This window comes from Saccopteryx leptura, chromosome 3 (assembly GCF_036850995.1).
Source record: "Saccopteryx leptura isolate mSacLep1 chromosome 3, mSacLep1_pri_phased_curated, whole genome shotgun sequence".
NCBI lineage: Eukaryota > Metazoa > Chordata > Mammalia > Chiroptera > Emballonuridae > Saccopteryx > Saccopteryx leptura.
Window position 1 is genome coordinate 290,176,942 of NC_089505.1, and position 288,358 is coordinate 290,465,299.

Genomic DNA, 288,358 nt, shown 5'->3' on the forward strand with positions numbered 1-288,358 from the left:
GCTGCTTGGGTTGACGATATTATTAAAGGGAGACGGAAGGTTTGACAATAAAGCCTGTGTGTGTGACAAGGACAGTCCACGTTGCTGTGGCTGCAGAGTTTGGTGGGGAGGAAAACTTGAAGCTGAAGGGTCTTTTAGCCTTTCGTTCTTGGCTCTCCTTCATTGTAAAGGCCTTGAAGAGGCAGGTGTCCTTGTGGAGAAGGTGACATTTTTTTTTTTTTAAGACGGTGAGTTTTTAAAGTCGAGTATGATGATGATGAATGAAGGATTCCTGAGTGAGTTGCAGCCCCTGCACCCTCTGTAGAGGCCCCGAGTAGTCTCTGTGGCGACGATTTGTGAGCGCTGAAGCTTATACTTCAGTGATTAAGAAATCAAGTGTCTGAGTAAAACATTGCTGTTGGAAAGCTTAGATTATACTGGACTGTTGAAAGGATGGATTTCAAGGGTTAAATTTGTTTGAGGTGTGTCTTCTTTTCTGGAATTGGTTGGAGATTAGTCTCAAAAAAAAAAAAAAAAAAAAAAAAAAAAAAAAAAAGTTGGCCAAAGGGGCCTCTCAGCTTATTTCACAGAAGCTATGATGTAGTAGGAAGGGGGTCAGATTTCTTCATGTTGAGAATAATGTGAAAAGAAAGTTATTTGCCTTGCTCTTTTGGCTCTTCTGCTAGTAGTAGTTTTGGGTTAAAGGTAGCAGTGGGGTATGATTCAGCTTAATAAATGGGCATTCCTTGAACTGTTTGTTATAAACAAAACACAATTGGAAGTGTGTCTATTTTATCTCCTGTACCTTGTGGAAAGGTCTAATTTGATTTTATGAACTAATGTCTGAAATGTTTTCCCTCCATTTCTTATTCAGACTTTATGCTTTGGGAACAGTGGATCAAAAAGGAGGCCTGAATAGGGACTATATGGTTTGGAGAGGTACTTCTAACAAGAACAGGTGTTTGGTTTGATTTTTGTAGACATTTTGCACAGCTATTTTATTATATTTATTTAACCCACAATGAAGTTTGATTTTTAAGGTGTAAAACTTGAATTTTGCATAGTTTATAGTTAATCTCTTCCTCAATTATCTCTGAGAAAATCTGTAGGATTGTCTCCATTAAATTACTTTTGTGTGGTTTAAGCCAACAGCGTATTTTAGGTCTACATTTTTGGGTAAGTGGTTTTATTGAAAAAAAGTGCCTGATGGAACTAATGGTGATTGTTCCACTTAAACTGGGATTATAAAGACAATGCATTTTCCTCCCTCTTTCTGCCAACATTTGTTTTTCTTTCTCCCTCAATTCCAGGATTTCATTTCTAGAAATCTGGGCTGAAAACCGAAGCAGCAGTTTGTATAATCCCAAGAATTTGCTTGTGCCAGGAAGCTGTAAAGGTAGCATGAAGTAGATGTGATATAAAGATACTGCTACTACTTAAGACATTTAACTGTTAAGGGAGTCTAGGGTCAAACTAATGTTTTGTTGAATTTCCTGTTTTCTATGTATGTGTTAATCTTTTGGTGGGCAGAGGATTGGGTTGCTATGATGCTGACTGGTATATATTGTGAAAGCGTTGGCAATATTTCATGCTTTTCCTCTATAGAGAAGGGCAGTAAACAAGCCTAAATAATTTAAAGATGTTCCCGGGATGGAATGTTCTCTGCATGTACTCTTGATCCTGCTAATCCAGTGATCGGTCTTCACCAGGACTAAATGTTGAGTCAACTGATGAGGGTGGTGCAGAAGTGCTGAAAGGTGGAGTAGAGAAGAGAGGATATTGGACATCCTTTGAAAATCTTTTCTTTATTGTACTGTAAAGCAAATTGATTTACAAATGATTGTTCAAGAACATTTTAGCCTTCCCTTCTCTGTTGTCATCAATTTCACGTGCCCTCTCTAAAGAGACACTGCTGCTGTTCCTTACTTTAGTTTGTCTTTTTTGCCTCATTCTCTAAAGGCTGTGCATTGTTTGAATATGTTGCATATATATGGAGTTGGTTGGCTTTGACCTATATGACCTATATAGAGCCTTCATTTTAGGGCAAGAATGAGAGGTCAATAAAAGTACACACCACTGGGTAGAATCCCTTAAGTTATGTGTAGGAGAACCTTAGGATGCTCAGTATTGTCTTGGCAGTATTTTTGCCTTCTGCATATGATAATCTTAGGAATTCTCAGAGAGCCATCTACTGCTTTCATGGCAGAGGCTCAAAAACATGTGGTGTGCTCCTTTATACATTCCCTGCAAATATCAGGTGCAGAGCGGAGTGTAGAATTGGGTGAAATATATGTGTGTCAGGTGTTGGATGACAGAGTACTATATCCAGTCTTGTTTGCAGAACTATACAAATTTCTCCCCATCTTGTGCAACTTTTCTACCTAATTAGACAGTCTAAACTCTAGGGAGGGACTTTTTTTATTTTATTTTATTTTATTTTTTTATTGCTTCTCTTCAAGGTTAACCAGTGGCTTAGCCCTTGGTCACTGGTCACTGAGGATGGGCCTCTTGGTCCCTGATCTTTTTTCATACCATTGGAAATTAGGTCTAATCATTTCAAGACTTCCCTTTTTTCTTCTTTACATTTTAGTTAGACTTTGTGCTGTTCTCTCAGCATATGGGGTTAGAGGTCATAAAAAGGACTAGTGGCAATGGGGTACCATTCTTGGTAGCTTAGTTTAAGAAGGAGATACAGGTTTTCCCCTATAGTTCTGGGCATTGTTTTGTGGGTGCACAATATTTTGATTACTGTAGAGTATATAATAATTACTTTCTACTTCTGCAGGATACATGATTGAATAAGAGAAATTACAAAATACTGACACCAACATATACTCCCAGTTCTAGAACTGCACGTAGAGTGGGCTGTGGTATCCATGTTTCCTCCCCCGTACTCCCATCTGCAACACAGTATTTTTGAGGCTTCTTGAAGTGACAGGCTTTTTAAAAAGCTTAGTGTAGTTTTCATATTTTGAAGATAAATAGCTTATGCCAAAACAGAAGCTATAGTCACTCAAGGAGTTGTGGAAGGCTTGAAATTAATCAGTCTAGTGAGCCTCATTCTTTGATATACTATTTTGATCTAATCATTACCTATGAATTTATTTCATTGTGGAGGCTGGGGAAGTTGGGCTGTCCTGGGAAGACTTGAACCTGACCATTGGGATCAGACAGACCATACTGCTAACCATAGGTGCAAGCACAGAGGTGAAATATACCTATTACAGGACCAGATTATCCAGTGTTTCCAGAGAGATACTTCAGTTTTGCTCTTCTGGCTTTTAACTTTGAAGCAATTTTTAAGCTTCTTTTGGAAAGGGAGGTTTGACTTCAGACAGGGGATGGTGTCCTAATCTTGCAGGTATTTAGTAGATATAACTTCGGGCTAGTTATTTAACTATACTAAACCTTAGGTTTTCTTGTTTAAAATTGGAATATAGTAATGTACTGACCCTCTCACATTATTGTGATCTTTAACTTATATTAAATTACCAGTTGTGTCTAGCATCATGATTGGTACATAGTAAGACTTTAATAATATTTTCTTATATTTTCATACCTAAACCCATCACCAGATTCTCTGATTCTTTCATTTGCCATTTCTTGGATTCCCTCCCTTATTTCTGGGGCTATAATCTGGTCCTCATATCATTTTGCACATGAAGTAATGAATGTCACATCAACTCTGAGGGCCTGATTTTCTTTATCATTAAATGAGCATATTGATCTAATTTCACATTTCTTGTACTAAATTCTATGATGTGTAGATTCATAGCTGTTTGCCTGCGTGCATTTGCCTCTCTAATTCATCCTACATATAAACGCTGAAAAAAATTTCTTTCTAAAGTGTTTTTTTGATGTTTTTGTTTTTAGTGGAGACTGTGGACAAATTTACCAAATGTAAATCATTTAAACTGTTACTGTGTTTCTTGTTCTAGATAATTTGCTTCCTATCGCATATGCATATATGCTTTGTAAATTGTAAAGTGCTATACAAGAATGTATTATAATCACCTGTAGATATCTTGCTTCTTCGATTTTACATTTTGTTTTATTTAAATTGTATTTCCTTTTTATCCTTTGACCTTCAGAAACAGTCAACGCTGGTATGTTCTCTAGAAAGTTTGTTAGCTCTCCCTTAGCATCAATTGCTCAGTTTGTTCTATATATTTGTTTTGTTCCTTTTTTTTTTAAATGAGACTCTTTTTAGTACATGTTGAATTGGTTTTCTTAATTAGATGAAGACATCCTTGAGATGGCATGAACCACGTTTAGCATAAAGGGGCTTTAATGGTAAATTAGGACAACCTCCTTAACATTACAGATGAGAAGACTAAAGCCAGGCAAATATAATAATTTTCAGGGGCCATGTATGTAGTGGCATTACTTGGGCAAGAACCCAGGTATTTGGCTTTCAGGTTTCTTTATGAGAGTTACTTTTTGTATTTGAAAGGTATTACAAAGAAATTAAAATTTTTAAGAATTCTAGTAAGCTTTGAGTAATGTATAAGCTAGGAGGAAAGGAGTATTTTCATTTTTTTTTTTTGGCCAAAAATTGACTGTCAAATGTTGTGATAAGGAATTGATTAGAACTGTTCTCATAAAAACTACAGAAATGCCTAGAGAAAAATGTCTGCTTTTCTTGTATGGTCCTTATTCAGAGTTAGCAAATACTTACTGAGTGCTGTCTTTGAGACACTGTATTCAGATACTGTGCTTGCTCTGCAAATTACATTTTATAAACAGGGAAACAAGGCTCAGGGAGGTTAAGTGACTGGTGTAAGATTGCACAGCTTGTAGGTATTCAGCATGGCATTTGAGTCCAGGTCTTCTGACCTGAAATCACAAGCATACCTTTAAGTTGGCTTCTCTCCAAGCATGTTTGCCATAGTCGGCCCCTCTTTTCTTTTCTGGACTCTCTTTCTATTCTGTAGTTGTGCAGTGGGGACTCCTGCCATTGCTTTCTGATGACCCAGGAGCCATATATACCAGTTACTTAATGAAAGTGTCACTTTAAGATTTTCGTGCTGTTTCTTATCTCACCTTTGTACTTTAGTAATGTTGATTCTTTGGTGCTTCTGTCTAGGTAAGCTTATCTTTGAATGGTTGGTTTTGAATTCTTAGCAATAAAATACTGCCTCTCAAGTTTTGTTAGTAAATAGCTAAAGCTTAGGGTATTTTTTTTCACTTGGAATAAATTGCTTGGTCATTGTCTGTGTTTCTCCTTGTATTTTGAAAGTTGATCTTATTCTGATAGCTTTAATATATTACCATCTTACATTTTTAGTTTACCTATATGGTTAAAATACTCATATGCTTTTATTATCAAGCACAGATTCGATTGTTTAACAGTGGAAGATATTCTATTGTGAATGTGTATATGTGTGTATATAGAGATAACATACCGTATTTGACCAGTATGTTGAAGGATGAAATGTCCTTGCTTTTTGAAAGCACTTGTAGGTATGATATTGGCTTTATTTTGGTGAGTTGGGAGGAAACAAGGGAAAAGTTATTTGTTCTGCAAAACCTAAGATGTACCTCCCTCTTCATTCCAGATGGTACAGGAAGTCTATAATTGAATTTCTAAGTAGTCACTCAAATCATTTGTTCAAGGCATAGTTATTTGAGTTCTTACTTTGTTCAGGGTGCTGTGTTGTTAAAAGATAGGGGAGTTAAATGATAAGATATATATAGATCCTATTCTTGGGGAGATTACGACCTAAGAAAGGTGATAAGATGAACACACAAATACCTATAATACTAATTGAATGTTATCAGTGCTATGAGAGAGTAGTTTTGTAGAGGGCTTGGTGGTGGACAAGAACATTGAAGGGAGGGGATGATTTCTGTATGAGTGAGGGTGAGAACAGTCTGTTTAGGAACATTAAATAGCAAAGACAAAAGCTTGTAGTTATTTAGGAAGTATGAAGGGGGAAAGTGAAGGAAGATTGAGTACCTGCTGAAGTAGGGGAGGGAAGGGAACCAGACATTTTAGATACAGTAGCAAGACACTGAAGGATTTTAATGAAGGAAGGTGGTGGGACACAGCGAAGTACGAAGTACGTAGATCTGATGAAAATGAGAAATGTCAGTTCCAAATTTATGTGACTCTTTTTTTTGACAGTTTTTATACTCCCAATTTTATACTTTAATAGTTTTTGATATGATTCCATATGTAAGGCTTACCACACTGGGAACTTATTCACTCATTTTTATGTATATTTGCAAACAGGCTATTTGATAGATGTTAGTACAAAGTCTTTTTCACTGGCTAAAACTTTTTTTTTGCAGTACTTAATTTTTTAAACGATGGTTATCATTTGGCTTTCTTAAGACAATGTAGTGGCCTTGTTTTTTAAGTGTAAATATGTTGTGTCTTCTTGTATAAATATATCTCACTGTATAAGTGGGGTTGGTCATTCAAGTTGAAAGCCCCTGGCTCTCAATATAGTTTATGATTTATTTTACTGATTTATTTATGTCTTTCCATGTTCCAAAAAAGAATTTAAGGCAGGATATGTCATGAAGAGGGTTGGACCTTGTTCCAGTCCTATTATTTTACTGAACCACTAGCCAACATTACACGAAGGGAACAGTGTTGAAAACAACTGGTGTCACAGAAGGTGCTGCAGTTGTGTTTTTGCCAAGCTGGTAGTAATTCAGAGATGGAAACACTATAATTAGAGTACCTTTAAGGATAACTCCTCTAAACTTTGATAGTGTGTAAAAGAAATTAGTTGGAAGGCACTGAGAGAGATCTTTGACCCTTGGGAGCCCAGGAACATTTAGACAGTGGTCTCCACAGTAGGGTTTACATAAAATTATCTGGGAAATTTGAGGTCTGTGAGGAAGTTTCTGTACTTTCAGTCAGTCTGTTATGATGTTAAACAGCTTATAGGGGCATAGGTTGTTGGATGTTAAGAGTTTATATTTTAAATAATAGACTCTTTACATACTTTGTATTGCAGTAGGGAGTCACCAGGCAGATCTTTTGTATACTTTTTATTTTTTTAACATAAAAGAAGGGGAAATAGACACCTGCATGCACCCCAACCAGGATCCACTCGGCAACTCCCATCTGAGGCCGATGCTCTGCCCATCTGGAGCCATGCTTGCAACTGAGCTATTTTTAGCAACTGAGGCAGAGGCTCCATTGAGCCATCCTCAGCGCCCTGGCTGACATGCTCGAATCAATCGAGCCATGACTGCAGGAGGGGAAGGGAAAGAGAGAGAAAGAGGGAGGGTGGGAGAAGCAGATGGTTGCCTCTCCTGTGTGCCCTGACTGGGAATTAAACCTGGGACTTCCACACAGTGGGTCTACGCTCTACCACTGAGCCAACCGGCCAAGGCCATAATACTTTATAGAAGTTTACTGGTCATTTTGAGGACTTGTCTAGCTCAAAGATGACTTACTCATTTTTCTTTCACAAAAACTCAAATGTTCCAAATTTGCTGATATTTCTGTGACAAAGTGGTTGTGAGTTGTATGCTACCTAGCAGATATTTTTGAAAAATAAACACAATCTGTCTCTTTGGGATGCTGGTAAATTCTTAACAGTGACTCAAAAAGTAACTACCTTTCAAAAAATAGTAAAATTTAATGTTAAGGAAGAGGTTACTAAAAGTGGATATTTGGAGATATATTCATTATTATTGTATTTAACTGCTGAAAATGATGTGTGTTAACGTTAAGAACATTTTTATATGTGTGCTTGAACTTGGAAACATTTCCTAACCTGTATAAAAACCTTGTAAAGGAGGAGTTTTAGTGGTTTTCAGCGCAGTGGCTGAAAATATAAAAAGCCAATACCATCTGATTAGTTAGTATGAACAACTGATGTCATCAGGAAGTATGGAAATACACTAGTTGAATTTTAGTGAAAACCTTTGAATAAATGGTGAATGGGATTAAAAATTGAAATCATGTTTTATTCAGTACAGCATTTGATACAGTTCTTCCCTTTGATTTTTCTCATTTTTGTGAAGTCTGTATTTTGTTTTGTTATTTTTGCTATGATAGCCATTAAAATAAAATAAAATAGTTATTTAACCTAAAAACTGAATTTAGAACCAGACTTTCAAGTTTCTGTATTACAAAATGTGAAAGAAAAATAAAAAAATAATACACCATGTTCAATCACATTATTGTCACCAAAAGTAGTGATATAATAGTCTTAATAATTATTAGGAGAGAAAAATCTATGTCCTCAATAAGTAAAATAAATGTTTAAAAGTTGTTTATTTTATTATAATAATTGTCATTCTTTAAAATTTTTATTTTTGTGTATGCTTTACAAGGTACATAATTTATTGGTCTGGCTTCCTATTAAAAAACTTTTAAACTGTATATGATAAAAATGGGTATGACTTTTATATCAAGGTTCTTTTTTGACTGCCCTCCCACACGTGCCCTGACCGTGGGCCTTCAGCAGACCGAGCCCCCCCTCCCCCCGCCCCCCCCGCTGGAGCCAGCGACCCTGGGTCCAAGCTGGCAAGCTCTTGCTCAAACCAGAGGAACCCGCGCTCAAGCTGGCAACCTCGGGGTCTCGAACCCGGGTCCTCGGCATCCCAGTCCGACGCTCCATCCACTGTGCCACCGCCTGGTCAGGCTATCAAGGTTCTTTTTTATTTTTTAATTTTTATTTATTGATTTCAGCAAGAGAAGAAGGGAGAGAGAGACAGGAACATCGAGCTGCCCCTGTATGTGCTCTGATCAGGGATCAAACCAGCAACCTCTGCACTCCTGGATGAAGCTTTAACCAACCGAGCTATCTGGCCAGGGCTATGTCAAGGTTCTTAACTAAGAACCCTTGGAGTTCATGGACTAAGAGCATCTGTGAACACTCTGAAATTGTATGTAAAATTTTGTGAGTCTGTGCACTTCTCTGGGGAGAGGGTCTGTAGCTTTTACTAAATTCCCAAAAGGGTCCATGACCTCCTCAAAGGTTAAGAAACTGTTGTTAAGTACTGAGACCTCAATAACTCCATTCATTTAGTCTTACCCTCTGCCAAGTTTAATGGATATATCTTATGTCATTACTCAAGCCTGCAGTATGACTGGATTTGCAGTCTGTTTTTCCATTTTGTAAGAGATGTGATTGTAGTGCCTTTGGCTTTTACAGATGTTTTAGCTCTGTTTGTTGCATAACTACCTGGCCATCATCACTTGGCCTCTTTTATATATCATTTCCCACTTCTGTACCCCCAAACCCCATTAAAAAAGAGTGGACCTTTTGTGAATATGGAGGTGGGAATGCATAAATGTATAGAAGAGCACAGTATCAAGGCAAGTGTAGGGGGACCTGCTGGGTAGCCTGGAGCTCATAGTTGCTGTGCTTTTAACCACTCTCTAGCACCTGAATCTCAGAATCTCAGTTTTCTAGAGTCCTTAGGGTCTGATCCCCCCCCCCCCCCCCCCCCCCCCGTGGGCCATTACCTTTTAATCCTAGCTTGTACCTGGGGGGCAAGAAATACACACAGTGGAAACACACTTCCCTTTCCATTCAGGGCTCCCAAAGCTACTGACTTTTCTGAGTTTCCTAGAATCAAAGATTCCTACCTCACCAGCCTTATTCACCTCTGTTCCCCATCTCCTTCTCTCTGCACAAACTCTGCATAAACTGGCTTCTCCTTCAGCACTCCACCATCTTGGCTGCTTCCCCTCTCCTCCATGTGGCCTTTCTCTGCTCTCCTCCTGCATGGGCCCTTAGGGTCTGATTTGACATACACTAAAAATCTTTTTCAGGTTCTCTTAGCTCCTTAGATTTGTTCCTTATATTATTTTTTTTTATTCCTTAATGTTGTTCTAATTTAGGCCTACTTATTGGATAGTAACCAAAGTGGTCTCAGTGGCCCCAGTAAGTTTCTTTTGCAGTCTGTTCTAAATTTTGTTTTGAGGTGATCATTGTAGTTTTTCATTGTGTTACTTTGCTTAAGAACCTTCAATGGCTCCTCTTTACTGTCAAGATGAAGTTGTTTCTTAGCCTGTTGGCATTGAAAGCTTTCCAGTGTCGGGCACCAACATGCTTTTCTTGTCGCATTCCCCTCTAGTCTTCCCCAGTAAACTGTTCAAAATAAAATTGTCAGTTTACTGTCCCCTAAACATCTCTTGGGCTTCTTGGTTTCCACCCCTTTGTTTATTCCTTTCCCTGGAATGTTCTCCCTTATCCTAGCCTATACCTCCTGAAATTCTACCTGCCCTTTAAAGCTCAGCTCAGATTCCACCTTACTTTTTAAGTGATCGGACTATAAAATTTGAAAGTAATCTCTTCCTTCTGTGAACTCTTTTAATTTTTATTTTCCTTATTATTCATGTGACACTTTGTACTGCCTTGTACTGTGTGAAATTTTTTTATTTCATGTGCCCTGTCTCCCAGATTAGGGCATGAGAATGGCAGAAGGAGGTCATGTTTTGTATTTTGTCCTTAGCAATGTCTTACACATGTAGAATTAAAATATTGACAAGTCACATTGATTAAATCACAGTGCTAATTAGTAATTTAGAGAAATAGACCTTTTTTGTATGTATGCCTAGAATACTTATACAGAATATCTAGGGATTCTTTTTACCCACTTCAGGGTATTTGAAAAATTGAATTGGAAATCAAATATTGCTCATAGAGCATGTACTTCTACAGCATAAGAAGTTGGCTGTTAAAGGCTACATTCAGGCCTGGGTGAGCCTGGTGACTCATTTTTCTCCAGTGGAGCTCCACCTGCAATGGGTAACAGAAGAACACGTGTTCCTTCCTTTCTCTCCTTAGCTGTGATAAAGACACAAATTCCTAATGTCTTGAAGATTACTACATTTCTGGAGTTTTTTTTGTTTGTTTGTATTTTTCTGAAGTTGGAAATGGGGAGGCAGTCAGAGAGACTCCCGCATGTGCCTGACCGGGATCCACCTGGCATGCCCACCAGGGGGCGATGCTCTGCCCATCTGGGGCATCGCTCTGTTGCAACCAGAGCCATTCTAGCACCTGAGGCAGAGGCCACAGAGCCATCCTTAGGGCCCGGGCCAACTTTGCTCCAATGGAACCTTGGCTGCGGGAGGGGAAGAGAGAGACAGAGAGGAAGGAGAGGGGGAGGGGTGGAGAAGCAGATGGGTGCTTCTCCTGTGTGCCCTGGCTGGGAATCTAACCTGGGACTCCTGCACTCCAGGCCAATGCTCTACCACTGAGCCAACCGGCCAGGGCCTCATTTCTGTTTTAATTTTCAATGCATTCTTCTCAGCAAAATAAATTTTATTGAATATTAGTGTTTGAATAGTAAATGGGGCACCATGAAGTTATTGTATTTTAGGGTTCCTGCCCTTTAAAGAGATCTAATCCCTATAGGGAGTTTGATTTGCTTTAAATCATACATGAACTAAAAATAATACGTGATGTCATGGGCATATATAACTAACTAGTGTAGTTAGTTGCTAACTGATTTTTGTGGAAACTCCTCTAGCATTTACTATTTCTTAGTACTCACCTGAAATTTATTTATCGTATGCCCTTCCCCAGCAAACACATTGTAAATTATAGAAGGTAGAGGCTATTTATTTCACTAGTTATGTGCCAGTTCTACAGTACTTTCATAGTGCTTTGCCCATAGTATACATATGTGTGTTACTGATCATGTGCTGGAGCCTAGCATGGTCTGGGTAGGCATCCTGGAGGAAGTGGAATTTGAATTAGAGTTGTAGGATTTGGAGTGATGCTTATAGCATAGTTCCATGGAACTTGAAAAAAGGGTTCTATAGTTAAAACAATAAAGTACATTTGGTACACTGTCTGGAACATAGAGCCTCCTTGATTACTGTGCCTTTGGCCCTGAAGTGACCCACATCACTTCCTCTCATAACCAAAAGTAGTGACAGGGCAATACTTAACGGGCTAGGAAATTCTGGCATAAAACATGACTATTTGGTGAGCAGTAACTGCCTTTGCCTCACCAATGCAGAACTGCTTTCTTTAGAGAGATGACTATCAGAATCAATAGGCTCTATCTGGAATTATTGAAATAAAGAGGAATTCTTTGGTGTGTCAGTCTAAATGGGATTTTTTTATTGCTAAATTTGTGAAAAGAACTTGTAGTGCTGGATGGTAGTGTTTGGAACAATTAAAGGAGAAATTTTACCAGTGTCTCTAGGGCAGGGGTCGGGAACCTTTTTGGCCGAGAGAGCCATGAATGCCATATACTGTAAAATGTAATTCTGTGAGAGCCATACAACGATCTGTGTACGTTACACATTATCCAATAAAAATTTGGTGTTGTCCCGGAGGACAGCTGTGATTGGCTCCAGCCACCCGCAGCCATGAACATGAGCGGTAAGAAATGAATGGATTGTAATACATGAGAATGTTTTATATTTTTAACATTATTTTTTTATTAAAGATTTGTCTGCAAGCCAGATGCAGCCATGAAAAGAGCCACATCTGGCTCGCGAGCCATAGGTTCCCAACCCCTGCTCTAGGGGTACATATGATGAATTGTTTTAGTTTAGATGGGTTTGCGGCTATCTCTTGAGTAGAGATTTGAAAGGGAAATGATTGGCTTCAGTAAAAGTGGTCCAGAGCTTTTCTACATGTACTGTTTGGCTGGAAGATCATGGTTGAGAAGAGTGAGAGAGGGCATAAAGGGCTTTCAGATACTGTTGGAGAACTTTTGCTGTCTGAAGATTTCATAAAATTTCTTCTTTGGTCCCCCTGGAGGTCTTTTTCTACTCATCAACATACTGCTAATTAAAGTCTGTTTTCTCCATTTTTCATTTGTCTTTAATGTTGAATTTAATAAAGACCTGGGTGGTAGTTAAAATGTTGACCAAATATGCAGGAGTAGGCAGCCTAGGTATTTATTTATACATGAGGCTTATCTCTCCCCTCTCCCCCACCCCAGGTTTTATTATTAAAGTCATCAACCCTGAACTTTTTAGACCTTAGACTGTCTTTCTGACATTCCAACAATTTTCTCCTTTTAAAATGAAAAGAAAACCATGTATATAATATGTGATTATATTCTAATAACAAATTCAAAGAAATAATGGAAGTATATAGAATTAAAAAGTGCAAGTCTCTAGTGAATTATATGGTATCTGTTAACTTAGGCTGTCTAGTATCCCCTCCCCCATTTCAGGTCACAGAAACCTCCCTCACCACCAAGGGATGGGCATGTGACCTAGGCCTGTTCTGTCATAATTCTCCATTCCTTTGGTCACAGTCATTGCTGCAGGGTGACCATATGACTAAAGCAGGTTCTGATTTATTCCATGAGATTGAAAAATTGATGTTGGATGAGCGACAGACTCATTCTGTTGTAATTTGCAGTTCCTTGATTATTGATCATCTTATCAGATATTTATCATAGATTGGATTTTCCCCCTTAAGGCTCTGTTACATTTCTTCACTTTACTTGTGTGATGCTTGCCTTTTTTACTGCTTCCTAGCCATATGAAGTAGTTGTATTATGATGTAGTTGTATTTATACTAACTAGGAATGGCCTTGGTAGGCAGCTGACCCTGCTACCTAGTTATTTCAGACAGTAAGATATGAAATATATTGAATATATTACTGCAATCTCAAGATTCACATTATGTATGTGTGTGTGTGTGTGTGTATTTTTTTAACAGCTCTCCTTGGACATTTAGTTGGTTTATATATAATATCTTTATATAGCTGTCCAATTCATTTAGTTAACTCAGGGGTACATGCCTCAGCTGAATGTTCTATGGGTGCTTCATTGAGATAATTTTTTGGCTGAGATAAATATTGGGAAACTCATGTTTTGAGAATATTCCAGGTCACAATCATTGTGACTACACAGCTCACAAAAATGAGGGGATCAGGGACCGTGCAGATACTCCAGTACTTTCACTCTTTTTTTCTGTATAGTGCATTTCACCAATGAAGTAAAAGTTGGTTTTGCATCTCATCTGCATAATAGAACAACTTTCTTTGACTTGTCATTTGCTATTCTGATGTTCTTGTTTAATAAAAAAAATCAAATGCTTCTTTATCGCTTCATTAATTTTGAGATATTCCCTAATTTTTGTGAGCAGTATATATTGAATGGTATAGAACTTTGGGACTCAATTGGAAGTTTGTCCATTGGTACAGAATAAGGACCTCTTTCAGAAGAAAATTTTGGCCTTATAAGAAAATATTCTGTTGGTTCACCTCCAACAGAAGAGATGGGTTGGCTGCATACTTAGACATCTTCAGTGATTAATTTCTTAATTTTCCTAAGAGGATATTAACCTTATTCTACACTTGATTATGAGGATATCTAGTCTACCTATAATTGTCAAGATTGAAGAGCTTCATTTCTAGCAACGTATGTATCCACTTACTTTGCTGCCCAATTCTTATTAAAACTTTGGTAATGACAAATAATACTTTTTGAGAATTGCTTAAATAAACTCATTTAATGCATTGCCTAGAAACAGAATTTTTACTTGGATCAAGCCAGAATACCAGAGAGTTATATATATTGATTGCATTGTTTTAGACCAGGGTAGAATTATTTTTATAGAATTATTATTTGGTGTAATGCAGCCAACCTTTATTGAGGGCTGTTAACACAAATGGCTTTATAAAATTTAGTATTTATCTTGTAGAATTCTTGTGAGGATATTAATCTCCTTTATCTCAGTGTCCTGTTGATGCAGTTGTAACTATTGCTGTTGCTAGTAGCAGCTGACCTGCAGTACTAAGATTGAACAAAAAATGAGCGAATAGTTCATGGAGAGATATACTTTTAGCTGAAGGCAAATGCTTTTGCCTGAAGGGGACCCCATTATGGATGAGGGGTAATGGTTAGGAGAGTGGCATCTGAAGCTGGATTTCCTGGGCTTGAATCTGGGTTCTCCTACTTCCTAGTTGTGTGTTACTTAACATCTTGGTGCCTCGGTTTTCTCATCTATAAAATGGAGATGATAATTGTACCTACTTCCTCAAGGTTGTTGGGAGAATTTGTGACTTTAAACAAATAGAATGCTTAGACCATGCTTGGCCCAGGACAAGTGCAATGAAAATGAGCTGCTCCTGTGTTTTTGCTTCATTTTTAAAAATTGTAGTAAAATACACACAACAGAAAATTTACTATCTTAACCATTTTTTAAGTGTACAATTCAAGCTGCTTTTGTTTTTATCACCATTATTATTAGAACCCACATAGTAATTATTTTTCCAGGTTTTGGTACCAGGAAAAGCTGTGTTTCTTTTGACCAGTTGGTTCGTTTGTATCAGTCATCATGATTCTTGTAACCTATGGTCTTTCTCTCTTTTCAAGGGAGCTCAGAGTCAGCTGTGTTGCTCTTCCCTTAGAACTGTATAGAATCTTGTACCATACAGTTTGTGTGAATTTACCTGTGAATTCATCTTATTTTCCTCTCATTTTTTCTTTGCCTTAATCTTGTCACTTCTTTCCTTTTTAATTCTAAAACACTCTGTGAGCTGTCTCAAATCCTTTTTGGAATAATATGGAAATAAATGTAATCTTCATCACAGCATGTGCCCATGTTGAAATTTCAGATTAATTTTCATTTAATTTATGTTAAGTTGTTGGCTGCTTCTTGATTCCAGGGAGGTGCTATAATTTTCATTAAGATATCTCAAATCTCATCAAAGGATGGGTTACTTCTGGGAAGGTTACTGTTGACAGCTAATCCTGTTGATGGCATGGGTTTTCTGTTAAACTTTAATTACAAAAGTGTTTCTTCTTGACTTTTTGTTTTGGTTTTATTTCTGGACCTTTGCTTCAGTGGTTTCTTATAGATTTAGGGAAGAGGGGTCATTTTAAGAACTTGTAAATCCTTAGTCTTTTTCAGAATGAGACTTTTATCATACGTGTAGCATAGGCAGGGTAAAAGGTATATGTGTTGTTTCTTTTTTAGAAAAAACCAGGATGCTAATTTATTGATTTTTCAAGGTAAAAAGGAAATGTCCTAACGCCTAAAATATTCCCAGATACTTTGGTTGTGTCACTGGCATATTCTCTCTCCCAAGCAGATATATGTGGGGCTAATGCTGTTGCCTTTTTTGGGGGACAGGAAATTTAAAAAAATTATTTTTTGACATCAGAGTTGATTGATATGTCTTTTTAAGTCTTTTTTAAATTTGTAGATTCCTTCTCTTTTTCTCCCCTTGTAATTTATCTGTTGACTAACCTGGTTTGTCCTGTATCTATATATCCTGTAAATTGGTAGTTTGATATAAAGCTTGATTGAGGTTTAATTTAGGGGGGAGACACAAGGTCACTAGATGGTATTATAAGACATGTATAATGTCTCATCTTTTTGTGATGTTATCAGCTCTTGGTAGTACTATTGGATTTTGATTCTTAGCAATCCTAAAGTGTCTAGATCAGAAAGGGAAGCATTGCCTGGAAATGGTGAGTCCACTTTGTATGCATAGGACTACTGGTGACCATTTGAGAATGAAGCAGTGTTGTGTGGAATCAAAGATGACCTTGGTTTTAGTCTTGGCTCCCTTGTTTTGGAGCTGTTTGATCTGACATAAGTAACAGAACAACAGTAACAACAGTAGCAGCAGCAACCATTCATGTAGTGCTTATTTACACTAGGTGCTTCTGTGCTAAGTGCTCTATATACATACATTGTGTGATCTAATCCTCATAACTAACCTGTAAGCCGAGGCATCTTTATTTTGCAGTTCACTTAGCTGGAAAGTAGTGAAGCAGGGATTTAAACCTTGCTTGAGTTCCATCTTATGCAATTGATATCTTTGTTCTTCCATATCTGTGGAAAGGAGTATAAGTATAGGTGCCTTATCTATTTTGTAGGGTCAGTGAGAAATTGTGTGTAAAAGTGCATTGAAAAATATTATAGGTGTTAAAATGAGAAGGGTGCTATTTTGACAACACACAAGGAAAGGTGGATAGAGACCTTTGCTTTGGCTAAATGATAGTGAAAAGTTTGGGTGGAAAGAACCCTTTGGTAATTTTCTAACTTTTGTTTCCATTACTATTGCTGTTGACATGTGGGAGAGTTTCCTTCTCTTGCTAAAATTGACAGTGATATAAATTTTATGTGTGGTATAAATGTCACATGTAAGCGGTTGCTTAAGAGTCTGTGGATGAATAGTGATGTCTTAGTTTTACCTCCTGGGCCATATATGTAGGCTTAGTACAAATATTTTTAAGTGAGATAGCAAGAGTATAGTCACAGTTCTTTTTCTAAAAGGATAAAAATTAAAAGTAGGGGGAATGCTAAGTGAATTTTTAATGTTAAATTTATTTAGCTGGGTAGTGAGTATGTTATATATGTTAAAATTAGTTTCAATGCCTTTTTTTATGTCTGAAGTATTTTATGATGACTAAAACCATTAGTTTGCTGGTCACTAATATTTGCATGTGTAATAGACCAAGAAAGGAATGGGTGTGAAGTTAGTACCTTTAGGTCTAAACTCCAGCAATTTATCAATTTATAACATTCAGCAGTTTGTTACGATAAATTGCTAATGAGTACATGGAGAACTGTGTTAAGAAGAAATCTATGACCATTTCCAGCACAGTGGCAGAAGGTGTTGTGATTGATGACTAACGCCTGCTTAGGGCAGACAGTTGGGTTTGGGAATGTGTGCTTTGTTTTTCGTTGCTAATTTGTTTATCAGAAAGTCCCAGGGCTTGACCTGGACACATTTTCTGGCACTATGCTCCTTGTAATTCTTTTGTTACTCTGATTCATATTGTCATATTATATTTCCTATGAAATCTAAGTTTTCATTGTGATATTCTCAGGGAAGATTTTTCATTCATTTATTATTTTTATTGAGTTATAATTCACATACCGTAAAGTCACCCTTTTAAAGTATACAGTTCAGTGGCTTTTAGTATATTTACAGAATTATACAAGTATAATCAATAATACCAGACTTTCATTACCCCAAAAAGAAGCCCCATGGAATCAGACAATATGTGACCTTTTGTGTCTGGCTTCTTTCACTTTGCATAATGTTTTCAAGGTTCATTCATATTATTGTAGCATGTGTTGGTATTTCATTCCTTTTTATGGCCAAATAACATTTTGTTGTATGGGTATACCACATTTTGTTTACTCGTTCAACTGTTGATGGACAAGTATTTGGGTTATTTCCACTTTTTGACTGTCATGAATAATACTGCTATCAGTTGTCATGTACAAGTTTTTACATGGACGTATATTTTCCTTTCTTTTGTTTATATACCTATGAGTGGAATTGCTGGGTCATATGGCAACTCTAAAATGTTTTAACATTTAGTAGTCCAAAATGTTTAACATTTTGAAGAACCCCAAAGTTTTTCAAAGTGGCTGTACCATTTTACATTCCTACCAGCAGTGATTGAGGATTTTGAGTTCTCCATATCCTTGCAAATACTTGTTATTATATGACATTTTGATTTTAACCATCCTAGTGTGAAGTGGCATCTCATTGTAATTTTGATTTGCATTTCCCTAATTACTATGCTGTTGAGCATCTTTTTATATGCTTATTGAACATTTGCAGCTTTCTTAGAGATCTACTCAAATCTTTTGCCCATTTTTAAATTTGGTTGTCTTTTTATTATTAAATTTTAACAGTTCTTGATATAGGTCCCATATCAGTTATATGACTTGCAAATATATTCTTCCATTATGTGGACTGTATTTTTACTTTCTTGATGGTGACCTTTGAAAGCACAGAAGTTTTAAATTTCCTCCCTCCCTCCTTCCTTCCTTCCTTCCTTCCTTCCTTCCTTCCTTCCTTCCTTCCTTCCTTCCTTCCTTCCTTCCTTCCTTCCTTCCTTCCTTCCTTCCTTCTTTTGTTTTTATGAGAGAGACAGACAGACAGACAGGAAGGGAGAGAGATGAAAAACATCAACTTGTAGTTGCGGCACTTTAGTTGTTTGTTGATTACTTCTTGTACGTGCCTTGACTAAAGGGCTCTAGCCGAGCTAGTGACTTCTTGCTCAAGCCAGCAACATTAGACTCATGCCAGTGACCTTGGACTCAAGCCAGTGACCTTTGGGTTCACGCCAGCAACCATAGGATCATGTCGATGATCCCCATGTGCAAACTAGAGAGCCTGTGTTCAAGCCAGATGAGCAAGGGCTCAAGCAAGCAACCTCAGGGTTTCGAACCTGGCACCTCAGCATCCCAGATTGATGCTCTATCCACTGTGCCACCACCTGTCAGGCATTTTTAAATTTTTTTATTTTAAGTATATCTATTTATAGCAGTGATTTTTTTTTTTCTTATATACCCCCTGAACTATGTGTGCATATTTTGTTTGGACTATCCAGTGTTTTATCTTTTGAATTTGAATACTTTAAGGGTAGCGTGTATCCTCTTCAATGAGATAAAGGCCCCCTTCTTCCTATTGGTTTAACCTTCCTATTGACACACTTTTATTACTTAGGTTCTTGTAGGGATTTCAGTTTGTACTTTTTATACTATACTGTCTGTGAGAGTCCAGGAAGAGATCCACATATACATGTTGATTTTTAACAAAGGTGCCGTTTTCAACAAATGGTACTGGAACAATTGGATATCTACATGCAAAATACTGGACTTTGAGCCATACTTTGTACCACATTAAAAAAAATTAATTCCAAATTCTAGAACTAAATATAAAACCAAAAACTTGAACACTTCTAGGATAAAAAGCATAGGCTAAAACTTTGTGACCATGAGTTAGGTAAAGATTTCTTAGAACATAGAAGGCATGATCTGTAAAAAAAAAAAAAGATAAATTGGACTTCATCAAAATAAAGGATTTCTGACCTTCAAAAACATTGTTGAGAGTATGAAACAAACAACTATCAAAGACATATAAATCAAACCACAATGAGATACCACTTCATACCTTCTGGTTTGGCTAGAATAAAAAAAGTCAGATAATAAGTGTTGACCAGAATGTGGGGAATCAGAAGCTTCATACACTGCTGGTGGGAATGTAAAATGTTCCAGCCACTTTGGAAAACATTCTAGCAGTTTCTTGGCTATCTCTCTGAACTCCTCAAGCCTTTGTTCAAATCTCACCTTGAGTAAAGGGGGTCCACTTATACCATCCTGTTTAGTACCACAAATTGTCCCCTCCCTTCCCTTTCACTTATAGTCCTCTTCCCTCCTCTCTTTCCCCTCTTAACACATATCACCTTCTAATATACTGTATAATTTACTTATTATATTGTGTTTATTATTTACCTCTCCCCACTGGAATATAAATTTTTTGAGGACAGGATGAAATAGTGCCTAGGTTCAAGTAGCCTCTCATTAATTATTTATTGAATGAATGAATGAATTAATGAAAGAAAGCTGGGACTGACTCCAAATCTTTTGCTTGTAATCACAGGGGTATATAGCCATTGAACATTTATTACTGAGTTTTCATGATGACCTTGTTTTTATAATGATGATTCAATAACTGTATACTACTTTATATAATTGTACTATAACTATTTCTTGCCATTTAATTTATTTCTGAAGGATAGAATTATTTATTCAGCAAACATTTAGAAGGCTTAGGTATAAGGCTTCGTGTGACAGCCTCATAAAGGTGAAAAAAATATGGACCTTGTCCTTAGGGAACTCTCAGACTATGGTGGCAGTAGATATCAACAATTATTATAATGGCATCTGATAAGGGCACATTATTAGAGGCATTTTGAAGGTACACAGAGATCACATCAGTTGTAGTGCCCAACTCTGGGAGCTAGAGGTTGGATCCTGATTTGGGGTGGTATAGGAATGAGAGGAAGAAAAACATTTGCTTAAGAAGAAGTAATCAAAATGTATATTGAAGGATGGTTTTGGCCAGATATTAAAATAGATTGGAAGAAGACTAAAGATTGTAAAGGTTAAAAAGGGTGAAGTAAAACTTTAATCAATAACAATATAATACTGTTCTCTAGTAACTTACAGACTAACACATCATTGTAACTAGAGGATGAGACTTGCTTTTAAAGAAAGATCTGAAAGAGATAATGCATTTAGATTGTATTTATCTTAAACTACATAGTACTCACCCCCTTAGGAGAGGATAGGATTGAGCATTTAGAATTTCTTTAAACTACAAACAGTGGGTATATCAACTAATAGTTGTAGAAGTGAACACTTTTATACCAGGCACTGCTTTTAACATGTTGCATATGTTAATTCAGAATAATATATTTTACCTTCAGTTATATGTATGGCCAGTCGTGATCATCTGTAGTTGGTTAATGGCATTTGGGTTTTCCATGCTTTCAAAAGACATCTTCATTGACTATCCTTCGATATTCTCCTCAATATTCTTCTCCAAATTGTTTTTTACTGTATCTGATCAGCTTTTTTATATCATTATTTATTATTTGTTATACTGTTATATTTTTTTAAACTTTATTTAAAATTTTGTTTCCTACTGATTTGAGAGAAAAGAGGGGAGATAGAGAGGGGAAGGGAGAGAGAGAGAAAGAGAGAAGCGTCAACTTGTTGCCCCATTTAGTTCCATTTAGTTGTGCACTCATTGGTTGCATCTCCTCTGTGCCCTGACTGGGGATTGAACCCGTGACCCCGGCACTCTGGAATGATGTTCTACCCACAGAGCCACCCGGCCAGGGCCTATGAATTATCTTACTATTTACCATCTTTTTAAATTTTATTTTTCAGTTACACTTGGCATTCAACATTATTTTGTGTTAGTTTTAGGTGTACTTTATTGTCTATTTTTAAAGCTGTTAAGTAGATTATTTCTGTCTTTCTGCCACATTCGTTGATATTTGATGGGTCATAATGAGAGAGCAGGTGTCACGTAAGTCTGAGGAAAGCATATAGACTATTTTTCTTACTTTTAGAATTTTTCTAATTACCTACTTCTTAATATTTCATTTATCCATTCAGGGTTTTTCCTCCAATTATAATTTAATCATCTGTACAGGTACAATTGAAAGTCATTTTTCCCAGTTCTATTTATTATCATAGACTCACTCCCCTTCTCTCTCTGCCCATAAACCAAGGTTACAATTCTTAGAAACCATAGGCTTTTAAAGTATTTAAAGGCTTAGAATTAGAGAAAAGAGGGAAATTATGGGACAGAATCCACTTATGGGAGCTGATTTCAGACAAGGCTAATGATGGACTCTGCACAAAAATATCTTCATCCACATTGTCTAATGATTTTTTAATTTCACTTTGTTATGTTGCCTAAATTCTATTAAACATTAATTTTTATAGACAAATACCTGGTTTTTAGATAACTCTGGTTAGATTAAGAGTTTATAATAATTTTTATAAAGTATTCTAGTCAGATTACCTTGCCACCTCTAGTTGTGATTAAAAGGGAAGAATATAATTTTGAAGATCAGAATGTTACTGTAAATTGGGACAGAGTAGGGCTACAGTAGGCTACTATGGTGTGGGAAGTTTGAGGGTTCTGAAATTAAGGAAGAGGGGCATGGGGAATTCTGTGCAGAAAGGTAGAATTTACAAAAGACAAATCGCTTTATTAAAAAATTACCGTATTTCCCCATGTATAAGACAATCCCATGTGTAAGACATATCTTAATTCTGGGGCCCAAAATTTGAAAAAAAATGTATTATATAAAGTTATTGAACTCAAGTTTTATTCATCATAAAATTCATACAACTCCTCATCACTGTCGAAACTCCCATCCATTAGCTTGTCCTCTTCTGTGTCTGATGACGAATCACTGTCTTCAACAATGAGTGCAAAAACAAGCACAAAAAAGTGGGAAATGCAAGTAAAAAAATCTACAACCACTATAAAGACACAACCAGTGGTTAGACCTCAAATTTTTCGGGAAAGGGTGCGTCTTATACATGGGCAAATACAGTACCAAGGATGGTACTTTAGGAAGTGACCATTTTAGGAGGAAAAAGGACATTTTTTAAAAAGTCTACTGTACTTTGTTCTGATGACCTCCTGCTCACTTGCTTAGAACTCAGGTTGATTCTTTTTTTTTTGGAGAGGCAAGGACATTAAAGTGTGCCCTGACCAGGGATTGAACTGGCAACTTGCATGCTCTGGGGATGCTGCAATAGACTGAGCATCCTGCCAGTGCTTAATTTCTTTTGATTTATAGTTTCAGAGAGACAGGGCGAGGATGGGAGAGAGAGGGGTGGGGGAAGAGAAGCATACATTTGTTTTCCACCTAGTCGTGCATTCATTGGTTGCTTCCCATGTGCCTGACTGGGGGTCAGAGCACAACCTTGTTTCAGGACAAAGCTCCTAACCAACAGAGCTCACTGGCCAGGGCCAGGTTGCTTCTTTAATGTCTTCTCATTTTCCATATCTGGGAGACTGCTGTGAGGGTGAAGATTAGGTTGAATTTGGGAAAGATAAAAACAAGTGCATGTGACTTCACTACAGTAAACGTTGTAGTCTAGTATTGTAAAATAAGCTTTTGTGGACTAGTCTGCCAGTTGGACCATATTTTGTGACATTTCTTTTCTGAGGAGTATGTATGTAAAATGTTAAATGACTAACATACAGTTAAAGTTAAGGATGCAGTTTGTTCTAGGGAACAAAGACCTCATTAAGGATAAAGATTGGGGAAACAGAATTTGAAATTTGTTAGGAACTTCGGGGGTATTTTTAGTTTATTTCTCTTGATTATCTTTAGCAATAATGATCGTAAGATCTACTTACTGGTCCTAGCTCTATTCCCTGAAGTTTTAAAGAACTAATCTCTGTCTGATCCATCAAGGGTTCAGATATTTGATGACTGCTTTAATGTCTGTTTGATAATAGCTGTGCCCTCTTCCCATATGCTTCTCTTTTTAAGGCTAATTTCCATAGCCTAATTGTTTCTAGTATACCATTGTTTTCAGACTTTTGGATCCTTCTAGATATTCTCTAACTTTAAATTATTTAAATCATGGTATTTAAAACCTCATGTAATGTTTTAAATGATTCTAATCAGCTCAGATTTGAATGGGCCTATTTTATTAGTGTGATTAAGATAGTACAAGTTTGCAATCAGTATTATTTTCTTTTTTAAATTACTGTATCTCACATCTTCCCATGAACTACTTTGGTCATGTAAGCCTGTAGGTAATTTTATTTATATATTTGTCTATATATTTATTTTCATAATTGACTATTAAGTCAGGTCTTCCTGTCTTCAATTTCAGCTAAGAATAGAGGAAAGACTGTTGTAGCAAATTGAATCATGAAATTTAGGGGCAAAAGGATTTGGGTTTTGCCATTTATTAGTAAAGAATTCTTGGATTTACTTCACTTCCTTTTTTGATAAAATGAGGATAATGCCTCTTTGCTAGGATTGTTATTAGGATTACACGAAATAATCTAGGGAAAGGACTTTAATAAACTTTATTCTAGTGTTTTAATTTAAAAAATGTTTTAAATAAACATTTCAAGATGCAAAAAAAAGTATTAAAATATGTAACCAATAAATACTTCTATACAACAAACACTGGTGTATTTATTATCTTTAATTTGTATCTAGTTTGTTTTTAACTCAGTGTTCTATCCTTTACATCATTTACCATTTTCAGTATTCATTTGCTGCATTATCAGCTTTGTTCTATCAACAGAAATGATGAACAAGTTTTAAAATTACTGGAACAATTCATTGAAAAAAATATTTAAAGGTCATCCTGAGGCTGAGCATTAAGGCAGGCCACCACAGCCCCATTCACTGGTGAATCCTGAGTGGTTAGTCAGCACTTGCTGGGCTGAGGTTTTATAGTCAGTTTCTTCTCTGCCTGGAAGTACCTTTAACCACTTACTTTCTACCATGTTTTTCTCTTTAAGGATGTTTGAGAGATCAGTGTCAGATATATTTTCTCTGTAGTATTTTGTTCTAATTTATAGCTAATTTTTTGATGGTTAAGCTGTGAAAACTGTTTGCTAGTTTTATAGAAAAAAAACAATAACAAAAAAAAAAACACAACAAAAAAACCCCCAATAACCGTATTTAGCTTAACGATGTAACTTAAACTTAGATATTTTAGCTGGTGATAAAATATACACATTATTCAGTTTTAGCATATTATAGATTTTAAAACATTGGTTTTAAATTTCTTAGATTTTTAAAATTTTTCAGTGCAACCCATAATGATCTCAGAAATTTTCTGCTACTTAGAGATAGTATTTTATTAAATAGTTTGTTGCTAAAGATTGAAAAGTACATCAGAGTTACAACTAAAGATTTCTAGTTACAGAATTAACAGTATTTTTCTGGGGTCACATTTGTTAGTCATTTAATGGTCAGCAGAATATCTGAAGAAATGTTGGACAAAAGATATTCAATGCAGTTCTGATTTAAACAAAAAAAATGATCAATTTGTTTACCATTAAGAGCTGGAGAAGGATTATTGTTTTAATAATTACATTCACCTTGCTATTTATGTTACGACATTTTAGTGAGTGAATCTTTATTGTGACTAACACTATGCAGTTTTACCTAATCAGGGATATTTATTTTGGTAAATAAAGACGCATCTGATGAGCAGAAAACCTGTTTCTTTTTTTTTTCTTTTAGAGAGAGAGAGACATATAGGCAGACAGACAGGAAGCCAGTGACCCTGGGGTCATGTCTATGATCCCATGCTCAAGCTGGTGAGCCCACACTCCAGCCGGAGACCTTGCGGTTTCGAACCTGGGTCCTCAGTGTCCCAGGTTGATGCTCTATCCACTATGCCACCGCCTGGTCAGGCGAAAACCTGTTTCTTACACTTTACTTTTGCAATAATATGGCCCTGGATATGTTTCAGATTTTTGGCATTTGTCCATTTTGTCTCTGGTGGCTTATTCTCTTCTGCTACTGAGGGACATTGTTCTCAGTCAAGCTTTTGTTTTTACATAGCTACTTTCCACTAGTTTACTATCTATATGCAAATTAAATGTAATAACATTCATTCCAGTCACTCTGTTTCATGCTAAGTTGGTTTGCATTTTCCTTTTATTTTGTTTACTACTTCCTCTAAACTGGTCAAGTCCAGAGTTCATGTAGATATTTAGACATGGATGTATAGGACTTTGAAAATCTCTTCCTTGCTGGTAGAGAAAAGAGGGATTAAGATATGTCTTTAGGTGGAAAAGTAAGAAAAAGAAAAGATGATATTTATTAATATTTAAAATAAACAATATTCTTTAAAAGGGATTGATTGCTATGTAGCTGAAGTCTTGTGGGGATTTCTTACAGATCAGATTTTTTCCCCCTTCTTTCCTTCCTTCCTTCCTTCCTTCCTTCCTTCCTTCCTTCCTTCCTTCCTTCCTTCCTTCCTTCCATCCATCCATCCATCCATCCATCCATCTATCTATTGAGAGAGAAAGGGAGAGAGATGAGAAGCATCAACTCGTAGTTGCGGCACCTTAGTTCATTGATTGCTTTTTCATACATGCCTTGACCGAGGGACTCCAGCCAAGGCACTGACTCCTTGCTCAAGCCAGCAACCATGGGGTCATGTCTATGATCCCACATTCAAGTCAGCAACCTCTGCACTCAAGCTGATGAGCCTGCGCCCAAGCCTATGAACCTGTGCTCAAGCCGGTGACCTTGGGGTTTCAAACCTAGGACCTGAGCATCCTAGGTTGATGCTCTATCCACTGTGCCACCACCAGTCAGGCTATATAAAATTTCTTGATAGCCTCATCTCAGCAATGTTTAAAGCCTGATAATAAAATATGATCTTGCAGCTTCCTGAATGTTATTGTACTAGATTACCTAGGGTGGTCGTGAGGGACTGCTCAGTTGAAAACTACTTTTGCTAACTTTTTTTCTAGGATAAGGGGAAGGGAACAATCCATTTACTAAAAAACAAATAAAAAACTTACAAAACCTCTTTCCCTTCTACGAAAGCCCATAAACATGCTTTGGAAAATTTATTTGCTTTTAATGTTTTTTTTTTTTTAAATTTATTCACTTTAGAGAGAGAGAGAGAAAGAAGGGGGGTAGGAGCAGAAGGCATCAACTCCCATATGTGCCCTGAGAGAGAGAGAGAGAAGGGGGAGGAGCAGGAAGCATCAACTCCCATATGTGCCCTGATGGGGCAAGCCCAGGGTTTGTTTTTTTTTATTATTATTATTTTTTACAGAGACAGAGAGAGAGATAGGGACAGACAGACAGGAACAGAGAGAGATGAGAAGCATCAATTATTAGTTTTTTTGTTGCGACACCTTAGTTGTTCATTGATTGCTTTCTCACATGTGCCTTGACCGTGGGCCTTCAGCAGACCGAGTAACCCCCTAGCTCGAGCCAGCAAACTTGGGTCCAAGCTGGTGAGCTCTGCACAAACCAGATGAGCCCGTGCTCAAGCTGGCGACCTTGGGGTCCCGAACCTGGGTCCTCCACATCCCAGTCCAACGCTCTATCCACTGCGCCACCGCCTGGTCAGGCAAGCCCAGGGTTTTGAACCAGCGACCTCAGTGTTCTATGTCGATGCTTGATCCACTGCACCACCACAGGTTAGGCAGCTTTCAGTGTTAAGAGATGACATTTTGTTTGTTTTATAGGGTATCTGATGAAATTACAGAATATAATTCCACAAGAGAGCAGGTCTTATATCTTTGTTTGTTATATGGTTACCTGTTAAAATCTATGGCCAGAATAAATGTTTTTCACCTTTTCTTCCCTAGTTTGAGCACTAATAGCTTCCTCCAAGAGAAGTTTTATTTTAAAAGCAAACCGTGGCTGAATGTTGATAGACTTAAAATTTAGGTGATAGTTCATGTTGGGAAAATACTTGCATTTCCAAGCAGTATTGAGCTGTTAATATGGTATTATCCTTACCAAAGTCTTACGTGATGTGAACAGTAATAGGATAATCAGTGAAGTTGAATGAGCTTTGTAATGGGAATTAGAAGACCTAGTACATGTTCTGTTAAAAGTTCTGAGTTTGAACAGACCACTGTGCCTCTCTTGGATGTAATTCTTTAACCTGTAACATGAGGGCTTGGATAAATTGTGATGGAAGGAGACTTGACTTGAGGCAGTGAACACACAATACAGTGTATAGATGAAGTATTGTAGAATTGTACACCTGAAATGTATATAATTAACTAATGTCACCCCAATAAATTCAATTAAAAAAGTGGTTAAAAAACATGAGGGCTTGGATATGAAACTCTCTTAAAATCTTTTTCAATTTAAGATGATCACATAATTATTGTACCTTCCCACCTCCCTCTAGATGTCTGTGTTTACTATATCCTTTCTTTTTTTTTTTGTATTTTTTTTTTCCAAAGCTGGAAACAGGGAGGCAGTCAGACAGACTCCCGCAGGCGCCTGACCGAGATCCACCCGGCACGCCCACCAGGGGGCAATGCTTTGCCCATCTGGGGCGGCGCTCTGTTGCGACCAGAGCCACTCTAGCGCCTCAGGCAGAGGCCACGGAGCCATCCCCAGCGCATGGGCCATCTTTGCTCTAATGGAGCCTTGGCTGCAGGAGAGGAAGAGAAAGACAGAGAGGAAGGAGAGGGGGAGGGGTGGAGAAGGAGATGGGTGCTTCTCCTGTGTGCCCTGGCCGGGAATCGAACCCCCGGGACTTCTGCACGCCAGGCCGACGCTCTAACACTGAGCCAACCGGCCAGGGCACTGTTTCCTTTATCTTGGAGGAAAAGTTAAATGATTTTCCAAGATCAGTTCATATCATTGTGAAACTACCAATGTCTAATTCTTCCACTTTTGTTGTTCATTCATTTATCCAGCAAACATTTTTTAGACGTGTACAAGATTTCAGGTTCTTTTAGGTTCTGGGAAGAGAAATATCTAGAAGTCATAAACTCTTATTTCAAGGAGATCACAGCCTAGTAGGGAAAGAAAAACATTGAATGCAGTCTGATAAAAAATAATGTAAAAGGGCAATGTGGTGGCAGAAAGAGGAAGTGAACCTTTATTCTGTAGTCAAGCAAGAGTTTACAGAGGAGAGGGAGATCCTTGGCTTGATTTTTAAAATTAAAAAATAAAAAACAGTAACCCTTTCCCCTTTAATAAAAGTACTAGGTTCTTTAAAAAAATTTTTTTTTGTATTTTTCTGAAGTGAGAAGCGGGGAAGCAGACAGACTCCCGCATGCGCCCCACCAGGATTATGCCCACCAGGGGGTAATGGTTCGCCCATCTGGGGTGTCACTCCATTACAACGAGCTATTCTAGTGCCTGGAGTGGAGGCCATGGAGCCATCCTCAGCACCCGGGCCAACTTTGCTCCAATGGAGCCTTGGCTGCGGGAGGGGAAGAGAGAGAGAGGAAGGAGAGGGGGAGGAGTGGAGAAGCACATGAGTGCTTCTCCTGTGTGCCTTGGCCAGGAATTCAATCCAGGACTTCTATACACCAGGCTGATGCTCTACCACTGAGCCAACTGGCCAGGGCTAAGTGCTATTAATAGATTCTTAATATAAAAAGAAATAGAAAATACAGATAAGGAAAACCACTGTTAATATCTTGATATGTATCTTTTCCCACCCTTTTGAAACTGGGTTTTATTTTATTTATTTAAAAATACATTTTTTTATATTTTATATCTTTATATATATATATATATATATATATTATTTATTTATTTATTTTATTTTTTTTTACAGAGACGGAGAGTGAGTCAGAGAGAGGGATAGACAGGGACAGACAGGAACAGAGAGAGATGAGAAGCATCAATCATTAGTTTTTCCTTGCGCATTGCGACACCTTAGTTGTTCATTGATTGCTTTCTCATATGTGCCTTGACCACGGGAACTTCAGCAGACTGAGTAACCCCTTGCTCGAGCCAGCGACCTTGGGTTCAAGCTGGTGGGCTTTTGCTCAAACCAGATGAGCCCGTGCTCAAGCTGGTGACCTCGGGGTCTCGAACCTGGGTCCTCTGCATCCCAATCCAACGCTCTATCCACTGCACCACCACCAGGTCAGGCTATCTTTATATTTTTAAATGTTACTCAGGTTTTTTTTAAGAGAACAGAGAGAGAGAGAGAGAAGGGGGAGGAGCTGGAAGCATCAACTCCCATATGTGCCTTGACCATGCAAGCCAAGGGTTTCAAACTGGTGACCTCAGCTTTCTCAGGTTTACGCTTTATCCACTGCGCCACCACAGGTCAGGCCTAAAAAATATTTTATTGTGGTAAAATACATATAACAAAATTAAACATCTTAACCATTTTTTAAACTACACAGACCAGTGGTATTAAGTACATTCACATTGTTGTGCAACCGGAAACTGAGATTTAAAGGATGCTTAGAAGACTAAAAAGAGTCAATCTGGGGGAGGAAGTATTAGAGACAAAAGATGATGAAATGTAAAAGGTAAGAAGGTCTGAAAAAGCATGTTGTTTATGGCCAACCAGAAATAGTTAGGTATGGCTGGAACATGAGGGGTATTGATGAGGAATGGGAGATATGGAGAGTTATCATTCATATTGTGGAGGACTTTAAATGTGATACTAAAACATCTAAAGGCTGTCTGTGGGAGTTGGCAGACAATAAAAGGTTTCAAGCTGGGAAAGGGACAAAATGATGATGTGATTTGTGTCTTAGAAAACTTAACTCTGGCCAATATCTAGAAGGCAGACTGAGCACTCACTACCTTTATGCTTTTCTTCTTCATATCTGTAGAAATAATAGAGAAAACATATATCTACCCATCTATGGAAACAAGAAAGGGAAATCTCTGTAAATCAGAAACAGTGAAGAATTTCTGAAAATAGATAGGAGGTTCTGTGGGTAATGCTCATATCCAGAGGTAGGAAGAGTACCAGCCGTAGGATGATTGATTAGCATTACTGCAACATGAGCAGCTAATCAGCACCAACCTTTATACATTCTAACACCAATTTGAACCAAGCAAAAGGTCTATTTCTCTGTGAGAACTACATGTAGGAATTTAGATCATGGAGACCAGGAAACACCCTGGGTAACTGGCTATCCTCACACTTAGAAGACCAGGCATTGAGGCAACCCATACTGGGGTGTGTTCTCCACTCCTACTGAAAGCAATATGAAATGAGTAGTATTCCCTGAATGAACTGTACCAATAGAATACAGCAGAATGTAACAAAATCTCAAATACAAAGATAAGAGTCTTCAAATGTTTCAAGAAAGCCAACACCATAAAAATGAATCAATAAATAGAAGACCTTAGGGTTAAGTAAGAAGTTACTAGAACAGAGTTCTAAAGTACGTGTAGCCAATCATTTTAGAGAGATAGGGAATTTATTATAGTCTTAACAAAAACAAGTGGTTATAAAACAAAGCATGTATGAAGAAGAGTTAATTAGAGATCTGGAGAATGAAAAATACTGTAGTTGATAATGGAACAATCTTTTTGGTGTCTGTGGGGAATGAATTAGAATGGTGCATGATTGATAGCAGAGAGAAGAGGTTCTTTCTGGTGGTTCAGTGATATAATGAGATCCTGAACCAAGATAGCAGCAGTAGGGATAAAGCTGGGAGATGTTTAATATAAAGAATATGAACAGTTGTGTGTGGGAATGAGAGAGAAGGAGCAATCTAGAATAATCCTAGTTTTTTAATTGGTTTTGTGGAAAGATAATATTGCTAGAAACCATAGTAGTAAATTCAAGAAAGCACTTTTGGGGGGTGTGGATGGAGGATACTACTCTCTCACTTGGACCTGTTGAGATTGAGGTGCCTGTGAGATAACCAGGTGGAGAAATGTCTGTTAGACTAGTGGATATATGGATTTGGAACTCAAATATTTTGGCTTGAGCAAGACTTGGAAGTTATTTATTGGTAATAATGGTAGTGGATCTCATGCTCATGGGTGAGGTTGCTCAGGAAGAATGCATAGACTTTGAGACAAAATAATCACTACCATTTGAGAGGTATGTGGAAAAAGAAGAACAACCAGCGCAGGGAGAGACAGAAGAATGTTTGGAGAGGAAGAGTGGCACCAAGAGTAAAATCCTAGACACCAGGAAAGTGAGGAAGTGGGTAATGATGCCAGATTATCAAAGGTTAAATAAGGGCTAAGTAGTGATTTGGCAACTAAAAGATGACCTAAACAGGCCCTGGCCGGTTGGCTCAGCAGCAGAGCATTGGCTTGGCATGTGGAAGTCCGGGTTCGATTCCCAGCCAGGGCACACAGGAAAAGTGCCCATCTGCTTCTCCACCCTTTCTCTTCTCCTTTCTCTCTATCTCTCTCTTCTCCTCCTGCAGCCAAGGCTCCATTGGAGCAAAAGTTGGCCCGGGCTCTGAGGATGGCTCCTTGACCTCTGTCTCAGGTGCTAGAATGGCTCCAATTGCAGCGGAGCAGTGCCCCAGAGGTGGCGAGCATCTCCTCCTGGTGGGCATTCCGGAGTCTGTGTGTTAGCCTCCCTCCTCCCCCACTTCTCACTTCAGAAAAATATTTAAAAAATACAAAAAATACAAAAAAAAAAAAAAAAAAGAAAAAAGACCCAAACAGGAACAGTGTCAGTGGAATTGTGCAGCTAAAACCAGATTGCAGTGAGTTGAGGAATAAATGGAAGGTAAAGTGGCAGAGGCTTTGAATCCAGATTCTACAGACAGGTTTTTAGAGCAGTGAGATCTCTGGGAGAGCTGCAGTGTGGGGGCGGGATGCAGGGTACAAGGAGAGGATGTTCATTCAACTTATTCTCTAGCCTTTCCTCTCTACTAATTTTTCTTTTCTTTTCTTTTCTTTTTTTTCTTTTCTTTCCTCCTTCCCTCCCTCCCTTCCTCCCTCCTTTCCTTCCCTCCCTCCCTCCCTCCCTTCCTTCCTTCCTTTCTAAACCTTTTCAAGTGTTTTCTTTCATTCTCATCTAACCATTTAATTCTTAAACTTCTCTCCCAACTCTACATTTTTATAGCACTTGTTTTTTTGTGTCTGGAAAGACTCATGTGATAGTTCACTTACTTGTTCATCCATTCATATGTCCTTCAGGGTCTTTTTGTGTCTTTAACTTGACCACAGTGTCACACCAAAGATGCTCTATTAAGTGCTCTTGAAAATAAATTGTACAAATACAGGATGAGAAAATCCTATTTTGGAATAGTTCTAGCATTTAAAAAAAAATCTGTGTATTAGATAACTGGAAGTTTGATATGACTTCTGGGAAAATTTAGACAACCTAAAAATATACTAATTGAGGTTTTACAGAAACAATTAATTATTCGACCCCAGTGAAAACACGTGTATCATTTGTTGTTTCACTTTAATTATGAATATTGTATTTAAAAGGGACACTAGAGAACTAGAAACTTGTTCAGGAGAGGGAGAAAAGTGATGGGGTTGAGTGCTGGTTGCCAACCCAATGTCTATTTTCCCTTTCTTTGTTAGTAACATAAGTGCTACAATGTGGACACTTGGTTAAGCCCCCAAAATGGCATTTCTCAGCAGCTGTAAATAGAAGTCTTTGGGTCTGACTTCTAGGAAAGCTCTTTAAAGGAGATAGACTCATCTGGGAAGCCTCAGAAGAAACTCTGGTGCCTTCTTTCTCTCTTCTGTGTAGGACATGGATATGATACCTGGAGTTTCAGTAATCATCTTTTGACCATGAGGAATGACTGAGCATAAATGCCATGTGGTAAGGCTGGCAGAATGAAGAGGTAGATCAAGTGGGGGTTCTTGGTGACTACAGAGCTGCCATTCTGTCTAGACCTATATACCTCTAGATCTCTTAATGCAGGAAAAATAAACCTCTCTTTTCTATAAACCACAGGTATTTGTCCATGTGCAACTGAACCTAATCTTAACTGACATAAAGGGCCAGTCCACTGCAGGATTGATTGCCGCTATTATTGAGACTAGCCTTAGCAGGCAGAAAATAGGTAGTGACCCTGGTTTGCAGTTTCCAAGGTTGACACAAAAGGGAGATTTTCTGGAAAATATTTTAACACTGATCTAAATAATTTTTGAGAGAGCCTTTCTCTGATTCTGGAAGAACATGATCATCCCTCTTGTAGGTATGAGCAAATGGAAAAAATTATAGATGATAAAATTTAGCAGTTCAAAAGAAGGAATAATTTGAATTGTTATAGCGATAGCTCTCTGCCAAATAATTGTGACACTACATCAGATGTAAAAAATTCAAATTCTTCGACTCTGTGAGATTTAAGATTCTGAGAACAGGAAAAAGTTTTTTGGAAAATAAAATCATTTATATTGAATGAAAATATAAAATAATAGTGAAAGTAGATTTGATACTCCAGAAAATCATATTAGTGAAAAGACTAGTTCAAATGATGTTTCAGAATTAAGGAAAGATAGAGTTGGAGATTATGACAAAAGAGATAATTAGATAAAACAGATAGATCCAAGCGATCTATTATATATAAATTGGGTGTTCTAGAAAGAACAGAGAAAATGTATAAGTAATCAATGAATATTCAAGAAGTATTATAATGCTACTGAACTGAAGGCTTGTACTTTTAATAAAACTCACCAAATAGCAAACAAAATGAGTGATTAGACTCGTTGTGTTTCTTACATTTAAAGATGAGAGAAAATTTTATGAATATTCAGGAAAGAAAACCAAATAATTTTCAAAGGTAACGTAATCAGATTGGAATCTAGTCTTCTATTTAATAAAAAATGCTAGATTAGAGGATTCTAGCCCTTTGGATTTATGGACCAGTAAAATGCTATTAGAAAATTTGAATAATTAACATAAATTATCAAATTTTTATTTGGCTAACTAAGACTATAAAATATAACATAAACAATTGAATAGTTTTTATTTTAGGTTGAACAAGAGTGTCACCTTTATTATTATTATTGATTTTAAAGAGAGAGAAAGGGAAAGAGAGAGAGAGAGAAATATTGATTTATTGTGCCCTGACTGAGGATCGAACGTGCAACCTTGGTGTATTAGAATGATGCACTAACCAGTAGAGCTACCTGCCCAGGGTAGTCTGTCACTCTTTTTTGATTGTACTGAGGACTAGTGAAAACTCTGTCACCAAATAGTACTGATTCTTGGTTTGGAGCTGGTAATTACTGAAGTATGTACAGTGTTGTGAGAGCCCTCAGGGTTTAATACCTAACACACTGTCATTTACATATAAAGGCAAAAGAGAGATTTCCAGATAAATATGGTTTTAGAAATGCTAGCTTTGTATTATTTCTGAAAAAAAATCTGAGAAGATACTTTATAGAATAATACAATTAATAAACTTGATTTAACAAATTAATATTAAAATTTGTACTTACAGAAGCTGTTTTATTTTGATTACCTGTAAAACAGTCATTAAATTCAAGCCACAGAAATAACAAAATTAGAAACTCAGATGTATTTATTTTAAGTATTTATTATGTTTCTACTGTGTACTTAGTAAGGCAAGGCTCTGAGGATACAGTAAAAAAACAAAAAATAATGTGATTTTTGCCCTGATGGAGCTTATAGTTTAGCAACTGATATAAGAAATATCCAAGTAGTTACAGTGCAATGTGATGGATGAAGATAGTTTTGATGGTGAAATGTGAGTATAGAGTCAGAACACTTAACTCAGATTTGGGGGAGAGGCAGAGATGGTTTTCTGAAGAAGGAACATCTGAGTTGAGAAAAGGCAACAAGAAAAAGAAATTGAGAAGATTTCAGATTAGTTGATGCAGAGAATACAAAGTGAGAAAAAGGAACAAATGACACTGAGGTAACTAGGGACAATATCACACAGAACCTTGAAAACAGTATCAAGGCAGTTGGGCTTTATCCTGTGAGGAATGGGGAGCTATTAGAAGATTTTAATTATGAAAAAATGATACAATCTTTTTTTTTAATTTTTTTAGAAAGATCACTCAGGCTATCGTGTGGAGAATATTGGACTAGAGCTAGTAAAATTGAAGCTAGTGAGATCAACTAGCGAGTGGTCTTATTTTCTGACAAATATTTTTAGGTCAGAGGTGACATTGGGCTGGCTATAGTAGGGTCATGGGATGGAGAAATGTAGATGGATTTGAGAAAGATTTAGGTTTTGGCAATTAGATATTAGGAAGACATATAGGGAAGAGGACATAACTGATCTTAAATCCCTGGCTTGTATAATAGGTAGATGATAATGATGCCATTGGGTAAGGGAGCCCGGGAGAGAATGTTGGGGAAGGATGATGAGTTCACTTTGAGGTGCCTATGGGACAGCTAAGCTGAGATCCAGTAGATAAATGGGTTTGATTTAGGAGAAAATCTGGGCTGGAGATGCTGATTTGGAAAGGGTCAGTATTGGAAGGTAAGTAACGTCATGGAAATGAGAGATCACCCAGGTAGAATGTGTAGAGAGGGAAGAGCTGATTTAGGTGTAAGACCTTAGGAACACATACATTTAAATGAGGATTCTCCTAATAAGACTTTAAGAAGAAATGGCTAAAAACATAGGAAAAACATTTAGGAAAGTGTGAGCTAACAGTTCTGAAACAATTATATATGTGTACTGTTATTAAATAAGTAAATGGATAGTGAATTGTGGGATCCACGTTTTTCACTTTTGGAGAGTGAGGTTACAGATAACCATAGGCAAGGGAAAAGCTAGAACAAATCATATGGTTAGAGACATCAGAATGAACTGGGGTTTAGCTTATTATAGATATGGATACACATGATAGGTATGTATGTATATATGGCCTAGTATACAGACATGTATTTTCTAGCTCTGTCTACTGAAAGGGTCTAGAAATAATTACATCCAAGTAGCACTGAGCACACCCAGCATCCACATTTTGAATTCTGATACCATTCTCCAACAAAAAATACTAAAACTCCTTGGAAAATGTCTGATTCTAGAACTGGGGCAGGGAAGATGCACATGAAGTGAGACCACTTTGTAGGGCCAGAAAGTAAGAAAATTCTTGAACTCCAAATGGATAAGCGCTTGGCAAAAAGATCCTGGAGCCAACCTGAAAGAGCACCCACTATGAGCAAAAATAAATGATATAGTGTTGAATTACAACCCAAAGGATGAAGTAAATAGCCCTAAATCCATACTGGTTAAAATAAATGATTAAAGAAATAAGTGCCATCACTTATCTCAGACAGAAGGATTTCAAGTAATTTATGAGGACACTTCTCTCCCTCAAGGAGGTGGAATTTAACTCTCTAGTCCTTGACTGTGTAATTGGTGACTAAAAGGGAATGGTTACTTGTGTAGAAGGTGCTTAAGATGAAATAAGTCAAGGACCAAGGTACTTTCATGGGCTCTAGCACTGAAGAATATTGGTGATCTCATTGGAGCAGTTCTAGGAGAAAGGTAGATTTTTGAGCTCTTGATATATATGACTAACCAACCTTATAGAGTATTACACTTATGTGTTCTTATTAGAAGATTTAATCACAAACTGACAGCTATTTAGTGTCTATCAAAATTTCACATAAAATATCACATATAAGAAGATAGTTTAATGAATATCTTAATGATGTGTTCATCTAGTTTCTTGTATTAAGTCTCAGAGAACAAAAGTATCAGGGCAATGTCATCTCAGTCTCCCCCGACATGCACTGCCTGTACTGAGTTCTGAATTAATGATATGCCATCTGTCTGTATAGAATCTATCTTTAAGGAACATCATTTGAATGATGTGCATTTTCTAAAATTATATTTGAAACTATAGTCCAATAGGTTCATTTTTCTTTTTATAAGTATATATAATTTAGATTTCAAAAATTACATATTTTCTTATAAAAATGAAAACTTTTATCCCTGAAAACACAAATTTGATATTTAGTCTTTATAATATGCTGATATCATGAACTTGATATTGTTTGTTTTGGTTGCCCCAAAACTTAGTGACCTAAAACTACATTGATTTATTGTTTTTATACAGTTCTGTGGGTCAGGAATTTGAGCATGGCCTGGCTAGGGGATTCTTCTGTTCTGTGTGGTACCAGCTGGGATCACTCATCCTCCTGGTAGCTGAGCTGGGCTGGGCATGACAATCTAAGAAGGCGTCATTCACGTGTCTGGCACTTTGGCATGCCTCCACATGACCTCTCCACAGCATGGTGGAGTCAGATTTGTTACATGGCTTCTAGCGTCCAGGAGGGAAAAAGGGGAAGCTGCTAGTCCTCCTGGTCTCTGGAGTTTCAGAACATCACTTTACCACATCCTGTTGGTTGAGGCAAGTCACAAGACCAGCTAAGATTCAAGGACCTGGGAAATAAGCTTCATCTCTTGATGGGTGGAGCGACATGTGCACACAAAGAGAGAAGGAAATGATGGTAGCTATCTTTGGAGAATAGTATGTGGCCATACCAACTACTTCAGTATTATTTATAAATTTCATACACATAGTTTTATTGTGATGAATCTTTACCTTTATTTTAACTTTAACCAATTCTAGTCTTTTTAGAAATGAAGCAGGTTATAAATATTACATAAAATGACCTTAATTTAATAGAAGAAATTTAGAATAAAAGGGGCCAAGCTAACTCCCATCCTTCTTATTGCACTATAAATTTATCTTGGTTTAAGAAGTATGTTGGATTACTTAGAGTTGAAAATCTAAAACATTTTTGCTTAGTTATTGGGGCCATCTTATTAGAATTTGCTGCTTTAGCTTAGTTTACCTGGTTTGGAAGGTTCACTGATACACGAGATATATATTTTTTGCTCTGATACATGATATATACATATATATTTTGCTCTGATAAACTGTAGAGCACAATCTAGCAAAGGCTATCATGATGTAAAATCCAGATACTCTTTGATTCAGTAATTCTGCTTCATGAATAAGGAATGTAAATTTGTGATTTCCACGTTGGGCAGCTCTCTAGGCGCCCACCTTGGAGAGAACCCTGATTACAAGTGCCATTTTAACAACCAGTTTGCTGAACTCAACGAAAAATTAGGGATTGGTTCTGCCGAACTGGTGCAAACCAGCTGAATCCCACCCCTGGTGACGATCAAGATTTTGAGACTGGTGATAGCACAACAAATGGAGAGATGAGAGTAGATAAAATGCATGAAAATGATTATGAAAATGAAGTGTGGGCCCCCCATTAGAAAAACACAGTAGGGTATTGAATGACAAAGAGAGGAAGAAGGTAGGATGGCAGATTGCATGAGCCTGAGGGAAGGAATGAGGTTGATGTGAGTTGGAGGTTTGGAAATGTCTTTGTGGAAAAGGTTGATCTACTGCCTGAACCTTCACTTTAGAAAGTTCTTTTCAAGAGCAAGATTGAGCCCAGTAGTTGAAAGGAGTGTTCAGAGATAGACTGAGGGTGTAGAGTTGATTTGTTTTGCTACCTAAAAAGGGTTTTTAGAGCTCACTGGAGAAAAGTTTGGAAGGAAGGGCAGTAGTGAGGGAACTCAATCTTAGAGTGGCTGAGAAAGATAGAGAACATTGTAGGCATGAAAATAGGAGAAGGACCTGAAGGTTTGTGTTTTGATGTTTAAAAATTTGATTTTAGAGAGCGAGAGGAAGGAGAGAGAGAGAGAAACATCAATTTGTTCCATTTATTTATGCATTCATTGAATGATTCTTGTGTGTTCCCTGACTGGGGATCAAACTCACAGCCTTGGAATATCAGGATGATGCTCTAACCAGCTGAGCTACCCAGCCAGGGCCTGGAGCCGAACAATTTTGCAAGCCTGCTCTGTACTGATGCAGAATGGTTTGTGTTTTAAATAAAGCCCAAGAGTGACAAGGGTGAGAGCCACTTGTAGAATTAACTAGAAGATTCCTGACTTGAGTTGTGGTATGTTTCTGGAGCCTGATCCATGTGTCTTGTGATTTAAAGGGAACAATAGTAATCCTGGGTGTAAAGCCTAAAGCACTTAAGCTTTAAATAATGAAAGCAGTTAGGGCTCACATTTCTTAAGAGTTGTGTTATGTCTGCAGAGACCCCACTGTTTGGACTCAGCTTTGAGGTGGAATGGGAAGATACAGCACCACCATTAATTTAGTAAAATTCAATTTGTCTTATCCCAATGCCAATGACCCAGGAACAAATAGTAGCTATCATACTGGGTGCTTCTTTATCCTAGAGATTATCTTCTGCTGGAAATCCTGTTTCCTCTTACTGTTCCATTTTACCTGAAACTGGGTACTGAGACTCCTACTGCTGGGATGACATCAGCAACTCGGATGAGTGAGCTAATGGTGTCTAGCCTCTTGTCCCTTGGAATACCAAGGCAAAGCAAATACCAATTTGCTGCATACCCACTTTGGGGACCTGACCTTTTTAAAGCTAGTAACTAATTATCTCTTATCAACATTCTTCTTTCTTTCTTTTTTATCACCTTTAATCTTTAACTTTAATTCTTAAAATCTTTAGTAGGGACAGGGATGGGAATTGTCATTTTTTTTCCTTTTAACAATTAAAGCATCTATATAAGAATCTTTGTTTGCTTATAGGAAAATAATGATGTATCACAATATCTAAAATCTAATGTTTTCAATAGACTAAATGTGTTGTTTTTCTCCTACTTTAGATCTATCCATACTAATGAAAATGTAACTGGAACTGACTCTGATGATAAAATCAAGGACCATCAGGCAAAATCCTGCAGTTGAAATTTTCACTTTCAAATGAAGCCACCGACATTTAGAATTTCTCCTTTCTAAGGTAAATGAGACACAATTTTATTTTAATTTGACTCTTTGGCAGTCATTTAATAATTATTTCTATATATAGATTTTATAAGTTTAAATTTTTATGTTAGATTGGTTAGCTTTTGGAGAAGAGAGTTCACCCCCTACCCTGGCTCACTCCCCCCTAAGAAAAGATTCAGCTTTTAAATGGAGGTTGTCTTTACAATTAGGAAAGGGTGTCCATTATAAGAAATTAAGGTATATACTAAGTGCAGATTAAGACTCATTAAACTATGTTAGAAGAACTGAAATGAATGCCAATTTAATAACTATTTTATTTATGTTCTGACCCTCTGAGATGGGCAACTATCAGCACTCTAACAGAGTCTGCTCACATGATACAAGAGATCTTAGTGATAGTCTTTTAGTTTGATTGGGAAACCTTTCTCTCCTGTTCTCCTAAAGTTAAGGGTTCTCTATTCACCAAGAAGTATTTGTCACTTTTATTCCCTGTAGACTGTGCCTATATATAGGACCTTTGGAATTTGATGGGCTAGTTTCACTATTTTTTTTTTAATTTTTTTATTTATTTATTCATTTTAGACAGGAGAGAGAGAGGGAGAGAGTGAGAGACAGACAGAGAGAGAGAGAGGATAGAGAGACAGGGGGGAGGAGCTGGAAGCATCAACTCCCATATGTGCCTTGACCAGGCAAGCCTAGGGTTCCGAACAGGCGACCTCAGCATTTCCAGGTCGATGCTTTATCCACTGCGCCACCACAGGTCAGGCCTGGCTAGTTTCACTTGGACCAGAAAAGCCAAGTATGTAATTAGAAAATCAAGTGACACTTCCAAATTGTGGGGTGGATCCCTGCTCTAAAGACTGTTGAAAACAATCAAAGGAAACATTATATTAATGGAAAACAAGCACAGTGCTTCCTAGTTTTCTAAAATACATATACATTTCCAACAGGGTATATAGTTAGGCATTCATGTAAAAATCAGAAATTTTTTTAAATTATATTTTTCCAAGTATGAGGGAAGGTATGGAAAGAACCAAGTTGGTTGGTTCCCTGTATACATTACAGAGGTCTATAAATGAATTTTGCTTAAATATGGACAAGATGAAAATCTGAGAAAACTGTACCTCTTATTATTGGGATTATTAATTTCATTTTGTTCTGTTTTGGAAGAAGAATATATAAAGTAATAAATTCTAAAATAGTAAAAATCCATGTTATTTAAAAATTCCAAGATTGCATCTGTTATAAAAAATGGATTACCTTCTAGAAGGGGGTGGTGTAATTGAGTCATTTTTGCCAAAGAAAGGTTACCTTTAATCAAATAACAAATTAAAAAGAGTTGGGTTGTTTGATGAGAAGTTATAAAACTTTCCTGGCAACTAGTAGATGTATCTGTACTTCTCTAAAATTCCTTGGTGTCATTTTGAATCAGTGGTAATCATGATTAAATATATAATTTGTCTTATTATCAGAACCCATTTCCCTTATTTTTTAGATATCTTTTCTTCTTACTTTCATAATTTGCCTTATTATCAGAACCATTTTCCTTAATTTTTAAAATATCTTTCCTTCTTACTTTCATTTAACAATATTAGTAGAATGTCTGAGCTTTGCAAAGAATGATTTTAGATATGTGGAAGAATATTAATTATTCTATAACTTCATTATGAATGAAGTTGAAGACATTGTTCATTCAAAATGTTTACTCTAGGGCTGAGGAGGCTAAATACACTCATCTGAAAACTAAAAGCAATCATAAAATGAGCACATAAAATCATAATTTGGATTTCTTTCTAAGGAATATAGTTAAGTTGTATATTCAGATCTCAACAAAAGTGAAGATTAGGGTGTAGGAAGTTTGGATCAAGTGAATTTGCTGACTAACTGGTTTTGATTGTTAACTACTTATGATTCTATTTGTAATACTGCCACATAGCCAAATTAGTTGCTTAAATCTTTAATTAGCGATTTCTAATTCATCAATTTCTTCTTTCTCCCCACTCATTTGCAAGCTTTTGCAAAGTGACATCCCTATTAATATCGATAGTTGTCATTTTTCCTTTTGAAAATGAAAAAGTGAAAATTTCACAAACTCGTGCTCAGAAATTTTACATAATACATTTTGACAATATCTTTTTGTAATTTTTTGAGAGGTCTTTAGATTTTGAGATTGTGGGATTTTTTTTTTGTGTGTGTGTGTGTATGGCGGGGGGGGGGGGTATTAAAACAAAGCAAAAAAGTGTTAAGGCCCAAGAACATTTGTAAGGTTATGTCCTGGAATACAGTTCACATTAAGTAATGTGGTACCTTTTAGAAATACTTTATTTGGAGTCAAGAAAACATTTGAAAACAAATTTCAACAAGAAATAAGGAAATAGGTATTCCCTTGCTATTACAATAGAGCAAAAGATTTGATTTTTCTATTTTCATACTACCCTGGGGAACTGAATTAATAGTTCTGTCTTAGTTTCCTTTCCCATGATAATTACTTTTTAGACTTGTGATGAAAAATGAAATAAGTATATAAAATTATATAAAATGCTTTTCAGTGTGAAATTAAAGAATGTTGCTAAAGACAGAGATGACCATACTTACTGAAGTATCAATCACAGTTATTCTTCTTGTAGCAAAAAAAAAAAGCAGGTCAACTCACACTACTACTCAGAAGCTTGTAAAACCAGTTTCAAAGTTAATGACAAATATTATGCTTGAAGAGAAAGTAAAATGAGCTTTTGGCAAAAATCCCTTATCAAAGGCATACCATCTGGAAAAGCAATTACTGTCATGTGTGCATGCTAGCAGAATTTTTGTTTTTCAGTTGGATGAAAGGACTGATGTGCAGGGGACATACCAGCACTTCATATAGATGTGTTACTGTTACCACTGAGAAACACACACTCCTGTAGAAGAATATTTTGTCATTGCTTTGTTTTGTTGTTGGTAGTGGTTGGTTGTTTTTTTTAAAGCCATTGTTACCTGGAAAAATTGCATTGGTTCCTCTGATCAAAGCCCAGCTACTTTAACTGAAAGGAAGGTGCACTTGGTCTGTAAGAAATTGCACCAGGATATCAATTCATATCCTTCTTTTGTCAGAGAGAAGAACTGGTGTTCATTAATGTGATTTCTAATTATGATTTAGCAATTTTTAGCCATTAAAGCCATGTTTTTTTTAGCGTATTATGAAGGAATGGTCAAGTAGGATCCTGCTTTTCCACAGTGACATGTGCTAGCTGTGCAGTGTGACAGGGCTTTACATGTTTGCTAATTCATTTTTTAGTAAAATAAATATTTATTATTGATAATGACATTTCTCTGATTTTAAGGGAGCATAATTTAGCAAATACATTTAGTATTTCAAATAGTCAGAACTTATAAATTCATATTTACAGTATCATGAGGGGTTTTTTTTAAGTGGGAGAGAAATAGAGAGAGAGAGAGAGAGGGAGGGAGGAAAGGAGAGAGATGAGAAGCATCAACTCATAGTTGTGGCACTTTAGTTGTTCATTGATTGCTTCTCATATGTGCCTTGACCAGGGGACTCTAGCCGAGCTAGAGACCCCTTGCTCAAACCAGCGACCTTGGGGTCATGGCTATGAACGACGCTCGAGCCAGTGAGCCCGTGTGGGGTTTTGATCCTGGGTCCTTCGCATCCCAGGTCACTCTATCCACTGTGCCACCACCTGGTCAGGCCATAGTGTCATGAGTTTTCAGTTCTTTCTTTAAGATTTTAATTTATTGATTTTAGAGAGAGGAGAGGGACAGAGAGAGAGAGAGAGAGAGAGCGAGAAAGGGGTTGGGGGGAGTGAGAAGCAGTTGCTTCTCATATGTGGCTTGACCAGGCAAGCCTGGGGTTTCAAATTCTTTATCCACTGTGCCACCATAGGTCAGGTAGTATAAGGAGTTTTAATGTTCAGGATGAGGTATGAGCATTTTATAAAAGGTCTGAATTATGGCATAAAATAATTCAGTCCCTAAGAGTTTTATCATTTCCTCAAACTTAATGATTTTATTAATTTTATCAAAGAAAAATGAGTTTTTATTGTACATGTTTAAAAACCATATTCAATTTATGAAATACAACATGAAGAAATACTTTTCAGAGCAAAAATGCCAGTAGAGAATAAATTAGGAATCTTTTTGATTCAGTCTCTCAAATTGAAGCAATAAACATTGAATTTTGAGTGGGATATGCTTTTGGGGGCCATTTAATGAAATACTGAAAGTAGACTTCAGTGAGAAATATTGCTATAATTTCTGGGTCCACATTTAGTTATAAAATCCAGAATGTATAACACAGGGGATTTATAATTAAGAATTAATAATTTTTAATTTAGGAATAAAGAATAAGGCCCTGGCCAGTTGGCATTATAGTAAGAGTGTCGGCTCAGCATGTGGATGTTCTAGGTTCGATTCCCAGTCAGGGCACACAGGAGAAGCACCTGTCTGCTTCTCCACCCCTTACCCTTTTTCTTCTCTCCCTCTCTCTTTCTTTCCCTCCTGCAGTCATGGCTCGATTGGAGCGAGTTGGCCCTGAGCACTGAGGATGGCTTCATGGCCGCTGCTTCAGGCACTAAGAAGAGCTCGGTTGCTGAGCAATGGAGCAATGGCCCCAGATGGGCAGAGCATCGCCCCCTAGGGGGCTTGCTGGGTGGATCCCAGTGGGGAGGTGCATACAGGGGTCTCTCTCTGCCTCCCCTCCTCTTGCTGAATAATTAAAAAAAAAAGAGATAAAAAGTAAGAAAGAAATCAGTTGAGTAAGAAAGTAGCTTATAGCCAAAGCTTATTCTATTCCTGGGGTCTTGAACATCCTGCAAGGAAGTTATCAAACACTAATAGGGCATGGCAGAACAATCAAGGTGTTTAATTGAACGGACTCTGGCTGGCCAAAACTGAGCATCAGCAAGTATGGCTACAATATAAATCAGTCACATCACATATATTTAAATCTGTGAGTTCATAATGATACTTTAAAAAGTCTCATTACTATTCTTTGGAGTATGTTAAGGAACCAATGGTACTTGAAGGTAACCAGATAGTTGAGGAGAGTAAATTTCTTTTTCTCAGAAGTATTCTAGTTAACAAATGAAGAAGGAGTGATAAACAGAACATCACCATTTTGTAATGAATTCCTGGACCTAAACAAAGGTCATCAGTGGTTGATAACATCATAGAAAGACAACCAGACATTAGGTTCTCTTAATGAAAATTTATAGTACTACTTACGAAATATTCTTGCCAAAAAATTGAGTGTGGACCTGCATCAGATCAAGCCACTAGATCTAACTATGTGTTTACAGGAAACATAGAAGACAGAAGCAAATAAAATGATACAATGGGGGATGCAGTCAGCAAAATCTAGGGTTTGGGGAAGTCATTGAGACACAAAACTTGTTTTCTTTTGACAAATAAATTGAAGGAAACAAACAAAACAAGTGAAGGAGGAAATTTGAGATTAATAACAATGTTTGGATTTTATTTGGATCCAGATTTTAATGAATAAATATTTATGAAATAATTAGGGAAATTTGAACACTGACCAGATATTTGATACTAACAAATTTAATTTGTTAAATTTAAAGGGTGATAGTAGTATGTAGTTATATTTAAAAGGCCATCTTTTAGAAGTACATATTGAAATATTGATGGATACAAGGATACGTCTGAGATCTGCTTCGTTATTTTATAGAGTTGAGAGAAGGCGGTAGGTAGGGATGAAACAAGATTGACCATGAGTTGATAAATGTTTAAGCTAGGCATTTGTGGTGGTAGGGGTGGGGGGGGGGGGTGCTGTAATTCTTGTTATTAGTCTCTAAGCTGCTTTTGAAAGTTTCCATAAGACAGAAGTCCAGAAATTTACATTTTCTTTTTGTTGGCTTATAAGAATACAGTTGAATTATTATTTCTAATCATTTCTTGAGTCTGTTTCTATATTGAAAATTACATTGCCTACCAAGGACAGATTTACTATATAGTACTTATTAATTAATTACCAGGCTTTATTTTAAGCATGTTCACATATTAACCCATTGGATTCTCAATAGAATTCCAAAGAAGAATAACTTGCCCAAGGCTATGAAGCTGGTATGTGGTAGAGCTGGGATTTGAGTTCAGGCATTCTAGTCCTAGAGTCTGTCTTCTTTAGGTTTTGTGTCTCTCCTTAACACTTTTTATTTTTAATTCTTCTATTTTAATCCTTACATCTTTGATTTCCTTTTTTTGTTTCAATGTACTGGAAGTTAAACTTTTAAATACTAGTTTTCATTTTTAATTTTGATTTTGAAAGTTGTCTTAATACTTAGGTAATCCAGAGTCCAGTTGAGTTTACTCCTTTACAAAATAAAAGTTACTTACTAAGAGACTAAGAATTAACTTAGTGTGTAGCCAGAAACCAAAGAATAAAATGTAATGTAATAGTTTCTAGTGTTTTTTTTTTAAAATTATATATACCTCCTGATCTGTAGCCTATTCATGGCTCATTTTACTTTCAATTACTTGTTGATTTTATTGGTCCTATTTGCTGAATTTCTTTGTGACTCTTAGATAAAATTACTCTTTCTGTTCTTAGATAAAATTACTCCTTCCTTTCCCCAACCCCACACGTGTTATGTAATCACTTCCCACCTGACTTTACATAGGTTACCTGAGACAAAATTAGGCATTTAGTACACTGTTTAGCACAGAATATGTATCTAGTAAATATATCTCTTGGTTTAAGAGACAGCTACTTCATAATTTTCTTCAAAATTTTTCTTTAAAAAATTTTTTTAAATGGGGAGGGACAAATAAGGCTTAGTTATTTTAAAAAGTCCTAGGCCTGGGACAGGTGGGAAAAATCTGTTGATAATGTCTTATGGTGGTTTAATGAGTAATCTCTGTGTTCTCTGTAAGGAACTATTTTTAAAAATAGTTTGAGTTTGAGAAAGATTATTGTGAGAGTTGGTTGCCAAAAGAATACTTGCTTATTAAGAGGCGGGTGAAACAATTTAGGGAAATGTGATTTATCCCATTTAGAATAATGGGTTTTTAAAAAAATTCTCTTTGGCCAACTACTAAGTACATTATGACATAGACAGCTAAACTTCATTAAAGGAGGCATATAGGCTCTAATAAGAAGGAAAATTTTTGGTTTCATCCTCAAGAGAAGGTGATGGGTTAAAATTACAGACTTCCTTTTCCTGAAGGTCATGGAAGGTGGCCATCTGAAGATCTGGTCTAGCTAGTTAAAAGTTGTGCTATTTTTCTGTATTTCACCACCCACATCCCTCCAACCCAGGTTCACCTATTATTTTGTATAGCAATAATCTGAAGCAACTTTTTTTTAAAGCATAACTTTAATAGTGTTTTTGAAAATGATATTAAACTAGTTGGAAACTAGTTAATTGTGGAGGCCCAAGAATTTTTTCATTTTCCAAATGACAGTGATAATTATTGAGAGGCTTAGCTATTGGAATTGAATAACCAATTACTTATGTTAAAAAAGGGTTTGCAAGAAAACCAGATAGAAGGAGACGGAAGACAATTTGACTTTGGGTGAGGGGTATGCAACATAATCAAATGTCAAAATAACCTGGAGATGTTTTCTCTGAACATATGTACCCTGATTTATAAAATTAATTTAAAAAAAAAGAAAGGGTTTGCTTTTTTGGGCTATAGTAAGAAATAAAAGTTTTTTTTGTGTTTTTTTTTTCAGAGACAGAGAGAGAGTCAGAGAGGGATAGATAGGAAAAGACAGGAACGGAGAGAGATGAGAAGCATCAATCATTAGTTTTTTGTTGTGACACCTTAGTTGTTCATTGATTGCTTTCTCATATGTGCCTTGACCGTGGTGCTACAGCAGACAGAGTAACCCCTTGCTTGAGCCAGCGACCTTGGGTCCAAGCCGGTGAGCTTTGCTCAAACCAGATGAACCCACGCTCAAGCTGGTGACCTCGGGGGTCTTGAACCTGGATCCTCTGCATCCCAGTCCGACGCTCTATCCACTGCGCCACCACCTGGTCAGGCAAAAGATATTTTTGAGTAGTGAAATGTGTGTGTATGATAGTAACTCACTGTCCTATCTTATCACAAAAGCTTTGAGTAGAAAGATGAAATACACTTGTCCTCTCTTATCCATGGTTTGGCTTTCTGAGGTTTTAGTTACCCTTGGTTAAGTGTGGTCCAAAAATATTAAATGGAAAATTCGAGACTTAAACAATTCATCTTTTATTATTTATTTTTCAAAACTTATTATTTTTAGAGAGAGAAGAAAGAAACATCAATTTGTTATTTCACTTATTTGTACATTCATTGGTTGATTCTTGTATGTGCCCTGACCCAGAATCAAACCCATAACCTTGGCGTATTGGGGTGACGCTCTAACCAGCTGAGCTACCCGGCCAGGGTAGCTCATAAGTTTTTAATTGCACACTTTTCTGAGTAGTGTGATAAAATTTTGCACCATCCTGTTTCATCCTGCCCAGGACATGAATCATCCCTTTGTCCAGCATATCCATTGCACTTCATCTGATCACATAGGCATTGTATCATCTCACATCATCACAAGCAGAAAAGTGAGTCAAGTACAGTAAAATATTTTGAAAGAGAAAGAGAAAGAAAGTCCACATTCACATGACTTTTATTATAGTATATTGTTTTAATTGTTCTATTTCGTGATTATTGTTGTTAATCTCTTAATGTGCCTAATTTATAAATTAAACTTTATCATAGGGATGCAGATATAAGAAAAAGCAGTATATAGAGGCACATTCGATTTTATTGTGATTTGTGGATATTGCATTTTTTTTTTTTTTTTACAAGTTGAAGGTTTGTGGTAGCTCTGTGTGGAGTAAGTCCATCAGTGGTATTTTCTTTTTTCTTAAAATTTTTTATTTTTATTTATTTATTAGTGAGAGGCAGGGAGAGAGAAAGAGAGACAGGTTTATCAAACTGTTCCTTTATGCATCCTGATCAGAAATTGAACCTGCAACCTCTGCACTTCAAGATGATGCTCTCTGGCCAGGGCTTAATTTTTTATTTACTGATTAATTTTTAGAGAGACAGGGAGTGGTAGGGAGAGAGAGGTGAGGGAGAAAGGAAGCATTCATATGCTTTTTTACTCAGTCATGCATTCATTGGTTGCTTCCTATGTGTGCCCTGACTGGGGATTGAACCCACAACCTTGTTGTTTTGAGATGACACTCTTAACTGAGTTAACAAGCCAGGGCCTATCAGGTATTTTCTGATAGCATTTGTTCACTTTGTGTCACATTTTGGTACTTCTCACAATATGCCAAACTTTTTCATTATTATTACATATGTTATGGTGGTCTATGATCAGTGTACTTTGATGTTACCACAATAATTGTTTTGAGGCGCTGATATTAGATGGCAACCTTAGTGAATGAAATTTGTGTATGTTCTGACCGCTCTACAAACCAGTCATTCCCTTACCTCTCTTTCTTTCCTTGGGTCTTCCTATTTCCTGGGACATAAAAATATTGATATTGGACCAATTAATAACCCTACATTGGCTTCTAAGTGTTCCAATGAAAGGAAGAGTCACATATCTCTCACTTTAAATCAGAAGCTACAAATGGTTAGGCTTAGTGAGGAAAGCATGTCAAAGCTGAGATAGGGCAAAAGTTAGCCAAGTTGTGAATGGGAAGGAAAAGTTATTGAAAGAGATTGAAAGTGCTACTCTGTGAGCAGATGAATGATAAAACAAAACACCTTATTGCTGATATGGAGAAAGAATTAGTGGTCTGGATAGAAAATCAAACCAGCCACAATATTCTCTTAAATCAAAACCTAAGACAGAGCAATTCTGTGAAGATAGAAAAGTGAGGAAACTGCAGAAGAAAAGTTTGAAACTAGCAGAGGTTTGTTCATGAGGTTTAAGAAAAGAACCAGTCTCCATGACATAAAAGTGCAAGATGAAGCAATAAGTGCTGACATAGAAGCTGCAAGTTATCCAGAAGATCTAGCTATACCAAACAACAGATTTTTTTAAATATAGACGAAATAGCTTTATATTGGAAGAAGTTGCCATCCAGGAGTTCAATAGCTAGAGAGAACTAAGTGCCTGGCTCCAGAGCTTTAAGGGGTGGTTGACTCTCTTGTTAGGGGCTGGTGACTTTAAGTTAAAGCCAATGCTTATAGACCATTTTGAAAATCCTACATTCCTTAAGAATTATGCTAATTCTACTCTGTCTATGCTCTGTAAATGGAACAGCAAAGCCTATATGACATCACATCTTCTTACACTCTGGTTCACTACAGATTTTAGGCCCACTGTTGAGACCTACTCCTTAGAGAAAAAAAAAGATTTTTTAAAAAATATTATTGCTCATTGACAATGTACCTGGTCACCCAAGAGCCCTAATGGAGACATACAACAAGATTAATGGGGTTTTCATGCCTGCTAACATATCCATGCTGCAGCCCATGGATCAAGGTGTAATTTTGACTTTAAAGTCTTATTATTTAAGTAATACTTTTCATAAGGCTGTATCTGTCATAGATGGTGATTCCTCTGGTGGACCTGATCAAAGTAAATTGAAAACCTTCTGGGAAGGATTCACCATTCTAGTAGATGCCATCAGTAACATTTGTGATTCGTGGGAAAAGGTAAAAATATCAACAGTGACAGGAGTTTGGAAGAAGTTGGTTCCAATCCTCATAGATGACTTTGAGGGGTTCAAGACTTCAGTTGAGGAAGTAACCGGATGTGGTGGACATAGCAAGAGAACTAGAACTAGGAGGGTGGTAGCCTGAAGATTTGACTGAATTGTTACAATCTCATGGTACAAACTTTGTCAGATACTGAGTTGCTTCTTGTGGTTGAGCAAAGAAAGTGGTTTCTTGAGATGGAATCTACTCCTGGTGAAGACACTGTGAAATAGTTGAAATGACAACAAAAGATTTAGACTATTATATAAACTTGGTTGATAAAGCAGCATCAGGGTTTGAGAGCATTGATTCCAATTTTGAAAGAAGTTCTGTGGGTAAAATATTATCAAACAGCATCACATACTCCAGAGAAATCACTCATAAAAGCAAGAGTCAAAGGATGCAGAAAATTTCATTTTTTTTTTTTTTTAAGAAATAGCCACAGGCACCCAACCTTCAGCAAGTACCCACTCTGATCAGTCATTAGCCATCAGTATCGAGTCAGGACCCTTCACCAGCAAAAAGATTGCCACTTGTTAATGATTCAGATCATGATGGTTACTGTTTTTTAGCAATAAAGTTTTTAAAATTAATGTGGACATTGTTTTTAGACATCATGCTATTGTACACTTAGTAGTAGACTACAGTGTAGTGTAAACATAACTTTTATGTGCACTGGGAAACCAAAAAATTCATGTGACTTACTTTATTGCTGTATTTGCCTTCTTGTAGTGGTCTGGAACTGAACCTGCAATATCTCTGAGGTATGCTTGTATAGGGTTCAGTACTACCCACGGTTTCAGGTATCCATTGGGGGTCTTGGAATGTATCACTCACGGATAAAGGGGAACTACTGTACTTTCCAAGATATACCTGGATGCTGTGGAAACTAAAAGGTGATATGTAAGATTAAGCATAGTTGAGCCTGACCAGGCAGTGGCACAGTGGAGAGAGCATTGGCCTGGGATGCTGAGGACCCAAGTTTGAAATCCCGAGGTTGCTGGCTTGAGTGCAGGCTCACCTGGCTTGAGCCACAGGGTCGCGGGCTTGAGCGTGGGATCATAGACATGACTCCATGTTTGCTGGCTTGAGCCCCAAGTCACTGGCTTAGCAAGGGATCACTCACTCTGCTATAGTCCCCTGGTCAAGACACATATGAGAAAGCAATTAATGAACAACTAAGATGCTGCAATGGAGAATAGATGCTTCTCATCTCTCTCCCTACAGCCTTTCTGTCCCTGTCTGCTATCTCTCTTTCTCTCATAAAAAAACAAACAAACAAAAAAACATAGTTGAAAGGTGCTCAGTTTAACACCTGTTATTTAGTAAAGGGATTGAGACATTTTTTCTGAAGATGATCTTAAATGGGGGGGGGGGGTAAAAACTAATGTGGTCAGGTAAAGAGTATGGGATCATTAAATTTAAGAAAAAAAGAAACTAATATAAGAAAAAGAAAATATAGTAATAGTAATATCAGACACTGTGATACTTTATATATATTTTCAGATCCTATCCCAATAACCCTGTGAAATATAGACTATTACTATATTTATTGTAAGAAAACTGAGTCTTACTGTTTTTGTTTTTGTTTTTTTTTCTGAAGCTGGAAACGGGGAGGCAGTCAGACAGACTCCCGCATGTGCCCAACCGGGATCCACCCGGCACGCCCACCAGGGGTCGATGCGCTGCCCATCCGGGCGTCGCTCTGTCGCGACCAGAGCCACTCTAGCGCCTGGGGCAGAGGCCAAGGAGCCATCCCCAGCGCCCGGGCCATCTCTGCTCCAATGGAGCCTCGGCTGCGGGAGGGGAAGAGAGAGACAGAGAGAAAGGAGGGGGGAGGGGAGGGAGAAGCAGATGGGCGCTTCTCCTGTGTGCCCTGGCTGGGAATTCGAACCCGGGACTTCCGCACGCCAGGCCGACGCTCTACCACCGAGCCAACCGGCCAGGGCGAAAACTGAGTCTTAGTAAGGCTTACTTTGAAATTAACTCACAGTATAGTCAGGATTCACTGTCTCTTTCTCTTGAGGGTGAAACCAAAAGTTAGAGTTAGAGTTCAATAACTGATTTTTAATCAGAATAAAAAAGTAAAATAAATGACTCTTCTAGTTTAAATAAACTGTAAAAGCATAGATTTGGGAAAATCAGGGATTTAGGGATTTTGCTAGTTCAGATGATATGAGAGGGCTCCTAGAAAGTTATTGTAATTGCAGATATATCAGTTGGAATATAGTGTTTCATACAAGAAAGGTCAACCGTTCTAACATGCTACTTACCAGTCAAACCACATTTTACTGTTTTTGAGAAGGAGGGATGTCTCATTGGTTTTGAAAATAGTATTTTATTTATTTATTTATTTTGAATTTTTTAGTTTTTTTATTTTAATGAGGTGACATTAATCAGTCATGGTACATAGGTTTAGAGAAAACATCTTCAGTTTATTTTGACATTTGATTATGTTGCATACCCATCACTCAAAGTCAAGTTATCTTCTGTCCAAAAATGGTATTTTATATGGAGTGACTTTCAGCTATCTTATCCCTTTAACGTTCTCAATTGAAGTAAACATAGAAGTGTTTAACATGGAAATGATTTAAATAACTTATAAATTTCAAGAATTTTTGGTGATTTCTTGAAAGTAGAAATTTCTTACATTATTAAGAAACACTGCCTATTACAAGTCTAGCAGTGTAAACATACAATTAGGGTGACGTCACGGAAATGGCGCCGTGAGCAGCGCGTCCGACAGATCTCCCCAAAATCACAACAAATTTATCAACTAGAAACAGGAAAATTTATCCTCGGAGCATTCCGGAGTTCCACACAAACTGAAAGAGAAAGGACTGTTATCACTTGAATCTGAGAGACGAGGGTGTGGAGGAAGCTACCGCAGGGACGTTCATTCAAGCTGCGAGGGAGTGCGCCTGTGGTGGTGGTGAGTCAGCCCACACTCGGGAGCCGCGAGCAGCAGCCGCGAGCAGCCGCGAGCAGCCGCAGGCGCGCACCCGGTTCGGTTGCAGAGCGAGCACCGCCCACACTCCGGAGCGGCGAGCAGCCGCTGGCGCGCGCCCGGTCCAGTTGCAGACCGAGCACCGCTAACGTTCCCAGCGGCCCGCGCACTGCGAGTGAGAGTCGCCAGCCACCGGTGCCCGGAGCACCCCATTCGCGCGTGTACCCTGGGCATTCCACGCGCCCAGAGCGCCCTGCTGGCCCGCACACCCAGGGTGCCCCATCATCCTGCGCCCGGTGCGCCCCAGCCGCCAGCAGCGGGGGGAGCGGGAGAGGCCCCAGGGCGGTATTCCCTACTTGGGAGATTCTCTCTGTGGGCGGGGCACCTCACCCAGCCATTCAAGCTAACAATCAAGCGTTGGGGGAGGGGCGCGCGCAGGCAGCCTGAAATACCTTCGGGAGCACAGCTGCGACCCAATTACTGAAATTAACTTAACCCGTGAAATCTGCGCACCCTCGGTTCTAATTGATAAGATCTCTCTCAGTTCAGCGACCCAAGACAAGAGGCGTGATATTTTTTAGTGCCTCTCGCTAAAGGGGTGGGGGCAACTTCTGATTGATAGAGCCTCCATATTCAGGGATAAACGCTAACAAGAAGGACTTGGCAGATAATAAGATCTATACTACACTAGTCACAAGCAGAGACTAGTGCCTCTTCTTCCCAGCCAAAACAGGCTACAAAGTGTGGAAAGCCTGGGTTGAGAGGTCCAACTGAATGCTAGGCGCTGAACAGTCACCTTGACAACAATTGACTCCCACCCCCGCCTGATTACACTGGAGGCCCTGACTGCCAGAGCCTTTCCCAAAGCCTTGCACTGAGTGGGGATAGAGTGGGGATTTCCCAGCTCTTTGAGCCTCTTACTCCCCAGGCAGAAGCAGTGACAGCCTTATAGCTGGATCACCAGGCTGCTAATTCAGGAAGGGGGGACTAGGAGAGAGAATCCAGGAAAGCAAATTCTCTCATCGTTGGACCCTGCAAACGCCAACAAGCCTTGACTACCAGCAAGACTAAAGCCAATTATATGACATTGCCATAGAATCCCATCAACTGCAAATCCCTACCTAAGTGTGACACAGGGGCAGAGCCTGGGGTACAGAGTCACCGACCAGGAAGAGGGAGAGAAAAGAAAAAGGAAGAAGTTAACATCTCAAAATCAAGAAAAATCCACAGACTTTACAACTTGTTCCACTAATTTTTTTTTTGTTGTTGTTTGTTTCTTCTATCTTATTGCCTTTATTTCCTCCACCTCGGTCCTTCTATTCTCTGCCCATCTTATGCTTCCCTTTTCTTGAACTACACTACCCATAAGTGTTACATTTTATTTCTCTTCTTCATCCTCACCCTCCTTTAAGGTTATACTCCAAAACACTTAACTCTCACTCTCTCTTTTGTTTTTTTTTGTTTTGCTTTATTTTGTTTTTTTCTCTTCCTTTTTTATTTCTTCCTTCGTTTTTCTCTTTTTCTTATTTTTTCCTTTCTATTCGTTTTTTCTTTTCTCGTTTTACTTTCCTCCCATTTAATCCTCAATCACGAACAAATTAGTTAATTTGGGACTCAAGGCTTTTTTTGGCTTTATTTTTCTTTTTCGCTTTTGTTTTTGTTTTTTTCTTGTTTGTTTATTTTTGTGGCATTTTGGGTCCTCCCAACCCAAGGTCTCCATTGTATTTAGTCTTCGCTCCACTTAATACAACAGATTTTTACTTATTTTTATTTTTTTCTTCTTTATTATTCCTTTTTTTGTCCTTTTTTCTGGTTCCCTCTTATCCCTCTCATTATATCTCTTAGTTGACCATCACTCACAAGCAAATCATCTTATGCTTGTCTAAGATTTTCTTCCTTTTTTTTTTTTTTTTTTTTTTTGCATTTAGTAGGTCCCTACTCCCCTTTTTTTGCCCCTTGAACTCTTCACCGCAAATCAGGCCCTCCATTATAGGCACGATATTTCCCTGAGGAGGGGAGAGGAGGGAAAGAGAAGAAAGAAAAAAAGGGGGAAATAATAAATTATTACTGTTTTTTTTTTTGTGGGGTGTTTTACCTTTTTTTTTTTTTTTTTTTTTTTTACTTTTTACTCTTTATTAATTCTAATTAGTGCTATCAACAAGACCACCCTCAGATGCCAATAAGAAAGAGGAAATAGAATATTATGGATACAAAAGAAAGAGAGGTAACACAAATAGATGTGGAAAAATCTATGGAGAAAAGACTTAACATATTGGAAGCCTTGGAGCTAAATGACAGAGAATTTAAAATAGAAATCTTAAAAATACTCAGAGATATACAAGAAAACACAGAAAGGCAATATAGGGAGATCAGAAAACAACTCAATGAACACAAAGAATATATTACCAAGGAAATTGAAACTATAAAAACAAATCAAACAGAAATGAAAAACTCAATTCACGAGCTGAAAAACGAGGTAACAAGCTTAGCTAGCAGAACAGCCCAGATTGAAGATAGGATTAGTGAAATAGAAGACAAACAACTTGAGGCACAACAGAGAGAAGAAGAAAGAGACTCAAAAATAATAAAAAACGAGAAAGCCCTACAAGAATTGTCTGACTCCATCAGAAAGAATAACATAAGAATAATAGGTATATCAGAGGGAGAAGAGAAAGAAAATGGAATGGAGAATATACTCAAACAAATAATAGATGAGAACTTCCCAAGCCTGTGGAAAGAACTAAAGCCTCCAATTCAAGAAGCAAACAGAACACCGAGTTTTCTTAACCCCAACAAACCCACTCCAAGGCACATCATAATAAAGATGACACAAACCAATGATAAAGAAAAAATTCTCAAGGCAGCCAGAGAAAAGAAGAGTACAACATATAAAGGAAGGCCTATTAGATTATCATCAGATTTCTCAGCAGAAACTCTACAAGCTAGAAGAGAGTGGACCCCAATATTTAAAGCCCTGAAAGAGAGGAACTTTCAGCCAAGAATACTATACCCATCAAAGCTATCCTTCAAGTATGAAGGAGATATAAAAACATTCACAAATACAGAAAAGATGAGAGAATTTATCACCAGAAAGCCCCCACTCCAGGAAATACTAAAGGGGGTTTTCCAACCAGATTCAAAGAACAAAAGAAAACAACACCACAAGTAACAGCTCCACCAAGAACACAATAAAACCAAACTTAAACTGTGACAACAAAGGAAAAAAAGGGGGGAGAGAATGGAGATTAACAGTAGCAAAGGACGATGAAGTGCAGAAATACTTATAAGATAGGGTACTACAATGAATATGGTAGGTACCCTTTTCATTACTTAATGGTAACCACCCTAGAAAAAACCACCACAAAAACACTTGACTTAAAAAAGGTAGCAACAGAGGAAAGAAGTATGGAACACAAACAAACAAAAACAAATGATAGAAAAACAAAAGAGAAGAATCAAACTAGATACAAAACTAACAGAAAGCAATTTATAAAATGGCAGTAGGGAACCCACAAGTGTCAATAATTACACTAAATGTAAATGGATTAAACTTACCAATAAAAAGACACAGAGTAGCAGAATGGATTAAAAAAGAAAATCCAACTATATGCTGCCTACAAGAAACACATCTAAGCAACAAGGATAAAAACAAATTCAAAGTGAAAGGCTGGAAAACAATACTCCAAGCAAACAACACCCCAAAAAAAGCAGGTGTAGCAATACTCATATCTGATAATGCTGACTACAAGACAGAAAAAGTACTCAGAGACAAAAATGGTCACTTCATAATGATTAAGGGGACACTGAATCAAGAAGACATAACAATCCTTAATATATATGCACCAAACCAAGGAGCACCAAAATATATAAGACAGCTACTTATTGACCTTAAAACAAAAACTAACAAAAATACAATCATACTTGGAGACCTCAATACTCCGCTGACGGCTCTAGATTGGTCATCCAAACAGAATCAATAAAGATATAGTGGCCTTAAACGAAATACTAGAACACCTGGATATGATAGACATCTACAGGACACTTCATCCCAAAGCGACAGAGTATACATTTTTCTCTAGTGTACATGGAACATTCTCAAGAATTGACCATATGTTGGGCCACAAAGACAATATCAGCAAATTTAGAAAAATTGAAATTGTACCAAGCATATTTTCTGATCATAAAGCCTTGAAACTAGAATTCAACTGCAAAAAAGAGGGGGAAAAACCCACAAAAATGTGGAAACTAAACAACATACTTCTAAAAAATGAATGGGTCAAAGAAGAAATAAGCGCAGAGATCAAAAGATATATACAGACAAATGAAAATGAAAATACGACATATCAGAATCTCTGGGATGCAGCAAAAGCAGTAATAAGAGGAAAGTTCATATCACTTCAGGCCTATATGAACAAACAAGAGAGAGCTGAAGTAAACCACTTAACTTCACACCTTAAGGAACTAGAAAAAGAAGAACAAAGACAACCCAAAACCAGCTGAAGAAAGGAGATAATAAAAATCAGAGCAGAAATAAATGAAATAGAGAACAGAAAAACTATAGAAAAAATCAATAAAACAAGGAGCTGGTTCTTTGAAAAGATCAACAAAATTGACAAACCCTTGGCAAGACTCACCAAGGAAAAAAGGCACAGGACTCAAATAAATAAAATCCAAAATGAAAGGGAGAGATCACCACAGACATCATAGATATACAAAGAATTATTGTAGAATACTGTGAAAAATTATATGCCACCAAATACAACAATCTAGAAGAAATGGATAAATTCCTAGAACAATACAACCTTCCTAGACTGAGTCATGAAGAAGCAGAAAGCCTAAACAGACCAATCAGCAGGGAGGAAATAGAAAAAACTATTAAAAACCTCCCCAAAAATAAAAGTCCAGGCCCAGACGGTTATACTAGTGAATTCTATCAAACATTCAAAGAAGACTTGGTTCCTATTCTACTCAAAGTCTTCCAAAAAATTGAAGAAGAAGCAATACTTCCAAACACATTTTATGAGGCCAACATAACCCTCATACCAAAACCTGGCAAGGATGGCACAAAGAAAGAAAACTACAGACCAATATCTCTAATGAATACAGATGCTAAAATTCTAAACAAAATACTGGCAAACTGAATACAACAACATATTAAAAAAATAATACATCATGATCAAGTGGGATTCATCCCAGAATCTCAAGGATGGTTTAACATACGCAAAACGGTTAACGTAATACACCATATCAACAAAACAAAGAACAAAAACCACATGATCTTATCAATAGATGCAGAAAAGGCTTTTGATAAAATACAACACAATTTTATGTTTAAGACTCTCAACAAAATGGGTATAGAAGGAAAATATCTCAACATGATAAAGGCCATATATGATAAACCATCAGCCAACATCATTTTAAACGGCATAAAACTGAGGACTTTCTACCTTAAATCAGGAACAAGACAGGGTTGTTCACTCTCTCCACTCTTATTTAACGTGGTGCTAGAAGTTCTGGCCAGAGCAATCAGACAAGACAAAGAAATAAAAGGCATCCATATCGGAAAAGAAGAAGTAAAGGTATCACTTTTTGCTGATGATATGATCCTATACATCGAAAACCCGAAGGACTCCACAAAAAGATTATTAGAAACAATAAACCAATACAGTAAGGTCGCAGGATTCAAAATTAACATACAGAAGTCCATAGCCTTTCTCTATGCCAATAATGAAATATTAGAAAACGAACTCAAAGAAATAATCCCCTTCACGATTGCAACAAAAAAAATAAAATACCTAGGAATAAACATAACAAAGAACGTAAAGGACCTATATAATGAAAATTACAAAGCATTGTTAAGGGAAATCGAAAAAGATACAATGAGATGGAAAAATATTCCTTGTTCTTGGATAGGAAGAATAAATATAATCAAAATGGCCATATTACCCAAAGCAATATACAAATTTGATGCAATTCCCATCAAAATCCCTATGAGATTTTTTAAAGAAATGGAACAAAAAATCATCAGATTTATATGGAACTATAAAAAACCCCGAATAGCCAAAACAATCCTAAGGAAAAAGAATGAAGCTGGGGGCATTACAATACCTGACTTTAAACTATATTATAGGGCCACGATAATGAAAACAGCATGGTATTGGCAGAAAAATAGACACTCAGACCAATGGAACAGAATAGAAAGCCCAGAAATAAAACCACATATATATGGTCAAATAATCTTTGATAAAGGGGCCAACAACACACAATGGAGAAAAGAAAGCCTCTTCAACAAATGGTGTTGGGAAAACTGGAAAGCCACATGCAAAAGAATGAAACTCGACTACAGCCTGTCCCCGTGTACTAAAATTAATTCAAAATGGATCAAAGACCTAAATATAAGACCTGAAACAATAAAGTACATAGAAGAAGACATAGGTACTAAACTCATGGACCTGGGTTTTAAAGAACATTTTATGAACTTGACTGCAATGGCAAGAGAAGTGAAGGCAAAGATAAATGAATGGGACTACATCAGAATAAAAAGTTTTTGCTCAGCAAGAGAAACATATAAAAATAAACAGACAGCCAACTAAATGGGAAATGATATTTTCAAACAACAGCTCAGATAAGTGCCTAATATCCAAAATTTACAAAGAACTCATAAAACTCAACAACAAACAAACAAACAATCCAATAAAAAAATGGGAAGAGGACATGAATAGACACTTCTCCCAGGAAGAGATACAAATGGCCAACAGATATATGAAAAGATGCTCAGCTTCATTAGTTATTAGGGAAATGCAAATCAAAACTACAATGAGATACCACCTCAGCCCTGTTAGATTAGCTATTATCAACAAGACGGGTAATAGCAAATGTTGGAGAGGCTGTGGAGAAAAAGGAACCCTCATTCACTGTTGGTGGGACTGTAAAGTAGTACAACCATTATGGAGGAAAGTATGGTGGTTCCTCAAAAAACTGCAAATAGAACTACCTTATGACCCAGCAATCCCTCTACTGGGTATATACCCCAAAACCTCAGAAACATTGATACGTGAAGACACATGTAGCCCCATGTTCATTGTAGCACTGTTCACAGTGGCCAAGACATGGAAACAACCAAAAAGCCCTTAAATAGAAGACTGGATAAAGAAGATGTGGCACATATACACTATGGAATACTACTCAGCCATAAGAAATGATGACATCAGATCATTTACAGCAAAATGGTGGGATCTTGATAACATTATAAGGAGTGAAATAAGTAAATCAGAAAAAAACAAGAACTACATGATTCCATACATTGGTGGAACATAAAAATGAGACTAAGAGACATGGACAAGAGTGTGGTGGTTACCAGGGGTGGGGGGAGGGAGGACAGGGGGAGAGTTAGGGGGAGGGGGAGGGGCACAGAGAACTAGATAGAGGGTGGCGAAGGACAATCTGACTTTGGGCGAGGGGTATGCAACATAATTTAATGACAAAATAACCTAGACATGTTTTCTTTGAATATATGTACCCTGATTTATTAATGTCATCCCATTACCATTAATAAAAATTTATTTAAACCCCCCCCCCCCAAAAAAAAACCATACAATTAGGTTAGGTGCAAAATTGAGAATCTCTGTCCTTATTCCTAATATCAAATGGATGCATTCAATGCTAGTAAAAATATACAGCCCGAAGAAGTACAGTGTAAGACCTGTATTGCTTATAGTGGATTTAGTCACTTTTAAATCTTTCTTTTAAATTTGGCATTATGTATACTTTTCCAGTTGACCATGTGGCATTTAAAAAATTTCATTTTAGATAAGCCACAAAGGAAAACCTCAGTTAATTCCAGAAAGCCTGAAACTGTGTATGTCCATTCTCTCACTACAACAGAAGTTTAAAATGCACTACTCCAATAACTTGGTGAAAAAAAATCAAACAGAAAAACTGTCTTAAATAATTAGTCAAACAGGAGTTCAAATATATCAATAACTGATTATTTAGTAAATGAAAATGAGGCTTGGGGCAAGACTAATACTGTACTCAGAACTCAGTTGATTAAGAAAAAAATAAATAGCCTGACCAGGATAGAGTGTCAGACTGGGACACAGAGGACCCAGGCTCAAAACCCAGAGGTTGCTGGCTTGATTGAGCATGGGCTCTTCCTGCTTGAGCACCGGCTCATCTGGCTTGAGTGCAGGCTCACCAGCTTGTGCATGGGGTTGCTGGCTTATGCCTGGGATCATAGATATGACCCCATAGTTGCTGGCTTGAGCCCAAGGTCACTGGCTTGAGAAGGGGGTCACTAGCTCTGCTGTAGCCTGCCCCCATCAAGGCACATATGAGAAAGCAATCAATGAACAACTAAGGTGCTACAACAAAGAGTGCTCATCTCTCTTCCTTTCTGTCTGTCCCTATCTGTCCCTCTCTCTGACTCTCTCTGTCAAAAAAAGAAAAGAAAGAAATGCACTCAACCTCAGAATTCAGTAAAATAAACAAGCAAATAAAACCAACAAAATAAATGCCTAAGAGAGGATATAAATAAGATAAAAGCAGAAACAAATCAATTGAAAAAGAGAAACTGTAAAATTGAAAAAAACCTAAGAGCTATTAATTATAGTTAAAAAACAAGGTAAACAACTATTTGACCAATCTTATTAAGGAAAAGATAAAAAACTAAAGTAAGAAAGGATAAAGGATATGTAAAAATAGAACTTTTAAAAAAATAGAGAAAGCTGTATTTTTTAACTCTAAACTGTATATTGGAAATGTTTCTGAAATGAATTGTGAAACATCCAAACAGCTTTTAGAAAAAGAAAATCTGGGTAAACCAAAAACAGTGGAAGAAAGTTAAAAGAATTTTCTCCAAAACTTGGTTTGGGGGCCAGGTCATTTTGCTAGTGAGTTTCTTCTAGCTTTCAAGGAACATATAATTCCTTGGTGAGAATCTGTTCTAGAGATTTAAAAAAAATGTAAATAGGCCCAATTAATGTTATGAAATCAATATAAGTATATTAACAATGGCTACTTCATGAAAATAAGATTCTTTTGGTGGGATGACTTTTTTTAGTTTCTCTTGCAAGTAAGTACAATAAATTTTTCTTAAAATCAGGACAGTTGAGAAAAAAATAACCTAGAAGTTAAAAACTGAGATAAAGATGTCTTTTATATCTATTAATATATTTACTGTTACTGCTCTTTCTTTCTTTGTGTAGATTCAAATTTTGATAGTCCTTTTCTTATGCTTAAAGAAAATTTCTTTAAGTGCATGTCTTCTTGTAATGTATTTTTCTCAACCTTTGTCTAAAAACATTTCCACATTCATTTTGAAATATACAGTGTGTCTGTAAAGTCATGGTGCACTTTTGACCAGTCACAGGAAAGCAACAAGAGACTATAGAAATGTGAAATCTGTACCAAATAAAAGAAAAACTCTCCCAGTTTCATACCTATTCAGTGCAGTTCGATGTGGGCTCATGCACAGATTTTTTAGGGCTCCTTAGGTAGTAGCTATCCCGTATAGCCTCTACAGACTCGTCACTGACTGATGGCCTACCAGAACGGGGTTTCTCCACCAAACTGCCGGTTTCCTTCAACTGCTTATCCCACAGAGTAATATTATTCCCGTGTGGTGGTGCTTTGTTATAAACGTGCCAATATTCACATTGCACTTTGGTCATGGATTCGAATTTAGCGAGCCACAGAACACACTGAACTTTCCTCTGTACTGTCCACCTCTTGACTGGCATGGCTGTGGGCTGCTCCACTGTATACACGGTGTTACGTCATCATCTGTGCATGTGCACATGCTGCCACATTATCTTACAGAAACTGGGAGGGTTTTCCTTTTATTTGGTGCAGATTTCACATTTCTATTGTCTTTTGTTGCTTTCCCGTGACCGATCAAAAGTGCACCATGACTTTACAGACATACTGTATTTTAAGTGGATATAGAATTTTAGGTTGACAGTTTTTTTCTTGTAGTACTTAGCAGTGTAACTCCATTGACTTTTCATTTTGCATAGTTTCTGATGAGAAGTCTTTGTTTTTCTGTACATAATGGGTCTTTTCCTACCTCTGGTAGCTTTTAACATTTTTTTCTTAATCACTAGTTTTTTTTTTTTATTTTTTTTTTTTTGTATTTTTCTGAAGATGGAAACGGGGAGAGACAGACAGACTCCCGCATGCGCCCGTCCGGGATCCACCCGGCACGCCCACCAGGGGCGACGCTCTGCCCACCAGGGGGCGATGCTCTGCCCCTCCGGGGCGTCGCTCTGCCACGACCAGAGCCACTCTAGCGCCTGGGGCAGAGGCCAAGGAGCCATCCCCAGCGCCCGGGCCATCTTTGCTCCAATGGAGCCTTGGCTGCAGGAGGGGAAGAGAGAGACAGAGAGGAAGGAGGGGGTGGGGGTGGAGAAGCAAATGGGCGCTTCTCCTATGTGCCCTGGCCGGGAATCAAACCCGGGTCCCCCACACGCCAGGCTGACGCTCTACCGCTGAGCCAACCGGCCAGGGCCTTAATCACTAGTTTTTAATAATTTGATTATGATACTTATATTTGTAGGTGTAGTCTCTTTGTTTAGTCTTCTTGGATTTTGTTGAGCCTCTTGGATCCATGAATTTATGGTTTGAAAAAAATTTTACCCATTATTGCTCTAAATATTTTTTTCTATCATCTTCTTTCTCGTTTTTAGACCCAAACTACATGTGTATTAGATTATTTGATATTTTGCTGCAAATCATTGGTGTTCTCTTTTTTTAATTTCACTTTTCTTTCCTTTTTGTATTTTTCCTCTGTCTGCTTCATTTTGGATATATTTATGGCTGTGTTTTCATAGTAACTGTTGAAGCTGCTATTAATCCCACCTAGTGTATTCCTCATCTGACATATTGTATTTTTTATTTCTAGAAATTCCATTTGAGCCTTACAGAAATCTTACACTTCTATCCTAAAAAGTCCATGTCTTTCTCTTCCTTCTTGAGCATAAGCTTTTAACGTATTTGTCTGCCAAGTTCTGTGTCTCTCTCAGTTTTGCATCTATTTTTATTAATCTATTTTTTTCCTGGTTATAGGTCATATTGTCCTTTTAATGTATACACCTGGTAAATTTTCACTGGACATCAGATATTGTGAATTTTATATTGTTGTTGTCTGGATTTGTTGTATTTCTTTAAGTTTGTTGGTCTAAGTTGTGGCATGCTGTTGAAATTTCTGAAGTCACTTTGATTTTTTTTAGACTTGCTTTGTTTTGAGGAAGCTTAGTTAAGGTGGGTCCAGAGCAGCATTTTTTCCTAGAGCTAATATAGAGTTGAAACTTTCTGAGGAGTTTATTTAATGTCTCATGTGTTACAAGGTCATCATTCTACTTTGTAGAAATACAAGCTATTTCTAACTTCGGTTGCGTTTCAGGAATCCTGTGGCCTATTTCTTTTTCAGTGGTCCTTTCCCCAAACTTTAGTAGTTCCCTATCAACACACAACAGATCAGTACCTGCTATTGAAATACTGGTCAGTTTGTTGATTTAAATTTACTTGTTCTTTATTTTAAATATTGTATTTGTTCCTGTTTTGTTTTTTTACTTTAAAATAAGGTATGTGCAGTGTGCATAGGGATTTGTTCATAGTTTTTTTTATAGTCCGGCCCTCCAACAGTCTGAGGCACAGTGAACTGGCCCCCTGTGTAAAAAGTTTGGGGACCCCTGCTTTAGAGGATGTCTGTACAGACCTCCAGAACCCTGTCAGTATATGCAGCTCCCTTCTCTCTGGTTCGCTTTTCCAAAGAATCTGGCTGCCTTGGCTTTCATGAAAATTCTCAATTCTCTGAGACTGCCAGGCTTTATTGAAGTCCCTCCTCTTGAGGCAATTGGAGGCTTCTTGTATAAGCCAGGAGGATTAATTGGACCCCTATTACTTCATCATGGCTCTTTGTGGAAATATTTGGTTATCTTTTCCTTCTTTTTTTCTATAGGTTAGGATGTGGGCCTAAGCAGAAGAAGCCAGGAAACCAGTTGGCTTGTTTGTAGTGTTTCATCTGCTAGGCTTACCTGTAACTGAGGCAGAGGAGTGCCTAGTTGTTTGTGATCTTTGTTGATAACACACAGGCAGTTCCGCCTGGTGTATCCCTCTTCATTTCCACTCTGGTACTTATTACAGTGGTAGCATGATAGATCAAGAATTATGGTATTCTGACTCTTGGTCAAAACTACATAGTTTTAATAAATTCTTAATATTCTTCATTTTAACTGAATTAAAATTATTTTTATTTACCTTTTCTCAGCTATTTCTGTTTGCTATTACTCACCTTTAATTTTATCAGATTTTGTTGTTGTTTATGTTATTTGCTAGTTATCTAACTGGTTGTTATTTTTCACCTGGGTTGTCTTTACTTCATTCATCATGTATTTTTCTGCATCACAGTAACCTTTAGGAACTTGGAACAGTTTGATCTTTGTGCATTATATCTTTAGCTTTGTTCCTGCTTCTCTGTTCTTCCTTTCCTCTACTTAGAAATGATAGAGTAAATAAACAATTGAATAGATGTAGACAAATATATTCATACATACATGTAATGTATTTTCTCAATTCTAAGACTATTAATTGTGATATATACTATTGATTTAATATATTTTCAAGAAAAAAGAAACATTATATTTATTTTTAAAATCTTTCTTAGAAATTAACTGACATACATACATACATTACCCATATAATTTTTATACCATCTTCTTTGCAATCATATGTAAGGTTGAGTCCAATCCTTTTTCACATTCTGACATGATGATTTTTTCTCACCTATGCTTACTTTTTTGGTTTCTTTACACATTATGATTGTTTATCTAGTTTTGAGTCATATGGGAAATGTTTGAAATTTAACCTACCTTTTTTTTTGTTGTTGCTAAACTCATATTTTCAAAATTTTCTGTAGAAAGCTGTGTATTAAATAACTTTCTTTTTGAGTCAGCTGGAAACTTTTGACAGACTGATATCCAGCCCTTAGGTGATAGTACTTTTTGTAAAATAGTAATTGGACACACCAATGTCTCCTAGCTTTGAAAATTCTGTGGTCTATTTTGAGGGATTGGGCAATTTCTACTGCCTTGAATTGTCCTTACTTGTTTTGGAACAAACAACTTTTGCATCATAATACCTTTTTATATCAGTGTTTTATCATAGTTCATTCTTTTTTTTAATTTTTATTTTTTTGTATTTTTCTGAAGCTGGAAACTGGGAGGCAGTCAGACAGACTCCCGCATGTGCCCGACCGGGATCCATCCGGCACGCCCACCAAGGGGGCGATGCTCTGCCCATCCGGGGCATCGCTCTGTTGCGACCAGAGCCATTCTAGCACCTGAGGCAGAGGCCATGGAGCCATCCCCAGCGCCTGGGCCATCTTTGCTCCAGTGGAGCCTTGGCTGCAGAGGGGAAGAGAGAGACAGAGAGGAAGGAGAGGGGGAGGGGTTGAGAAGCAGATGGGCGCTTCTCCTGTGTGCCCTGGCCAGAAATCGAACCTGGGACTCCTGCATGCCAGGCCGATGCTCTACCACTGAGCCAACCGGCCAGGGCCTCATAGTTCATTGTTTATGAAAACATTTTCAAGCAACAGTTAGGCTTTCATATTTCACTTAAAATTCAACTGCGAGTGAGTTTACTATTGAACTTAACTTAGCTGAGGTCATAGTTCGATAAACCAGTACTTTCTACGGGAAGGTATTTTCTACAGGTTTACACATCGGCAAGCAATAACATGTATCACACCTTATCCTTTTGCTTGGCTATTGGTGGTTTTTTGGACATTAATTCTGATATTTCTAGTTTCAGAAACCTAAAAATGTTATTTTAGGAAAAACAGCTATCTTTAGAATTGAGAAAATATGGCTCAGGAATTTCATATATAATAAGCAAGCATAAATTCTGTCAAGTGGTAGAATGATGACCAAAGAGCAGTTAGAAAAATTAGTATTGAACCTGTCTGTATACAGATGTATGGTTAACTTTTTAAAATTGGAAAACAAGTGAAACTGTGAAAAGACTAGTAATGTGAAGTATGAAGACTAAAAAATTGATTTAAAAATTAAACACCCCTAGGTAAAGAAAAATAACACAATTTAAAAGAAAAATAACAAAATAGAAAACATTTACAAATATGACCTTGAATACTATCTAAAATTATAATGAATACTTAAAAAGTATTTACAACAATAAGATTCCAGTAAGTACATTGGTAAAGTCATGCCCATTAAGTCATAAAGGGACATAGACTAACCAAACGTTAAGAAAAGAGTTAACCTATGGGTAATTAAAACAATAGTGAATTACCTTTTCATACCTATTGAATAATTGTAATAAAATAGTCCATAGGAAATCAAGTACTTAGGCATTGCTTTTGGCATTAGTACAGCTCATTTGGAGGGTGGTATGGTAGTATATATTTTAAAAGTCATAAGCATATTTATGGCCAATGATTTAATAATCCTACTCTAGGATTAATTAGGGTTAATTCTAAGTAATAATGCAAGGAATAAAAAAAGCTGTATTAAGCTGTATTCACATAATATTACTTGTAATAGTAAAAACTGAAGCCTGGTCAGGTGGTGGTGCAGTGGATAGAGTGTCGAACTGGGATGCGGAGGACTGGGATGCGGAGGTTTGAAACCTTGAGGTCGCTGGCTTGAGCACCGGCTCACCAGCTTGAGTGCAGGGTCATAGATATGACCCCATGGTTGCTGTCTTGAATCCAAGGGTCGCTGGCTAGAAGCTCAGAGTTGCTGACTTGAGCAAGGGGTCACTCGCTCTGCTGTGGCCTCCACTCCCCAGGTCAAGACACATATGAGAAAGCAACCAGTGAACAACTAAGGAGCCACAACAAAGAATTGATGCTTCTTATCTTTCTCCCTTTCCTTCCTGTCTGTCCCTATCTGTCTCTATCTGTCCCTCTCTTTGACTCTCTATCTCTGTCCAAAAAAAAAAAAAGTAAAAACTGAAAACAACCTTAATTGGCCAACAATGGGAAATTTGATGTTTTATGATAAATGACTAGCAAAATATTTCATATTCATTTCACTTAGCATGGTGACAACAGGGATGATATCTTTTTTATTCTCTGCTGTAGTACCAGTGCCTAAAATAGACTGGCTTATAACAGGTACTCAGCAATTATAATTATTATTGAAATGAACAAATCAATGAAATGATGTTAACTTAAATTGAAATATACACATGCTTAACCTGTTCATAAGTACCTTAATGAGTAAGGATGGTGTGGAACAAGTTGGTTGATGAAGAGTTTTTTTGGGAGGTTTGAAATAGAGTTTGAAAGTTCAATAGGATATGCGTTCTCTTGGGATCCAGGAGTTGGGAAAAGCATTCCAGGAAGAGGGTCAGTATGAGGAAAGGCCTGACATTAGGAATTGACTGGAGGGTAAGGTAGGAGCTGAGGCATAGGTAAAGACAGTGTCCTGAATGGACTTGTAAATCATGCGATTAGGTGGGACTTTATTCTATAGTATGGGAAGTCATTACTGGTTTTCTGGAGACGTTGACAATGAAAGAGTTATTTAATTCAGGGGCTTAATTTGGCATTGGTATATAGGACAGGTTTAGCAGGGAGATCAGTTTAAACTATAGTATATTGGAAATACTAGAATGGAACTTTGTGTGAGAAGTCCAGTTATAGTCATTGTAAAGCTATTTTTTCACCTTCAACCATGGATAGGAATCTGATAATTGTTCCTTTGCACTAATACTACTTTTATTAATTTTAAGAGTTAAACTTGGTTATGTAAAAGGAGAGTGCTAATAGAAGAATAATCAAAAATATAATACAGGAAAATTTCACTGAAATTTTATGCTTAAAATCATTCACAAAAATGTTTAGGGTCAAAATAGAACAAAAATAAATAATTCTTTCAGCTTCATGTTTGTTTTTATAAATCTTTATTAAAGACAGAAGAAAACTATGTCACCTATCATTGTTCTGTTAAAATATTGGTAGAATATACTTTAAAATTATGATTTTTTAATGAAAGATCATACAGTTAAAAATGATGACTTGAGAACCTATTTTTCTCTCTAGGGCTTTATGAAAAGAAGGTTTGTATTTTTTTTTGTTTGTTTCCCCCTAGCATTTAACATATTAGCGGTACTTGGGTAGTGGGAGTTAAAATTTCTGAACCAGGCCACTGTGGTGAATTAGGGTTATGAAATTTATTTGGAATAAACTAAGAAGAGGTTTAAAAAAAAACAATTTGTTGCCAGTAGTTGTACAAAACTAACTCTGCATTGTTTATAAAATGGAGAAATTTCATAAATTGTCCCTAGATAAATTTGTGCAGATTATTTTTTTAAAATAGCAAGCATTTTATCAAGCAGTTGATCAGTAATTTTGAGCATTAATGTTTACCATTCAGAATTAAAAATTTAAATGAAAGCTTTAGATGAAAAAATGATGTACTTTTAATTGAATTGACATAACAATTCAGTTGAATTGTTTAAGTAGTAGTTTAGAGGAATATACCCAAGTGCCTAATAAATTATTTTATATTTTCAGGGTTAGAGGTTGAATTGGAAAGGGCTTTGCTAAGTAGGTAGTATTTTACCTGAATCTTAAGATTTAATGTTTGAGTTTGTTCTATTTGCTTTTCATGCAAGATGCTGGGTTTGTAACATATGCATAAGACATGGTCCTTTCCTTGCTGGACTAACAATTGTTTATAAACCGTGTAAGAAATATTTATATAAGGGAACAAAGAGATGAGTTTGGAGAAGGGACAGGAGAAGAGGAAGTTTGCAGAGAAGTTGGCATAAGTGGCGCTTGAATGAAGGATAAACTCATACCTCCTGGAGAAGGAGGCAAAGGGATGTTCTTAGGTATAGGGTATGCAGTATGAGATCAATGAATAAAAATTTTTAAAAATTTAGAGAAGAAAAAAGCACTCATAGTATTGGCTTTTGATAATCTTTTTCTTAACAGAAAGAAATCCTCTGGCCTCCATGGTTTCTAATAAGAAATTGGCTGTCATTCTAATTCAAGTTCTTCTATAGGTGATGGACTGTTTTCCTCTGTGTGCTTGCAAGATTTCCTTCTGTGTGTTTAGTTTTAGAAACTTTATGATAATGTCTGGCTTGTGCTGGCACAAGTAGACAGAAATTTTATGATAATGTGTTTGTATTTGTATTTCTTTGGGTTTAACCTGTTTACAGTTTGCTCAACTTCTTGAATTTGTTAGTTTATGAATTTTTCCAAATTTGAAAAATTGTCAGCCATTATTTCTTCAAATAACTAATCTGCCTACTCTTTGTCCTCTCTTTCTGGGACTCTGATGACATGATTATGAGATCTGTGTAATTGTTCCTCATGTCCCTGAGCATCTGTGTATTTTTTTTCTTTTTATTATCTTTTTGTTGTTTAGATAGGATAATTTCTATTGTTCAATTTTTAAGTTCACTGATTCTTTTGTTAATAACATTTTAATATTGAGTTCATCCAGTAAGTTTAATTTTGACTATTGTATTTTTCATTTTAAAATTTCCACTTGGTTCTTTTTAATATCTTCTATTTCTTTGCTGAGACTTTGTTTTTCTATTTGTCTCCATAGTGTTTGTAATTACTTGTTGGATTGTTTTACTGATACCTGCTTCAAAATTCTTGTTAGATAATTCACACTTGTCATCTCAGCCAGTACTTGTGTCTGTTAACTGTCTTTTTTCATTTAAGGTGAGATTTTCCATATATTGCTTAATTTTTTTTAATGAGTATAATAATTATTAAAACAAATTAAGAAAACAAGAATAAGGAAGAAATAGGACCAATCAAGCTGTATAAGCTCAATTTTTTTCTTTACAAAGTAGAAATAATAATGTCCGCATCACAGATGTTTTGTAACGGCTGCGTGATAACACATATGTCAAGTACTCTACCCAGTCCCTGCATATAACAAATGCTCAGAAAATAGGAGTTAACTTGCTTTTCTTTTTCATGCTTACAGTATTTTGAAATCATTGTTCTCAACTACATAACATTTTAAGGGAAGAAGCTCTTTAAAAGAAGTTTAAACTCCTCCCCACCCCCCAACTAGTTCTCTAAATTGTGATTACTAAATATACGATCAGCCTGTTTCTCAATACTGCTTTAGTTTTTGTTGGGCAGGAATCCTTTTGTTGTTAAACCTAGATAAGTTTTCTTCTTGTTCTAGGCCCTAGGAAATCCATCCATTTCCTTTTGTTCCTTAGAGAATCTTTTCTATCTCCAACATCTATCCCGGACTGAAGTGGAATTACGGATTGTTGGCAACTCCCTCCTTACTTGCCACCAGGATGACAAATATTTTCCCTTTTTGCTTTTAGGATTTTACAACTAAGCATTAGGGGAATGGTAGAAGCAGGAAGGGGTAAAGAAAGGATGGTGGTCATAACAGACAAAAACAGCGATGTAACAAAGTTGAGGGAATTCAAATAGCTTCTTAAAACTTTCAGTAGTTTCGGACTCTTCTGAGTTGGTAATTGGAAACCCTATTGAATTAATGTATCTTGATTTTTTTCCTTTCTTATGAAAACTCTTTGACCTTCATGGTTGAAAGTTTTTCCTGAGAAAGTAACATTTAAGTTGAATACTAAAAGATGAGTTAAGAGTTACTAGGTGAGGGAGGAAGAATGTATAGGCAAACAGAACAAGCATGTCTAAAGTTTTTGAAGTAAGGATGGATCATATAGCATATTGAAGATAATAAAACATGTCAGTATGGAAGTAAAGACGAAGTGGTATTGACAAAAGGATACACACGTAGATAGATCATTGGAAAAGAGGAGACAGTCCAGAACTAGGATCCATACAAATATGGTCTATTGATTTTTGGCAAAACTACAAAAGCATTTCAGGAGAAATGCTTTTCTCTTTCAGGAGAAATGCTTTTCTCCTGAAATATACTTCAGTTTTCTGTAATGTTAATATCTTACAAAACTATGGTATGTATTTCAGAAGTAAGAAATAAACATTGAGTGGTGCATAACTTTTAACTAAATTCCAGATTTTCCTTGAATTTCATCAGTTTTCCCACTAATGTCCTTTTTCTGTTCCAGAATCCAATTCAGGTCCCACATTGCATTTAACCATTTTTCCTTAGTCTTCTCTGGTTAGTGACAATTCATTAGTCTTTCCTTCATTTTGTTAGCCTTGACACTTTTGAATAGTATTGGTCAGGTATTTTGTAGAGTCCCCTTCAGTTGGGTATGTCTCATGCTTTTCTCATGATTAGACTTAGGCTGTAGTATTTTGAGAAGAATACCACTAGAGGTGAGGTGCACTTTTTTCACATTTTGTCACAGAGTAAAATATTAACATGATTATCACTGGTGATGTTAACCTTACTAATTTTTTTTATACTCTGGAAAACAATTTGGCCTTTTTTGAAATATAATTAAACATATATTACCATGTGAGCCAACAACCCTGGGTATTTACTCTAGAGCATAAAAACTTAATTTCACATAAAAGCCTATACAAATGTTTATGGCAGCTGTATTCATTCAAAACAGGTCCATCCATGTAGTTAGTAGTGGATTACTACTCAGCAGTAAAAAAGAACAAATTTTTGATACATGTAACAACTTGGATGAATCTCAGAGGCATTGTGCTGGATGAAAAAAGCCAGTCTCAAAAGATGATATACTATATGATTCCATTTATATGACATTATAATATGTGACAAAAAGGCAAAGCAAAGCCATTCTAATCAGAACAATTACAGGTTAGGTGCAGTGGGAGGATGTAACTATTAAGTTCTTTGGGGAGTGGGGAGGATGGAACTCATTGTATTTGGCTTGTGGTGGTAGACACATATGTGGTTTTTAACATTCTAAATAGCAGCCCACTTTATCTTTTCACGTTTCCTCTTTAATATAAATTTTCAGGAGTATATTCTATAAAAAGATAAAGAATTTCTTGCATTAAGAGTATTGCTATTAAGAAAATCTATTCAAACCTCACGAAATTGGCATTTTTGAAAACAAAGATGGTAGAATATTAGCAATTTCATGTGGTTAAACCTAGTATTCTTTTCCTAGATTGATTGCATTTTTTGTCTATAAATTCTTGATTTTTAGTATAGAGAGGGGCATGTTGTATAGTTAATTTTCTAGGTGCTATTTCTTGGTTCTCTTTTGGTTCAAAAGTCCACAAAGATTTGCTGATTTTTGCAGAGACAGAAAAATGTATGAATTAGTATTCTTTGTAAAACATAAATTTTACCTACCAGAGTAATTCTCCTTTTTAAAATACTAACAAGATATATAAAACTAAAATCCATCTTGAGCATTCCCGCAGTTCTGGTTCTTTTCCATTTTCTCCTTAGGTAACCATAGCTAAACATTTGGTGTCTGCCTTTTCAGATACTTTCAATCCATATATATTTATAGTGTGTATATGCATCCACACATACACACGTACTTGTAGGAAATACATAGAATCGTGTGAATTGTTTTTATAAATGGTATATTTATATAGTTCGGCAATATGACTTTTTCATTCTACAACATGTAATCTGTGCTCTGTTGTTTTTAGTTGCTGTATTGCATTTTGTACTGTGGCTATACCATAGTTTTATTTGGACTCTCAAGGTTTTTACTGTAGATTGTTTATAATTTTTAGAAACTATTGTACAAACAATGAAGATAGGAGTATGCTTCCTGGTGCACCTGCGTAAGAGTTCCATTAAAGACAAAGAGAAGTAGAATTGCTGAGTCATATGGTATATGCATTTCTTAAATGTTTTATTCTGGAAAATTTCAAACATATGCCAAAATAGACAGAATAATGAATTCTTATTCACTTTTGACAGTTATCAATCCATGACCAATCTTGATTTAGCTATATTCTCATTCGCTTTCTCCCCTCATATTTTGAAACAAATCTAGATGACATGTCATTTGATCTGTAAATATTTCATGTTTTCAGAAAGTATAAATTTCTTTTTATTTAAAAAAGTAATCACAATACCATTATCACACTTCAAAATTAACAATATATCTTTAATATCTAAGTATTCAGTGAATGTTCAAATTTTAAATTATTTTAATGTCAAACATTTTCTTCCATATTTATGTCATTTTACTTGAATTAGGATTTGATTAGGTTCACAATGTAACTGATTGATATGCCTTATTTTTTTAAAGTCTCATAATTTCTTTTTCTTTTTTTTTCCTCTCTCTTTGTCCATTTCCCTGAGAGCACACCCCCCCAACCCCACTCCTCTACCACCACCACCAGCTCCAGGCCCCAGCTCCATTTTTCTCTATTTATTTTAAATTCTTATAGTATATTGATGGAAGAGACTGGATTGTTTGTCCTGAAGGTTTTTCTGTTGGGAAAATCTGGCTCTTGCTTATTGCATCTCACGGCATTGTTTAACTTGTTTTTGTGTTCTCTATTTCCTGTACATTTCGAGTTGGGTATGGAGGCTTGATGAGATTCAGGTTTGATTTCTTTCTTTATGTCAGGATTATTTTCCAGAGCCCTGGCCGGGTGGCACATTTGGTTAGAGCATCATCCCTGTTCATAAAGGTTGTGGGTTTGGTCCCCGGTTGGAGCACATTCAGGAAGAAATCAATGCCTCTCTCTCTCTTTTCTTCTCTTTCTAAAATAAATACTTTTTAAAGAAGGTTATTTTATAGAAAATGTCATCTTCTATAAGGCGACACAGAGCAATGATACATGCATATTTTTTAAATTTTTATTTATTCATTTTAGAGAGGAGAGAGAGAGAGGGAGAGAGAGAGACAGAGAGGAGAGAGAGACAGGGGGGAGGAGCTGGAAGCATCAACTCCCATATGTGCCTTGACCAGGCAAGCCCAGGGTTTTGAACCAGCAACCTCAGCATTTCCAGGTCGACGCTTTATCCACTGCGCCAGCACAGGTCAGGTGATACATGCATTTTTAATTCGGAGTATATTGGCCCTGGCCGGTTGGCTCAGCGGTAGAGCGTCGGCCTGGTGTGCAGGAGTCCCGGGTTCGATTCCCAGCCAGGGCACACAGGAGAAGCGCCCATCTGCTTCTCCACCCCTCCCCCTCTCCTTCCTCTCTGTCTCTCTCTTCCCTTCCTGCAGCCGAGGCTCCATTGGAGCAAAGATAGCCTGGGCGCTGGGGATGGCTCTGTGGCCTCTTCCTCAGGTGCTAGAGTGGCTCTGGATGCAACAGAGCGATGCCCCAGAGGGGCAGAACATCGCCCCCTGGTGGGCATGCCGGGTGGATCCCGGTCAGGCGCATGCGGGAGTCTGACTGCCTCCCCGTTTCCAGCTTCGGAAAAATGAAAAAAAATAATAATAATTCGGAGTATATTGCCAGATTATCTTTCAGAACTGTTGTTTCAGTCTGTACATTTATCATTAGTATTTGAGAATAACCCTGCACACACTTATGAACTCCTTGTTATCATTAACTTTTCAAAATTTTTTGAATTGACTAGTGAAAAATGTTTTTACTTATTTCCCTAATTACTAATAATGTGGCTTTTTTTATTTTTTAGGATCAGTTTTGTTTTTTTTTTCCTCTAACAGTGATTTTCAACCTTTTTCATCTCATGGCACACATAAACTAATTACTAAAATTCTGTGGCACACCAAAAAATATATTGTTTGCTGATTGGACAAAACAGTAGTTACAATTTTATTCACATCAGATGGCTATTGCTTTGTTGGCTGTTGTCATTTTTAAATTTGACATTCTAAGGGAAAGAGGTCAGTGCCCTTGATTAAATAGTCAAGTATTGCATGTTTTAAAAATTCTTGTGGCACACCAGTTGAAAATTGCTGCTCTAATAGGAATTGCCTACTTCAAATATACTTTGTCTTTTCCTGTTGAATATTGAACATTTTCTTATTGATTTGTATAATGTCTTTAAATCTTTTGATTATTAATCTTTTTCTTCTGTTTTATGATGCCAAATATTTTTTCTTTGGTTGTTGCTAGCCTTCCATTTGATTATATTGGCCTTTGTTATACAGAAATTGTATCCCCCAAAAGTTGCCAGATTTGTTAGTTTTTTTCTTTAAGTCTATATTTTAGTATTTTTTTTAAAGAAAGCTTTCTTTGCCCAGAGGTTTAAAACTATTCACTTAACATAAACTTTGCCATCTGAACTATTTCTAAGTTTGCAGTTCAGTGTTGTTAAGTATATTCACATTGTTGTGCATTTGATCTCCAGAAATTTTTCATCTTGCAAAACTGAAACTTTTTACCAATTAGAAAGCAACTCTTCATTTCCCCTCACATTTTTTATCTTAATAACTTGAGATTTAATTTTCATTTTAAGTGAAATTTTCAAATAAAATTTTATTTTATTTTATGACTTACTATTTTTAAACTTTTTCTTTAACTTTTTGCCCATTTACCTTTGTTCCGTAGCTTGCTTGTTGTCCTGGCACCATTTATTGAATAGTCAGTCTGTCTTTCTGCTAATATCATATTTGTGTATACTAATATTCCCTATTTAAAAGTGTTTCTACAGTTTTTATTGTTGCATTCAGTGGTGGGATTCAGCCGGTTTACACCGGTTCAACAAAACTGATACCTAATTTTTTGTTGAGTTCAGTGAACCAGTTGTTAAAATGCACTTGTAATTAGGGTTCTCTTTAAGGTGGGCGCCTGGGCAGCCACCTGGTGTGGAAATCACATATTTACATTCCTTACTCTTTTTTAATTTTCATTTGTGCAACAGTGTATTTTAAGTGCCTTCCGTCCATAAGTGAAAAATATTTGATGGAACTATGCTGGTAATATTTATTTATTCATTTTATACAACTCATACCTTTAATGAAATACAACATTTTAATTCCCTCACACTTGTTACTTCAGTAAACAAACATATAACTATAACGTAAAAAGTGCCAAACAACCAGGGAATGAGAAGCTGTCATTGGAAATATCTTAAATAACAAATTTTGTTTTTTGTCAGGTATTATTTAATATTTTTTCATTAGTATTTTAAAACTGTTTCTTATCATCTAGTTTTGTGTACCTCTTTTATTGTTCTTATTTAAGTATTAAATGCATGAAATAAGAAACTATCTTTTGGTATATCTTTTTTTATACTTAATACAGTCATTATGGTAGAGCCATGGTTGTTAAATTATTTGAATCCCACCACTGGTTGCATTGAAATAATCTGTACTCATATGCTGTGATTACTAACTTCCAAGTTACCGTACTGTATTGTTAAAACAGTTTTTGATATCTGGTAGGACAAATAACCCTGCTTTGTTATTTTTCATACTGGTCTTTGAAAAATATATATATATATGCATATACATGTCTTTTTATATATTTTTAATTTATAAGAGACATAAAACATTCTGCTAGGATATAATTTGGGTTTATGTATTAACTTGGGAAGAATTAATATTCTTATTATGTATATTAACTTTCTGTAGTCATACTCAAAAGTTTTATTCTTTTGGAAACTTAGTTTTTTTATTTGAAGACCTTAAATGTATTTCACAAAGTTTTTATTCCTAGTTGATTTTTATTTTTGTTTCTTTGGGGATGGAGTAATTCTGATTTTTAAAGAATTATAGTCTCCCCATTTCCAATTCTGATTCCCCTTACACTACTTTATTTTACATTTTTATAGTGTTCGTCACCTTTCTAGCAGACTTTATACTTTACCTAGTTATTATATTTATTATTATTACCTATCTTTTTTACCTTCTCCCCAAACCTAGAATGTAATTTCTATAAGGACAGAGAAATGCCTTATATTTCTTGACATTATTATACTGAGTACTCAAATGAATTCTAATAGTGTTCTACCACTTTTAAGTTTTATAGGATAGGTATTTATATTATATGCATGTAACTACTTGTTGGGAGTTTTTTTCCTTTCAGAAATAATGTTTGCTTTTTCTTAATTTATTGCATTGGTTAAGCCTTTTAGTACAGTGTCCATAGTACATGTGATTTCATTCTTTATTGTCTTGTTCTCAACATATGTGAGAGTACATTTGCTATTTTATTTTTAACTATAATGTTTACAATCAGTTTCTGATAGGTTTTAACAAAATAGAAGAGTTATTCTTTTGTTGTTTCTAACTTACTATGAGATTTTGTTTTGGACTTTGAAATTTATCAATGGGAAAAAGCACATAAATGATTTCTAAGGGAGTTTTCATTCTTTTACAAGAGGCAAGAAAGTTGAACATGTAGTTGTTACTAAGAAACAGAGAAACTGAGGGGAGTTTTTGGCAGGGGTAGAGAGACTATTGGAATTCAGGGTTACCAGGGCACCTGGAGCTCGAGTGATCAGGATCTTGAAGAGAATATAAGCATAGAAAAATGAGCCCAAAGTCTGAATCATATTTCCCCTAGAGGTTTTTTTTTTGTTTGTTTGTTTTGGGTTTTTTTTGCAGATTAGTAAGTAACATAGCTAATAGGCAGAAAAGTTGAGCAGAAAGTGGCTGCCAAGAGGCTGAGCAGCTAAATAGAATTTTCAGCAGTCTCATGGTGCTGTAGAGAGAGAGGCTCTGATAAATATTCTAGGCTTTCAGTTGCAATCTCTGTATAACTATATGCTACCAATAAAGCTGAGCCAGAGAAGTGGAACAGATCTTAATGTGATTGAAAACTGCCTTCAGGGATGACGTCAGAGTAATGGCGGGGTAGGAAGCGATACCCATAAATCTCCCCCAAAACTCAACAAGATCTTCAACCAGAAACAGAAAAACCTATCTTTGGAGCCTCCAGATGTTTCGCAATACACCCGAAGGTATGATCGAGTGAAAAATTGGCTAAATATATAATCAAACCCCGAAGGAAATAGGCAGTAAGAAATGCTCGACCTTCTTCACTAACCTAAACAGGGCGGCTTTCACTGAGAACTGAGAATATAGAAACTGAGGCGGGCAAAGGGGGTGAATAGATCCAGGGCGCGGCACAAACGGCCGAACCAGGCTGTGGCACGGAGATCCAAGCCGAGGAAAAACTGTTCCTGTGGCAACCCGGGCAATACAAGCTAACACTCGCGCCAAACCCAGACAAAGAAAGACAAGTGGGGCAGCCATTTTCCCCGATCCCCTGGTCGGCGTGCGCAGATAGTGGGCGAGAGATTCCTTCCAAAGCCCCGGGAATGGGTGCCAGTGTTATCCCACAGAGAGGCAGAGTCAGAGGCCTTTGTGTGGGCTGAAAGCGGAATCTCCAGACCGCCCCAGTGCCCTTAAAAAGCCGCGCACGGGGAGGGAGTGAGAACTAATTCCAACGCTGGAACTTTTCCGTGCGAGTGGGGGTTTCACTCAGAGGGTGAGGCGGCCGGCCTGATATCCTGGACTGCGTGCACGGAGAGTGGGCAAGAGATTCCTCCGAGTGCCTCAGCAGTATGCGCCCGTGTTACCCCACAGAGGAGCAGAGTCAGGGGCCTTTGTGTGGGCCAAAGGCGGAATCTCAGGCTGCCCCAGCGCCTTGAAAAGCTGCGCACGGGGACGGAGCGAGAGCCAATTCCAATGCTGGAACTTTTCCATGCGGGTGGGGGTTTCACTCAGAGTGTGAGACTGCCGGCCTGATATCCTGGTCTGCGTGTGCAGATAGTGAGCGAGAGTTTCCTCCAAGTGCCCAGGGAGTGGGCGCCCGCCTGTGTTACCGGACAGAGTGGCAGAGCAGAGGTCTTTGAGTGGGCGGAAGCCCCGCCTGATTATGCTAGCAGCTCTGACTGACTGAGCCTTACCCAGAGCCCTGTGCTGAGTGGGAATAGAGTGGGGAGTTGCCAGCTCTTTGAGCCTCTTACTATCCAGGCAGAGGCAGCAGCAACCCCATAGCTGGGTTATCAGGCTACTAATTGAGGAAGGAAAGACTAGGAGAAAGGCTCCAGGAACACGGACTCTCTCACTGGCGCAGCCTATAAATGCTAATGAGCCTTGACTGCCAACGAGACTAAAGCACAATACATGACATCGCCATAGAGACTTATCAACCGCAAACCTCTACCTGAGCGTGCCAAAGGGGCAGAACCCGGGGTACAGAGTCACCAACCAGGAAGAGGGAGAGAAAAGAAAAAGCAAGAAGATAACCTCTCAAAATCAAGAATAATCCGCAGACTTTATAACCTATCCCATTTTATTATATTTGTTCGTTTCTCTTATCTTCATTCTTGATATTTTTTTTTCCTCCTCCAATTTAGTCGATTAACTCTCTGCTGGTCTTACTCTCTCCTCTCCTTGAACTACACTACCCATAAGTGTTACATCTCCCATTATCTTTTTCTCCTCTTCCTTTCTCTCTATGAGGGTTGCACTCCAAAACCCTTAACTCTCTCTCTCTCTCCCTCTCTTCTCTTTTTTCTTTTTTCTTCTTTTAGTGGTTCCCTCTTTTTTTCTCTCTCTCTCTCTCTTTTCTCCCTCTATATTAGTTTCTTCCTTTCTCCTTTATGTCTCCTCTCATTCAAACCTCAATAACGAACAAATTATCTTATCTGGGACTCAAACTTATGTTTGTGGCATTTTGGGGGTTTTTTACTTCACCTTTTTAACTCACTAGCAGTGCTCCCATCTCTGGCTCTACATTTTATCTAGTTCTTGTTCCACTAAATACAATAGTAATTTTTTAATTTGTCCCCCCATTTTCCTGTTTCCCTCTTATTCCTATCATCATAACTCTTAGTCAACCAACACCTAAAAGCAAATCATTTTATTCTTGACCGAACTTTTTTCCTTATTTGCTTTTTGTGGGTCCATACCCCCTTCTTTTTTCTTTTCTTTTTTTTTTTTTTTTGCCCCTTTATTACTTTTCCCCAATTCAGGCCCTCCATTACAGGCATTGTTTGTTCTATTTATTTATTTATTTTATTCATTTTAGAGAGGAGAGGGAGAGACAGAGACAGAGAGAGAGAGGAGAGACAGAGAGAGAAGGGGGGAGGAGCTGGAAGCATCAACTCCCATATGTGCCTTGACCAGGCAAGCCCAGGGTTTCGAACTGGCGACCTCAGCATTTCCAGGTCGATGCTTTATCCACTGCGCCACCACAGGTCAGGCTGTTTGTTCTATTTAATACAGTATAATTCACAGTTCACCACAAGATTTTCTCAAGAAAGAAGGGAGAGGAGAGGAGAGGAAAAAAGGAGGGGGGGAATAATTTCCTTTTTTTAAAATTTTAATTTAATTTTTATTTTATTTCATTATTAATTTTTTTAAAAAAACAACTCTTTTCGATTTTTTATTTTTTTAACTTTTTATTCTTTATTAAATCTCATTAATACTATCAACAAAACCACCCTCAGATGCCATTAAGGAAGAGAAAATCGAATATCATGGATACAAAAGAAAGAGAGGTAATACAGCTAGATGAGGAAAAACCTATGGAGAAAAAATTTAATATATTGGAAACCTTGGAGCTAAATGACAGAGAATTCAAGATAGAAATCCTAAAAATCCTCCGAGATATACAAGAAACCACAGAAAGGCAATTTAGGGAGCACAGAAAACAACTCAATGAACACAAAGAATATATTTCCAAGGAAATTGAAACTATAAAAACAAATCAAACAGAGATGAAAAACTCAATTCACGAGCTGCAAAATGAGGTAACAAGCTTAGCTAATAGAACAGGCCAGATGGAAGAGAGGATTAGTGAAATAGAAGACAAGCAATTTGAGGCACAACAGAGAGAGGAAGAAAGAAACTCAAAAATTAAAAAAAAATGAGATAGCCCTATAAGAATTATCTGACTCCATCAAAAAGAATAACATAAGAATAATAGGTATATCAGAGGGAGAAGAGAGAGAAAATGGAATGGAGAACATACTCAAACAAATAATAGATGAGAACTTCCCAAGCCTGTGGAAAGAACTAAAGACTCAAATTCAAGAAGCAAACAGAACTCTGAGTTTTCTTAACCCCAACAAACCTACTCTGAGGCACATCATAATGAAATTGGCACAAACCAAGGCAAAGAAAAAATTCTCAAGGCAGCCAGGGAAAAGAAGAATACAACATATAAAGGAAGGCCCATTAGATTATCATCAGATTTCTCAGCAGAAACTCTACAAGCTAGAAGAGAGTGGACGCCAATATTTAAAGTCCTGAAAGAGAGGAACTTTCAGCCACGAATACTATACCCATCAAAGCTATCCTTCAAATATGAAGGAGAAATAAAAACATTCACAGATATAGAAAAGATGAGGGAATTTATCATCAGAAAACACCCACTCCAGGAATTACTAAAGGGGGTTCTCCAATCAGATACAAAGAACAAAAAAAAAAAAAAAACAAAGCCACAAGTAAAAGCTCCAAGAAGAACACAATAAAACCAAACTTAAACTGTGACAACAACAAAAAGAAAGGGGGGGGGGAGAGGATGGAGATTAACAGTAGCAAAGGACGATGGAGTGCAAAAGTACTCACAAAATAGTGCGCTACAATGAACAGGGAAGGAACCCTTTTCATTACTTAAAGGTAACCACCATTGAAAAAACCACCACAGAAGCACTTGAGATAAAAAAGATAGCAACAGAGGAAAGATGTACGAAATACAACCAAATAAAAAAAGATAGAAAAACAAAAGAGAAGGATCAAACAAGACACAAAACTAACAGAAAGCAATATATAAAATGGCAACAGGGAACTCACAAGTGTCAATAATTACACTAAATGTAAACGGATTAAACTCACCAATAAAAAGGCACAGAGTAGCAGAATGGATTAAAAAAGAAAATCCAACTGCCTATAGGAAACTCATCTAAGTAACAAGGATAAAAACAAATTCAAAGTGAAAGGCTAGAAAACAATACTCCAAGCAAATAACATCCAAAAAAAGCAGGTGTAGCAATACTCATATCTGATAATGCTGACTACAAGACAGCAAAAGTACTCAGAGACAAAAATGGCCATTTCATAATGGCTAAGGGGACACTGAATCAAGAAGACATAACAATTCTTAATATATATACACCAAACAAAGGAGCACCAAAATATATAAGACAGCTACTTATTGACCTTAAAACAAAAACTGACAAAAATACAATCATACTTGGAGACCTCAATACACCGCTGACGGCTCTAGATCGATCATCCAAACAGAGCAAAGATATAGTGGCCTTAAACAAAACACTAGAGCACCTGGATATGATAGACATCTACAGGACATTTCATCCCAAAGTGACTGAGTATACTTTTTTCTCCAGTGTACATGGATCATTCTCAAGAATTGACCATATGTTGGGCCACAGAAACAACATCAGCAAATTCAGAAAAATCGAAGTTGTACCAAGCATATTTTCTGATCATAAAGCCTTGAAACTAGAATTCAACTGCAAAAAAGAGGAAAAAAAATCCCACAAAAATGTGGAAACTAAATAACATACTTTTAAAAAATAAATGGGTCAAAGAAGAAATAAGTGCAGAGATCAAAAGATATATACAGACTAATGAAAATGACAATACGACATATCAGAATCTATGGGATGCAGCAAAAGCAGTGATAAGAGGGAAGTTCATATCACTTCAGGCATATATGAACAAACAAGAGAGAGTGCAAGTGAACCACTTAACTTCACACTTCACACCTTAAGGAACTAGAAAAAGAAGAACAAAGACAACCCAAAACCAGCCGAAGAAAGGAGATAATAAAAATCAGAGCAGAAATAAATGAAACAGAGAACAGAAAAACTATAGAAAAAAATTAATAGAACAAGGAGCTGGTTCTTTGAAAAGATCAACAAAATTGACAAACCCTTGGCAAGACTTACCAAGGAAAAAAGAGAAAGAACTCATATAAACAAAATCCAAAATGAAAGAGGAGAAATCACCACGGACACTGTAGATATACAAAGAATTATTGTAAAATACTATGAAAAACTTTATGCCACTAAATTCAACAACCTAGAAGAAATGGATAAATTCCTAGAACAATATAACCTTCCTAGACTGAGTCAAGAAGAAGCAGAAAGCCTAAACAGACCTATTAGTAGAGAAGAAATAGAAAAAACCATTAAAAACCTCCCCAAAAATAAAAGTCCAGGCCCTGATGGCTATACCAGCAAATTTTATCAAACATTCAAAGAAGACTTGGTTCCTATTCTACTGAAAGTCTTCCAAAAAATTGAAGAAGAAGCAATACTTCCAAACACATTTATGAGGCTAACATAACCCTCATACCAAAACCAGGCAAGGATGGCACAAAAAAGAAAACTACAGACCAATATCTCTAATGAATACAGATGCTAAAATACTAAACAAAATAAATACTAGCAAATCAAATACAACAACATATTAAAAAAATAATACATCATGATCAAGTGGGATTCATCGCAGAATCTCAAGGATGGTTCAACATGCATAAAACGGTTAATGTAATACAACATATCAACAAAACAAAGAACAAAAACTATATGATCTTATCAATAGACGCAGAAAAGGCTTTCGATAAAATACAACACAATTTTATGTTTAAGACTCTCAACAAAATGGGTATAGAAGGAAAATATCTCAACAAGATAAAGGCCATATATGATAAACCATCAGCTAACATCATATTAAATGGCACTAAACTGAAGGCTTTCCCCCTTAAATCAGGAACAAGACAGGGTGTCTCGGTTCTCTCTCCACTCTTATTTAATGTGGTATTAGAGGTTCTAGCCAGAGCAATAAGACAAGACAAAGAAATAAAAGGCATCCATATCGGAAAAGAAGAAGTAAAGGTATCACTTTTTGCAGATGATATGATCCTATACATCGAAAACCCCAAAGAACCCACAAAAAGGCTACTAGAAACAACAAGCCAATACAGTAAGGTTACAGGATACAAAATTAACATACAGAAGTCAATAGCCTTTCTATATGCCAACAATGAAACAATTGAGAACGAACTCAAAAGAATAATCCCCTTCACGATTGCAACAACAACAACAAAAATACTTAGGAATAAACATAACAAAGAATGTAAAGGACTTATATAATGAAAACTATAAACCATTGTTAAGGGAAATTGAAAAAGATATAATGAGATGGAAGAATATACCTTGTTCTTGGTTAGGAAGAATAAATATAATCAAGATGGCCATATTACTCAAAGCAATATACAAATTTAATGCAATTCCCATCAAAATTCCAATGACATTTTTTAAAGAAATAGAGCAAAAAATCATCAGATTTATATGGAACTATAAGAAACCCCGAATAGCCAAAGCAATCCTAAAGAAAAAGAATGAAGCTGGGGGCATTACAATACCTGACTTCAAACTCTATTATAGGGCCACGACAATCAAAACAGCATGGTATTGGCAGAAAAATAGACACTCAGACCAATGGAACAGAATAGAAAGTCCAGAAATAAAACCACATATATATAGTCAAATAATTTTTGATAAAGGGGCCAACAACACACAATGGAGAAAAGAAAGCCTCTTCAATAAATGGTGCTGGGAAAACTGGAAAGCCACATGCAAAAGAATGATACTGGACTACAGTTTGTCCCCCTGTACTATATAAAATTAACTCAAAATGGATCAAAGATCTAAACATAAGACCTGAAACAATTAAGTACATAGAAGAAGACATAGGTACTCAACTCATGGACCTGGGTTTTAAAGAGCATTTTATGAATTTGACTCCAAAGGCAAGAGAAGTGAAGGCAAAAATTAATGAATGGGACTACATCAGACTAAGAAGTTTTTGCTCAGCAAGAGAAACTGATAACAAAATAAACAGAAAGCCAACTAAAAGGGAAATGATATTTTCAAGCTACAGCTCAGATAAGGGCCTAATATCCAAAATATACAAAGAACTCATAAAACTCAACAACAAACAAACAAACAAACAATGCAATAAAAAAAAGGGAAGAGGATATGAACAGACACTTCTCCCAGGAAGAAATACCAATGGCCAACAGATATATGAAAAGATGCTCATCTTCTTTAGTTATTAGAGAAATGCAAATCAAAACTGCAATGAGATACCACCTCACACCTATTAGATTAGCTATTATTAACAAGACAGGTAATAGCAAATGTTGGAGAGGCTGTGGAGAAAAAGGAACCCTCATCCACTGTTGGTGGGAATGTAAAGTAGTACAACCATTATGGAAGAAAGTATGGTGGTTCCTCAAAAAACTGAAAATAGAACTACCTTATGACCCAGCAATCCCTCTACTGGGTATATACTCCCAAAACTCAGAAACATTGATACGTAAAGACACATGCAGCCCCATGTTTATTGCAGCATTGTTCACAGTGGCCAGGACATGGAAACAACCAAAAAACCCGTCAATAGAAGACTGGATAAAGAAGTTGTGGCACATATACACTATGGAATACTACTCAGCCATAAGAAATGATGACATCGGATCATTTACAGCAAAATGGTGGGATCTTGATAACATGATACGAAGTGAAATAAGTAAATCAGAAAAAACCAGGAACTGCAGTATTCCATACATAGGTGGGACATAAAAGTGAAACTAAGAGACATTGATAAGAGTGTGGTGGTTACGGGGGGAGGGGGGAGAGCGAGAGGGAAAGGGGGAGAGGGTGGGCACAAAGAAAACTAGATAGAAGGTGACAGAGGACAATCTGACTTTGGGTGATGGGTATGCAACATAATTGAACGACAAGATAACCTGGACTTGTTATCTTTGAATATATGTATCCTGATTTATTGATGTCGCCCCATTAAAAAAAATAAAATTATAATAAAAAAAGAAAACTGCCTTCAAATTAGCCTAATCTCTGATTAGATTAGCTCCCACTGCCAACCAGGCACTAAAGAAAATCTTCTGTTGAGAAAGATGGTATCATTCACAGCTTCTACAGTTATTTAAAACAGTATCTGACATTCATTCCCCGGATTCCAGGCATGCCAAGAGTCATGAGCAAGAAACAGATATAAAAAACACAAATGATCAGGTGTGAACTTCAGTGAGCAATGTGCTACTTCCTTTATCACTCCTTTGTTTGAAATGAGAAATTTTTTATTTTTTTTCTATAGGTGAATTATCATTTCTCTCTAGCTGTTTCCATTACTTTTTTTTTGTCTTTAGTTTTTATAATAGAAGTTTAACTATGATGTGAGTTGGTGTGGATTGCTTTAGGTTTATTTTGTTTAGGATTCACTTAGTTTCTTCAATCTGTAAATTCACGTGTTGGCCAAGTTTAGGCAGTTACCAGCTTTTATTTGTTAGAGTACTTAGTTTCAGCCGTGCCCTCTTTCTTTTCCCTTTCTGAAACTCTGATAACAAAGAAGGTAAGTCTTTTGTTATAGTCCCACATGTCCCCAAAATTTGGTTTATTTGTTTTTAGTATTTTCTCTCTGTTGTTCAGATTGGATAGTTTCTATTGTTCTATCTTCCAGTTCAGTGATTCTTCCCTCTGTTCATTCTACTCATCCACTGAGTCTTTTATTTCAGTTATTGTATTTTTCAGTATTGAAATTTCCCTTCAGTTCTTTCTATTTTTCTTTTTTACTGAGACTCTATTGTTGTTTGTTTCTGTTAAACATATGTGTAATTGCTCCTTGAAACATTTTTATGATGTCAATTAAAAATCCTTTTCAGATAACATCTTCATCATCTGTTATTGGCATCTGTGGATTGTCCTAATATCTGTGGAGATATATTACTGGTACTTGGTATGATGAGTGATTTTTAATTGATACCTGGACATTTTGAATGTTATATTCTGAGACTCTGAATCTTAGAGAAACATTCTGATATTTATCTAATAAATAAATAGATAAATGCTCCAGCATGGGAAGGAGGGACATGCTTTGCTATGTTACTACCTGGTTGGGATACAAATCTAGGTTCCACACTCTGCCTCTATTGACCCTCAGTTTGGCTGGAGAGTCCTTGTATTGCTGGTCAGAGATGGGAGTTCTGGCCTGCACTAACTTTTCCCTGGCTGGGAGAGACAGGAAGATGGCCTCCACAAAAGAGGGTCTTTTTTACTATTGGGCTGTGGTGAAAGGCCTGACTCCACTAGGCCTCTTCTGACACCAGCCCATAGCAGGGATGGGGAAGGTCACCTTGTGAGGCCCAGGTGGGTGTCCAAGCTTTCCAAGTGCTATTCACTGACACCATGGGCAAAGAGTTCTCATTTTACCAGGTGGAGACTGGCTCCCAACTGGCCTTCTCTGACATCACTGTGGTGAAGAGTCTGGGGGACCCTGTTACAGCTTGGCAAGGACAAAGTGTAGGTTCCCCACTTGACCTTAGCTAGTTGGGGTGTGTCCGTGGTTTTGTTTTTTGTGTGTGTTTTTTGTGATGTTTGTCAGGTACAACACATGTTGTCTAGACTGTCCATTTCCTGATCTTTTAGGTAGGAAGAACAGGATTTTGTTTTGTTTGGTTTTTTAGTTGTTGTGTTTTTTTTTGGCGGGGGAAGGGTGTGAGCCTGTTGGTATTTCTAAGTTGCCAGCTTCTTCAACTCCAGGTCTGGTATATATCATATAATGCACAAAAGAAGATGTATTGAATTTAACCACCATGTCATTTTCCTTGGATCCTGAGGTCTTTTCCTTGTCTCTTTTCTTCTCTCCACTTTTAGGGTCTTCTTATGTTTGCTATATATGATGTCCAGGACTTTTAGTTTTACTTAGTGAGACAAATAGGAAAAATATATACTCATAAAATTTCTAGATTTTTGTTTGCTTCAAGAGAAATGTCCTAGTGTAGTTTATATATTACTTATACATATCTTAATTGAGAACAGTACTTTAAATATATTAATATATTGCTGCGCCCTCCATTTTCTAAGTAAATTACATTAATTTCATGTGATCGATTCAAGTAGATACAGCTATCATTGTTTTCTTAATTTCAGGTTCCCTTTATAGCTACATCAAAGAATGAATTAATATGCTAAGAAATTACTAAATACTACTATGAAGGGTTTAAAAATAAATGAGGTAAGTTAACTAATACCAGAATTTTTATGGTGAATTTCTGCTTTGGGTCTACAATGTGCCAGGCATCGTCAAGCTGGACACTGGGAAGATGATTTGCACTTTGATTTTTCTCTCTACATATAGTGGTTTTCAATTTTCTTTTGGATCAGGAATTTCTTGGACATTCTGCTTAAAGCTGTAGTTTCTTTTCACAAACATCCACACATGTTCAGAGAATCTTAAGGACCTGAAATCCCTCAGAGTGCACAAACCTTCTGGAAGTCTTCTGCTCTATAATTTTTACAATATTTTTATATGCTTTGTTACTCTTTTAAATGTCATAACAACCCTGAGAATTAGTGGCTTGTGTTCATATTTTATAGTGAAGAAATTGCTGCTCACAATGGTATGTGACTTGTTTAGTGTTACATACCTATCAAATATGAGTCTAGAAGTGAAGACTTTCCTAAATTGTAATGATTCCTTCAGAGGGCATCAGCATTTTCTAAGATTTTTGCTACTTAATGTCAATTACTTCCTAATAAGGTTGTATTACCTTTTCCTGTGTGTCATCAAATGAGCATGCCTATTTTACATGATCACATTGAGTGTTCCCCAACTGTGTTTGCTAAATGATATGTTCACAATGATGTTTAATTTGTTTCTTTTTTTAAATTTATGGTTCTCTATCTACTTATTCATTGGAGTCTTACCAGTTTTTATACCATTATGTATAATCTTTCAGTATGTTAAGAATATTAACCTTATCATATTTTTTGCAAATACTTTTATCCCTTTTGTCTTTGAATACTGTTTATTTTTATGTATAGAAGTTTTGAAATACATACTCATTTATTTCAATTAGCATTTCCTCTGATTTTTTTAGTGTAGGGGTATCCAAAAATTTGACACATTCAAGTGAATGCACATATTCACAGACTTTAATTTTAAAAACATAATGGAAATCTAAAAGATTAAGAAAAGGGATGTCGCCTGACCAGGCAGTGGCGCAGTGGATAGAGCATCAGACTGGGATGCAGAGGACCCAGGTTTGAGACCCCGAGGTTGCCAGCTTGAGCGCGGGCTCATCTGGCTTGAGCAAAGCTCACCAGCTTGAACCCAAGGTCGCTGGCTCAAGCAAGGGGTTACTCGGTCTGCTGTAGCCCCCCATCAAGGCACATATCAGAAAGCAATCAATGAACAACTAAGGTGTCGCAACGAAAAACTAATGATTGATGCTTCTCATCTCTCTGTTCCTGTCTGTCTGTCCCTATCTATCCCTCTCTCTGACTCTCTCTGTCTCTGTAAAAAAAAAAAAGGGATGTCATTTAAGTTGCAATTATTTGACTTTTTTTTGTTTTGTGTTTATTGGCTGTTTGTTTGCATCATCTTTGAATAATTTTTAATTTAATTTATCAATTATGTTATGTAGATACCTGATTTTTTTCTCCTAAAATAGATAATTAGTCCTGATAGCATTTATTGAATGTTTCTTTCCTCATCCATGTTCAAAGTTGGCTTTATCATATATAAGATTCCCATATGAACATGTATCAGTATTAATATTTCTTTGATCTACTTCTGTACATAATTTCATACTGGTTTGTTTTTTTGTTTGTTTGTTTTGTTGGGGTTTTTTTTGTTGTTTTTTTTTTGAAGTTAGAAGTGGGGCGGCCATCAGACAGACTCCTGCATGTGCTTGACGGGATCCACCCGGCATGCCCATTAGGGGGTGATGCTCTGCCCATCTGGGATATGTTGCTCCATTGCAGCTGGAGCCATTCTAGCACCTGAGGCGGAGGCCATGGAGCCATCCTCAGTGCCCGGGCCAACTTTGCTCCAGTGGAGCCATGGCTGCTGGAGGGGAAGGGAGAGATAGAGAGGAAGGAGAGGGGGAAGGGTGGAGAAGCAGATGGGTGCTTCTCCTGTGTGTTCTGGCTGAGAATCAAACCTTGGACTTCCATACGCCAGGCCAACGCTCTACCACATACTGTTTTAATGTTATTGTAGCTTTAAAGTTTTTTTTTCTTACTAGTTTTAAAAAAATGTTTATCATGCTTATTTTTGGTATTAATTTCTACAGATTAACTCCAAATTAAAAAAGGTTATGAAGGATTTTGATTAGAACTATATCAAGTTGAAGGTCTTTTTACAGGCAAATTGATATCTCTGTATTATTACATCTTTACAAGTGCACATTGGTGTTGCATCATTGTCAGTTCCTCCAGCCTTTGCTGTGCTTCTTTGTTTCCACTTTAATGGAATCGGGAGATTTTCTCTTATCTCTGTACTCTTGGGGACTTTCCTTACGCTCTTTGGCTCCAAGGAGTCTCTTGCTGGCCCTCTTACTAGAACGCTGGGGTTTCTTTGAGAGTCTTAGTGTGCTGCAGCCCCGCTGCTGCACAGTTACACTGCATAGAGGCCCTCCTGGGTTGAAGCAGAGGTGGAAAAAAAGAGAGAAGTGCATAGAGAAATATGTACTCTTCATAATATCCTGACTCCTTAGGATGGAGGGACAGGCTTTCTCTTGGACTTTTAAGGGCCCTGCCTCAATAGTTCAGCTTTGTGACTACTTGGACTGGCTTCAAGGCAGGGTCAGCAGGAAAAAGAAAGAAATAAAAGGAACTGGGAACTTCCCTCTTCCCTTGCCCCCCAGTTCATATGCTTTCCCACCCACCCATGCGCCTTTTACTCCAGCCAGACAAGAGGGGGTTTCTCTTGGATTTTTTGCTGTGTGTGCCTGCTGCATAATTCTGGGACTCTGCCCACTTGAGTCAGAAAAGAGTGAACTCAGTGCCATGTTAATTGTTCTTCAAGTTTTGAATTCCCTCCCCAGTGTACCTGCCACTATGCACTTTTCAGAGTGTTCAGATGATTTTAGTATTCTCTCCAGGGTTGTTAGTTGTAGTCAGTGGGAAAGATGGGCTGTAGTGGGCTTACTGCATCTTGCCCTTCACTGAAAATCAAGTTTTTCATTTTGAAACTTTTTATTTTCTAAAAATTACTTCCTGTTCTTTGATTACTGTATTTTACAAACAGATTTTTCTTGTTTCATGGATATGCAGGCCTCTTGAATATCTCTGAAGATGCCAATAAAAGTTAAGAGCATTTTTATTAACTTTTATTGCCTTATTCTCCTTTCTTTGGGTCATTGTGTTCCTGGATTTTCTCTTTAATGCCTCTCTTAGTTTTTATTAATTAGCTGGTGATTCTTGGTTATTTTTCTTTACAGTGTTTTCAAATAAAGGTCTAAATCGGTGGTTGTACAACTTGAATGTATACAAATATCTCTTAGGAACCCAGGTTAAATGCAGATTCTTGGCCTCACTAAAATCTGATTCAGTAAGTCTGGGGTGGGGCACCTAAACACTTTAGATGATTTAAATGCTGTACCATGTTGGTAAACTGGTGAAATTCTATAAAGGTCAGTATTTAGAAAGCATTATCTTCCTCACTGAATTTCATCTTGACCAGAGCTCTGCAGGTTGGCTTCCCTCTTGCAGTGGTGCATGGGAGGTGGAGTCCCTTTTTTCTTTATCATATCATATTTGTGCAGAGACAAGGCTAATAAGCTGGGACCTGTTCCCCCCTCAGTTTCTGCTACAGGAAAGGAATTTATCTGCTGTGGCCAGCATTTATTATTTACTATCAGAGTTGTACTGGTGTCTTTGGTGGTTTTTCACTTATTCTGTGGCCTGTCTATACTCTCAGGCCCTCCTGACACAAGATGTTTAAGAAGGAGAAGAGGTAGATGAATAGGCTCAGTCTGCCATCTTGAACTGGAATTTCGCATGTTACTTTTAGAGTGCTTTTGGTTCATAATGTGCCAAGAAGTATTTCTTTGGAATGCTTACATAAAATAAATGTAAAATTTGTAGCAGGATTACAGTTTACTCATATTCATCCAGATGTTCAAAGAATATGTAGCTTCTTTGTTTTTTTATGATTCATCTCTTCCTTTTAATGAACACTGGTCACTGGGTAATTGGCGGAAGATTGGAGTCTTACGCCAATCTGGTAAACTAAGTCTTATTCAGTAATTTAAATTTATCTCTTGGATATTTCACTCTTTGTTCAGATATTAGTCTTCTAGGTATCATTTATTTTCTTGCACCTTTCCATGGCGAATCCAGACTTATGGGTTTAGTGCATGTGGCTTGTGTGACCTTGTAGTGGTGGAAGCATACCTCTGTCTCACTGGCCTCTCCTTGAAGGTAACTGGTCAAACTACTTCCAGGAATTGTGACTACTAGGGTGCCATCAAAGCTGTCCCTGGGTGTTCCTCATATGTCTGCAGCTAAAGTTTAAATGATGTTACTTGAGATATGTTCTGTTGGTTTCCGTAATGTGTTGACCATCTTCCTAGGAGTCACAGATTACCTGAGTTCTGGCTAGGGTTTTCCATTGGCCCCTAGCCAGATGGTCTGTTTTTCAGGCCTTCTCTGTGAAGTTGCTCTGCCCCTGTCACAGCGACCGCTCCTGACAAATTCAACATCCAGCATCCTAATGACCTTCCCTGAACTGCTTTGGAGTACACGTGACTTTCCCAGTACCTTCTGTAGCATTGGGAGAAAGGGTGGCCCCAGAGCCGGCCTCACACCTTTCCTCACTCTGATGGTGCTTCTGTGCATTGTTTTCATGTGGTTATCTCTAGCTTTTTTAGGCTTTAATTTATACTTTCTTTAGGTTGAATCCTCATTCTACCCTGGAAAGCAGGCTTTATTTTCTAGTTGTCATGAGCAGAAGGGATGTCTGCTTTATAGTGTATAAGAAACTATTACTGAATCTTTCAGGCCTGGTAAGAAAATATTAGTGTTTAATAAATTGCTTCTTTTGGAAAACCAGAGTTATAAGAAAAATCTTTTCTTTAATTAAGAACATGAATGTTAATATTTCTAGTAGGTGAATAAAAATTAATGTTTTTTCTGTTTTCACTCCTAAACTTTTTCAAGGAAATGGGTATGCTAAAGAAAGAATAGTAAGGAAGTCAGTAGAAGGAAATGTAAATGGGGAAAAACATATTAATAAGTGTTTTCTTAATTAAGAGGGTATATATACACCTCATTTCTTTTTCAGTATTTCCTTGGTTTTTCTTACACATTTACCCTTTTTTTCCCCCCCCCGTATTTTTCTGAAGTTGGAAATGGGGAGGCAGTCAGACAGACTCCCACATGCGCCCGACCGGGATGCACCTGGCATGCCCACCAAGGGGCGATGCTCTGCCCATCTTGGGGCGTCACTCCGCCACAATCAGAGCCATTCTAGAGCCTGAGGTAGAGGCCACAGAGCCATCCTCAGCGCCCGGGCAAACTTTGCTCCAGTGGAGCCTTGGCTGCGGGAGGGGAAAAGAGAGGAAGGAGAGGGGGAGGGGTGGAGAAGCAGATGGGCGCTTCTCCCATGTGCCCTGGCCAGGAATCGAACCCGGGACTCCTGCACACCAGGCCGACACTCTACCACTGAGCCAAGCGGCCAGGGCCCACATTTACCCTTTTAATTGTAGTATAGATTATTACCTGATAATGTTTCTAAAACATATTTCAGTTTTTATTTGACTTGTATTAAGCCTATATTTGGGGATCAGTTTGTAGCTTGATAATAGTTTCCCAAACAGGAAGATAGTCTATGTCTCTTTTTATATATCTTCTTTAAATATTTATGAATAAGGTTTTATAAAATTTTAAAATGTGGCTTTACAATATAGATCTTATATTCTTTTTTTTACATGAATCTTTTTCTTTTTGATGTGTGTGTATAAGAGAGTAACATGCAGCTTGCAACTTAGCTCCTTCTGCCTGTGGCTCTTTTCTGTGTGTTCCCATAGTACTTTGTTTATGTGTGTTTTCTAGAATTTCTCATATTTTTATTTGCTAGAATGTGATCAGCTCAAGGGCAGGTGCTTATGTATTGCTGGTTGTTGTTTGCTGTAGTGCCTAACAAACTCCTGCTCTCAATAACGGACATGGGGAAACGAGCATTTTCTGTAGTCCTCCTTTCCTGATTTATTTTTCTCCATTGTACTTACCATGGTCTAATACAGTGGTCCCCAACCCCCGAGCCACGGACCGGTACCGGTCCATGGGCCATTTGGTACCAGTCCGCAGAGAAAGAATAAATAACTTACATTATTTCTGTTTTATTTATATTTAAGTCTGAACAATGTTTTATTTTTAAAAAATGACCAGATTCCCTCTGTTACATCTGTCTAAGACTCACTCTTGACGCTTGTCTCGCAAGTTCGACAATTATATTTAAAAATACCACAGTTTTTATGCTGGTCACATAATTTTATTTTGTGCATTTATTCGTCCCACCCTAAAGGCCGGTCCGTGAAAATATTTTCTGACATTAAACCGGTCCGTGGCCCAAAAAAGGTTGGGGACCACTGGTCTGAATACAGTGGTACCTTGAGATACGAGCAGACCAACATACAAATTTTTAAGATACGAGCTGCGACTCTGTCCGTCTTTTTGTTTGAGATCTGAGCGAAATTCTGAGATACGAGTCGTGATTCAGAAAGCTGCCACTAGTTGGTGCGTTGGCGCACGGGTCCAGTATCGGCAACATAACACCAGCATCTCATTCTTACTCACGTGTTACCCACAGAATCAAGTCCAATCAAATGCGCTGTACTTGTTCTTGCATCATTTTTGCATTTTTTACTAACTTTTTTTGTGTGCTATCATGGGGTAAAAGAAATTGAGTGTGCCTGACCAAGTGGTGGCGCAATGGATAGAGCATCGGACTGGGATGCTGAGGACCCAGGTTTGAGACCCCGAGGTCGCAGCTTGAGCACGGGCTCATCTGGTTTGAGCAAAAGCTCACCAGCTTGGACCCAAGTTCGCTGGCTCGAGCAAGGGGTTACTCGGTCTGCTGAAAGCCCGCAGTCAAGGCACATATGAGGAAGCAAGCAATGAACAACTAAGGTGTTGCAATGCGCAACAAAAAACTAATGATTGATGCTTCTCATCTCTCCGTTCTTGTCTGTCTGTCCCTGTCTATCACTCTCTCTGACTCTGTAAACCCCCCCCCCCCAAAAAAAGAAAGTGAGTGTAAAGGACAGTGGTGAGAAGAAGAAGAGAATGATGTCGATAGAAGTAAATCAAGAAATAATAGAAAAACATGAACGTGGTGTACGAGTGATTGAACTGGCAAGGCTGTACAACCGCAATGCATCTATAATTTGTACCATCCTTAAACAAAAGGATGCCATCAAAAGCACAAACCCATCAAAAGGAATTTCAATTCTGTCCCAATTAAGGACAAATATCCATGAAGAAATGGAGAAGCTTCTGCTGGTGTGGGTGAAAGAAAAGGAGCTGGCAGGAGATAAAGTGACAGAGACTGTAATATGCAAAAAGGCACATATTATAGCGACTTGAAGAAGAAAGAACCATCAACTTCAAAAGAGGCTGCAGAAGATATGTTTAAGGCAAGTCACGGCTGGTTTGAAAATTTCAAGAAGAGATCTGGCATCCACTCGGTGGTGAGGCATGGTGAAGCTGCAAGTGCTGATGTTAAGGCAGCTGAGAAGTACATTGCACGTTTTGCTACGCTTATCGCAAAGGAAGGCTACATCCCCCAACAAATGTTCAACTGTGACGAAATAGGGTTGTTTTGGAAAAAATGCCCCGGAGGACTTTCATCATCAGAGAGGAGAAGAAGCTGCCAGGCCATAAACCCACGAAGGACCGTCTGACCCTTGCATTGTGTGCAGATGCTAACGATGACTGTAAAGTATAGCCACTGCTAGTGGATCATTCCAAAAATCCTCAAGCCTTTAAGACTCACAAGATTCTTAAGAAAAAACTGCAGGTTATGTGGCGCGCCAATGCTAGGGCATGGATTACATGGGTAAATGGGTAAATCTTGTCTTTGATCCTGCAGTGAAAAAATATCTTCAAGAAAATAAACTCCCGATGACGGCATTACTAATCCTTGATAATGCTCCAGCCCACCCACCTGGTCTTGAAGATGACATTCTCGATGAGTTCAAATTCGTGAAAGTCCTCTACTTCCCATCCAACATTACTTCAATCTTGCAACCTATGGATCAGCAGGTCATTTCTAACTTTAAAAAGCTTTACACAAAGCACTTGTTCCGCTGCTGCTTTGAGGTGACTAAGAATACAATACTAACCCTTCAAGAGTTTTGGAAAGGTCACTACAACATTGTGATATGTTTACACATTATTGACTTGGCATGGAAGAACTTACAAGAACTGTGAACTCGGCGTGGGAAAAGTTATGGCCTGATGTTGTTGCAGACAGGGACTTCGAAGGATTCGAATCAGAGAGTGAGACCGAGGTAGAAGCGTTGGAGGAGATTGTGTCCCTCAGAAAGTCAATGGGTCTGGAGATAGATGAGGGTGACATAAACGAGCTCGTTCTCAACTGAGGAGTTTGAAGGAGCTACAGATGATGTGACATACGGAGCTTCTGCAAGAGATTAGTAGTGAGGAGGAGGTAGAGTCGGAGAATGTGATTTCTACAAGTGAAATTAAAGACATGCTGGCAATGTGGGAGAAGCTTTCAAGTTTTATTGAAAAGAAACACCCAGAAAAAGTTTCAACTGGTCGTGCTTCAGCACTTTTTAATGACACTTGTTTGTCACATTTCTGTAACATTTTAAAAGGCAGGCAAAAGCAAACCTCTTTGGATAGATTTTTATTCAAAAGTCCTGCAAGTGAAAGTGCCGAAAGTGCAGCCAAAAAGGCAAAAACAGGTGATGATTAAATGAAAAATATATAATGTTAAGCTTAGGTTAAGTTTAAAGTTAAGAAAGTGCATTTTTTTACAATTAAGTTTCTGTAGTTTCATTTTAAGTAAAGAAAGTGCAGTTTTAGTTTTGTTTAAAGTAAAGAAAATGCAGTTTTAGTTTACATTTAGTGTTAAGAAAGTGCTGTTTTAGTTTACGTATCTACAGTGCCTGCATCCCTTCCTCCCTCCCTCCTCTTCCGCCATTCACCTCCATTAGCTGCACTCGTCTGTCTCCAAGATAAGAATACAGTACTAAATAACACTTTTTTCTTTTATTTCATATATTTTGTTATGCATCGGTAAAGTATACATGTGTGTTTCTTAATTAAAAACATGTCTTTTTTCATAATTTAGGATGGTTTGGGGATGTTTCACAGGGCTGGAATGGATTAAATCTATTTCAGTTATTTTAAATGGGAGAAATTTATTTGATATATGAGTTGAGTGACTTACGATCTCAGTTACAGAACGAATTAAAGTCGTATCTCAAGGTACCACTGTATTGCTTACTTATTTGTTTTATTTATCATCTGTGTCTTCCCACTACATTATAAGTGCTATGAAGGGTACGATTTTCAACTATTTAACTTACTATCACATTTTTGACACCTAGAAGAGTACCTGGCACAAAAGTGACCAGTGATTATTTGTAGAATGATTAATAAATAAATTGTTCAAATTTAGATACTATCTGATTATACCATATGAACTGTAAAATATGATGGGTATAAACTTCTGTTATAGAGAAAAATAGTAATGTAATCATAAAGGTGTAAAGTTTAAAGGCTGGGAAGTCCTTACTGTGACCTAATTGTGTTCTATTTTGTGAAAAGAGCAAGAGGGTGAAATGATTAAATTTAAGCTATAGAGTTGGAACAAGAGTTTAGAACTCTTGGGTAAAACTTAATAATTAATAGTGGCATTTGGATATATGGCAGCAGGGTATATGATGGTGGTTAAGAAAAAGCACAGGTTCTGGAATGAGATAGATACAGGCAAGTTACCTAGTCTGTGCATCAGTTTCCTCCTTTCCAACCTAGGAACAAGTGTACCTTATAGATTGTTCTGGGGTGTGCATTAGACAAAGCATATTAACATTAGCACACTGCCTGGCACTTAGTGAGGGCTCAATAAAGGCAGCTTCCATGATTACTGTTTGGAATATTTTTCATCTGTCACTTGTGGGTGAGGAAGGTGTGTAGCTTTTGCTGGGTCTTTAATCCCTGCAGTGTGCCAGGCTCCCAGGCTCTCTGGGTTGATGCATCTGCTTTTCCTCTGGCATAGGGGACACGCTTCCCGGGCACCCTTTGCCTGTTTAACACCTACTTATCTTTCTGATCTATTTTTATTTCTTTCATTTTTTAATTTTTATTTTGAGAATTTCTAAACATATACCAAAATGGAGAGTATCCATTTCCAGCATCAGTAGTTTTCAACATTAGGTCCCTTTATGTATCAAAGGAGCTTTTCTTTTTTTTTTTTCATTAGCTTCATTGTAAATCTGTTTTCTTTTTAATTTTTTAATTTTTAGATTCTAGTGTCCCCCGTGTTCCCCAGTACGTCCCCCTTGTCCCTGTAATGCCCTCCCCCCTTCCCTCCAGGATTTGCTTTTCAGCTCTCATCCTACCCTATCATCCTATCATCCTATCATCCCCTTTCCCTTTGTCCGCTTTCCTTCTGGATCCTTTGATCCCGCCTCTGTCTCTATTTCTTTCCTCAGTTCATATTGTTCGTCGGGTTTCTCAAATGAGTGAGGTCATATGATATTGTTCTTTCTCTGCCTGGCTTATTTCACTTAGCATAATAGTTTCCAGGTCCATCCATGTTGTTGCAAAAAGTAATATTTCCTTCTTTTTCATGGCCCCATAGTATTCCATTGTGTATATGTACCATAGCTTTTTAATCCATTTGTCCACTGTCGGACATTTGGGCTGTTTCTAGATCTTGGCTATTGTAAACAATGCTGCCATATACATGGGGGTGCATTTCTTCTTTTGAATCAGTGATATGGTGTTCTTGGAATATATTCCTAAAAGTGGGATGGCTGGGTCAAAAGGCAGTTTGATTTTTAATTTTTTGAGGAATCTCCATACTGTTTTCCACAGTGGCTGCTCTAGTCTGCATTCCTACCAGCAATGCAGGAGGGTTTCCTATTCTCCACATCCTCGCCAGCACTTATTCTGTGTTGTTTTGTTGATGAGTAGTGCCATTCTGACTGGTGTGAGGTGATACCTCATTGTGGTTTTAATTTGCATTTCTCTAATGATTAGTGATGTTGAGCATTTTTTTATATGCCATGAAAAAAAAGAAGCTTTTCTTGATATCACAGTAAATACCTTTAGGTTTTTTCCTTCATAGCACATTAAAACAATTTGCAATTGTGTATTTAGTGACTCTCTTCTCCATTAGGTTGTAAGGCCCATAAAGGCATGAGTTTTGTCTGTTTTCTTTATTATGAAATACCCCAGGTTTTATACAGTGCCTGGAACGTAGTAGGTACTGTATATAATTTGTTGTTGAATAACTGAGAATGTTGCTAAGGGGAACATTGGACGAAAGCTGTTTTTTTTTTTTTTGACTAGCAAAGGTTGAGAAGAATACTTGAGTAGCTTTATATTAAAATATAGGTACCTTCTTAGGCTTGGATTCATATACTTCTAAGCAACCTGTGTACTTATTTTGTTTTCTCCAAGTAAGCTGCTCTGCTGGAAAGCAAATTCACTGATTCCTGGCAAGAATATTAGTTGAGATTCTAAGATACTATCTGTTGTAAATGACTAAATTAGATTTTGCGGATCACTCTTGGGTAAGGTACAAGATCCACTGAGGTACTAGACCTGGGGGCTGAGAGATCAGGCATCTCAGTGGCTCTGGAGAGAGGTAATAATCTTCAGACCCTTGCTCAGACTCTGTTACTATAGCTTCATTTGATGAAAATTAAAAAAACCTGTTTTTCTCCTCAAATTGCTATCTCCTCCTACTTTTTTGTACTGTTTTGAAGCAGTAACCATGGTTACTAGTAAAGGCTCCTTGGAGCTTTAAAAACATCAGTCAGTTTCACAGCTGGAGGCAGAGTGATCTAGATAAAAGCCTAAGAATAAAGCTTACTGTGGGTTTTTTTCCCCCTTAGAATTGAGTTCTTTCATTAGGGAACACTTTGCATGAAGTGAAGTGTTCTTTGTTTGCACTAGAGCAGACAACATTTTCATTTAAATTAACAGTAAGTTAGCCCCTAGCTCTTTTTTAGAGTCAGGAAAAGGGAGGTAATGCTACCACTCACCTGTCCTCCACCTGAACCTACCCTCTCTATCCTCTTCTTTCTCTTCTCTGTTTCCTCACCACCTTACCTGGGCCAATACTGAATGGTAGTAACACTGACATTTGAGGCTCAGATGGATAAGGTTTGTGAAGTTGCAGCTTTGGATTAATAGGGGGAAAGGAATGCAGGAATACTCAAACCAGGAGTATATTTGCCAGGATCAAGAAGAAACAAGGGCCAGCTCTTGTCCAAGGGCCAGAATAAGTGATGCCTAGAAGTAAGGGTTGGAGGCAGTATGTCTTCAGAGATGTCACTGTTAAAATGGGAAAGGAAATTGGCATTTATTAAATATCTAATATCAGTTGAATACCTGTATTGTTACACTCTATCACACCGTCATGCTCTCTTTTATACTAGGCTGAAAGGACTCAGAGAAATTTAAAATGACGTATACGTGTTTTTTTGGTAATGATTTTCTATGCTGCAACTCTGCCACCTTAGCTTTTATAGTGTATGTAGGTGGTTTATACCATCTTGTTTTTTGGTGTGACCTAGACTTGTCTGCAGCCTGTTTTTTGTAAATAAAATATCATTAGAACCCAGCTTCTGTGCTCATTAGTTTATGTATAGTCTGCTTTTACACTCTGAAGGAAGAGTTGAATAGTTGCTACAGTAACTATATAGCCTGCAAAATCCAAAGTGTTTACTATCTGGATCTTTACAGAAAAGCCTGCGGGGTCCCAATCTAGATGGACCAGATCAGTTTATCTTAGGACAGATGTGAGAATGATTATATGGGGAGGAAAGCAGGCTACTCTTAGGTTAGAGTCCCTGTGGACATTAGGGAAGTGGCAGCCTGAAGGGAGGGTGCTGGGGATTTGGATGAATGTGCTGGGCTTACTTATTACTTAGCCTCTTTAAATCATAAGTCCAAACCTAAACTGTGCACAGTAGCTTCAGATGTAAACATTGTATTGTTTTGCATATTTTTTGGTCATCTTCTGTTTCTACATACATACCTGTGTCCGTAGTATCACATGAGCTTGCTCTGATTGTCTTATTCATACACTCACAGAAGTGTAGACTTACATAAGTAATTTGATTGGAAGTGAGCTCCAACATCTTTATTTTACAGATGGCAAAAACTGAGTCCCTAAGAAGCTGTCATATACCTGATGATACAAAAGCAGGTTAGTGGCAAATCATGGGAGTAAAACCCTGTGTTTTTTGTTTGTTTGTTTGGTCTAATTTCCTGCTATTATGCATAGAGGCATTCACATATGAAGTCTATCCTATAAGGCTTTTCCTGAAATATCTTTAGCTCCAAGTAGGACTTTTTAGAAAACGAAAGAAACAGCTGAAGAGGAGAGATGCATTAAATCTAGATTCTAATTTAACTTTGCTACAGATATCTTTGCAATTTGCAGTAAATGCACCCTTCTCTGAAGTAAGATTCTGGAATATAAGTTAGGCTTGTAAGGATGACTGTAGGCTAAGATCCAGGTATTGGCTTTATTTCCTGGTTTATGTATAGTTTATTCAAGTAAACAAGATGGTACATTCACAGTCACTGAGTAATTTATAAGGAGAACATTGAAGAAGCTAGAATCCACATTGCTATAAGTTGTATAAATGTGTTTAAATGTTTCTCTTTTGTGAAATGAACAAACTGTAATTTGTAATTTATAACAAAAAGACTTACGATTTTATAACTTAATGAAGAGAAAAATTTAAGAACACTAGATGTTACTTAAATAAAAAGACAAAAGAAATGCAGCAGAAATGACAGCCATTTTGCTTTCATATTTGTGATAGGGATGTTGCCATCACAGTCAGGGCAGATCACAATTTTCCTGATAGTCAGTGTTAGTCCTCTCCCTTTATTACATCAGAAAGTAATCATAGAATTTCTAAAATGGTTCCCCGTGGATCTATTTTAGACAATAGAAATCCTAAGAGGGGTTTGTGCAAAAGGTCGACATTGGAAACTATACTATACGAGCTTATTCTGAAGATGATTTATAAAACCTATTTTAATACCAGTCTTTTTGCTTATGTTTAATTAGTCTCTACAGAATTGTGTAATTGCTCATTCTTTCCCTGTATGTGCTACATCAGGTCCCTCTACTTTCTTTACTTTTACACTTGAAAAAACTTGTTTAAACTTAAAAGAAATATTTTTGATTTTTAAGTGTTTAAAAGGTTTTTTCTTAATAATAGAGTAAGCAAATGCATATTATAGCTCAACAGACTTAACCAATCTTAATTACAAATTAGGATGTGATGAGACTGTGTTTAGTCTATTAAATACATGATTGCTATTTAATGTTTCAGAAATTTAAGCCATTTTAGTAATTTAGTGTTTCATATTTAGTTTTGTATTTTTTAAAGTGAGTTTATTCCCCTGACTTCATCTGTCCTTTGGTGTGGTTGGCACAGATGGCACTATTGGATTGTTTTTTAGAGTCAGACAGACAGACAGACAGGAAGAGAGAGAGAAATATGAGAAGCATCAATTCATAGTTGCGGCATTTTAGTTGTTCATTGATTGCATTCTAATATGTGCCTTAACAGGGGTGGCGGGGTAAGGGGTGAATCCAGCTGAGTCAGTGACCCCTTCCTCAAGCCAGCAACCTTGAGCTCAAGACAGCAACCATGGGGGCATGTCTATGATCCCACTCTCAAGCCGCGACCCTGCACTCAAGCTGGTGAAACTGATCAAGCTGGATGTTCAAGCTGGCGACCTTGGGTTTTAAACCTGGGACCTTAGTGTTCTAGGTCAGCACTCTGTCCACTGTGCCACCACTGGTCAGGCTTAGTTCTGTATTTTTAATGAAGGCCTACCTCCAGATGGATTGTGCACATAAAGAAAATGAAACGAAAGACATTTAAATTTGTAATTCTAACTAAATATTTTCATTATAGTTGGTTCATCAGAATGAGTTTGACTATAGCCATAATTAGGTATCACTTATCTGGAAATTCTGATCTACCAGCATAGTTTAATTATCTAAGCTAGTAGTTTTCAGTTCTTCAGAACCATATTTCTCTTTGAGAATTATAAAAATAATTGATTCCTCTTTACTGTTGTTTGAAATTTAAAATAAATTTAACTTGTTGAAAAAAATCAGAAGATTTAGGTACAAAGTACTGCTTTGTTTTCACACTTAATAACATCTCCAAGTTATTGAATTATATTTAAATTTATAGGACAGAAGTTCCTAACATGAGTTCCATGGGCCACATCAGAAGGTCATTAAACTCTCCTGATATGTACAAAATTTTGTCCATGTGGGAATTCTTTGGAGATGAAGTGTCTATAGCTTTTATTGGAGCTTCAAAGTTGTCCCTCACCTGAACAAGATTGGAAACCATTTTTATAGGGCTTCTGAAGCATTGTATCTTCCAAAGGAATATTGAAGGTAAAATTTGCTTTGCTTTCTATAATCACTAAAGCATAGACTCTTGGAGTGACCAACCTCCATTTTTTGCAAATGAGGGAACTGAAACTCCTAGAAATTTAATGACTTACCACCAAGGATATTGTAGTTCAACCATTGTTGAATTAGCAGAGAACACAATGAGGCCCCTTGGTATCCTGATTGATTTCCTAGGGCCTTTTAACCCTCTAGCCTCTGCACAGAGATTGTTGAGCTTTCAATTTTGGGGCAAGGTATTTGTATTTGAATACAAAGGTTTTGTGGACACAGTAGAGGTCTCTAATAATTTGTTCCAATTACTTCATGAAACATTAGTGTGATGCTAGTTATGTGGTTTCTTAGGGTATAGATGGAGGAATTTCCTTTGGTATAGTACCAAAGGAAAAATCTCTTAGTCTTCATGAAAAAAATTACACCTTTGGCAGTGTCTATGTTGAAGTAGCATTTAAGAGCAAGGTTATGAGACTTTAGACTACAGGAATCTCAGGCTTGTGATCATTTCATTCATTCATTTAACAAATATTTTTGTGTGCCAACTATAGGGATATAAGTTTTACTAATTAATAGAAAATACTTGTGGAAAATTATGAGATTGTGTTTACTTTATTATATTAGCAGTTTAATGTGAAAAAAAATTTTTTGATCACTGACTAAAAGAATAAAATATCAAAAGTAATACTGACAGCAATTATTGCATAATAGTCCTTAGGACACTAGTCTGACAGAGTTATGAAATATAAATTCTCAGACTACTGGAAATTAAGGAGATCTCCTAGTTTTAATATAGGGCCAAAGCAAAAAAGATTCTTATTTATCATTTTTAGCTATCAGATTGAGAGTAATTATTATTCCTAAAGTAATGATATTTTTAATATTTGAATTTAGTGATCATATTTTACATTGTGAATATAGATCCTATTTTTTATATTATTCGGTTATAAGGTAGTATAGTTGCAAGTGTCAAAGCTACAGCAAATTGATTGAAAGTATTCTCAAGTGAATTTAAATTTTAATCACTTTTCATATATACTTAAGATACCTTCAAAATAAGGATTTTATGATTTAATGTGCTATTTATTACATTTCAAAGAACTAAAGACTGACTCCATTTTTCAACATTCATTTTAAATGTTATGATTGAGATTTATGAACTAAGATTTTGTGTATAACTTTCTTTTTTAAAAACTTTACTATGGGAATTCTTTTTCTTTTTAAATGAATTTATTGGGTTGATATTGGTAAAATTATATAGGTTTCAGTGTACAGTTCTATAATACATCATCTGTATGTTGTATTATGTATTCACCACCCCAAGTGTGTGTATCTTTCAAATCTCAGTTCATCTTCTTGGCTTTTCAAACTGAAATTAGATTCTCCAACATTCCTATCTTAAGATTCCTTCATCACTTTGGCTCATATGAAGAAATCGCTTTAAAGGAATATTAACAATATAGTGTTTATATTGCGTTTGTGTTTGCATTCGTTGCTTCTAAAATGTTTTTTACTTTATTTCTATATGTTTAAGGTATGTAAATGGTTTTCAAGGGTGAATAGATGATGAACAATGTTTTAGTTATAGACAGTATGATTCTACTGATGCAGGAACCTCAGTTCTGTGACCTTCTCCTGTGATCCCATGCTATATCCTGAGCTCATATCCTTAGGATATGTATTACATTATTTTCATTGTTTCTTTACTCAACTAAACTTCCCCCAACTCCACACTTTTTATTTAAATTTATTTTTGTTTATTTATTTATTTATTTATTTATTTATTTATTTATTTATTTTTAGAGAGGAGAGAGAGACAGAGAGGGAGAGAGAGGAGAGAGAGACAGAGAGAGAGAAGGGGGGAGGAGCAGGAAGCATCAACTCCCATATGTGCCTTGACCAGGCAAGCCCAGGGTTTCGAACCTGCGACCTCAGCATTTCCAGGTCGACGCTTTATCCACTGTGCCACCACAGGTCAGGCCACTCCACGCTTTTAAGGGCAGAGGTCTATATGAAATTTGAACCTTCAAAATATGGCATACAGTAGATACACACATATATTTTTAAGTAAATGAATTGATTGAAGGATGTAGGGGACCTATCTTTGGGTCCTCTATAGCAAAGTTTTTCAACCGCAAGTCCGCCAGAAGTTTTGTGCTGGTCCACAAAAAGAGTTAAGCATCCTGATGTTGTATGAAGATTATAGACCCAATGATTTTAGTTGAATTTGCTTATGCTTCAGGGTGATTGCCACTTATCAGCCTGTATCATCGATGAAAATTCTATTGAGTTCATCTTTGATATCTTTGGAACTTGTAGGCTCATTGGAACAACCATTTGCATTGTGTAGAGCATTTGCAAATCATGCACAATAGACAAAAATCATTTGGACAAACTTATGTAATATTTAAGGTATCGTACATGTGGAGTTCGGAAATCAAGCACCAGCTTGTACCATGTTGCACTGTTATGTGCAGTAAGCTAAAACTTGACTTGTTACTGTTTCTGGCTGGCTAGGTTATGAGCAGGCTCTAACTCCCACTCCTCTTTGTAGTTCATTTTTTCATGCTTGCTCAAATAGCGTTCAGACAAACTTATATAGTGTAGTGTTCAATGCATTGTACCCGTGGTGTTCGGAAACCAAGTACAGCTAGTGCTCGACTTATGACCACGATTGGTTCCGACAGACCGGTTGTAACACGATTTGTCGTAAGTTGAATAGGCTATATGTACAGTACTGTGAAATGATGTTATAAAAATCTTTTAAGTCATATTTTATCATAATTTTCTTTTATTATTGTTATATATCATAATTTTCTTTGTTCATTTTATGCCATTTGTATCATCTCTACACCATTTTGTTTCTTATTTTTACATTCATCAGGTTTAAGTAAAACACTGCATTACCAGTACAACTAGTTTAATATTTGCAAAGACAATTTCCTCTTGGTAGACTAATCTTGGGAGGGGGTTGATGAAAAATATCCAAGACACAAAACACAAATTGCTGTACCGAGTCTGGGATAACAGTTGAAATGGTGCACACGGAGATGGTAGTGCTGCTGGAAGCTGGTCTGCACTGTCATATGCCCAGCTAGGCAACGCTTGCGCTGCCAGATTCGGAGCAGTTGTGGCTAGTGACTGTGGTTGTAAAGTCGAATGGTCGTAAGTTGCATAGGTCGTAAGTCGATCAATATTTGTACTAGCTTGCACTGTAATGCACTATTATGCACAGTATGATAAAACTTGATCTATTGTGTGTTTCCATTTCTGACCCCCTCCCTCTCTTGGTAGTACATTTCTTTTTTTGTTTGTGTGCTTAAGCAAATAGTTGTGCATGTGCTAACCTATTCAGAATGCATCCATACTGTTTACAAATAAATTATTGTGTGCTAAATCATTTTTAACTATCAAATGTGTAGTTAGTATCTACTTTGACAAAGACAATGAAAAATGAAGAGGTTTAAAATTGGGAGTATTTAAGACTATGTTCTAGGAAGGATTTATGGAGGATATTAGATTTAAGCTCTTATAGATAGGATTTGAAATGTTTACAAAGTGGGATTAAGAGGGCAAGTGGAAAGCCCCACAAGTTGTGGGCTTAGCTATGGCTAAAATATGCCACTTGTTTTAAAATAAAACTTTGTTAATTTGGATTACTTTATAACTTATACACATCCCTTTTACTTTCTTATTATGTTTGGTTAATCATTTTTATATGTCCCAGCCTTAGTCCTGCTATTTAAATTGGACTCCTGGTGTTGCTTTAGTTATTTGTATAATTTACCTTTCTTCTCGCATTCCCCATTTTCCTCTTTAGTCTTTCAGTCTCAAAATCCACAAAAGTATTAGTCACTTCTTGAGAATAGCATTGAGATCATCTGTTTCCCATGTGTGATTCTTTATCTTGTCATTACACTGTGTATGCCTTTATTTTTATTATTTTGTTTCGCCCAGAGTCCTAATAAGGCATTCATTAATTGGGATGTCCCTTGGTCCAGAGCCACATATTCCTACTATTGTCATTATGCTTTAGCCTACCTCCTCTGGCTTCTTTAGTGATATTATTTCTTACAGTGCCTGCTTCTCAAGCCCCATTCCAGTTTGTGTTCTCCAAACCATATTGCCTCTTACTATTATTGCTCCCATGGTAACTCTCTTTTTTGGATTGCATTTATATTCTGAACCTTAGTGTTCATCAAGTCAAACTCATTTTCTTTCCCAGTAGTCTGTTTTCAAGGTTTCAGTACATCTTATCATCTTATAATACCAAAAAAAAAAGCAGCTGGTATTGTTAAAGTTTGTCATTCACAAAGTTACTAGTTAATGGAATGTTTAAAATATTCATGCAATTTACATGGAAAATTTTATGTAATTCTATAGCTTCCATCAAAAAATACTGTTTATTTATAATCAGTCAGTTAAGCTCCATTTTGAATAATGATTGCAGAAAAGAATTTATTTATTTATTTTTGTGACAGAGATGGAGAGAGAGAGAGGAACAGATAGGGACAGACAGGAAGAGAGAGAGATGAGAAGCATCAATTCTTTGTTGCGGCACCTTAGTAGTTCATTTTTGTTTTCTCATATGTGCCTTGACTGGGGGGCTACAACAGACCTAGTGACCCCTTACTTAAGTCAGCAACCTTGGGTTCAAGCTGGTGAGCCTGCGCTGTTCAAACCAGATGAGCCTGCGCTCAAGCTGGTGGCCTCGGGGGTGAACTTGGGTCCTCCGTGTTCCAGTCCTACGCTCTATCCATTGCACCACTGCCTGGTGAGGCTGGAGAAAGGATTTAATAGCTCCTGAATATCTTAATCCCATTTCTTTCCCTGAAAGTTTTATTAATTGAGATTCCTCTGGAGATCATTCTTTGGAAAACAAATCCTCCTTACTCCACCTTTACCCAAAAGGTCAGAATATAAGGATTCTTTTCCTTTGCGTGTACTTTAATCTCGGTTAGAGGTATTATGTTTTTCCCCCTTAATTATTCCTATTAATACATATGTAGTTTCTTTTTGTTTTTAGATTTCATTTATTGATTTTTTTTGGGGGGGAGAGTAAGTGAAGGAGAGTGAGAAAGAGGAGGGAGAAGGAGAGAAGCAGGAAGCATTAACTCACAGTAGTTGCTTCCTGTATGTGCCTTGACTGGGCAAGCCCAGGAGTTCGAAGTAGCGGCCTCAGTATTCAAGGTCAGTGCTTTATCCACTGTGCCACACAGGTCAGGCATAGTTTCAGAAAATACTCACTACAATTAAAATTCAGGAAGAGCAATGAGACTTCAGTGTAGCTGCCAGTATATTAATTATCATTTGCTGAATGGTTAACTGATAAAATTTTTAAGTAAACGCTAAATTATTTTCTACATTTATGTAATAACTAGTAACTTCTTGAATGATAGTTCTCTATCTGATCAAGACAATATACTTTGGTTAATAAGTAAGAAAATAGGGTTATTTGAAATATTTGAGTTATTCTCCATAAAATACTATTCTATAATCTCCATAATCCATTTATTAAAACTTTATTGTCCTTCACTAAAAAGTAAATTTTAAAACGTTGTTTAGTATGTTGTTATGTATTATGTATAACCAGCCTAAGAAATGAAATTTTACCAATACAATGGAAACTCCCTGTGTAAGTTTTTCTCAGCTCACCCCTATACTGAATTTTGTGTTATTCTTTTGTTTTATTGCATATGCATCTCTACCTAAATAACATAGTTTATTGATTGCTTATTTTTGAACTTTATAAAAAATGGTATATTGTACATGTTCTTAAGATTTACCTTTAAATTTCTAAAATTCATTTACATTGCTCTATAAGACCTTGCTTTTCATGACTAATTATGAATATACTCTCATTTGTTCTGTTGTTAATCCCTGAAGGGTAGGCATAGGATAGCAAGAATAAGGGAAAAAGAAATCAAGTTTGTAAAAATTAATTCTGGAAAAGATATTTAGGAAAGTTTGTAAAATGGGGTTGAAATTGTGAACATGTTTACAGTGATAATAAATCTTAGTATACTAGAACTAGCTAAAACCTTGAGTTGGGCGACAGTTGTAGACACATTGGCATAATAGCATATGGGTTCAGTGATTGTGGTGGTGTTGGAATATGTTGAATTTCTGGTGTCTTGATGGGAACTATTTGTGCTTCATTGAAGTTTATTTTAGCAGGGACTCTTGACTATCTTTAGGTACTTTTCTAAGAATTTGTTTTGTTTTAAAGGGATTGTGATTGTTTGGGCAGGTTCAAAATAATTCTCGAAAGTGGACATTATCTCTTTACCCTCAACTTTTACTGATTTTATCCTCTGATCTTTACTCATTTTTTTCTCACTTTTTGTTTTTATTTAATGTTATAGTTTTTATTGTCCACTTCCTTAAATATTAGATTGTTTTCTTAGTAATTTATTCTTTTCTCACTTTTTGTTGGTCATCTCATCTACTCCTCGGCCAGGGATTCCACAAATCTTTATATCCCACTTCTCTCGTCATCAGCTGGATTTATCTGCTTGGATGTCATATTCATAATTAATGTGTATTGTACATAACTGAATTCATTAGCCTCTCCCTCAGATATCTATTATCTCCTGTAAACTCAGTCTTGACTAAATGGCATTAATATCCATCCTGTCTCCCATGCGAGGAAACTTGTTTGTAGGAGCTTATTTAGAGAATATAATCCTGACTGTAAACAAAGTTTCAGCCAGAAAGATGCCTCATCATAGTATTGTTTTTAACAGCAAAAAATGAGAACCAATCTAAAGTCCTGCATCACTATCTTGCTTAAAAACTGTCACACACACACACAAATATTTTAGACAATACAAACTATGTAGAATATTTAAAAGCATGAGAAGTTACATATATAAATTTAGTGGAAAGAAGGTGCTCTTAAATAATATGTCCACTATGATGTCATAATCATGAAAACAAAACTATAATCTATATTTACAGAAGAATGAATATGTAAATCTTTGCATTAATCTAGATGAAACAGTTATGGGTGATTTTTATTTTCCTGCATTTTCTAGACTTGTACAGTAGACATGAATTACTTTGGTAATTCATATATACAGATAATTGGACCATTTATTTTTTACCCCCAGTTCTTACTGATTTATTCCAGTGTCTTATTCACCCTAACTGGTACTGCATAAATATCCAACTGCTCACTCTTGAAATTAGACTGTCACAGCAACCCTCTTACTACCATTGCTCGGCTGCCAGATGTATCTTTTTAAAAATCTTAGCTAGTTGAGTTCTTCCCCTTTTTTTTTAAAGTTTATTTATTTATTTATTTTTACAGAGACAGAGAGAGAGTCAGAGAGAGGGATAGATAGGGACAGACAGACAGGAACAGAGAGAGAGATGAGAAGCATCAATCATCAGTTTTTCGTTGCAACACCTTAGTTGTTCATTGATTGCTTTCTCATATGTGCCTTGACTGTGGGCTTTCAGCAGACTGAGTAACCCCCTGCTCAAGCTGGTGAGCTTTTGCTCAAACCAGATGAGCCGCGCTCAGGCTGGTGACCTCGGGGTCTCGAACCTGGGTCCTCTGCATCCCATCCGATGCTCTATCCACTGCACCACTGCCTGGTCAGGCCACTTTCTTAACATTTCCAATTTAAGTAGCCAAATGTTAAATCCCCCAAACCATCAAGAATAGAATAAATTAAAAAAAATTTTTTTTTTATTTATTGACTTTAGCAAGAGAGAGAGAGACAGAAACATCAATCTGTTCCTGTTTGTGCCCTGACCAGGGATTGAACCAGCAACTTCTGTGCTTCAGGATGATGCTCTAACCAACCAAGCTAGCCTGCCAGGGCTCAATAAATTTTGAATGTTTTTCCCTTGTTAAGATTTGGTCTGAAGATCTTCAGCCAGCTGGCATTTAGCCAACTTAAGATTTAATATAACATTTTCTCCTAACCCTAACCAACTCATTTTTGACAAGAGCAGAGATAGTTATGCCAGACTTGGGGTTGGGGGAAGAGAGAAAGAAAGGGAGAAAGCAAGAGAGAAAATGGGAATTGAACTCAGGCATTTGCAGAGTTTTGCTTGTCCCTTCTGTTCTACCTCTGCAACCTGTTACATTTTGCCCTTACTGGGTGTTTTTTGTTTGTCTGTTTCTATTCAAGAGACAATTTATTGGTTTTCTTGTGTATTTAGCCAGCAAGAACAAATAACCAAATAATGAAAATCCATCGGTTTAGTGCCAATTATTATATCAGCAAATCCTATTAGGAGTATTTATTGAAGCATGTCATGCTAATAGTCTCAGAGTGTAATTATACTTGCAGATTTTTCATGCTTTCAGGGAGTTTGTAACATGTTCCAGATGGTTAAATAGGAAAGAGTAGACATTTTGTACTGTCTTTTCAATTGTGATTAAAAATTTGATGTTACTACTTATGTTACCATTATTGCTTTTGTTAGATTAAAACATGAGAGGAATTTAACAAAATTTGTAGGTTTTGGGTTTTGTTTTATTTCATTTTTTTTATAACATTTCTTCTGTGGTCAACAATTAACAGGACCTTTTAGATTCTTTCCCTCTGGTAAATTGTTTAATTGCTTTAATTTAAGCATACAGATAGGAAGAAAATATCAGCAGGGTAAAACTGGATAATTTGAAGTAGAGTTACTAGGGATGCTACTTTTGATTGTTTATCAAGGAGAATTTATATGTGAGGGTAATATCTGAGCTGAGACCACATACAATAAAAACTTAATCCCCAACTATTTTAGAAATGAATGATTTTATAGAATTATGTAATGAAAACTCAGCAGAAAGAACCTCTTGTCTTCTTTCACTAATCTTGAACTTCTCATTATTACCTATACGATGTCTATATTTGTATATCCAGGCAACACCCAAAATTTAATGTGTCAAAAAAAATGCTCATCACTATCACTCAAAGTCACCACTAAACACACTCTCCCTAGCAATCATACAGTCAATACTCCCAGTCCTCTATGTTCCTAGAACGGTGTAACTCAGCTCTCCTTCTTGCATTTCCTACATTCAGTTCATTAGTAACTGTTAATTATTTCTCTTCCACATCTGTCAAAACAGCATGTTGATCAGCTTTTCAGAGTTGTCATTATACTCTATACCAGGGGTCGGGAAACTTTTTGGCTGAGAGAGCCATGAACGCCACATATTTTAAAACGTAATTCCTTGAGAGCCATACAACGACCTGTGTACATTACGCATTATCCAATAAAAATTTGGTGTTGTCCCGGAGGACAGCTGTGATTGACTCCAGCCACCCGCAACCGTGAACATGAACGGTAGGAAATGAATGGATTGTAATACATGAGAATGTTTTATATTTTTAACGTTATTATTTTTTTTATTAAAGATTTGTCTGTGAGCCAGATGCAGCCATCAAAAGAGCCACATCTGGCTCGTGAGCCATAGGTTCCCGACCCCTGCTCTATACTGTTAGCAATCCATGTCTAAGGCACTTCGGCAGCATGTCTAACCTTTATCCCTGGTTTGTCTACACAGTGCATTCTGCTTAACAGTTCCCTAATCCTATGTTCTCAGTGTCACTCTGTTGAAAGTGATAGTTAAACATAACCGTAGATTAGCATACCTCATACCATATGAGCATATAGTATAATAACTTTGCATTCCAAAAGGTGGAATTACTTATTAAACTCTCTAAGCACATATGCTGGTCACTTCTCTTTTTGAAAAGGTAACATGTAATTTACAAATATATAAAGAAATAAAAATATGTAAATGCCAATAGTTTTATCAGTTAACTTTAGTGAGTATCTATTCCTTGCTACTCTTGAGAAGTACAAAGAGGTAGTAAGATGATCTTTGTCACTTGCCAGGGTGTGAAGTAGAGCCCGCACATAGAAAAGTGTGTAATGCAAACACTCGTTTGAGAGGCTGTACCAATTTTAACTGTTGCCTAAAGTGATCTAACCTTTGCTTTGTTTTAGGCCTTAAGAAAATACCATCTTTTAACATATATAAAACCTGTACTGGGAATTAAAATTCTGTCTGAGCAACCTGTAATAGTGTTTTGGAGATTTAGCTGTTTAGTCCTGATAGTCCTCAACTGCTGCCTTCCTTATTTAGTAGAGTTGCTCTTTAGGAAAGAATTAAACACTTGAGCAGTTCAGGTGTTACATGTCATTTTTAACTTTGAATGTGGACTCTCTCCAGCACACTGGTGTTGCATCTGCACTAATTTTATTAAAGTACTTAATGTATAAACATTGTAATTTTAAGTGTTATTAGTAACCAAGTTACTTTCATCGCATTGCTCAGTTAATGAATGTGGGTGAGAGAATCTACTACTGCCCTTAGAGGTTTGAGAGTTTCTTTCACTTCCCTACAAGACCAGAACATTAGACCACAGCTTATGTTGATTCTCATCTCATAAGGTGACAGTTGCTAACAGAAGATGGATTTTTTTCCCCTGCTTTCCCATAGTCACAGTGCATAATATCAGATCATGTGCATGGAGAGGTGTTCCTGTGGTCTAAAGCTGGTTTAACTGTTGTATAGGTTTTACTGCCTATTATTAATTCTGTTTCTGTCATATAATTCTTCACGTTATTGAGTAATTTTAATTGATAATTGGTTCTTAAGAATGTCAGGATGGTGGATTTAAAAATTCTCAGAGCCTGACCAGGCAGTGGCGCAGTGGATAGAGCGTCAGACTGGGATGCGGAAGGACCCAGGTTCAAGACCCTGGGGTTGCCAGCTTGAGCGCAGGCTCATCTGGTTTGAGCAAAAAGCTCAAACATGGACCCAAGGTCACTGACTCAAGCGGGGGGTTACTCAGTCTGCTGAAGGCCCACAGTTATGGCACATATGAGAAAGCAATCAGTGAACAACTATGGTGTTGCAATGAAAAACTGATGATTGATGCTTCTCATCTCTCTCTGTTCCTGTCTGTCTGTCCCTATCTATCCCTCTATCTGACTCTCTCTCTGTCCCTGTAAAAAAAAAAAAAATTCAGAAAGATAAGATGTTAATACCATACATGAAGCAAAACTTTTAAAAGATTACAAAATAACAAGATGATTGAAAATAAATAAAATACTACAAATAACAATATAGTATTTGACTCCAGGTAAAGGTGGTGGGTTGAGCACACACTTAAGGTTGTTCTCTTCCCAAAGCACAGTTTAAACAACAAAATAAAGTCAATAAGAGTTGGGTTTTTGCTTTGTTTTTTGGGTTTTTTTTTTAAGTCATAAGTCCAGAGATGTAGGAGAATGGGATAAAATAGGCAAAATTTTCAAGGCTGGAAAACAGCTAGAATTTTGTGATATTGATTTAACCCAACATGTATATTTTTATACATGTTATATTTTTAAACATGTATATTTTAAAATAAAAGCATCAGTGTAATTGTTTATTGATACATATCTATATATGTGATATAAAAGTTGACCAGAAGGATACATACTAAATTCATGATCATAGGAATGAACAGAGTGGGCTGTGTGCGAGTATGGAGAATTTCGATTTATTGGTAATATTTCATTTCGTAAGAAAGAAAATAAATATATTTAAAGTGTTTAGTGTTGTCAGTTCTGGGTTGTAGATCCATAGATATTTATTTGTCCTATTCTTTTTTTTTTTTTTTTTTTTTGTATTTTCTGAAGTTGGAAACGAGGAGGCAGCCAGACAGACTCCCGCATGCGCCCGACCGGGATCCACCTGGCATGCCCATCTGGGGCATTGCTCTGTTGCAACCAGGGCCATTCTAGCACCTGAGGCAGAGGCCGTGGAGCCATCCTTAGCGCCCGGGCCAACTTTGCTCCAACGGAGCCTTGGCTGCGGGAGGGGAAGAGAGAGACAGAGAGGAAGGAGAGGGGGAGGGGTGGAGAAACAGATGGGCGCTTCTCCTGTGTGCCCTGGCTGGGAATTGAACCTGGGACTCCTGCACGCCAGGCTGACGCTCTACCACTGAGCCAACCAGCCAGGGCCTTATTTGTCCTATTCTTAATATACATGTTTAAGTTCTGGCTCTTCATGTTTGCCTCAAAATAACAGCGTGTTTTCTAGATCGCTATTTTTTACTCTGTGTTAAGTGCATAATAGGTATTCTTCTGTCATTTGCTTCTTCATCTGATTCTTAAACCAGATTGAATTTTAAGAAATTAAATTGGATAATATATTAAATTAAAGGAATAGAGGTGTTGCATTAGCCAGCTCTTGTGCCAGAATCCAGCATTGGAAGTGGATAATGAAGACAGAAAGGCCTTACCCTTGAGAGGAAAATTGGAACTATGAATGGGAAGCCTCCTGGTGTGCCCAGGAGTCATGGGGGTTTATTTGGAATTTATACCATCCATATCAGATTTCTTGCTCTGGATTCCTAGGGGAGAGGTGATGAGGAAAGATTTTTAAAATAATGAACTCTGGCTTGACCAGGTGGTGGCTCAGTGGATAGAGCATCGGACTGGGACACAGAGCACGGAGTTTTGAAACCCTGGGGTTTCCGTGGGTGTGGGTTCACCAGCTTGAGCACGAGGTCGCTGGCTTGAGCCTGGGATCATACACATGACACCATGGTTGCTGGCTTGAGCAAGGGGTCACTCACTCTGCTGTAACCCCCCACACACACACACAAGGCACATATGAAAAAGAAATCAATGAACAACTAAGATGCCGCAACAAACAATTGATGCTTCTCATCTCTCTCCCTTCCTGCCTGTGTTTATCTGTCCCTCTCTCTGACTTTTGCTCTGTCTCTATCAAAAAAAAAAAAAAAAGTGAACTCTGAATAACACAGATAATTACATAAATACTGGAGCAATACTTTTTTCTTTTTTTTAAAGAATAATAGGCTTACTGATTTTATACTAACAACCCAACATCAGATCAGCACTGCTCTTTTTTCTCCCTACTTCTTCATATTCCTCCTGTCATCTTTGGTCCTCTGTGTATCACCTATCTCTGGATTTCCATATTTTCCACCCTAACTGTACCACCCTTCTAACCGTGATTCCCCCCTCCTATTACCTAGAGTTTTTTTTTTTTACTCTAAACAACACTCTCAAATGCCTCAACCCAGTGAGACTATGGTCTTCTCCTTTAGTTCTAGCCTCCTAGGATGTAAGGGGTAAACTGGGGAGAGTTCTCTTAAGGGAAAGTCTATTAAGTATAGATTCATCCAGTTTGGTTCCTTTCCTTCAGTGATCCAATTCCCTACATTTCTGCCTGCTTTGGGTCATTTTTTTTAAGACTTTATTTATTCATTTTAGAGAGGAAAGAGAAAGAGGGAGAGAGAGAAGTAGAAGAGGATCAGGAAGCATCACCTCCCATATGTGCCTTGACTGGGCAAGCCTGGGATTTCGAACTGGCAACTTTAGCATTCCAGATCAACACTTTATCCACTGCGCCACTACAGGTCAGGACTTTGGGTCACTTTCGAGTCGTTATTTTTTTTGTTTTGTCCAGAGGTAATTCTTATCTGTGGGTGAGTTAGTGTCAATACAAGATAACCAGTCCATCAGTGCTGGAACCAGAGCTCATAAGTTGCATTTTTAAGTATTATGAAAATAAATGTAAACATTTTCAGTACAAAATTTGAAGTGAAATATAGTAACTTTAATACATAGATCAAGTATTACAGAAAACAAGGAAATAATGAAATGCAAGCTGAAAACATGAAAAATTAGTATTTATAAGTAGAAAGGATAAACATAAATGCAGTTAGAAAAAAATTTTAAAACATAAATTGATACTTCAGAAGATTAAGGGTAGAATGTAATTAGGTATTACATAAGTAGCAGCCTTAAATAGGAGTATGTACATATTTAATCACCAGAAAGGACTTCCGCTGTAAAATCTGATTTTTATCCATAGTCTTGGAAATATTTTTCTATTTGGCCTTAAAAGTTGTATTTTCTTTACCTAGCATTCTGATCTTTATCATTTTTTAGACAATGGAATGACAGTCTAACCTCCCTTCTGCTTTTTTTTCTTCTCCTTTGTTTTAGTTGTTCACATAATTGTCTTTAAATGTGAGAGGTGAGAGGGAAGAGACCGTGGCCGTTTCTGCAGAACATCTGTATCCCATTCCCGTGTAGCTCATCTTCAGAGCGCTGACCTGCCCCTAGCTGTTTTGAGGACTCATTATGAACAAAGAAATCTCCCAGGTAAGAATTATAGCTCTGGTTTTAAGAGCATTGTTTCTACAAAAGTATAGGGGGAAAATGACTACCTGTTGACTCTTATTTTTATGGAAATATATGATCTGAGAAGCTTCAAGGTCATCATAAAACATGTGCTGACATTTCTACTTGAAATGTTCGAAAAGTTTTAGATTACACTGTATAAACAGCTTTATATAGGCTTCAGAAGGGAATGTTAGTGCCTTGGCTTTATGAAAGAGAAAGGAAGGAAAAATAGACTAATCTACTGAACTCTGGCTTAGGTGTCTTATTCTTTGTTGTTCAGTGAGTGATTCTGAGAAAGTCTTACTTTCTTCATGTCACAATGAAACATTTTATCTTTTTTATTTCCCTTTAACATACATTAAAAACAATTTTAAACTACCGAACAGTTGCAAGATTGGTAGTCTGAACACCTCTGCGCCATCGCTCAGGTTCACCAATTGTAGACATTGTGTTGCATTTGCTTTATCTCTCTCTCTATTTACCACTTCTGCTCCTCCACCACCATTATGATGATAATGATGAAGAATCATCTGAGAATAAGTTGTCGACATTTATGATCTTTCACTCCTAAATATTCATTATGTTTCTCATACTTAACTACAGTATAATAACCACTTTCAGGAAACTTAACTTTTTTATTATTACATCTAATATACCCATATTAAAGTTTTATTAGTTGTCTGAATCACACACTGCATAGTTATCACATCTCTTTGATTCCTTTAACCTGGAATAGTTTATAAGCTTTTTTTTGTTTTCTGTGACAGCGACACGAAAGAGTCCAGGCCAGCTCTTTTGTACAGTGGCACTCATTTTGAGCTTGTCTGTTTCCATCTGTGTTTCTTTTTTTATTTTATTTTATTTTATTTTATTTTATTTACAGAGACCAAGAGAGAGTCAGAGAGAGAAATAGACAGGGACAAACAGACAGGAACGGAGAGAGATGAGAAGCATCAATTATTAGTTTTTCATTGCAACACCTTAGTTATTCATTGATTGCTTTCTCATCTGTGCCTTGACCGTGGGGCTACAGCGGACCGAGTGACCCCTTGCTTGAGCCAGCGACCTTGGGTCCAAGCTGGTGAGCTTCGCTCAAACCAGATGAACCAGCTCAAGCTGGCGACCTTGGGGTCTTGAACCTGGGTCCTCCGCATCCCAGTCCGACGCTCTATCCACTGCATCACTGCCTGGTCAGGTTATGGGTCCTCTGCATCCCAGTCCGACGCTCTATCCACTGCGTCACCGCCTGGTCAGGCTATGTGTTTCTTTCTAAAGAGACTATAATATGACATTTGGAGATTTGTGTATTTGTTACTGAGAACCTATCTGGAGAACAAAGCTTATAAAATTCTTTTACTATGTTTTAACAAAGTAGGAGCTCAAAATTCCAGAAGGCTGAGTCCTAAAGATGAGCGGGATATTATTGAAGGGAATTTTATGTGTTTGTAAGTATATATATAATTTTATAATATAACATTTATATATTTTTGGACAAAAATTAGGGTGTATAAAGATAGAACTTTTGATTTTGAAGAAATACACATTTACATTTTAAGGTAATTCACATCTTACAGGAAATAATTTTTTATATTATGACCAAAGAAGATAAGTCATGGTTTAGATATATGGTCAATTTTATTTCTTTCTATATGATGTTTGGACCAAGAATTGAAAAGATTCTCTGTTCACGTGTTAGAATCTTGTAAATACCACCTACATTTTTAGGCGTGGTATATTTGTCAGTTTTTCTGAAGAGACTTCCGATGAAGAAGCATTTTAGTGTAGAGGCAAAAGCAAAAATTGGGAACCTATAGTTACCTTTTCTACTTATTAGTTATTTGACTGTAGGTTAAGTTAAATCATGACCAGATTCTGGAATCAAGTTACCTAAGAATGATGTTTATCGTTGCCACTTATGATGTTGAGCAGATTTAGTAACCCCTCCATACCTCAGTTTCCCTCATCTGTAAAATAAGTTATAATGCTACCTACCTTATAATTTATGAGTGAATGAATTACTAAAGTTTATGAGTAAATAATATGCTATATGCTTAGAATAGTGATTATTAGCATATAGTAAATCCTATAAATATGTCAATCATCATCAGATCATAATTTCTTTATTAGTCAGAACTGTTGAACTCAATCAGTGAGTCTGTGAAGTGGAGGTAATAATATACATTTCCCGGGGCAGTTGTGGGAATAAATGATTTAATATATATAAAACACATAAAACTCTTTATATATACTAGTACATTGTCCTAACCTTTAATTAAATGCACATTCATGGGCTTACATTTTTTGTGAACCTTTTTATTATTTTGTTCCTTTCAAGTTCTTTGTTACTACTGACCTTATACTGCAAAAGTTGGTGCAGGCAAGATAGGTATTTTGTATATTCTAAATGGCTTATAATAAAAAGATTTGAGAGATACTGTAGTAGATGGCAATTACTGGGTGCTTTATTCTGAAATTTTATAAATCTTAGTCTCTGGTTTATTTTATAAGCATTATTTTCATACTTGTTCTGTTGAGAACACTGTAAAGTGAAATTTGAGTATTACTTGTTTAGAGTTAGTCTTCAGTTGGGCATTGCACTAGAAGAGCTATAGCCAGATAAATTTGTGTGATTGTTGACCAGATATTATGCTATTTAACCAGCTATTCACCTGAAATGCTTGGAGAATTTTGTTTGTATTTTTCAATATGTATCAATAATGTTTTTGACAAATATATTTTGAATCAAGTGATATGCCTTAAGTTTCAGGCCAGGCTTTTAAAAATGCATATTCTTTCTATAAATTTGGCTAATGAAGATTATATATAGATTTGTATTGTAATTTTATTCATGCCCTTTCCATTTCAGTTGGGAGGGATGACCCTGAAGTTAACTGGAAATTTATCTGGCTCGATAATTTTCTTGTGCCCTCAAATACAATTACATTATTTTGGCAAATGATTTTGACCCATGCAGCTCTATTACATTGGTACTCTTACTACCTTATAACATTCAAGATCAAATTTCAGTGTATTTATTTTTCTTTTATTAGTTACACATATATATAAGGTCTACCGGAAAGTTCTTTCCGTTTTTATCACAACAAGTTTCGACATGTAAGCACACGTTTATTTGGCGCGTGTGTGCCTCTCTATTTTTATCACTTAATGTATGCATACTGACGTAGCAAATTAACTAAAACAAAGTTGATTCACGTTAGTCTTATGTGTGAAGCGATAGTGTACCCATGGCTACTGATAAAGTTCATTTATGCCACTGTAATTTTTACGAATTTCAACAAGGAAGAAATGCTACAGAAGCATGTCTGTTGCATCCACCATATTCCCTGGACTTAGCACCCTCTGACTATCACTTGTTTTTGTCCTTACAAAAATTTTTGAAGGGCAAAAAATTCAAAAATGAAGAAGATATCAAACAAGCACTAGTTCAATTTTTCGCATCAAAAGATAAAACATTTTTCAAAAATGGGATATGCAAATTGCCCTCATGCTGGCAATAAATCATTAATAATGCAATTATATTATTTAATAAAGTTTATTGACAGTAAAAAAAATTTTGTATTTTGTTTTATTCCAAAAACAGACAGAACTTTCTGGTAGACCTTATATTTATTCATACTGAATTCTGAAATGAGTTTCTGAAATATTTGAGGGAAATTGAATAACTTCTGTTCAGGGGCATAGTTATTTTCAATATTGGAATAATTTTATGTAGTAAGTGTGATTATTTGGTCTTAGGTAGTCATTTGTGGGTTATGTAAAATGCTGATCTTTATTCTCCCTAGCTTCTACCTGTTTTTCTACTCATTAGTTTTTTAATCTATGAAAGAGGGTGGAGTTGGTAGAAAGAGACAAACAGTGAAATTTTTATCACTTACTTTTGTGTCTGTGATCATCAGTTTCTTTTTTTAGGCTGTTACCTCTTTGCTAGGCTATTATAAACTATTCTCCTGTGTACATGCAAGTAAATAGCAAATATTTATTTTGGTGTCTACACAGTTTAAGATAGCTAGTCAGTAATATTGGTTTTAATTTTTTTTCTTTGTAGGAAATTCCAACATCTTTTTCACAAGATAGAACAATGTAGAACTGATTTTTGAAAGGCTCATACAATGTATATATCTATAATTACCCAGTGGCCTTTTAAGATAACTGGAATCATCTAATGCGTTTCATAGATTTACAAGGAAATGTTGAAGGTATTTTAGCCAAATTGGTTTATTAAGATAGCTGCACAAATATCTATTTCATATGCTATTTTTCCACAGTAGCAAATTAATACCAACAGAAGTATTTTAGTAAGGCAAATGCATATGTTTATTTTTATATTTAAAAAGTTATATTTTAAATGAAGTTAGATGTGAGGAATTTAAAATATTAAATTTAAAAACTAATTTGATTTTCTTCTTTCTATATATTTGTTAATAGAAAACAAAAAATAAACTTTTACACTTCTTTCAAACTTATTCTCTTTCCAGTTAGAAAAAAAGATTAGTTCAGAGAAAGAAAGCATTATCTCTAAATCTGTAGAATAAATTAGTAGTAAACATAAATTCATTAAATACATTGTTTTAATCGTTGGGATCATAGACATGACCCCATGGTCTCTCTAGCTTGAAGCCCAAGGTTGTTGGTTTGAGCCCAAGGTCTCTGGCTTGAGCAAGGGGTCACTCTGCTCTGCTGTAGTCCCCCCCTACTCCCCCATCAAGGCACATAAGAGAAAGTAACACTGGGGAACAAAATTTTTGTTGCATCCACGAAAACACTTGTTCTTACCTAATTCGAGTGTGCTGATCTCAAATCTGACATTAGTTTTTCTCTGTAAGCTACAGTATTTTTGCAATTCAAGATTTTAGGTTTTCATCTTAGTGTAAAATTTTCAACATTTAGTTTAACATAATGAAGTAGAATGTCTTCTTGGGCATTATCTTTGTGTAAATATAATAATTTATATAATGCAATAAATACACTAAAAGATGTGATTGCATCAGAATTTGTCTACAATTTTGAAATAGAACATATTAAAACACTTACTTTAATCATAAAATTTGTGCAAAACTTATTTAAATTCTATTCAGGAAAAAATTTGTGTTTGTAGCTCTTGCATTTGTGTACTTGTTGAGGACAATCTCATTTGATGTTCCATCAGTAATCTGCTCATCACTAACAGCTCCAAGATTTTCGGGAAATTTATCAAGGCGACTGTTTAGGAAGTGAATCTTAACGCTCATGCTACATCCAATGTTACGGAAAGCCAACAGCATCCTTTGAACCAGAAGTTTTATACTTTCCTGCTTTTTTGTTGCCAAGGAAGTTCTTTGTAACTGCCACAAAAGACTGCCATGCTGCTTTCTCCTCCTTATTCATCTTCCTGGAAAATTCTTCGTCACGTATGAGTGTTCGAGTTGAGGTCCATCGAATACACCTGATTTTATCTTCTCAAAAGACAAGGCAGGAAAAGCAGAAATAATATGTTGAAAGCATTCACTTTCTTTTTTTTTTTTTTTTTTTTTTTATAAATTTTTATTAATGTTAATGGGATGACAACATTAATAATTCAGGGTACATATATTCAAAGAAAAACATGTCTAGGTTATCTTGTCATTAAATTATGTTGCATACCCCTCACCCAGAGTCAGATTGTCCTCCGTCACCCTCTATCTAGTTTTCTCTGTGCCCCTCCCCCTCCCCCTAAATCTCTCCCTCCCTCCCTCCTGCGTCCTCCCTCCCCCCACCCCTGGTAACCACCACACTCTTGTCCATGTCTCTTAGTCTCGTTTTTATGTTCCACCAATGTATGGAATCATGTAGTTCTTGTTTTTTTCTGATTTACTTATTTCACTCCGTATAATGTTATCAAGATCCCACCATTTTGCTATAAATGATCTAATGTCATCATTTCTTATGGCTGAGTAGTATTCCATAGTGTATATGTGCCACATCTTCTTTATCCAGTCTTCTATTGAAGGGCTTTTTGGTTGTTTCCATGTCTTGGCCACTGTGAACAATGCTGCTATGAACATGGGGCTACATGTGTCTTTACGTATCAATGATTCTGAGGTTTTGGGGTATATACCCAGTAGGGGGATTGCTGGGTCATAAGGTAGTTCTATTTGCAGTTTTTTGAGGAACCACCATACTTTCCTCCATAGTGGTTGTACTACTTTACATTCCCACCAACAGTGTATGAGGGTTCCTTTTTTTCCACAGCCTCTCCAACATTTGTTATTACCCGACTTGTTGATAATAGCTAATCTAACAGGGGTGAGGTGGTATCTCATTGTAGTTTTGATTTGCATTTCTCTAATAACTAATGAAGCTGAGCATCTTTTCATATATCTGTTGGCCATTTGTATTTCTTCCTGGGAGAAGTGTCTGTTCATGTCCTCTTCCCATTTTTTTATTGGATTGTTTGTTTGTTTGTTGTTGAGTTTTATGAGTTCTTTGTAAATTTTGGATATTAGGCCCTTATCTGAGCTGTCGTTTGAAAATATCAGTTCCCATTTAGTTGGCTGTCTGTTTATTTTGATATCAGTTTCTCTTGCTGAGCAAAAACTTTTAATTCTGATGTAGTCCCATTCATTTATCTTTGCCTTTACTTCTCTTGCCATTGGAGTCAAGTTCATAAAATGTTCTTTAAAACCCAGATCCATGAGTTTAGTACCTATGTCTTCTTCTATGTACTTTATTGTTTCAGATCTTATATTTAGGTCTTTGATCCATTTTGAATTAATTTTAGTACACGGGGACAGGCTGTAGTCGAGTTTCATTCTTTTGCATGTGGCTTTCCAGTTTTCCCAACACCATTTGTTGAAGAGGCTTTCTTTTCTCCATTTTGTGTTGTTGGCCCCTTTATCAAAGATTATTTGACCATATATATATGGTTTTATTTCTGGAAAAGCATTCACTTTCTCTATTCAAAGCCTGAACAAACTGCTTCATTAAGCCAAGTTTGATGTGAAGTAGGGGAAAAATGATCCTGTCTCGATTAACTACAGGTTCATTCACAATATTTTGCATCCCTACTTCCAGAGCTTCACGTTTCGGCCACTCCTTCTGTGTCCAGTGTTTCTCCCAAGCTCGGCTGTCCCACAAACACAGAAAGCAAGGATATTTCGTGAAACCTCTCTGTTGTCCTAGCAGGAAATTTACCATTTTAAGATCCACACAAATGATCCAGTTATGCTCCTCATACTTCAGAAAGTCGAGGACAATTTTTATGTCATTCTTACTAAGTCATTCAGTTAGGGTTGGCTAAACTGCTGAGGGGTTAATGACTGCTTGGCATCAGAAGAAGACTCTTCAGATTCTACAACCATTTCCTCATGCATCTTATCAAAATACACTTGATCACCATGTTCACTTTCTTCGCCCTTAGAAGAAATAAAACCATTGAAAACTGGAACCGGGAATGTCTCAGAGTGTGGGATAGGTTGTATTGCTGAAGGAATATTAGGATATGCGATCATATGCCATTTTTTCTTGCCGATGCCCTTTGTATGAATCAGACAGAAATAACAGTCACTGCCAAACCATGGGAATACCAAAAGGCATTCCTTTGCGTTTTCCTTTTATCCAGTCACGAAGCGTTTCCTCACAATTATGACACACAATATGAGGAGCCCAATTTTTTTGTCTTGATCGCCAAGGGGAACTTGAAAATAGGCAATATATGTACATGTCACAAATGATGAAATATTGTGCTTTTGATGTTGAAGTATGTAACAGCCACATATATAACAGAAGGTGTCAGGACTAGTACATTTACGCCTACTCGAAGAAGCCATGATTCAATCTTAAAACAAAATAAAAGGGTGTTTTTATCAGATATTAATTTTTTACATTTGAAAACAACTACAATGATGTAAAAGTGATGTTTGTAAAACATTAATTGCCTTGTGGTTATGTTCAATCCAAAAGTCGTTGCCCTTTAACTCCAATTTAAAAACCAATGCAGGCCATTAACTGTAACAAAAAGAAATTAAAATTGCATAAAAGCAAGAGCATGCACCAAAAAACGGATTTCATATTTGGAATCAGTGATGCAGAGATATATAGAAACAGTTCTAAAACCTCATGCAACAGAAAATGAAAAAATACATTGTTCCCCAGTGTAATCAATGAACAACAAAGGAGCCCCAACGAAGAATTGATGCTTATCTCTCTCCCTTCCTATCTGTCCTTCTTTCAATCTCTGTCTCTCTCTCTCTCTCTCTCTCTCTCTCTCTCTCTCTCTCTCTCTCTCTCACACACACACACACACACACACACACACACACACACAAAGTTATCCCATCTTTATGTTGTATTAGCATAATAAATTTAAAAGACTTTGTACAGGATTTTCTTTTACAAAAAAACACTGGAAGAAAAATTTGATATTTTATAGAATCAGTTAAATAAAACACTGTATTTTTAATAATTCATTTTTTTTTCATTTATTTCTTTGCCTTTGTTTTTACTTCTGACAATAATGGTTAAGATATTGGCAGAGGCTTATGAGGCAGGGGCTAGGAATAGCCACCATCTGAATTTTGATCTCTTGCTTTGTGGATTCAGAGAGAATTTTTATTTCTAGACATTTAAGGAAATCCTTGTTCAGTCATTAACTAGAAAATATGTTTCTTACATGTGAGAAAGATTTTAGTTGTCATTGAAATGAAAAAACCAAAATGAAAACTTCTTTTAGAGAACTGTAGGTGTGTAAAGACTCCAGTTTGAGAAACATTTCTGAGACCTGGCTAGTGGCTCAGTGGTAGAGCATTGGCCCAGCATGTGGATGTTCCCAGTTCGATCCCCAGTCAGGGCACACAGAAGTAACCATCTGCTTCTCCACCCCTCCCCCTCTCACTTTGTATGCACGCACTCTTTCTCTTTCTCCCTCCCTCCCTCCCATATACATGGCTTGATTGGTTCCAGTGAGTTCGCTTGGGGTGGTGAGGATGGCTCCATAGCCTCCACTTCAGGTGCTAAGAGTACCTTGGTTGCTAAACAACCAGGTAGATCCTGGTTGAGGGCATGCAGGAGTCTGTCTTTGCCTCCCCTCCTCTCAATAATTAAAAAAAAAAAAAAAAAAAGAACCTAGGCCCCGTGTGTGGATGTCCCGGGTTTAATTCCCAGTCAGGGCACACAAGAGAAGCACCCATCTGCTTCTGCACCCTCCCCCCTCTCCTTTCTCTCTATCTCTCTCTTCCCCTCCTGCAGTTCCACTGGGGCAAAGTTGGCCTAGGCACTGAGGATGGCTCCATGGCCTGTGCCTCAAGCGCTAGAATGGCTCCAGTTTCAATGGAGCAACACCCTAGATGGGCAGAGCATCGCCTCTTAGTGGGCATGCTGGGTGGATCCCAGTTGGGCACATGCAGGAGTCTTATCTTTCTGCCTTCTGCCTCTCACTTCAAAAAAATACAAAATAGAAAAAGAAGAAAGAAAATTTCTGATCAGTAGTCAGATGCATTATTCATTGTGCCACTGGCCCCTTGAAAAACGTTTATTTATATCAGTTACCCAGTACATGAGCTCTTTATCATTTATCCTGTGTGATACTTTCATACAGCTGTCAAATTGGGGAGATTTAGCTCTCAGACTGTCCCTCTCATCATACCTATGCTTTTCTGTGCTAATTGTCTGCTAAGTATTTTCTTTTATTAAAAAAGTTGATAAAATTTATTGATTTTAAAGGGGAAGATAGAGAGGCATCGATTTGTTGTTGCACTTATTTATGCATTCATTGATTGCTTCTTGTATGTGCCCTGACCGGGGATCTAACCTGCAACCTTGGCTTATTGGGACCGTACTCTGGTTAACCAACAAAGCTATCTGGCAAGGGACTCGTCTAAATATTTTCAAGTGTATTATATTGGAGTTGTTTAATAACTAATTATTACATATTTTTAAGATTATGCTGTTCTTAGCTAACTCTAGGAGATGAATAACAAATTTTTTATGTAGAAATGTATAAGGACTGAAATACAAAGCACTGACCTATTTCTTCAGCCCCACCTATTTGGTTTAGTCTGGTCCATTTGAACAGAGATAGATGTGGTTTCTAGTTCCTAAAACTGCTCTCTGGAGATTGCATGAGATTGTTTGGGTATAATTTAGCAAGTCTTTTTAAATCAATAGGGTACTTTTACTTAGAAACCTTACCTCTTTTTAAAAGGTGATATGCAAATTGGTTTCCTGAAACCAACATTTCTTAATGAACCTTATTTAAGTACCTTACTGCCAAATATAAAGCCATTCCACAAAAAGAACAGCTATAATAGTTTCACTCATCAGGAGTTTTACATTCCACTATCTGTTTCTTGTTTTGTAAACAGAAAGCAGTTCATACCAGAATCATCATCAGCAAATTGTTGGTGATTCTTTCCTACCTTCTTACTATTGACTCTTATTTTGATAGACCAGCCTGTCTTGCTGCACTTGAATTGTGTGATCTGATGTCTTCTTAGTCCCAGAATCTCAGATAAATTTAACAGATGTCAATATCCAGCTAGTAGCCTGAGGGAGCACAGTATAGGGAATCTTGTTTTATTTATTTGTTATTTTAAAGATTTTATTTATTGATTTTAGAGGAGATAGAGATAGAGAAGGTAGAGAAGAGCAGGAAGCATCATCTTCCTAGTAGTTGCTTCTCGTATGTGCCTAGACCGGGCAATTTTGAACTGGCTACTTCAGCATTCCAGGTTGACGCTTTATCCACTGCACCACCACAGGTCAGGCATGGGAATCTCGTTTTAAATCCAGATTTATTTGTTTCTCAAAATTATCCAGTCTGTGAGATAGTATTATTTATGTTTACAGTTGTATCTCTGTAACATGTCTTTGGGTCTCTACAGTATAATGAAATATTGTAGGTGGCTTCTCCAAAATCTGTCTTTACCTTTTCAAAATTAGAAGAGATGTTCTCTAATTTCTAGACCAGGAAGGTCAGGATTTTTGGGTTTTTTTCTCCATTGAAAAAAGGGGGACAAAGATATCAAAAAAGCTCAACTTATCAATTATAGGAAGGAATTTCAGAGCATCATGGAAGACTCTAGAAAAGATTTAACCATAAATATATCTAAATATCCTTTAAACATTTTAATTGTTATATTAGTGAAATAACAATCACTTCTAAATCCATTTTCACTTCTATATCTTTTAGGTGTGATGTTAGATATTGGATATACAGTAAAAAAATGTAGTAACTGGCTTTGAGTTCATAATGTAGAAGAAAAGAGAAACAAGGAAATTATTATGTGTAGCACACTATAATAAGAAAACACGCCTGGGAGTATTTTGAGAGCCGGTATAATTCCAAATGGGTGAGTTCTCAGATGAGTATAACCTAATGTCTTTGGAGGCAGAGAAGATTGACAACTAAAGAAACAAGAAGTGGCCTCTGAGCATAAAGTAGGAGTTAGCTAATGCTTTTCTTTTGGATTTTTAGCAAACTCTAAAGTCTTTCATTTTCTTCCCTATTCATTTTTTTCTTCTCTCTTATTTCTACTTTGGTTGAAAAGTTTAGAGTTGATGCTTTTTTATTATTATAAATTTATTGCATGATTTCATTTTTCTGTATTAAATAATTTTAAAATATTTACATTTTATTTCTGTGTGAAAATTAAGTGGTTTTTTTTGTGTGTGTGTGATATTTGGTTAACCTCACTATGTTCCTGTGGACCTTCATCAGAAAAGAAGGTAGCAATCTTATTAATTACAGTAATCTGTTTTTTAGCTGATTATTCTTGTTTAGTATTTGGGTCTCTGAACGGATGCTAACAAAACCATGTTGGGTCTTTTGACATCTTTTTTGTTGTAGAGGTTGTTGTTGCCAAGTTGGACATTGTTAGTCAAATAAGTTTGTAAATATGATATATATGTTTGCTTGCTTATAGTTTGCATTGGGTATGGGAGACAGGCTATAAGCTCACAAGGTCCTTATAGTCTAGCAGGGGTCTCCAAACTTTTTACACAGGGGGCCAGTTCACTGTCCCTCAGACCATTGGAGGGCTGCCAAATACAGTGATCCTCTCACTGACCACCAATGAAAGAGGTGCCCCTTCCAGAAGTGCAGTGGGGGCCGGATAAATGGCCTCAGGGGGCCGGATAAATGGCCTCAGGGGGCCGCGGGCCGTAGTTTGGGGACGCCTGGTTTAAGGCTTAGTTTTAAGACTAAGCCTTTCCCACCCTTTTAATACTAAGATTTTTTTTCAACATCTTTCTAATACTAAGATCTTCTCAAAACTAAGCTTTTCCCCACACCCTTGAGTTGCAAGATGGGGGGTGGTGCACTCTTATGAGGAATCCCATTTATGCCTCAGATAAGTTGCTTTGTATCAGAGACTTCCTTATTTGTATATTGGCTTAAAGGCTTTAATTTCTACACTATAAGATGGGGGTGGCTCTCTTGCTCAGATCCTGCCATCAGCATTGCAGAGGAGAGGCAGCTAAGATAGCAAGATAGCGGAGTGCTGAAGGGGAAGCTGGTTTGTGCAGAGAGAAGGAGATGGGGAACAGAGGTGAATAAAGCTGGTGAGGTAGAAACCTTTGATTCTAGGAATATTCGGATGAGTCAGTGGCTTTTGGAGCCCTGAATGGAAAGGGAAGTGTTTTCCCACTGTGTGTATCTTTTTGCTCGCAGGGTGCGAGCTAGGATTAAAGGTAATAGCCCACCAGTTCTTGGCTCCGTTGTTTCATTACTGTCTGTCCGAATCAAATGCGAATCTGCATGGGCCAGGCGGCTGTGATGCTGGCCACGGCTACTGGCTTTTACAGGCATATTTGCCTTTGCACTGAGGTTGTCCACCTTAAAGAGGAATTATTTTCCTAATACAGGTCCTTCCTCTCTCCCTCAACAAGAGATTTAACAGATGTTTTTATGATGACATTAATCTGTAATGCCCTCATCTCATTTATTTATCATTAATAGTAATCTGGAACTTAAAAGTCCATCATATTTTATACCTGTTGAGTTTGAGGTGACAGTGTGATACCCAACTTTCCATGTAGGAGTTGGAAACTTAGATACCAAATTACTGAGATGAGAAAGATGTACTTACCCTTCATAGAGGAAATCATAGAATAAGGTTAGATCTTGTAATTCCTCTCTTCTTAACCCTCCAATGATTGGCTTTTCACTCAGAGTAAAGCTACAGTCTTTAAAGAGGTTTTTAAGGCCTTACAGTATAGAACCTCCTATCATCTCTCTGGTCTCATGTCCTCCTCCCTCACCCGTCTGTTCTAGCCTCACCGATCTCTTTCATGTTTCTCAAAAGCATAGTTGTGCTCCAGCCTTGGGCCTGCGCCCTTCCTTTTTTCCCTGCCAGGAGCCCTGTTATTCCAGATACCATTTTCTCTTCCTCCCTCAAATCTTTGCTCATACCTCACTTTCTCACATATCTCACCTTCTCAAGCTGCCTACTTGAAATCACTGCCCCTCCCCCTTCATACACTTACAACCTCTCGTTGCGTATTTTCCTCCACGCTATCACCTTCTAATAATGCTTTTTAATTTTATTTATTGTCTATCTCCCTCACAGTAGAATGGAGATCTATGAGGACAGTGATTTTTATGAATTTTATTCACAGCTGTATCCCCAGTGTTGGAATCCATGGGAGTCCGAAAGACCAGAGTAACGGGCTTTATTGAAAGGAAGAAAGGAACCCTGCTGGGCACTCCTCCTGGGGGAGAAGAGCACCGGTTACAGACTAGGGGCGAGTTATATAGTGTTTGGGAGAGCCTGAGGGGATACTGAGGCAAAAGTCCTGGTATGTCCGGAATGCTCCTCCTTGGGGGGCTTCGAGCATGTGGGTGTTGAATCAAAAGTCCTGGTGTGTCCGGAGCCCCTCCTTGGGGCAGTTTTCAGCTTTTTGGAATTCCTCTGTCTCAGGGTCAATAGTCCAGTAAGGGTGAGGTCTGACAGATAAGCGGAACATCAAGAGGGCAGTTTGGAATTCACATATCTATCACCCAGTACCTGGAATAAACATGGGCATATATTCGGAGCTCAATAAATGTTTGTTGCTAAGTTAAGTTGAGCTACTCAATATTGAGATAAATTTTAAGTTTTCCGACTACTATTTACCTTTTCTGGGAACGGGAGATATTACCAAGGATTTTATTTTTAGAGTCTCCTTTGGGTTGAAACTAAAATTAATGTATATATAATCTATATGTGTATAGATATATGTACATAGTATAGAACATAATCTGTTTATATATAAATTAAATATGTAATATATAGTTGTAAAGCCAGTAGCCACGACCACCATCACAGCCACCTGGCCCATGCAGGTTCACATTTGATTTGGACAGATGATAATGAAACAACGGAGCCCAGAACTGGTGGGCCATTACCTTTAATCCTAGCTCACCTGGCGGGTGAGAAATACACACAGTGGGAAAACACTTCCCTTTCCATTCAGGGCTCCCAAAGCCACTGACTCATCTGAGTATTTCTAGAATCAAAGACCCCACCAGCCTTATTCACCTCTGTTGGGCAAATAAAATATATTATGCTCACTTTGTTAAAGACGGCGCTGCCCACGAGGAGGCCATCGCCCAGGTGATATTAATGTGTGTCTCTGTGGGCAGGTAGAATCCTTGTAGCCTGGTGCTTGGTTTTGGGATTGGGCCTTTCCCACCCGTTTTGATGTGGGGCGGTGCAATCCAATCATGCCTGGGAGAAGTGTCTTTGTATTGGAGACTTCCCTGTTTTGTGTATTGGATTAAAGGTTTGGAATCTGCACTATAGAATGGGGGCAGAATGAGAATTTGCGCTCTTGGTTCCTGGGATGATTAGCATGAGAGAGCAGAGGGAGCAGAGCAGAGAGCAGAAAGAGGCCATGTGTCCAGGAGAAGCAGCCAAGATGGCGGAGTGCTGAGTGAGATGCCAGTTTGTGTAGTGTTTGTATCTGGAATAAGGAAGGAGATGGGGAACTGAGGAGAATAAGGCTGGTAAGCTAGAAACCTTTGATTCTAGGAAACTCGGATAAGTCAGTAGCTTTGTGAGCACTGAATGTGAGTGGGTTTTGGAGCCCAGTGTGTATTTTTACTTGCCCGCCGGGTGCAAGCTAGAATTAAAGACTATGGCCCATCAGTTTTTGGCTCTGCTGTTTCTTTACCGACTGTCCGAATCCAATGCGAACCTGCATGGGCCGGGCTGTTGTGATAGTGGCCCTGGCTACTGGCTTTACAACCTCTGTTCCCCATCTTCTTTTCTTTGCACAAACTCTATATAAACTGTCTTCTCCTTCAGCACAACACCATCTTAGCTGCCTCTCCTCTGCAATGCTGATGGCAGGAACCATGCGAGACAGCTCCCAGTCTGCTTTGTTTTATAGTGTACAAGATTTAAAGCAGTGGTAGTCAACCTGGTCCCTACTGCCCACTAGTGGGCGTTCCAGCTTTCATGGTAGGCGGTAGTGGAGCAACCAAAGTATAAATAAAAAGATAGATTTAGCTATAAGTAAGTTGTTTTATAAAGATTTATTCTGCCAAACTTAGAGAAAATCGACATAAGGTACTTGGTAAGTAATTATTATTATATGCTTTAACTTGCTGTAACTCTGCTTTTTTTTTTTTTTTTTTTTCAGAGACAGAGAAATAGAGAGAGAGAGGGATAGATAAGGACAGATAGAGGGGAACGGAGAGAGATGAGAAGCATCAATCATCAGTTTTTTGTTGCAACTCCTTAGTTGTTCATTGATTGCTTTCTCATGTGTGCCTTGACCATAGGCCTTCAGCAAACCGAGTAGCCCCTTGCTCGAGCCAGCGACTTTGGGTCCAAGCTGGTGAGCTTTTGCTCAAACCAGATGAGCCCGTGCTCAGGCGGGTGACCTCGGGGTCTCAAACCTGGGTCTTCCGCATCCCAGTCCAACGCTCTATCCACTGCGCCACCTCTTGGTCAGGCTGTAACTCTGCTTTATAAATTTTATAAAGTAAAGTTACTTCCCTACTTTATAAATCACCATTACTGTGAAACTGGTGGGAAGTTAGAAAATTTTACTACTAACAGATACAAAAGTGGGCAGTAGGTGTATAAAAGTTGACTACCCCTGATTTAAAGTCTTTAAGCCAATATAGAAATAAGGAAGTCTCTGATACAAAGCAACTTATCTGAGGCATAAATGGGATTCCTCATAAGAGTGCACCACCTCCCATCTTGCAACAGTCAAGAGTGTTGGGAAAAGCTTAGTTTTGAGAAGATCTTAGTATTATTTTAGAAGGACGTTGAAAAGATCTTAGTACTGAAAGGGTGGGAAAGGCTTAATCTTAAAACTAAGCCTTAGGCTATAAGGACCTTGTGAGCATATAGCCTGTCTCCCACACCCAATGCAAACTATAAGGGAGCAAACATATACATCATATTTACAAACTTATTTGACCAACAATAGTATATAACATATAAACACTTGATTGGACAGGTGTTTGGTGACTCATTGACCAAATTCTATAACAGACATAATTAGATAAGAGCTGATGCACACGTTGTATATTATGTTGAGATTGAATATTGTCCTATGGGAAATGAGGATTTAGCGAAGGGTTTTAAGCAAGAGATTGACGTGCTGAGACTTAATTTTTGATCGCCTATTCTGGTGGCTCAGGGAGACCATCTGGGAAGCTATTTTAGTAATCCAGCAAGAGATGATGAGAAGAGAATATGAGTAAGGGTTGAATTTTAGAAATATGCAGGAAATAAAAATTGACAATCTTGGTGTTTGCTTGCATATAGGGTATGAGAGAGGAGCCTGAACGACTCCAATGTACTGAGAGAAAAGATATATGAGGAGGAACTTGTAAGTTCATTTTGGAAAGGTGAATTTGAAGTGTATCGAAAAGGGGATATGACAACTTTTCGTATTGAGAAAGAGCTACTGACACAGTTTTAGTTAAAGGCAGAAACCACAGTCCAAACGAGGCTAGTGTGTTCCTGAAGAGAAAGTGTATTTTAAAAATGCCTGGGTGCAGGCGGGTTGAGACCAGCAAAGAGTTTCAGCCCTGAGGAAGGGATGGGGCAGGGGTTATATGGATTTGTCAAAAGGCCTTGGGCAAAGGTGGCTACAAGATTGCTTTTTCTATTTGTGGTTGGGAGTAGTGCCACAGTTCCTCAAAGTTGTCTTCAACCTAATCCAATCATCCCTATCAGCATCCAGCTGCAATGAAGGTCTGAACTGGATTACTGAGTAGGTAAATCCTTCTTCTTCCTTCAGGCCTCCATTGTTCTTAAGAAAGATGGTGGCTGAGTAGCCATTTTATGTATCATTTAGAACTAGAGAAAAAGGTTTTACTTAGACATACTAATTATCACAAATTTATTATTTCTTGTAACCAAAAAGACTCATTTCTGATTTCTCCATATTAGAAGTGCAGTTCATGAAAATTTCCAATTCATAAGATTGCAATCTTGTAATTATTTTTTACTCTTCTGTTTTACTCCTGATTTCCAGTTGGTATCCATGTCATGCCAATTTTTCCTTAACACAAGATCTCATATCGTTCCCACCTGTTGGGCAGATAAAATATATATTATGCGCACTTTGTTAAAGATGGCGCTGCCCATGTGAAAGCTGTCGCCCAGGTGGTATTAATGTGTGTTGGGGGCAGGCTGTGGGCAGGCAGAATCCTTGTAGCCTGGGGCTTGGTTTTGGGATTAAGCCTTTCCCACCCTTTTTGATGTGGGGTGGTACAATCCCATCATGCCTCAGATAAGTGATTTTGTATTAGAGACTTCCCTATTTTGTATATTGGATGGTTTGGATTTCTACACTATAAAATAGGGGCAGAACGGGAGCTTGCGCTCTTTGTTCCTGAGATTAGCATTAGAGAGCAGAGAACAGAGAAAGGCCATGTGGAGGAGGCCAGGAGAAGCAGCCAAGATGGCGAAGTGTTGAGTGAGAAGCCAGTTAGTGCAGAGTTTGTGCAGGGAGAAGGAAGGAGATGGGGAACAGAGGTGAATGAGTCTGGTGAGCTAGAAACCTTTGATTCTAGGAAACTCGGATAAGTCAGTAGCTTTGTGAGCATTGAATGTAAGTGGGTTTTGGAGCCCAGTGTGTGTTTTTACTTGCCTGCCGGATGCAAGCTAGGATTAAAGATGACGGCCCATCAGTTTTTGGCTCCATTATTTCTTTACCGACTGTCCGAATCCAATGGAAACCTGCATGGGCCGGGCTGCTGTGATAGTGGCCTTGCCTACTGGATTTACACCACCTTCTTCAGTCTCAGATACAGTTAGGATACTAGTTTGGAATCAAATGCCTCATTCTAGATGAACATAGATCCTTATATCTTGTTTCTCAATTCCAGTTGCTCATACTTCTTATCTGTCCTATAAACCCCAGCAAAACCGTTCCTGCTCAAATGTCACTCCCTGAGGAGGAATCTACTGGATCCCCCCTACTAGAGCATGGTGGTTAAATTCATGGGCTTTGGGGTCAGAAAGGCCTTGTTTAAGTCCTGGCTTAACCACAACTTGGCAGTTTTAGAACTAAAGCAAAAGATTTTACTCAGACATTCTTATTAAAGCTATGTGAAAGATTCTTATGGATCTAAACATTCGTTATAATAAACTCTGTAAGTGTGGCCAACATACAGTGCTGTAGTTGTTTAATAATTTTAGAATTTAAGGAAAAGTTCAAGGTTTTTTCCATTTAACAAGAATTTTCTCTCTTTAGTAGATGGAGTGAAAGAGAATGGAGAGTTATATTGTTTGACGTTAATAAAATATAAAAAGTATAATAGTATTGGCCTGACCTGTGGTGGTGCAGTGGATAAAGCATCGACCTGGAAATGCTGAGGTCGCTGGTTCAAAACCCTGGGCTTGCCTGGTCAAGGCACATATGGGAGTTGATGCTTCCAGCTCCCCCCCCCCCCTCTCTGTCTCTCCCTCTCCTCTCTAAAATGAATAAATAAAAAAAATTTTTTAAAAAGTATAATAGTATTGAATATAAGGTCGGGGATAGGATTCTGGGATAGGATTTTATTAGAAATTCTTCAGGGACTAGTGGTTGATTGGGACAGATCAGAAGGGATATTTAGGCATAACCTGTGAGAGAGGGATCTGGCTGGTGTGTTAGGAGAAATGACTTTGTGTTCTCTGGCATCTATACTAAGATCTTAACATAACTGAACATTTGATCTTTGTCGCCTAACTATACAAGGTTAGGAGTATAGAATTCAAGGTTGGAAAGTACCAAATCTAATTTATTGGTTTAATTTTGATCATATATGTGTTATTTCTTTTCCTGACAATATAAAATCTTAAATCTTATAAATAAAAATTATTTTAAATCACTTTCAAAGTATTATCTAAAATAAATATAAAAAAGCATTTCTCTGACTCCCACTTACACATTCAGTTTTTACATTTACATATAAAAATGTTGAAAAAAATTGCAGTATCTCTTTCATTATTCTAGCAATATTTTCATTGTAATTGAGTATTATGATTTCACAAAGAATTATTCATTTTATTTTACAGTTACAGAAAAGAAAGTGTAGAAACACTTAATAGCTGGTGATTCCTGTGCTTTTGTATAGATGTAGGTGCCTTTGTGTTGGCTGTAATGATCTATTTGTTGAGGGACTACAGTGTTCAGATATTTTCTATAACATAAGGAAGCTTGGTCTTCCCCTGTGGTTGGCAAGTTTATTAGGATACATTTCTTACTGTTGTGCTTTCTTTTTAGGTGTGAAGTTTTTCAACATGAGTGGCCTCGGGGACAGTTCATCCGACCCTGCTAACCCAGACTCACATAAGAGAAAAGGATCGCCATGTGACACACTGGCATCAAGGTAGGAACGCTGTTTCCTTAGTCTATTTCTGGCAGAGCTGCTTTATCATTTTCATTGCCACTTGAGAGCTTTCGTTTTATGTACTCCAACTTCACTGGCCTGCTTTGGGTCCCACACATTCACCGTTTTCTCCTCCTTCCCCTGCTCCCTTACTGTGCTACCCCCAACCCAGCTTGCTCTCTCTGGGTTTCCTGGAGTCAGCAGTCGGTGTTCTGCAGACGCCAGCCTAGTCGCTACTTCCTTAAAGGGAGCCTTCTCATCCTTTCATTACCACCATGTCAAGTATTTACCATACATGTATCTGTCTCATATATTTTTGTAGCTCTGATCCATAATTTTAGATTTTATTAGTTTGTGTGATTATTTCATGAATCCCTGGCTCTTCCACTACAAACTAAGCTGCCGTTTGTTAAGGACATTGTCTGTTCTTGTTCAGTATTTTATCCCTAGTTCATAACACAATGTATGGATTGTGTATAGTAAGGACACAGTAAATATTTGTCAAATGAATAAATAAATCTATTTTATATCTTTGACTGCTATCTTAGAACATTCTGGTATTAGTAGAACTAAGAAATATATTATGATATCAGGATTTTAAAGAATGATTATGAAATTAGACATTTGTATGTTATATAAGCAGTGGTTCCCAACCCCCAGGCTGCGGACCGGTACCGGTCCGTGGGCCATTTGGTACTGGTCCACAGAGAAGAATAAATAAACTTACATTATTTCCGTTTTGTTTATATTTAAGTCTGAACGATGTTTTATTTTTTAAAAATGACCATATTCCCTCTGTTACATCCATCTAAGACTCACTCTTTTTTTTTTTTTTTTTACAGAGTCAGAGAGTGAGTCAGAGGGAGGGATAGACAGGGACAGACAGAAAGGAACGGAGAGAGATGAGAAGTATCAATCATTAGTTTTTCATTGTGCGTTGCAACACCTTAGTTGTTCATTGATTGCTTTCTCATGTGTGCCTTGACCGCGGGCCTTCAACAGACCGAGTAACCCCTTGCTAGAGCCAGCGACCTTGGGTCCAAGCTGGTGAGCCTTGCTCAAACCAGATGAGCCCGCACTCAAGCTGGCAACCTCGGAGTCTCGAACCTGGATCCTTCCGCATCCCAGTCCGATGTTCTATCCACTGCGCCACCACCTGGTCAGGCTAAGACTCACTCTTGATGCTTTTCTCGGTCACGTGATACATTTATCCATCCCACCCTTAAGGCTGGTCCGTGAAAATATTTTCTGAGTTGTGTTTTGTGTTTTTTTTTTAAGATTTTTACTTATTCATTTGAGAGAGAGAGAGAAGGGGGGAGGAACAGGAAGCATCAACTCCCATATGTGCCTTGACCAGACAAGCCCAGGGTTTCGAACCGGCAACCTATTTTCTGACATTAAACTGGTCCGTGGCCCAAAAAAGGTTGGGGACCACTGTTATATAGAATGTGATCACCTTAAATAGGCTAAAAGAGAAGTATTGCTAAGGAGACTTTAACAAATGCCAGATAGAGAAGGTACCTTTATCAGATCAAAAGCATAGCTTGCCACCTGAAAAAAGAGTAGGAATTTTATTCCATTTATCTTCTAGGATCTGAAACAAAGTTTCTCAACCTCCACAGTTACCTTGTCAGTCAGACCAGTCTGTTGTGGGGAGCTGTCCGGTATATGTCAGATGTTTAGCAGAATCCTTGGCTTCTGCATGCCTGTCAGTAGCGTATTTATATCAGTTATGATAACCAAAATGTCAAATCACTTGTAAGTATCAAAAATGTCTCCAAACATTGTCAGATGTCTTCTGGGATTGGGAAAGCAGTATGGCCTCCAGTTGACAGTCACTGATCTGGAGAGGAAAGCAGCAGAGCACTCTTCTGTCATTTAATTACATGCTCTTTCTCGTGTGGGGAGAAAGAAAGAATGTTAACGGGACAATGCCAGGTTCCAGACTGGAGAAAGAAAAGCGACTATTCTCTTACAGTTCAGACTGTCACAGAAAGATGATAACTAAACACTCATAATCATAAATAAGTGTCCAGATGCTAGGAGGAACATTGATTCAAGGTCAAATCCAGATTTGTGTTGTGAAAGTTAGTGTTCTTATTTCTGTCTGTATTTAAAGTCAGTCCTTCTTAAAGGAAAATTTAAGAAAAAATAAATAAAATTAAAGTCTTTTACATTACTTTTTTATTCAGGGACATTTTGTGTGTGTGTATTTTTTCTGAGGTTGGAAACGGGGAGGCAGTCAGACAGACTCCTGCATGCGCCCGACCGGGATCCACCTGGCATGCCCACCATGGGGCGATGCTCTGCCCATCTGGGGCGTTGCTCCGTTACAACCAGAGCCATTCTAGCGCCTGAGGCAGAGGCCACAGAGCCATCCTCAGCACCTGGGCCAACTTTGCTCCAATAGAGCCTTGGCTGCGGGAGGGGAAGAGAGAGACAGAAAGGAAGGAGAGGGGGAGGGGTGGAGAAGCAGATGGGCGCCTCTCCTGTGGCCGGTAATTGAACCCGGGACTCCTGCACACCAGGCCAACGCTCCACCACTGAGCCAACCGGCCAGGGCTCAGGGACATTTTTAAACTTTATAAAAGGATAAAGACTAGGAAACTATATACCCACCACATATAATTGATAATATCTTGCTATATTATTATTTTGTTAATGTTTTATCATTTTTGCGTAGTCTTAAATTTTTTTTAATTTACTGATTTTAGAGAGAGAGAGAAACACTGATTTATTGTTCCAGCTATTTATCCATTCATTGGTTGGTTCTTGTATGTGCCCTGACTGGGGATTGAACCTGTAACCTTGCTGTATTAGGATGATGCTCTAACAACTGAGCTACCAGGCCACAGCTGCCTAGTCTTACTAAATAAAAGTAGTAAAGCTATTAATGAATAACTTTATTTATCTGCAGTTCTTCCAATTTGTTTCTAATAATCATGTATATATAAATATCTGTGAGCAATATAGAACATTTATTAAATTTACATACTACTGTATAGTACTGTATCTTTATTCAATATACTTGTTTAGCATAGATCTTAAAATATAAATATACATGTATTTATTCAGTCCTATTACCTTTTGATTAATATTGTATTACATGAGTGTACTACATGTGAAATATCCATATCCACAAGGATAGACATTCCTTATAGATAAATAACCTTTTTGTTAGAAATTTTAGGTCTTACAGCCAACACTGCAGCAAACATCTTCATGCACACCTTATATTTTATACACAAGAGTTTCTTTCAGACCTGTACACATATCAATGTTCACTAAGTGATTAATTGCCACATTGTTCTTCAAATGACAATGTGAGTTCCTTTTTTCTCACATCCTTACCCACACTATTTTCTCCTTACTTGAACTTTTTGCCAGTCTGATGGTGTGGGGTTATAATTTTAAGTACATTTCCTGATAACTAGATAAGTTGATCATAATTTTTGTTCTTATTGCTCATATTTTCCTCTCCTGTGAATTTTCTGGTTGTGTCTTTTGCCCATATTTCTGCCGGGTTGTTTGTCTTTTACCTTTTTATTTGTAAGAGTTGTTTTTAATTTTCTAGTTAGTACTCTTTTTGTTTATATTTAATGCAAATAATTTCTCCTCATCTGTTTAACTCTATGATGTCTGTTGACATACCTTTAAGCCTTAGGTTTTCATGTGTCGAGCTTTTTGGGGTCTTGTTTAAGAAAATTATTTTTCTACTTAAGGACTTAAATACATTCTTAATGTATTTTCTTCTAATACACATTTAGAGTTGAAATAATCTAGAATTTATTTTGCAAATGATATAATGTAGGCAACTAATTTTATTTTTTCCCATATAGAACATCAGTGGTTATGACCCTGTCCTTTCCTTGCATTTTGTTCTGTTACTTTTATTATAGACCAAGCTCCTGCATAATAGATCTGGTTCTGAACTTTCTTAAGGTAATCACCTTGATATGGAGCAGTAGGGCAAGTCACTCTTACTAGCTTTCAAAATTGTTTTCCCTGCTCAGGTTTCCCCTGAAAGAAATCCTGCTGGAATTTTGGATTAGAAGAATTTCATTAACTTGTATGGATGAAATTAAGGAGAATTGACATTTTTATTTTCTAGGCTCTCAATTATAAAGTATTCTTATTTATGAATATAAAGGCTTTTCATATATTCAAGTCTTCAGTGTTTTTCAACAATAGTTTATAATTTCCCCCATGAATGTCTAGCCTAGCCTATTTTTAGTTAGATATAGTCCAGGGTACCATAGAATTTGTACTGCTTTTAGGAGTTTCGTCTATTGCATTTTTTTTCTAATTGGCTGTTATTGATGTGTAGGAATGCTAATGATTTGGAAGTATTGATTTCATATTCATCTATTGTTTTAAACTTTCTTGTTTTAATGGTTTATCTGTAGATACTCTTTGATTTTTTTTTCTGTACAGTCACATCACAGATACCAAGATTTACATTCTTCTCTTCTTAGGTGTCTTACAGATAAATATCTTTGTACATTGAGTTTAAAAATATTTGAAAACATTAGCTTCTTTGGGTCTGTAAGTATAGGTTTCAGAGTTTAAAGAGTGTTACTGTTGATAAGGTCAACTGAAATTTTGTGATTTTGAAACTGTTTTAAGTTTGTGCATGAACTACCTTGCAGTGTTTCTTTTCATAGTTATTGTATGCTGTCTTCCCAAACAGATTGTGAACTCATTAATCATAAGGAGCATATGTTAGACCTCAGGGTGTGGCTAGCCCTTTGTGCAATGGCCCTGGACAGGAGTTTCTCAGTAAATTGTTGGGGTGAGATGTCTTGTATCTCCTTCCTTTTACCTTTTCTGCATCCCTTAACTATTCCAGGAAAGTGAGGATTAAAATGCTGATCTCAAATTGGTGGGTATCTGTGCACTATGTTTATTTAACAATTCCGATTTAGCTCAGCAAGTGCTTATAAAATGCCTACTTTTCAACCAGCATCTTGTGCGTGGTGTTACAAGGATATAAGTGAAGTGTGACACATGTTTTCTGTCTTCAATAAGCTTATCATTCTGGTTATGCCACTCATTCTTAAACCTTTCTGGGCTCCCTCTTGCCCTGAAAATAAATAATCATAAATCAAAGTGATTATAATGGATAACATTGATTGAGCTAATAGTATATGCCTCTCGACGAGATTGGGCGCATTCAGGGTGGTATGGCCATAGACAGTATATGCCTCTTGAGCACCCCGTGCCAGGGCTCTCCTCCCTGGAACAACTTTGTTCTTTACTTGAACTTGATTCTGAATTCCTTTAGAATTCATTATTGTACTATAATAAATGTTTATTTTCCTTGTCAAAGTTTCTTTAAAATAAGACTAAATAATGTACACTACTTCCATAGATGAGTGATAAATGGATAACATTGGACATACGACTTTAATATATTTAGAACTGTCAAAGTCATGCATGCATTATAAACCTTTAGACATCATCTCAAAGAGAAGGTAAGAGGTTTGCAAGTCTCATCCTACAAGTCACCATCATGACTGGCTTGATGAATACGTCTCAGAGTTCGCCTCTCTCATTCTGTCTCATCGTCTCTGTTACACTGACACAGACTGATTTTCTTATATGCATGTCTGCCTGCTGAAATCACATGTATGTGATCTAACAGCTGGGATCCTGGATGCAGATGGTTGGCCCATGTGAGAGGACCCCTGAGGTCTCTATCTGTTGGCACGTGGAGACTCTTGCACCATCTTTAGCAGCTGCTCCACTTCCCTTGTCCATGTGGACCAGGATTGGTGGAATTCATCCCCTCTCCATGGAAATTAGTGTTTTCCCCAATTCCCAGCTATTTCCTTTGTGCTCTGATGGGTAGTCTTGAAAATACATCTATGAAAATTGAACCAGAGTTTCTGTAGGGTAACCCTTAGGGTGAGCACTGCCAGGTGCAGGTGTGTACCTGTGGAACTTTGATGGGTCCTGCATCCTGTTCTTTCAGAGGAGGGACCTTTCCCACTTCTCTCCTGGGAGCTGCTGGAACCTCTCCTTCCTCATTTTGTCCCCAGGGCTGGTCGCCACCAGACCAAAAGCCTGCCAATCTGATGGGGACAGTGCTTTCTCCCCATAGTTTTACAGAGCATGTGTCCCCATCAGGGAGATCTGGCATCTGTGACATTGCACAGGCGTGTGTGCTGCCTTTCCTTGGAAGCGCATGTGATTGCCCTCTGTCCCTTTAGGAAACACCGACTTCAGGAGATTTCTGCGCCACAGGGTTGTTAAACCTCCCTCTGGCCTTGAGTTGTGAGGAATGCTTTCTAGGTTGTGGTGTATCTTTCCAGATTTCTGTATTTTTCTCGTTTTTGTTTTGGGCACAGGAAGGGCCAGCCATTGCCTGTCTGGCTTCTAGCCCTGGGGTCACACTTTGCACAGCGGTCTCTACCCCTATACATCTGATCTCTAATCCATCTGGAATTTCCCTTTCAAATAATCAAAATGCTATGTCAGATAAAAACAAAAGTATGTGAGCAGACACACAAAGGCACCTACTGTAATGTTCCATTGATGGGAAAAATCCAGAACAGGCAAAGGAGCAGAGACAGAAAGCAGATCAGCAGTTGCAGGGCCAGGAGGAGTGGGGAGTGAGTACTTTTGGTGCAGCGTTTCCTTTTGGGGTGATAGAACCATCTGCCACTAGAGAGGGGTGATATTTGCACAGCATCATGAATATACTTCATGCTCAGGAATGACACAATTTAAAATATAAACAATAACTTTTATTTATTATTTAAATCACACCACATAAAAATGAAAGATGAAAAAGGGGGAAACACTCAAACTCTCAAATAATAAAAATAAAATAAAGAACTGAATTATGCCACGGAGAAAAGAAAAACATAACAGTTGCAGAAAATAAAAGAAAGAGGTCAAAGAGGAGGGGTAAACAGATTCCTCTGATTGTTGAACAAGCGGCTCTCGAGCTGCCCTGTGCATTGTCCAAAGGCAGCTCCTCTTCTCTGGCAGGCACCAGGGCAGGTGTGGTCGAGGTTCTTCACACAGCAGTGGTGGGCATCAGTGAGGTCAGGAGACATGGCACAGGCCATGGCCTCTGGAAAGGGGCATACACCAGGAGGACATTCTGTCAATGCAAATGTCTCTGGCCAGATGAGCTTGGTAGGGGCTGTTTTAGAATGAGGCTGTCTGGTTACCAGGGTTCCAAGTTCTGTTGGGCTTGAGAGCATCTCCTCAGACAAGAGCAGTGACTTCACTTCCTGGCAAGAACAGTGACCTCACTATACCAAGCAGTGAAAAATAGATCTGGAAAAAAAAACACCCCAAAACATTACTAAGACAAATGCTCAAGATTTTACTGCCTGTGTTTTCTTCTAGGAGTTTATGGTTTTGAGTCTTACATTTAATACTTTAATCTGTTTTGAGTTTATTCTTGTGTAAGGAGATAGTCTGGATCCCTTCCTTCTTTTGCATTTATCTGTCCAATTTTCTCAACACCATTTGTTTGAATAAAAAGTCTTTACCCCATGATATGTTCTTGCCTCCTTTGTCAAATATTAATTGTCCATATAGACATGGATTTATTTCTGGGCTCTCTGTTCTTTCCCATTGATCTGTTTTTATGCTAGTTTGGATTACTTTAGCCTTGTAGTTTGATGTCAGGTTGTGTGATACTTCCAACTTTATTCTTAAGATTGCTTGAGGCTATTTGGAGTCTTTTGTGATTCCATATAAATTTGTGGATTGAATGTTTTAGTTTTGTGAAATATATCATTGGTATTTTGATCAGAATTGTGTTGAATATACAGATAGCTCTGGGTAGTATTTACATTTTAACAATCTTAATTCTTCCTGTTTGTGAGCATGATATATGTTCCCATTTATTTGCATCTTCAATTTTTTTATGACATAATTTTTGAATACAAGTATTTTAGCTCCTTGGACATATTTATTCCTAGGAATTCATTTTAATTCATTAATTTTTAAAAATAAAAATTAATTTTTAATTTTTCCAGATTCTAAAAAATTGAATTCATTGGGGTGACACTGGTTAATAAAATTATATAGGTTTTAGGTGTACAATTATTTTTACTGCAGCATTGTAAATGGGATTGTTTTCTAAGTTTATATTTCTGATAGTTCATTATTGATGTATAAAAATGCATTTAATTTCTGAATGTTAATTTTGTATCCTGGTACTTTACTGGATTCATTTATCAGTTCTAGAAATTTTTTGGTAGAATCTTTAGGGTTATCTGTAGACAGTATTATACCATCTTGAAAAAATGACAATTTTACTCCTTGTTTTCCAGTTTGGATGGATTTTCTTTATTCTTTTTGTCTACTTGCTGTGGCTGAGACTCCCAATACTGTGTTGAATAAGAGTGGCGAAAGTGGACATCCCTGTCTTATTCCTGATAATAAAGGATATGCTTTTAGTTTTTCCCCACTGAAAATGTTAGCTGTGTGTTGTCCTATGTGGTATTTATTATATTGAAATGTGTTCCCTCCATTCCCAACTTGGCTGAGTTTTGACCATGAATGGGTGTAGGATTTTATCAAATGTTTTTCTGTATCTATTGTTATGATCATATGATTCTAATCCTTCATTTTTTTTTTCTATTAAGTGAGAGGTGGGAAGGCAGAGAGACAGGCTTCCACATGCACCCTGACTGGGATCCACTCAGCAAGCCCCTTATAGTGTGATGCTTTGTTCATCTGGGCAGCTGCTCTGTTGCTTGGAAACCAAGGTATTTCAGCACCTGAGGCGAGGCCATGGTGCCATCCTCAACACGCAGGGCCAACTTGCTCGAACCATTTGAGCTACGGGAGGAGAAGAGGTAGAAAAGCAGATGGTCACTTTTCCTGTGTGCCCTGACCAGGAATCGAACCTGGGACTTCCGCACATCAGGTCATGCTCTGCTGCTGAGCCAACTAGCCAGGGCTAATCTACTTCATTTTGTTTATGTAGAATATCACATTAGTTGATTTGCAGATATTGTACCAGGAATAAAGCACACTTGATCATTGTGTATGATTTTTTTAATGTATTTCTTGGTTTAGTTTGCTAATATTTTATTGAAGATTCTTGCGTCTATGTTTAATCAGAGATATTGGCCTGTAATTTTCTTTCTTTTAGTGTCTTTATCTGGTTTCAGAATTAGGATAATGCTGGTCTGTAAAATAAGCCTGAAAGCATTTCCACCTCTTGAATTTTTGGGGATAGTTGGGGAAGGATAGGTGTTAGTTCTTTCAGTGTTTGGTAAAACTCATCTGTGAAGCTATCAGTCCAGGACTTTAGTTTCCTGGCAGTTTTTTGATTACTGATTCACTTTTATTAGTTGTAATCAGTCTGTTCAGATTTTCTGTTTTTTCTTCATTCTGTTTTCTTAGATTGTATGTTTCTTGGAATTTATCTACTTCCTCCAGATTGTCTGATGTGTGGCATATAGCTGTTTGTAATATTTTCTTATAATTCTTTGTATTTCTGTGGTGTCCGTTGTTATTTCTCCTCTTTTATTTTTGATTTCATTTACTTGGATCCTCTCTCTTTTTATCCTGAAGAGTTTGGTTGAAGGTTTATCAATCCTGTTTATCTTTTCAAAGGACCAGCGCTTGGTTTCACTGATCTTTTTTTTTTTTTTTCCCAGGGACAGAGAGAGAGCCAGAGAGAGGGATAGACAGGGACAGACAGACAGGAACGGAGAGATGAGAAGCATCAATCATTAGTTTTTTGTTGCATGTTGCGACATCTTAGTTGTTCATTGATTGCTTTCTCATATGTGCCTTGATCGCGGGCCTTCAGCAGACCGAGTAACCCCCTGCTCAAGCCAGCGACCTTGGGTCCAAGCTGGTGAGCTTTGCTCAAACCAGATGAGCTCACGCTCAAGCTGGCAACCTCGGGGTCTTGAAACCTGGGTCCTCCACATCCCAGTCCGATGCTCTATCCACTGCACCACCGCCTGGTCAGGCGGTTTCACTGATCTTTTATATTGTATTTTTTTACTCTATTTCCTTCTGCTCTGATCTTTATTGTTTCCTTTCTTCTATTCACTTTGGGCTTTGTTTGTTTTTCTTATTCTAGTTTAGGGGTCCCCAAACTATGGCCCGGGGGCCGCATGCGGCCCCCTGAGGCCATTTATCCAGCCTCTGCCGCACTTCCGGAAGGAGCACCTTTTTCATTGGTGGTCAGTGAGAGGATGCACAGCAAATGCATCCTGTGCTCCTGGAGTACTATATGTGGCGTCGTCGCTCACATACAGTACTACTTCTGGTGATACGGGAGGCACACGTCATGGCTCAGGAAGCACATCATATCACTTGTTACGGCTAGCAGTGACAAATATGGAACCGGACATTGACCATCTCATTAGCCATAATCAGGCCCATAGTTCCCATTGCAGTACTGGTCAGTTTGTTGATTTATATTTACTTGTTCTTTATTTTAAATATTGTATTTGTTCCCGTTTCGTTTTTTTACTTTAAAATAAGATATGTACAGTGTGCATAGGGATTTGTTCATAGTTTTTTTTATAGTCCGGCCCTCCAACGGTCTGAGGGACAGTGAACCGACCCCCTGTGTAAAAAGTTTGGGGACACCTGTTCTAGTTCCTTTAAGTGTAAGGCTGGATTGTGAGATTTCCTTTGTTTCTTGAGATAGGCCTGTAATGCCCGAATTTCCCTCTTAGAACTGTTTTCCCTGTGTCCCATAAATTTTGGGTTGTTGTATTCTCATTTTCATTTGTCTTAAGGTACCTTTTGTTGCTTTCTTGATGTCATTGTTAACCCACTTATTGTTTAGTAACGTTATTTAGCCTCTGTGTGTTTGTGTGCCTTCTAGTTTTTGTTTTTTTTTCTTGTGATTGATTTCTACTTTCATGCCATTGTGGTCGGAGAAGATGCTTGCTATGATTTCAGTCTTCCTGAATTTATTGAGACTTGTTTTGTGTTATAACAGGTTGTCTGTCCTAGAAAATGTTTCCTGTGCACTTGAAAAGAATTATATTCTGCTGCTTTGAGGTGAAATGCTCTGAAAATATCAAGTCTATTTGGTCCAGTGTGTCATTGAAGGCTGATGTTTCCTTGTTGATTTTTTTGTCTGGAAGATCTGTTCATTGATGTCAATGGTGCATTAAAATTACCTGCTATGATTGTATTACTGCTGATCTCTTATTTATGTTATGAAATTTGCTTTGTATATTTAGGTGATCCTCTGTTGGGTACATAAAAGTCTTTGAAGGTTATATCCTTTTGTTGCATTGATCTCTTTAGCATTATGTGTTGGGATCCAACCACAACAAGTATATACCATATTGGGGTCCCAAACGGGAAAAAGTGCGGAATTGAAATAAATCATAGGGACTTAAAGATATATACATACAGATGGGTTCAGGAAGACGCCATGGCAAACAGTCTCTACTGTTCCTTAGCCATAATGTCCGTGCTCCCAGAAGCACATCCACTTTTATTCATAGACAAAATGTGGTCCATCAGCAATTCAATTAAGTTTCCAAGGCAACTCAAATACAACCCTCACCATATCATTCAAATCTACTTTACACTAATAAGAAACTAGCTTCCAGCCTTCTCCAGAGAACATGGGTGAGACAAATGAGAATCAGATGTAGCTCTTTGTTAACTAGGCAAATGAGGTGGGGTTCGGGCCCAGCACCTCTGTCCAGATTGCAAAAATACCCTGTTTATTTATTTGGTCCCCAAGAATTATGTAATGCCATCATTTCTCTTATTATAGCCTTTGTTTTAAAGTCTATTTTGTCCGATATAAGTATTGCTACCCCAGCTTGTTTGTTTGTTTCCATTTGTGTGGAATAATTTCTCATCCCTTTACTTTCAGTCTGTGTGTGTCTTTTGTTCTGAGGTGGGTTTATTGTAGATAGTGTGTATATGAGTTTTGTTTTCTTATCCATTCAGTTATCCATTGTCTTTTGATTGGAGCCTTTATTTATTGGCATATACTTATTGCCAATAAATACTTACTGCCATTTTATTCTTTATAATTATGCTCCTCTTTTATTTATTTTTTCTTTCTTCTTAAAGAAGTCCCTTTACTGTTTCATGTAGTACTGGTTGGGTGGTAATGATCTCCTTTAGCTTCTTTTTGTCTGGGTAGCTCTTTATTTCTTCTTCCATTTTAAATGATAGCCTTGCTAGGTAGAATAGTCTTGGTTGCAGGTTCTTGCTTTTCATTACTTTGAATAGTTCATGCCATCTCTTCTGGCCTGAAATTCTTCTGTTGAGAAATCAGAGGACAGCCTTATGGGAGCTGCCTTGTAGGTAACTGTCTTGCCCTTTCCCTGAAGCCAAATAACCCACTCTTTCCCTGTACATATAATACCAGTCTGCTGTGAGCCGCCTTCCCTCTGCTGGAGCCTGGGTGAGTGGCTGCAAAGCAGATTTTGTGTGCTGGCCCTTCAAGAGGGCCAGTTAAGCATTTTATGTATATGATCTTCTTAATCCACAAAATTCTGGGGAGAAATTAACGTTGTTATACCTGTTTTTCCGATAAGGAAACTGAAACTTAAAGAAGTTAAATTAAGTGACTTGTCTAGGGTTACAGAGCTAGCAAATGACAGAGGAAGCTTGAACTTGTGCTTTTAAGTATATAATATACCATGCTCTTTATCATGTCACAGAAGAGACCTTGTGACCTGGCCAGGACCTCATTTCTTGCCCTTTTTGCTTCTCTCACTGTTGGGCAGATAAAATGTATTATGCTCACTTTGTTAAAAATGGCCGCTGCCCATGTGAGGCCATTGCCCAGGTGATATTAATGTGTGTTGAGAATCCTTGTAGCCTGGGGCTTGGTTTTGGGATTAAGCCTTTCCCACCCTTTTTGATGTGGGGTGGTTCAATCCAATCATGCCTCAGAGAAGTGACTTTGTATTAGAGACTTCCCTATTTCGTATATTGGATTAGAGCAGGGGTCCCCAAACTTTTTACAGAGGGGGCCAGTTCACTGTCCCTCAGACCGTTGGAGGGCCGGACTATAAAAAAACTATGAACAAATCCCTATGCACACTGCACATACCTTATTTTAAAGTAAAAAAAACAAAATGGGAACAAATACAGTATTTAAAATAAAGAACAAGTAAATTTAAATCAACAAACTGACCAGTATTTCAATGGGAGCTATGCTCCTCTCACTGACCACCAATGAAAGAAGTGCCCCTTCTGGAAGTGCAGCGGGCGCCAGATAAATGGCCTCAGGGGGCCGCATGTGGCCCGCGGGCCGTAGTTTGGGGACCCCTGGATTAGAGGTTTGGATTTCTACACTATAAAATGGGGACAAAACGGGAGCTTGTGCTCTTGGTTCCTGAGATTATCATTAGAGGAGAGAACAGAACAGAGAGCAGAAGGAGGCCACGTGGAGTAGGCCAGGAGAAGCAGCCAAGATGGTGGAGTGCTGAGTGAGATGCCAGTTTGTGTAGAGTTTGTATCTGGGATAAGGAAGGAGATGGGGAACTGAGGAAAATAAGTCTGGTGAGCTAGAAACCTTTGATTCTAGGAAACTCGGATAAATCAGTAGCTTTGTGAGCACTGAATGTGATTGGGTTTTGGAGCCCAGTGTGTTTTTACTTGCCCACCGGGTGCAAGCTAGAATTAAAGACTATGGCCCACCAGTTTGTGGCTCCATTGTTTCTTTGCCGACTGTCCGAATCCAATGCGAACCTGTATGGGCTGGGCTGCTCTGATGGTGGCCCTGGCTGTGCCTCCTGGCTTTACACTCACTAACCCACTTTATTTTCATTTACATTGCAGGAAAGCTAGTTAATACTACTATGAGTTAATTTCTTAATGTCTCTTTCTTTTCTTCAACTTACTAGTTTTTTCAACAACTGCTCCTATACTTATTATGTGCTAGATAACCATTTACTATATCCTGGGGAGTAAGTTAAACTTAGCCTCCAATTAGCCAGAAAACAGAAAAGGAAACAGGCCATTATCTAACTATGTTAACAAGATTATAATACTAGAGAAGGGCATAGAGATGGGTCTGTAGTTTAGCTACAATAAATGAACTCCTTATAGGTTCTTTAACTTGATATTTTCACTTTAAACTTTTGAAAGAGCTGTTTTTTTCTTTCCGGAAACCAGTCTCTTCCTACTACTAGGTTTAGGCATCTCATTCCTAGGTCTAGAACCCGTCTCTATGCCCTTCTCTCATACTATAATCTTGTTAACATAGTTAGATAATGGCCTGTTTCCTTTTCTGTTTTCTGGCTAATTGGAGGCTAAGTTTAACTTACTCCCCAGGATATAGTAAATGGTTATCTAGCACATAATAAGTATAGGAGCAGTTGTTGAAAAAACTAGTAAGTTGAAGAAAAGAAAGAGACATAAGAAATTAACTCATAGTAGTATTAACTAGCTTTCCTGCAATGTAAATGAAAATAAAGTGGGTTAGTGAGAGGACAAATGTAGGTGGCCCAAAGTAATAAAGAAAACCTTCCTTTCTGTTAAAATAGACTTCTTTTGTCATCTCCACCTTTCCTTCATTTTTGACTTTGAGTATATCTACTTTCATTTCCTATCCTTGCTTATTAGTTACTTCATTTTGTGGTGATTTTCCTCATCTCATTTTTAAGTCATTTTATAGACACTTTACCACTTCATCACTTTTAGCTTCTTGCTTCTCCTGTCACCTCTCTGTCTACCTGTCCTGCCCATTCTATCCATTTTCTTTTTCTTTTACTTTACCGTGGTTTCAAGCACTTCAGTTTTACACAAAAGTTAAAGTCAAAAGTAGACTTGGGAGCCTTACCAAGTGAATCCAATTACAGTACTTATGTTGACGTTTAGACCCATAGATTTAAACAGCTCAGACCTTAGACTTAATATTAGTTTCTCTAGCATAAAAAGCAGATGTGCTCCAAAATACTAGCAGCTGGAGTTCTCTAAAGCCTGTATATATCAAAATCTGTGGTACTCATTTTCTTCATGCCTAGTTTTCAGTGCCTTGGTGTGAAATTTGTCAAGATCTTGCTGTATGCATGTACTAGCTGTGGAAATTGTAAGAATTTTACTAAGTAAAATGGGACTAATTCCTTGATAATGTAATATATAAAGGATATAGACAGAATATTTGTTAATAGTTTTAAAATTTGGTTTTGTTTTGGAATGTGAGCCATTTAGTAGTATTTTATGTAGGTAAAACATTTGATTATTTGACTTGGTTCTTTTCAACTTACTATGTTGTCATGTAAATGCTATCACTTTTATAGTCTCCATTTTTTTTTAGCACCTAAGGTGGAGGCCATGGAGCCATCCTCAGCACCCAAGGCCAACTCACTTGAACCAGTTGAGCCATGGCTGTGGGAGAGGGAAAAGGAGAGAGGAGGGGGGGTAGATGGGGAGGGATGTAGAAGCAGATGGTTGCTTCTCCTATGTGTCCTGACCAGGAATTGAACTTGGGACATCCACAGGCCAGGTCAACACTGTACCACTGAGCCAGCTGGTCAGGGCCTACTTGTGACCAATCTTTATGTTAACTTGATAGCAAAAACATTCATTTTAAAGTAATACTTCACTATCTTTGTTTATGTTACATAAAGTAGTTTGATGATTTGGTTAAATAAGCCAAGGGTAAAGACTGGAAAATATAAATGAAAAATATTCATTCAGAACATTTGAGTGAATGCAAAGTTCTGGCTGTTTACACTGTTATCCTTTGTCTCATTATTTTGCTTTAAGATAAATTGAGTTTGATTTTATTTATTATATTTATGAGAACTTATAAGTAGATGGTATTTTCTACTTTTTAAAAACAAAGTGGTATACTAAGACATTCTCTATACCTTGGTTTCTAATTATTGATTTATTGTTTTTATTTTACTTTTTGGATCGATACTTTTTTCTTTTTGATGAGGACCGACTATAGTCTAGTTATTACAAGAATCAAGAGTTTATCAAATTTCTAATAATAACTTATTTGAACTCTAGTATAGCCTATCCTGCTATAACCAAGTAATTTGAAAATTCAGATTTTCTATTTCAAGGAGTTATTGAGAAAGTAAAATAATTTCAAATACAAGTATATGTACTGTTTGCTCCTTTTTCATATCTGTATTCATTGGTTATTGAAATATGCAGTATATACACATCACTGAGGAAATACATCTGGGACAGCAGTCATTCTCTTTATGTATTTTAGCCAGAATTGTTTTCTGCATGTTGGTATTTTATAGTATCTGTTTTTTAGATGTGAATTTAAATTGTTTCCTAAATCTGGTGTTATATTCTGGATAAAAATAAGGATCTCTCTAAATGTATAAACATTAAATACTTGATCAGAGAAGGAAATAGAATGGTAGAAATGTACACTAACTGGATTTTCTTGGTGTAACAGTACTGAAAAGAGGCGCAGAGAACAAGAAAATAAATACTTAGAAGAGCTGGCTGAATTATTGTCTGCAAACATCAGTGACATTGACAGCTTGAGTGTAAAACCAGACAAATGCAAGATTTTGAAGAAGACAGTCGATCAGATACAGCTAATGAAGAGAATGGAACAAGGTAAAAACAAACAAAAAACCATGGCTTTGTGCTTTGTTAATAAAGACACTGGCAATATGTGATTTTTTTTTAATTTAGAAATTGCATTGAACTTTATAATTTTATTAAAGAAACATTTTTGTTTAGATGCTCTTTATTTCAGAAAGTAAATTGGAGAGCCTTCTTGTTATATGATAGTGGCTTACTAAGTTAACTTGAAAACTGCTTACCTTGGGCAGTTGGGGGACCCGTTATCGCAGGGCATACCGTCAGGAGACACAAGTTGTGGGGTCGGATCTGAGGTTCTCAGATAGAGTTGAAAGATAACAACTCAGTGATAGGAAAACGCCTCCATCTGAATAGTAAGCTGGTCTCTGCCTGGGTTCTAGGAATAGCCAGATATATTTTTATGCTTTATATTTATACTATCCATATTTACTAGGGACCCCAACGGCACGAAACCCCTGCGTAGCCTACCAGAAAAAAAGCAAAGCGCTTCAGAGAAACACTCCCACACCAGGCCCCATGGGATTCCTAAAGAAAACGTGCTTCTTAGGGTGATTAAAACTTTAAATTATTTTTTTGAAAGGAGAGACAGAGAGAGAGAAACATCAGTTTGTTTTTTCTACCCATCTGTACCTTCATTGGTTTGATTCTTATATGTGGCCTTAATGGGCACATTATATTGAAATTTTATATAATAAATGAGGGATAATTGATGGTGAGTTAGAGCACACGTAATGACCAGGCCTAGATCCCAAAGAACTTCAGCTTAATAGAAGCAGTGTAAAAAAGTCTATAACAGATACTTTTAAAATAATAAAAGTGTATGATTTTAAGATTTTAGAAACTGAAAAATGGCTAGTTAGTGACAACTGATTTAGCAGCTAGGTGAAACTGGTATTATGAACCTGCAAAGGGGAGAACCAGCAAGAGGCATTTGGCCCCTTCCCTGCTTGGTCAACCTTGAAACCCTTACAGCCTGGCTCATAGTCCCCAAGTCGAGATGGGAGGAATCCTTTGGGGAAATCGAGCAGTCCAAAGAAGCAGACACATAAATGCTCATAGTTGGGAATGATCCCCAAATGAAAGAAATCAGTTCCTTGCCTTGTTCCCACTCTTCACACAGCTGCCAGTCAGCACTTTAGTGCCTCACTCTTTAATATGAGTAAATATCCAAATACTTGAGGAAAGCCTATAATATAAAAGAGAACAAACTAAGCAAACAGAAAAGAAAAGGTAACTCAGAAGAAGTAGAGACAACATAGGGAGCAGAAGAAAACTGAATACAACCAAAAAGTCCTTAGATACAAGAGGGAAGATATTTTACCCATGAAACAAGAACAAGATGCTATAAAATGAAATATTCAAAATAACAAATAAGTTACCCAGTTAAAAATGGGCAAACGGGTAGATGTTGCTCTAAAGAAGACATGTAGGTGACCAATAAGTACACAGAAAACATGATCATTATCACTGGCCATCAGAGAAATGCAAATCAAACCACAATGAGAGATCACTTTTCAACCACAATACAATAAGATATTGTTTATAAAATCATACGTTTGTATAGTTTAAGTATAAAAAACATGCTTAGAAATTATTGTGGCCTCAGAACACTGGTTAAATCTGAAAAGGGATGGAGGAGAAATGGTGCGGACATTTCACTCTGTTTGCAGTGTTGTATTTATTTAAAAAGGAAAGGCCTGATGCAGATAATGTTAACATCTGCAAAAAATGAATGGTGGCTATGTGACTGTATGTTATTTCATATTCTGTATTTTTTTTTGTAATATTTAAAATATTACATTTTTTAAAGTAAAATAATAAATCTCTATACTCAATAATATCATATTTGGTTTTTGACAAACTAACTCACCTGACAGTTGGAAACTCTTATTTAAGTATGATGCTGCTTTAAGATGATGGATGGATTTTTCAACATCATTGCACAAAAGGATTTCTAATCAAATCAGTGGTTACAGTTTTATCAGTCAGAGCATCATGACACAAATGTGAAAGTGTAGCTATTCATGCAGGCTCACAAAAGGAAAAGCCATATCTGCACTATCTCTTCGGTGGCATTGATCAAATCAGAAAAGAAAAAGGAGGAATGATGGAAATAATCATTCTTTTACAATTATCCATTTCTTAACGGTGTAGACTTTTTTAAAAAGGCCATTTAGTTGTACCATTTTTTTTCACTGTTGAAACAGTGGCCTAGGTGGGTCAAAATTCAAATCTTCTTACTGCCACTAATTGTATTATTCAGGATGCATTACTTAACCTTTGTGACCTTTAATTTTATCTTTTATAAAATGATATAATTAAGACTAAATGTAAAATGCTTAGATCAGCAATTTTCAACCAGTGTGTTGCAAGAATATTTAAAACATGCAGTACCTATTTAGTCAGGGACACTGACCTCTTTTCTCTTAGATTGCCACATAAAAATATGACAGCAGGCAACATGACAATAGCCATCCAGTGTGAAAGAATCAAAATTATACCTTTTTCTTTTATCAGATCAGCAAAATATATGTTGGTATGCCACAGAATTTTAGTAATTAGTTTACGTTTGCCATGAGATGAAAAAGTTTGAAAATTGCTAGCCTACCATAATAAATAATTGTTATTTGAGTCTGAAATTAGGTAAGTCTGTGTCTCCTTAAACTTGCTGTTATAGAAATGAGCCCTTTTTGGATGTGTGTGACTTTTTGGTTCTTTATTATAGAGAAATCAACAACTGATGACGAAGTACAGAAATCAGACATCTCATCGAGTAGTCAAGGAGTGATAGAGAAGGAATCCTTGGGACCTCTTCTTTTGGAGGTAGTGGTTCTCACTGGCTCAGACAGTGATTGAAATCTTTGTTCAAAGCCAATTTAGTTTTTTTTCTTTTGTGTCTTATATCCAATTAATAAATTATAAAACAAAGTAAAGGTTTAAAGAACTTCAATAGTTATTTTATTTTGGAAACTATTTTGACAGTTGTTACTATTTCAGAATTAAATGTGAATAATGATCATAAGAATTTTCCTGGCCCTGGCCGGTTGGCTCAGTGGTAGAGCATCTGCCTGGCGTGCAGGGGTCCCGGGTTCGATTCCCGGCCAGGGCACACAGGAGAGGTGCCCATCTGCTTCTCCACCCCTCCCCCTCTCCTTCCTCTCTGTCTCTCTCTTCCCCTCCCGCAGCCGAGGCTCCATTGGAGCAGAGATGGCCTGGGCGCTGGGGATGGCTCCTTGGCCTCTGCCCCAGGCGCTAGAGTGGCTCTGGTCGCAACAGAGCGATGCCCTGGAGGGGCAGAGCATCGCCCCCTGGTGGGCAGAGCGTCGCCCCTGGTGGGCATGCCAGGTGGATCCCGGTCGAGCACATGCGGGAGTCTGTCTGACTGTCTCTCCCAGTTTCCAGCTTCAGAAAAAAAAAAAAGAGAATTTTCCTAAAGTCTTTCTAAACAGTCAGCTAGAAAATTGGAGCCTGCTGTATGGCTTTGCCCATTATTTCTGTGGTGGTTCATACTGGTTGGGAAACTAGAACAATTATTTAGCTAGCTTGTGCTATCTGTATGTCTACTGTAGAATTTCACCCTTGAATAAGGGAGGTTTTGCTTTTTGCAGTAGGTGTTTTCCTGAAAAGTTTCTAACTAAAAATTTGTTAGTGTTTATGGAAACATTGTAAGATATATACTATTTTAACTATATAAAATATACTATTATATGATATAAAACTATTATATATAGCTATATAAAATACACCATTTTAACAACCTGCTATCAAACTTTTTAAAGTAAAGAACTTTAAAATGGGAGTTATTTGGTAATTGCTGTGTAATTTTACTCCTGCTTTTTCTATTTAATCTTTATTCCATTTTCAACACTGATGTTTTGTTTCCAAGCCAGCTCATCACCTTAAATGTTCGCTCTCATACATGAATGTTTAAAAGCATATGTATGTGTATATACACACTCATTCCCCACAGTGTATGCTCTTTTATCTCTAAGCCTAATTTTATTTATATATGTTTATTATGTACATATATGTATCCTTATACATATATTTGTATTCTATATATTAATTAAATATATAGATATAGATACAAAAAAGATTCTCCTTTTCTTGTCCTACCATAAGGCCATCCTTTCTGGTGAAGTCTTTTGTCTTTCTAACAAGCTTGTATAGGTCTCTTTATTTTCTAACTTCTTTTTTTTTAATTTATTTTTTTATTTTTCCTAAGTGAGAAGCAGCGGTGGGGCGGGCAGACAGACTTCCGCATGCACCAACCGGGATCTACCCGGCATGCCCACCAGGGGCGATGCTCTGCCTATCTGGGGCATTGCTCCTTCTCAACAAAAATCATTTTAGCACCTGAGGCAGAGGCCATGGAGCCATATTAAGCACCCGGGCCAACTTTGCTCCAATAGAACCTTGGCTGTGGGAGGGGAAGAGAGAGATAGAGAGAAAGGAGAGGGGGAAGGGTGGAGAAGCAGATGGACGCTTCTCCTGTGTGCCTGGCCAGGAATCGAACCCAGGACTTCCACACGCTGGCCCAACGCTCTACCACTGAGCCAGCCGACCAGGGCCTATTTTCTTACTTCTTCATGCATTCTTTCCTATTACCCTAATCATTTCTGTATCTTTGTATTAACCATAATTCCTTCTACCAACACTGCTGATGTGAGAACATTCTCAAAATTGAGTTCTTGCTTTTCTGGTTCCAGAAATGTCATGTATTCCCTTTGCTTTTACCTTCCGTCTCTGTTGAGATGACACCCAAATGTGTACTTCCTGCTTTAACCTCTTCCTGTACTCCATTTCTGTACTCTGAACAGACTGCTAAATATTTTTGACTCTCCTCTTAGCAACTTATCCCTCAAAATCTGAATTCTTTATTTCTCTTCCATGTTATTATACAAATACTGTGTTACCTTAGAATATTGGTTTTAATGATTTTTATTAGGGAACAAGCACATTATTTTTAGAATTGTCAAATATAAAAGACATTGGCTATTGAAGCTGGATAGAAACTTTTCTCTGAGCCAATGATTATATGCACATATAACTGGGAGCGGGGGAAGCTACCACATGTGATGGACTCAGATTTTTTATTATATTCTTTTGATAAGCCAGTAATTTCATTGTATACATATGATTGCATTTTAGAAACAGTGTTGTAACTAGTAAAAATGTTTAGAGTAGAATCTAAATGGTGGATTTAAAACATATACAGATGTTCGCTACAGAATTCTTTGAACTTGGCTATATTTTGAAAAATATAAGCTATTAGAGGAAAATAAGTTAAAGAAAAGCACTTTAGGTGCCCCATCTCTTCCCCCTGCTTTGCCCGTCGCCATCTCACTACTTGGTTACCCTTGGGCCCTGATCTGTGAGTGTTCACTGCTCCTCTGTTCTGCTTTGCAGCCTGTCCATTGACTAGTTTTTTCATATCTTCTCGTTTTCCTACGGGAGTTCTACCTGCCTTATTAGTGCCCTGAGTTTAAAGCTGGCCTCAGAACCTTCTGTCTCCTTTCAATTCATTAAATATTTATTAAATTTATTTTCTGCATATAATGTCATTTGAGATAATGAATAAATATAAGGGTAGAGGGCCTTGAGGTTTCTGGAGTTCCTGTAGGAAAATGGTAATCATTTCAATCCTAGTTCCACACGTTCTTCAGAAACCACAGAAATCAACAAGGAGCGCAAATAGATTGTCCACAAACTGAGCACAGCACAACCGAGGACAGAGACGACTGCTACCTGCTACTTTAATTTATGTAAACTTGTGTTATTGCTGCATGAGAAAAGTCTATAACATTTTAAAACAAGCAGGAATGACAGCAAAACATCCACTCAAAACTATAAGAAAACAAAGAATTATTTTTTTTAGATGATGAAGTTATTACCCTGAAAACCACTGTGAATCAAAGGAAAACTGTAACACAGCATTACACATGGATTAAATGTCATTGAGCAAGCATTTTCAAATGTGAAAAAAAAATTATAAATTGCAAGAACTCAGAATAGAAATGTATTTAGGTTCTTGACTCCAAGGACTGAATAACATTTTTTATTTGTGAGCTATAGATACATGAAACAAAGACTGTAAAATGGAATTACTAACTTTTACTGACTGCAGTGTTGCCTTCACAGACAGCCTTTTCTATCCCTCTTCTACCTCCCCATCCCCATTCTTGTTGCCCTAAACTTTACTGAGTCTAAACCAGAGCAGCTGAGAGGAGGTGGTAGAAAAACCACCATGAGGTTGTCCATTGAATCATCCAGGCTGCAGTCTAGTGCTGCTCTATTCAGTAAGATAGACTCTAGCCACCTGTGGCTATTCAAAGTTAAATAAAGGCCCTGGCTAGGTGGCTTCATTGATAAAGTGTCTACCCGGCATGCCAGTGGCTGCAGGTTTGACCCCCAGTCAGGGCACATAGGAGAAGCAATCAATGAGTGCACAACTGTTTGGGACAACAAAGTGAAACAACAGGTTGTGATTCTCTCTCTTTTTCTTTCCCTTTCCCCTCCCTCCATTCGTCTCTCCCTCCTTTCTTCTCTCTCTCTCTCAAATCCATGGAAAAATCAGCTAAATAAAACAAAATATTCAGTGCTTCAGTCTCACCAGCCACACTGAAGTTCTATAGACTATTTCCAGCATTGCAGAAAGTTCAGTTTTCCAGTATTGACCTGGAGGGACTTGCTCAGATAGAAGGTCTGCACATCTAAAATTTAACCAAATATCCACCATAATATGAGAAATTTTCACCAACTTGTCTCCCCCATACCTCCTTAAAAAATAAAATAAAGGTAGCATGAGTCAAGAATGAAGGTATTAGAGATCATTTTCTCATATTTAAAGGGACAGTGGTATTAGAATTTATTATTCAACAAATATTTGTTGCTTGGCCCATGGTAAGGACTTATCAGTACAGGCACCTTTTTTAAGCTCATTTTCCATTTCTCTTTGCTGTCTAAATTTTGATGCCTCCTCTTTTAGAGCTCTGTGTTTTCTGGCTCTAATGCTGCTTATTTCCCATTGCTCCACAAGAAAAATTATTTTTTGTCACTGAGGTTCCCCTACATCTTGCATGTGCATCCAGCTGCCTTTCCCCACTTTGTATGCTTTCCTACATTGCTATGGCTCTTGGCACTGTTGACCACCCACTCCCTCTTCCTTAAAACTTTTCCTGCAGCGTCTCTTCTCTGGCTTCTTCTACCCTCTGCCTTTATTTTCCTCTTACTTTAGTGTCCTCCATGGTACTGGCTTTGACTCTTTGGCTTTTTGTTGTTACTGTTTTAATTTTGTGCACATTTCTGGGCATTTTTATCTATAGCTATGTCTGTGTCTATATGATGTATTCATATGTGTATGTGCATGTGTATATGTATATATGAAACATCAGTAAGGGTTCTCTGGATTTTAAGCAGCAGCCACTAATTATGACTTAAATTAAGTGAATGTGAATTTATTGGGATGCTGTTTGGATATCATAGAGATACAACCATGAACCATGCTTATAAATAGGATGAAAATAAAGTATCTTAAGGAGGCTAGAAAGCAGAAACTACACAAATTGTCTCTGGAAAAACCCATTTGGGCAGTACCCTGCTGCTAGAATGAATATTCCAGCCAAGTCGGGTCTTTTTGTAATTCTCTTCAAGATTCACAGTTAGGGAGAAAATCTCCCAGTGGCCTGAATAAGAATTCTGCAAGATTTAATAGGGAAGAAGTTACTCCCCAAAGGAAACCAGATAGTCTGTGGAAGGGGAAAAGATGATGGTGGTTAAAAACAAACAAAAAACCAGGGAGACATGGACCTTTAAATCGAAGGTTCTCTCTCCACAGCCTCCCTTTCATTATATCCTGCTGCTGTTTGAACATCTTCATCTGAATATTCCTCAGTCATTTCAAATATAACACTTCTAAAACTAAATTTATAATCCTTCCTTTTCACTTCTGCTTAAAAAAAGAAAAAGTCAAAAATTAAAAGACTAGATTTCTTCCTGCCTCCCTGCCCAGTCTCTTTCTCAGGGAAGGACACTTATGTACCAGAACCCTGAGGTCATTAGTGAAGAATCACCCCAGATGCTTGTTCCCACAGGTGCTGCAGCTGACCACATGCTGTTTGTTCTGCCTCTGTCATGTTCTCGTCCATCATTTCCACAACATTGCTTTAACTCAGGCTCTCAGTTGAACTGGAAGATTACAGTAGCATTGCAACTGGCTTTCTGGCTTCCCATCTCCACGCCACACCTACTGCCAGAAAGGTCTTTGTAAAAGTAGATCATGTCAATCTCCTGCTTAAAAACAGTGCCTTCAAGATAATTCCCATTGCCTTTAGGACAAAGTCCATAAATTTTTGCTTTTCAAGAAAAAAAAAGTTACGATTAAATATAACACAAACAATACAAGTGCATACAAAGTGAGTACTTTTTTTAACCTCTGATTTGTGTCCTCAGTTTTGAATGTCCTTTCACCTCACAGTCACCTGCATTGCTGCTCTGTGTCCTCCAAACTTTGGCTGAGGTGCAGTGTGGCCTCCTCCTAGAAAATCTTACATGATAACCGTCCCTTCACCCATTCGGGTGCTTCACTCCTGTGTCTAACCTTTATGAATTCCTTTGTTGCAAATTGGGACACTTGTCTGTTTTAAAAAGAAAAATGAGTAGTAGCCCATTGACATTGTTAGATGGCTCTTTTAACTACTTTGCCACAGATAACCAGCAAACCCTTCAATGTGATACAAAGGATTTTTCTCTTATTACAAGATTTTATAAATGTTTTACGTTTTAAAGGTCTTGTTTTTATTGCTCATATACACTCTATAACAAGTAAACTGCAATATATTGTGGGTAAATGGGAATATTATAAATAAGGAAAGCGCCACCATACACCTTTGTTTCTGGGTCTTCTCTTGGGATTCCACGCTTTGTGATAGGTACCTGTCAGGACTGAATGAGGTACCAGGATGTCATTATGTTTATTAAGCTTAATTTCTTCCTTATGTTTTAGATCATACTATAAGATATCGACCCTGTGGGTATTCTACTCCCCTGGGGCACATCTTCTTTTGGAGACCCCTGTCTCTACTCAGTACACAGGAGGCCCTCTGGGATTTGGGTCTCCTATACCCTTTCCTAGAATGTTCTTCTCTCTTGCTCTTCCCCTCCTCTACTTTTCCTTTTATAACTAAGGTAGGGGTCTGTAAGGTACCTTTCATTGCTCCCTACCTCAAATTAGGTATCTGTCTTTGTGCTCCTAGAATAGTCTGTGTATGTCTCTGATACTGCGTTTGTCATTGATATTTTATTAGGTTTATGTCTCTCTCTCCCACTCTACAGTAAGTTCCTTGAGGCTAGAAAGCCATTCTTAACCTACGGTTTAATGTTTATGACTGAATGCACAGATCAGTCACTTCACGTCTGCTACCATAAAATTTCTCCCTAAGGAAGGAGTTTGACATATTCACTTATGCTTACTTGAAACATCAGTGTATAGTCTTTTAAAATCCTGTCCTGTCCTCAGAGAACATGCAATGTTGAATCTTCTATTCAGTTCCCCTGCTTTTTTTTAACTTGACATATATTTCTAATCTCTTTTTCAATACAGAAATGTGTATGTTTATTTCTCTTTTATCTTTTAATCTCCCAGCTTCTTAACACTGTCCCCCCCCCCCCTTGGTCCTGTAGGCTTTGGATGGATTTTTCTTTGTTGTGAACTGTGAAGGGAGAATTGTATTTGTGTCAGAGAATGTGACCAGCTACTTGGGTTACAATCAAGAGGAACTGATGAATACCAGTGTCTACAGCATACTGCACGTGGGGGATCACGCGGAGTTCGTGAAGAATCTGCTACCAAAATCACTAGGTACACAGAAATGGATTTTTTAAAAGAGTATGAAGTCTATAGCTTCTCCTTACATAATATGTAATTATATTTATAATACATAGATTATTCTAATGTATGTTATAATATATTAACATATTTTTAAATTCAGTTTTAGCCTGAGATGTAAGTAGGAAGAGGGAATGTCATCAGATCGCTGACAGGTAGCCTCCCTTCCCTCTCCCCTCCGGATTATGCCGCAGTCACGTGGCAGCAATGGGAGGCAGAGCAGTCAGCTGTCTTGCCCCAAGAAGCTTCTGTTTGAAATTCTGTTTGTTTTCAATTTTTATTGTGTCCAAGAAAGGGAGAAATAGTCTTCCCATCCCCCTGCTCAAAGAGAAAAAATGGAGATGGGAGGGAAGAAGAGAGGAAGGAAAGAAAAGGAAGAGAGGGACAGGCTGTCATATTACATACTTATTAAAATTAACATTTTTGGATGTGAGTGGTTTCAACTCAGGAATGACAAGTGTGTTTGGACGGGTTGTTCACTGAGTAAGGAACCCAGCCTTGAGGACAGCTGGATTTGATCTCCGGCCTCTCTGTTCCCCTCACTAAGCCACACGCCTACTCTTCAGCCTGCATGTGCTCCACGAGTGGGGGGAGGAGCTTGGCTAGAAATTCTGTATGACTAAACCAAACCTGCAAATAATGGTGTCCATAGCTCTTTATTTTCTACATTGTTTACTAGGTGAAATGGAAGCCTTATTTCTTCTTGGAAAGGAGTAGTATGTGTTTATAGTAACTGGGGGCCTGAAAACAATTGTTTCTATTAAAATCACTAGTTTGATATTTGAATTATTAAGGGATCTTATGTATCCTGCTATTAAATTTTAGAGTGTAAATGACTTTAGAGATAATATAATGGATTCCTTTATTTTAAAGATGAGGCAAAGACTAAGTAATTAACCCATACCTCATAGCCAGCTCATAGCAGAACCAAGACTCCTTACTCCAGTATTGGTTTGTTCCATGATTTCCTCTAACAGTATAGAGTAAGGAGGTGATCAAGAGAAAAAAGGGCCCTGGCCTGTTGGCTCTGTTGGTTAGAGCATCCTACAGAGGCACAGAGGTGGCTATCTCGATCCACAATCAGGCACCTGCAGGAACAAATAGATGTTCCTGCCTCTCTTTTTCTCTCCCTTCTCTCTCACTCAAATCAATAAATAAAAATTAAAAAGCAGAGGATCAGTGGAAAAGATAAGGGAAAAAACTGTTGGGAACAGTGAGAGAACAACCTTACCAACCCCTTTGTTTGCCTCCATGATTTGAATACAACATTGTAACTGGGAAATGGTGAGCCACTAAGCAGATTCTTTTTTGAAATATAAAGACATCTTTTCTATAATTCTAGAATTCACTGTTGTTATACTGAAGCAGGTGACATTTCTGTCTTAATGGTCATTTTACATAACACTGATTATGATAGTCAAGGTATTACAGTATATAAACTGTGCTGTAAAAAAAATGGTTTTAAGAAACCAAGATTGGTCTCCAGCTATTCTAGATATTTTTTTGAATCATAGACTCCTTTGAGAAATTTTGAATCCTTTCCCCCAAAATGGGCATCCTTAAGAGTTCATGCCTGCCAGGTTAAAGCTCTTGCTTAACAATAGACCTATGGTTTTCAGACTTTATTCATTTTAGAGAGGAGAGAGAGAGAAGGAGAGAGAAGGAGGGAGGAGCAGGAAGCATCAGTTCTAGTATGTGCCTTGACTGGGCAAGCCCAGGGTTTCGAACTGGTGACCTCAGCATTCCAGGTCAACGCTTTATTCACTGTGCCACCACAGGTCAGGACCTACAGTTTACAATCATCTTTTTATTGCCAGGGTATATATAACTGGAATCAAATGGAAAAGCTTATTAATTGACTGATATAAAATTTGAGTAAAAGACGTAGTGAGCTATTAACTTTCAATTTTTGTCTTTATAAAGACTGTTAATGGATTAGTGTACTTGTAAGGCCTTACTTTGGGAGGGGAAATCCTATACAATCTCTTAGAAATTGAAAACTTTTCAAATCAGTAGACATTTTAGATTTTTTGCTAGGACAGATAAATTGTGTCAGGATAATGTCAGGTTTGAAGCGGTCTGTCTACTTTTTAATCTAAGTATTTAAGCTGATGGCTAAAGGTATGTCTTTCATATCTTCAGAGTTTGTACTTTTTCACTTTATTCACAGGCATATAATCAATTTTCCTTCCACAGTTAATGGAGTTCCTTGGCCTCAAGAAGCCACACGACGAAATAGCCATACCTTTAACTGCAGGATGCTAATTCACCCCCCAGATGAGCCGGGCACTGAGAACCAAGAAGCCTGCCAGCGGTATGAAGTGATGCAGTGCTTCACAGTGTCGCAGCCAAAATCGATCCAAGAGGATGGAGAAGGTACAACAAAGGGTGATTTTAAGGTGTTTGATTGCTTTTCCCATGGCTTTCAGGAGTAGGGAGGTAATTAATTATAACAGCTGCTTCTTCAGATAGTATTTTGGTTACTGTATTGTATATTATAATGGCTATTCAGCTAGCTATGTATTTCCTAATACTTAAGAAAAAAATTGCTAACATCTAGAATCACCCCTTTAAAATGCCCCCAAATTCTTAATTTTAAGCTGGCATTCCCACTAAAATGTCAAATTCAAACTAACTGCTGCCTAGAAATAAGAGATATCACTAACTGCTGCCAGTTGGAAACATACCAGATGCAGCCGGCTTTTTTTAAAGTTTCAAGTTTAGTGTGCAGGGAACATTGGAGAATAGACTCAGCGTTTGTGAGGCCACACAAGGTAATTTATAAGGAGAAAGCTTATCAACAGATGAAAATGCAGCTGAAGCGCTAATATGAACATGGTATCAACATGGCGTTAAATATGTGACGGGAGGAGTTTTCCATGTGAACTTAGACTGAGCTAAGGAAAGAACACCACGACTGGAAACCAGGGAAGGTAGAGACAAGAAATCAGGTGTGAGAAAAGGGGCTATGCACGTAGCTGGTCTCACGAGGGAAGGAGTGTCACAATCAGCTGGGGATGTTTTGCACAATACACAGAAGGCTGCTTTACATGATTCAAGTACATATGTAGCTGTGTGATATTCTGTGTAGCACATTCAAGAAAATTTGGAACTGGAACTTTGATCCTACAACATAAAGTCCAGATATCTGTTAAGGGCAAATTAGGCTTCTTCAGAAAGAGTTAAATGTTGCTTTTTCTTATGATAATTATTATTGCACAGTGGCTATAAGAACAGTCTTTGTAGCCGTTGAGTACTGATGAGTATAGGAAACTGATTATAGAACTTTATTTAAAAATTTACTGTGTTGCCTGACCAAGCAGCGGCGCAGTGGATAGAGCGTAGGACTGGGATGCCAAAGACCCAGGTTCGAGACCCTGAGGTCGCCAGGTTGAGCGCGGGCTCATCTGGTTTGAGCAAAAGCTCACCAGTTTGAACCCAAGGTCGCTGGCTCGAGCAAGGGGTTACTCGGTCTGCTGAAGGCCTGCGGTCAAGGCACATATGAGAAAGCAATCAATGAACAACTAAGATGTCACAATGCGCAACGAAGAACTAATGATTGATGCTTCTCATCTCTCCGTTCCTGTCTGTCCCCGTCTATTCCTCTCTCTGACTCTCTCTCTGTCTCTGTAAAAAAAAAAAAAAAAAAAAATTACTGTGTTGTTGAAATCTAGCAAAAACTACTTCAGGTTGTTATCATCCAAGCACCTGAGATGCATCGGTCTCCTCTAGTTTATGTGAGAACGTTTAATGGGAAGGGATAAATGCTAACTCGATCCTACCTGGAGCTGCCTCTTTTTGGTAGCCAGCAGTTTTATTTCTAGTATACTGTTAGATCACAGTGACTCCAATATTGTGTCAGATCCTATAGCATTTATTATCTCTATAAGCCTGATAATGCCAAATAATAGGTGTAACCATTTTCTACCCTCTTTCCTTCAACTTCCCTTTCTTGTTTTGGGCAGATTTCCAGTCATGTTTGATTTGTATTGCACGGCGATTACCTCGGCCTCCAGCTATTACGGGCGTAGAATCCTTTATGACCAAGCAAGATACTACAGGTACTAACTGCAAAATTCAAAATGTTCCATCAGTATTAATGATGTGGCTATGCTTTTAAAACTAATTACATCCAGGCCTGACCTGTGGTGGTGCAGTGGATAAAGCATCGACCTGGAAATGCTGAGGTCGCTGGTTCGAAACCCTGGGCTTGCCTGGTCAAGGCACATATGGGAGTTGATGCTTCCAGCTCCTCCCCCCCTCTCTCTGTCTCTCTCTCTCCCTCTCTCTCTCCTCTCTAAAAATAAATAAATAAAATAAAATAAATTAAAAAAAATAGAAAAAAAAAGGTTGGGGACCACTGATATAGAAGATTTAAAAAAAAAACACACAAAAAAAACAAAAAAAACCCCAACTAATTACATCCAAAATTTTATGTCCTTCTTTTTTTTTTTTATTTATTTTTTTTTTATTTTTTTTATTTTTTTTTCATTTTTCTGAAGCTGGAAACAGGGAGAGACAGTCAGACAGACTCCCGCATGCGCCCGACCGGGATTCACCCGGCACGCCCACCATGGGGCGATGCTCTGCCCATCCTGGGCGTCGCCATGTTGCGACCAGAGCCACTCTAGCGCCTGAGGCAGAGGCCACAGAGCCATCCCCAGCGCCCGGGCCATCTTTGCTCCAATGGAGCCCTGGCTGCGGGAGGGGAAGAGAGAGACAGAGAGGAAAGCGCGGCGGAGGGGTGGAGAAGCAAATGGGCGCTTCTCCTATGTGCCCTGGCCGGGAATCGAACCCGGGTCCTCCGCACGCTAGGCTGACGCTCTACCGCTGAGCCAACCGGCCAGGGCTTGTCCTTCTGTTCTCTGCTATTCAACTTCTGTTTACTAGTTTTGTGCAGAAAACATTTTAAATGGTGATTTTGATGTGCATTTTAGATATCATAATCATTGTCATGAGTAGGGTGCTGGAGAGAACAGTATTTTATAACTATTCACATACCTACATTTGTTTTGGTTATAAATTATTTTTCATAATCATAAAATAAAATTTTAATAGAAATTTAGCAATGTAGTTTTAAATATATTTATTTATAAATGGATATAAGTATGGTGGTTTTAATATTATACTTAAAGGTATTGGGCTATTTTTTATTATTATTTTACTTTAAATTTATTCAGCACATAATTTTTAAAAGCCTAGAAATGTCCATCACCTGTGTGTGATTGCTCAGGGGGTACATAGTTGAGAAAAAAGGCAACAATGTAAATACAAGTCATGATATATATTATGATGGAAAAGGTGTGAGATGGTAAGGTAAGCTTATAGGGAGACCTATTTAAAATTAGCCAGCTAATGAAGACCTGTCTGAGGAGATGCTGTTGAACCCTTAAGCCCTGAAGGATGAGGTGGGGCCAATTATGGGTGCTGGCAGGTGGGGGGTGAGGAGGGGCGTGATGCAGAATGAGCGCCTGACCCACTGAGGAAGCGGCCGCAGAAGCCCTAAGGGAGACAGAAGTGTTCGGAGACTGAGAGATGGGCATTAGACCACAAAGGGAGTAAGGTGAGAGAGTGCAGAAGGTAAGGCCTTCTTTGTAAAGGCCTACTTCAGATTTGACTTTCAGCAAAAGCAAATATTATTGTTCTTTACAATTTGTAAGATATTTTTCACAGTATTTAATCTTTACTCTAACATCAGGTTTTTATACTTTTTCCTCAGTTTTATTATGTATCACATACCTCTCTAATGTTAATATAAAGATAGATCATTTCTACCAAATTTTATTCTTTGTGAAAGTTTAGTTTTAATGTACTGTTTTATCTTTACCATTGTTTATAAGATCCTGTTACAATATTTACTAATTTTTTAGTCCCACAAATCTAATATTCCTATGTTGTATTGCTTTATATATCTTTTAAAAGTAAGCTTCCAGCTGCTCTTACCAAAAAGTAGTTGGGGATAAATTGCCAAAATAATACATTCATCTCTGCTTCTCCTTCCCTGATGAGTGGGTCACTCATTAGTACGTGTATGGAGAGGAGGACCCAGGGAGCAAGCCAGAGGAGTGTGACCAGCATTAGTCTCAGCAGCTTTAGGTTTAAGGTATGACTTTAATACTTGAGTGGAATTGAATTTGAGAATATGACAGACTAGTACATACACACTCCAAGACCAAAACAATTTTTTTATTATCATGCCATGGAAATACTTTGTTACTATAGGTAATAAAAATTAATAATGCTTTTTTTCCATTATGCTTTTGGGGGCAGAATATTTCTGAGATACAGATGTTAGTTTGGAAATATGGATGATTTATGTTGAGAGGCCATCATATATGTAAAGTGTTATTCTTTGTACAGGTAAAATCATCTCTATTGATACGAGTTCCCTGAGAGCTGCTGGCAGAACTGGCTGGGAAGATTTAGTGAGAAAATGCATTTATGCTTTTTTCCAACCTCAGGGCAGAGAGCCATCTTATGCCAGACAACTATTTCAAGAAGGTAGAGTTTTCTCTCTCAATTATTTTCATTAAGTTTTCTCTTTATTAATATTGAACAATTTATATGGAACTTATGGCTTGATAAGTATTTTCTCCAAATTACAATTTTTGCAATGATCAGTTTTAGGAAAGGAAGAAATGGGTAAGCAAAGTAATTCATGACTGGATCCTGAATTTTGGGATGCACATTATAAAGAACAGGCTATCATGTGGTGGTCACTCACTCATTCATTCATGCATTCATTTATTCAGCAGACATGTGTCAAGTTCCTCACATGCATAGAACACTCTGTAAGGTACTAGGGATCCCGTGATGACTAAAAAGCAGGGTTCTTGCCTTAAGGAACTCCAGCTTCATTAGGAGAATATATGACAGTTTCCAAGATCTGTGTGACATGGGTAATAATAGAGGTATAAGCAAAAGAAGGAAATAATTAATTCTGACTTGAAGAATCAGGGATGGCTTCAGGGAGGATGTGATATTTTTGTCTGACTTTGGAAGGTCATTCCCAGTAGAACAGGCATTTCAAAGGGTTTCTAGGTAATACAGAGATCTATATCATGAATGTTTACTTCATGACTGTTATAGGACCTGCATCTCCTGAAGTTTTAAGTCAAAAGTATGTCATATGAAATTAACAATTAATATTTGAATAGGTGCTGCATCATAGTAAGTCTGTAGGAGTATAAAACAAGTATATTCCTGCCCTGGCCTGTGGCTAGGTAGATAGAGCATCATCCCCGGATGCCAAGGTCACCAATTCGATCCTGGGGTCACCTGCTTGAACCCAGGGTCACCTGTTCAAGCCCCAGTCAGGGCACAATGAGAAACAATCAATGGCACAACTAAGTGGAACAAGTTGATGTTTCTCTCTCTCTGTCTCTCTCTCTCTTAGCTCTCGCTCCCTTCTTCCCTCTCAAAAAAAGGTATATTCCTCACCCTTAATGAACTTAACAAAAAATTATCTTAGAACGAATATTGTTCATAGAGATTTAGAGATAACTTTGATGCACTTTCAGAATATTGCCATGTAATTATGGTAGTCTAATACTCCTTTTACAATGTAATTTATTCTCCAGTCTCTAAGTAATAGTTTCTTTAGAAAGACTCTTTGTAAGACTATTCCTGAAAAATAGTTTTAAAATACTTTTTATGAGTCCATCATCCTTAATTTTAACATATTTCCATGTTAAGTTTCCTAAGATTACAGATGATTTTTCATTCACTACATTTTAGGTCAGCTGCTTCTAATGATATGGAGGAAACAGCTTGCCTTTTTTTTTTCCTTTTTTTTAGGGGGAAGCCACTTATATGAATCTCACTAGTCTGGTTACTTTTGAGACAGCTTCCTACAGACTAATGGTTCTTCAGTGGGCCTCTTACTAGACTGATAGCATCCCCCCAAATAGTAAATGGGCGCTTCTCCTATGTGCCCTGGCCGGGAATCAAACCCGGGTCCCCCGCACGCCAGGCCGACGCTCTACCGCTGAGCCAACCGGCCAGGGCCCAAGTATATATAATTTTGAAAGTTACTGAGGTTCTGTGTAATTGGGAGTCATCCCTTTAAAGAAAGGTCTAGGTTAAATGTGTCCCAAAGTTCATATGGTGCAGTTGTTAATCCAGATTTCTGGGCTCCACCCACAGTATTGAATCAGAGTCTATAGTCTAAGATGTTTCCTTACAGAGAATTTTGGAAAATATAAACTAGATTGCATGAGATATTAATGGCTAAAACTAGAAATGATGTTTCCTGCTGAATTAAGTTTGGGAAATGTTTTAGTCTCCCACTTTTTGGGATTCATAAGACATATTTATGGTATTTAAATTTCTGGGAAGTTCTACAGTAAAAGGTACCTGTTTGCCTGACCAGGTGATGGCGCAGTGGATAGAGCGTCCGACTGGGATGCGGAGGACCCAGGTGTGAAACCCCAAGGACGCTGGCTTGAGCACGGGGTTGTTGGCTTGAGCTTGGGATCATAGACATGACCCCATGGTCATTGGCTTGAAACCCAAATACTCTTTCTTGAGCCCAAGGTCGCTGGCTTGAGCAAGGGGTCACTTGCTCTGCTGTAGCCCCCTGGTCAAGGCACATATGAGAAAGCAATTACTGAACACTAAGGAGCTGCAACAAAGAATTGATGCTTCTCATCTGTCTCCCTTCCTGGCTGTCTGTCCCTATCTGTCCCTCTCTCTGGCTCTCTCTCTCTCTGTCTAAAAAAAAAAAAAGGTACCAGTTTGACTTTGTGGTCCAGACTTCTTTTTTCTCATAATACTTTTTTCTGTAGCACATCTATCAGCACTTAGAGTAGAAGTCATGGGAAATGTTGGGCTAGAGAGTGTAGAAAAGTTAATTGACAGTTCTTTTTAGCTATTATCAGTGATGTGATGGATCATTTGTCTTTGGAAGATGTCCATGATATATTGTTACACAGTAAGATTTTACTTTTGTATATCCATTTATCCAATTCTAGAAGGTTCACAAAATGTTAACCGTAGTTATCTCTGAGTGATGGAATTTCAAATGACTTTACTATTCTTGTTTATTTCTCTATAATCTTAACTTTATAATCACAAAATAAAGTTATTAAAAAATATCACAAGACAGTTGAAAGCAATTTATAGTATCAAGAGGTTTGGGAGCATTGCTATAAAGCAAAAACACCCATATAAATGATTAACCAGAATGTTCTTTGAGACTTACATAATGTGGTTAATTTCATGGTCCATGTAACAGACTTAACTTAAAATCTTTTTATATCAAACTTTGTTTAAAATATGAGTTTATCTTTTTTTAGAAATTAAAAAAAATTTTTTAATAATTTATTTTAGAGAGGGAGAAGAGAGAGAGAGAGACAGAGGGAATGAGAGAGAGAGAAAGAGAAAGAGGGAGGAGCAGGAAGCATCAACTCCCATATGTGCCTTGACCAGGCAAGCCAGGGGTTTCGAACCAGTGACCTCAGACACTCTGGGTCAACGCTTTATCCACTGTGCCACCAAGTTCAGGTCTTTTTTAGAAATTTTGATATACTAAATAGAGTTTACTCAGTGATGATTAAAAATCTTAGACAATCTAGTGGCAATTTTTTTTCCTTTATCTTTTAAATTATATTCTTTCTGCATATATCTAGGGAAATACCAAAAAGAAAAAGAAATCTCTGCCAGCATTGACCTGTAGTCCTCTGCCACACATTTTAACCTGCCCATTTAGTTAACAGGGTTGTTGAGGTTAACTCAGCACCAAATTGGGTGGAGTAAGAAACCCAAATAGTTCCGCTTCTACAGCTACTATGACCAGAGAAAGCAGTTCCCTTTTTTCCCTTGCTTCGTAGCTCTTTTGAGGCCTATTTGCAGGGGTAGGGGGTGGGGGTGGGGGAGTGGAGAGACAACAACAGTTGCCATTTTAGATTCTTTGAAGAGTTTCTAGGGTGTCAGTAACACTACATCAATAATATCCCTCCCTGCTAAGTGTTCTAAACTTTTTAAAAGTAGACACAAGAGTCAGGGATCAAAATATTAGCTGTATGACTGGCAAAACTAGATCAGAAAACAAGGCAAGGACCTGTGTTCAAAATGGTATTCCAAATAGTTCTGTCAACCCTGAAAGCTGCTTATAGGGAAAATTTGGTCTGCACAGCAAATGTTTCTTCAACCAGCTCTGTAAAGAATTGTGGTTCCTTTCTTCATATCTTAATTTGAAAAATTAGTGGTTGTTTTGTGGGGTGAAGCTATTGATGTAAATAAATGGTGTCTAGGGATCAGCTGAATGTGTGTATGATACAGGACATATGTATTTTGCAACCTGCTTATTTGTTGTTTGTTTTTTCTTTGGTGTTTATTCAGATAATATTCATTTAGTATCTGCTATGTTCTATTCTAGGCTCTGCTAGATATTATCTAACAACATTATTGGCTTCATTTTAGTAATGATAGGCAAAGGTTAATGTGCATTATTAAGTCCTAAACTTGAAAAGGACAAAGTTCAGCCCCGAATCTGACTCGTAAGATTTTATTCTTTTCATGGAGCTATGCTGCCTTCCTGTTGCCTTCTCCATCTGAACAGCTGAACACCAGAAGATTTTTAGATAACTGAATAGTCTTCATTAGGTTCTAATTAAAGTTTTACTATATTTATAGACATTTTTTATTTCAAAGAGTGATGGTGTGGATTATGATGTGCTAAGTCTTATTCCACACATTATCATCCAAAATAAATAATACAGTTTCAAACCTTAAAGGGTTATTATTTCCTTATATTAATAGGAGTTCTCCACTTTTGGAATTTTTACTAGTTTAGATATATGGTTCTACAAGTTAATGCAACATTATTACCAAAGGATGTTTCTGTAATCCACATGAAGTATTCTAATGTTCCCGTGCTAGTCTGAGTTTCTAGTTCTTCTTCAATTTATAGGGCACATCAATAAATCAAAAAATTTATTTTCATTAATTTCTATTACAAAAGTAAGTCTAGATTCCATAAGAGCAAATACATAAGTTGAGATATAAGCATTTGAGAACATAGCTAAGAGTTAAACTCTATCCTTTAAGGAAAAGTTATGGTAGTTGATCACCAGTCAATATTAACCTATTTAAATGAGATTTAAGTTGAGGATCAATCAGTGAGTACTTACTGTGTGATTTCATATGCAAATCATAATTTTTTCATCATTCAAGATTCATTGGAGAGTGAAAAACAAGAATGAGGCACAGTACTTACCCATAAGTTTATTCTAGTTGAAAAAGAAGAACAAGTATGTAAAAAGTTATCTTCCTCCTACAAAGAGCTATAGAAGAAATATTTAGGAAGCAATGAGAAATAAGATTGGAAATGTAAGTCAGAGTCAGATTGTACAGAGCTGCGCTGTCCAATATGGGTTTCCTTAGGCACATGAGTGCCTGAAATGTGGCTGTTGTGACCAAGGAACTAAACTTTAAATTTTATTTATTCTTAAATTTAAATAGCCACTTGTGGTTGATGGCTAGCATATTGGACAGTGCAGCTCAGTGGTGAAGAGCCAGTGAGGAATAAGGAGATACTAAAGAGCAATGAACAATGATCTGGATACAGACAAAACAGGCTAAGTAAAATAACACAGAACATGTTGTGTCTTCTCTGACCCTTTATATATCTGTAGTTTTATCATTACCCCAAGTCAATAACATCTTAAAATGCCACTTGTTATTGTAATTGTATTTTCAAAAACAATTAATTGGAAATTGTTAATTTTTTGAGGGTTTTGCTATTGCATACATTTACTTATAATCTTACATAGAAATGATTAGTTTTCATTACTTTTTCATCATCTATTGTTTAATTAGAAACTAAATACCTTTGTGTGTTATATTTTGTAAATGTGCCAGTGATTTGGGTGAAATGGAGAGATGGGTTAAGGAATTCACTTGGTTGGACATAAATCTTAACTGTTTCTATTAAGTTTATATCCTTGTTTTGGTACTTAGCTTTATGGATGGTATAGAGTTATGATAGATTATACCCTCTTCAGGTTATAAGGTATTACTCAAGACAATAAAATAGAGTATGTCTTATATTTACTTTAAAGTAAAATATAGCTTCAAAATATTTATTAATTGGTCACTTTAAGTTTTTTCTCATGTCTTTAAAATGTAATTTAAGCCCTTTCTGAAATGTCTTTGAAAGATAGGAATAGTATTTATTACAGGCTAAATTATAATATTCATTTGTGGTGTTAATGCTTGTGTTTTAATGGTTATAATTTTCAACCTTGGTATTGCTAGATCTACCTATTAAATCTTTCTTAAAATAGAATTCTATTGTATTAATAAAAGATCAGTATTTTCTTACTTAGTAGTTTAGTATAGCATTTACATATTTAGCAAATATTGACAAATATGGTTAGACTTTTGTCTGCCATTAATAAAGCTTTGTCTAGATAGTAAGTTGACTGCTTTGACCCAGTTTTTATTCCTTACCTTAATAATCATTAGCTTTATTTTAATTTGCTTACTAAATTCAAACTTCAAAAACATTACAGTTGTATGAATATAATAACTTGATGAATATAATAACTTGTCAAACAGGACCTTAGCGATTCATATTCCTGAGTAAAAAATTAAATTTAACTTTTAGTTAAGGAATTCTATAAACTAATCAAAACTTAGAGGGTGAACTTCATGGTATGTGAATGATATCTCAATAAAGCTGTTATTAAAAAATCAGCCAGCAAAAGAAAAAAAACCTTATTGGACATAATACTGAAAGTGAAAGGGGGAAGGTTATTTCCTGGTATTTTTAAGGGACACAATAAATTTGAAGAGCTGCCCCATTTATTATAAGGAAAGACCAAGGTTGATATTTTTCTGGTTTAGAGTTTCTTTATAATCTTAACTTATGTGAGGAAGCACCCATTCAAATAGGAAAGAACTAAAACTTGTTATCAGATGGTATATTTCAACCAGAATAATTTCCCCCTCAGATACTGACTTTGTCTGAACTATTCTTTGAGTCTGAGCCAGCAGCAGTTGGGAGGGAGGCAAATTTAAAATGAAGTAGAAGTAAGGCTTGGTAACTCTCCTTTGCCCAAAGTACAAGTGTCAGAATTTTAACTAGGTTTCTCTTTTGTTTGAAACAGTGATGACTCGTGGCACTGCCTCCAGCCCATCCTATAGATTCATATTGAATGATGGGACAATGCTTAGCGCCCACACCAAGTGTAAACTTTGCTACCCTCAAAGTCCAGACATGCAACCTTTCATCATGGGAATTCATATCATCGACAGGTACTACTTATTTGGAGAGCTTCATATGAAATAAGTCAGTTCACATATCTTAGAGAAAATTTTTATACTCTTGATGGCTAGAAAACAAATTCTAAATTAGACATTCAACTAATGTGATGAGTATAATATATATATATATATATATATATATATATGTACATATATATATACGCACACACATAAAATCAGTATATCCACATTGGGTTTTATAGTTTTGTCACCTAACAATAGCTTTGTTGTTCAAAAAGGGAGACAGGAAAGGTGAGGTTGAAAATATGTGTTTTAGGGGTAAAATAAAATGGATAAACACTTCCAACTTTCTGTATATGAACTTATGGTCTTATAAAAGATTTCAGAGTTTGTTAATATTGTTATTTTTATTTTTTTAAATGTTTTCTTCTCATTAGGGCAAACTTCGATGGCTCCTGAGTTCAAGTTGACAGTTTCTCAAACTACAAATCAATAAACTATCAACTTGAGATTTTTCAATATCATTGCCCCTAATTTGTTCTCCTAATTATGGTTTGCATTGGTATATATGGTAAATTAAAGGAACCATTCTTTTATTCTATGAATTATTGAAAATCCTACCTTTACAATTTAGCATTAAACAGAAACAAAGACATTTCCCCTCACCTCATCTTTTTCTCATCTGATGGATTTGCTTATTGGAACATGGTAATACCAGTCACAAATCTGTTGTCATAATTATGGATTTGAGTAAGAATGCGATGAAAATCTGAATTCAGTATTCGGCTTTCTTCTAATTTTAGTTTAATTTATGCTTGTGAATGGAATTAACACAGTTCTTTTTTCATATTGTGATTTCTCTTTCAAAACATCTGCTATGTCTGCATATCACCCTTTTTAATTTTTACATCAGCAACACAGTATTTTCCTTACCCAGTCTTCCTCTTTGGAGTTGAAATACTTAAAAGCAGTAACAAGGGAGTCATGGATAAATGCTTTGTAAACAGAGATGTGGGAAGTTTCTCTTTCAACCAAAAGTATTATTGTAATGTTAATTATTTTTATTAAATTTTGAAAAGTTTAAAAGTACATGTATTAGTGTGTTTTTTTTAAGGCCAAGAAAGATTTATTTTTCATAATAACAGAAACCACTATCAAATTTACAGGACCATAGCACTACTTCCTATAGGGTGGTGCTGATACCTCACAGTAATAGTAAACAATCACTATTTGTTCTTAATTTAAAGTGATACAGAAGTAATCCTTGATAGCTTTAAATACTAATAAAGTGAATGGTCTTATTTTATAATATGCATCATAAAAAATACTTTAATGGAAACCAATAAAGATATTTGAATAATAATCTCTTTTCTTCCTTAGGGAACACAGTGGTCTTTCTCCTCAAGATGACACTAATTCTGGAATGTCAATTTCCCGAGTAAACCCTTCTGTCAATCCTAGTATCTCTCCAGCTCACGGTGTGGCCCGTTCATCCGCATTGCCACCATCCAACAGCAGCAACATGGTCTCCACCAGAGTAAACCGCCAACAGAGCTCAGACCTTCATAGCAGCAGTCATAGTAATTCTAGCAACAGCCAGGGGAGTTTTGGGTGCTCACCTGGAAATCAGATTGTAGCCAGTGTTGCCTTAAACCAGGGACAGGCCAGTTCGCAGAGCACTAATCCCTCTGTAAACCTCAATAATTCTATGGAAGGTACAGGAATGTCTCTCGCACAGTTCATGTCTCCAAGGAGACAAGTTAGTTCTGGATTGGCAACAAGGCCCAGGATGCCAAGCAATTCATTTCCTCCTAATATTCCAACATTAAGCTCGCCTGTTGGCATAACAAGTACTGCCTATAATAACAGTAACCGATCTTATTCAAACCTCCCACTAACATCTTTACAGAGTATGAATGAAGGACCCAATAACTCCGTTGGCTTCTCTGCCAGTTCTCCAGTCCTCAGACAGATAAGCTCACAGAATTCACCTAGCAGATTAAATATACAGCCCACAAAAGCCGAGTCCAAAGATAACAAAGAGATTGCATCCATTCTAAATGAAATGATTCAGCCTGACAACAGCTCTAGTGATGGCAAACCTCTGGATTCCGGGCTTCTGCATAATAATGACAGACTGTCGGATGGAGACAACAAATATGCTCAAACCAGTCACAAACTAGTGCAGCTTTTGACAACAACTGCAGAGCAGCAGTTACGGCACGCTGACATAGACACAAGTTGCAAAGAGGTACTGTCTTGCACTGGCACTTCCAGCTCTGCCTCTGCCAACTCTTCAGGCGGTTCCTGCCCCTCCTCTCACAGCTCGCTGACAGAACGGCACAAAATTCTCCACCGGCTCCTGCAGGAGGGCAGCCCCTCGGATATCACCACCTTGTCTGTGGAGCCTGATAAAAAGGACAGCACATCTACTCCTGTGTCGGTGACCGGACAGACACAAGGGAACTCCAGTATAAAACTAGAAATGGATGCTTCAAAGAAAAAAGAATCAAAAGACCATCAGCTCCTACGCTACCTTTTAGATAAAGATGAGAAAGATTTAAGATCAACCCCAAACCTGAGCCTGGATGATGTAAAGGTGAAGGTGGAAAAGAAGGAGCAGATGGACCCCTGTAACACAAACCCAACCCCACTGACCAAACCTACCCCCGAGGAGATTAAACTGGAGTCCCAGAACCAGGTGGGCAAGCCTCACTTCCTAGGGGGAGCATTGCTAGTTATTTTTCTTCTTTTATTTTGCTCCAGCCCATAGCCCAGGTTTGGATTCAGGCCATGTTTTAACTATCCATTGGTGGTATATGAAAAGGTTAGTATCAATGGTTTAAAAATCATATGATGCCCTCAAAAGTTCTCTTTGGAATTTTGGAGGGCTACAATATTAATGCATCATTCTAAGAAAGTCGGTATTTCTTTCTATAAAATCAAAGTTCATATCTTTGGAGATTTTACCTTTTTTGCTCTCTTCTTCCAGCCCTACCTGTTGAATCTAACTGTCTGATACTAGAACCCAGACATCTATATTTTAAAGAAGTTCCTCAGAGAACTGTCATTTGTAGCTAGGTTTGTGAACCTCTGATGTAATGACATGGAAGAGAAAGGTAACAAGGGGGACAAGGCTGCCTAAATTGTCTTGATTTGCTATTTAGTTTCTTTTGAAACATTTTCCAAGGCTGATTTTTCTTATCTGATTCTAACCATACTCAACCCCCATCAGAATAAGGACTTCAGTATTCTGGGTAGGAGGGTATGTAACATAAGTAAATGTAAATAAATCTTTGCACAAGTTGTTGTGAATTAGTGACCTCTATTCTTAGGCTGGGGTGGAGGTGGGATAAAAATTAATAGGCAGACCTGGAGATCATCATGCTGTGTGAAATAAACCAGTCAGACAAGTACCATGTGATTTCACTTATATGTGGAATCTAATGAACAAAATAAACAAAATAGAAACAGACTCATAGGTACAGAGAACGAACTGACAGCTGTCAGAGGGGCTGGTGCTGGGGCTGGGGGTGGGTGCTGGGTAAAAAAGGTGAAGGAATTAAGCAAAGAAAAACTCATAGACATAGACAACAGTGTGGTGATTACCAGAGGGAGAAGGGGATAAATGGTGATGGAAGAAGACTTGACTTGGGGTGGTGAACAGACAGTACAAGTGTACAGATTATATATTTTAGAACTGTACACCTGAAACCATGTACTTTTATTAACCAATGTCACACACACACACACAAAAAAAGAATAAAAAAAATTAACAGGCAGCTTCATATATTGAATAATTGCTGTGAACACTGAAGGAATTTAAGAAAGACAGAAAGTATGGTCCCTCTACTTTAGGAGCTTACAGAATATTTAGACAGAATATAGATATCCATAAAATAGCTGAAAATATATTGACAAAGGAGTTTATCAATAAGACTTACCATTATGAAACAAGATTCAAAACTAATGTGCATAGGTCCTTTTCTTGAACCAGCTTTATTTTCTGCACTCATCTTTAAAAAAAATCTCTCTCTCCCCTCAGACATACTGTACTCTAGACACATGGAAGTCTGTGGCATTCCAGAGATAAGCTGCGTCTCTCCTAAGCATCTTCCACCTTGCTCTCCTTTCTATGTCTGCTGAACTCATCTTCACAAACCAGTCCAGACACCTCTCTCTGTAAAACCTTCCTCGGTAGCCCGCATTTCCTTCCCCTGCGCTTCTTAAAGCTCTGGACTGTCCCTGTTTACTATTTGTAACAACAGCGGTTTGGTTATTTTTATGTGTGCTCTTTTTTTTTTTTTTTTGTATTTTTCTGAAGCTGGAAACGGGGAGAGACCGTCAGACAGACTCCCGCATGCACCCAACTGGGATCCACCCGGCACGCCCACCAGGGGCAACACTCTGCCCACCAGGGGGCGATGCTCTGCCCCTCCGGGGCGTTGCTCTGTTGCGACCAGAGCCACTCCAGCGCCTGGGGCAGAGGCCAAGGAGCCATCCCCAGCGCCCAGGCCATCTTTGCTCCAATGGAGCCTCGGCTGCGGGAGGGGAAGAGAGAGACAGAGAGGAAGGAGAGGGGGAGGGGTGGAGAAGCAAATGGGCGCTTCTCCTGTGTGCCCTGGCCAGGAATCGAACCTGGGACTTCTGCACGCCAGGCCGACGCTCTACCAGTGAGCCAACCGGCCAGGGCTATGTGTGCTCTTTGAGGATAAGGCTGGCTCTCATGTTTCTTAGTACAACTAAGTTAATACCGTGTTTTTAAGCAGAATAACTGCTTTAAATAATGACTATATTAAAACTCCCACTCTATAAAACTAACTTTAAAAGTAACAGCTTTATAAAATAATGCCATTGTGTATAATCCTGGTATATCTGTTTTGGTGTAAAGGTACGCACATTTTTGCTGGGTTTATACCTAAGAGTGCGTGTTCATTGTTAGTAGATTATGCCAGTTTTCCTACTGTGTGAGAATTCCTTCTAGTTGTTCCATGTTCTTACTAATATTTGGTCTTGTCAATCTTGTAAATTTTAGTCACTCTGGGCCTATGTAATGATGCATCATAGTTTTAATTTTCATTTCCCTGATAAATGTTTATAAGTCATTTGGATTTCTTTTTTTTTTCCTATTTTTTATTTTCTTTAGTGAGAGACAAACAGATGGACAGAGAAGCAGGCAGGAAGGAAGAGAGATGAGAACCATCAATTTGTAGTTGCATCTTAGTTGTTCATTGATTGCTTCTCATACGTGCCTTGACATGGGGGCTCCAACTGAGCCAGGGACTCCTTGCTCAAGCCAGCAACCTTGGACTCAAGCTAGTGATCATGAGATCATGTCTATAATCCCACACTCAAGCTGGTGAGCCCATGCTCAAGCCCATGACCTTGGGGTTTTGAACCAGGGTCCTCAGCATCCCAGGTCGATGCTCTATCCACTGCATCACCACCAGCCAGACTGGATTTCTTTTTTATGAATTGCCTATTCAAATATCTTGCCTATTTTCCCAATGTGTTCTCTTTTTCCTAATGACTTCTAAGAGTTCTTTTTGTACTTTAGATAGTCCTTTACTGGTTTTGTACTTGTATAAATCTTCTCTGTGCTGTGGCTTGCCTTTTCTTTCTCTTACTGGTGCTTTTTTGATGAAGTGAAGTTCTTCATTTTAATGTAGTCCAATTTTTCATTTTTATACTTTATGGTTAGTATTTTCTGTACATGTGTAATAGAAGATACGTTTAAAAATATTCACAATAGCTGTATTTGTATTAGCCTCAAACTGGGAATACCCCCAAATCCATCACAGTAGAAGGGTAAATATATTGTGACATATTCATACAATGGGGTACTATTCAGCAATATAAACAAATTAACTACTGCTACATGCAACAAGATGTCAGAAATGTAATATTAAGGAAAAGAAGCCAGACATTTAAAAAACATATACATATAGTTCTATTTAAACAATCTAGAACTATAAATTTTCATTGAATTAAATAACAAAATACAACCAGGTAGATATTTTATGTTGATGAATTATCTCAAAGTAATTATAGGAAAATAATACAGTGAAATAAAGGCCACTTTTCTTCTATACATAACCTCAGACAGATGTAGGGACTCCCCTCTCTAGCCTAGAAGATTATAAAGGCATTTCCCAAACATTTAAATTTAAAAATATATATATTAAAGTAAATTTATATTTCACTCCATCATGAAGTAGGTCATTTCAACAAAATTTGAAAAAATATGACAGAAAAAAATGCCTTTGAAACTATCATCATAACACAGTACTCTTGACACTTGTTTCAGTCCAGTCTTTTCCAGTGCATAAGCATTATACTAAGATATCTGAGATAAATACTATGTGTATCTTATTTCCTGCAGTATCTTAATATCATAAGCATTCACATTTTCTCCAGTGGAATAGTTAGGTCATGTAATTTCAATGAGGCCTCAATCTTTTTAATTATTTCTTTAGTCTTTCATAGTTGCATTTAATTCATAGAGTTTAAAGGAGCAATGTTTTTCTACATTATTTCTGTTGAAAGTGTAGAATATACTTCCTCTGACTCTGGTTTCCATTCTTAGTTTACAGCTGACCTTGACCAGTTTGATCAGTTACTACCCACGCTGGAGAAGGCAGCCCAGTTGCCAGGCTTATGTGAAACAGAGAGGATGGATGGTGCGGTTGCCATCAAATCAGAGATCCTGCCAGCTTCACTTCAGTCCACCACTGCCAGACCCACTTCCAGGCTGAACAGTATGTGTTGGGGACAAATCCTCAGTTGTACTGTTTAATGTTAATGATGATTAGTGCCTTCTCTCTCACTATTATTGCATAGACCTTTTGTTAGTTGAGGGTAAGATAGCTTTTCATTAATGCCGCTGTAAATAATATAACGTGAACTTCACTCAACTTGTGTATTTTAAATTACAGTATAACCTCTAGCTTTTGTAGTTAATGTTAAATTGAGCAGTTGATGTTAAGGAGAGCAATTCTGTGTTCTTATACAAAACATTTCATAGCAGGACTTTAAGAAATATAATAATCGGGTCAGATTATGCTTTCTAAAGTATCTTGAACATTAGTTCTAAGAGTTGTAAAAAAAAAAAAGATTTTATGCTAAAATAACCAGGGCAAGTGCTACATGGCGCATACATCATTCCTCATTAAAGTTCACACAAACATAGTAAGGGTTTTAAGAAGTCCCGTGTTAAAGAAACCAGTTTAATTTCTTTCACTCAGCGTTTACCAGACTTTCTTGATTCTGAAATTCCTTTTCTCAGGTAATACATGTTACCCCACAGAATGAGTATTTCCTGGAGCACTGTCTAGAAGACAGCTGTGTAGAAATAATTTACTGTTGCTCCAATCATGTTAGCATTCTCCTAATTAAGAAACACTTCCATAGTATAATGCTTCAAATTCATGAAGATAGGACTGTCAGTTTGTTTGTTGTTCACCTATCGCATTTTGAAGGTGAAAAAGAACCAGTGGTGATCATTCCATTGTGTGACCTTGAAACTGAAAGAAACTAACCAGCTCTCATTCAGAATTTGCCTGGGTTCCTCCCCTGAGTCTTATCCTTCTGATGAGGTCAGATGTGGGATTCATTTATTTCAGTCTTATCACAGCTTTTAGATGTCATGACATAATTCCCGAAAGCTTACCAGGATTTCCAGGCAGTTGTAAAGAAGAATCTTGAGTCACTTCTGACATTTTTGGAAGCAGTTTTTCAACTGACCAGAACACTGAATGAGAGCGGGAGCTTAGATTCAAGTATCACATTCTCCATTTTATTCACAGTGTCATCCCTGTTTATCTCTCATGTTAGCAAGTGAATTTTCTGAGCCTTATTCTCTTTATCTGCAAAATGGTATTAGATGATATAACTTTGAAAGTCTCTTCTAGTTGAAAGAGAGTCTCCAGACTCTGAGATATCAGGCATAGTTGGGGAAACAATAAGGTATAAGTGAAAGATGATAAAATGAAAGTCTGGATATTGATAGGTTTGATCCTGGTCCCCCTCCCCATCAAATGTTGGAGACTGGAGGCCTTTTCTCAGGAGATGCTGAATGCCCAGAAAGAAGATGTCTGGACATGGGTATATAAGGAGAGGTTCCTAAAGTGCAGAGCTTGTCTTGCCATCTAACCATCCAGCAGTGAAGGACCACCAGAAGACGCAGCACACTTAGCCCTCCCTGTGAGTGTGTTAGAGCCCTGACTAAACAACCATAGAGAGATCATCGGGACTGTGAGGCAAATGTGCAACTTCGAAGTGAGCAGAAGAAACAAACAGAAAAAGAATATGCAATGGGACCCTACAATGAGTGCAAAAAAAAAACAAAACTATTAAATATTTTGAAAAGACTTTGTCCATGAATAATATGGGAAGTAAAAAAGGGGGGACAAAGAACAAGAAAGAACTTTTGGAAATTAGATATCCATTTTTTTTTTTTTTAATTTTAAGAGAAATGTTAGCAGATAAAGCCGAGACAAGTTCCCAGTAAAAACAAAAAGACCAAGACAATTAGGGAAGAATAAGTTAAGCTTGACCTAGGAAGGTCAAGAATGATTGCTGAGAATTCCAGAAACGAACAGTCGAGAGAGGAAAAAAAATGGACAAGAAGATACTTTCAAACAAAAAATATAAGAGAATTTTCTAGAACTTAAGGACAACTCTCCAGAATGAAGTGGTTCAACAAGTACCCAATATGCACACACAAAGATTCCAAAAGCTTTCAGAGAGAAGATGTAAATTGCATACAATGAATGAACCATGATTGTCAAAACTTGGAAGCTATCAAGCCACAAAAAGACATGGAGAAACCTTAAACGCATATTGCTGAGTGAAAGATGTCAATCTAAAAAGGTTACATACTTGATGATTCCAACTATGTGATTTTCTGGAAAAGACAAAACTATAGAGGTAGTAAAAAGATCAGTGGTTGCCAGAGGGAAGGAGGAACAGGTGGAGCAGGGATTTTTAGAGCTGTGCTACTGTTCTGTGTGATACTGTTATGGTGAATGAATGGTATTGTTATACATTTGTCAATACATGTCGAATGTACAGTGGACCCTACTGTATACTGTGGGCTTTTAGGTGTATCAATATTAGTTGATCAGTTCTAACAAATGTACCACACTAATGCCAAATGTTAGTAATAAGGGACACAGCTCAATCTAAAAAATGGTCAAAGGATTTTAAAAGACCCTTCATAAAAGAAGATATGAAAATAGCCATAAGCATATGAAAGGATGGTCAGTATCTAATAATTAAGGAAATGTGAATTAAAACTATAATGCAATATTACTACACACCCGTTGAAACACCCAAACTTTAAAAACTGACAGTGCCAAATGATGGCAAAGATATGGAGCAACTTGAACTTTTGCATTGCTAGTGGGAAATTTACTTTTCTTTTTTAAATTAAATTTATTGGGGTAACTGGTTAATGAGTAGGGGTTGGTGGAGGGGGATCCCTCATGGCAGCCCTCGCAGCTACTTTGGGAGATTCCTTTGAGTCCTGTACTCACTACTTTAATCCTGTGGGCAGATGCCAGAGTCAGCTGCACTAAGAGCAGGGCTGGTGGCAGCTGTTCAATGGTCCTTTAGTTATGCCAGCCATCGCTGGTGGCCTGATCCTGTACCCGTGCCAGTGACCACTGAATTCACAGTTGTTCTGGTGTTCTGAGAAAACTCCCCTTTTTTGGAAAATCTTCTTTTTGTCTTGTTGCACGTTTTTTTTGTTGTTGTTGTTTTGTTTTGTTTTATTGTTGCACGTTTTTTAGTTTAAAGTTTCACCATCAGTTTGTTTCCATCTGTCTTATCTTTTAACATATCTTTGCAGTCCTAGTTAGCAGCCATGATAATTCTTTTTACCTTCAGCAATAGATTTATTTTTCACTTTTTGTTTCTTTTATTTCAGTGATATTTCTGGAGGGAGAGTAAAATATAAGTGATAGATCTGCCACATTGAACCATAAAAATTTCTTAGGTCCATTTACATATGAGAAAACTAAGGAAGGTCCAGAGAATAAAAAGAATACACATACACACAGACAAAAACATGTGCAAAGTTACTTAGGTAGTATATGCAAAACCAGGATTTAAATCTAACTCTTCCTGGTTTTCAAATATGCTGTTTATAAGCACACACATACTGCTGCTGCACTGTGACCATGTGATTTAAAAAATTTGTTAGAAATGTACTACAAAAGCACATCCAGATACATATTGCTTTTTCAGTGTAGACTATTTAGGAGGGTATTTTTGATCAAAATATACATTATGTGCCTCCTTGATCAAAACCTCTGCTATGTCCATTTGACTATCTTTAAATCCCTATCCTTTAAGGATAGATTTGACTTGATAATTTTTTAAAAAGTCAAAACCAAAATTAGATGTAACAATAAGGAGATGTGTTTTTTTTTAATTTAGAAAATTAAATTTAATAGGCTGACATTGATCAATAAGAGTACATAGATTCCAGCTAAACATCTCTATAGCATTTGAACTGTTGATTGCATTGTGTGCCCACCACCCAAAGTCAAATCATTTTTTGTATTTTTTGAAGGATACATAAACAGGTTAGGACAGTCCTAAAGGAAGTTCTAAATGGGTGAAGTGACTTTTAAAATAAAAACCAACTTCTTTTTAGCATGTAGCCTATACAAACAAAACTTTTAATTGAATCAAACTTTGATTTGTTTGAATATTTTTTCCCTAGTCACCAAACTTAGCACATGAATCTTATTTTATTTTAAAAATATTTTATCCAACTTGTAGTCTTAACATTTTTCCCATCAAGACTGTTAATATGAGATACTGTGTACTGTTATTAGTCAAATAAATTACCTTATAATATTCAATCTTGATGATAGCCATGTAAATTTTCTCTGACTTTTAAATATTACTAATTTTGTCTACATTAGATGTCTTAAAGGGAATATAGGAATGAGGAATTAATGTGTAGAGAAGAGCAGTAGGACAGCTTTAGATAATCTTCTTTGACCAACATCCTGATTTAAATAATAACAGGAATCGAGTGATTCCTTTCCCATCACCATTTATTATTGTCTGTTTTTGTTTGCTTAATTTTTTAGAATCCTACAGAATTCGAGTTCTCTGTCATTTATCATGAGAGAGAAGACAAGTTTAATTAAAATCTAATTATTTGAATTTAGAAGTGCATATGCTTTTATGAACTCCTACATTTCATTCATGCTAAATATTGAGTATATTTCACATAAAAGTAAGTCTGATATGTTTTGTATAGTTTAGATTATCAATATCCAGCATTAAATACATTTTTGAGGCACCCTAATATCTACTTATTCTCCATTCATTAGAATAAGGAATTCTTCCTATTTATGTTTTCTCTTAAAACTCCCATTTTTAGTTTTCTTTTATAAGTTATAACTTTGAATAGTGACAGATGGTTACTAGACTTATCATGGTGAGCTCATCGTAAGGCATATACATGTCAAATAACTATGTTGTGTATCTGAAACTAATATAATATTGTGTGTCAAGCATACTTTGATTTTTAAAACTTGTGTTAGTCTTCTCAGGCTGCCATAACAAAATACCACAGACTGAGAGGCTTAAACAACAGAAATTAATCTCCCCACAGTTGAGGAGGCTAGAAGTCCAAAGTTAAGGTATTGGCAGGTTTGCTTTTCTCTGAAGACTCTGTGACTTGTAGATGGCTGCCCTTTGCTGTGTCCTCATGTCATCCCTCTGACTGTGCTGTGTCCTAATATCCTCTTCTTTTAAGAGCACCAGTCACAGAACCCACCCCAGTGACCCTCTTTTAATCTAATTATCCCTAAATACAGTTGCATGCTGGGGTACTGGGAGTTAACACTTCAACATATGAATTTGGGGGGAATATAGTTCAGCACATAACAATGATTAATATATGTTCATTTTAGCCCTGGCCGGTTGGCTCAGTGGTAGAGCGTCGGCCTGGCGTGCAGAAGTCCCGGGTTCGATTCCCGGCCAGGGCGCACAGGAGAAGCGCCCATCTGCTTCTCCCCCCTCCCCCTCTCCTTCCTCTCTGTCTCTCTCTTCCCCTCCCGCAGCGAGGCTCCATTGGAGCAAAGATGGCCCGGGCGCTGGGGATGGCTCCTTGGCCTCTGCCCCAGGCGCTAGAGTGGCTCTGGTCGCAGCAGAGCGACGCCCTGGAGGGGCAGAGCATCGCCCCCTGGTGGGCAGAGCGTCGCCCCCTGGTGGGCGTGCTGGGTGGATCCCAGTTGGGCGCATGTGGGAGTCTGTCTGACTGTCTCTCCCTGTTTCCAGCTTAAGGAAAAAAAAAAAAAAAAATATATATATATATATATATATATATATATATATATATATATATACATATATATATATATATGTTCATTTTAGAAATTACAAGCAATCATTAGAAAATGTAAAAAAAAATAAAAGTAATTCTTAATCTTACTACCTAAAATCTACCAAGGATAAGTAGCCTACCAGAATTTTTTTGTTGTTAAAATATGAAATATTTTGTAAAAATAGAATTATTCTGAACATGGCTTGGGTTATGCTTTTATATTTTTCTTTTAACAGCACATTATAAATATACATGAGTGTGTGTATGTGTACTATAATTTATTAGTCCGTAAATTTCTAGAATTTGGGTTATGTATAGTTTTTTCCTAGTGTAAGTAGTATAGAAATAAAGCTTTCAAAAAAAAAACCTCCCACACAAAACCTTTTTAAAATGTATATACTGTTTTCTTCCATTACAAAACATAATTCAATTTCTTTTTTCATTTGTCATTATAAGCATCAGTTATTCTACAGTTATATTTTGATTAACAACTATAGAGCTTTGTCCATTTAGTGAATGACCCTAGACTATTATGCCCTTTAGTTTCTGTTCCTGCCTTTTATACAGTATATTTTATCTTTTGCTTACAGTTCTCACATCATGATAATAACACTTGTAACAAATTCTGATGTACTATAGACTGAAAAATCAGTACATTAAATTGTTGTTATAATTTTTTTTTTAGTGAGAAGAGGGGAGGCAGAGACAGACTTCTGCATGCGCCCTGACTAGGATCTATCTGGCAAGCCCAGGGGGTGATGCTCTGCCCATCTGGGTCCATTGCTCAGTTGCTCAGCAACTGAGCCCCTTTTTTTTTTTTTTTTTTTTACACCTGAGGTGGAAGCTAAGGAACCATTCTCAGCGCCCAGGTCAACTCACTTGAGACAGTTGAGCCATGGCTGAGGGAGGAGAAGAGAGAGAGAGAGAGAAAGAGAAGGGGAGGAAGAAAAGTGGAGATGCAGATGATCACTTTTCCTCTGTGCCCTGATCAGGAATCGAACCTGGGACATCCACATGCCAGCCTGACACTGTACACTGAGCCAACAGGCCAGGACCTATCTTTTAAATTTTTTCTAACAAAGTCTAGAGTGATTCTCCTATGGTAACATCAATTTACATTTAACATCAGATTTTCTTTGATTCACAGACTTTTTCTCACTTTGTCATTTACTTGTTATGTGGCCACATTCTATATTGTTTCTGAATAAGTAATCTTTGTATCATTGAGGTAATATTTTATCATTGAAATTGAAATCTCACTCTACTATACTATGTATTACTTTATAAAAATTGTCATTTTATCTTTCATTGTGACACTGACACTGATTTCTTACCTTTGCTTCTTTAATCAGGATTACCTGAGCTGGAATTGGAAGCAATTGATAACCAGTTTGGACAACCAGGAACAGCTGATCAGATTCCATGGGCGAATAATACAGTGACAACTGTGAATCAGAATAAACCAGAGGAGTGAGTAATACATTTTGTATCTTTAAAGTATCAGATACCAACTTTACAACAAAAGAACTGGTTTTCCCAAACTGGCTTCCAGTCTACATTGATTGGCATTTTGTAAGATGTTAACAGAAATGAATGATAATGAAAAAAAAGGGGTGGGGGAGGATGGAATTAGACAGATTTATTTACTCCATAACTGGAAGACTAGTGTACATTGTAATTACCAAGAGATTGATGCAGTGTGCAGCTGTTGGTTTATTTTTTTATCTCTTCCTTTGCTTTTATTGATTACCATAAAGTTTCTGGGACCACCTGGCCTGTGGTGGCACAGTGGATAAGCATTGACCTGGAACACTGAGGTCACCGGTTCGAAGCCCTGGGCTTGCCTGGTCAAGGCACATGTGGGAGTTGCCTGCTCTTCCCTCCTCCTCTCTCTCTAAAAATGAATAAATAAAATATTTTTAAAAAAAAAGTTTCTGGGACCTATGGATGAATTGGCCTCAGTACAACAATTACATTGCTCTTGAGCTTTTAGTTAGGTAATTATTTTGTCCAGCTTTTCTCTTTGTTTGGAGCAAGAGGGTGTGAGGAGGGAAGATACTGTCTGTATCTACTTGGTGTCCCATCTTGATTAGAATTTAATTTCTGCCTGACCTGTGGTGGCGCAGTGGATCAAGCGTCGACCTGGAACACTGAGGTCACCGGTTCAAAACCCTGGGCTTGCCTGACCTGTGGTGGCACAGGGGATAAATTGTCAACCTGGAAATGCTGAGGTCGCCGGTTCAAAACCCTGGGCTTGCCTGGTCAAGGCACATATGGGAGTTGATGGTTCCAGCTCCTCCCCCCTGTCTGTCTCTCTCTCTCCCTCTCTCTCTCCTCTCTAAAAATGAATAAATAAAAAACAAAACCTTGGGCTTGCCTGGACAAGGCACATATGGGAGTTGATGCTTCCTGCTCCTCTCCCCTTCTCTCTCTCTCCTCTAAAATGAATTAAAAAAAATAAAAATTAATAAAAATTAAAAAAAAAAGAATTTAATTTCTAATCAACACAGGTAGTTCTATTCCATAGCAGAGAGTACATCTCAGACACAGTGTGGTTGAGCATGGTTTAAAGCAGGGGTCCCCAAACTTTTTACACAGGGGGCCAGTTCACTGTCCCTCAGACCGTTGGAGGGCCGGACTATAAAAAAAACTATGAACAAATCCCTATGCACACTGCACATATCTTATTTTAAAGTAAAAAAACAAAATGGGAACAAATACAATATTTAAAATGAAGAACAAGTAAATTTAAATCAACAAACTGACCAGTATTTCAATAGGAACTATGGGCCTGCTTTTGGCTAATGAGATGGTCAATGTGCTCCTCTCGCTGACCACCAATGAAAGAGGTGCCCCTTCCCGAAGTGCGGCGGGGGCCGGATAAATGTCCTCAGGGGGCCACATGTGGCCCGCGGGCCATAGTTTGGGGACCCCTGGTTTAAAGCCTTAACTGCAAGCATATTAAGTGTGTTCCCATTTATCGTCCCCAGAGAAGAATCCCTGTAATTGTATTATTGTATTAGTATTATTCTCTATATATTTCTAAGTTTTATGCATCATTTGGTATTAATTGCAATTAGATAATATATTTCCTAAATATAATTAACAATTTGTTTAAAAGTTCTTTTCCCTTTTTTAACTATGCTTGGTTAATATTTTGGCTCTTCTGTAAGCTAACATGAAGCATATGGAGACAAATTTGAGTGATTGACAAAATAATGAAAAATATGTTCATAAATTTCTGTGCATTAGTGCATCAGAAAATTTTCTAGAACTAGATTGGCATATATATGTATGGTATGTGTATTTGCATTCTTAAGGTTGAATAATTATTTGCTCTATGGTTTTAAACTTTATCTTTTAATTTTGCAGCCAGTGTATTAGTTCACAATTAGATGAGCTTCTCTGTCCACCAACAACAGTAGAAGGAAGAAATGATGAGAAGGCTCTTCTTGAACAGCTGGTGTCCTTTCTCAGCGGCAAAGACGAAACCGAGTTGGCTGAATTAGACAGAGCTCTGGGAATTGACAAACTTGTTCAGGTAGTTATGAAAGTTGGCATTATTTACACCAGTGTTTTTCAACCACTTGCACACGGACCACTGCTGGCCCACCAGAAATTTTGTACTGGTTCATGAAAATACATCATTGGGTGGTTATTAATTAACTTTTGCAGACCGACACAGTCTGAAAAAATAAAATCAATTTAGTGGACCATGACTAGCATTCTCTAAATGGAGCAGAATAGTGTGAAAAACAAAGTATAAGGATGCATAGCCCATGAAAAGGGGAAGTTATATTTCATGACACTCTTTCAGTTACACATACACAACCCTACACACAACAGGTCACAATTTAAATTATATTTCTTACAATGAGTAATAGTCAAAAAGTTTGAAAGCCATAACTCTAGAACATTCTATTAGATGAACTATGAATTCTTTTTCAAATAAGATAAAAACATGAATTCTATATTTGACATAGAAAAATGCCTGACTGATCCTTTCGTTAGTAATGTACTTCTGTAGTCACCTAGTAAATATAGTTTGTTGATTTATAGGCTTTGCAATGAAGTTCTTTTTAAAGCTTTTTGCTTCATTTCATTGATTTGAGGTCTTTATTTTAACCATGTTTTCATGTTTTTACTGAGATTTTTAAACATCTCAGTTAATCTATTCTGCATTTCAGAAGTAACTTTTAGAGGTGATTTCTTTAAGTAATAAACCTCCAGAGAGCTTAATGAATTCAGCATGAATATATGTATTATGATGAAACTTTCTGGAGATGCTCTCAGACCCAAAGTTATATAGAGAAGCATGTCCTTCATTGGCAAAAACATATTTATAAAATATTCTGGCTTATTTTCTAACAGGGAGGTGGATTAGATGTATTATCCGAGAGATTTCCACCACAACAAGCAACACCACCTTTGATGATGGAAGAAAGACCCAACCTTTATTCTCAGCCTTATTCTTCTCCTTCACCTACTGCCAATCTCCCTAGCCCTTTCCAAGGCATGGTCAGGCAAAAACCTTCACTGGGGACTATGCCTGTTCAAGTCACACCTCCTCGAGGTGCTTTTGCACCTGGTATGGGCATGCAGCCCAGGCAGACTCTAAACAGACCTCCAGCTGCACCTAACCAACTTCGACTTCAGCTTCAACAGCGATTGCAGGGGCAACAGCAGGTGAGTACTCTTGTTTAGCAGGTGATCCTTTTAAAGGTATGTGCTCTCTTTGCAACAAAACAGCCCAATTGCTACAATAAAGGTGTCAAGTCCACTCTCAGAACTTTCATGAAAGACTCAAACACCATCCTTGGTCTACTAGGGTGAGAAAAGGAAACACACTCATTCAATTAAAGATGCTGGCTCAGCCCTGGCCGGTTGGCTCAGCGGTAGAGCGTCGGCCTGGCGTGCGGGGGTCCCAGGTTTGATTCCCGGCCAGGGCACATAGGAGAAGCGCCCATTTGCTTCTCCACCCCCCCCCCCCCCTCCTTCCTCTCTGTCTCTCTCTTCCCCTCCCGCAGCCAGGGCTCCATTGGAGCGGGGATGGCCCGGGCACTGGGAATGGCTCCTTGGCCTCTGCCCCAGGCGCTAGAGTGGCTCTGGTTGCGGCAGAGCGATGCCCCGGAGGGGCAGAGCATCGCCCCCTGGTGGGCAGAGCGTCGCCCCCTGGTGAGAGTGCCGGGTGGATCCCGGTCGGGCGCATGCGGGAGTCTGTCTGACTGTCTCTCCCTGTTTCCAGCTTCAGAAAAAAAATACAAAAAAAAAAATGCTGGCTCATAGCAAAGTACATTGAGACTACAATTTAAAAGCAATTTAGTCTTGATTTTTGAGATTAAAAAATATTTAAGATGAACATCATACAATTATTAAACCAGTGAAGAGAAATATAGCTTAATTTAGAGAGTGTCGAGAGATACTGTTTATGGTTTTTGAAACAGAAAATGAAGTTTATGTTGTTTGAAGTTGGAATGATTGGAGCCTAGTGATATTAGGAGAATGGAGGAAAGGATAGTTTGGGGGTGTTGGGTTTTGTGGATGAATTGAATCTCTCTCATGACAGGTAATGAGTAGGTGAGTAGGTACAGTGGCACAATATTAAGATTATATAAGCGACAAGTATAGAGATAATCAGGAGCCAAAAAATCAGAGGGTTAAAAGTTTTGTCTTGCCTGACCAGGCAGTGGCACAGTGGATAGAGCGTCAGACTGGGATGCAGAGGACCCAGGTTCGAGACCCCAAGGTTGCCAGCTTGAGCGCGGGCTCATCTGGTTTGAGCAAAAGCTCACCAGCTTGGACCCAAGGTCGCTGGCTCCAGCATGGGGTTACTCGGTCTGCTGAAGGCCCATGGTCTAGGCACATATGAAAAAGCAATCAATGAACAACTAAGGTGTCGCAACGAAAAACTAATGATTGATGCTTCTCATCTCTCTGTTCCTGTCTGTCCCTATCTATCCTTCTCTTTGACTCTCTCTCTTGTCTCTGTAAAAGAAAAAAAAACACGTTTTGTCTCTGAGAAGTGGGACCAGGTCTGTAGATTTTTGTTTCTTTTTATTAAGTCTAGTATATTTTTAAAAATCATATGTGGGCCTGACCACTCGGTGGCACAGTGGATAGAGTGTCAGACTGGGATGCAGAAGATCCAGATTCGAGACCCCGAGGTCACCAGCTTGAGTGTGGGTTCATCTGGTTTGAGCTAAAGCTCACCAGCTTGGACCCAAGGTTGCTGGCTTGAGCAAGGGGTTACTTGGTCTGCTGAAGGCCCACGGTCAAGACACATAAATGAGAAAGCAATCAATGAACAACTAAGGTGTCGCAATGAAAAACTAATGATTGATGCTTCTCATCTATCTCCGTTCCTGTCTGTCCCTATCTATCCCTCTCTCTGACTCTCTCTGTCTCTATCAAAAAAAAAAAAATCATATGTGGATATTGCTTCAGGTTGTTTTTTTTTTTTAAATATTTAAAGAAATTTCCTGGAACTTGACTGATTTGGGAAGGAAGAAAAAGGAGATAAATTAGAAAAGCGGTATGGTACAATGGTGGTAAGAGTAAGCTCTCGTTTCAATCATAGTGCTAACTTAGGAGGTTTGACAATCAGATTATTGCCCCTTTAAAGCCTCTGGTTCTTCATTTATAAAAAGAGTCTAATAACGAATTTTTTTACCTTGTAGGTGCTTGTGTGGATTAAATGAGATAATGCATGTAAACCGCTTAGCACAGTACCTGCCATGTATTCTTTCTTAGTAAATACTAGCTATTACTATAAAATGATATTCAATAAATATAATAAATATATAACATAATTATATTTCACTCAGAAAGATGATGAAAGGGAGAAAGACAAAGGGAGAGATGAAATAGGAAAAAATTTAATGGTAGAATAACAAAAAAGGAATAACTTTGTAAGTACTGTGGTGGAGTAAAGAACTCAGAGAGGAATTAAAGGAAGAGAAGGAAGAGAGAAACAAGGAAAGGGGATAGCAATATGTTCTAAGGATAAGTTAAACTACCTCTTGTCACAACTTGTCATTCATCGTAAAGTAGAGAGCTTAAGAAGAGGAAATGCTTAATAGTTCCCCTGTATTAATTTTTCATAAAAGATATTTAAGGGGACTATGTTAGGTATTATGAGGAAAATAAAGACAAAATGATACAGGCAACTTTCAGGACTTACAGTCAAGTCAGCTTGGTGTATTTAACACATAAATACCCATAAAGGTGAAGACTAGTACAACAGTGAGTGATTAAGTACTAAACCAGAAGAGGAGAAGAAAGTGTAAACATGCTGATTTCCTCATCTTACAGGGTGGAGTTCAGTAATTGGTCTCTTAAGTTAAAGCTTCAGTGAGCAAGGCCAGCTCAACAATCTAGGTCAGGTCTGTGAATAGATGAAATGATAATTCATACTTAGTTCAGAAAAAAATTGCTTTTATTTGATTTGCTCCTAAAGCCGCTGATGAACAGAGAAGCCCTGGACTGACTTAGAGTGCTCATGGAGTGCCCCTTGAGACATGGAATTTGAGATAATTAGCTAAATGAAATCCTATTTTGTCATCAGAAGAGGAGAGTAAATAGTGGTGTGTTGGCGATAACAGTACCTGATAAAATCCAGAAATTAAGTTTAAATTATTTCAAGTCATACAAGTAAATCCAAAGTCAGGTTCAAATTGGTGAACTAAAGTAAAACATCTAGGCCTGACCTGTGGTGGCGCAGTGGATCAAGTGTCGACCTGGAAATGCTGAGGTCACCGGTTCGAAACCCTGGGCTTGCCTGGTCAAGACACATATGGGAGTTGGTGCTTCCAGCTCCTCCCCCCCTTCTCTCTCTCTGTCTCCCCCCCCTCTGTCTCTCCCTCTCCTCTCTAAAATGAATAAATAAATAAATAAGTAAAACATCTACCCTTTCTTCTACCTTATTTTCATTTAAACCAGTGGTCCCCAACCTTTTTTGGGCCATGGACCGGTTTAATGTCAGAAAATATTTTCACGGACCGGCCTTTAGGGTGGGACGGATAAATGTATCACATAACCGAGACAAGCATCAAGAGTGAGTCTTAGGTGGATGTAACAGAGGGAATCTGGTCATTTTTTAAAAATAAAACATCGTTCAGACTTAAATATAAATAAAATGGAAATAATGTAAGTTATTTATTCTTTCTCTGTGGACCGGTACCAAATGGCCCATGGACCGGTACTGGTCTGCGGCCCGGGGGTTGGGGACCACTGATTGAAACAACAGGTTGTGTTTTTTAAGTGAGTAACTTCCTATCAGTGTGGAAACAAAAAATAAAGAGAATACCGTCATCCTACTTAGAGTTTTGAAATATATAGAATTTGGGCACACTGTGGTGGCGCAGTGGATAAAACGTCGACCTGGAATGCTGAGGTCGCTGGTTTGAAACCCTGGGCTTCCTGGTCAAGGCACATATGGGAGTTGATACTTCCTGCTTCTCACCCCTTTCTCTCTTTTTCTCCTCTAAAATGAATAAATAAAATTTTTTTTAAAAGGGGGAAAACTTAAAAAAAAGAAATATATAGAATTTTGAAATATAGAAAGCAAATGTAAGAAACGAAACTGTCATATACAAATATATGTAATACACTGCTTCCATAGAAAATCAAAGAGAATCTACAGGGAACTTAGAACTAATGGAGAAATTCACCAAGGTTTCTAAATAAAAGAACAGGAAATAAAAATGAATGACAACCCCTTTTATTAGCAATAACAAATTAGAAAATATAATTTCAAAATATATTGCAATATCCAAAAGTAAATCATAATTAAAAGTTAAAAAAAAAAGTCAAAACAAGACCTGTGTTTGCGCGGTGGATAAAGCGTTGACTTGGAATGCTGAGGTTGCTGGTTCAAAACCCTGGGCTTGCCCAGTCAAGGCACATACAACAAGCAATCAATGAACAACTAAAGTAAGGTAACTATGACTTGATACTTCTTGTTCTCTCCTCTCCTCTCTCTGTAAAATCAATAAATAAAATCTTTAAAAAAAAATAAAAAGTAAAAGATATTTGTTAATTAAAAGGCTGTTGTAAAGATGGCAGTCATTCTGAAGTTAATATATAAATTCAGTGGAATGCCAATCAAAATCTCAACATGGAATTTGACAAGTAGATTCTAAACTTACCTCAGAAGCATGACTACAACCTTAAAAGATGAATGAGGATGAACTTGCCCTACAGACAGTTCTACCAATTGGAATATAATAGGCCAAAGACACACCCTGACGTACAGAGAAATTTAATGATAGGGGTGGCAATCAGTGGGGAAAGAATGGCCTGTGTAATAAGTGCTGGTGCATTTGGCTGTCCATGGAGGGGGTGGAGGGTTAAATTAGATCTTATCTCATACCATACACAAAAATAAATTCCAGATGTTTTAATGATGTAAAGGGAAATATGAGGAGCTCTCTATAGTCGCTTATACAAAGGACATAAAGGAAAAGGTGGATGTTTGCATTAAAATTTAAAACTTGTAAGTAAACAGGCACCATATACAAGATTAAAAACAAGCTACAGACTCAGGGATGTTATTTCAGGGGAGATATTTGCAACCCCATATAACAAACAAAGGATTAATATCTAGAATATATCCGATTCATAACATGGTGTTGTTAATACACTTACCTCACTTGCTTGATATCATGTTTACTTGTTGGTCATACCTCTTCCTCCTTCCTTCTTGCCATACACAGGAGATGTAAGCTTCTAATAGTCAGGAAATTAGCACAGTGCCTAATGATTTGAGAAGAGAAAGATAGGAGCAAACTCAGATCTATATCATAATTGTTTCTTTTTAATGCATCTTAAGATCAATTTAAAAACATGATTTTTTGACCTTCAGTATATATCATTTACCGGACTATGGTACACAAGAATAAAAAGATTCTAATGTTTTAAATTTGATTATACAGTTATAAATAACTTCCAGTTGGCAGAGAAGAAGAAGGGAAGAGCACCCTAGGAAACTAGTACAGATACGTGGTTGAGACTTAACTGGCAAAAATGAAGGAAGGAGCTTGTAATTAAGAAGATACACAAAGTTAAAGCTGGTAGATGTAGTATCTGCTTATCTCTCAAATAATCAGAGTCAAGAAATATATCCATATTACCTATAAGAACCTGTAAAGTTTTATTTTGGAACAAGGATGATAGCAAAAATGGATAGGTCTGCTGCCTATAGAAAATAGTATAACACTGGCTGACGAAAGATAGAATTATTCCATTCCAGTTTTGTTTTATTCTTCTCGAGCAAGGGACATGGTCTTCATACTCTCAGGAAAAGTAATATGAAGAGGGAGGGACAGTCAAGACAGATAAAGAAATATAGTATACTTAGGCAAGTCCAGGTTTATTACTTGTTAGGGTACTGAAGAAATATGATCTGGTGTTAAAACCATTATTGATAATCTCTTAAATCAAGGGTCCCCAAACTATGGCCCTAGGGCCACATGCGGCCCCCTGAGGCCTTTTATCCAGTCCCCACCGCACTTCGGAAGGACCACCTCTTTCATTGGTGGTCAGTGAGAGGAGCACAGGATGCGGATGCTCCTGGAGTACTGTATGTGGCAGAATCGCAAAGCACGGCGTTGCTCACATACAGTACTACTTCTGATGACACGGGATGCATGCGTCACGGCTCCGGAAGCGCGTCATATCACTTGTTACGGCTAGCAGTGACAAATATGGAACCGGACATTGACCATCTCATTAGCCAAAAGCAGGCCCATAGTTCCCATTGAAATACTGGTCAGTTTGTTGATTTAAATTTACTTGTTCTTCATTTTAAATATTGTATTTGTTCCCATTTTGTTTTTTTACTTTAAAATAAGATATGTGCAGTGTGCATAGGGATTTGTTCATAGTTTGTTTGTTTTTTATAGTCCAGCCTTCCAACGGTCTGAGGGACAGTGAACTGGCCCCCTGTGTAAAAAGTTTGGGGACCCCTGTCTTAAATAATATAGAGGATAGAAGTGACCGGAAAATAGAACTAAGATCATAGAACGGAAACTACAGAGGAGCAGATTTCAATAAAAACTGCCTGGTCAAAGAATAAGCTTCTTTAAAATATGTTTTGGGGAGCAGTTGAGATCTTGTATAGCATATGTCATCTCTTTGGCTTACATAAACATACCGTATTTGATTAAATATTTTAACACACCATTTAATCAGAATTTTTTCTTATTTTCCTCCTTAAAACCCTAGGTGTGTCTTACGGTCAGATGCATCTTATGGAGCGAAAAATATGGTATTTGGAAAAATAAAACCACCTTGTCACTTGCAAGGATTTATGCAGTGGCTGTATCAGGGTTCTCACCCTTGGCACTATTAACATTTTGGAGCTCGGTCAATGTTAGTGGGGTAGGGGAGGCCTCTCAGGCAGTGAAGGATGTTGAGCCAACTTTCTGGCCTCTACTCACCAGATGCTAGTAAAAACCCCTCCCCAGGTTGTGACAACCAAGCATGTCTTTAAGCACTGTCAGGTATCCCTTGTGGGGCAGAATCACCCCTGGTTGAGAATCTGTGGGCCAGATAATCATCTTTTATGTTTACTGTAGAAGAATAAAGAATCCATTCAGACAGAAAAAAATGACAGCTATCCTGACCTGTGTGTGTGTGTGTGTGCATGTTTATATGTGTGTCTTATATGCATAGGCTGGATTTGTATTTTTCCACTGGACACAAGCTCCACATTTCCTTTCATAATACAACAAGCCTTTTCACCTGCCCTTTATAGGCTCTTGAATTTGTGTCCCCAGCTCTAAGGACTACCAGCCTCTTCTCCCATGCCCCAAAACTCCAAAAGTTAAGATTTCCAAGGAGATAATGGATATGGTGATCCTTTTGGGATGACTTCTCTAAAAGAAGTAGAACTTGACCTGCTTGCTGGAAAATGAGTAGCATTTTAGTAATCAGCAAGAAGCAGGTCAGAATAAGACAGTTGTACACACAGAATGTCAAGGGGAGGGAAAAATGAACAAGAGTTATTTTATGGACAGAAAGAAGTAAATCAGTTTTTCTCTAACAGAAATTTCTCATAGATTGCTGCTATTTAGAATAATTTCTTCTAAAAGTAGCTATTTATTTTCTAAGGTTATTTTTTTTATTTTTACTGCTTTGCAAACATCTTTCCTCCATCCCCACCCATTTCATTTTCACCATATCTCACAATTGAAAGAATATGTAAAGCTGTAAGTGTGGAGTCCCAGCTCCCACCCCTAGCAGTTCTACTTCTCTGCATTACTGTGTATTAAAGCATTTTCAGCTATCCTCATTGCCTTCTCTTTCTTATACTTGCTGTTCTTCCTGCCTGATGTTAACCTTTCAAGGTCTCAGGGGCTCACTTATGCTCTTGGTCCCTGCCTTCATGTCCTGGGCTAGTTACTGGTCCAGCTGCGCTGCTGTGGCTCTCTGTATATATGCGTCACAACATTTCTGTGTTGAACTGTTCTGGATTAACTCTGCCACTCAACAGAGAGTTCCCAGAAGATGGAAATTGCTCACCTTTGTAGCCATCAAACTTAATATGCTATCTTGTGTACACCGAGTTTTTTTTTTTTTTTTTTTTCATTTTTCTGAAGCTGGAAACAGGGAGAGACAGTCAGACAGACTCCCGCATGCGCCCGACCGGGATCCACCCGGCACGCCCACCATGGGGCGACGCTCTGCCCACCAGGGGGCGATGCTCTGCCCATCCTGGGTGTTGCCTATTGTGACCAGAGCCACTCTAGCGCCTGGGGCAGAGGCCAAGGAGCCATCCCCAGCGCCCGGGCCATCTTTGCTCCAATGGAGCCTTGGCTGCAGGAGGGGAAGAGAGAGACAGAGAGGAAAGCGCGGCGGAGGGGTAGAGAAGCAAATGGGCGCTTCTCCTGTGTGCCCTGGCCGGGAATCGAACCCGGGTCCTCCGCACGCTAGGCCGACGCTCTACCGCTGAGCCAACCGGCCAGGGCTACACCGAGTTTTTTGTTTGTTTGTTTGTTTGTTTTTTACAGAGACAGAAAGAGAGAGGGATAGATAGGGACAGACAGACAGGAATGAAGAGAGATGAGAAGCATCGATCATTAGTTTTTTGTTGCAACACCTTAGTTGTTGTTCATTGATTGCTTTCTCATTTGTGCCTTGACCATGGGGCTACAGCAGACCGAGTAATCCCTTGCTTGAGCCAGTGACCTTGGGTCCAAACTGGTGAGCTTTTGCTCAAACCAGATGAGCCTGCGCTCAAGCTGGCGACCTTGGGGTCTCAAACCTGGGTCTTCCACATCCCAGTCCAACGCTCTATCCACTGCACCACCGCCTGGTCAGGCTACACTGAGTTTTTTAATAAATCTTTGTAAAAGTAACAGTTTATTTAAACTTTACAAGCCCATGGTCTGTTGAGTTTAAGAAGTATGTAAATTTTGGTACTTAAGAGTGCCTTTGATTTTTGAAATTATAATGTTGATATCTTTATTATTGAAGTGATTAAAATGTTTTAACCTATTCCACAATGCCTGAAAATAACAATTATAGTATTTAAATAATATTGAGCTTTTCACCCCACTCCTCAGTCAGTTTGTTTTCTGGCAATCAGAAAATGAATGAAACCGAATTAAGAATTGAGCTATTTCACCTGACTTGTGATGGTTGTACAGTGGATAGTGTCAACCTGGAACGCTGAGGTCGCTGGTTCAAAACGCTGGCCTTGCCCAGTGAAGGCACATACGAGAAGCAACAACTATGAGTTGATGCTTCCTGCTCTTCTCTCTCTCTCTCCTCTCTCTAAAAAGAAATCAATAAATAAAATCTTAAAAAAATATTTTTAAAAGATATGAGTTTTTTTAGAATTGAGAGATTTAATCACTGTTCACTGCTCTTTGATTCTCTTATAAAACTTTCATAAGCTTACTAGTTTGCTTATACTATATTAAAAAGTATAAACTTTACTAAAATTTAAGATATATTAAAACACATTGATATGCTAATATCTTATATCAATATGTTTATAAGTAATTTTTAAGTTATGAAGTACCATATAAACACAAAATAGTATTGATATTATTGTTATTATCTCTCTGGACAGTTTATTCGTGTCAAATTATTGAGCAAGAAATTCTTCAAGCTATAGATTTGTTTATAGGGAAATAGAACTTCCAAGGATGCTTGTTTTGTTACCTGATAAAGTTAAGGCGTGTCTGTGACCTGGAACCCTAAGCCTGATATAGATAGCATCTTCCAAACTAGCATTCCATAGAAGATTGTTCTAGGAAATACTGTTAATGACTGACTATATGTCAGAAATAAAGGTTCATGATGAATAAGTTGCATAGAATATCCCCTTTTAGGAGATCTATAATGTGCTTTGGCCAATTGAAGGCTCTTAGAATTACTGCAGTACAGAAATCTGTTTCACCTTGTTTAACCCATCATTTCCAGTACTTAATACAGCCCAGCATGCTATTTTCCCAGCACATCTATTAATATCCTGCAGAACAATGTTCTTTTAGAACACCAATTTGGGAACTGCTGGTCTAAAGTAATTACTTCTTCCAGTTAAATAAATAGTCATTTTCTCAGACCATTTGTTTCTTACATAATTCTCTCCAGCTAATGAAATCACTTTGGATTTTCCCCAAATATGTACCCATTAGATAGGCTTCCTCCAAGTGAGAGAAGTACCTCAGCTTTTCCATTTACCTTCTAGACTTTTGTAGGATGTACCCAATTGTATACTTATTTTTTTATTCACAAGTTTTATGGCCTAGAGTTGTTTCTTTTCTCTCTGTTATTGCACTGATCTGAAGTAACTATTAACATGTTTTTTTCAAAGTGTGTGTATGTGTATCTTAGTGGCAGAGCATTTAAAAGCACAGTAAATACACATGTACCTGTGCATACATATATGTACATGTGCATATTTAGTGTAGGTGGGAAATAGTTGATTTATGTTAGGAATTACCAGCCTTTTAACAAATAAACATGAGGAATGATCTTACTAAACGTGCAATACTAAAACTTGTTAGTAATCAATAAAATGTTTGTATTACCTTTAAGGGCTATGCAATGTGTTTATGTAGAAATACGATATCACGTTTTTTTCCATTTTTCTCTAGTTGATACACCAGAATCGGCAGGCTATCTTGAACCAGTTTGCAGCAAATGCTCCTGTTGGTATCAATATGAGATCAGGCATGCAACAGCAAATGACACCTCAGGTAATGGGAGGAAACCTGACATTGTTAGTACTTTTCTAACCCGAGCTGTGTTTCCTAAAGTGTTGACTTGAGTGTCTTTGAAATGGCTGGTGAGCTGATCTTTTAATGATGTTTATAAGTGCTCTCTTCTAGAATGAATTTATAATGAACTTGTGATATCCATTACTGATATTTGATCAAAAGCCGAGGGCTCTTTGTTTTGTTTTATTGTTATTGTTGTCACTGCTATTAGATACCAGCTAAGTTGAAAACTTTTATTGCTGTACTGAATAATGCTAGTAATAAGAAGCCTCAGATATTAGACTGTGTGAATGGTACCTGAAACCTGATCCAAACCCCATCACAGTGCTGAGTTATCTCAGCTATCTTGTGTTCTCAGCTCAGTCTGAGCATCAGACTAAGCATTTTCTATTTTCTATTTATTGGAATGATACTTGTTCACGAACCCAGAGTCATTGGAACTTGAACCCTTTGATAGTATGAACGTTCATGTACATACTCGTGCCTCCTGACCATCCAGAGTATGATCGTACATGTGTAAGGCAACATTAAAAAAAGGCAAATGTATGTTCTTCTTGTTTCCATAAATTGGTTATCAAACAAACCTGATTTTAAGTTAATAAAACTGTAATTGGAACTAATTTCATTTTTTGAAAACTCACTTCCGAGGGTCAGCAAGCATGAAAGAAACTCACTACTCAAAGGGTTAAACATGAAAATAACTGGTAGCCTTCTAAGTGTTATCCAGTTCTCACTCCCTACTTAACTTCCACATGTAGTTTAATATTTTTGTTTCAACCACTTCTTTATGTTTGCTTAACCAAATTGACACAGAAATTTGGGAGGTGAAGGATTTTAGAGAAAGTTCAAATAAAACTCTTGTTTTCCCCATAAAATGGACCTAGATGGATTTGGGGCAAATACAGAAAGCAGACACTAGCCAAAAGGATAAATAATGGCAGAAACTGCTGGTAAGCAGCAGGTACTGCATCATCATGGATGTAGACTTGGGTTTCTTTGTCTTATAAATCGCAGTGGTTAGCTCATGCAAGGGTAATTAGGTAATAAGGAAATAAGACCTTGTTTTGGAATTTACATAAAGATGATTTCTGTCAGAAAGGCATATGTCACAGTTTCTTCTAAATTGGACTATATCTAGTTGGCAAGTTTAATTTTAATGGAGCCATATGCTTTAATCAGCTCCTCAATCTGAATTGCTATTTTCTGAGGAAGACTTTATTGACAGGCCATATTGCTTTGCAAATTAGACCAAAAAGTCATTTCAACTTAATTTTACCTTCTTTCTTTATTCATACTATGATAGCTATTAAATGCCTTGTTGTACTGCAACAATGATATAAAATATCTGGTTCCATTTATTTGTTTATTATTTTATTTAATTTATTATTTTCTTTTTAAGTGATAATTTATTTGTCATTGGATCCTGGATTTCTGATTTTTCCTTTTTTAATGGTAGTTATAGATTTTTATAATTGTAAGATGATACATGTTCATTATAGATAATTTAGAAAATACTGAAAAGCATATAGGAGGAAAATTAAAATCACCTATAATCACATTTTATTCATTTAAGTAAAGCAGATAAATGATTTCAGTGAGAAAAGGAAGAAACTTTAAATGTTTTGGAAATTGAAAAGAAAATGTCATTTAACCTAATGTCAGATGAGATAGAAGTCATAAGAACATTTTCTTTCTCTTCTTTATGGTTTTCGGTTTCGTGTTTCTTTTAACAGTTTTTTATGACCTATAATATCAATGTATTATAATACTAATTGTATACTCATTGTAATACTAATCAATGTATACTCTCTTTGACTTTTCTCAGTTCTGTATGACTTTTTGAGAATTTGCAATTAACCCACTTTAATGGTCATGATATTGTTTTAGCATTTCTCAACTACCTTTAATCTATAAAATGTACATAATTCATTTTCTCTCTTGTGATTAAGTGGGTTTTGTTCTTTTTGGTTTTATGTTTCTTTGTACACTGATAATTTTGTTGCCCCCAGTACAAAGCTTTATCCTGTAAGATTTCCAAGCTAGGTAGAGATTGTAATACTATTAATAAGTGAGGAATTTGTCCTCGTTTGCAGCCACCCCTGAATGCCCAAATGTTGGCACAGCGTCAGCGGGAGTTGTACAGCCAGCAGCACCGACAGAGGCAGCTAATACAGCAGCAAAGAGCCATGCTCATGAGGCAGCAAAGCTTTGGGAACAACCTCCCTCCCTCATCTGGACTGCCAGTTCAAATGGGGAACCCCCGTCTTCCTCAGGGTGCTCCGCAGCAATTCCCCTACCCACCAAACTATGGTACAAATCCAGGAACCCCGCCCGCTTCTACCAGCCCATTCTCACAACTGGCAGCAAATCCTGAGGCAGCCTTGGCCAACCGCAACAGCATGGTGAACAGAGGCATGGCAGGAAACATGGGAGGACAGTTCGGCACTGGAATCAATCCTCAGATGCAGCAGAATGTCTTCCAGTATCCAGGATCAGGTATGAGGATCACAGCCTTGTTGTTTTTATAAGTACTAAGCACAGTTCTCTCTTCATGTGTGTTTCAGTCTGATGACACTAAAGAAGTGGGCTACAGAAGAAAGGCACACAGGAGTCAGGAGGTCCAGGCTCCAACTCACCCTTTGCCACTAAATACTTGAATGGTTTGAGGCTTACATCTCTCTTTGATAGCTAAGATTATTCAATTGGAGGCTCTATAAGGACCTGTCTTCAAAGCATATTCTCTTATTTTCTTACTTTCTCTCGTGGATCCCTATAAGAATTTAATGAAAGTCTGTTTCAGACAATGGGTTTAAATAAGTACATTAACTCAAAATTTGGATGTACTGGTTTTTTATATTATGTTGGAAATTCTGATAGTTTATATAAGGATAATCAAGCTTTGCCTGACCAGTGGATAGAGCGTCGGACTGGGATGCCGAGGACCCAGGTTCGAGACCCCAGGTCGCCAGCTTGAGCGCAGGCTCATCTGGTTTGAGCAAAAGCTCACCAGCTTGGACCCAAGGTCGCTGACTCGAGCAAGGGGCTACTTGGTCTGCTGAAGGCCCGTGATCTAGGCACATATGAGAAAGCAATCTATGAACAACTAAGGTGTCACAAGGTGCAACGAAAAACTAATGATTGATGCTTCTCATCTCTCCATCCCTGTCTATCCCTCTCTCTGACTCTCTCTCTGTCTCTGTAAAAAAAAAAATTTAAATTTAAATTAAAAAAAAAAAGGATAATCAAGCTTCACAACGTATCTCAGACTTCTCATTGGTGTCTCTTAGCCGCTTAGGTTGTAAGCTATTCCTGCAATATTAGGCTACTTTCTAGATTCCAAAAGGTTCTTTCTTTTTGACTCTTTCGTTTTCACTGTCTCTTTTCCAGTCCTTGTCCTAGGTGATGATGTCTTTATTTTTACTTCTATCACTTTGAGATTCTAATAGGTAGTAGCAATAAAACATTTGATTAATCCACTGTGTTTAATCAAATTTTGATACAAAATTAATGGCAAATTCCTGAAAAAATTGAAATAAATTCTTTGGTTTTATAAATGAAAGGAAAAGTAAATTTTAAGACTGCTTAAACATGAATATTAACAATAAGGCTTTTGTTTGACTTGAATAAGATTGTGAAGTTACGTAGAGATCTTTGACATGACAGTATGCTTATCAACTCTGACAACCAAATTAATTTAGACTTTTTATTCTTATAGCAATAAGTGCTGAAATCCTTTGACTATTAAATTAAGTGTCTGGGGAGACTTGTATCAGAGAGCACTTGAATTCTCTAAGACATTTAAATCAAAATTATGCCACATCAATTCCTTTGTCTTTAAGACAATGAAGTCATCTTTGGCTGGCTGTGTCTCTGACACTATCTGTTTAAGCAACGAAAGGATTCCTAATCTATATTTGTGTTATAAGATTGTCTGCACAGGAGTGGCCTTCCAGAGAGTTTTATTTCTTATAACTTCTGCATGCAGAGAATTTGGCAAGGCTTTTGCACTTGACTCTAGCTGGCAGAAGTACTTTCTCCAATATTAAAAGACTTTTATTGTTGTCTCTTTTACCCATTTTTCTTCTAAAATGGTAATGTAGCCAAAACAACAAATAGATTCTTGACCTTTGTGATATTGATTGCAGACCCTTAAATCAAAAAACTAACTACAAGGAAGCCAAGCATCAATGAATTTGCCAAGGATTTTGTTTCTCTTAAAATATAGTACTTCTGTCAATTCTCAGTCATGCTCTTTGACACCTCTTTGGAAAGCTAAGAAAGGAGAGCGTCTTATCCTGCTTCAGTTCCTTGACAAACCATCTGAGAAGGCAGGGCTTCAAAGGCCCAGTTCTCCTGAAGTGGACAAAATTTCCCTCAGGGTTGTGGGTCTAGTCTTTGAACTCTGGGGTGTCAATATATAGAACACAGTGATTGAGGTAATGAGAGGGTGGGTCTTCCTTCTTCACCAGGCATTTTCGCTGGATGAGTTAGTTGCCACCCACTCTAGGGCTGTGTCTGGTACCCAGATTTTTCTTCTGGCCCAACTTTTGACCAATAAAAAATACTACTCTCAAAATAAGAATTTTTCTTTGATAAAGCCAGCATTCATACTACAAACAAAACACAGAAACTAGATACAGTGGAGAGAGTAGTAGTTTCATTGAGTTGCAAGCTGAAATTAAATGGTAGAACTTTCAGTTCTTCCGTAAACTGCTTTAAAATAATAGGGGGAAGTTGTTAGTTTTTCTGGATAGTATAAGAACACTTAGAGGTGAAATGGTTATCGTTTCTTCTGCTGTTCTGCTAAAAACTTGCTCCGGTATAATCAGCAGCCTAGGAGAAGTCTTCAAGACCAGGTTCTGCATTAGTATAAATTCAAGTTCTGGAAAAATGCAAACCTTTTCAAAGTAAGCCCCCCCCCCCCCAATAAAAAAAAACTCCACCACGTGTTTTTGTAAATAAAGTTTTATTGGAACACAGCCGTGCTCATTAGTTTATATATTGTCTGTGGCTGGTTTCATACAACAGAACTGAGTAGTAGTTACAGAAACCTCACTGCCTACAAAACCGAAAATATTTACTATCGGCTGGCTCTTTGCAGAAAAAGTTGGTCAATTCCTGTGTTAATTGATAATGGTAAAACCAAAAGATGAATATGTTAACTTTACTCTAGTTCTTTGCTTTGGCATCTTTCAGCTTAATATAAGCCCCAACTACCTGAAGGAGCCTGTAGGTAGTAGTAATAGCAGAGTATACTTCCTTTTATTTCTGAAAACAGAAAAATTTTCAGCCTATTATTCCATGAGTATACTAAAAAAGAATTAGACTTCTAAAATTTATTTTATACTAAGGCAATGTTCTAAGTAAATATGGCGATTACTTTTTAACAATTTTGTACCCACTTTGTGAATTGCTTGAAGCCCATCCAGAGCCCCCTCTTCTGTGAAGTACACAGTAAATGTGCTACCCCACCCACTCCTTAGTGATCTCATCACCTTCTGTGGCTTCAGTGGCCTCTTCATGCCTGCGGCTGTGTTCTCTATCTCTAAGTCCGATCTCTCAGCTTGCATATAGCTGCCTGCTGGACAGACATACTTCAGTTTTCCACCCACACCGCAAGCTCAACTTTTCCAAAGTCAGACTCACTTGCTTCACTTCCCCTTCCCTCCATGTCTCAATAGTCAGTTACATCAAACTTCTTAAGTTCCAAGAAAGAGTACATACCTTGCTCTCTTTGAATTCCGGGCTTTTGTACCTCTTGTATCTGTCTAAAATATTTTCTCTTCACCTGGGTCAGTCCTGTTTTTTTTCCTCTCAGAGGTATTTCCTCTAGGAAGCCTTCCCTGACACTCCGATCAGAAGCACTCACCACCTTGTCTTCCAGCCACTTGTTAATAACCTAGCTGTCTTTCTTTTTAAACAGCAAGTTCTTTAAGTGAGCAAAGTGTGATTTTTTTCATCTCTGTTTCTCAAGTGCTTGGCATAGTGGTCAGAGTTGGGGAGAGCAAGTAGATGCTAATCAATCTTTGAAGAAGTAAATGAATGGAAGGATGAGTCTTAATTCTAGTTGCTGCTACCAAATAACTGTGATGCTGTTGATGGTCCAGCAGGGAGAATTAGCATAGTCTAGGCAAAGACGGAATTGTAGACATTTTAACTAGAAGGTTGGTTCAAAGAATCTAAGGTCTAATGTAGTGCCAGCACTGGGACTAGAACTCTGTCTACTTCTCCAGTTCATTATTGACAGGCTAGTTATTTCTACTAAAACTAGGTCATCTGATAAGACATGGGCAGTTAAAATGTGAGATAAAGCCAGAGAGAAATGTCAAAAACCATGACAGTGTACTTGGAGTCTCTTATTTATTTTTACTTTGACCGCACAGAGTAATATCCAGAATGTGATAAGTATCTTTTCCCCTTGACATATATTTTTTCTGAAAGAAATTATTTTATCATAAATAAGGTTAAAACCACATTAGGAACAGACAAGTGTTTAAGATCACAACCAAAATAGTTGAAATGTAAAGTGTAGAATTAATGCAAAGACAATCAACATATGAAAATAGTTAACATATGGGGGAAAACCCACTCTGTAGAGTCATAAATGGAAAGAAATTTTTTTCTCTAAGTAAAAATTATTTACCAGAGATTAAATTACATATGAAGGGAGGAACAGTATGTAGCTTTATTTATATAATCTTTACCTGAAAAAGATAAACAGTAAAAGAAAAAAACACTTTATAAAGTATATAGTTGGCTTAACTTTCACAGAAAATTTGAAATTGTAGCCTATAAAAAAAAGTGAATAAATTATATCTCTGACCAGATTAACCAACCAAAAAAAAAAGAGGAAAGTCACTGTATTAACAGAATATTATACAGGCAAATAATTATGTTTACAGAGAGACACTAAGGACATAAAAATATGCATGTGATATAATGATAAGGGAAAGAAGCAACAAAATTATTCAAGATTTTGTAAAGGAAGACTTGAAAGAATTATACTAAATTATAGCTAATCAAATTATAACATTCTTTTTTCCTGCCACTCAAAAGTATTTAATTCTGAAATTTGTCAGGAAAAAAGGAATACAAAGTGCTAACATAACAGAAAATCTTTAAAAATCCATTTTTACTTTTTAAAATTATTATATAGACTTCCACTTTCGGCCAAGATGGAGTAACATGGACCAGATTTATTCTCTTACCTGGAACAAACTAAAAATTATTAAACTGTACATTAAACAAAGTACAGTTCTCTAAATTGTGTGTGCCGGGAGGAGGAATCCAGCAGGAGCAAGTGGTTTTCCTGAGTTGTGACAGTGGAGCTCGGCACAGTACCAGAGAAGAGAAAGCCACACAGAGAGAGCTACAGAGGGATATGCAGAGGATCCCACTTAGGTCTTCAGCGGCACGCGCGTGCATGTGTGTGTGTGTGTGTGTGTCCATGCAAACCAAGGCCAGGAAGATCACCTGAAAAAATTAGTGGGAACAGTCTTTGAAGTTCACATAGAGCCAATTCCTCTTCCCACCAGCCAGAACAGAAAACTCATAATCATGGGGTGTCAAGCAGAATACTCAGAAGGGTTTTGCCTCAGTAATAAGCAAGACTGAACTCTGTCTGCTCTTGTCTCTTTAGGCACAAGACCCAAAAGAATTAAACTGTTTTCATGTAACCTAACCATGACCCTGACAAATGTAAAATAATATTTAAAGGAGTTTTGAAAATTGAACATCTAACAAGGTAAAATTCATAGTATATAGAGTCATTTTTTAAATTACCAGGCAAGCAAAGAAGCAGGAAAATACAACCAATAAGGAGGAGAAAAATCAATCTATCAAAACCATGAAGAAATTACACAGGTGATAGAAATAGTAGACAAGGATATTAAGACAATTATAAGTTCTACATTCTGTATATGTGCTGCTGAAGTGAGCTCATCTACATTTATTCTGTATATTCAGTAAGTTAGAGGAAAGTTTGAACATGTTAAGTGAAGTTATGGAAGATATTTTAAAACTCCAAAATCAAATTTCTGGAAATGGAAACTATAATGTCTGAGATAAAAAATATACTAGATGGGATAAGAAGTTGATTAGATATTACAAAAGAAGTTAGTGAACTTGAAGATGCAACAGTGGAAATTAGAGAAAAAAAATAAGACTGACAAGATGGTAATTCACTCCCAACTGATCTTTTAATTCAATGCAAACCCCATAAAAAAAAAAGCATACTTCTTTGAGAAATTGACAAGCTTCTAAAATTTATATGGAAATGCAAAGGAGTGGCCAAGACAATTTTGACAAGGAAGAACAATATTGGATGGCTACCAGTATCAAAAATTTCCGTAAAGTGGCCTGACCTGTGGTGGCGACCTGGAACACTGAGGTCGCCGGTTCGAAACCTTGGGCTTGCCTGGTCAAGGCACATATGGGAGTTGATGCTTCCTGCTCCTCCCCCTTCTCTCTCTCTCTCTCACTCCTCTCTCTCTAAAAAATCAATAAATAAAATATTTTTAAAAATTTCCGTAAAGTTAGCAGTCAATACAATGTGGTATTAATATAGACATGCAGATCACTGCAACAGAATGATTGACTTTGTGGTCAATTGATTTAAAATAGTTAAATCGATAACTATCCTGAATAAAAAGGAACGAACTATTGATAACTGCTACAGAAAGGTTGAACCTCAAAAGTTGTATGCTAAGTGAAAGAAGTCCAGCACAAAACACCTCATATGATTACATTTAAATGTAATTTTCAAAAAGGGCTGCTCTGTTAAGATGAAAAGCAGAGCAGCGGTTGCCTGAGGCTAGAGGTGTGGAGCAGGGATTGACTACACACAGGCACAGTGAATACGGAACTGATGAGAATGTGTAAACAGGACACTGGAGATGGTTGCATAACTCAGTAAATTTATTTAAAAGCATTGAGTTGTTCCTGACCAGTGGTTGCACAGTGGGTAGAGCATCTGTGTGGAACATTGAGGTCCCAGGTTTGAAACCACAAGGTCACTGACTTGAGAGTGGGCTCACCAGCTTGAGCATGGGGTCACTGGCTTGAACATGGGATCATAGACATGACTCCATGGTCACTGGCTTGAGCCCAAGGCTGCTGGCTTGAGCAAGGGGTCACTGGCTCAGCTGGAGTCGCTGGTCAAGGCACAGATGAGAAAGTAATCAATGAACTACTAAGATGTCACAACAAAGAATTGATGCTTCTTATCTCTCTCCCTTCCTGTCTCTCTCTCCCCACCTCCTTCCCTCTCTTTTCTTCTCTTTATCTCTCTCTCTCTTTCCCTTTCTCTCTCAAAAAAACAAAAGAACATTGGGTTGAGCAGTTCAGTGAGTGAATTTGATGCTATGTAGGTTACATCTCAACAAAGCAAAACAAAAAATGGAGAGGACGAAAAGCCCAGAGATGACTGAGGAGGAGTGGCCAACAAAAGTAATTTTTCACCTGGCCGGTTGGCTCAGCGGTAGAGCGTCGGCCTGGCGTGCGGGAGACCCGGGTTCGATTCCCGGCCAGGGCACATAGGAGAAGCGCCCATTTGCTTCTCCACCCCCCCCCCTCCTTCCTCTCTGTCTCTCTCTTCCCCTCCCGCAGCCAAGGCTCCATTGGAGCAAAGATGGCCCGGGCGCTGGGGATGGCTCCTTGGCCTCTGCCCCAGGCGCTAGAGTGGCTCTGGTCACGGCAGAGCAACGCCCCGGAGGGGCAGAGCATCGCCCCCTCGTGGGCAGAGCATCGCCCCTGGTGGGCGTGCCGGGTGGATCCCAGTCGGGCGCATGCGGGAGTCTGTCTGACTGTCTCTCCCTGTTTCCAACTTCAGAAAAATACAAAAAAAAAAAAATGTAATTTTTCATTTCATACATGGCTTTTCCTTTCTCTCTTTCATTTTTTAACTTGTCTTTATTACACAAGTGATCTGTCACTTATGTTCATATATGTTCTTTACACTTAAAAATTTATGTAAGCAAACAGAACAGGAAAAACATCACATGTAATTCTGGTACACGAATCAACATCTTAGAATAGAAAACATTCTTCCAAACTTATTTTATGTTTATTTATCTGTTTATAGTAAAATTTCCTACTTTATTTTTAAGAGAAATTTTTTTCCTCTACTTTGTTGTTTAGGATGTTTCTGAAGATCCTTGTGGTTTAATAAATTTATAGTATATTCACCTAAATTAATTTATGTCAATTTGTAGGAATGGTTCCCCAAGGTGAGGCCAACTTTGCTTCATCCCTGAGCCCTGGGAGCTCCATGGTGCCGATGCAAATCCCTCCTCCTCAGACCTCTCTGCTTCAGCAGACTTCACCTGCTTCTGGGTACCAGTCACCGGACATGAAGGCCTGGCAGCAAGGAGCAATGGGAAACAACAAGTAAGAGGCGGTTTTTATATCCGAGCATCCCCGCTACTCTGCAGCACATAAGAGCAGCCTTTCCTTCACTATCTAAATAGAGGATTATTGGATACTGCAATTTGCAAATTCAAGAAACTGGTTTTTATGTTACTAGCAAAGAAAACTGATGACTTTTAAATCCTTTAAGTGATTTTTAGAGCAAATTTGTGTGTTTACAGTAGAGAAACGTGGTCTAGTGGCCCCCAGTGTTTTGTCCCACCCCCAGCACACCTAAGGAATATGACTCATTACAATAAGGAACAGAACTTCCCTGGAACAGACGTAGAAGTGTGCACTTATGAAAAGGTCTCTTTTTATAAAAATACTGAAATGTCTTAAAAATCTAAAGCAAGAATGGCAAAATGTTAGGATTCAGTAGAGCTGAATTCAGACAGATTTCTCTCTTCTTAGTATTGTTTAAAGATTCCATTTGAACAACAAAGGGTTCAAGGCTTCTCAGGTCATTCTACCTTCCCCAGATTTCTGAATCTAGATTTCCAGTGGCCTCATCTTGTTCGTTTTGCTTAGAATTATCTCCCTAAAGTCATACCCCCACCCAATCCTGGCTGCTGAACTTTTCACACATCATTTAAATTTTTTAAGGGTTTTAATTTGGTTGTGTCTTGGTTCTAAATGACAGGGAAGCCATTTGATCTGACAACATAATAAGTAAGGCAGTTAAAGTTGAAAACTCAAGTTCACTGGAAGGTGAAAGAGGAAGACTTCTTGTTAGAGAACTATGCAGCTCTAAGTGAGGACTGCATGTAAAAAACTCCCAGTGGGACCTGTGTATAAATTAAATAAAAAATGAAACTGTATAACACGCAAGAAGAACTTAGTCTCCTAATGTGTTCTAATCCCAACTTCCTAAATCCACTTTAGACTTCACGGTCCATCATTGTAATTACTCCCTATGGGCACTCTCAGCTCCCTCGGCCTGCCCTCCCTCTTCTGCACCTGTACCTAGCAAAGTGCTCCTGGTAAAATGCACCTTAAACCCTTGCTCCATATCTACACTTTGGCATTTAAATATGAAAAACACCACAGTCATGCTGATGGGTCTGTTCCCCTTGTCAGTGAAATTTGTTATAAACTATATACTCTGTCACTTCCTCGTCTTCCATTCTTTGTTGGACCAGTCAGACTTTTCATCCCTGCCACTCCACCAAAGATATTCTTGTTGAGGTTATTAATGCCTTCCTCAGTGCCAAATGCAATGATCCTCAGTAGCGCTTGACATAGTTGAGCATTTATCATTCTTGACACCCTTTCTGTATTTGCTTCTGGAACAGCCTTCTCTCTTGAGAAAGGTGACTTTCCCATTCTCTCAGTTTCCTCACCTCTCTGACCTCCATTTGAGAGTCTCAGAGCTCCTTCTAGGACCTCTTCCCCATATCTACTCCACTGGTATATCATCCAGTCTTATTGCCATCCACGCCCATCTCTATGCTACGACTCCCAAGTACACATTTCCAGCCCAGACTCCTATCCTCAACATCGTGCTGCATACACAACTGTCTAATTGACATCGCCACATAGAAGTCTCATAGGCATCTTGAACATGATAAAAACTAAGGTGACACTCTTCCCAAAACATGCTCCCCTCCTGCTTTTCCTCATCTCTGTAAACAACTCCATTTTTCCAGTTATTCAGAAAAATCACCTTTTCTCTTTTCTTACCTTCCAAATCAACATTCCATCCGCAAGTCATGTCAGCTTCTCAGCAACTCTCACTTGTTACCTGTCCCACTTGTACACTTTGGTGCAAGTCACCATTGTCTTTTCCCTAGACCATTGCAGCAGCCTCCTGTCCCCCTGTGCCCACCCTTGCTCCACTCCAGCAATCTCCAGCCAGAGCGATACTTTTAACACGTGAGGCCATGTGGCAGTCCTTCATTCAGAACTCCAGCTTACCCAACATACACGACAGGGCCGACAAAGCCCCACTGATCTTGCTCCTAGATACTTCTCTGACCTCATCTGCTATTCTCATCACTGTCCCTGCCACCTGGCTTCTGTTTATTCTTCTGTTCCTCAGATGTGCCAAGTACATTGCAAACTCAGGACCTTGCATTTTTAAACCCCTCTGCTGGAATGTTCTTCTCTCAGTAGCCACATGGTTTGCTTTCTCACACTTCAAGTCTCTACTTAAATGTCACCTTGTTAAACATAGATATTGAATGTCACCATAGTAAACTTTTCTGAGAGGCATTTCTAAAACAACATAATTTCCCACCCCTGGCCCCTCCTTTCCCTTCTTCAGTGCTTCACCCTGACAGATTGTGTGTTAGTCTGTTTATTTATGGTTGTCTCTCCAGCTAAAATACAAGCTTTACAAGAGCAAGGCCTTTGTGTTTGTCCACTTCTCTATGTCCCTCCTTTAGAGCAGGTAAGCACTTAATGTACATCTCTTGAACAAATGAGTGCAGAGATTTCCTCTTCCTACTCAGGTCACTTCTTAGGTTCAGATTCATATGTGGACTTGAGGTTTTGTTGTACATGAGCAGTTTCTGTGAACTTTGACTTTCCCAAATCATTTGAGAAAAAAAATAACCACCAACTCTCCACACATTCACACTTGCTTATTTGGTTCCTGTGTAGGAGCTTATTAGTCAGCACAGGCGGCATATATTTTGTGGCCACACGCTGTCTCTGTTGCACAGTGCAAGGTACTACAATGAACGGGAAGGTAGCCCCTGCTGTCAAGGTGCCACCAGTCTAAGTTAGTGACAAGAATATGGCAAAGAGAAGTAAAACATAAAGCAAAGAATTACTAAGAACGATGTGTTCAGAGACAGTATCATGTGATTCTTTTTCACTGTGTCTCTGGTGACAAGAAAGGTAAAGGATTAAACCAAATCTGTGTGTCCTAGAACTGGGTAGTGCACTAGTCACCTGAGAGAGTCCTAGTGCTTTTTAGCATTTTACAAGCTATGAAGGCCTGTTGTTGAACTCTTTGTTTCTCAGACTTCTGTGACCAGGAACTCCTCCCTGCTTGTTAGAACCTCTTAAATCTGTGGAACCCACTTTAAGCCAAAGTCTTAATGTTTCTGGGCTACCAAATACCTGGTGCTAGTATAAGGACGTTGTGATAACTACCCTGAGGTAACTTGGAAAGCAGAGGCCCTTCTCGCATTGGGCCAAAGCTGCCACTGTCCATCCAGGGCCTGGAACAGTGACTGGTGCCACAGAAGGCCTTGGGCTTCTTCCAATGCTGGAAGAAACTGAAATGGAACTATTGGCAGGAGCAGTTTGAAGGAACTTAATATATAGTCCCAAATATAAATTTGACAAGAAATTAAATCCTGAATTTTTTTTGCTAAGTATGACATCACTGCAGTCCTTGAAGCCTCTGCATGCATTAGCTTGCTGAAGCCCTGAGCCTCCTCGGTGGTACTTACATATCAGTTGACAAATGAGCATTGTCGAAGGCAGAAATGTTCTCATTAGAGAGTGGGCGGTAGACATAGGTTTTTCCTCTCCTTTAGTTGTGGGGACACTGCCTCACAAGCATACACACTGTGCAGACATTAGTGGTTCACATAAGCATTATTGACCATTTCCTAGGCACATAATTTTCTTTGAGCATTTGTGTTTTATAATTACTTGGAGAATATTGAAGAATATTTGCCACTTTTCTGCAGACGTGATGAATAGGCTGTTTCTCAGCCTGTTAATGTCAGTATGATTACCTTAATCTATTGGAAGTTATAAATGTCAGTACATCCTGCTTGCCTCCCAGGAGCTAGCAAGGAATAGATAAGCCATTGACGGGGTAAATAATTTTTTAATTAAATTCTGCATAATTAACATTGAAACAGCTTATTATTTAACAATTGATAGGTAATCATAAAATATGTGGTGTTTTGTAGAACTTACAAAAGACATAAATTATACATTTTCCTTTAGCATGTGTATATCTGTATCACATAGAATTAGGGGGGTCACATATAAAGTTTCACGTTTTATTTACTTGGAGTTTATCTGATACTCTTCTACCTGCTAATAGAAACTGGTTTAATCTTTGAGATCTTTAAACAATTTTAATGGTTAAATGGGTAAACTTCAGTTATCTGGACAATTTACTTATGTGGAAAACTTTCTTATTATGCAGGTAACTGGAGCTTATCAACTCTGATACTAGGCCAGATAATTGTAACTTAAAATGAGCTCTTTTTAGTTATTAAACACCTTGAGCAGAGTTCTAACTGCATCTAAATTATACTCAATCCTTATATATTGTAATAAGATAAAGCCGACATGTACCTTAAGAGTGAAAAATACTGTCTCTGGGATTCTGTCTTGTAATTAAGAAACAGAATCCAGTCACATTGCCCCCATGTTCATGATCAGTGGGTGTAATCAGGATTGTTTTTGAGTTAACAGTGTATTCAGTCAAGCTGTCCAGAACCAGCCCACGCCTGCACAGCCAGGAGTGTACAACAATATGAGCATCACCGTGTCCATGGCAGGTGGAAACACAAATGTTCAGAACATGAACCCAATGATGGGCCAGATGCAGATGAGCTCTTTGCAGATGCCAGGAATGAACACTGTGTGCCCTGAGCAGGTAAGTGACACAACTGGCACACTTGTTACATGCACACTCAAATCATACCACATCACGATTTATTATTCTAAGGGAAATCAGGTGTGTTCACAGTTACTCACCAAAAATAACCACGCTGCCTGACCAGGCTATGGCGCAGTGGATAGAGCGTCGGACTGGGAGGACCCAGGTTCAAAACCCCAAGATCGCTGGCTTGAGCGCAGGCTCATCTGGTTTTGCAAGGCTCACCAGCTTGAGCCCAAGGTCGCTGGCTTGAGCAAGGGATCACTTGGTCTGCTGTAGCCCCCCTGTCAAGGCACATATGAGAAAGCAATCAATGAACAACTAAGGAGCTACAATGAAGAATTGATGTTTCTCATTTCTCTCCCTTCCTGTCTGTACCTCTCTCTGTCTCTCTCTGTCACTGTCACACACACACACACATACACACACACACACACACACACACACACACACACACAAAACCACATTTCTTTTCTGGCTATCCTTTGATAATTACTGTCCTTAAGATATAAAATAGAGCCTGACCTGTGGTGGCGCAGTGGATAAAGCGTCGACCTGGAAATGCTGAGGTCGCCGGTTCGAAACCCTGGGCTTGCCTGGTCAAGGCACATATGGGAGTTGATGCTTCCAGCCCCTTCCCCCCATCTCTCTCTGTCTCTCTCTGTCTCTCCTCTCTAAAAAATGAATAAATAAAATTAAAAAAAAGCATTAAAAGAACATTTAAAAAAAAAAAGATATAAAATAGAAATTTTGATAGATGTTATAAGATTTCAGTCTCATGAGATGTTAGTGTTTTAGATTTATTTTAAAATGATACATATAATGCATTGGCTTGCAACTTCTCCCTTTATATTCTGAAAACATTTTCTTTATTTCTCCCTTTCTTCCTTTTTTTTTTTTTATGCATATGAACTAATTATGATTAAGGACCATTTCCAGTACTGCCTGTCTGTTGCTTCTTTCTGTGCCTACTGCCATGCCCTACATTACTGTCCAAAAGAAGGTCCCGAGCAGATAACGGGTTAGGTGCAGTGGCACCACAGGGACCCCTAGTTTCTGAACAGAGTTATTACACATGGAGATGGGGCTCAGTCCTTGGCTGCCACCTTCCTCATGGCTTCAAGGACATGGCTCAGTTCCTCTCTGTTCCTCTTGGAATGGGATGTGGGTCCCCACTCTTTTCTTGATGAATTTCAGGGCCCTCTTGTCCTTGGAGACCTTGAGCAGCTCCATGGCATGCCTCTCATAGGGGGCAAAGCTACACACTTCTTAGATCATGTCCCTCACAAACTTGGTGTGCTTTGTGACACACTCAGAGTGGCGACTATGCCTCGGCTTACTCATGTTCTTGATCATCTGTGGCCTTTGTTGATGCCCACGGCCATGGGGCAGCGCAGAATCCTGGCTGCTGCTCAACGACTGTCGCAGTGGAGGGACTGAGACCTGTGTCTCCCTTTCAGTTTACTATTTATTTAGTATTTGCTCTGTACACAGATAGTTCTATAGACGATAATAGCACTGAGCTAGGGAGACACAACATGAACAAAGGATTAGTTTAATAATAGGACAAAACAGCTGTGTAAGAGATGGACCCCCTTGGGACCACACATATAATGTCAGATGAGTATATACAATTAACTACTGAGGGTGTAAAGGAAAAAGGTTCCTACTAGGAAAGGCTTCCTGGAAAATTTGTCTAAGGAAAGAGAATTTTTAAGAACATTCACATCTGGTTATCACAGCATAATCTAGTAAGGAATAGAAGTTGAAGAGCCTAATGATGTTAAAGGGATGTTTATATTATATTTAGAGCAGAATTAATGTGGTAAACTTTTTAGGGGTATTGCAGGCCATCTAAATGTTTAGAGTTTATCCTGAAGTCTCCTGAAGATTTTTAAAGAGAGAATGACTAAATTCAAAGTGATATTTAAGAAGATCATTGGGATAACTCCCGGTAGTTACTATTCGCATTATCAGCAACCACAGTGTAGACTGGTGACTAGCCTCTGACCTTGTAGCCATAGTTTACCACAAATCTTAAAAACATGTAAACACTAATTACCTTTTATATGGAATTCCTTTCTGATATTTAATTTTTATCTTTTTGAGCTCTTACTAGTGTGCCAGATACTTTATTTTTTCATTTTTATTGAATTAATTGGTATGACACTGGTTAACAAAATTATATTATTTTTTTAAATCCCTACTCTTCAGGTATTATATGTAAGCCTAAGGAGGTTAGCAAGGGAAAACCAACAACTTAGTGATCCACATCTTCTAGCAAAATAAAAGAACTGAATAGGATGATTTCTTGTCCTTTTTATCTTATTCTTATTCAGTTATTAGAATTATTCACTATCTACAGTAGACTTAACAAAATAATAAAAATTATAATGAATTACATTAAAGAATATTACATTTAAAGCAGCGGTTCTCAACCTGTGGGTCGCGACCCCGGCGAGGCAACCCCTGTGTTTTGGTCGTTCGACCCCCCGCCGGGGTCGCGACCCACAGGTTGAGAACCGCTGCTTTAAAGGATATTTCTTACATAGTGGGTTTTGCTTTTTTATATTCAATTTGACATTCTCTGCTTTTTCATTGGAGAGGTTAGCCCATTTACATTTAATGTGATTATTATTATTTTTTTTTTTCTCTCTGAAGTTGGAAACGGGGAGGCAGTCAGACAGACTCCCGCATGTGCCCGACCGGGATCCACCCGGCATGCGGGGGGGGGGGGGGTGCTCTGTTCATTCTGCCCATCTGGGGCGTCGCTCTGTTGCAACCAGAGCCATTCTAGCGCCTGAGGCAGAGGCCACAGAGCCATCCTCTGTGCCCAGGCCATCTCTGCTCCAATGGAGCCTTGGCTGCAGGAAGGGAAGAGAGAGACAGAGAGGAAGGAGAGGGGGAGGGGTCGAGAAGCAGATGGGCACTTCTCCTGTGTGCCCTGGCCAGGAATCAAACCCAGGACTCCCGCACGCCAGGCCGTGCTCTACCACTGAGCCAACCGGCCAGGGCCTAATGTGATTATTGATATGGTTAGATTTAAAAGTCTCTTTTTTTATTGTTGTTCCATTTCTTGCCTTTTTTTTTTTTTTGGTCTAATTGAACATTTAAATTCATTTTACTTTATCTCATTTGTTGGCTATAATATACATATTTCTCCCCTCCTGGGCTTTTGTTGTCATACATATTATGTCTACATACCCCACAGAATATTGTTAGTACTTTTAACTTTAAACAGTCAACTATATGTTCTAAAAATTTAAATAAGAAGTCTTTTATATTTACCCATGTAGTTTTTTCCAATGTTCTTCATTCCTTTGTGTGGATGTAAATTTCCATTCGGTATCCTTTTCCTTCTGCCTGAAGCACTTTCTTTAGGTCTCCAGGTGATGACTTCTTTTAGTGTTTATATGCGTGAAAAAGTTTTTGTTTTATCCGAGACTAAGAGACATGGACAAGAGTGTGGTGGTTACCAGGGGTGGAGGGAGGGAGGACATAGGAGGGAGGGAGGGAGAGAGTTAGGGGGAGGGGGAGGGGCACATAGAACTAGATAGAGGGTGACGGAGGACAATCTGACTATGGGCGAGGGGTATGCAACATAATTTAATGACAAGATAACCTAGACATGTTTTCTTTGAATATATGTACCCTGATTTATTAATGTCATCCCATTAACATTAATAAAAATTTATTTAAAAAAAAGTTTTTGTTTTACCTTCATCTTTTTTTTTTTGCCTTTTAACTGAATTGTATTGGAGTGACACTGGTTAACATAATTTTACAGGTTTCAGGTGCCCAATTCTACAGCGCATCTCTGTACACTTTATTTTGTGTTCATCCCCCAAGTCAGGTCTCTGTCCTTTACCATTTCTTCCCCTATATCAGGGGTCGGGACCTTTTTTGGCTGATAGAGCCATGAACGCCACATATTTTAAAATGTAATTCCGTGAGAGCCATACAATGACCCATGTATGTTACACATTATCCAAAAAAATTTAGTGTTGTCCGGAGGACAGCTGTGATTGGCTCCAGCCACCCGCAACCATAAACATGAGCAGTAGGGAATGAATGGATTGTAATACATGAGAATGTTTTATATTTTTAACATTTTTTTATTAAAGATTTGTCTGTGAGCCAGATGCAGCCATCAAAAGAGCCACATCTGGTTCACGAGCCATAGGTTCCTGACCCCTGCCCTATATCCTCCTCCACCCACCACCCCCACAATTACTGCACTGTTGTCTGTGTCCATGAGGCTTATTATTATTATTTTTTTGTCTTTTTTTGAGGGAGATGGAGGGACAGATCACCTTATCTCTGAAAATTCTTTTCCCTGAATTCTAGGTTGGCAGTTTTAGCTTTTTAGTACTTTAAAGATATTGATCCAGGCCCTGGCCGGTTGGCTCAGTGGTAGAGCGTCGGCCTGGCGTGCAGAAGTCCCGGGTTCGATTCCCGGCCAGGGCACACAGGAGAAGCACCCATCTGCTTCTCCACTCCTCCCCCTCTCCTTCCTCTCTGTCTCTCTCTTCCCCTCCCGCAGCGAGGCTCCATTGGAGCAAAGATGGCCCGGACGCTGGGGATGGCTCCTTGGCCTCTGCCCCAGGTGCTAGAGTGGCTCTGGTCGCAACAGAGCGACGCCCCGGAGGGGCAGAGCATTGCCCCCTGGTGGGCAGAGCGTCACCCCCTGGTGGGCATGCCGGGTGGATCCCGGTCGGTCGGGCGCATGCGGGAGTCTGTCTGACTGTCTCTCCCTGTTTCCAGCTTCAGAAAAATAAATTAAAAAAAAAAAAAGATGTTGGTCCACTGCAATATTTCTGATATCTGCTGTCATTTAATCTTTGTTTCTGTGTATATGTTTTTGTGTATTTGTTTGTTTGCTTGCTTTTAGCATGAGACAGATGACAGGAACGGAGAAAGATGAGAAGCATCAACTCATAATTATGGCACTTCTAGTTTTCTAGTTGTTCATTGATTGCTTCTCATATGTGTCTTGATCAGGGGACTCCAGCCGAGCCAGTGACCCCTTGCTCAAGCCAGCGACCTTGGGCTTCATGCTAGGGACCGTGGGATTATGGTGATGATCCCATGCTCAAGTTGGCGACCCTGCGCTCAAGCTGGATGAGCCCACACTCAAACCAGTGACCTCAGGGTTTCGAACCTGGGACCTCAGTGTCCCAGGTCATGCTCTATTCACTGCGCCTGCACCAGTGAGGTTGTACATGTTCATTTTTCCCCCCTGACTGCTTTTAACATTCACTTTTTCACCGATTGTAAGCAATTTGATTATGATATGTTTTAGTGTGATTTTATTCATGGTTCTTATGAATGGTTGAGCTTCAGGGAGCTTCTTGATTTATGGCTGTATAATCATCAAATTTGGGAAAATACCAGCCATTATTTCTTCAAATATTTTGTTGTCACCAGCCCCCACCCTCCTTCAGAGAGATTTCAGTTATACTTATAGTAGGCCACTTGCAGTTGTCCCACAGCTCACTGATTCAGTGGGTTTGGGGATATGTTTTGGGGCTGCAAGGTCAACCATTTTTCTATGTGTGTTTCATTTTGGATAGTTTCTATTGCTGTAGCTTCAGGTTCACTGATCTTTTCTTTTGCAATGTCTGACCTGTTCATTTTATCCAATGCATTTTTCTTGTCTAGAAATTCAATTTGTACCTTTTTTATACCTCTCATATCTCTAACATATTGAGTTTTTTCTCTCTCTTCTTGAACTATTATAACAATGGTCTTAATATTCTTACTTATCAGTTCTATCATCTGTATTATTTTGGGGTTGGTTTTAATTGATTGACTTTTCATTATGGGTCATATTTTTCTGCTACTTTGCAGGCTTGATAATTTTTTATTGGAATCTAGACATATGAATTTTACCTTATTGATATTCATATAAATATTGTTGAGCATTTTGGGGGGAAGTGACTAAGTTACTTGAAAACAGTTTGAGGCTTGGCCAGTAGTGTCTTGAGGTTGCTGGTTCGAGCCCTGGTCAGGGCACATATGAGAAGCAATCAATGGCACAACTAAGTATGGAATGAGTTGATGCTTCTCTCTCTCTCTCTCTCTCTCTCTCTCTCTCCCCCCCCCCCTCCCCCTTCCTCCCTTCCTCCCTTCCTCCCTCTCTCCCCACTGTCTTCCTCTCTCCCTCCCTATTCTCTCCCCTCTTACTTTCTCAGGAAAAAAATTTGATCCTTTCAGTACTTGCTTTTTTATTTAGTGGAACCAGAGCCAATATAGTACATATAGGGAAACTGTACCCTACTATGGAAACAAAATCTTTCTAGCACACTACTTGTTACTGCATGAATTATGATGAGATCAAGACCTAGTCCCAGCTCTGTGTGATCTTTGGAAATTATTCCCTGTAAATCTATTCAGGTGAATCATTTCTCTGCTTTGAGTAGTTCACTGACATCGTTAGCTGATCAGTACTGAGCTGTAGACTCAAGGGGGTCTCCAGATCTTCAAAACTTTCTTTCTGTGTAGCTCTCTCTCTCATCTGGTATTCTGCCCTGTGAAGTCCAGCTGCCTTGGCTGTCTCAGGCTTCCAGTTGCATCTTCACAACTCAGGAAGCATGCCAGGCACTGCCTGGGTTCCCTGTCTCCATGCTACCGCCTGGGAATTGTCTCTAGGCAGTAGGCTGGAGTAAGCATAGGATGCACCTCAATTGTTTCTCAACTCTTAGGGATAGCTTTCTTTTATTGCCTTTGTCCAACATCTTAAGTACCTTCATTTCATACATTTTGTCCAATTTTTTAATTGATTCACGCAGAGGATAAATCTGATCCCTATTACTAAATCTTGATTGGTAGTGGAAGTCTTTTGCTAATTAACTGTTGTGTGTGTGAATTAACTTTTTATTGAAGTATCATGTATAATATACATTGGACCTGTGGTGGCACAGTGGATAGAGCATTGATCTGGAATGCTGAGGTCACCAGTTCGAAACCCTGGGCTTGCCTGGTCAAGGCACACATGACAAGCAACCATGAGTTGATGTTTCCCACTCCTCCCCCCCGGCCTTTCTCTTTCTCTCTCTCTCCCTACCCCCTCTCTAAAATGAATAAATAAAATCCTTTTTTTATTTTTCTGAAGCTGGAAATGGGGAGAGACAGTCAGACTCCCTCATGTGCCCGACTGGGATCCACCTGGCACGCCCACCAGGGGGCGACGCTCTGCCCACCAGGGGGCGATGCTCTGCCCCTCCAGGGCGTCGCTCTGTCGCGACCAGAGCCACTCCAGCGCCTGGGGCAGAGGCCAAGGAGCCATCCCCAGCGCCCGGGCCATCTTTGCTCCAATGGAGCCTCGCTGCGGGAGGGGGAGAGAGAGACAGAGAGGAAGGAGAGGAGGAGGGGTGGAGAAGCAGATGGGCGCTTCTCCTGTGTGCCCTGGCTGAGAATCGAACCTGGGACTTCTGCACGCCAGGCCGACACTCTACCACTGAGCCAACCGGCCAGGGCCAAAATCCTTTTTTTAAAAAAAAACAAATATTATATAACTATATAGGCAAAAAATATACAACAGAACCACCCCTATGGAGGGAACCGCTGTCCTGTCTTCTACAACATAGTCAGTTACTGAGCATTTTATTTCTATCCTTCTATTACTTTTCTGTCAGTGAGATTGTTTTTCATTCAAGAATTTGCTCTTCAGCTTAAACAACCAGCTTATAACTTGGTCTTATATTTATCTTGAATAGATAAATGATTCAGCACTGAGACACACAGGCCTCTACTGCAACCAGCTTTCATCTACTGACCTTCTCAAAACAGAAGCAGATGGAACCCAGGTCAGTAAGAGAATTCTAAGCCCAGAGCTGTCTATTGTCCCCTATAGACACAGAAAATTGTGCAGCATCGTAGTTAAGAGCCTGCCCTTGGAGTTGGACCTGGGTGTGAGTCCTGGCCATTCTCTTCTTAGCTCTGTCATCTCGGGCATGTTATGGAGCTCCCCTGGGCTGCTATAGAACCAACAGAACTAACTAGATACCTGCTGTATAGGATTGTTGAGAGGGTTAAGTGGAGTAAGCTTTCAGAAGGTTTAATTCAATATGGCCACTAATAATTATTTTGTAAACACAGTGCTCAAATTCATATGTAATCAAAGTACCTCAAAAGATCTCAGTAAATTCAGGTAAAAGTCTGCTGGGTACTCTGCCCACTTGTAGAAGTTTGTTTTAAAACAATATAAAAAGCATGGGTGGCCACTTTTCTATGTTAATCTAACTTTAGGAATATTGCAGGTTTTAATTCACTTCAGTAATTTTGGTTTCGTCTTTAGTTTCTTAGTAAATATAAATATTTTAAAATTTGTTTTTAAATGCCAGCATTATGCTAATGTGCCAATACAAAGAAAGATGAGACATGCTTGCCCTTTAGGTAAGCTGTGCAAAGAGGTGAGGAGGTGAAGTTAGGTTTGTGAAATGGTTCTGGTTTGCCAGGCACGTTCAGGCCCGCCTATCTCCTGTAAGCCTCACTGTGACCCTATGAAGGAGGTGGTATTCCTTTCGTTCACAGCTGAAGAAACAGAATCCGAGGGGATTTAACTGGATGCACAATTCACAAAGCTAGAAAGTGGCAGAACCAAGGTTCGAACCCAGGGCCTTCTAACGCTGAAGTTCAGGCTCTTTCTGCTATACCGCTTAGGGCCTATTGAAAGATAAAACACATAGCTATGTACATATATTGTCACTTAATCAAACAAGGGAAACTCAAGTTTTGTTACAAGTAACAAGAGCCATAAGCGTGTTTTTTTTTTTAAAAGGAGAAATTGCTGAGATGGTTAGAAGAGCATTTCAGGAGACGGGACTGAACTGGGCCTTGAAGGGTAGTTAGCAAGGCCACGTGAAGGAGAAGGGGATTTGGGTTGGCTGCTGGAGCTGGTGGGGGTGGACTTGCAAGTCTAGGGGATTGGAAATGGGGGGACCACACAGGGCAACAGTAGTATCTTAGCAGAGGCCTGGAAACCAGATTCACTGAAGGAGGAAAAGGGTGTGTAATAAGAATGCACAGGAATTAAACTTGGTAGATTAGAGCAAACATCCTGGGGCCTCGAATGCTAAACTTAGGGGTTTGGATGCACTCTTGCAGATGAAGCATCATCCCTGAGAGGGAACAAAGATCAAAGTGCCAGTTAAGGCTGCATCTTGGGGGGGACGAATGGAGGAGGAAGGGAAAGGGAGAGCATGGGCAGCCAGCCCAGTAGGAGAAAGGCCAGTGAGGAGGCTGTGTCCATAGTTGAAGCATTAGGGAATAGGGTCAGGATTCTGTGGGGCTGAAAAGAGGGGATTTTTTTTTTAATTTGGAAGATGAAGTCTTCGTTCATTAGAAGTTTTTGAAAGTCTCACACCTACAGAGACATATGCTGGGGAGCTCAACAGATTAGTTAAAACAGCCAAGTTTTAAAGTTCCTGAGCCCTGGGACAGTATTAAATATGTACTTTTTAGGGTTTGGTTTAATCTTTTCCTTTTTTTTTTCTTCAAAATTTTAATAAAGACTATCTTTTAAAAAGGCATTCTTTTTTAAAGAAGCAGAATTTTCTTTCTAGTTTGTTTTTTCATGACTTTATCAAGAATGTCTTTAAGTGAGGACAGAAATACATTATACTCTGCTCCCATATTTCATAAGTTGAAACATACTGTTTTAACCAGTCAGTGCCTAAAAGCACTATAGTTTGTGCTCATTGTAAGTTTCAGTGGCAGAATCTACTTCATGCTGTAGCTCATCATGAAATCTCTCTTGGCTCCAATGTTTTTGTTTTTGCCAAACAAGTTGTGGAGTGAGAACTATAGGGACAGATGTACAGAAAAGGAGAAGGAACAGAACAGGAGAAGAGGACAAGGATAGCGCTGGGGGCCGGCTGTCTTTGGAGAGCTGGGATGAGGAGGAGGCAAGACAGAGGAGAGAGCCGGAAAAGAGCACGGAGTAGAGAAGCAGGAAGAGGGCTGGTAGGGAGATGGCTGGTGTGGGGAGAGGAGGCAGGGGAGCTCTGGACCAACAGGTAAGAATGAGGAATTATGAAGAGCGAGGGTGGGGGTGAATGTAGCAGCAGCTGGAGAATAGAGCCATAGAGTTGGTATAGCTTAGATACACAAGAAAGAGCCCCAAAGAAAACAACAAATGGGCACATGTGAGGCAAAATTTTGGAAACTGGGGAAAGAGGAGGATGAGAAAAGGGAGGCAAAGGAGAGAAATGTGCTAATCTAGGTAGAGATTTAATTCATCGCACACTAAAAAGCTCAGGGATGTCTGCTTTTAGCTGAGAGAGTAGACATGAGCAGTCCCTGGATCAAGAGGACCTGGGTTAGACCCATACAGCAATTGGATCATGGGGTCATTTGACCTTTGAACAGTGAAGGTTGATGCAAAACAACTTTTATTTGATTAAGATAAAATATTGTTCAGAAAAGCTGAATGTAATTGGCATGAATTAGTGATGAATGGCCCCCAAAAATGCATCACTGATCTAAAATACTTCAGGGACCTATTAAACACAAAGCACAAGTTTGCCAAAAGCTTGAGACATTTAAATATACTTGGATGACTAAGGAGGCTTCTCCATTCTTGTTCTGGAACATTCACAAGTGTGATATTGGCCTTCATCAGTTTTAATAAGACTGATTGGTAAAGACTAACTTCTGGTTTTGTTTTCCCAGAAGAAAATGCTAGAACTATGCAACTCTAGACGTTTTCAAATAATACTTTTGTTATTACTGAAAATAATAAAAATAGTTAAAGGGAAAATTCACACTGTTCAGCTAGAGGTTTGCTGTTATTTTTTAACTCATGGTTAAACAGATTGTCTATCAGGAAAAAGAAGTTAAATATAAAATTGTTCTGCTTATATTTTGCTATAATTCTAAAGGCAATATATCAAGAAGCTATGTAATAGTATGTTTAGATACTACACAAACCTTCTGGACATTAACTTTAGTAATGCTGATGTCCTGTTACTGAGTTGTGGTGGTTTTATTTTGCTAATACTAAATTAAAGCCCTTAATTTTCTAACCTTACAAAGATTTCTTTTATCCTAAAGTCATCCATAGAATGCTTTTAAACCAGTTTTCCAAATAATGTGGTTTTTTATTAAACCCACCACTGGATACCCAGACTCTGAAACTGGGCTTTTCCCAATCTAGGCAATATTGGCAACAATGCTCACTTTTGGTATTGATGGCAACCCTGTAGGAGGCTTGACCATTCCGATTTTTATTTTATTCTTAAAGTGTGAACTTTCCAGAACCCTGAGCAAAATGAGTGCAGCGATTTTCTTTTTGTAGGACAAGAAGACAGAAGAGTTCTTCTCTGTGGTGACTACAGACTAGAGGAATGCTCTAGTGAGTTTCCACTTCAAGTAGTACCCACTCATAAGCCGGGGGGGCAGACCCTTCTGTCTAAACACATCTTTTATTTGTGTTCCAGCAGGTGCAACAGGTTCAGGTGTTTGCTGACGTCCAGTGTACAGTGAATCTGGTAGGAGGGGACCCTTACCTGAACCAGCCTGGTCCACTGGGAACTCAAAAACCCACGGCAGGACCACAGACTCCCCAGGCCCAGCAGAAGAGCCTCCTTCAGCAGCTACTGACTGAATAACCACTTTTAAAGGAATGTGAAATTTAAATAATAGACATACAGAGATATACAAATATATTATATATTTTTCTGAGATTTTTGATATCTCAATCTGCAGCCATTCTTCAGGTCGTTGCATTTGGAGCAAAAAAAAAAAGGAGTTCACTTTTGTTGGGAGATTGAGAGATGTTTTTGTTTCTTTGTAAAGGCCTTGGATATTGAAAAATAACAAGGCAGAACAGTTGGACAATCTATTTCTTGAGCCAAATTTAATTATTCTTATTTTTATAATCAGTCATTGGCTTCTTATCTGGATGAAGGCCTTTGGAGGAGAACCAAAACAAGTCCCAAGGGGAAGATGAAGCTCCGCCTCCGCCAGCTCACCTCCGCCTCCGCAGGCTCAGCTCCGACTGCCGACTGCCCCGGGCAGTGCCCCATGCCCAGCCCGTGCCCAGCCACCAAAGGCTGTCACGTGTCTCTGAATCAACAGCCCTTCCTGACCCCAGGCAGCTTGTGTGTACAATCAGCTTCTTCTAGCAACTCTGTAACTGTTGGCTACAAGAGAATATTTTGCCTCCACATACATATCCCTTCTCCTTTTTTTAAAGATGGATTTAAACCAACATGCCTCCAGGAACGGGGACGAGATCAGTGTATTCACAGGGGAATCCAAAAAATACAGTTTGGGGAAAATGCAATAATTTTTGATGAGATGGGTGAAGGACAAGCAGCGAGTTCTGTCAATTATTGTAGATACAGTTTTCTGATTCAATCTGGAAAGGCAGCCTGTTCTTTCTGCTTTTTATTAACAGCTGAGGTAGCTGAAGTTATTTAAAATAAAATAAAAATTATGATCCAAGTAGCTTATTTTTCCCTTTAAATCTCACTGTAAATGTATTTGATTTCTTGTAGAAATTCATTTCCTTCTGTTTAATTTTATGATTTTATTATCATACTCTTGATTTTTCTATATTTGCGTGTGAAATATAACATTGATTGAATTGCAGTTACATTTGGCTAGTAATATTTCATTATTTTAATAACTGTGACACCATGTATGGATTTACTCTGGGGTTCAAGTCAAAACACCAGCTGCCAGGAAGCGCCACTCAGATGGGCTGGAGCCGCCCGGGAGCGCCGGGCTCCCCACGGGAGAGCAGCACGGGAGCCGCCGCCGGATGTGCACAGGCTACTTGTACAGAAAAAAGTTAGTACTCAAAGAATAACTTCCTACTTTTTTTAGATTGACTTTGGGAATTTGAATTTTCATCAGTGCAAATATAAATTTATTCTGCTCTGAGGCTAATAGGTAGCATATTTTCCCTTTGTCTCTTGTCACTCTGTCACATCTTGTCTCATCCTGGCCTGAGTCAAGGACCTAGTGAACTGACCTAGTTCCATACGTTCTACTGCAAGGCCAGGAAAGCTTGAGAAAGGTATTGTGGAAGAAGCAAAGGCACACACCCCCCATCGCTCGCCTTTTCCTGCACTCCTGGGCCTGTGAATGATGACAACACCCGACACTTGCACCAGCGACCTCTGCTTCCACGGCAGAGAAAAGGCCATAAGAACTCACAATGGAAAAGGAGCTTGGACTCAGACATCAAGGAAGAAGCCATTTTCCCAGATCCTCCTTTCTGCATCTCACCACCCCTAGTTACAGATAACTCCATTGAACAGCATCTATTCAGAAAGTATAGCACCGAATCGAAAGATTGGTGGAAGGGCTCATGTGGGTAGCACTATGAAAGAGAAATAGGACACTCACTTACAAACATTATCTCTTTTAGTTTTTCAGAAAATGCATCCCTGATTTCATTCATTCCCAGCTTGAAAGCCCAGCCATATTATTCTAGTCCCTACCAGACTGCTCTAGAATGTCATTTCTGTTCTGTTTGTGATATTTAGACGTGCAGACTTCAGGAAGTTCACCTTTAACTTCAGCATTCCAGATGAAGTTTCCTGACTCAGTGCTTTTGCATAAGGAACTAGAAAAAAAAAGTGGTAAGGAAAATTGGAGATGCTAACATCCTCCCCCATCCCAACTGCACCTTAAAGAATGCATGTCACCTTCAAGGTTTTATAATTGCACTGTTTGTTTTATGTATGTACAGATTAAAATTATTGCTACATTTGAGGAAAATAAAATTGCTTGCTTCTATGTAATTCCTGTCATTCCACAGGAAATGCACTTTTCCAGCTACTGAATAGAATTTGTTTAACAACCTCATGGGTTGCCTCTTCATTTACAGGAAAGAAATGAAACCTACATCCTTCGGGAATTGCAAAAGCCCAAAATGACTAACGGGTAATTAAAGGATAATAAAAGAAAAGGTCCCTGAAGCCAAAGATCCTGGAAGTCACCCTAATACCAACCAGCTCAGTGAAATTTGAGAAGGTCAGAGTGAAGTCATGTTAGATAGTGAGCCTTGAGGAAATTCGGACTTTGACTATTGTCTTATGATGAAACACTCTAGTCCAGCCTGTTACCCGGGAAATCTGGTCCAGGCAGCACTGCAGAATCACAAGATATTGTATCTCTAGCAATTGCTGATTTTTATGTACTGATGGTTATTATGCAGATGCTGAATCTTTTTTTTTTTTTTTTGTATTTTTCTGAAGTTGGAAACAGGGAGGCAGTCAGACAGACTCCCGCATGAGCCTGACCGGGATCCACCTGGCACGCCCACCAGGGGGCAATGCTCTGCCCATCTGGGGTGTCGCTCTGTTGCAACCAGAGCCATTCTAGTGCCTGAGGCAGAGGCCACAGAGCCATCCTCAGCGCCCAGGCCAACTTTGCTCTCATGGAGCCTTGGTTGCGGGAGGGGAAGAGAGAGAGAGAGAGGAGGGGTGGAGAAGCAGATGGGCGCTTCTCCTGTGTGCCCTGGCCGGGAATCGAACCCAGGACTCCTGCACGCCAGGCCAACGCTGTACCACTGAGCCAACCAGCCAGGGCCCAGATGCTGAATCTTAATTGAGGAGGCTCCTTCAGTCTGACAGTGCATTTTATATTCAGCCCTGTTTCTTACTTGTGTGTTTTTAAGATAGCTTAAATCCAATAATACTTGGCCAAGTAGAGCCTGGGCAAGGAGCGTAAGCAAGAGTAATACTTAGTAGAGGGCAGGGGAGAGGGTGGTGTATCCCACACACGTTTCTACACATAAATACGCACGTATTTGATAGCTGTTGTCTGAAGTCAAATTTTGGGGGAATATGACCTTTTTTCCCAAAGTTTGGATACTTCTCTTAGATGCTGATTCTCTTAAATGAGGCTAAACATTGATTTAAATTTATCCTAAGGTAGTTATGATAAGGCTGTTAGAAAAACAAATAGAGCCTGACCAGGCAGTGGCAGTGTTGATAGAGCTTCGGACTGGGATGTTGAGGACCCAGGTTCAAAACCCCAAGGTCGCTGGCTTGAGCGCTGGGTTGCTGGCTTGAGTGTGGGATCATAGACATGACCCCATGGCCATTGGCTTGAGCCCAAAGGTCGCTGAGCCGCAACGAATAATTGATGCTTCTCATCTCCCTTCCTGTTTGTCCCTGTCCGTCCCTCTCTCTCTCTCTCTCTCTCTCTCTCTCTCTCTCTCTCTCTCTCTCACACACACACACACAAGAAGAAAAACAAATAGAGGCCTTGGCCAGGTACTCAGGTGATTAGCGTGCCATTCTAACACACCAAGGTTGTGGGTTTGATCCCTGGTTAGAGCACATACAAAAACCAACCAATGAATGCATAAATAAGTGGAACAATAAATCGATGTTTTTCCCTTCCTCTCTCTCAAATCAATCATATATATGTGTGTGTGTGTGTGTGTGTGTGTGTGTGTGTGTGTGTAGAAACAATTGAGGAAAAAGAGGTTGATATACAGAATCTTCATCCACTTTATAGACTTGCCTAAGATAGGCTCTGTACCTATAAACTGTATTCTGGGTCATGACAAAGAAAAAGAAAGGACAGCTGTCTGTTTACACAGTATGCTGTGCTGATTCCTTGTTAACTAACTGATCTTTCCAGGAGAGCAGCTCCACTTGAGTAAAGAGAATAATTCAGAGCAAGTTTGACCCTTGGCCATTCCTGTATCTCTGAAAAAGATCTTGATGAGTTAAGTCCATTAATCCTTTTGATTGGAGAAAACTGCCAAAAGAATCATTCTCCTGTCAGAACCTTTCCTGCCAGCGCCAAATTAGTTTTATTTTTTCTTTTTATTGCCACAGGAGCTCTTAACAAAATTGAAGAAACACAAAGCTCTGGCCTCATTCATTCATTTAGTACATTTTATTATTTTTACCCAACGTAGTAGAGATATGGAAGGATCCAGACAGACATGGACCCTTCCCTCCCAGAGCTTATATTCACATGGGGGACTACACCTACCACTCCCCTACCCCTACACTTACTCCTGCCCCTACCACTCCCCCTACTCCACCTACCCCTACCCCTACCACTTCCCCTACCACTCAATCTGCTACCACTCCCCCTACATCCACCCACACCCCCACCCCTATCCCTGACACTTCCCTTACCACTCCTCCTATCCCTACCATTTTTGCTACCCTTATCACTCCCCCTACACCTACCACTTCCACTACCCCTACCCCAGGGTTAGGTGTAGGGATAGGGGGAGTGGTAGGGTAGGGGTAAGGTTAGGGGGAGTGGCAGGGGTAGGGACAAGGGGAGATATAGGGGTAGGAGTAGGGTTACTTGTAGGGTTAGGTATAGGGGTAGGGGAAGTGATATAGGTAGGGGTAGAAAGCGTGGTAGGAATAGGGAGTAGTGAAGGTGGTATTTGGAGAGGTAGGAAAAGGGGTAGGGGTAGCAGTAGGGAGAAGGATTAAAAGAGTGGTAGGAGTAGGGGGGTGCTAAGGGTAGTGTTTTGGGGGAGTGGTAGGGGTAGGGGTAATTTTAGTGGTATGGGTAGAGGGAGTGGTAGAGGTAGGGATAAGGGGAGGGGAGGGAGAGTGGTAGTGTTATGGTGAGTGGCAGGGGTACGGGTAGGGGGAGTGGTAGAGGTAGGGATAAGGGGAGGGGGAGGGAGAGTGGTAGTGTTACAGTGAGTGGCAGGGGTATGGGTAGGGGAAGTGTTAGGGATAGGGTTAGGAGAGCGGTAAGGGGAGTGGTAGCAGTAAACAAAGGGAGTGGTGGGGTAGGAATAGGGTGTCTATGGGTAGGGGTAGGGAGAGTGGTCAGGTTTGGTGCAAAGGTAGGGGGAGCGATGGGGTAGTGTTCGGTGTATGTCTAGGTATAGGGGGAGGATTAGGGGTAGGGGTAGTGGATAGGAGTTGGGGTAGGTTTAGTTGTAGGGGTAGGTGGAGTGGTAGGGGTAGTGGGAGAGGTAAGGGTAGGGGTAATATTAGGTGTAGGGGTAGGTGTAAGAAGAGTAGGGAAGTGGGGGTGGTAAGGTTAGATACATAGGTGGAGTGGTAGGGGCAGGGGAATGGTAGGTGTATGGAGAGAGGCAGGCATAGGGGTAGTGGTAGGATTTGGAAGTGTGTTAGGGGTAAAGGTATGGGGAGTGGTAGGCATGAGAGGAGTGGTAGGCATGAGAGGAGTGGTAGGGTTAGGGGGAGTGGTAGGTGGATATGAGTACGGATAGTTTTAGGAGTGGGTGGGAGGTAAGGGGAGTAATAGGGGAGTGGTAGGGGTAGAAGTTGTAGGGGTAGGGTTAGGAGTAGGGTTAATGTTAAGGGTAGGGGTAGGGTTATTGGTAAGGTTTGGATAAGGGTTAGGGGTAGGCTTAGTGGTAGGGGTAGTTGTGGGTAAGGGGTAGGGGTAGAGTTTGTTGTATGAGGTAGAACTAGGAGTTGGGGTAGGGTTAGGGGTAGGTTTAGGGTTAGGGGTAGGGTTACATTTAGGTGTACAGGTAGGGGAAGATGTAGGGGTAGAACAAAGAATAGGGGTAGGTTTAGAGGTAGGGGTAGGGTTAGGGGTAGGATTAGCGTTAGGGGTAGCATTATGAGTAGGGGGGTAGGAGTAGGATTTGGTTTAGGGCAGGGCTTGGGAACCTATGGCTCACGAGCCAGATGTGGCTCTTGATGGCTGCATCTGGCTTGCAGACAAATCTTTAATAAAAAAAAAGTAATAATGTTAAAAATATAAAACATTCTCATGTATTACAATCCATTCATTTCCTACTGCTCATGTTCATGGTTACGGATGGCTGGAGCCAATCACATCTGTCCTCCGGGACAACACCAAATTTTTATTGGATAATGCGTAATGTACATGGGTCGTTGTATGGCTCTCATGGAATTACATTTTAAGGTATGTGGTGTTCATGGCTCTCAGCCAAAAAGGTTCCCCACCCCTGGTTTAGGGTTAGTGTTAGGGATAGGGTTTTGGGTAAAGGTAGAGATAGATGTAGGGGTTGGTTTAGGGGTAGGGTTAGGGGTAGTGGTAGGATTAGGTGTAAGTAATGGTAAGGGTAGGTGTAGGTGTAGAGGTAAGGGTAGTTTTAGGGTTAGGTCTTGGGTTACGGGTAAGGTTAGTGGTAGGGTTAGGGAGATGGGTAAAGGTAGATGTGGGATTATGGGTAAGGGTAGGGATAGAGTTAGGGTTAGATATCGGGGTAGAATTAGGGGTAGGGTAGGGTTAAGGTTAGTGTTAGGAGTAGGGTACACATAGGGGTAAGTTTAGAGGTGGGGTAGTGGTAGTGTCAGTGTAGGATAAGAATTATGGTTATGGTTAAGGGGAGGGGCAGGGTTAAGGGTAGTGGTAAGGTTAGTGGTAGTGATAGGGTTGGGGTAGTGGTAGAATTCGGGTTAGGGGTAAGGTTAGGGTTGAGGAAGGGGTAGGCATATGGTTAGGGGTTAGGGTTAGTGTTAGCATTTAGGATAGGAGTAGTTTTAGGGGTAGGGGTAGGGGCTGGGTTCACGTTAGGCTTAGGGGTATGGGTAGGGGTAGGGGTAGGGGTATGGATGGGGTAGGTTTAGAGTTAGGGGTAGGGGTAAGGATAGGGTAGGGGTAGGTTTGAAAGTGGTGGTAGGGGTAAAGGTAATGTTTGGTCAGGGATATTGTAGAGGTAGGATTAGGTTTAGCGGTAGGGGTATTTGTAGAGGTAGTTGTAGCTGTAGGGTAGGAATAATGGTCAGTTAGTTGTAGAGGTAGGGTTAGGGTTAGGGGTAGAGGTAGGTTTAGGATTAGGAGTATGATTAAGGGTAGGGCTAGGGGTAGTAGTAGGGTTATGTGTTGCGGTAGAATTAGTGGTAGGGTTAGGGTTTGGGTAGGGGTTGGTGTAGGGTTAGGTTTAGGTGTAGGAATAGGTTTAGGGTAAGGGTATAGGTAGTTTTGAGGGCAGGGGTAGGGTTAAAAGTAGGTTTAGTTTTAGAAAGTGGTAGGGATTAGGATAGGGGTAAGGGTACTGGTAGGGGTTGGGACAGGGTTAGTGTTAGAAGTAGGTGTAGGGTTAGGGTTAGGGGTAGTATTAGAATTATTGGTATGGGTAAAGGTAGATATAAGCTTTAGGGTAGGATTAGGGGTAAGGGTAGGGTCAGTGTTAGGGTTATCAGTGGGGATAAAGGTAGGTTTAGAGGTAGGTTTATGGGTATGGGTAGGGTTAGGGTTAGGGTTAGTGGTAGGGTTAGGGGTACAAGTGGGGGTAGAATTTTGGTTAGGGGTAAGGGTGGGTTTAGGCTCAGGGGTAGTGTTAGGATAGGGGCAGAGGTAGGGGTAGGGTTAAGGGTAGAGTTAGGGGTAGGATGAAGGATTAAGGTAGAAGTAGGTTTAGGGGTAGGTGTAGGGTGAGGGGTAGCATTAAGGTTAAGGGAAGGGTTAGTGTTAGGTTTAGAAGTAGGGGAGGGGTAAGGGTAGAGTTAGGGGTAGGGAGATGTCTAGGCATAGGGGTAGCAAAAGGGTTAGGGATAGGCATAGGGGTAGGTGTTGGGGTAGGGTTAGGTTTAGGGGTAGGGGTAAGGGTAGGAATAGGGATAGGATTAGAAGTAGGGGTAGGGGTAGGGGTTAGGTTAGGGTTTGGTTACGGTTATACTTAAGGGTAGGGTTAGGGATAGGTTTAGAGGTATGGGTAGAAGTGGGGGTATGGTTAGGGTTAGAGGTAGGGTTACTGGTACAGGTAGTGATAGGGTTGGGGTTAGGGTTATGTGTATTGTTAGGGGTATGGTTTGTGCAAGGTTTAGGTGTAGGAGTAGGGTTATGGGTAGGGTTTGTTTTAGGGGTAGGAGTAGGTTTGGGAATAGTGTTAGGGTTAGGGGTAGGGTTTGGGTTTGGGGTAGTGTTAAGAGTAGGTGTAGGATTAGGGATAGGAGTAAATGTAGGGTTAGGAGTAGGTGTAGGAGTAGGGATAGTGTTAGGGTTAGGGCTAGGTGTATGGTTAGAGGCAGTGTTACGTGTAGGGTTAGTTTTAGGGTTAGGTGTAGGGGTCAAGGTAGGGTTTAGGGCTAGAGTTAGGTGTAGGGTTAGGGTTAGAATTAGATATAGGGTTAGGGGTATTTTTAGAAGTAGGGTTTGGGTTAGGGGTAGGTGTAGTGGTAAGGATTGTGGTAAGGGTAGCCATAGGGGTAGAATTAGGGGTAGAGTTAGAGTAGGGTTAGGGGTAGTGGTAGGGGTAGAGGTAGTGGTTGGCGTAGTGTTAGTCTTAGGAATGGGGTAGGGTTAGTGGTAGGGTTAGGGTTAAAGTTAGGTTTTTGGGCAGTTGTAGGTTTAGCATTATGGTTCGGTGTAGGGGTAGAGGTAGGGTTAGGGTTAGGTGTTGGTTTATTGTTTGGGGTAAAAGTAGTGGTAGGGTTAGTGGTTTAGGTAGGGGTAGGGGCAGACTATGGTTAGGGGTAGGAATAGGTTTAGGTTTTGGAGTAGGGGTAGAGGTAGGGTTTGGTTTAGGGTCCTGGTTGGTAAACTGTGGCTCACAAGCCACATGTGGCTCTTTGGCCCCTTGAGTGTGGCTCTTCCACAAAATACCACATGCAGGCGCTACCTTGATGAGGAATGTACCTACCTATATAGTTTAAGTTTAAAAAATTTGGCTCTCAAAAGAAATTTCAATTGTTGTACTGTTGATATTTGGCTCTGTTGACTAATGAGTTTGCCGAGCACTGGTTTAGGGTAAGGTTCAGGATAAGAGTAGTTAGGGGTAGGGGTAGGCTTAGGGGTATGTTTTTGGGTTGTGTTAGGTGAAGTTTAGGGGTAGTTTTAGGGTTAGGTGAAGGTTTTGGTTTAGTGTTTAGGTTTAGATTAGGGGTAAGGGTAGGGTTAGGGGTAGTGTTATGGTTAGTGTTAGGGCTAGGGGTAGGTTTAGGTGTAGGGGAAGGTGTAGGAATAGGTGTAGATGTAGGGGAAGGGGTCAGTGTAGGGGTAGTGTTTAGGTTACGGTTAGGTTTGGGGTAGGCCTAGAGGTAGGTGGAGGGTTAAGTGTAGGGGATGGTATAGGTGTAGGGTTCTGAGTAGGGTTAGGGTTGGGGTTAGGTTTAGCAGTAGGATTAGGGTAAGGAGTGTGATAAGGTGTTAAGGAACTGCAAAACTATTGATACTGGTATTTCAAAAAGAGAGGCCAGCCTCCCAACCCCTTACCCTTCCTTTCTGAAGAGGAAAAAGAATTCTAGATAAAGAGATTACAGGGGCAAAAGTTAGTTAATAGTTAATCATAGTTTTGCTGTAGTTCTCTGGAAGGACTCTTGCCACTTGCTAGACAGAGCAAATAAGTTAGAACTTATCTGAAAACTTTCTCTTCCCTTTCCTTAAAAGCCTTTAGGAGACAATGTTTACTTATCTTAATTAAAAATTCCTATGCTGATCCTAACTCTTCCTCCCCTCCTGGAATCATGAGAGTGACTTATACCTGAAAAGGGATCAGGAGCCCACTCCCCCTTGCTTGAAAAACCTGTATTCTGTAACATTTTATATGCTTTCTAATAATCATCCTTTTTGAAATTCTTCATATGTATAAAACTTATAAACTAAGCAAGCAGGAACTAGCTTATTAGACTTCCTAGTAAGCTAGCCCCAACACTCTTAGCAAAGGTAATTTCATTTAGCTTCTCTCCATTTTTTTTTTTTTTTTTTTTTGTATTTTTCCGACGCTGGAAACGGGGAGGCAGTCAGACAGACTCCCGCATGCGCCCGACCGGGATCCACCCAGCACGCCCACCAGGGGGCGATGCTCTGCCCATCCGGGGCATCGCTCTGTTGTGACCAGAGCCACTCTAGCGCCTGAGGCAGAGGCCATGGAGCCATCCCCAGTGCCCAGGCCATCTTTTGCTCCAATGGAGCCTTGGCTGTGGGAGGGGAAGAGAGAGACAGAGAGGAAGGAGAGGGGGAGAGGTGGAGAAGCAGATGGGCGCCTCTCCTGTGTGCCCTGGCCAGGAATCGAACCCAGGACTTCAGCACGCCAGGCCGACGCTCTACCACTGAGCCAACTGGCCAGGGCCTAGCTTCTCTCCTTATCCTAAGCTAAACATTTCATTTCCCACTGTTGTGGCAACAGGGATAGGTAGTAGATCCTAGAAGATTTGGGAATGTCTTTGTCAGGTATGTAAAACATTTATCTCTACTGTGTTATCTTGTGGTCTTGATGTGTAGTAATGTTTTTCCTTCTAATAGATCCTATAGATAAATGTAAACTTATCAGTAAATAACTTTTGTACTGTGCTCCCCCTCCTTTTTCCCTTAACCAGTATGTGGTTTTGTCTCTATAAAAGCTGCATCAGGACTATGATCTGGATTGCACAATTTGGGTTAGTTATACCCCGTGTATGTTGCCAGCTTATTAATAAAGCTCCTCCTAAAATTTTTTCTATAACCTACCTTGGTGTCTCTATGTAAGCCCGTGGATTACACACTACTTTACAACCTTTGGGGGCTCATCTGGGATTCTGGTGTTCTGTGTCACAGGGTAGAGACACCCGGACTGGCTGGCCTCTCTGGAGGGTTGCCTGACCCCATTGGATCTCTAGGAGAGGCGCCCCCTGAGACATCCCAGGGCTCCAGTTATCCTGTGGGTCTTGGACAACTTCCCAGCAGACACCCCTGGTCCCCAGATTTGGCTGTAAAATTGAGGAGTAAAGACTGACCTCTGGTGGTAAGTAAAGTAAAGTAAATCTTTTGCTTTGCTGGATTTTGAATTGTATAGGACTAGTCAATTTGGAACTATTGTGGCAGAGGATTGAACGTGATCAGACACATGCAATGGGCTCTACAGGGCCAAGACATTGGCGGAGAGTTTTAATGCCTGGAGCTCTCTGGTAGAGCAGAGAACCCCAGTTAGTGGAGGAGCTCTCTGGTGAGAGCAGAGAGCTCCGGTTTAATGCCAGGCACTCTCTGGTGAGAGCGGAGAGTTTTGGTTAGGGGAAGAGCTCTACCTTTTCCTCGCAGCTGTTCTTTCTAAAAAAAACCCTGAGTGACTGGTGTGTGAATGGGGATCTTTCTGGTCCTCTCCACCCTAAGTGTTCTCCTGAGGCAAGGACAGCCCTGGGTGGTTGGAAGCCAGGGTCCCACTGTGGACCAGGTTCAGAGCAGGAGGCCCCCAGAGCAGACTCCTGTGACCTTGGCCACGGAGCTACACTGGCTCCGCCTTTGAAGCAAACACTAGTTCTTGTCCACATAGGCAGCTGGGGCTGATGGGAGGAAGGTAGGGCCTCAGGAGCAAGAGGTCAGGAGCTACACCACCCTGGCAAGAAAGGAGCAGCCAGCCTCTGGCATAGCCTGGCATCTGGCACAGCCCAGTGTCAACCAAGCATGATGGGTTCAGTGCAGGTCCAAGTGACCTCTGTCCCAAAGCCTCCAACCTCCTCCACCTTGAGCCAAACAGAGAACTGGAAATTTCCTCTGCCCTGGATTCTGGCCAGCCTGGACCAGGTCAGGACTAATCAGAAGCACATGTTGGGCATGGTTACACAGGAACCTCCAGTGGTCACAGGTGTGAAAGCGGTGGTGTGCTTTCCCTTCTACAGTGTTTCTTTTTCATTTCATTTGTTAATTTTGAAAGACAAACTGATTTGTTGCTCCACGTATTCATGCATTCATTGGTTGATTCTTGTACGTGCCCTGGCCGGGTATCAAACCCGCAACCTTGGCATATGGGAACAATGCAACAAGTGAACTGCCAGGCCAAGGTATTCATCTGCAGCATTTTGATGAATGGGTGGTATTGACACCCATGGTTCACCTCCTCTCAGTGACACCGAGCAGTTTCAGCAACAAATAGGACATTTCTGTATTTACAGAAAATCAGCTCCTGTGTTGATAATGGCTTGTTTTTCTCTAATCTAGAATTTTGGTGCTTATTGCTATAACTACGTTTTCCTCTGCGGGAACCTGGCTCTCTGGGTGTTGGGACAAGCAGCCGGAGGAAGCACATGCTAGGCGCCCAGAAGATGGTAGGTCAAAATACCCCGTCGGGTGCTCCCTGGCTCTCTGCAGAGCCAGCCTGGTCAGTAAGCCCTCTTCAGGGTGATGTCACACCATGGAGCTCACACCGCAGGCATGGGCGCCGCCTCAGACTCATCAGCACCGGAGGACAAATGCAGCCTGGTGCACGGCCGGCCCTTGTTACCCCCGAACTGGGCAGCACCCTGAGAGGGAATGTTGACCTAAGGGGTCTGTAGGACCAATGGTTAGTAACTGCAGTGTGATGAGAGAAAACCCTCCAGGCGGACCTGGCCCCTCCGTCTGGGAGAAACGTGCCCACAGTGACATTCATTCACTTGTTCATTCACGGGTTATGATGGAATCCACTGCAGCAGGCAGTGCCCCACCCAGTCCCGCAGAGACTCAGGTTCAGGGGTAACCAGAGCCACCGTGGGAACCTCGTGTTGGAAATTGTCCAGGGCGACAGCGAGACAGAGCCCATCTCTGCTGGTGAGCAAAGGAGGGAGGGGCTGTGAGGACCTGGGGTTCAGTCCTGGGAGCTGGGTCTCTCCTGACATCACACCGTGTCCCCAGTGTAAGGGACACAGATGGAGGCCGAAGTGATGTGTGTTAAAAGTATACATCAGCTTCACGCATCCACTTGGTATGCACCTGTGAACCCTGTTCACAGCTACTTATTCCTGAGTCCTGAGAAAGCGAGCCCCATGTCTTGGCAGTTTTCACAGAAAAGTCTGCTTCTCCCACGATCCTTACGTGGGCAGAAACTGAAAGAAGGATGTGTGTCAAACTACTCAGAGAACTCAATGAGCCCGCTGTGCCTTCTCAGTCTTGGAAAGGAGATGGGCCCTTCTGAAACCTTGGCCAGTACACACCCTCTCTCATCCACCCCTTTCTTACTGCCCAGGGACAGACCCCGTGTCCTGACCCAGCAGGAAGGAAGGGGGCTCAGAAAGGGGCCTGGCCAGGCCAATGCCTGCCCGGCTCCCGGCCTCTGGCCTGAACTTCTTGCACGGGGTCCTTTTGGCCCAGGCTAGAGCCTGACCACAGCTGTGGAGACCCCAGGGCTGTGAGGCCTCAGCTGAAAACATCCTTTTCAATGAACCCAGGGCCTCCACCGTGGACCTGATCCTAAAAATTAGCCTCTTGAATTTTTTTTTTTTTTTTTTAAGGAACAGCTGTTTCTAGTGATTTCTCAAGTTTTGCTTCCTGGTAGGTCACATTCCAAAGCACACTAAAAACCAATTTTACACTGAATTAAGTTTAACTACTCAATATTTTTTATTTTAAAACTAAATAACATTTAAAAGAATATGTATATTTTTTATGACACTCATGCCACTATTTGATAGAGCTGAGTGGTAACCATAGCACATTCCCATTTCCTTAAACTGCCAAATATGTGATTAATCAAGTTTATTTATATTTAAAAGATTTTGGGGGGGATGTTTTTACTGCTATCAGAAGCTCTAACATCTGTCTCTCCAAAGATTCTCCATTTGTTCTGTAGTTTACAACAATCAAAACTGTTTTTGAAATGCATTTAGATTAAATTCGATGTACTAAGGCTGGGGCTTCATGGGCCCTGTGTGTACATCAGGCCTTTGTGTTTATAATTTTCACAGATGGAGAGACATTTGCTGTAGATGGGGGTGTGGAGTGTAAAATCCAAGGGCTCAGTGGAGCAGGCGTGTGATAGTGTTGTCTCCGCATGTGGGTAGTTTACTGGGAGTCTCTGTTACTGCCCAGAGTGCCACACAGGGTTCTTGGCTCTGTTTGTTCAGAAGTCCTAGAGCAAGCATCTTGCCTGGCCATTTATCTCAACAACCCTGACAGGTAGGAGCCTCTGCCCTGATGGAAATGTCTACATCTCCACCATCCAAGATAGTGCAGCCGCTCCCTTCAGTGAGACCTTCTGTAGAATGGGGCTGATCACAGTGCCCACCTTAAATGAATAAATCTACCTAAGTCCCTAGGACTGGTCCCTGGCACATGACAAGTATCACATACATGTTTTCTAATACCTGGGAGATGGACAATGGGGACATTGATAACAGTGAGAAAAGTATGTTGGGAAGGAGCGGTGTACAAGGTTGTAAGAGGTCATATAATTGAGAAAAAACTTCACTCAAACATTGCAAGAAATAGTGGACAGTGTTTGCATCAAATAAATAAAAAATGGTGAGTTAGAGTTAAGAAATAACAAGACAAAGTCTTGAAGACATAAAGGCATGCACTTTTTGGGGGTTTGGGAGTGGAGGAGCAGGAACTCTTGTCTTCAAGAGGGAGGACTTCTGAAGCAGTTGACTCTTCCACCCTGGCCATGTATACTCTTGACAATATTTTTATTACAAATATGTGGGCAAAGGAAGGATCAAAAGGCGCCTCCCACCTTTTCCTCTCTGGCCCTTCGCTCCTCAGTGCCTCCCCCATAAGTGGGGTGCATGCCTAGTCTCTTATGTTTGCTTCTGGGAGGATTCAGTTGATCTACCAGCAGGCAAAGTTCCCAGATGCAATGACCCAGTGAGACCCAGTATGTGCCTGTCCTCAGAGAGACACATAAACAAGATAGAACAGAAAGGCTGAAACTGAGGGATAGAAGAAAGCATGAGGCAGAGGTTTATAAAATACACATGAAAGCCTGACCAGGCGGTGGCGCAGTAGATATAGCATCGGACTGGAATGTGGAAGGACCCAGATTTGAGACCCCGAGGTCGCCAGCTTGAGCACAGGCTTATGTGGTTTGAGCAAAGCTCACCAGCTTGGATCCAAGGTCGCTGGCTTGAGCAAGGGGTCACTCAGTCTGCTGTAGCCCCACGGTCAAGGCACATATGAGAAAGCAATCAATGAGCAGCTAAGGTGTCGCAACGAAAAACTGATGATTGATGCTTCTCATCTCTCTCTGTTCCCATCTGTCTGTCCCTATCTATCCCTCTCTCTATAAATGATAATAAAAAAAATACACATGAAAATACAGATAAGGATGCTGACCAAAAAACCCGATGTTGCAATATCGATGACTGAACAGGGACGACTCTGTGATTACAGAGGGGACGTCCACACGAGTCTGAGGAAACATGGGTCGTGTCAACAGAGACAGGCAAGGATGTCACATGAAGTTTCCCACACCAGTGGGACATGTACACAGCCGTGTTAGGTGTTAGGCCAAAATGCTAAATGTAGATCACAAAAAGGCAGCAATCCCTCAGGACTTATTCTCTGACCACAATGAAAATGAATAACAAATTAATATCAAAAGAAGGCAGGTGTGTGCTGAGGGACTTAGGGGGTGAGAAGAAGCAAAGACCCACTTGGAAAAAAATCATTTAAATAATGATAGATTTTAAGAAAAAGACCTCAAACGACAAATAAGCTATGAATGAACAGTAAATAATCCACACTTCAAAACAGATAGGACGTGACCACAATCACACTCAGAAGGGATGTTAGAGCCGTATGTGCACTTCAAAAAGGCAAAACAAAAATTCTTTGATTGAAACAACAGGTAGGCATGACATAACAGAAAAAATAAATGCCAAGAAAGTGAAAAGGGGAGATGATAAAGAAGAAGGAGGAATAAAGCCAAGCAGCTTAAAGAGGGTCAGCAAGGCAGGTTTACGAGTGGCCAATAAGCCCCTGCAAATAGACTGACCTCGTCAGGCATGTGAAAGGCAATTCAACATATATCACCTACATTGTGACATTTCATGTGTGCATGGGGAGAACTCTTCACTCTACTCTCTTAGCAAGCTGCAGTACACAACGCAGATTTGCTAACTGTTGTCACCATGCCATATGCCTGACTCTCACAGCTCATCCAGCTCAGAACTGAAAGTGTACCCTTTGACCAACATTGCTTCCTATCCCCTGTTCCCATCCCCTGCACCTACCCCTCCACTCTCCAGAGAAACGCAATTGAAAACCATGAGGAGACACCACGACATGCCTACTAGTGTGGCTTCAATTTCAAAGCCTGAAAATACCAAGTGTTGACCAAGATATAGGGTAACTGGAAGTCTCGTCCATGGGTGCAGCCACTCTGAGAAGAAAAAGTTTGTGAGTGTCTTCTTGGAACGTCAATCACATAATTATAATATTATTGAGAAGTTCCTCTTCTAGGTGTTGGCACAACAGAAATTGGGATGCATGTCCACACTTTCTGTGCAGGTTCACAGCATGCAAATAGCCTCAAGGTGAGACTCAGACAACTGTCCACCTCTTGGTGGTCAGAGAAACAAATTCTTGTCCATCCACACATGGAAATCTCACTCCACAACAGAAAGTCATCGATTACGCAAACAAATGGAATAATCTCAAAGCATTATGCTAAGTGAAATAATTAGACATATAAGACTACATATCGTATAATTTCATTCATGTATAAAAATAAAAAATAAAAAAATAACTAATGAAAACATTTATTCCCTGGGGCTGTTGTTGGGGCAGAGTCACTGTGACAGAAACAATCCCTCTCTTGGCTGTGGTGGGAGTTGCCATGCACACATCTGTCGCCATTTTTCAAACTGTACACATGGAATTGGTGAATTTAATTGTATGTAAGTTATGCACAGCATATGCATAATTAAAATAATGAGGCTAAGATGGAATTAGGTCTCCACTACATGACAAAGTGACTACTTTAAGGAGCGGGTCTGAGTAACAGATGAGGACAGTCCCTGGATAAGGAAGGAGACTTGGGGAAATGAGTCTCAAGGTGGACAGGCCGTGTGAGGACAGCAGTGTCTTGAGGACTAGAGAGCAGAGCTTGGGATGAAGAAAGGAGTTAGGAGGGGAGAGGGATGGGGGCCAGCAGCTGCCGTCTTCTCTCCAGTATCCCCTCCTTGTGAAGGGGCCACCAGGAACCCATTCAATTTGCTGGAAGGTGCAAACTTGGTTCAGGGGTTCTCACTTCACCCATAATCACTGAGTCTCCTCATGACTATTTATCACCCAATGTCGCCATCAAAAACATACCAATAAAAACGGACAGAAGAGGGAGCAGCTTATAAAGGGCACGTGCAGGGTGGTCCTGACACTGGCCAGTGACTTGGGACTTGGGTGACCCAGTGAGGGAGGGAGCAGGCATGGGTGACCTGTGTCCATACTTCTCTAAGGAATCGGACACATCCATGGACCTCAGCCTGAAAATAAGCATCCTCACCCCTTCACTGACCTTGCATTTGAGAGAAATGAGACCTGGCAGGATGTAAATTTCCCAAGTCACAAGACTCAGGGACGTCCATGCTAAGACCTTAACCAGAATTGTAGAAGCAAATGAACTTTTTAAAGGTAAGAATCAATTTGTTTATCTCTTTCTTCTTCTAAACACGCTTTGGAGGATCAACTACAGTTGATCCACACTTAACTCATAGGTGAGTTCTGAGATTCAAGAAAAACAGCATATAAGGAAACCCAGTTAAGCACAGATAATTGGTGTAAACTAGGGCTGAGCTCCAACAGCCTCTCATCTATGCTATAACAAAGGGACACCGAATAAAACAGTGTGGTTTGAGGACCTGCTGAACAGAAGTGACACTAAGCCAGTGACTGGAGTGACACAGAAGAAAGTCACGAATCTGCACCCCAAGCAGCTTATTTTGATCTCTGAGGTCACATAGGATTTCCTGCTCTTTCCTGGGGTGAGTCTGTGCTGATCACACAGGTCCACCTTGTCTTACACTAGCAACAACACAGTTTATTTCATGAGAACCAGGCCTCATGCATCCAGATGGTCACCGAGGATGCTCAGAGTTGACTGGCTTTCCTGGGCGTTGTCATGGAAACAGAGTCCAGGTTGATGCTGGATGAGGCGGAGGTCTGGTGGCTGGGAGACTGAGGCCATGGGGAGTCTGGAGTTAGAGCAGCCCACTCACCTCTTCTCCCAGGGTCACAACCCCTTTGCCAGAGTCTCAAGTTTGGCCAAGTGGATGGTCACAAATTCAGAAAAGTGGCACTAAAATTGGTGATTCTGGGATTCCTCTGTCTTTTCCTCTTTCCTTGAGACATCTTCCTTTGGGGGGAGATGCCATCAAAGCAGTGCCTAGTGCTCTGATGCGGCCACGCTCGGCCATCGTGCCCCCACCTGGGATTTTTTGAGGTCTTGAGGGTCACCTGTCTCACCTCCAACTCTCTCAGCTGTTTTCTTTTTCTTCACTTTCTTTGTTTTTCTTAAATTTTTTTCATGCTTTTTTTTTCTCTTTCCAAAAGAGGAGGATTGAGGAGAAAAAACAAACCATTGTCAATTAATAGAGAAATGCCTGACCAGGCAGTGGCGCAGAGGGTAGGGTGTTCGACTGAAATGCAAAGAATACAGCTTTGAAATCTCGAGGTTAATGGCTTGAATGAGGGATCATAGATATGATGCCATGGATGCAGGTTTGAGCCCGAAGGTCACTGGCACGAAGCCCAAGGTCACTGGCTTGAGCAAGGGGTCACTCGGTCAAGGCACATATGAGAAAGCAGTCAATGAACAACTAAGGAGCTGCAACAAAAAATTGATGCTTCTCATCTCTCTCCCTTTCTGTCTGTCTGTCCCTATCTGTCCCTCTCTCTGTTGTTAAGCCTAATCCAGAGGGACCCGAAACACTGAAGACACGATCAAGGTCTGTTGATTACACACCAAAGCTTTATTGTCTAGCTTGGCCAAGCGGCGGCAAACTCTGACAGTTGTCTGAGGCAGAGCACGCACTCTGGCCCTTTGTTCTACTTAGTTTTTATAGTTTTGTAAGTGGGAAGTACAGAAGCAAAAATTGTAATTAGGAGCCCTTTACCACTATTGGTTATAGTCATATGTCCTTTAACATGATAGGACCATGTTCAATTTGCAAGCCATACATCATTTTGGAGAAAACAAAATTTACAAATCAACACAATGGTAGAAAGATATCTCTTTACATATTAAAAGGCATTCCTATATTTTCTAGTGTTCATCCGCTATTTCTCTGTCCAGAGTCACACGTATTAACCACATGCATTTACATAGGAGAGGTAGTTTCCGTGGGGACAAATGCCCGCAAATGGCTCATAGTTATAAGAAAAGGTTTATTTTGGCTTTTCTCTTCCTGCCCCTGGCTAGCCATTCACCCCTTTCCCCACAGGTGTGGTGGAATGTCTGGGGATCCATGTTTCCCTCCCCTTGCATTTACGATACAATGCCAAGGGTCATCCTGGTTTTGCCAATCACACAGTACAGAGACTATTCTCACAATTTCTCAGCACACCTTAACCCAAATTAATAAAATGTTCTCCAAGTCTCTTAAAATATTAATATTAATTCTGTAGTTTTTGGTACCTTACAACACCTGCGGGTGAAGTGGCTCAGTGGCTACTCATTCCCCCCTCTGAATGGGAGGATAAGACGCGGTATCTACCAAGGGGAGAGGCTGGTAGGTGGGCTGAAGCGTGGGTCGAAGGACCAGGAGGTTGACGGCCCCTAGCTGGCGTTTGACCAGGGTGGGATAAGCAATAATCAGGTATTGCTCTTTGTTAACTGGGCAGGTGAGATGGGTGGTTAGGCTCAGCACCTGTCCCCTGGATATAAAAAAAACCTGTTTATATTTTGGTCTCCAACAGATATTAAAATTTCAAAATTGTGTGTTGTGATTCTTACTCATTTGAATTCCCATGTTTGGATTTGGAGGCAGACTGGAAAAATATAAAATAAACAATAAAATAGCCAATGCTAACAGATACTATAACAAGTGTCCTAATACAATTAAGTGATTAAAACCTATTAGATTACTAAGCAAAGTCTTAACTAATACAACAGGATTTAAAATAAAATTTTTAGTCTTAAATGTCCTTAACATGTTAATGTAATTTCACCAAGTCTATATTGACACCATTACCGCTTCATATTATTTATAAATGAAACCTAACCCCACTTCAGTTTGAGAAGCATCCCAAGGAGCAGGAGTCATACACATTCAGGAAAAGTTCACAAGGCACTGGAGTTGTGGTCATATTTCCATGCTTTGCAGCTAGAGTCCAAGTCCCAATGATCACTGCTTCTAGCTGGTAACAATTCAGGTAGACTGGAAAAGCCGTCTGCAGCACGTATGGAGACGGAGCTTCTGTTTTCTTTAAACTGGAGAGGTGAACCCAGGGTGCCTTTCTCTGGAGCTCTGTAACCATGGCATGGTGAAGAGAACCTGTGGATACACTATCCTGGGTAGCAGAGGTAAATTCGTCTAAATTAGGAGTAAGTCCCAGCCTAAAATAGGCATGGGGCATTGAAGCAAGAGGAATAAAGGAAACACTAAATATTAAACAAAGCAGCAGAAAATAAGACTATCACCCACAACAGAGATCTTCAAGGGATGAATAAAAAAACTGAATATTCAGGCAAGGCATAGTAAGTGGCCCTTGTGTCTATAAGAAAGGAGATCAGTTTATCTGCTACTTGGAAGAAATACCCTAGGCTCGTCCACAGCGACGTGAGATGGGGCCGATGGCCCTGGGCACCTTCAGTCTTCAGTGGCAAGTCCCAGTAGGCTGGGCAAGGTCAAGTCACAGGTAGCTGGAGCAGGGCTAGAAGAGACTGAACCTCCCTTGGAGGAGTGAGGGAGCAGCTTACCTTCCAGTATCCCTTTTTCTCATAGTAAAGGCATGTCTCTGGTGGGGGCCGAGAAGCCTGGCAGGCTTTAACTCAATGACCTTCCTTTCCACTCTTGAAGCAGGGCTCTGATGGAGTCTTATGAAGTTCTCTCGAGGGCATTGGATCCTTTATGGGTGTATGCCAAGAGCTGGTATTTTGCCTGATCTCTTTTTAGGCTTTGTCTGCCTTTTCTGTTCCTCTCTTGGTCATTATAGACCTTAAATGCCATGCTCAGAAGATCTCGTTGAGGGGTTTGAGGGTCCTCATCTGCCTATATAAACTTTTTCCATATACCTAGAGCTGATTGGAAAAAGACAAAACAGCGTTATCAGCTGGATTAAATAAGAGGGTAGAAGTTTGTAGGAAGAGAAAAGAAGTTTTGGCATCTCTTGTAGGATTTCAGAGTCTCTCAGTTGCTGAATAAACCTGTACATTAGTATTTAAGAGAAAAAAATTTTAAAAGGTCCAAAACATGAAGTTTTATTGAGAACAATAAAATACAAAAACAGCAGATTCTCATTTTAAAGTAAAACTGACATTTCCCAGAACTCTCCTCGTACCGCATCATTCTGATTACTATTAAAAAAAAACAACAACAAAGTTTCAATTCCAAAATAATTAGCAAACCTGTTGGTAATCATTCTTCTCATGGTTCTAGTTAGTTTTTTCTAAATTTTACATTTGCACCTTTTCAAGAATGAGAATTTTTTTTACACTAAAGGAAATAAACAGATTTATTGTAATAAACTTAAACATAAAAACCTGAATGTCAAAATTACATAGACCTTTCATTCAGAATAAATATTTAAAGAATAAGCTGTTCTGACGCATCTAAAATATTCATTCAACAGATTAAAACAAATTTTAGCACATACTTGTACAATGCATGCTTGCAATGGTGAGATACTATCAGGAATACAAAAACAAATCTATTTAAGTAATTTATAGTCTAATATGTTAAGTAAGATACCCATATAACAATAACAAAGTATTCAATGTATTAATACTATTAGAGAGGTATTATAAATTGGTACAGTAGCTCAGTGCCATGAAAGATTAATTTCGACTGGTTATATGTAAATTACTTTATAGAGGAAAAAGAATTTAAACTGGTCTTTAAAGAGAAAGAGGTAGTATGTAGTCATGTCAGATAGCTTAACTCCTGAAACAAGTTTAGATTTTAACTGACTCTTAACTTTCTCCTATATTTACCAATGGAATCAGAGCCTTGCTTGGGGTGGCTCTTTTTCCCCCTTGTCACCACACAGACTTTTAAGCATTTGTTGAGTATACTCTATAATACCTTTACTTTAAAATTGTAAGAAATACTTGTCTTTATGTTAACTTAACAAAACATAGTAAATGCATTTTCAAGTAACATTTCCAAATTTATTAAAACATTTCTATCCTATTTAAATTTAAATGAGCGTGCTATATTTACTCCAATTAAAATCAGAAATTTGTAGGGATGATATCATCTTTAATCCTAGCTTGCACCCGGTGGGCAAGCAAAAACACACACTGGGCTCCAAAACCCACTCACATTCAGTGCTCACAAAGTTACTGACTTATCCGAGTTTACTAGAATCAAAGGTTTCTAGCTCACCAGACTTATTCACCTCTGTTCCCCATCTCCTTCCTTCTCCCTGCACAAACTCTGCACAAACTGGCTTCTCACTCAGCACTCCGCCATCTTGGCTGCTTCTCCTGGCCTCTTCCACGTGGCCTTTCTCTGTTCTCCTCTAATATAATCTCAGTCTTCCAACCATTCATAAATTCTAAGAACTGCAACAACCAGCAGCCGAAATCCGCCTCAACCTCTGCTGACCTGTGAAGCCACCGCGGCATTCGTGTTTCCTGGAATGTGCCCTCTTGGGCCCCCCTCCAGGCACAGAGGCTGTCCCGCAGCCCCAGGACGCTGACTGGGCCCCTCATTTTCCCCCCAGCCAAACACCGTCCAACCTCGCTGGGGCAGGGGCCACCAAACCCTGCTGCCACGGCTGCCTCCATGCACAACTCCCCCCCCACACACACACACCACACACACACACACACACACACACACACACACACAAACCCTGCTGCCACGGCTGCCTCCACGCACAACTCCCCCCCCACACACACACCACACACACACACACACACACACACACACACACACACACACACACACACACCCCGAGAGGCGCTTCCCTCACGATGACGCAGGGCCTGGGGAGCACCCCACACAACCAGCCCGGGGACGCCAGAGGCGGCTGCCTAACCGTGCGTTGAGAGAAAGCACGCGCCCTCGGGGCTAGCCGGGTGCCCGTGGCAGGGAGGGGCCCACAACAAGCGCACGTGGAGGAAACCAAGCGGGTGTGGGAAGCCCCTCAGGGCAATAGGTAGGTCCCATGACGCCCAGGACGCCCGCCAGCCCCCTCAGCGCACACACGCCCACTCCTTCCCTTCTTTCCCCCACACTATACTTAAAAGTTTCACTCTCTAAAAGCTTTGACGAATGCAGTGACAAAAACAGATAGACAAACAGCAAAAAACAGACAAACAGCAAAAACAAACAGGCGCCACCTTCCCTCAAGCTTGGAATATCTAAACTCAAATGGGATTCCCTAAAAGCAGGGTGCCCTCCCAAATCTCCCAATCTTGCATCCGAGGGGAGATGGCCAGTGGCCCTTTCCCAGCCCGTCAGCCAGGGCTCACGTGGCAACAAACAGTCACGACCTTGTTCTACTTACCCGGGTTTGAACAATAAAACTCCGGTGTGCAGACCGACGGCGGTCCCTCGATCCCAGGATGAGCCCCCAAAATGTTAAGCCTAATCCGGAGGGACCCGAAACACTGAAGACACGATCAAGGTCCGTTGATTACACACCAAAGCTTTATTGTTTAGCTTGGCCAAGCTGTGGCAAACTCCGACAGTTGTCTGAGGCAGAGCGCGCGCGCCGGCCCTTTGTTCTACTTAGTTTTTATAGTTTTGTAAGTGGGAAGTACAGAAGCAAAAATTGTAATTAGGAGCCCTTTACCACTATTGGTTATAGTCATATGTCCTTTAACATGATAGGACCATGTTCAATTTGCAAGCCATACATCCTTTTGGAGAAAACAAAATTTACAAATCAACACAATGGTAGAAAGATATCTCTTTACATATTAAAAGGCATTCCTATATTTTCTAGTGTTCATCCGCTATTTCTCTGTCCAGAGTCACACATATTAACCACATGCATTTACTTAGGAGAGGTAGTTTCCGTGGGGACAAATGCCCGCAAATGGCTCATAGTTATAAGAAAAGGTTTATTTTGGTTTTTCTCTTCCTGCCCCTGGCTAGCCATTCACCCCTTTCCCCACAGGTGTGGTGGAATGTCTGGGGATCCACGTTTTCCTCCCCTTTGCATTTACAATACAATGCCAAGGGCCATCCTGGTTTTGCCAATCACACAGTACAGAGACTATTCTCACAATTTCTCAGCACACCTTAACCCAAATTAATAAAATGTTCTCCAAGCTTCTTAAAATATTAATATTAATTCTGTAGTTTTTGGTACCTTACAACACCTGCGGGTGAAGTGGCTCAGTGGCTCCTCATTGTCTCTGTCACAAAAAAAGTTAATAGAGAAACATTTTCAGCAGGTGTTTCTTAGTGATAATGCTGGCAGCCAGCCCTCTGTGTAAACAGTACTAAAAAAAAGGGAAAAAAAAGAACCAAAATACTCCCTGTTCAGAAGTCCTCCCGGGGATTATAACAAATGCACTGTCTGAGGGAGGGTCATCCTCTAGGAACCACGTGCTCAGACCTATGAGAAAGCCAAGGTTGTGCCTCCAACCACATCATGATTTAAATGTGCTGAAGTGTGTAATTATCATTAGGTCTCGAACACTCCAGACTCGCTCCCTCACTGCACACAAGTTCGAGAAATACACCCATGGCCGGTGTCCATGAGAAACTGATGCTCATTCTGTGTCAGAGGCCTGGTCCCCCAACGTCCTCATAAATTTGCTGGAAGATCATAAATGTAATTCAGAGCATGGAAGTTATTTAGATTTGAATTAATTGTTTTTTTGGTTGTTTTCAAATACGCAAATCAGAATAGCCAAACAAATAGGCCCATGAAAAAGCAGCCCACTGTCCTGCCGAGATTCTGGGACGTCCTTTGCCAAGGTGACCTGTGTCCTCTCAATGGGCAGGCGAAGGTGCATTTGTAGAAATGACACGTGCTTCCTTTAGGCCTGACATTGTCCTGGTCAGGGGTTGTGTGCCACTGATAGTCTCTTTTCCTCCAGCTGGCCACCCCAAGCTGACTGGGGTCGTTGCATCAACTGTGGGCAGCTGGCCAGCCCTTGGAGCCTGTGGGAATCACCTCGTAGTCAAAGCGGGATGAGAATACAGAGAACTCTCATCACTAATGTTGACCGATCATGGGCTGGACAGCACATGCCTTCTTGCCACTCTCCACAGTGAGGTCAGAAATGCTGCTGCGTGAAGCCACCATGGCCTCACAGCCTGACTCTGAGTGAAGGAATGTGGTGGCTTCTGCCTGGGGCACAACTGCATAAGCATCATGACAGGGAAGTCTCTGCCAACCTTCTGAGCCCGGGGATACACGGCTGGACCAACGTTGGCACAGCAAGTCCTAGAGCTCCTCGGCTGTGTTTATAAGGTCCCTTGAGTTGAGCCCCCAAACTACTTCCTCAAACCCAAAGCTGGTGGGGACACTCTTGGGTCAGCTTCACAAACAGGCTGCACCGTGGGGTTGCTGAGCCCTTGGTTACCTCTGTTCACAGTATGTCTGCCTGGACCTGCATCTGTGTTCAGCCCAAGGGGGCCACAGGGCCAGGGCCTGGTGCTCCTTGGTGAATGCAAACAGTCTGAGGGCCTGCCTGTGTGTGTGTGTGTTAGGGGGTTGGTACGCAGAGGGGAGGCTGAGTGGACAGAAAAGGTATGGTGCCTCTGTGTCCCCCTCTTCATCTTGCCTCTGAGAAGGACACTCTGAGAAGTCACAATTGAACACAATTTGCACAGCTCGGTGCAGGGTCCCATGGAGTGTTCGCATCCATCACAGTTGTGTAACCATGGAGACCACTGGCTCTATCTCACCCACACAGAGCACGCAGGAGCTCCATGGGTCGGCAGGGTCCAACTGGGACACTGGGGAGTGGAAGGCTTCTCTCACAGACCTTGGGGATGCTGAGGGGCCACCAGAAGTGAGAAGCCACCCAGAGTTGGTGACGGCAGGTACCCTGCCCCTCCTCCAGGTCCCTTCTAATCCAGGAAGCAGGTCATTCAGGGGCAGTGGAGAACAAGGGGGGCTCAACCAGAGGAGGATGAAGATGGTGCCCAAGTGAGGAGATGACACCCTTAACACTCTCTTCCTCCTCTCCTCAACTGGGCTCCCCCACTGTCCGAACATGACAGGGAACCCCACTGGCAGAAACCCAGGACACTGGCCACAGGCACTGGTAGACAGAGAGGGTGAGGTATGGGTCTGAGGATAAACAAGCCAACACCCTCCACACCCAACAAAATGGAAGTCAAGGAATATTTAAATATATCTGTAATGTCACATTTTTTTAATGACAGAGACAGAGAAAAGGACAGATAGGGATAGATAGACAGGAAGGTAGAGAGATGAGAAACATAAATTCTTCATTGTGGCACCTTAGTTGTCCATTGATTGCTTTCTTGTGCCTTGACCAGGGGGCTCCAGCAGAGCGAGTGACCTCTTACTCAAGTCAGCGACCTTGGGCTCAAGCCAGCATCATTTGAGCTCAAGCCAGCAACCATGGGGTCATGTCTATGATTCCATGTTCAAGCCAGTGACCCTGCACTCAAGCTGGTGACCCCATGCTCAAGCCATGACCTCGGGGTTTCAAACCTGGATCTTCTGCATCCTAGTCCAATGCTCTAATCCACTGCACCACTGCCTGGTCAGGCTGCAATATCACGTTTTTTATCTCAGTCAAGCAACTGCAGATAAACGCTTATATACATTATGAAAAATTATGTAGGGTCTGTATGCATTTTAATATAGCTGATGTGGTGGGAGAGGGTGGGGTGCCGGGAACAGTGACCGCTCCTGACATACTGCCTTTGTGCCTGTTTCTAGGCCCTGTGTCTCGCTCTTCAGTTGAACGACTTTGGGCAAATTAGCTTCACGCAGTTTCCTTATTAAAAAAAACACGTTAATTTTCTGGAATGCCTGTGAAGCTAAGATGAATCTGTGTTGCACAGTGCCAAGGAGTCCCTCCGTGTGGCAGAAGCCATCCCGGTTCCCGGGGAACAGGCTGTGCAGAGGGGGCAGAGAGGTCTCCATGCCGAGCTTGTCACACACGTTCTTCCCCACTGCCACCCGGTCCGGGGGCGGGGGTCATGGTCGGGAGGGTGACGAGTTACTGTCAAGTACACTTGTTGTGTGCCTGTGTCAGGGGACATGTTATTTCCCTAGGCACTGGGCAAGAAGGCAGCCCAGCCAGGGTGGAATGTGGTAAGGTGTGTGTTTAGTATGTGAATGCATACCACATCATCGTGTCCTGCTGTGAGTTCTAAAGTGAAATATGGGGTAATTTTTTTAAAAAAGGTTTTTTTCAGTGTTGTTGTTGTTTTTTTTTAAATTCTACTTAATAACGTTCCTCCTTTTCGCAATGACTCGGAGGCACATCTCAGAAAGGACACGGATGAAGCAACAAGCACTGAGGGTGATGATGACCAAGGTCCCTCCCAGTGTGGCCCCATGCCTGGGGAGAACCTGGACACCCAGGGTCTCACTGGGCTGGAGGTCACAATCTGGTAGAAAAAGTGGCGCATGTAAGCTATGCAGTCACTCTCTGTGCATCCTGCCCCAGGCTGGGTCTGCGTCTGCACGGCCCACAGGGACATCGAGTCTGCCACAGGGGCTTTGATGCAGCTATCTGAGCACCAGTTGGGGCTCTTTAGAGAACCAGAATCAATAGGTATTACACGGAACTGGCTCATGTGGTTATGGAAGCAGGCAAGTCCTTGGATCCGCCAAGGGAGTCAGCAGACTGGATGCCCAAAGCTCTGATGGTTTAATTTCTGTCTGAGGCTGGAGACCCTAGAATGAGCTGGTGTTTCACAACAAGTCCAAAAGCAGTCAGGAAAGAAGAACACCCTCAGAGCTGGGGGAGCTCAGGCTTTTTGTTCTATGCCGGCCTTCAACTGATTGAGAGGGCAATCTGCTTCACTTTGTCCACCAATTTAAATGCTAATCTCATCAAAAAACACCTTCACAGAAACACCCAGAGTAACATTTGACCAAATACCTGGATGCCTTCTGGCCCAGTCAAGTTGATACACAAAATTAACCATCATAATAGATACCATGTTTGTAAAAATTTTGTATATTCTATTTGTCTTTGTTTAAAAATAAAATTCTGAGGCAGTTTCAGTGCATTCCTGGGAAGTCGTGTCTGGTACATGATGCTGAGTAAGACCCAGGGGGCTTAGGTACCAGCTACTGTGCTGTCTGCAGACAAAACTCTGGCCTGTATTTTGCCAGAGGGAGCAGATTTGTCTCTCTTGGTGCCACTGACAGCTCTCTTATTTCACCCATAGCTTATAATTGGGTAATTTTATTGCTGTAGTTTGTACTGTTTCTGTTTATGCAATGTACCTCATTCCTCGCACAGGGGCCATCGTGGAAGATACCTGTGGTGTGGATTGCAAAGCGAGCAAAAGAGGTGGAAAGTTGGTCAAATAAATTTGTAAAATGTAATTTTTATGTTTGCTCGCTATAGTTTGCATTGGGGCTGGGCAGCCAGTAAAAGTGGTCAGTGAAATTGCAAATTACCTTCCTGCTTGGGAAGGGCCATTGTATTGCTAATGTTTGCTGGAGGAGAGGTTTTCATGCCAAAAAGTTTTGAAAGAAAAGAACAGAAGAGAGATTCTGCCCCCACCACTGAGAGGTGCGGTAGGATTTCTTTTTTCCCAGATCCCTTGCCCTCCTTGGCTTTTCTTGTGGCTTGCCTGTCTTAGTGAGACACTAATAAACAGAATGGCCCACCATTCTCTGGCTCTGCTGTTTCTTTACCGTCTGCCCGAATTCAATGAGAACCTGCATGTGAATGGCCACGATGGTGGCAGCCCTTAGCCATACAGTCATCCTCCACAGGTGTGGGGAACAAGTCCCACCGGTTAGGAGCAGTGACTCCTCGCCCTCCATGGGTCAGGAGCGGTGACTCATTGCCTTCTACTGGTGTATGGAAGGTTGTGTGAAAGAGAATGAGTGCGGAGTGAACGAGATGGACACTGGGAGGGGGCTCCTACTCTCTCCCACAGGGCCGAAGCGAGTGTTTGGTCCCAAACCGTGGTTCCGTAGGGTGCCATCTATGGGTCAGAGGCAGAATTGCATGTTGACGGTGTATATCAGCCTGCCATAGGCAAGACAGCCCGCTATTCCTGTGAGGGGAACAGCCAGTGATGGACTGAAGCCAGTGTCATCCCCTCCAAATTTCCCCGACCCTTCCCTAATTCCTTCGTGTGGCGTGATTGTTGTCTATCATGGGAGGCATGGAAGGTTCAGAGGGGAAACCCACTCCATTAGCCACAATGGTCAAGAATTTTAAGAAAGGGTTCTCAGGGGATTATGGAGTTACTATGTCCCCGGGGAAATTAAAGAGCTTGTGTGATATAGAGTGGACCACCTTTGGTGTAGAATGGCCAGCAGAAGGAAGCTTGGGTAGGTCTGTTGTACAGAAGGTGTGGCAGGTAGTCACTAGAGATCCAGGCCACCCAGATCAGTTTCCCTACACAGACACTTGGCTTACACTTGTTATGCAAACTCCCCCTTGGCTTAGAGGTCAGGCCTTGACAATATTGATTGAGAAGCCAAGGAAGCATCCCACCAGACCCAGAAAGCTGCTACAGCCACCAGTGCCAGAAATTTTAACCCCTAGTGAGCCAGAAGAAGCAGAAGCTCTGGCTCCACCACCTTACATGCCAGCAAGGTTTTACCATTCCATATCAGACTCTCTGTTCACCCCGGAAACTGCCACTGAATCAGACCCATCATTGCCAGATTTATCAAGTCCTAGCATAAGCTCAGGGGAGCTGGAGGCGACCCCCACTGACCAGCCAGAATTTGGTCCAGGCTCTCCTCCTCTAGCTGGGAGACTACGCTCAAAAACAATGCCTGATATGCAGATACTTCTGAAAGAAGTAATAAACACAGTCATAAGTGAGCAGGTGAATATAGTAGAATGACAGGTGCTGGTGTATCAACATTTCACCACCACCGACCTTCTTTCTTTCTTTCTTTCTTTTTTTTTTTTGTAGTCCTCCAAAGCTGGAAACGGGGAGAGACAGTCAGACAGACCCCTGCATGCGCCCGACCGGGATCCACCTGGCACGCCCACCAGGGGCGATGCTCTGCCCACCAGGGGGCGTCGCTCTGCCGCTACCAGAGCCACTCTAGCGCCTGGGGCAGAGGCCAAGGAGCCATCTCCAGCGCCCGGGCCATCTTTGCTCCAATGGAGCCTCGGCTGCGGGAGGGGAAGAGAGAGACAGAGAGGAAGGAGAGGGGGGGGTGGAGAAGCAAATGGGCGCTTCTCCTGTGTGCCCTGGCTGGGAATCGAACCCGGGTCCCCCGCACGCCGGGCCGACGCTCTACCGCTGAGCCAACCGGCCAGGGCCACCACCGACCTTCTTAATTGGAAGCGCCACACCCCCATTTATAAAGAAAAGCCTCAGGCCCTAATAGATCTCATGCAATCCATATTTCAGACCCACAATCCTATGTGAGTAGACTGCCATCAATTGCTCCTCACTCCGTTCAACACAGAGGAAAGACGCTGGATAATACAGGTGGCAACTAAATGGCTAGAGGAGAATGCTTCTGAGGAACACCAGAATCCCCAGAAGTATGCAGGCATCCAGGTGCCAGGACAGGATCCTAAGTAGGACCCGAATGAAGAGGAGTGCTTGGGACAGCTCAGGAAATATAGAGAGGCGCTCCTCCAAGGCTTACGGAAGGGAGGCCAGAAGGCCACAGATATCAACAAGGTGGCAGAGGCTTTGCAGACGAAGGATGAAAGTCCGAGTGACTTTTATGAGATATTGTGTGTGACCTACCGAATCTATACCCCTTTGGATCCAGAGAGTCCAGAGAACCAAAGAATGGTTAATGTGGCCTTTTTCAGCCAGAGTACAGGAGATATAAAAAAGAAACTCCAGAAATGAGAAGACTTTGAGGGAATGAACATAACCCAATTTGTGGAAGTAGCCAATAAAGTCTATGTGAATAGGGAGATTGCAAGCAGAAAGGAAGATGAGTGCCAAATGCAAAAAAAAAAAAAAGCCAGAATTTATAGTGGCACCTCTTCAACAGAAGGGAAAAAGAAAATCTCCTCTATCCGAAAAAGGGAAGAAAACAGGCAAGGGCAAGAAAGGGCAGTCAGGCAGAGCTTCCCTGCGATGTGATCAGTGTGCCCTCTGCTGGGGAACCGGTCACTGGAGAAATGACTGTCCCAACCAGGACAAGGGGGAGGCGTGCCAGCCAGCCACCTCCCAAGGGGAAGGCACCCTGTTCAATAGAGCTGGGGAGTCCCTTTCAGACTGAGGGTGACTGGACACAGGGGCCCCCACTGAGCCCATGGTCCGCATGATGGTAGGGGGCCAGCAGACAGACTTCCTGATTGACACCGGGGCTGAACACTCAGTGGTGACCCGGCCAGTAGTGCCGCTCTCCACCCATAGAGTGGACATTATAGGAGCCACAGGAACACAGGCCAAGCAGGCGTTCTGTCCGCCCCGTAAATGTACAATAGGTCATGAGGCTGTGCATGTTCTTATACATGCCTGACTGTCCAATGCCCTTGTTGGGACGTGATCTGCTGAGCCCATTAAGAGCTACTATATCTTTTGCTGACAATGGCCGGCTGGACTTGCAGGTGCCTAAGCCGAGGCTTGTCTTAACACTAACTGTTCCTAGTGAGGAGGAATGGAGGATTTTTGCTACTGGGTCTGGGAAGCCGCCAATCCAAAAACTAATTCAAAAATACCCCAGAGTTTGGGCTGAAGACCCCCCCCCCCCCAGGGTTGGATATAAATCAAGTGCCAGTGCAGACAGAGTTAGCCTAGGCACTGCCTGTTAGCCAAAAACAATACTTAATTCCTGGGCGAGGGGCTTAGAAAAAAACCCAGGTGCATTTACAGAGGCTCAAGGAGCATGGCATAACTATCCCATGCCAGTAACCCTGGAATACTCCTTTGCTCCCTGTCAGGAAACCGGGGCCAGTGCTTATCAGCCAGTACAGGACTTGAGGGTCATAAATGAGGCAGCAGTGACTCTGCACCCAACAGTGCCAAATCCTTACACACTCCTAAGCCTCCTCCCTGCTCACGTCTCACAGTTCACTTTCCTGGACTTAAAAGATGCCTTCTTTAGTTTAAGACTGACTCCTGAAAGCCGGGAGCTGTTTGCCTTCCAATGGGAGGACCCGGTCACAGGGGCAAAGGGATAGTACACTTAGACTAGGCTCCTGCAAGGGTTCAAGAACTCCCCTACCATCTTTGGGGAGGCCCCGCTCGGGACCCCCAGAGGTTTCCTGCACAGGACATCAGGTGTGTTCTCTTTCAGTACGTGGATGACCTGTTGCTAGGTCACGAGACTCTCCAGAATGTGCTCAATGAATGGTCTTGATTCTATGTCATCTAGAGAAGAATGGATATAAGGTATCGAAGAAGAAGGCCCAGTTCTGAAAAAGGCAAGTAAAATACTTGGGATTGATTATCCAATAGAGAGGAGGCTAGGAGTAGAATAAAGACAGGTTATTCAGAACATTCCTGTCCCCACCAGAAGGAGACAAGTCAGAGAGTTCCTGGGTGCAGTAGGAGTCTGCCGTTTGTGGATCCCCAACTTTGCAGTACTGGCCAAACCCTCAATGAAGTCACAAAGAGGGGAGAAAAAGAGCCCATGGACTCTTTTTCCATGGGGGCCAGAATAGGACTGTGCTTCTCGCACTCTTTAAAAGGAATTACAAGTTGCCCCAGTGCTACGTCTTCCTAACCCAGCAAAACCTTTCGTACTGTATGTCTCAGAGAGAAGCAAGATAGCAGTAGGTGTATTAACACAGGATATGGGGTCGTGGCCTAGGCCAGCAAATAGCCTACCTGTCCAAGCAATTAGATGGAGTTGCAAAAGGGTGGCCACCATGCTTAAGAGCCCTAGTGGCCATGGCTATGCTGGTACAAGAGGCAGACAAACTAACTTTAGGACAAGACCTAAAAATGCAGGTGCCTCATGCAGTAGTGACTCAGATGAATGCTGAAGGACATCACTGGCTCACTAATGCCCGCCTAAGTACCAGAGCTTATTATGTGAAAACCCAAGTCTAGTAATAGAGGTGTGTACCACTCTAAATTCAGCGACACCGCTCCCAGGGAATGGGGGGAAAGCCGCAGCACAAATGCTTGGAAGTGCTTGACTCAGTATACTCCAGCTGGCTGGACTTACTGGGTCAGCCCCTAAGGGAGCCTGAATGGGAGCTGTACATAAAGCAGCTCTTTCAACTCAAGGAGAGAAAGGCAAGTGGGGTATGCAGTAGTGACTCTAACAGAAACTGTAGAGGTGCAGCCTCTACCCCAAGGCATTTCTGCTCAGCAGGCAGAACTGATTGCCCTGACTCAAGCTTTAGAGCTCAGTGAAAGGAAAAGGGTGAATATCTTTATAGATTCCTGTTTTTCCTTTCTTAATCTCCAAGTATATGAGCAATTTACAAAGTGAGAGGACTCCTGACTGCAGGGGGCAAAGATCTTAAATATCCAGGAAAAGTGGTAGAGCATCGGCCTAGCGTGCAGGAGTCCTGGGTTTGATTCCCGGCCAGGGCACACAAAAGAAGTGCCATCTGCTTCTCCATCCCTCCCCCTCTCCTTCCTCTCTGTCTCTCTCTTCTCCTCCCAAGGCTCCATTGGAGCAAAGTTGGCCCGGGCACTGAGGATGGCTCCATGGCCTCTGCCTCAGGCACTAGAATGGCTCTGGTCGCAACAGAGCAAAGCCCCAGATGAGCAGAGCATCGCCCCCTGGTGGGCGTGCCAGGTGGATCCCAGTCGGGCACATGCGGGAGTCTATCTGACTGCCTCCCCGTTTCCAACTTCAGAAAAATACAAAAAAAAAGTCTGACCAGGCGGTGGCACAGTGGATAGAGCGTCGGACTGGGATGCGGAAGGACCCAGGTTCGAGACCCCGAGGTCGCCAGTTTGAGCGCAGGCTCATCTGGTGTGAGCAAAAAGCTCACCAGCTTGGACCCAAGGTCGTTGACTCAAGCAAGGGGTTACTCAGTCTGCTGAAGGCCCATGGTCAAGTCACATATGAGAAAGCAATCAATGAACTAAGGACAAAAAACTGATGATTGATGCTTCTCATCTCTTTCCGTTCTTGTCTATCTGTCCCTGTTTATCCCTCTCTCTGACTCTTGCTCTGTCTCTGAAATAAATTAAAAAAACATATATATATATCCAGGAGAAATTCTCCAGCAGCTGGAAGCAGTCCGGAAGTCAAAACAAGTAGCAGTGATCCACTGCCAAGGACACCAGAAATAAGGAAGGGTAGAAGCCCAGAGAAATGCCAGAGCAGATGCAGAGGCCAAGGGGGTTTCTACCTGCCCTACCACAAGGATACTACAGCCCCTCTCATCCCGTGGACCCCGGAACTTGTTCCCAGGTATTCTGAGGGAGAGAAAAGATGGACAGAGAAAGAAGGGGTCAAAGAATTAAAGGATAGCTGGATATAACTTCCAGATGGTAGAGTTGTCATTTCCCACCTATTGGGACCAACAGTAGTCCAGACTTTGCATGCTGCCACCCATCTGGGACAAGAAAAGACAGAAAAACTGCCAGGGAGATATTTCTATATGCCTCTCTTGGCTTCCCTAGCCAAGAAAGTCAGCCTGTGCTGTTCAACCTGCTGTCAGAATAATGCAAAACGAGGATCTTCAGTGCCCCCTGGTATCTAATCCTATGGGGCAGACCCCTTTCAGGATATACAGGTGGACTTCACCGAGATGCCCAAAAGTCAAGGTTACCAGTAATTTTTGGTGTTAGTATGTACCAACACAGGATGGGTAGAGGCCTACCCCACCCAGACTGGAAAAGCTAGAAAAGTAACAAGGGCATTGCTCAGAGAAGTTATTCCTAGGTTTGGACTGCCACTCCGGATAGGTTCCAACAATGGCCCGGCCTTTGTGGTTAAGGTAGTACAAGGAACAGCTGAACATCACCTGGAAGCTTCACGCGGCATACAGGCCTCAGAGCTCGGGGAAGGTGGAATGCATGAATAGGACTCTGAAGTCAGGGCTTAGCAAATTATGTCAGAAAACAGGTCTTAAATGGGTGCAAGCTTTGCCTCTAATATTGTTTAAGATTCGGTGCACCCCCTCCAAGAACACTGGGTATTCACCTTATGAGGTATTATAAAATAGGCCTCCCCCAATATTATGTGGTTTGCCAGGGACTCCTCAAGAGAAACAGAACTACATAGACAATTAGAAGCTTTAGGCAAGGTGGCTGGTGCCATATCCAAGTGGGTGCTAGTTAGGGCTCCAATCATTTTATTTGCCCCTGTCCATTCTTCAGAAATGCCCATTTTTCTCCAGAAAACCAAGTGTGGGTCAAGGACTGGACTCCAGCTCCTCTTTGACCCAGGTGGAAGGGACCCTACACTGTGATCCTGACCACTCCCACTGCTGCTAAGGTAGAAGGCATACTTGCCTGGCCTCACCACAGCTAGCTGAAGCCTGCGTCCCCAGCAGAAACGCCCTCATGGATAGCAGAGACTGACCCTACTAATCCTTGTAAGTTGACCCTGAGAAGGACAACATGCCCTGCTCCAGCCACAAACCAGGAGCTGGCTGGTCCATGCACAACTGAAGGCTGAGGAACCTCGCCATGGGGCTTATAACTGGACTCTGGGGAGGGAGGGAAACTAGGGCAGAGGACTGTTAGTTGTGTATCCTTATTACCAAGGAAGGTCAGAAGGTCAGAAAGTCTCCACCACCTTGCTTTTCTATAGCTTCTATGAATGCCAGGGAACTCAGAAAGGGACCTGTACCTATAATCAGACTCAATATTTAATATGTGACCCAGGAAATGACCAACCTTATATCTCTTATAACCCTACAGACTCTCTTACTGAAGTAGTTTTTGAGGTAAAGGTAACAAAGGAAGGGGTTTGGGGATGGAAGGATGGGCCAACCATAGCTCAAACTAGGGTCAAAGGAAAGCCAGAACAAGTCACCTTAAGTTTTGATGCATGTGCTGCTATAAGTCATACAGAAAGGGAGTGTGGGACTCTCAGCTGAGAGAGAAGCTACAGTGTAAAAGAAAAGTATATATGTGCTCATAGCTACTCCTGTGGAATAAGCTGTTACTATTGATCATGTGTCCGATGGGATACTTGGGAAAAGGACACCTCTAAAAAGAAAGAAGTATATTTTAAGAGAGGGGTAGCTCTGTCAAACTGCACCACCCAGGGGTGCACTCCCTTAGAGCTGATCATAACGAATCCCCTAAACCCCTGTTGGAAGACTGGAGAGGTGCTCACACTTGACATTGACGGGACAGGGCTAGATCCCATTGTTCCAAATGTTGTTAGAGGTCAGATACTGGACCACCGCACTCAAGCCTTCCAAGTACGTAAGTCCTTTTTATAAGGAAGCAACTAAACCCCTCCCCCTCCCCACCACCACAGTCAACTAAGAACTTATTCCTCAGGACGGCTGAGGGAATAGCCCATTCCCTAAATGTCACCTCTTGCTTTGTATGTGGGGGTAGTCTAATGGGGATCAAATGGCCATGGGAAGCCAAGGAACTAGTTCCCACTGGAGATAGGCCAAATGTAATGACCCCCGCACCTCTGATGACAGCCAATGGGTTTTAAAACATACTATCATAGGGCAATATTGCTTAGTCAGAGAGAAGGAGATCTAACTGAATCAGTTGGAGAACTGACTTACCTTGGGCAGCAGTATTATAATGCCATCTCCGAGCAAAGTATGTGGTGGGGAAACCAGATAAAATGAAATCCATTGGCCTGTTTCCCTGAGCTAACTGGAGCCTGGCAGGACCCAGGCAGGGCCAGAGACTAGATTGCACCACATGGACTTTACTGGATCTGTAGGAACAGGGCTTATACCTGTCTTCCCAGGAATTGGGAAGGAAGCTGTGTAATAGGTATGATAAAGCCCTCCTTTTCCTCTTGCCTCTGAAAACAGGGGAACTTCTTGGCTATCCAGCTCCACAGTCCTTACAACAGGTGTAAAGAGAACTCCAGATAGGAGACTGGAAAGATAATGAGTGGCCCCCAGAGCAGATAGTCCAGTACTATGGACCTGCCACCTGGGCAGAGGACGGATCTTGGGGATACTATAAGGTATTTTTTTCTTCCGAGAAGGAAGGAAAGGGGCCGGAGCCATGAAGTGTGGAATAATAAAAGGCTTTATTGAGTACAGAGCATGTACATCCTGCCGAACAAAGTTCCCTGGCCCCGAGAAAAGATGGAGTCCAGGGAAGTCGCAAGGTGTGACCCGTGTGAGAGATATTTAAAGGGTCCCTAGGGTGGTTGAGTTAATATGACATGGTGGAATCTCACTGGCTGACGGACAGTCACTCTTTTCCAAAGGGCTCTTGGGAAGTTTCTTTTGGCATGCCTGGATGTGGGCGGTCTTAGCCAAAGTTCCTGGCTAGGGAACCCATGTGACCTCCCTCCATTGCTCACCAACCTTACAGATACTGCACCCCCATTTACATGATAAACCAAATTATCCGATTGTAGGCAGTTTTAGAAATCACTACCAATAAGACTGGGAGAGCCCTAACCCTCCTTGCACGTCAGCAAACTCAGATGAGAAACGCTATCTACCAAAACAGGCTGGCACTAGACTACCTGTTAGCAGCAGCAGGAGGAGAGTGTGGGAAATTCAATCTCACTAATTTATGCCTGCAAATAGCTGACCAGGGCCAGAAAGTTGAGGACCTTGTCAAAAAAATGACAAAACTAGCACATGTGCCCACACAAGTTTGGCACGGATGGAACCCCAATAGCCTTTTTGGGGAATGGTTCTCAATCCTTGGTGGGTTTAAAACCCTGAGGAGCCACTGTGCCACTTCAGCCGCAGGTGTTGTAAAGTACCAAGAGCTGCAGAATTAATATTAATATTTAAAGAGGCTTGAAGAACATTTTATTAATTTGGGTTAAGGTGTGCAGAGAAATTTTGAGAATAATCTCTGTACTGTGTGATTGGCCTAAAACCAGGATGGCCCTTGACATTGTATTGTAAATGAAAAGGGAAGGAAAACATGGATTCCCTGACATTCCACCACACCTGTGGGGAAAGGGGTGAATGGCTAGCCAGGTGCAGAAAGAGAAAAGCCAAAATAAACCTTTTCTTATAACTATGAGCCATTTGTGGGTATTTGTCCCCATGGAAACTACCTCTCCCATATGAATGCATGTGGTTAATGTGTGTAACTCTGGACAGAGAAATGGCGGATAAACATTAGAGAATATAGGAATGCTTTTTAATATGTAAAGAGACATCTTTCTACCATTGTATTGACTTATAAATTTTGTTTTCTCCAAAACAATGTATGGCTTGCAAATTGAACATGGTCTTATCATGTTAAAGGACATATGGCTATAACCAATAGTGGTAAAGGGCACCTAATTGCAATTTTTGCTTCTGTACTTTCCACTTGCAAAACTATAAAAACTAAGTAGAACAAAGGGCCGGCACGCTCTCCCTCAGATTTCTGTTGGAGTTGTCGCCGCTTGGCCAAGCTAGACAATAAAGCTCTGGTGTGGAATCAATGGATTTTGTTCGTGTCTTCAATGTTTCAAGTCCCTCTGGATTAGGTTTAACATTACTCTCCTAGGAATTTGCCTAATAGGTCTGTGTCTGTTGCCACTGCTAACAAACAGCCTAGAGAATATAATAGAGACCATCATACAGCAACGATCCATGGCCTACGTATACTGTGCCCACCACTATCAGGCCTTACCCAGGGGTCAGATGAAGAAGGTGAGACTCCAGTATAATAAAAGTTCTGGAGGTCTCAAATGGGGAGAATAAGGATGGAAGCCCTCCTGAACTAAGAAGCTTTTCTTTTAGTTGGAGAGAAGCTTCAAGGACATTTTACATTTTGGGCAAAGTGCTCAGAGAAGGGTGTAAGGATCAAGAAAAGATCAAATTGTTAGATTCAGGAAACTGTGCTGGGATTGCCATAGTATAGACGCAGAGACAGGGAGGTAAGGATAGGGACCCTGTAAGGCTAAGAACAAAGGAAGACAAATGTTTGCATTCCATTGGTTAGAGACCCTTATCAGAAGTTTATGTTTGAAGTTCCCCAATGAGCTAGACCCAGCCCCTGTTGCTATGCTATGTGCAACTCCCTTAGCAAATAAGTAACCGCTATTTTTTTTTTTTTTTTTTTTTTTGCATTTTTCTGAAGCTGGAAACAGGGAGAGACAGTCAGACAGACTCCCGCATGCGCCCGACCGGGATCCACCCGGCACGCCCACCATGGGGCGACGCTCTGCCCACCAGGGGGCGATGCTCTGCCCATCCTGGGCGTCGCCATGTTGTGACCCTCTTGGGTGTCGCCATGTTGCGACCAGAGCCACTCTAGCGCCTGGGGCAGAGGCCACAGAGCCATCCCCAGCGCCCGGGCCATCTTTGCTCCAATGGAGCCTTGGCTGCGGGAGGGGAAGAGAGAGACAGAGAGGAAGGCGCGGCGGAGGGGTGGAGAAGCAAATGGGCGCTTCTCCTATGTGCCCTGGCCGGGAATCGAACCCGGGTCCTCCGCACGCTAGGCCGACGCTCTACCGCTGAGCCAACCGGCCAGGGCAAGTAACCGCTATTTTTGCTTCTGTATATGCTTGCTTACTTAGGATATATATAAAGAACTAGCTGTAAGCGCCAGGCGTGGTTCCCATTTGCAGCTCCTACTGAGTACGGTGTCTCCGGACACCAGGGAATTCGCCCCTGCGCAGGTGAAACTGGCCAATAAAGTTACATCTATACCTACCTCTGAAAGTCTCCGACATTTGTTTTTTTTTATTATACCCGGTGGATGCTTCAGCTGGGGGCTCGCCCGGGATCTGCCTCGGCGCAGTTTTGGGTTGGAGACCAAGGAGATAGCTCGGTATAAGTAAGTATTCTTTAAGGATCCTTGGTTTTGTTTTGGGCTCCGGAGCATTACCTGTGGTAGCAGGCAGGACGCTGCTGGTGACCTACCCAGGACTCTCAGAGGCGGGATGCTGCTCTCTGAGACGAGTTTGAAAATTAGGAAGTGACCGGTCACATTAGGAAGTCGCTGCGCTGCACTGCGTAACTGTCAGGCAATTCAATGAGAGGGGGAAATCCAAATGAGAAGCTTGCTTGTGTGTGTTTACGTCTGTTTATACTTTAAGCACGGTAGTTCTTGTGTGGTTTTTCCTTGAGGAAGCAGAAAAGAAGAGGATCCAAACTGAAAGCAGCAAAATGGGTCAAAAGGAGTCTGTCCCTAATTTCCCACTGGATTGTGTACTAACTAATTTTTCTGACTTTCAGAAACGAGCTCAGGGATATAGCAGACCAGCTCCAGATCGGGAGATACTCTGCACCCTGAGTCAGCTCAAGTGGCCAAGCCTTAACGTTGGCTGGCCCGCTGACCGCACCTTTGATCTTCCTGTTGTGTTTGCTGTACGAGCTATCATATATCAGGTGCCCCACCCAGATCAGTTTTTGTATATAGATGTATGGATTGATATTGCTACCGAGAAGCCAGGGTATATCAAGAAGTGCCTGAGGGAGAATAAGTGAGAAAAAGGGCAGTGTGCTTAGCTGCAAGCAATCAGAAGGCAGGACAGAGAAACAGGGAAAAGAAAGGAAATTCTGAAAAACTTGGGCCCCCAGAACAGCCCAGTACGCCGTCATCTAGGCTTTACCCAGTGTTGCCGGGGGCACCAGAAGATCATTTAGACCCAGTGAATTTTCCCCCACCCTATCCGCGGCAGGAGGAACCTGATTCTTCGAGGCAGGACGAGAAGGGGTTTTTAAGTCCGCCTCACACTCGAGGAGGGGCGGTATATGGGGAAGCGGCAGGTTTGGTGGGAGAGACCGCCATCTTGCCTTCTTCTTCAGCAGGTTTGGCGGGAGGAACCCAGGAGAACGCGGCCATTTTACTGCTCTGGGAGGCGCCGCCGGCACCAGATGCTGGTTCACGGGCGCCTCCTCGCCTCATTTATGTGCCTTTTTCTACCAGTGACTTGTACAATTGGAAGCATCAGAACCCTCCCTTTTCTGAGAAACCGCAGGGATTAATATCTTTGCTTGAGACTGTTTTTAGGACCCACCAGCCAACGTGGGATGATTGTCAACAGGTCTTGCAAACTCTTTTTACTACAGAAGAAAGAAACAGGATAATGAGAGAAGCAGCAAAGGTTGTTTTAGAGGACGGGGGAACGGATGGGGAAGTCGAGAATGTCCTTCCCAAACAACCCCCGAATTGGGACCCAAATACTTCTGGGGGAAGGGAGGCACTCTTCCAGTACCGCCAGGCTCTGCTTCGGGGTTTAAAGGCAGCAGCCAGGAGACCCACTAACTTCAGTAAGGTAAGTGAGGTTATCCAGGGAAGGGAAGAGTCCCCCGCTGCATTTTTAGAGCGGCTAATGGAGGCCTACCGGGTTTATACCCCTATAGATCCAGAGGCTGAAGAGAATCGCAGGTTGGTGAATATAGCCTTTGTGACGCAAGCTGCATCAGACATTAGAAGAAAGCTTCAGAAATTAGAGGGATTTGAAGGAGAAAATAGAAGTAAGCTATTAGAAATAGCTCAGAAAGTATACGTAAATAGAGATGACCCAGAATTAGGAAGAGCGGCTGTCAAAATCCTCCTTGCCGCTCACAAGTCTGAAGGGAAGGGAAAGAAAGCAGCCCCGAGGTAAGGGGAGAGGCCCACCGCAGAAGCAAATAGACAAGGATCAGTGTGCATATTGCAAAGAGAAGGGACACTGGAAGAAGGATTGCCCTAAACTGCGGGCTGAAAGGCCCGAGCGGGAATCGCAAGTACTGCTCCAATTGGACTGATGGGGCCGGGGCTCTATCCTTGTTGGCTCCCAGGCGCCCATGGTCACCTTGACAGTCGAAGGAAAGCCCACTGATTTCCTAGTTGACACGGGAGCCACCTACTCAGTCTTGAAAAGCCCTCAAGGACAAATACAAAAAGAAACTACAAAGATAGTAGGGGTAACGGGAAAAGCAGTAACTTACCCACGGGCCACCGCAAGAATTACTAATTTGGGCCGCTGCACCATCACCCATTCATTTCTAATCATTCCAGACTGTCCTTACCTTCTGTTGGGCCAAGACCTCCTCCAGAAACTCCATGCCACCATCACCTTCCAGCAACAAGATAGCAGCTCTCAAGAGAACAGCAAGGGAGGTAGTCTGGAGGTAACGGTGCCCATATCTGAAGAATATTTGAAAGCAGCCCTCCAGGAAGGTAAGGATGAAGTTATTGGGGTCCCAGAGGAGTTACGGAAACAGGTGCCCGGAGTGTGGGCAGAAACCAACCCACCAGGCCTAGCCGCCCATCAGCCACCTGTCATAGTGCAGTTGCTGAGCACCGCTAGTCCAGTGCGGGTAAGGCAATACCCCATACCTGCACAGGCTAAGCAAGGCATAGCACAGCATTTGCAGCGCTTATTAGCGGCAGGTATCCTCCGGGAATGCCAGTCAGCCTGGAACACACCTTTGCTCCCAGTTCAGAAGTCTGGGACCCAGGACTATCGCCCGGTGCAGGATCTGCGAGAAGTAAACGCCCGGGTAGAGACTATTCACCCTACAGTGCCAAATCCCTACACTTTGCTAAGCTCGTTGCTCCCTACTCATATCTATTACTCAGTACTAGATTTGAAGGACGCCTTCTTCTGTATTCCATTAGCCCCCAAGAGCCAGGATATATTTGCTTTTGAATGGAATGATCCAGAGAAAGGACTAGTGGGGCAGTATACATGGACCAGGCTTCCCCAAGGGTTCCAGAACTCCCCCACTATCTTTAATGAGGCTCTGAGCAAGGACTTGCAGGGGTTTCAAGCTGCTCATCCATCAGTTGTACTGCTTCAATATGTAGATGACCTTCTCATTGCTGCAGCAGAAGAAGAACAATGTAAAGAGGCCACCCTAGACCTACTCCTGGACCTCCAGCTGATGGGGTATCGAGTCTCTGCCAAGAAGGCCCAAATTGTCACCCAAACCGTAAGTTATCTTGGGTATAACTTACAAGGGGGACAAAGGACATTATCCAGTCGAAGGATTCAGACTGTATTACAAATCCCAGAACCTACTAACAAGAGGCAAGTACGAGAATTTCTGGGAGCAGTGGGCTATTGCAGACTCTGGATACTAGGGTCCACCGAACTGGCCAGGCCTCTGCACGAGCTGACTAGGGGAAAGGAAGAACAGTTTATTTGGACAGACAAGGAAAGGAAAGCTTTCCAGGCATTGAAGGAGGCCCTAGTGACTGCCCCAGCGTTGGCCTTGCCAGACATGGCCAAACCCTTTCAGCTGTACATTGCTGAAAAGAGAGGGGTAGCATTAGGAATCCTTAGCCAAGAGCTTGGGCCATGGAAGAGGCCTGTAGCATACTTGTCCAAAAAGCTAGATCCCGTAGCGTCTGGCTGGCCAACTTGCCTGAGGGCACTTGCTGCTACCTCAATCCTAGTCAAAGAAGCTAATAAACTGACATTAGGTCAGGACCTCCAGATAATTGGAGAACATTATTTAGAACAAGTGCTGCGAGCCCCACCAGATAGATGGCTTTCAAACGCTCGCCTGACGCAGTACCAGGCACAGCTATTGAATCCCCCGGCAGTGCAGCTTTTGAAAACAGCAGCCCTAAACCCTGCCACCTTGCTACCTTTGCCAGACCCAACAGTGGTCCATGATTGCAGACAGATACTGGATACTGTTACAGAGGCTAGACCAGACCTTCGGGACCAGGCCTATGAGAAGGCAGACCTCATGCTGTTCACTGATGGAAGCAGCTATGTCCGAGATGGACAAAGATGTGCAGGAGCAGCTGTAACCACCCAGAACAGTGTTTTGTGGCAAAGGGCATTGCCAAAAGGTATGTCTGCGCAGCAAGCAGAGCTAATTGGACTGACACAGGCCCTCCAGATAGCTGAGGGCAAAGTGGCCAACATTTACACGGACAGCAGGTATGCCTTTGCCACTGCCCACATTCATGGTGCCATTTACAAGGAAAGGGGCTTGCTAACAGCAGGAGGAAAAGAGATTAAAAATAAAACTGAGATCTTGGCACTGCTTGAGGCCATTTGGCTTCCCTCTAAAGTAGCCATAATTCATTGCAAAGGACATCAAAAAGGGGACTCTCCCATTGTTCAAGGAAACCGTTTTGCTGACATGGCTGCCAGAGAAGCTGTGGAAAGAGGGACTGCAGACATTCTTCCGCTCTTGCCTCAACCCTTGCTGCCTCCAAACCCTAAGTATGCTCCTGAAGAAGAGCAAGAGGGAAGGCAACTAGGGGGTAAAAGAAATAACCAAGGGTGGATAGAACTTCCTGACACCAGATTCTACCTACCCCAAGGAGTAATAGGAGAAATTGCAAAGGAGATCCATGCAAGTTCCCATTTAGGGCAAAATAAGATGGAACAACTAATTAAGAAGTATTATGGGGGACCCCAGATTAGAAATATAGTTCAATCTATAGTTTCTAGGTGTAAGGCTTGTGCTAAGGTCAACGCTATTAATAAGAAGCTTCCCCCTCTAGTTAGGTATAGAGGAAAGTGCCCAGGAGAATTGTGGGAAATAGATTTCACGGAAATGACTCCAGGAAAGGCAGGATTCAGGTATCTACTTGTGCTAATAGATATCTTTACAGGATGGACGGAAGCCTTTCTTACCAAGGGTGAAACCGCTTCCACAGTTTGTAAAATTCTACTAAGAGAGATCATCCCTAGATATGGAATCCCTATAGCTATAGGATCTAACAATGGACCAGCTTTCATCTCTAAGATTTCCCAAGAATTAGCTAAGAGGCTAGGAATTAATTGGAAATTGCATTGCATTTACAGGCCTCAAAGTTCAGGACAAGTAGAAAGAATGAATAGGACTTTGAAAGAAACTTTGATTAAGTTGAAGGAGGAGACCGGCGAAAACTGGGTAGAATTACTCCCTTTTGCCCTATTCTGGGTTAAATGTACACCTTATATTAATAAGTGGACCCCTTACGAGCTCATGTTTAGACAACCAGTTCCCTGGTTCCCTAGCTTACCAGGGAGGAAATAGAGGTGTCTAATCATAACTTCCTCAAGTCCCTACAGGCATTGCAACAGATTTGGAGAGAAGTAAGGGAACTGCGGGAGCAAAGGATTGCAGAATTGGGAAGCGACACCCAGAGACCCTCACCACCGGACCCTGGACAGTGGGTATGGATCCTTAACCACCGCCGAGGAAACCTAGAACCACGGTGGCAAGGACCATTCCAGGTATTACTCAGCACTCCCTCTGCAGTCAAGGTGGCTGAGAAACCTTATTGGATTCACCTCTCCCACATGAAACCCGCTACGCTCAGTGAACAAGAGACTGATCCCAAGCGATGGAGAGTACATACAGGCCCTAAGGATCCTTTAAGGTTAAGATTTTCATCTGTGTCCTAGGAATACTATTTGATTTTGCTAACTGTGGGTTTGGACCTCCTATAGACCCTGAAACATTTCTTAGAAAATTATATGGGGCCCCATGCAAGTGTAGGGGTGGCACATATAGTGTACCACCTGAGAAATGGACAAGGACAGTAGACTGCACCAATAAGGTAGCCTACCTCACTTATCAATGGTGGATACCTACTCTTCTGGATATTAAAACAGGCAGACCCTTAAATTCAGGGGGATGGTCACGAGGAACACAAAGTCAGCTACCTACGGGGGGTTTAGAACAACGTTGGGTCTGTCGTGTAAAGCCTCACAGTATGCCACCAACCGTAGGAAAGGATAAGTCGTGCCCCAGGGAGTGCAAAACCATTTATGATCAAATGCATTCCACTTGCTATCAGGAATTACAAGAATGCATTAAGGGCAATCTGACAGTATATACTGCAATTCTAATAAGAAACAGAGAAGGAAAAGCACCAGATATTGGGACAAACCACTATATGCAAGCCTCATGTAGAGGTACAGCGGGAAAACCAGTGTGCTGGACCAGGGAGCTACCGCTGCATATCTCAGATGGGGGTGGGCCTCAAGATGCAGTACGAGAGTTTCGAGTCCAGAAGAAATTAGAGCAAATACTTGAGAACATGTTCCCTAGAATAGACTATCACCCTCTAACATTGCCTCAGGGCCGGGATGTTGATTTGGATACCCAAACCTCTGAGATACTGTTAGCTACCTATAAGGCTCTGAACTTCACCAACCCAATTCTGGCTGCTGACTGTTGGCTTTGTATGACTCTAGGCACACCAATACCTATTGCAATCCCCTCCGCAGTTAATGAATCTGCACTTGCTCTTGTCTTAGGAAATAGAAACTGCAGTGGCAACATTCCTTTTAGAGTTCAACCCCTAGAGTTTTTCAATGTTTCCTGTGTAATCAGTTACCCACAAAATAATAGTTTAGACATAGATGTTGGATTGGCAGATTTTTCTAACTGCAGCCGGTTCATCAACTCCAGTTCACCCTTATGTGCAGATATGGGGAAGGTATGGTATGCGGAGGTAATTTAGCTTTCTCCTCTTTACCTGTGAATTGGACCGGGGTTTGCGTACTAGCAACTTTAATGCCAGATATAGACATCATCCCTGGTGATGAACCCGTCCCTGTTCCCACTTTAGATTACATTAGTGGACAGCTCAAAAGAGCAGTTACATTAATCCCCCTGTTAGTTGGTCTAGGAGTAACTGGAGCAATAGCATCTGGAACGGCTGGACTAGGGGTGGCCCTTCACTCCTATAATAAATTATCACACCAGTTGATCGACGACATCCAATCTGTGTCTCGGTCCGTCCAAGACATACAAGATTAGATTCCTTAGCTGAAATGGTCCTACAGAATAGGAGAGGTCTAGATTTACTAACTGCAGAGCAAGGGGGAATTTGTCTGGCATTACAGGAGAAATGCTGTTTTTATGTTAACAAATCTGGAATAGTCAGGGATAGAATAAAGAAACTACAGGAGGACTTAGTAAAAAGAAGAAGAGAACTCTTCGAAAGCCCTTTGTGGAGTGGCTTTAATGGGATGTTGCCATACCTACTTCCCCTTTTGGGTCCGTGTATTGGCTTCCTGTGTCTTATATCCTTAGGCCCTATAATTTTAAATAAACTACTCGCTTTCGTTAAAGAGCATATAGACACTGTTAAGTTAATGGTCCTGTCTCAACCCTACACCCTCCTTCCCTCTGATGAAGAATCAAGGGTTTGATTATGCCCCAACAGGAGTAGGGAATGTAAGGATCAAGAAAAGATTAAATTGTTAGATTCAGGAAAGTGTGCTGGGATTACCAGAGTGTAGATGCAGAGACAGGGAGGTAAGGATAGAGACCCTGTAAGGCTAAGAACAAAGGAAGACAAACGTTTGCATTCCATTGGTTAGAGACCCTTATCAGAAGTTTATGTTTGAAGTTCGCCAATGAGCTAGACCCAGCCCCTGTTGCTATGCTATGTGCAACTCCCTTAGCGAATAAGTAACCGCTATTTTTGCTTCTGTATTATGCTTGCTTACTTAGGATATATATAAGGAACTAGCTGTAAGCGCCAGGCGCGGTTCCCATTTGCAGCTCCTACTGAGTATGGTGTCTCCGGACACCAGGGAATTCGCCCCTGCACAGGTGAAACTGGCCAATAAAGTTACATCTATACCTACCTCTGAAAGTCTCCGACATTTGGTTTTTTTATTATACCCAGTGAATGCTTCAAAGGGCACCTTTGTAATTGTTGAAATTGTATGACTTGTACTGTTACTGTAATTTGTTTGTATAATGTACCTCATTCCCTGTACAAGAATGCCTGCGGTGTGAATTGCAAAGCAAGAAAAAGGGGTAGAATGTTGGCCAAATACGTTTGTAAAATATGATTTTTATATTTGCTCGTTTATAGTTTGCAATGGGGGTTGGGCAGCGCCAGCTAAAAGTGGTCTGTGAAATTGCAAATTACCTTCCTGCTAGGGAAGGGCCATTATTTTGCTAATGAAGAGGTTCTCATGCCAGAAAGTTTTGAAGGGAGGAGAAGAAGCAAGGAAGGATGCAGGGGGAAGGGAGCCAGCAGGGGATTGACTGCTTCCTATAGTTCTCTGAAAAGATGTTTAAGGCAACTTGCTACACAGAGAAAAAAAGATAGAACTTATCTGAGAACCCCCTCCTTTCTCTTTTCCTTAAAAGTTTTTAAGACCTTAATTTGTGATTTCCAATGCTTATTCTCTGACCTCACCTAAACTTACTCCCCCCTCCCCACCCTGGAGTCATGAGAATGATGTAAACTTTAAGACAAAGGGACCATGAGCCCCTTGCATTAAACCTGTGTTCTGTAAAGGTATATGTAAAGCCAGTAGCCAGGGCTACTATCACAGCCGCCCGGCCCATGCAGGTTCGCATTGGATTCGGACAGTCGGTAAAGAAACAACAGAGCCCAAAGCTGATGGACCATCATCTTTAATCCTAGCTTGCACCCGGTGGACAAGTAAAAAATACACACTGGGCTCCAAAACCCACTCACATTCAGTGCTCACAAAACTACTGACTTATCCGAGTTTCCTAGAATCAAAGGTTTCTAGCTCACCAGACTTTATTCACCTCTGTTTCCCATCTCCTTCCTTCTCCCTGCATATACTCTGCACTAACTGGCTCCTCACTCAACACTCCGCCATCTTGGCTGCTTCTCCTGGACACATGGCCTCTTTCTGCTCTCCTCTCTGCTCTCTCTAATGATAATCTCAGGAACCAAGAGCGCAAGCTCCCGTTCTGCCCCTATTTTATAGTGTAGAAATCCAAACCTCTAATCCAATATACAAAATAGGGAAGTCTCTAATACAAAGTCACTTATCAGAGACATGATGGGATTGTACCACCCCACATCAAAAAGGGTGGGAAAGGCTTATTCCCAAAACCAAGCCCCAGGCTACAAGGATTCTGCCTGCCCACAGCCCGCCCCCAACACACATTAATATCACCTGGGCTATGGCCTTCTCATGGGCAGCGCCATCTTTAACAAAGTGAGCATAATATATTTTATCTGCCCAACAGTATATAAGATGTAAGACATCTAACTTCGGGGAGCACATGTTTGGTTGCCTCTTTTGGGGTCACACTGGTCCGCCGGCTAAATAAATCCTACTTCCTTCATCAAGTTGTCTGGGCGTTTTGTCCTCCTTTGATTCCTGCAATAGTGCTAATTTATTTTCTTAAACTTGGTGTCTGGTTAAGTGACTGTGGTGTATGTTTTTGCATTTATGATTTTTTATGTTTTGTATTTTAGGTGGCAAAATGTGGTATCTCACTTCAAATTTTCTGTTGTAATCTTTGTGTTGATTTTTTTGCACTGTTGTAAGGACAGACGTTTCTGAAATAAAAATGTATGCTGATTTATGACAGCTTTTGGGCCTTCCATTCTGTTTGGTCAATGTGTCTAGTGTTAGATTCAAGGAGTACTGACATGCTGGGGCTGCCAAGAGTGTACAAGGTCCCTGTGACGCTGAGAACAAAGAGTTCAGCAACATCCTGCATTGAGTCAGAGACCCTTATCAGAAGTTTATGTTTGAAATTCTCCACTGAGTAATACCCCACCCCCGTAACTGCGCACGACCTCCCTAGCCAATGACTAACAGCCACATCAGCTTCTGTATGATGCTTGCTCATCCTAGACAGCCACCCTATAAAAAGGAGCCATTTTAGGAGCTTGGGGCTGCAGTCCCTGTGCAGGTTTGGGGGGGCTGCAGTCCCTGCGCAGTTTGTTGGCTGCGCAGGTTTAGTTGGCTGCAGTGCTCCAGTCTCTTCGGAGGCGTGGGTTGCCTGCAGTCCCTGCGCAGGTTTGGGGGGCTGCAGTGCTCCCTTGCATGGGTTTCCTGCAGTCCCTGTGCAGGTCTGCAATAAAACTTATAAAATTTACTTTGCGTTTGCTGTAGTCTATCTCCTGGGATGTAACAGATGGAGGCCCCAGCGAGATAGACCGTGTAAGACCCCTCCTCACAGAGTGGGCTGCAGCAGACTTTGGTAGCTGGCCAGCCTCTGGCAGTTGCTGTTTGAAATGGAATTTGGCTGATTTGAAACATTTGGAGTCTTGAGACTGTTTGGTAAGGAAGCTTCCTCTTTGAATATTTGGAAACAGAGCTCTGGTTAGAAAAGGGTGTAGTAGAGCAGGCGGGACACCACCTGATTTCTCCCCACCTGGTTGGTCGGGGAACGCAGGACGCTGCCTTCTCCCTTTGGTTTTGGTTTGGTAAGGAAGCTTCCTCTTTGAAAATTTGGAAACAGAGCTCTGGTTAGAAAAGGGTGTAGTGGAGCAGGCGGGACGCCACCTGATTTCTCCCCACCTGGTCAGTCAGGGAACAAAGGACGCTGCCTTCTCCCTTTGGTTTTGGTTTAGAAGTTTTATTTGTTTTGTGTGCATATTTGGTTTGTTTGTCTGCTACTAGAATGGCCAAGTTAAGAGCAGACTGGCCAAACCAAGGATTGCTAGACCCATAGAAAACATAGAGAGTCTAGCGTACTATCACCAGCACCCACCTGCAGGCAGGTGACACAGTCAGTATGCAGCCCAGTATAGCAGCAGAGGTAGAGAAAGAAAAGGCAGCCAGGCTGCAGCTGGCTGCAGGAGAAGCGGCAGGCTCCTCTCACAGTTTCAGGCACTTGCCCCTCCCCCTTGGGCACCAGCTCAAGGGCTGAGCCACTGCTTAGTCAGGCAAAAGATAACAGTGCAGTAAGCTAGAGATTATCTGTTGTTGTATTCCCAATTTTGCTCTCTTAGTCAAGCCCCTCAGTGAGATCTTCTGAGCATGGCTTTTAAGGTCTATAATGACCAAGGAAGTAACAGAAAAGGCAAATAAGGCCCCAAAGAAGTCAGGAAATACCAACTTTTGGCTCCAGCGCCCTAAGGGGCTTTATCAAGGTCCTGCTCCAGAGTGGAAAGAAAGGTCATTGAACTGAAGCCTGCCAGGCTTCCTGGCCCCACCGGTTGACACACCTGTGCTGTGGAAAGAGGGACATGAGAAGGTAAGCTGCCCCCTTGCTCCATGGAGGGAGGGTTCAGTCTCTTCTAGCCCTGCTCCAGCTACCTGTGACCTGAACTTGCCCAGCGTGCTGGGAATTGCCACTGAAGGCCTAAGGACATGTTCAGGAGCCTAAGGTATTTCTTCCAAGTAGCAGATAAGCTAATAACACAAGGGCCATCTACTATGCCTTGCTTGAATATTTAAGTTTTATTTATCCCTCAAAGATCTCTACTGTGGGTATTGACAGTCTGGTTTTATTGCTTTATGTTTAGTGTATCTTTTATTTCTCTTATCTCAATGCCCCATGTCTATTATAGGCTGGGACCTGCTGCTAATTCCAGCTAGAAGCAGTGGTCACTAGGACTTAAACTCTAACTGCAAGGTGTAGAAATGTAACACCCTTTCCCTAAGTACTTACAGGTTTTATAGGTTACTGAGAAAACTGTTCAAAGACTGTCCAAGAGGCACTTCTAGCAGTATACCACCCAAGGACTGACTCCCACGTAGACAGGTCCAGACACCATGATCCTGACAACTCCCACTACTGCCAAGATAGAAGGCATACCCGCCTGGGTCGACCGCAGCCGACTGAAGCTTGCAGTCCCAGCAGAGACACCTTTGTGGACAGCGAAGACGGACCCTGCCAACCCTTGTAAGCTGACCCTGAGAAGGACAGCATGCCCTGCTTCAGCCACAAACCAGAAGTTAACTGGTCCACGCATGGAGACTTTGGGGAGGGAGGTAAACTAAGGTAAAGGAAAGCCAAGTAAGTCATCTTAAGGTTTGATGCATGCACTGCTATGAGTCATACAGAAAGGGAGTGTAAGTCCCTTGGCTGAGAGAGAAGCTATAAGGTAAATGAAAATTATATATGTGCTCATAGCTACCACTATAGAATAACCTATGAATATTGGTCATGTGTCCAATAGGCTGCTTATGAAAAGAACACCTCCAAAAAGCAATCTTTAAAAGAGGATTACTTATTGCTAACTTAGTCTTTGCTGAAGGTTAAGGTTTTTAGGAATTAAGAATTCTGATAAATTAGAAAGGAATTGTATGGTTTTGATAATAGAAGGTATAAGGTATAGAGGTACTTTTGAAAAGAAAAGGAAAAGCAAGTTGTTATGAAGGCCAGTTATTTCTGGATAAGAAAGTGCATAAAAGTTGAAGGTTTATGTAAGTTGCAGAAGGTCTGTGTAAGTTGCAGAAGGTTTGTGTAAGTTGTAAGAAGTTAGTACAGAGAAGAAAAATGCAAGGCAGAAAGAAATTAGTCCGTAAAGCTTGTAGCACTAAGGGCACACTATCAGCGTGCCAGCACATACTAGGGAGGACCCCTGACCTAATTAGCTTATAGCTACAGCTAAAGTAGAAAATTCTCATGAGCCCCAGCCTTATACCATTCTCCCCACTGATGAAGAATCAAGGATTTGATTTATGCCCAAAAGAGATGGGGGAATGTTAGATTCAAGGAGTACTGACATGCTGGGGCTGCCAAGAGTGTACAAGGTCCCTGTGACGCTGAGAACAAAGAGTTCAGCAACATCCTGCATTGAGTCAGAGACCCTTATCAGAAGTTTATGTTTGAAATTCTCCACTGAGTAATACCCCCCCCCCCCATAACTGCGCACGACCTCCCTAGCCAATGACTAACAGCCACATCAGCTTCTGTATAATGCTTGCTCATCCTAGACAGCCACCCTATAAAAAGGAGCCATTTTAGGAGCTCAGGGCTGCAGTCCCTGTGCAGGTTTGGGGGGGCTGCAGTCCCTGCGCAGTTTGTTGGCTGCGCAGGTTTAGTTGGCTGCAGTGCTCCAGTCTCTTCGGAGGCGTGGGTTGCCTGCAGTCCCTGCGCAGGTTTGGGGGGCTGCAGTGCTCCCTTGCATGGGTTTCCTGCAGTCCCTGTGCAGGTCTGCAATAAAACTTATAAAATTTACTTTGCGTCTGCTGTAGTCTATCTCCTGGGATGTAACATCTAGGCCTGAACTTTATTTTTGAAATATATTTTTGGAAATAGTAGTATTGAACTTTTGATGTATAAATCTTTTAAAAAATGCACACTAACTGAAAATACCTAGAAACACTGATTCAACCTGCAGGGCCAGTGTTTGCAGCCACCACAGCCAGGCATGAAAAGATTCTCATTAGGTTCAGACAGACAGTGAAGAAACAGTGGAGCCAAAAAAGGGTGGGCCATTCCTTTATTATAGCCTCACACCCAGCGGGCATGAAAAAACAAACACACAGGGCTCCAAAACCCATTTACACATTCTCTGGTTCCACAACCAGGAGACTCTTCTCTGGTTTTTCCTAGAATCAAAGGCCCCACCAGTCTCAGCGGAGCTCCCAAAGCCCCTCACCCCTCTGGTTCGCATCTGCCAACATGGCTTCTTACTCTGCAAAACTGGCTTCTCTCTCAGCACCCTGCCATCTTGGCTTTCTCTTCCTTCTTCTCCTTCTTCCTCACAAACTTTTCTTGGTGTGAAAACCCCTCCTCCAGCACACATTAGCATAACAATGGTCCTTTCTAAGTAAGAAGGTAATCCGCAACCTCACAGACCAGTGCCATTCACGTGGACAGTGCCATTTTTTTTAATTTTTATTTTTTTAATGGGGTGACATAAATAAATCAGGATACATATATTCAAAGATAACATGTCCAGGTTATCTTGTCGTTCAATTATGTTGCATACCCATCACCCAAAGTCAGATTGTCCTCTGTCACCTTCTATCTAGTTTTCTTTGTGCCCCTCCCCCTCCCCCTTTCCCTCTCCCCCCTCCCCCCCCCCGTAACCACCACACTCTCATCAATGTCTCTTAGTCTCACTTTTATGTCCCACCTACGTATGGAATAATGCAGTTCCTGTTTTTCTCTGATTTACTTATTTCACTTCGTATAATATTATCAAGATCCCACCATTTTGCTGTAAATGATCCGATGTCATCATTTCTTATGGCTGAGTAGTATTCCATAGTGTATATGTGCCACATCTTCTTTATCCAGTCATCTATTGACGGGCTTTTTGGTTGTTTCCATGTCCTGGCCACTGTGAACAATGCTGCAATAAACATGGGGCTGCATGTGTCTTTACGTATCAATGTTTCTGAGTTTTTGGGGTATATACCCAGTAGAGGGATTGCTAGGTCATAAGGTAGTTCTATTTTCAGTTTTTTGAGGAACCACCATACTTTCTTCCATAATGGTTGTACTACTTTACATTCCCACCAACAGTGGATGAGGGTTCCTTTTTCTCCACAGCCTCTCCAACATTTGCTATTACCTGTCTTGTTAATAATAGCTAATCTAACAGGTGTGAGGTGGTATCTCATTGCAGTTTTGATTTGCATTTCTCTAATAACTAAAGAAGATGAGCATCTTTTCATATATCTGTTGGCGATTTGTATTTCTTCCTGGGAGAAGTGTCTGTTCATGTCCTCTTTCCATTTTTTTATTGGATTGTTTGTTTGTTTGTTGTTGAGTTTTATGAGTTCTTTGTATATATTGGATATTAGGCCCTTATCTGAGCTGTTGTTTGAAAATATCATTTCCCATTTAGTTGGCTTTCTGTTTATTTTGTTATCAGTTTATCTTGCTGAGCAAAAACTTCTTAGTCTGATGTAGTCCCATTCATTAATTTTTGCCTTCACTTCTCTTGCCTTTGGAGTCAGATTCATAAAATCCTCTTTAAAACCAAGGTCCATTAGTTTAGTACCTATGTCTTCTTCTATGTACTTTATTGTTTCAGGTCTTATGTTTAGATCTTTGATCCATTTTGAGTTAATTTTAGTACAGGGGGACAAACTGTAGTCCAGTTTCATTCTTCTGCATGTGGACAGTGCCATTTTTAACAAAGTGAGCAAACATAAAAATCACATTTTACAAACTTATTTGCACAGCACAACCCGATAGTAATTAGCACAGCTATTGCCCAAATTATCTCTCTAAATAGCATCTCCCACAAAAAGGAAGTGAAAGATTCTTGGAGACTAGTTGATTCCAGATCTGAGACAGGAAATTTATAAGATGAACCTGGATATTTTTAAAAGCAGAAAGTAAACATTCTACCACCTTGAAAACCATGCTACATCAATAGGGGTGTAATCTTGCTCAAAATTAAGATTAAATATCAACAGCTAAATACAAGAAAGTTGGCCTGACCAGGTGGTGGCACAGTGGATAGAGCATTGGACTGGGATGCAGAGGACCGAGGTTTGAAACCCTGAAGTCGCCAGCTTGAGCG

General features: G+C 39.5%; 1 protein-coding gene and 2 pseudogenes across 7 annotated transcripts; 2 read left to right on the forward strand and 1 right to left on the reverse strand.

Moving 5' to 3' along the window:
• Positions 1–40,267: 40,267 nt before the first annotated feature.
• On the forward strand, positions 40,268–233,144 carry NCOA1 (nuclear receptor coactivator 1). Of its 7 annotated transcripts, none has more exons than XM_066378756.1 (23): positions 40,337–40,403; positions 102,971–103,025; positions 119,256–119,414; positions 139,128–139,233; positions 155,585–155,751; positions 158,465–158,562; positions 165,421–165,598; positions 167,822–168,001; positions 169,591–169,686; positions 171,986–172,126; positions 178,738–178,885; positions 180,236–181,556; positions 185,442–185,613; positions 192,557–192,674; positions 194,577–194,745; positions 195,576–195,890; positions 206,312–206,413; positions 208,528–208,930; positions 216,646–216,820; positions 221,228–221,411; positions 229,133–229,222; positions 232,714–232,770; positions 232,856–232,962. In XM_066378756.1, exons 4-22 carry the CDS (start codon positions 139,145–139,147, stop codon positions 232,756–232,758), a joined length of 4,191 nt encoding a protein of 1,396 aa, XP_066234853.1. In that variant the 5' UTR covers positions 40,337–40,403; positions 102,971–103,025; positions 119,256–119,414; positions 139,128–139,144; the 3' UTR covers positions 232,759–232,770; positions 232,856–232,962. The 7 variants fall into 7 exon arrangements, with proteins under 7 accessions (XP_066234850.1, XP_066234849.1, XP_066234853.1 ...); XM_066378757.1 differs by having other exon boundaries at positions 232,859–232,962; XM_066378753.1 differs by lacking the exons at positions 102,971–103,025; positions 232,714–232,770 and adding an exon at positions 89,756–89,840 and having other exon boundaries at positions 40,268–40,403; positions 232,856–233,144.
• LOC136397453 (tigger transposable element-derived protein 1-like) lies at positions 49,770–51,524 on the forward strand (annotated as a pseudogene).
• LOC136397970 (large ribosomal subunit protein eL36 pseudogene) lies at positions 222,503–222,805 on the reverse strand (annotated as a pseudogene).
• Positions 233,145–288,358: the final 55,214 nt, after the last annotated feature.

Excerpts from the sequence above, each read along its gene's own strand:
- NCOA1 (XM_066378753.1), top strand. The coding sequence starts at position 139,145 with ATGAGTGGCCTCGGGGACAGTTCATCCGACCCTGCTAACCCAGACTCA. Across the intron at positions 192,675-194,576 it reads AATCAGAATAAACCAGAGGA|CCAGTGTATTAGTTCACAAT; the intron begins GTGAGTAATACA and ends TTAATTTTGCAG. Across the intron at positions 221,412-229,132 it reads ACACTGTGTGCCCTGAGCAG|ATAAATGATTCAGCACTGAG; the intron begins GTAAGTGACACA and ends TATCTTGAATAG.